The sequence below is a fragment of the Rattus norvegicus genome, chromosome 1 (assembly GCF_036323735.1).
Source record: "Rattus norvegicus strain BN/NHsdMcwi chromosome 1, GRCr8, whole genome shotgun sequence".
Taxonomy (NCBI): Eukaryota; Metazoa; Chordata; class Mammalia; order Rodentia; family Muridae; genus Rattus; species Rattus norvegicus.
In genome coordinates this window covers 13,953,043-14,241,400 of record NC_086019.1, presented here as the reverse complement: position 1 = coordinate 14,241,400, position 288,358 = coordinate 13,953,043, and the positions used below count along the sequence as shown (strand labels likewise).

At 42.6% G+C, this 288,358-nt stretch overlaps 4 protein-coding genes and 5 long non-coding RNA genes across 15 annotated transcripts in view; 1 reads left to right on the top strand and 8 right to left on the bottom strand.

Moving 5' to 3' along the window:
• Positions 1-16,754, bottom strand: part of Txlnb (taxilin beta) — a 45,191-nt gene extending 28,437 nt beyond the window's left edge. Inside the window, exons 1-3 of one of the 3 annotated variants that reach the window (XM_006227657.4) lie at positions 16,542-16,754; positions 13,332-13,777; positions 5,816-5,907 (exon numbers count right to left, since the gene is read on the bottom strand). In XM_006227657.4, the coding sequence (XP_006227719.1) occupies positions 5,816-5,907; positions 13,332-13,764 (525 nt within the window). In that variant the 5' untranslated portion in view covers positions 13,765-13,777; positions 16,542-16,754. Of the gene's footprint in view, positions 1-5,815; positions 5,908-13,331; positions 13,778-15,407; positions 15,552-16,541 lie in introns of those variants that run through there. The other 2 variants (NM_001135859.1, XM_039112431.2) reach the window with 2 other exon arrangements.
• A 3,520-nt stretch (positions 16,755-20,274) lies between these two features.
• Positions 20,275-23,986, bottom strand: LOC134484953 (uncharacterized; the record flags this gene model as incomplete). The annotated part of the gene is made up of 1 exon (XM_063280800.1): positions 20,275-23,986. A coding segment is annotated over one exon (3,603 nt), but the record flags the coding sequence as incomplete, so codon positions are not given.
• On the bottom strand, positions 23,892-26,642 carry LOC134484954 (uncharacterized). Its single transcript, XM_063280801.1, has one exon. It carries the CDS (start codon positions 25,562-25,564, stop codon positions 23,999-24,001), a length of 1,566 nt encoding a protein of 521 aa, XP_063136871.1. The 5' UTR covers positions 25,565-26,642; the 3' UTR covers positions 23,892-23,998.
• A 49,805-nt stretch (positions 26,643-76,447) lies between these two features.
• LOC134484952 (uncharacterized) lies at positions 76,448-79,944 on the bottom strand. The gene is made up of 2 exons (XR_010062779.1): positions 77,615-79,944; positions 76,448-76,979 (listed from the first exon to the last, which is right to left on the bottom strand). It is a non-coding gene; the product is annotated as an uncharacterized LOC134484952 (long non-coding RNA).
• Positions 79,945-106,654: 26,710 nt separating this feature from the next.
• On the bottom strand, positions 106,655-109,098 carry Cited2 (Cbp/p300-interacting transactivator, with Glu/Asp-rich carboxy-terminal domain, 2). Its single transcript, NM_053698.3, has 2 exons — positions 108,873-109,098; positions 106,655-108,397 (listed from the first exon to the last, which is right to left on the bottom strand). The coding sequence occupies exon 2, from the start codon at positions 108,387-108,389 to the stop codon at positions 107,580-107,582; it is 810 nt and encodes a 269-aa protein (NP_446150.1). The 5' UTR covers positions 108,390-108,397; positions 108,873-109,098; the 3' UTR covers positions 106,655-107,579.
• Positions 109,099-133,246: 24,148 nt separating this feature from the next.
• LOC102546831 (uncharacterized) lies at positions 133,247-251,573 on the top strand. Its single transcript, XR_001835532.3, has 8 exons — positions 133,247-133,746; positions 155,383-155,483; positions 162,769-164,491; positions 174,475-174,622; positions 214,296-214,426; positions 249,534-249,672; positions 250,006-250,140; positions 251,341-251,573. It is a non-coding gene; the product is annotated as an uncharacterized LOC102546831 (long non-coding RNA).
• On the bottom strand, positions 135,494-141,826 carry LOC120098791 (uncharacterized). Its single transcript, XR_005497252.2, has 5 exons — positions 141,690-141,826; positions 141,084-141,261; positions 140,516-140,618; positions 137,371-137,488; positions 135,494-135,828 (listed from the first exon to the last, which is right to left on the bottom strand). It is a non-coding gene; the product is annotated as an uncharacterized LOC120098791 (long non-coding RNA).
• LOC108349493 (uncharacterized) lies at positions 144,346-162,005 on the bottom strand. 3 transcript variants are annotated; one of them, XR_005497247.2, is made up of 8 exons: positions 161,395-162,005; positions 154,371-155,107; positions 154,236-154,279; positions 152,700-153,102; positions 151,846-151,999; positions 151,385-151,530; positions 150,805-150,893; positions 144,346-145,667 (listed from the first exon to the last, which is right to left on the bottom strand). It is a non-coding gene; the product is annotated as an uncharacterized LOC108349493 (long non-coding RNA). The 3 variants fall into 3 exon arrangements; XR_010062778.1 differs by having other exon boundaries at positions 144,346-151,530; positions 154,371-162,002; XR_010062777.1 differs by having other exon boundaries at positions 144,346-151,999; positions 161,395-162,002.
• LOC108349492 (uncharacterized) lies at positions 184,712-193,987 on the bottom strand. Of its 3 annotated transcripts, XR_005497243.2 has the most exons (4): positions 193,656-193,974; positions 193,171-193,207; positions 187,935-188,087; positions 184,712-187,538 (listed from the first exon to the last, which is right to left on the bottom strand). It is a non-coding gene; the product is annotated as an uncharacterized LOC108349492 (long non-coding RNA). The 3 variants fall into 3 exon arrangements; XR_010062776.1 differs by lacking the exon at positions 187,935-188,087 and having other exon boundaries at positions 193,656-193,973; XR_010062775.1 differs by lacking the exons at positions 184,712-187,538; positions 187,935-188,087 and having other exon boundaries at positions 189,795-193,207; positions 193,656-193,987.
• Positions 251,574-288,358: the final 36,785 nt, after the last annotated feature.

Genomic DNA, 288,358 nt, shown 5'->3' with positions numbered 1-288,358 from the left:
TATTCAGACCACGGCCAACAATTTGTTTGCTTGGCATATATTTTGCTCTCATAATCCTTTCTGAAAATAAGCTAACGGTGACATTTTTAAAAAAAAAATAGGCAAGAGAAAAAACAGCTTCCTGGTAAATATAAAATGTTCTCTCTTTATAATTTTGGGGGTTTAGATGGGGATTCTTTGGATATGGAAAAGCAAGAGAAAGTATATCTCCAAACACTGAAACCTTGAGGGTTTTTTACCAAGGCATTAGAAGCAGCCTCAGTATAACACACTGGCTTGAAAGACGACTTTTAACATTTTTTAACATTTCTTGCTGCCTGTAAACTCTGTCCCCAACCTTTCTGTGCCTACAGCAAAGACATCATGACCCTTGTTTTTGGTAATCCAGATGCATGAAGCCACATGATTCCCATACTGTCCATGTTGGGATGCTAAAATATGTGTGTAGCATTGCCAAATACGATATAGATACCTAAATAAACAGAAATTTTGGATATTAAGGACTAACTTTAATATTTAAGTATATTCCAAATGTTGGATGGACCATATTTTTATTAAAAATTGTTCATTGTCTAAAATGTAAAATTAATTGGATCTGATATAGTTTTATTTGATAAGCCTGGTAACATTGTGAAGTCTTAGCTCTAATAGAGGGAGCATGGGAAACAGCCTCCAGGAGCTGAGAGAGAGAGAGAGAGAGAGAGAGAGAGAGAGAGAGAGAGAGAGAGAGAACAGCAAATTCTCAGAGTGCTAGTGTCTGTCCAAACATGAATGTGGCCACATGTAGGCAGCAGACTTAGGTCTATAACTGTTCACTCCACTGGACTTGCTTTCTTTAATGCCTGGGTGTTGTTTAAACCAGGAGGAGACTGTTCTATTAATAGCCATGTTGGCTAAGAGCAAGAAAAAATCCCTGGGGAGCTATTGGGTGTCTCTGGATGCCTGGGGTTCCTGGTGCCTCCGAATGCCTGATGAAAATGGATACACAGTCCACATGAATCTTGACCACATCTTAGGTTCTCCATTTTTAGAATCTGTTGGGTTTCTTTTCTGAACTATTTGGAGACTGCCATACTCTCTTCAATCCATATCTTGTTTTATTCTCTTTCTCTTTTCTCTGAATAACCATTATAAGCCAACTTCAGATTAAGTCAAGAGTATGCACATTTGATATTCTAAGTCTATACCCATGTACAATTTCTACTTTTTAGGAATTAAGATTGGAAAAAGAGAACGATGTTCCTGGAAATTTGGACTGGCATTGACTCCTTCGTGAAAAGCCAGGGCTCCTCTATTAGGTATTTCTCATGCTAAACTCTTGTTCACGAGATAGATGTGGTCTTTTCATTTTGCATAATAACAACAAGACAAGGAAAAACTTCTCATGATTATAACAGGATTATTCTTGCTTGAAATTGTTGTATTGTCGTTGCCATTATAGAGCAGGCTCTACTTTTGAGGACTAAGCTGTATGTTAAAACTTTTCAAGTTCATTGCTGTTGACATAACGGGACCTATTTTTGTATCATGCAAAATCCTCTGTATTTTGTGCTATTTAACACCAATCTGAGTACCCCTGCCTACTGTATGGCAATCACATCACCTGACTGATGATGCAGAAATATGTCTAGGCAGAGACACCCATTGTTCCATGGCATACAAGACTGCCTCTCTGGGAATCACTGCCCTCTGTGGCTTTCTCTGTGTGTCAGGAAACAAACATGCTTTCTGTGCTTTATAAGTTGGAAGATAGATGATTTATGTTTGCCATATTTAATCTCTAGCTGTGTTATAAGTTTGTGCACATTTAAATCTTACCCAGATCTATTTTCCCTAGACTCTCAACTTTTGAATTATTTAGTAGCCTGATGATTTTTTTTCAAACAGCTCAGACTTCTGTGCTTGTGTTTGAGCGCAGGGGTTTTTGTGTTTCTGTTATGTTTGGAAGCCCAGGGCTTACTGTAGTAGGATAGCTGTGCTCTGGTGATGTTATATTGCCCTGACTTTCACTGTTTGTGTCATTCCACGAGTCTTTAGCCATCTAGGTAGCTTTAGTCTGTGGATATTCCTGTTGTAGTAGGTATTGGGAGGGGGACCAACCTCCGTGATCCTCACATGGTAGGATCTCTGGTGGATATACGTGAGCTGTAAGGTTCTGGATCTGATGAAGATGGGCAGATAGATGGTAGGAGATTGGAGGCCCAGCAGGGATAGCAACCTACTCAGGGCAACTGGGCGTACCTCAGAGGATTCAGAGGGCAGGAAAGATGGGTGCAAGAAGAGAATCTAACCTGTGTGGTTCCAGGTCAGTGGGTCTGAGGAAGGAGGGCAGAGAGGGAGAATGACAGTCTGGGCAGGGGTTTTTAATGAATGAAGGTAAACACATTGTAACTAAGTCAACCTCAGCCCAGCGCTGGCTGTGTGGTTTACAATTCACATAGGTGCAGATCCGAAATGTGTAATAGGTCTAAAAGATTTCATCTGAAATTTCTTATTTTCTCTTCATCAAATTAAAAAAAAAAAATAAAACCACATCTAGTGTCAATGGCTAAATTAGGATTGTCTTAGTGATTCTTTTTAAGTACACAGAGGTTGCAAAAATTCTGGAAAGTATTTTTCTAAGGCCATTTCTGAATGTAGTGAGGAAGTATCCTCACTTATTAATGAACATATCCTTATTTATTGATGAATGCGATGCCAGACAATGTTGCAGGCCTCAAGCTCTGTAAGCATGTGTGAGCTCGAGTGGTACTTAGATTTATAGTACCGGAGTTGACCGTTTACTCCACATTTCAGACATTTTCTTTTTTTTTTTTTTTCAGACATTTTCTATACTAGCGTCCTAATCAATGAGCAAGGAAATAGACTTTTATCTCCAAGTAACTAATTAAATTTTTTCATGAATTTTCTTCCCTGAAATGGAAATGTCTTTGGGTCTTTGGGTCAGCTTCTGAGGTCTTAGTTTGTTTGTTTTGTTTTGTTTTCTTTTCTTTTCTTTTCTTTTTTTTTTGGAGCTGGGGACCGAACCCAGGGCCTTGCGCTTGCTAGGCAAGTGCTCTACCACTGAGCTAAATCCCCAACCCCATGGTCTTAGTTTGTTAATAGGGGATGAGACAAATGCCAAGTGTAGGAATGCTTTTACAGGCTTGACTGTCTAGCATGGTAAGCAGGCACAGAGAATTTCCTGGGACCAGGATAAGTAGCCCTAGCTCTTGGAGTAATTTCCCTCAGACTGGAGAGGCAATTCATCTCAAGGCATGTAAATGGCATCAGGTGACAGTCAAGAATACTTCCTACTTCCTGCCAAGTATAGCAAAATGGTGCTAGGAAGTGAACAATAACGGCCTTGGTACGTAGTAGTTGAGTTGAAGGGATGATGGACAGATAGTACAGGAAATAATAAAAAGTGGACACAGGCGCACAAGTCAGAGCGACGTGACATACATATGTGAATGTGGTTCAGGTTTGGGGAAAATGTCCTTGACCTCCTACTTACGCTGCTGCTCATGTGAATTGCTAATAGCCAGTGCTAAACTGCCTTGTAATGCTCTACCCTTATTTTAGCAAGCAGCATGGCCAGGAAGCTAGAAAACCAAGAAGCTGTTTGATCCGGTAGTCCTATTTCTAGAACTTTTTTCTTAAAATCGTAATGAAGAAGGGACAGCTCTAATAAATGATGGTGTTCACAACAACATTAGCTTCTGAAGCAGGAGGACGCTGTCTCTTGAATTAGTCAATCAGCACAATGGTGGGGTTGGTCTGGTGCTGCTTGTGTTTAAATGCTACGTTCTGTACCCCTAGATCTGATTGCTCCAACCCAGGGGAATTCTCACCTACACCAGCTTTTGTTGTGCAGACCTTGCTCCCCAAGTTAATTAGTGAAGAAGAAGAAGAAGAGGAGGAGGAGGAGGAGGAGGAAGAGGAGGAAGGGGGAAGAAGGAAGGAGGGGAAGAAGGAAGAAAGAAGAAGGCGAAGGCGGTAGCTATAGCCTATGATTGGGCAGCATAGAGAGATAGGTGGGACTTCCTGGGAGGGAGAAAGGAAGGACTCTGGGAAGAAGAGAAGGGAAGGTCCTTTTACCAGGAGACACGAGAGGAGATGGGCATAACTATAGGCCTTGTGGATATAGCTAGCCACATGACTCAATGGGACTAGATAGTTAACTTAGAGGCGCTAGCTCAGAGTCTGCCCAACTAAGGCCTAAGCTTTGAAACAGTAAAGGGTCTCTGTGTGGTTATGGGGGGAAAGGATGGTTAAGGAATCACTGCCGCCATATTAATTTCCAATGTCAATGTATACAGAATATTATCATTTTTGCAGCACACAGAGCCAGTTAATGGAATATGACGCAACTCTAACAAAACATACTTATATAGACTGAATTACATGAAAAAAAAATGCTGCATGCATCCAGAAAACAAATTATTAACTCGTGTGCCGTATGGTAGAAGTTACTCCATTTCTGGCTGCACAGAACTGGAAAGGGGCATGTATCAAACAGAGTTTGTATTTTAGATGATGGATTAGAAATACTGTTTTGTGTACTTGGAGCTCTTGTGTCATGTGATGTGATTCGTGTGATTAAAAATAACTGAAAGTTAAGCAATCAGCCAGACACCCAGGGTGTCAGAGTTGTACTGTGTGGGTGGCGTCATGATTCTGCGTAACAGGATGTGTCAAGGCAGAAGGAAGGAAGGGACACATAGGGGTTACAGGGCTGCCTGCAGTCAGTGAAAAACAAACCATCAAGGGGCATGGAGTTTGTGGGCCTGACGCTTACTCTGTAAGGGAGGCTCTCCCAGTGAAGTTAGGTTCAGAGCCTCTTGTGGGGCTGGACTGAAGATGAGGGATACTCCCAGGGGCAGGCTCCCAATGGGACCATCCTTAGCGTAAAATGCATCTACCCCTGCAGGGGAGGTGGGTTCGACACTTGCCCAGAGGAAGTTCTGTGCATCTCATACTTCATTTGCCTTTTGCTGCTTCTTCAGAAGAAACAAGCCAGTGGCTTTCTTAAAGAGCGCACACAGGAAACATAAGTGAAATGAACTCGGTTTCTGGGGGTCAAGGGGGAGCTGGACATGTACCTCTGATGTTTCTGTTCAGCTACCCTTTCCCTCTCACACCAGCAGGTTTTCATGAGGCTTCCTTGATAGCAAAGTATTGTGCTCGGCAAGCCCTTGTCTTTACTGGCCAATTTGAAAGCAGAGAACACGGTGACTTTCTGGAATTCTTGGAAGGTTTGAAGTGGCTTCTCTTGCTCCCAGGACCCTGGTTATGGACAGTGAGGCTCTACAGAGGACTAAGCAACCCACTTGAAAGACTTCGCCATTGTAGGGAAGGGAAAGAATGGGGCCGGAGGAAGAAAACTGAAGAAATGGCTCAGGTCAGTCGAGTGTGTACCTCAAACTGTGGGGTGACATTAACTCTACTTTGAATTTCCCCTCATTGCCTTTGAGAAACACGGATGAAGAAGCTGAATGAAAGTTTGATGTTCATCTTTATAGAGAAGGTAAAGGAACTTTATAAAATGTCCACAAATTTCAGCTACCTGTATTCCTTCTTGCCCCTCCTCCCCCAGATTCTGCACACCATTAAACAGAGAGAGCGGTACCTTCTTTGTCCTTTCTATTGTTACAAGTCAGCTTTTCTTTTTCCTTAAACATACTTTCCTACCAGCATTCTGTGAATCTAGCGATAGCTTGTTTGTGCTAAGTAGCTGTGTTCTATAATGATGTTCACGGAAAGCCATGTTCTCTTCTCAGCACTGTCTAGAGCTGGGGGCTTCCTAACAGAAAGAGCTGGCCAAACGTCTTACCAATTCAGCATACTTCTTGAATAAAAAATCAAGCTTTTCTTCGGGTGCCTGCAGCTTGTTTAGATTTTGCATGAGCAAGTTAGCTTCTTTACCTAAAAAAATAAAATAAATTAAAAATGAGGGTTGAGCATATGGTCAGGTGATAGGGACTGGTACATTGGATTGATCCCTTGCAAATTAGGATCAAACCTCAGCCAAACCAAGAACCTTCCTGAGCCTCAGCTAGGAAAAGCCCCTGCCTTTTCCTGTAAGAAAGGGTGGCCTCTGCCTTTTGGAGTCAGGATTAGCTCGTGTGGTGCAGAGTCAAATCCGTGGTAGAATTTCAATAAGTGCTTGCGAAAGCAGTAGTCCCCAAATTTTCTTCTTCATTCTTATTATTTCCCATTGTGCACCCTTAATAGTCTAAAGGTAAGCATGTCATATCATAATACCTACCAGAGAATACAAATCAATACATAAAGGGGAAAGATCTATACCTGGGAGATATTTCATAGGGGTGTGTGTGTGTGTGTGTGTGTGTGTGTGTGTGTTTCTGAGTGTTCCATGAATTTGGGCTCAGCCTTCTCAGGCAGTCATTTTTTCTCCCTAGTTGGACATCTGTAGGTTGATGTCTATATTTAGGTGAGGGCTGGCACAAGTTAGGTCAAGGCCTGTGATTGGACAGTAAAAATGTAAGGCAGGGACACAGTGTGTAAGGAAAGGAAGAGAAGAACCAAGATGGAGACAGAGAAGGACGATCCAGAGCCAGGTGGCCTTAAATGGCCATAGATAGTTATGAATATTTCTTAAGGGATGGATTTCTATAGCTCAATTTATCTTATCTAGGTGGGCAGTTTATAACTTTATCAATTGGTTGTGAGTTTATTGTGTGGATGTATTGTGGATTGAGAATTTAACATATAAATCTGATTGCTAAATTACACTTATTGAGTCTTGATTTTAACGGGTTCTTGGGAGTTTATACTTTAACTACCAGGGGGCGGTTGCTGGGGGTATGGGCAGAGTCTGAGATAGGTCAGCTGCTGCTGGACCCTCTAGTGTTTTGATTCTACTGGTTCACTGGGAACAGAGAGTTCCTGGCTGTCAGAGTAACATCCAGGAGAGGGTGGCTAGCAATGGGGGCTGAGAGACCTCTGGGGCTAGAGGATAACTAGAGGTAATAGCTTGGTGCCGCAGCCGCTGAGATGAAGGTACTCTGCAGATGCCATGCAGCCCTACAGTGCTGGCACAAGGATAGAAAGATTACATTCATTTTTAATAATTACCGCAACAGACATCAAGCTATATTTTACAACTTCTATGTTCCTGATAATTTACCAGATTTAGGATCTTGCTGCCTTCTTCCTTCTATCTCCTTTAACTTTGCTTCTCCACAGTGCTAGTCAATCAGCTGGCCAGTGTCAGGAGGAATGTCTGACAGCTCAGACTCACGGTGACCACTGACAACACCTTTGCAAACCACGCTGCCAAGGTGGAGGAGTCTTCCCAATCTCACCTATCTGTGAAAACCGCTCTATCTGCTCACAGTAAGGAGGTCAGGCCACTGAGGAGAACCCTAATATAAACTTGCTAAAGAATGCGAGCAAAGTTGCAACCTTTTCCCCAAGAACTGAATACTTCCTTTTATCTTAGAGAGGAATTTAATCACCAATATTACATAATTACTGCTGACATCGTAAAGACTTTAATCCAAGGTGACTTCCTCTAAGCTCTCCCGAGAAATTTTGGTAGCAGAAAAAGATAGTGAATCAAAGGTGGAGTATCTTTAGAAGGAAATGACGTCATTGCTAATGTTTGGTCTATCTTGGCTCAGTGAGTCAATGCAGATCTGAGACTGGCCTGAGCCAGTAGAGAAGGAAGCACTCTTGTCCACCAGGTTAGGGCCAGGGCTTCTTGCATTTGGTCCATGTCAAATGTTGAGCACTGCTAATAATATAGTGAAATGAAGCCAATGGACACCTGTATCAGGCAAATCAAATATTATTGTCCAAATTAAGTAGAAGATGGTGAACCTTTTATCTCACCTGGGGTTTTGGTGTCTTGGGACATCTCTCATGATAAGTTGCTAACATTTGAAGCCATTGTATGCCTTCCTATTGGAAGACAAACAAATTGGAAGGGCAAATAAATGAGAGACTCTGACTCCAGTGTGTCGTCTTCTCAAATGAAGGGTCGGTCTCCTTAGGTTGTATTTTCTGTAGCTGTACAGAGGGCGTCTTGTTGTTCTTACTGTATAATCTTCATGTTCATTGAAATCCCATTCTGCTCTAGTAGTTTGCCCTTTTGTACAGATGCTTATCTATCATTCCAGTAGATCAATACACCTTCAAAAATTCTTCCCAGCCTCAACAGATCATTCAAGAAACTAGAGAGAGGCATGTGCAGAACTCATTAGAGATGGTAAGTTTTAAACTTGCATGGGTTCTGTTGGGCTAGGGTCTACACGGGCACTCGTGGAGGAGAGAAACAGGGATGTGTTCAATCTCTAAGAAAATTGTTGTTGCGTTCCCATGGAAACAGGGCCGTATGCTGATGTGTCAGACACAACAGGAAAGCCTGGCTTTACTCCAGAGTGTTTTATCAGGTAGGCACCGTGTGCTTGCTCCTGAATTGTGAAGCTAGTCTCATTCCTCCCTGCGAAAGCTGAGGAAGGCATGCAGTGGGTCTGCGACTACCACAATGCGAAATGTTGTGTATTGGAAGCTATATCAAAGTTGAAACATCTGTGCAGTGAGGACAAGACTGTGACATTTGGCTATGACCACTGGCACGATTGTATTGAAATATAAAGGAGCACTTTATGTCAAAGACATTTCAAAAGTCTTTATTTTTCTAATCAATCATTTGGAGAAGAAATTAAGAACTTTAAATTTTAGACAGTTGAAACAGCTATAGAGATGTGAACCAGGGTTTTTCTTTTTTTTTTTTAAAGATTTATTCATTTATTATATATAAGTACACTGTAGCTGTCTTCAGATACACCAGAAGAGGGCATCAGATCTCTTTACAGATGGTTGTGAGCCACCATGTGGTTGCTGGGAATTGAACTCAGGACCTCTGGAAGAGCAGTCGGGTGCTCTTAACCGCTGAGCCATCTCTCCAGCCCACCAGGGTTTTTCTTAAGCTGTTAGCAGAGCGATCCCTTCTTCTGTTAAATGCCCTGATTACTTGCATAGACTTAAAGTATCCCTAAAACTTACACCTTTTCCCTTCCAAAGGTTTTCTTTTATCTCATTTTTGGTTGTGAGGTAACATCAGTTCTTGTTGTACTCACTTGAACAATTCTGTATCTCCTTTTTCCGTTCTACCTATTGTTGAAGAGTGTCCTCTTTCAAATGTTACACCCAGATTCATATTTTAATGTTAATTTTCATTTCCTTACTAATAAAATTGAGCATCAGTAAGTATTAAAAACAATTTGGAACATCATTAGATGTTTTCAGGAAATGGACCTAAGTTCTAGGACCCACATGGCCGTCAGTAAGAGGAGCAACTCCGTTGTTTCAGTTTCTTTGCATATTGCATTAGATTAGTGAGTTGACTAAATGGATTCTGTAAGGGTTAGTGACTCCACAAATGAAATAACTTTAACCATTTATAGCCTGGAATTAATAGGAATGAAGGGAAAATGACAACATTGTTTGGGCAATGTATTTGCCAACCTAGAATTTTAAATGCTGGTCTACCTTTTAAATTTGTATTCTCTTACCCTCATGGTCACAGTGTTTGATTGTTTTACTTGGTTTTAACACCACAATCAATGCTTAAAGTTCTACCCCTGCTGTGTTTTCCTGTCACAGCATCCTCCATTAAGTTGACATTTTATGCCTCTGGAATTTTTGTGACTTTATTGTGGTGACATTTGGAACTTCAGCCTCTCGCTCACTTAGAGAATAGACTTGGACTTCTCATGAGTCTGCTGGTGATGCATTTACTCTACTAGTAATCATGAACAAGATAATCAGAAAGAGTAGTAAGGTGTTGACATGTACACTGCTTCTTGTGCTCAGAAGAGAGAATGGATGTCTTGAATTCCACTCAAGACTCGCTTTCCCACACCCTGACTCTGTTTCTCTTACACTCCTCTCTACTCAATTCTACCCAAGTTTCAACTTTTCTGTGAACCAATTCATCTATCTTTGAGTCCCACCAATTCTTCTTTTCCTTGAGTTCCTTTGTGTCTCATCCTTTCCTCAAGAACCTTTAGAATTCTTATCAGAGTTATATGTGTGTGTGTGTGACTGTTCTAAAGAAGATGAGAAGTAAATAGGTGCCTGAAGACATTATGGAGTCCATAGTGTCCTGGTGTATATATAGAAACTTACCTGTAGTCAATGATGGTCAATAACTTAACCCACAACAAGCCTCTTTCTTGGGATATTTAGTATAATTACTCAGAGAAATGGCAGACCTCTGCAGTTAGGGCTGCCTATGAAAAGCTTTCTTTCATGAGGAGACAGTTATAGGCATCTACAGGCAGAGCCTTATCTCATCTGGTAACCTCCTTCTGCCCGGGGAAGCCCACAGTCAGAACTTTATTACTCTAAGGTCAAAAGGAACAGTTTCCAAAGCCATTAGCACCCTTTTCTTCCACAATTTGCTTTCTGCTAAACTAGCATAGTGCCTTGGCCTGAGGTAATGTATACCAGTTCTGAATCTCTGTGCATTGTAGAGTTTTGGTAAGTTTTGAATCTGAGTTAAACACACGGTTAAGTTTGTAAACGAAATTGCAGTGCGATTTAATTAACAAGGAGCCAAGGAGTTTCCTAAAGCTGCTTATAGGTAACTAACGTGGTTTATGGGTAGGCTTGCCTGAAAATGCTGTTATGAGTGTAGCTGAGGCGATACTGTGTGTAGGAGAACACGTTGATGACACTGAGAGGGATGGCACAGAAAGGCCACTGGCCCACACACGCCTGAAGAGGGCCTCTGATGCACAAACAGAAATTCTAGCCAAACACACTGGGTTGGAGCTGGGTAATTTTTGGAGAGTAGCAGGAGAAAAAAAGTCTGATTGCTTTCTCATCCTGAAAAAACTGTCCTAATGATTTGGTAATTGTAAGTATTATACGGATTTATAAAAACAACTCACAGGAGAGAGTATAAAGCTCCAAATGGTTTCTCCTATTTTCTTTAATTTTCTCCTATTTCCTTCATACTCTGTCCCTCAGTATAACACATACACTGAGGTGCCTATATAAATGGCTTAGGATGATATAAACAGTGGTTTGGAAACATTCTGGATCTTTAACACGACAGAGCTAAGGGGCACATCTAGGACGATTTGATTGGAGAAGAGAAAAGAAAAATTTTCTCTGTAACACAGAGGGACATTATTATGCCTCCCGGTGTTCTAGAATGATTCAACCTTGTGTTGTTGGGATATGAAAATATATTAAATACTGTTGTGACCTTTATGTTGTGGGGGGTGGGGGTCTGTTGTATTAGTAGAAGGTATCAATGAACACTTCCTGAAACCTTTTCATAATGCATTTTATGTACATAGTAGTACCCTACTCAAGTGTAGTTTACTTGGGTTTACAGATAAGAAATCTGTTACTCGGGTATGAGCGTAGTTCTCATACATCGTCCTTGGTATTTCGTTCTATCACACCACACAAGTGAATGAGACGTGGTTACTACCCTCAAGAAATTACCCATCTATCACAGAAGCTGAAGAAAACGTAAGGGAGAAGAGAGAAACCAACCAAGTCTCATGTGGGAAGTCGTCTTTGAAGTGAGTTCTCTGCTGTTGGTCACCAGTGGGGACAGACTGGGAGGGCTGTCCTGTGTGTAGTAGTGTGTTTTCAGTCATAGGACGAGAGGGGTGCAAAATTAGCATTCTTTCCCTCCATCCACAGTTACTGTTGGTGCTATCAAACCCCATGTTCTTCAAAACCATTTCCTCCTCTGTGTGTTTCTGCTGAGTAATGGTTCCTGTGTTTGCTTTTCTCTCTGTACCAAGAGCCCCTTAACCTGTGTCATCTCTTCTTTTTGTTCTCACAACACAGTGCCTCGTAACCAGGCATTAACCAGGCACTAACCAGTCATGAAATTAATGGTAGATGAGCACAGTTCTTGGCAGACGTAACCATGGTTGTTGTTGTTATTATTATTATTGTTTGTTTTTTGTGACCTATCCTTAATAAAAAAATATTTTACAATAAGTGATCTAATTAACAATTATTTTATCAATAAATTTGTCCCTATTTATTATATTTTGCTTATTAACTAAGTTTGCTTTAAATATCCCATTGCTTCATTCTTTCAGCAAATTACTATTGAGTCTTTAATTTATCATCTCCTATCTTAAATATTATAGGCATCCGATGATGTCCAAAACACACACACACAGTGTTCTTGAGATTGAAAAATAATCCAATTGGGAATTAGCTTCATTAACTAAATACTCTCTCCCGAAATGTATGACTTGAAATGCTTGTTACTAAAGAATGACTCGTGGCATAATGCAAACCCCAAGGGGATTGCAACGTTAGGATGTGACTAAGAAAATGCCATTAGGCTATGAGTTAAATGGCAGCTAGAAGTTCTATGCTCAAAGGGCTGGAAGGGTGGCCGTGGGAAACGGGCAGACGCTTAGGGTACAGTGTGCTCAGGCCTTTGGAGAACGGAGCACGGAAGTTCAAAGAACTAAAAGAGAAGATGAGAATGACTTCGGTCGTGGTGGCGTGAGAATGACTTCGGTCATGGTGGCGTCAGGGATGGATTGGTAAAGAAAAGAGATACAGGGAATACAGTGGAGATGAGATCAAGGTTAAGCCGGTCAGGGTTAGACCGCAAGAACAAAAGATTATCTTAAGAATTTTGGGTTAGAATTCTAAGATCGATGGGTAGCCACGTGCGTGGAGTAGATTGGCATGCGTGGAAAATCTTCACTTCGGTAATACGAAAGGGGATGGGCTAGAGAAAAACACAGCAATGGAAAATGTAGGGAATCCCAAAAGGAGGATTTGAAATTAAACCAAATCCATTTATGTGGCTGATAGGTTATTTCTCTGCCAGCGGAAGGAGCCGATTCAAACCAGATGAGAGTATTTTAGAGGCGGGTTTATGGGGAATCTGCTCCCAGGCCAGTTTATAGGCTCCAAGGATAGAGGTCGGGGGGCGTGGTCATGCGGGAGAGGGGAAGGAAGAGAAAGAGAAATGGCCTGCTTGGGGGGGTGGGGAGGAGAGAGAGCAAGAGGGGGAGAGGGGGAGGAGGAGGGGGAGGGGAAGGGAGGGGGAGAAGGAGAGGGATACAGAGAGAGACAGAGCGAACAAAAACATGTCTGAATTATATAGGGAAGAAGAGACAGGGAAGAGTATGGAGTGAAGGGCAGCCCAGTCCTTGGGCTGGAAAGTTCAGGGGCATGGGGGCCAGGTCTACTTTGGTATGTAAAATATGCACCTTGATCCCTTGTCCCCTGGGGTCTGAAACCAAACACTGTCTTTTTCTGATGTTAAAGCCAATGAAATAATTTAAGAGAAAAGTCCTATATTAGAACATAATACTTACCTAATCCTTTCAGGATTTTCTTTTCCAGCTTTTGCTCTTTATTACTGACAGGCCCTTTGACTGTGGCAGGCTCTTCAGGAGCAGTGGGTTCTCTGTCTGTCTCTTCAGTGGTTTCCTCATAGTCGCCATCCTCATTGTCCGGTGCCTCTGTGTTTTGGGGCTGCTCCTTAGTTTCGGAGGTGCCCTCTTTTCCTGTGGGACTGGCAGCAGACCCGTACATGTTTATAATGTCTTCCAGTTGTCGGCTCAGCTCTTCAGAGATATCGTGGTCTCCCTTCTCAGGATGCGGGCTTGCCTCTTGCTCTGCTGCTTGGCCTGAGGTTGAGGACTGTTGAACATCTTGTTTTCCTGGGACGTTTTGATTGAGTGGAGAGCTATCCCCTGGGGGATTTGGCTGTTCTACTGAGAGCTGATCAGGATGATTAGTCTCCATATGGGAGCAGGACCTGGTGGGAAGCACAGTTACGTTTTACCTGATGAATTCGCTTACGTATTAATGATAAGGATGTCTGTCAGGGAGGTGCCCACTAATTTTGGTATCTGCCACAGAATAAATGAACTTTCACATACTGTTGACTCTAAAATTCAGGTCACATTACTGACCTATTTTGAATGTAATTGTTACATTTTAGTAGAATCCCTTCTTGTTGAGATTGAGTTAATTTATGGTATTGCTTTTTATGAATATATTAGCCAATTGGTGTTATGATTTTCAGGTGTAGACCTCACAGTCCTTAAAAGTGCATGCGCTTGACATTTTCACTCAAAGTTCAATTTTTATTTAATTTTTAATTTAATATTTAATACGAGAACCATTGTGACTACTAAAAATCATCCTTAATAACTACACCCCTAAACTATATTTTAATCTTTAAGTAAAGAAAATTTAATTTGTATACTTTAATGCACATTATTAGGTAAAGTCGCTTTTCTAGTGTTTTCTCCCTGAAAATGAACAGCATGCAATTATCGATCAGCAAAAACAGGTTTTTGAGCCTCAGACTAGCGTTTTAAATCAAAACAGGGAATGAGGAATATAAACATCAACCAGTAATATGAATGAATGATGATTCTTATTAATGCATTTTCATGTGTATGCGTGTGTATGAGTGTGACACATATGTGTCGGGGCACACGTGGAGGCCAGAGGAGGATGTCTGGGCGTCACATTCACCTTCTCCCTTTAAGATAATCTCTCACTGAACCCAGCACTAGGTTGCAGTCAGCAAGCCCGTCATCCCCCTGCCTCTGTTGCTAACAGCCCTGTGATTGCAGGCTCCTTTGACTGCCTCCAAGTTTCCACACGGTTGTTAGGATCTGAACTCTTGTATAGCCAGCACTCTTTCCCCCATGAGTCATCTCTCCAACCCACGGATATACTAGCTCCTTAAATTTCTGTAACTCTCTTCTACTCTAGAAGCCGACTTCATCTTAGAAGCAAAGAGATTATAATTTTCTAGCTCAAAGAGTCCTAGGAAAACGTAAGAGTTTTAAGACATAGCAACACATAATAAACAGGGAGCTCAACTAGCAAAATCATTCAAATACAGTATGAACTCAAACCAGGAATGCCAGAGCACGTCTACTTATTATTCTTCACGGAGGCGGGAAGGTCAGAAGTTCAAGGTCATCTTCAGTTACATAGATAGTTCCTGGCCTGCCTCTGCTATACAATCCTGTCCCCCAGCAGCAACATCAGAAACAACACCCAGATAATAGTACGGCCTCTGGGAAATATGGAACAATATAGCAAATTGCATTAAAGATTCTGGGCTTCGCTCCTACCATGTTGAGGGCCGGATAGATTTGGCTTCCCTTTTTTGGTTCTGGCGCATTTTGTTTACAAATAGAACCTAATAATTATGCTGCTGATTAACAGTATAAAAATATGGCGACCTCCTCTGGCTTCACGGCTTTTGCTGTTGTGTCAGCCTTGTCAGTGAAAACAAAAAACATGCACAGCTGCCTTGTCCCATCTTTTAGGGCAAGTGCCAAGCACTTGAATGCAGTAGGTGTCGAACACTTGCATGCCAACACGAGAGTGGGGAATGCAGCATACAGACACTCCCTACCCACCTGTGGCGCCCACCCAGCCTTCGCTGACTTAGAAGGAAGTTCACTCGTTTAATCCAGCCGCTGGGTTATCACAAAATATGGCGATGTCTCCACCACTGCGATTTAGATCCTGACCTCCGCTCGCTATGCTCTCTGCTATATATAACTCCTGCCTCCCCCCACCCACCCTCCACCCCCCACCCCCAGCACACAGAGAGACACGTGTCACCTGCTGTCCAGCCAGGAGTTATTTTAAGTTCTTCTAAAATGAGTTCTGACATTTAGCCCTTCATCCCTGAAGTCAAGAGAATAGGCTCTAAGTCAGACTAAAAATAGTGAACATTTACTGGTTTGAATGCATATGTGAGCTTTTAAGTGTAGGGGAGATTATCATTGGGTGAGCTCTATAGTCAATCAAATTCCAAAGCAGTCACTTCAACACAGTCCATGGGCATGGTACTGTGGTTAGGCTACGAGAAAATGTTCTTGTGATCTATTCAAGCCATCAGATGCTACAGTTGTTTTTTTGTTTTTGTTTTTTTAAATACTTTAGTCCATGGATATTCTTTAAATTCCTGTTCCACATTAATTGTGTGTGTGTGTGTGTGTGTGTGTGTGTGTGTGTGTGTGTGTAGCACTGGGAATCAGTCCCAACACCTCAAATACTCCCCTGTTGTGCTGTATTCCAAACCCCAACCTTCTTTTAAAACAGTAACCTGTTTTGTTTACAGGACAATTCACTTCTTTAAAGTGCTTCGGAACAAATTAACAAGCAGGAAAACCAAATACAAACAGAGCTGAAGAACGTTACAATAGTGTTACAATAGTCCCCGATGTAGTAAAGTTTCTTCTAGCAAAGAAACTCTAACATCTCTCCTTTATAAATTATATTGGTCCTCCGGTGAGGAGTTCCTTCTAGCAAAGAAACTCTAAAGTCTGTTCTTTACAAACTTTGTTGGTCCTCCGGTGAGGAGGAATGTCTCCTGCCCTAGCAGTCCCCGTGGCTGCCCAGGCACACACACCATCCCTTCAGGATCCACACTTTTGTCTTTAGACATTGAACAATGGAAGGCCCTTCCACCATTCACCGGCATCTGCAACTTTTGAATACTACGGACTACAGGCTGGGCTTGGGGGAGTGTTTGCCACACTTACCAGAAGGAAGGGAGCTAAGCGGGAAGAGAAAGGAGAGGAAAGAGGTGGCAGAGAGAGCAGCAGCAGCAGGGACAGGCGCGGGCTGTGTTCTTACAAGGAGGGAGAAATCACACAGACACAAACGCGCGCGCGCACACACACACACACACACACACACACACACACACACACACACACACACACACACGCCCACAAAGGGAGGGGGTGGGGAAGGGAACGTCCCCTGACGCAGCAAGAGTGATGTCTGCCCATGCTTCAGTAGGTGTCGCCAAGTGAGTATCCTTTGAAAGAAAGGCAGCCAGTAGATTGTGGGACTCTCCCTGTTTAGCCCTCTTTAAAATTCAAATCCAGATGAATGGCCTCCTGGTGCGTTCCCTCCCCTCCCCCCCCCTCGCCAAGCCCCCACCCGCATGGTTGTTATTTTGGACAGCGAGTGTTTTTATTTTTTTTTTTTTGCTTTACCTCCCTCTTGGTTGATGATTCAGTCAATGTCCATTGGGCTTGGTTATCAGTTAGTGTCAGGTTTCTTTTGAATCACCAAAGACTGGACGGGGCGAAGCACAAGAGAGGTGGCAGAGGCTGGAGTTCTGGGGACACTACTATCTGATTGTTGTTGTTATTGTTTTTGCAAAGTTTTTTTTTTCTTTTATTGGATTTTTTTTTTTACTTACATTTCAAATGTTATCTCCCCTTTCCCAGTTTCCCCTCCAGAAATCTGCTATCTCTCCCTGCTTCTATGAGGGTGCCCCCCCTCCCACGCCCACGCCCCCACCCCCGCCCCTGACATTCCACTACACTGGGACATGGAGCTTTGACAGGACCAAGGGCCTCTCCTCCCATTGATGCCCAACAAGGCTCACCCTCTGCTACATATATGGCGAAGTTTGAAATGAATCTAGGTGGCTTTAGGAACTGTGGTTTAGGTAGTCTCTGAGAGTGTGGGGTGTCCAGAACTGGCATCTCATGAGCTGACTCACCCTAAAAATGCCTTTCTAGGGCCTAGAGGCGGAGGTAGGTGGCTCTCTGTGACTTTGAGGCCAGCCCGGTCAATATGGTGAATTCCAGGACAGTCAGAAGGAAGTGTTAATATCCTATCTGAAGGAAACAAGCCTTCCTCCTAACTTAAGCCACTCCCGGGTGTCTTAATTTTTCTGGAGAATGTATTTCCATCTTTTACCAAAGCAGATTTTTTTTTTCTGTCAAAGTTTCTGCTCTGAGTATAGTCTGTGCACAGCATCTCTGAGAACACAGTCACTCAGAAGCCGTCCATGTCCTCCGGGGGAGCTCTTGAATCTGGCACTTTACCTGAGAAAGGGACTTGCAGATGTGGTTAAGGATTGTGTGGTGGAGGATCGTCTAGAATGATCTGAGAGGCCTACTAATCACAGGGTCCTTATAAATAAGGCAAGCAGGCTGAGAATCAGAGTGAAAAGACCTCCGGAGAGGACCTTTCCCTCAGGAGGAGACCCCCAAGCGCCCAATGACCGAGCCGAGGCCACTCGGATGCAATCAGCAAGAGGGTTTATTGGAAAACACAGGTACCTGCGGGCACACAGTCTCTTCGGAGGACTTGCGCGCCCAACAGCTCCAGCATGGGGCTTTTATAGGGTTTGGGGAAGCAGAAGCGGGCGTACAGAAGCAGATGCATAGTTACGGGGATTGGTGGATTTAAACGAAGCATATAGACATGTTCACATATGATTGGTTATTTCACAAGATGAGGTAATAAGGTATAGCTACACACATTGGCAGGTTTGAATCATATTCGAATGAGGTTGTAACATGGTAAGAGTACGTGCGGGCTGGGACGTCCTGAATGTCGGGGGGGAGGGGGCTAGGGACTTATCTCTTCCTGCCAGATCCGGTACTCCTAGTCTGTTCTGTATTCCTTTCCTTTTATGGTCTGTTAGTTTTAACGGTGACTCGGCCCTAGGTATCTGGGCGTGCCTGGGCTTGTTCAAGCCTGTTGCAACTCTGAGTTAAGACTCATGGGGTGGGTCTTTCATTTTCCCCCATTTTCTTTTAGACTTGAGTAAAATCCTTTACTCAAATCGAATTCTAAGGAATCTCTTCCTGTTGTCTTACCCTCTGGTATTGTTGGGTGAGAACAAGCGTCTGAATGACTGAGAGTCTGTTCTTTATGAACTGCATCAATCTGTTTAGAATGCAGGGGCCAAAGAGGAGGATTAGGAGGAGGATGATTAAGGGTCCCATCAAGGTGGACACCAGGGTAGCAAACCAAGGGGATCGGTTAAACCACCCCTCGAACCAGCCTTGTTGGGAATCAAACAGCTTCTGTCTCTGGGCCAAACGTTCTCGGAGCTTGGCCATGTTATCTCTCACTAATCCTGTATGGTCTGCATAGAAACAACATTCTTCTTTTAGAGCAGCACATAGCCCTCCTTCGCGAAGGAACAGCATGTCTAGCCCTCTCCTATTTTGTAAGACTACTTCAGACAAAGATGTTAAGGACTTTTCTAATGCACTCACGGATTCCTCGATAGCTTTTAGATCTGCATTCATGGCTGCTTGTAGCTGACGAAAGTGACCCGTCTCGATGAGGGCGGTGGTCCCCGTCCCTATACCTGCAGCCATTCCTCCTAAGGTGATTCCTCCCAAGAGTAGAGCTAGGGTCATGGTGATGGGTTCTCGCCTGAATCGAGTCAGCCTCTCAAAATGTGAGTATATGTACTCGGGCCCATGGTAGGTGACCTTAGGCCAAATTTCTACCAGTACACAGTAGTCTGAGGATCTGCGGAGGATTGCGGCGGAGATACAAGGTGTCAATCCAGTGTTACAGGCCCAATAGGTGCCTGTAGGAGCTGCTAGGTAGTAGCTTCCAGTGGGGATCCTCTCGGTGATAGCGCAGAGGACCTGGTGAGTGGGGGGTATGGTCCCTATACAGAGTCCCTGTCCTGAAACTTCCGGCAACGTCAGCCTATGGCTAGGGAGGGTTGTGCAGCTGGCCGGGGCCGTAGTCTGATTAGTATAATTCCCCATGACTGCCACACCCTCATAATAGGGCGGGCTAGAGACCAGGCACAGCCAGCATTCTTGGGTCTTGTCAGGTTCTGAATAATTGAGTGCCAAGTATGCCCCGGTCACTAAGTTGATTAGCCGGTCTCCCGTTCCTAGCAGCTGAGGGGCCGGTGTGGAAGGGTCCCTAGTCGGGGAGGGAGTTGTCAAGATATCCCCGGAGTTCTGAGTGGTGTTTAGCCATAGTGGGGGTCCGACCGGGGGCAGTGCTGGTGCTGGTCGGGAAGGGGGCTTTTGATCCATGAGGACTGGGTTTGGACCAATCTCTTGTGTGACCCGTTCTCTCACCAGTTGGAGGGAGAACAGGAGTCCTGGGTTAGTTTGGCCAGGGGTATACAACCGTATCCCCCACCTACGCCCCACCTTCCAATCTATGTTTTTACCTTGATCTGTGAATTCTATTGTAATTCGAGATTCGCCTGGAGTCTCAGGGGAGAAGGCCACTAAGTCCCCCTTCTTGGTCCCCCACCATCCTCGAGTGTAAGTCTCACACCCCCACTTAGCGCAGTAGAAGGTCTCAGGACCTCCGCACTCCCGTGTCCTCTTACCTCCGGGACAAGTATACCAATCAGAGTGTCTGCAGGGTGGGTATGAGTTGTGGGGAGTCCGCTCAGTATGCTCCCAGGAGTCCTTAGCCAGTTGACAAAGGTCGAAAGTCAAAGGGGGCCACCAGGTTCCTTCAGCATGCTTACCATTAGCTAGGACTTGAGACCAGCCCGTCTCTAAATTAGTTATTATCCAGGACATATTATATACCTGGTGGGGGCTAGCCCCCAGACTCGCCCCACCCCTAGTCCATAAGACAGTTAAGAGCAACAACGTGAAAATCTTAGCTTTAGGGGGTTTTGAGTGCGTTGAGCCTTCCATGTCTGGGGTGCGATGTTGTGATCTGCCGTTTCCTCAGGTCGGGCTGCCTTGGCATGAGATGCGTGGATCCAAGCCGCAATTCCGTCTACCTTCAAGGCTGTCGGGGTAGTCAGGAGAACTGTATAGGGTCCTTTCCACCGAGGCTCGAGATTCTTGGTCTGATGTCTGCGCACCCACACGGTGTCTCCGATCTGGAACGGGTGCGGCACCGTCGGTTGTTCAAGCCTGTCTTGGTAGGCCGCGGCTAGAGGTTTCCAGATGTCTCTCTGCACGATTTGTAGGGCCTGAAGATGTGCTGCCAAGGAAGGGCTATTAGCGAATTCAGCGATGTTTGAATCAAAGAAATTGATAAATGGGGGTGGGGTCCCGTATACTATTTCAAAGGGAGTCAGGCCATGGGAGCCTGGTGTATTCCGGGCCCGGTATAGGACTAGGGGTAGTAGGGACACCCAATCCTTTGAGCCAGTTGCAAGCGTTAATTTAGATAAAGTCTCCTTAATTGTTCTATTCATGCGCTCTACCTGTCCTGAACTTTGGGGTCTATAAGCACAATGTAACTTCCAATCAATCCCCAATAACTTGGCCACCAACTGACTTACCTGGGAGACGAAAGCGGGCCCGTTATCTGACCCCAATACTTGGGGCATTCCATACCTGGGGAAGATTTCTTCGAGGAGCTTCTTGGTCACCACCTTGGCCGTTTCATGTTTCGTGGGGAAAGCCTCTACCCATCCGGAGAAGGTATCTATGAACACTAAGAGGTATTTGTGTCCGTACATACCAGGCTTGATTTCAGTGAAGTCAATTTCCCAGTGGGTACCAGGCCGATGTCCTCGGGGACGGACTCCTTGTCCAATTTTAGCTTTTCCTGGGTTTACCTGAGCACAGGCCCTGCAGCTTTCAGTCACCTCCCTCAAGGCCTGATCTCGTCCCAGGAGGTAGGTGTCAATCTCTTCTCGTCTTAAGAGGGTCTTCATCTTCTTGAGTCCCAGGTGTGTTAATTTATGTAGGTAGGAGATTAATTCAAAGGTCATCTTCGTAGGCATAACTGTTTTCCCTGTGTAGACCCACCGTTTTAGTTGTGGGCACCAAACGGCCCCCATTTTCTGTAGGAGCTTTGTGTCCTCCGTGGTGTAGAGCCAACCGGTCTGTTCCGGCTGTGGAGACGTGGGTTGATCTTGGTCTTTTAAGGACAGAACTTGGGTGCCCATGGCGGCCTCACGCGCTGAGACATCAGCTAGCCGATTTCCCCGTGCCTCGGGGCTGTGTCCCTTCTGATGCCCTGGGCAATGTATAATGCTCAGTCTTTTTGGTAGGAACAGAGCTGCCAGGAGGGCCAGAATTTCAGTCTTGTTCTTAATGTCCTTACCCTCAGATGTGAGCAGCCCTCTTCTCCGGTAGATCTCTCCATGGATGTGTGCTGTAGCAAAGGCGTAGCGGCTGTCTGTATATACATTCAGCCTCTTACCTTCTGCCATTTTGAGCGCCTGGGTTAAGGCAATGAGTTCAGCCCGCTGTGCGGAGGTACCAACAGGCAAGGCGCTTGCCCAGATCACTTTGTCCTCCGTAGTGACCGCGGCTCCAGCTTTCTGTTCCCCGTTCACCAAGTAGCTGCTACCATCGGTATACCACGTATGGTCAGCATCCTGGAGAGGTCGGTCCGATAGGTCTGGTCTGGTTCCATGTACTTCTGCGAGGATCTGCAGACAGTCGTGCTGTTCTGCCTCCTCTGGCAAAGGAAGCAGAGTGGCTGGGTTGAGAGCGACCACGGGCCCAAACTGGACCCGTTCCGCATCCAGTAGCAAGGCTTGGTAGTGGGTCATGCGGGAATTGGAGAGCCAGCGGTCAGGGGGCTGTTTTATCAAAGCCTCCACTGCATGGGGTGCCAGGATGGTGAGTGGCTGCCCCAAGGTCAACTTCCCAGCGTCTTTAGTTAGGACGGCAATGGCTGCCACCATTCTCAGGCATGGTGGCCAACCAGAGGCCACAGGGTCTAATTTCTTAGACAGGTAGGCTACCGGGCGCTTCCAGGGTCCCAGTCTTTGTGTTAGGACCCCCTTAGCATACCCTTGCTTCTCATCCACAAATAGTTCAAAGGGCTTGGTGATGTCTGGGAGACCCAAGGCAGGGGAGGACAGCAAGGCCCGTTTAATGTTATCAAATGCCTCCTGTTGTTCTGCCCCCCACTGGAAGAGCACCCCCTGTTTAGTGAGAGGGTACAAGGGGGCTGCCATCTCGGCAAACCCAGGAATCCAGAGGCGGCAGAATCCCGCCGTTCCTAGGAATTCCCGTAGCTGTCGGCCATTTCTTGGGGCTGGGATGTTGGCCACGGTCTGTTTCCTAGCCGGAGTCAGCCATCGCTGTCCGTCCCTTAGTTGATAGCCTAAATAAGTAACCTGGGTCTGGCAAATTTGAGCCTTTCTGGCAGAAGCTCGATAGCCCAATCGCCCCAAAGTCTGCAAGAGGGATTCTGTTCCCTGGTGGCATGCTGTCTCAGAAGTGGCCCCTAGAAGAAGGTCATCAACAAACTGAAGAAGTATAAGAGTGGGATGCTGGACTCGAAAGTCAGCCAAGTCCCGGTGTAAGGCCTCATCAAAGAGCGTTGGGCTGTTTTTGAAACCCTGTGGTAACCTTGTCCAAGTCAACTGTCCCGAAAGCCCCATTTCAGAGTCTTTCCACTCAAAAGCAAATAAGGGCTGGCTTTCTGGGCTCAGCCGGAGGCAGAAGAAAGCATCCTTCAGATCTAAGACCGTATACCAAGTATGGGTGGGAGGCAGGGTGCTGAGTAGATTATAAGGGTTTGGGACAGTTGGATGAATATCTTCTACTCTTTTGTTGACCTCTCTCAAATCTTGTACTGGCCTATAGTCTCCAGTGCCGGGCTTCTTAACAGGTAGCAGAGGCGTATTCCAGGGTGACCGGCAAGGGACTAGGATGCCTTGGTCTAAGAGCCTCCTGATATGTGGCTTTATGCCCTGATAAGCTTCCCATGACATGGGGTACTGTTTAATGGAGACAGGAGTCGCGGTGGCCTTTAACTGGATAATTAGGGGAGGCTGTTGGAGCGCCAACCCCATCCCGCCAGTCTCTGCCCAGGCCAGTGGGAATTTCGTGACCCAAGAGTCTATTTCTGGAGATTTTGGCTTGTCCTGTTCTGGTTCATATAATCTATATTCATCTTCTAACTGAAGGGTTAAAATCTGAAGAGGAATACCGCGGGGCCCGGTTACTCGGGTCCCTCCTTCTTCAAAATGGATCTGAGCTTTTAATTTGGTAAGCAAGTCACGGCCCAGCAGAGGGTATGGGCAGTCCGGAACATGTAAGAAGGAATGGGTCACCTTACCAGTAGCCAGCTGAACCCGTCGATCTGTAGTCCAACGGTATCTCTTGCTGCCAGTGGCTCCTTGTACCCAGGCCGTCCGGTCGCTGAGTTGTCCAGGAGCCTGGGTGAGGACTGAGTGCTGGGCTCCTGTGTCCACCAGAAAGGTGACTGGCTGCCCCCCAACTTCAAGAGTTATCCTGGGCTCAGGGGGGGGCTCCTGGCCCTGACCTCCCTAATCTTTATCTAGGGCCAAGAGGGAGGTCTGTGGGCGGGGTCTTCGGAGCCCGCTGGGTTTCTTAGGGCAATCTCTGGCCCAGTGTCCTCTTTCTTTGCAATACGCACATTGATCCTTATCTAGCTTTGGCCCCTTTCGAACTCCCACCCTCTCTCCCCTTTTCTCTTGACCCTGAACTACGGCGGCCAAGATTCGACTCAACTCTCTGCTTCTTTTTCGGTCTCTCTCATCCTTTTCTCTACGTACTCTATCTTCCTTTTCTTCTTGTGTCTCTCTCTTGTTATAAATTCTTTCTGCCTCCTTAAGTAAATCCTGCAGTGTATACCCTTGTAAATTTTCTATTCTCTGTAGCTTGGCCCTGATATCTGGTGCTGCCTGCCAGATGAAGGACATGGAGACATTTGTCATTTGTCCTGGATCATCTGGATCATAAGGGGTATACATGCGATAAGCTTCCTTAAGTCTCTCTAGGAAGGCTGAGGGAGTCTCCGCAGCCTCTTGTACCACTTGTTTCACCTGAGCCAAATTGGTGGGGCGTCGTGCCGCCCCTCGGAGACCCGCTAGGAGCAACTGGCGATAAAGGCGTAGGTGTCTCCTACCTTCAGCCGTGGTGAAATCCCAATCAGGTCTTGTAAGTGGGAATGCATCATCGATCTCTTCCGGGAGCAAGGTGGGGCGTCCATTGTCCCCCAAAACATGTTTCCTGGCCTCTAAGAGCACTCTCTGCTTCTCCTCAGAGGTCAGGAGGGCCTGTAAAAGTTGCTGTATATCATCCCAAGTGGGCTGATGGGTAAGCAAGACAGATTCTATCAGGTTGGTGAGAGCCACCGGATCCTTAGAAAAGGGGGGGTTGTGTTGTTTCCAGTTATATATGTCGGCCGCTGAGAATGGCCAGTATTGCATCTGGCCGCCAGCCCCTTGTCTAAGCGGAAAGGCCTGGGAGGTGGAGTCTGGCGCCACCTCGCGTCGTCCCCGAAGTCTTCCAGCCACAGGGGAAGGGGCCGCCTCGAGTCGAGGTCTAGCAGGCGGCTCCACTTCCTCTTCTCTTGGCGGGGCTGTAGGTACAGGGTACGGAGGAGGTTCTTCCAACAGGAGATCTATAAGGGGGGAATTTGGGTCCTCTGGGAGGACAGGTTTCGGGGGAGGGACTTTGGGAGATTCTTCCTTAGTTAGAGCAGGATAGAGAGAGGAAGAAGCAACCAAAGGGTCAGGTGGGCTCGGGGAAACAGGTTTAGGGGAAACAGGAAGCCAATTCGGGTCCACAAAGGGTTCTGCCCAAGGAGGAGGGCTAAATGCCAAGCTCTCCCAGGTGACAATGTAGGCCACCTGGTCAGGGTGTCCGTACGGCTTCTGGCGGAAAATCAGGTCCTTAACCTGCAAAATAGTGGTCTTGTTAAAAGTGCCGTTCACCGGCCATCCTACATCGTAAGTGGGCCACTCGGACGTGCAGAGGGTCTGCCATTTTCCTTTCTTGATCTCGACCGACTGATCACGTGCTCGGTCTCGGACGTCCTTCCAATGGTCTAGAGTGAGACTCAAGGGGGTTGTTAGCGATTGTCCCATGGTAGCTTCAAAGAAAATTAGGGCACAGATTAGACAGACAAATCCAACGATCAGACAAACAACAGACAGACGCGCCGCGCGGCTTCGACGTAAAACCCAAAACAAAGAGTCAGATGGAGGTGCCGAGGGTCCTGGACCCTCTCCTCCAACCAAAGCCACGATACGGGCTGAGCCCCAAAGAACCGGGCTCCAGACACCCTTGGAACGTCTTCCAGGGCTGCCGGGGGGAGAAGTCCAAGCTCGTCAGCTCCTTCTCTGACCCGCCCAAACGGAGGCGCTGAGGGTCCTGAACCCTGAGACACCGAAGGCCCTGGGCCTTCTCCTCCGACCAAAACCCAGATCTGAGTCCAAAACTGAGACGAACTGAACACGCGCACAGGACAAGACAAGACAAGACAGGGCAAGACACGACAGATGCCGGCCGGCTTACCTCCCGGTGGGTGGTCGGTGATCTCTGGGCGGAGGATCTCCAGATCCCGGACGAGCCCCCAAAATGAAAAGACCTCCGGAGAGGACCTTTCCCTCAGGAGGAGACCCCCAAGCGCCCAATGACCGAGCCGAGGCCACTCGGATGCAATCAGCAAGAGGGTTTATTGGAAAACACAGGTACCTGCGGGCACACAGTCTCTTCGGAGGACTTGCGCGCCCAACAGCTCCAGCATGGGGCTTTTATAGGGTTTGGGGAAGCAGAAGCGGGCGTACAGAAGCAGATGCATAGTTACGGGGATTGGTGGATTTAAACGAAGCATATAGACATGTTCACATATGATTGGTTATTTCACAAGATGAGGTAATAAGGTATAGCTACACACATTGGCAGGTTTGAATCATATTCGAATGAGGTTGTAACATGGTAAGAGTACGTGCGGGCTGGGACGTCCTGAATGTCGGGGGGGAGGGGGCTAGGGACTTATCTCTTCCTGCCAGATCCGGTACTCCTAGTCTGTTCTGTATTCCTTTCCTTTTATGGTCTGTTAGTTTTAACGGTGACTCGGCCCTAGGTATCTGGGCGTGCCTGGGCTTGTTCAAGCCTGTTGCAACTCTGAGTTAAGACTCATGGGGTGGGTCTTTCAAGAGCAGGAGATCTGTTCATCTAAGCGGGCTGTGTAATGGAGTAAGGCTGCGTCGGGGACATGACAAGCCTTAGAAGACGGGGAAGGCAACAAAACGCTCTTCTCTCAGGCCTCCAGGGGGATGCAGACATACTGACAGCTTCACCTCAGACAGACCCCACGAAACTCGTTTTGGACTTTTATCCCCAGAACTGTAAAGTAAGACGTTCGTGAAGAATGTTTAATGGAACAAAAAGGAAACTAACTCGCACCCCACTTCCAAATGCTTCCCCTACTCTCCGAGCTCAGGGTGATGTAAGTCACCTACATATAGAGGGCTGAAAGGGGAGGCAGGAAAGGCATGAAGACAGGAACCAGCCTGACAAGGAGAAACTGTGGCAAAGACATTGCCGTGATTTTTAATTCTGAGATTTGCCAGAGGGAAAAAAACCAATTCCACCAGCTCGGGACAAATTAAAGCAAGCTTTATTAAATATTAAATACTGACCACCAAATCATCGACTTTGATCAGGGCCATTCCCAGAATTCTCAGCTGGAGTGGCCTTGAGCCACATGTATCAGAGGCTTATAAGGATAAATCAATAGGCCACCATACTTTCCCATGAGGCTTTGGTATTTTCTAAGAACTACAACTCCTAAGCATTCCAGAAAGCTACCTAGTCCTTGGGCAAGTGGCGTTTACAGGTTAATTTTGGGCATTATGGGACAAACACAAAGAAGCTGGTAGAAGAAAATAATATTCTCTCCTCATTCCTCACGTAGTGAATGTTCGGCAAACACAACAAGTCAGGTGATGGCACATTCTGGATTGGAACAACCAACCCAATCAAATCTCTGAATACAGACTCGTACTAATCAAATCTCAATAAGGTGCTGTTGGGGTACACTTTGTGAAGGTATGTCTCTGTGTTATCAGTTGTTAGCTGCAGAAAGCTAAGTACTGGCTGGATCTTGGTGTTGTTATTTCCCCATCACCAACCTCACATTTTGCAAACATTCATCCTTCCTTACTTGCCTATTGGATGTATTAAAGGATTAATGGCCAATAGCTGAGCAGGGAATAGAAGGCGGGACTTCCGGGCAGAAATAGGAACTTTCAATCCGATGGGGGAGATTCACCAGGGAACACAGAAGGGATGAATCGGAGCAGAGCAGAGAGGTAGACCTGGCCATGGGGCAAGATGTAGTAGGCCAGAATTAGTCAAGAAGAGCATTGGGAGACTGCCAAGCTAATTGCTTTAAAGTATTAATAAGACTCCATCGTGATATTATTGATCTAGCTGGTGGGTCCATGGAGAGTCCCTCTATAAGGTGCAGGCTCGTTTAATGAAACGACATTGAAACTAACGGAGAAGGAAATCTAATGATTGGACTGCATTATTATGTTACTGTGTGTCCAGACACACAATATGTACTAACATAAAAACAGGCATAGGTTTCGTATACCTGTCTTTTTCTTTTCTCCCTGCCACCCCCAAAGGGTTTCTCTGTGACTTTCAAAGTGAGTTCCAACTTTTTAGACAAGGCTAGCTTGGAACTCACAGAGATTCGCCTGACTCTGAAGTCCTCGGATTAGAGGCATGTGCTGCCGCCAGCTGGCTAATCTTTCTTATAGTTTTTATAAGATAAATACTTTTGTATATGTATTACTTTAAAATTCCACAAAACGGAATCACAGAATGACCCAACTTTCTCTAAAGATTTTTGCATAGGAGTTGGGTATTGTTAAACCCCGTTAATGCTGATTCCCTAGGGATTTTTTCTTTTTTCCTTTTTAGTTGTAAACACCCTTTGATATTTTAAGTGTCAGGTGTGGTTCAGTTAGTTCCTTGCTTGCTTGATTGACAGCTGGCATATTCTCTACCCTCTGTGGCTGCCTGGAGTAAGAAGCATCCCAACTTCTTAAGAAAAAGCTTCTCTGGCCCTCCAGGAATCACGTAACTTCAGCTTCGATTGGGATCATGACTGGAACTGAAGCCAACAGGTCTGTTTTGGGAGATCATGCTCCAGACGGGACCTCTCTCCACACAATCTGTCTCAGCTTTGGAAGATTATAGACAACAAGGGTAGAAAGCCTTGGTGAGCTCAGCAGCTCCTCCTGCTGTGACTCAGAAAAAACATCCTGTGATTGGTAGGATGGGAACTCATCATTGGTCCTTGTGTAGGGCTTGGATAGGTGGAATTAGAAGCTGTGCATATGTGGGACTATGTGTTGGACTGACCTTGAGCATCTGGGCCCCTCTTCTGGCTGTCCACACTACTCTTCTCAGGTAGCACAGACTACTCTTTTCAGGTAAACGTTGTGTGTAATTTTATAACTCCGCAACATCTCCTTCTCAGAGTCAAGCTCTCGCCTCGTCTCTGAGAACATGCCCCTGCTGGTCCCACTTCTGACAAAACTCCGGCAATGGCCAGCTAGTTCTCTGACCCCTGGGAGCTGCAATCGCTCCATCAAACCTCTAATAACCGCCCTTGGTTATGTCCTTCTCCTGCCCACCTGAATCCAGTCGGATGGAAAACACCAGACAGCCTTAATATTTTAAAACCAGCTGGATGACACAGCTGCTGGGTGCAGAATCTATTGCCCTACACTCATCAGCTATCCTATATCAAAATTCTTCCGGTGGTGGAGGCCACCAGTTCTAGTTGGCTCCTGACCTACATAGTTCCGTGCTCCTCTCCTCAAAGCCTCGCTGAAAAACCCCGTCTCTGTCTTCGTCTCCTCCTCTTCCTCCTGGGACCCGGAGAATCCCACCTCTTTATCTTTGCCCAGCGATTGGCTTCTGCCATCTTTATTGACATAATCAAGAAACGATTAAGGAATCAGATTTCAGTATCAGCCCCTTTCCCTACAAAGTAAGTCTGGGTGGCTTCCACCCTGCTCTGTTCCCTGGTATTGCAACATTAGGTTCCACTAAAAGCTTCTCTTGAGTGGTGTCTTTGCCTGGTGGGGATTTTTACCACCAGTAGGATAGGTTGGGATGGTTAGGGTTGTCAAGTCCTCAGTTATTCTAACTGTAGCTTCAGCAATGCTGGTATGGAGGGTGCCAAGAATCCAGAGCTATGAGCCCCAATGCCCAAAGCTCTGAGCTACCTCTATAAGAGGCAGCTGAAAGAGGTCAGGTCCACGCCAAGGACAGAATCTGCAAGAGATTAAAGATATTAAGGAGAGCAGGGAAGCTGAGACTATGAAGAACCAGAGGCAGGAGTCTGCCGGAAGAGTTTGAAACACCTTCTGATGGTAAAGAACTGAGGGTCCTAACACCAAAGCTTAGGAGATGTCACACATGCTGTGCTGGTGGTGCTTTAAGGGGAACTGACATTTCATCTTGAGTAGTTAGACCAATACTCTTCCAGCTCAGACAGTTTGGAATCACTGTGGAGAGGGCTCTCCCAGAGCAAGGGGGAGGCGGCATACCATGATCAGAGTCTATGTATGCATGTATGGTGCTGTAGTAGCTCTGTAACATAGACCACAATCAGAATGATGTTAGCGTGTAAGGGAGACAAAGAGGGAATTAATGAAACAGCTGGAGTTGGAGCTCAGCCTTTAGATGGGGCCCTACCTCACCAGTGCTGGCCTGAGTGCATACTGTTTTCTGCTAGAAAACTTAAGAGTGTCCTGTCTTAGAATCCTATTGCATCGTTAAGTCTCTAGTACTCAAGCCTTGGGGCCTTCTGCCTCTGGATTTAAAGTCCAGTTTGTGAGTGTTAGGAGCTCAGCTAAAGGAGCTCTTCCATTGCTCTTTTTATCTAGACGGAGGAAAGAAATCTCCAGTTATTGGCTTATTGACAAAACCAATAAATACTATTCAAATTGGCAGTGTTGATTTACATGACAGATAATGGTTGCCAAACCCAAATTGCGATGGGGGAACATGAATACAGTGTCAGCTGCTAGTCAGTCTGAGCTCCTGATCTCTTTCTACGGGCACACGATGGGAAACGGTTCCATTTCTTCCACACTCGATCCACTCAAACTATTACGTAAGTTTTGTTCATACAACTTGCCGTGATGTTCATTGCACAGATATGTGTTCCTGCTCTCCCTCCTCTGAGTGTTTATATCTCTTCCAGAGTGACCCTGGGAGATTGCCTTTTGGAAGTCAGTAGGCAATTTAGATGGACATCATATAATTTCTGTTGGGAATACCCTTCTGCAGGGCATTGGAGCAAACCCCTTCCCTCCTCTTATGAGACTACAGTGGCAAGATGGTTATCTTTAAGTCCTCACCAGACATGGACTCTGCCTACACTTGGATCTTGGACTTCCAAGGCGACTAACGTGTAGGAACTTATGATATCTTATTAGCATGAGCTAAGCCAATGAGGGGGAGGGGGGAATAACAGCTATGTGGTAGTTACCCAAAACATCCAGAATGGGTTCTTGTGTCACATTTAAAATTCATAAGGGTGTGGCTCATAAGAATCCACCCATGGTCGTCCAGAGTTTTGGTTAGGTTAATAAATGATGAAAATTTAATACGCCTCTGTTTATTGTAAAAAATAAGCCTTAGGAGTATAGGAAAAGTAAGTCTAAGCCTTTGAGCTATTGTAAGAAGTAAATTTAGTTTTCAAAATAGCATCTTAATTTTTATGCAAATATAGGCAAGCAAGTTAGGAAGTCAAACAGTGTTACAAAGTTTGTCACAAGTAACAATAATTTCCTGTCCTTATACTCTTCCTCCAGCCTTATCATAACCCTCCAGAGGCACAAATACTGAATTGAGATGTTTCCTGTGGGAATTACTTTTTTATTTATAAATGAAATGCTCACGCATTCACCCATTGAGTTCCCCTTGGGTGCTTGGTTTCTGAATACTTCCTCTCCTACCAAACTCTGCAGATGTTTCCAGACCATTATATAAAATGGTGCAATGTTTACATATATTATAGCTATGTTATCCTGATTGAAATCATTTCTATGTTATTGATCATACCCAGTAGAATACACATGGCATGAAAGTGGCTGTTATAGCATCTTGTCTAGGGAGTAAAGACGAGGGGGAAAAAAATCAAACTGTACGTGTTCAACAATGTACTTCCCCACCGCACCCCACCCCTTTAAGTGTTACAGGTAAAACCCAAAGCCTCGTGAAGGTAAGTACCTTACCATAATCTACACCTCCAGCCACAGGCACATTTAAATATCTTTGAATTGTGGATCTGTTATTGGCAAAGACAGAACACTAACTATATCGCTGTCAATTCTGACATTATCTTTTGTGTTCCCACAATAATAAGGGTGTTTATTATTTGCACTCCTTTCTTGTCATTGTTATAACAAAATTGAATCTCAGTTTTGAATCATATTCTGTTTCCAGTGCTGAGAAGGGGAAGAAGATATAGGCTTTCCTCCCTGAGCAAGAATCTATCTGCAATTAACTCGGTTTCAAAGGAAAACCAGTTTTCTCCAATGGAGTCTCAATGGGTATACAACTACACATAAGGGCAGACTCCATGCCCAGCAGTAGATGACCAACACAAAGCAAATTCAATATTTTAATGATATTTTTGTAGAACCTTTGCTATGTCTCATGTTGCTTTATTCTGTCATTGTCTCCTTTTCCTCCTCCTCTTCCTCCTCCTCCTCCTCCTCTTTCTTCTTCTTCTCCTTCTCCTTCTCCTTCTCCTTCTGCTTCTGCTTCTGCTTCTTCTTCTTCTTCTTCTTCTTCTTCTTCTTCTTCTTCTTCTTCTTCTTCTTCTTCTTCTTCTTCTTCTTCTTCTTCTTCCTCTCTCTCTCTCTTTCCCTCTCTCTCTCTCTCTCTCTCTCTCTCTCTCTCTCTCTCTCTGTACGTGTGTGTCTTACTGGCCATTTACTCGTATATTATTACATATTATATTCCAATTCTGTGATTTTGTAAATTGTGTGAGTATGATGGTTCGTTTGGAGTTTTTTAATTGCCTGCTTGTTTTCTAAAGAGAGAGCGTATAAATGTAACTTTTATTCTCCAGATGTAATTGTCATCTTGGAGGCTCACTGCTGAATAACCTCACCTTCTCTGAACTCTGGCTGGCTGGTTCAACTCAGCTGTTCTGGCTCCAAGCTTGTCTCCAGGCTGACTGTTTCAATCTGGCTTCTGACGGAATTGTTCTGCTGGGCCTTGTATAAACTTTGGCGGTATGTTCTAATCTTCTGGCTCCTTCTTACTCTCTGGTTTGCTCTGTCTTCACCTGTGTCTAGTTTGTCCTTTCTGCAGTATGTCTTTGTAAAACCATCCTGGTAAAACTGCCATACACACACAAACACCATACCGCCATCTCTGTCTATCTCGATCTCGATCTCTTTATCTCTCTATTTCTATCTCTGCTCTTAAGTAGCCTCTCTTTCCTATCCTGCTCTCATCTGAGTTAGGCATATCCTATCTCTGACTCATTCTGTCGATTCTTTCTCTTCGATCTGTTTTCTGCCCTCAATTAGAAGTCACCGTTTGAGTTTAGAAGCATGAACTAAAATTGTGTCTATATTCTAGCCAGAGGGATTAAAGGTGTGTACTAAGGACTTGTCTGTATTTCAAACAGAGCACACAGACCCAGAAGGCCCTTGGATGTGATCCCTTGCCAAAGTAGCCATGTTGCTGGATGAAAATTTTCTACAAGAGAGAAAAGGATGGGTGGTGTTGGCCCATGCCATTAATCCCAGCATTCAAGAGGCAGAGGCAGGCAAACCCCTGAGTTAGATGCTAGCCTGGTCTCTAGAATGAGTTTCAGGACAGCCAGGTGTCCCCAAAGAAACTAAGCACAAAAATGGGAGGAGTGGCGTTGGGCCAGTAGGATCTGGAAGGAGTTGGGGGAAGAAAAACCATAATCAGAATATAATATATGCCAAAAAATACTTTCAATAAAAATAAATTTTACTTTCTGCTAACTGGGTTGAGATTTGTGAGTGCACACGTATCACCATACCTGGCTGTTTTCATTGATTTAATATTGGAATTTCTCTATTGTCTCAAACTGCACAACAGAGCCCTGTGAATTATGTCTCTATATACTCGCCCCCAAGATAAAAACTATTAGATAATTCACGCATCCTAGCATTTCTGTGGTGGTTACATTTCCACACCCAAATAGCTCTGATCTCTGGCTGCCGATTGGGTTGCTCCTGGACCTGATGCACAACTGGGCGGGCTTTCCCCTGCTGCTGTTCTAGGAATTCCCTCCTTTTGTCTCCTTTATGGGTTTTTCCTTCTTCCTCTTTTGTTGACTTTTACTTCCCCATTCTACGAAGCACAGCCTCTAGTGCAGAGGTTCTCAAGCTCTGGGTCCCAAATGACTCTTTCACAGGGGCTGCCCAAGACCAGCAGGAAACAGGAGATATTTACATTACGATTCGGAACAGTAGCAGAATCACCGTTATGAAGTAGCGATGAAAATAATTTTATGGTTGGGGGTCACCCCAACACGAAGAACTAAGGGGCATTAGGAAGGCTGAGAAGCACTGGTCTAGCAGCTTCTTGAGATGGCATTTGCCTGAGACTCTGCGTCTGAAGTGCCACTTTCTTGCCTCACACTTGACTGATTCCTTGCCTCCATAATAACTTTTAGATTGGAAATTATTTCTCCAATAAAAAAAAGGTGAAAATGTCAGTTTCTTTGTTGTTTTCTTTTTTCTTTTTCCTCTTAGACTTACAAGATCATTTTTTTATTCTTGTTCTTCCGCATGTGGTCTATTTCTTTCCCTCTTTCTGAACCCATTAGGAACTTTTCTTCTGTCTGAGTTTCTGGAGTTACATGATAATAGAGTCTGATGTGAAACTTCTGTGACTCATTTTATCTAGGATGCGATTTTGTTTTGAATTTCGGTTTTGAGGGCTTCAGAGGTAGAAGAGTGAAAGAGACTCCTGACAAGTTTGTATATTACTCATCTAGAGTCTCATCTTTCAGTCCCTTTGTCATTAGGCTTCACGTTTGTCACCTTGTGGGGCCCCCTGGCTATGCTTCTGTAGAGAACCACACTGAAAAGGACTTCTTTTTCTGAGATGGGATTGTGGGCCTTGACATCTAATTCCCAATATATCTCTTTTTCATTAAAAAACTTACTTTCATACAATGCATTTGGACCGTTTCTTTCTTTCCCTATCCCTCCAAGATTCTACCCACCCAACTTTACTTTCTCAAAAATAGAGAAAGTTAAAAAAAAAACCCACAGAAACAAAAAAACAAAAAAACAAAAAATCAAAACAAACCAGCAAACGACCAATAATACAGAGGTGGGAGGAGGCCAAACCAAGAAGAAACAAAAGGTACACACACACACACACACACACACACACACACACACACACACACACAATTGAGTTCATTTGTGTTGGCCAACTACTCCTGGGCATGAAGCCTCCTCTGGTGTGTCGTTAATGACACTCCACTAGAGAAGGCTTTCTTTTGCTGACGGGCATCAGTTGTAAATAGCTTTCTGGTTAGGGCTGGGACCCCCTGGCCACTTTCCCATGTCAGTGCTGGGACCCTGTGTAGCCTTGCACACACTGCCACAGTCTCTGTCTGAGGGACAATGTTCCCTTGTGTCATCATCACCTCTGGGTCTTACAATCTTTCTGCCTCTTCTTCTGCATAGACCTCTGAGCCTTCAGGGAAGAGACCTGATGATCACATCCTATTTGGGACTGAGTGTTCCAGACACTTTCATTCCCTGGACATTGTCCAGTTGTGGATCTCTGTGAAATCACTTTCGTCTGCAGGAAGTTTCTCTGATGTTTGGTGAACATCATGGGCCTTGATGGCTGAGTACAGCTATGGTCCCTTAACAGAATAGCAGTATTAGGTTTCCTATAGGCCCATTGACTGTCTAGTTTCCGGTTCTTAGCCACCTTATCAGTATAACATTTATTTTATTTAAATAAATTGGCAGCCATTAAATAGTCCTCTTATGTCTAACTTGGCCCAGGAATGTGTATCTTTGAATAGTTTGTGCTTACTTGGTGAACAGCATCTCTGTTTTGTTTTGTTTTGTTTTCTAAAATGGGGCTAACTAGGCTTATGACCAAGCATAATTTTTTTTATTACACACAAACCGTGCTCTGAATTATAATATCCATTTCCTATGATTATAACTATTTACTTGCTACTAGTTGTGTGCAGTCAATTCCCAGATGTGAAAAGAATTCGGTTCTACTCCTTTTAAGCTGCAATTATGCAAACAAAGATTATTTCTAATAAAGGGTAAAGTGGGTGAGCTTTCATGAGTAAAATAAATGGTTTGAAATTTTCATGAATATGGGGCTCTGTGGTTGCATGTACCCAGAGATCTTCCCTTTTTATGCAGCCTTATTGAATTACACTTAAACTTTTTCATGGAAACAAATTAATCACGGACATCTGATAAATAATGCAGGTAAGCTTTAGTTTAAGCTCTTTTTGATTTTGTTGCTTAATCAGAATTAAGAAGATTTTGTCGCTAGTATTCTCCATGGGAGGGTATGCAGATGTTAATATTTTCTTGCAGAGCAGAATGAAATCTGTCATACTGCAGTAATGCTGGGTCTCCTCAATTTTGAAGAGTCCTTGCTGATTCTATTGCTGGATGCCATGGAGATTTGGGAGCACTGCCCTGTGGTCAATGCTGTCTAGCCCCTGACTTTTTTGTTCGGTTGGTTTTGGTTTTGAGAAAGGGTTTTTCTGCCTGTTGCCTAGCTTTCCCCAAATTCACTCTGTAGATGAGGCTGTCCTTGAACTCACAGAAATCCTCCTGCCTCTGCCTCCCAAGTGCTGATATTAAATGTATGTGCCACCGTATCCAGCTAAGCCACTGAGTTTTGGTAGGTGTTGTATGCTACAATGATGGTATCCCCTATCCCAACCGCTACATATCAGAAGATGTCAAGGCTGCATGCTGGAAGGATGGAGAAATTTCTCTTCTTAGCTCCTTTAGAAACATATATTGTGGTGTATCCAGGAATGTTCCTTGCTCTGTTTCTGGGCAGGGGGCTGCTTGTTTGTGCAGATGGTAGGAAAGACCTAGTGGTATTTGTACATTCTTAACACAATCCTAGGGTTCTGTCCACAGATAAGTGATCCATTCTGGGCAGATGATATTTAGCGGGAAGAAGTCATCCCTCCCCAATAAAATAGTAAACTTAGGGAGTGAGGTAATGGAGTAAGGTCTCCAAAGCTCAACCAGCCAGTGTTGTGCCATACAAGATCTGGGGTTCCCTTCTAAAGATGCAAGTAGGAATTTTGAGGATTTCTAACTGCCTAAAAGATTTTTCTATCTGGTATCATAGTTCTTTTGGTTTTCTTCTACAAGGATCACAAGTTCTTCTATGCCCTCCTTGACTACCTCATGAGCCCCTGACTCCCCTACTGATCACAAAGGAATTCTCCAAAGGAGTCTCTTGAATTTGTGTTTAAAGGAAGTCCTATTGCCATGACATTTAAAAATCAGAGGTCTTGTGGCCACCTACTTGCAAGCTGGGGGATTTTTTCTTATTATGGCCACGCATTTATATTAAAGAGCATTCATTTCTTTTTAAGAATCCGAGGGGATGGTTTTTAACTACACAATTATGTTGGTAATTATGTTGATGTAGTTTTGATATACCTAAACAAGACAGGCCTTAACTTGATTCTAGTTCACAGACTTGGAAGGATCCATCAAATCTAACCCTCACCAAACCATTCTATGGTTCTAACTCCACATAAAATTGGAATTGTCCCAGTTGTGCTTCCAAACTGTAGTTGAACAGTGATTGAGTTAGCTCTTGCCTAGCTCCATGGATCGCTCTTTCTTTAAGCAGAATTTGGATGACATGACAGTTCTAGATTTGGCCTGGAACCTTGATTCTATGAACTATAGCCAGGTGGAATTAAATACTCCTGATTGCCTTCTCACAGAGACCCAAAAGACATCACACACCATCAAAATCGTGAATACGGACACAGCTATTCCGTAAAGCCGTGACACTTATTCCTGGGAATGTAAGCCTTTGAACGCTCATTCCTTCACTTACAAATCCCGCTTTCAATAACAGCAATCCAATTCAATTCCCCTTATTTATTGTTGTGTAATAAAAGACTGGATTTTATAAAAGTGTGTGTGTGTGTGTGTGTGTGTGTGTGTGTGTGTCTGTACATTGTTAAGGACTGAACTCAAGTTTTCATGCATGTGGGAGAAGCACTCTACCAACTCAGTTATTGCTCCAGCCACAAATTTTAAAAAAAATTAAAAATGTTATGAAAGAAATGTAAATGGGGCAAACAGAATAACAGGAGAGACAAAGCCCCATCTGGGCATTGTATGCCCCCAAATGAAAGTTCCAGTGCCAGGATTTAATTAGTTACATCTAATGGAGTTGTTAGCCAAAGGGCCACCAAACATCTCAGGCTACTCCTAGAGTATTGGTTGTCTCCCATGAATTTATTACTTGTGGCTTTATTGCTGCTAAAGATAGCATTTACACATCTCATCAAACATAAAGAAGTTGAGCTGATGCTTAAGTAGAGCTCTCTTCTCTACTGACTAGCATTCTTGGTGTAGGAAGATACTCTGCACACTACCAGAGGAAAATGGAAATCCTTAACCCAGATCCAAACCCTATGACCTATGATAATGACCTGCTCATGAGATATACTGGTGTAATCATGACACAGACATTATGGGCGTCAGCAACCACTCTCTGATTACATTTAAGTCCAATTCCATGAGATAGAACAATGCCTGATACTGTAAGAGTAGCCAAGACCCAAGACTGGTTAGGCCATGGGTGTAGGGAAAACTAAATATTGTTGTTTACAAATATGAACATAGCAATGAAACGACCCCTAATGACATAATGGTATACCCATAGATCAATGCCTCTATCAGCCATCATCAGAGAAGCTTCTTCATGCAGTAGAGGATAACTAACACAAAGACCCACAATTGGATAATGTGCAGAAGATTAGAGATGTAGGCACACTCAGTTCTAAATGGGATGTCTTCATCAAAACCCATTAGATGCCTCCCCCCAGGACTTAGGAACCTCAGCAGAAAAGTAGTCAGAAAGATTATAAGAGCCATGATACATGACTCCAAGGAAACAGTATCTTCCAGACATAGTAGTATTAATACACATATGAACTCACAGAGGCATAGGTCTCTGTGACATCAGGTCCAATCCAGTTAGGGTCCAAGCACTGAAGTTGAAAAGTGGTCATTCCATCCACTCTTAATCAAGAAGCTATGTGCAACTGACACCCACTTCCAGTAGAAAAATTAAGTCTTCTCCAGTGGAATCTTACTGAGTATATTAACCACATGTGAGGGTAGGATCTATGCCCAAGCAGGAGATGTCCAACATAAAATAAGATCTAGAACATATTTATAGATTTTTCATCTCATATCACTTTATTTGTGCATTTTTTTGTCTTATTGGTCTTTTGCTTGTATATTTTGGTTTCTGATCTTTTTATGAAGTTGTTTTGCCTTTTTTTAAGAGAGAGAAAGAAAGGGAGTGGAATTGCGTAGGTAAGGAGGTAGAGAGGAACTTGGAAGTGTTGGAAGAGGGAAAAGTGTTATTAGAATACATTGTATGAAAATAAAATTATTCAATAAAAATGTTAATATGCGATATGTATATATTGTATGATAAATTGGAGAGAGAGTGTGAATGATAACAGTATTTAAAATATATATTTATAGAACATGGTTAATGATAATGTAGTAGCAAACACTAAGAGAGAAAGTAGAAAATTTGCAGTTGGTTATATATATGTATATATTATTACTATATACATTTAATTTTTCTAGTATTATGAATGTTTTATGTTGAGTAGTATGGACTGAACATTAGAAAATCTCAAGTATGAAAAATAACTAAAACAGTTAAGTTTAAAGTCATCTGTATACTTTGTTATGTTATTAATGCTTGGAGTGGAAAACATTTCATGTGTGGCAATCTCATTTACACCGAATGGTAATCCTGGGTAGAAGGTATGGATTTCTATAGGAAGTAGGAACGACTAAGTGTTATGTATAATGTAAACTCAAGGAAGTGGGCTGCAGGCTAACTTCTACCAGAGTTGTAGCTTATTAATATAGTTACTGTAAGTAGAGCCTTGCATGAATCATCAGAGCTGGGAAGCCATCCAGAGCCGCCATCTGTCTCTGATAGTAAATAATCCCAATTAATTAGAAAAGCATTCATCTTCTTAATATGCATCCTTTAAACCCCCAGAAGACTTAGAGTTAAGTGTAGATAAATGTTCGAGAATCAAAAGCAATCTACTGATATTTGTGTCAAACAGGGAATGATACAATCTACTTGGGTGCACACTAGCGTTCCATCAGTTTCAGTTATGTGATCTATTGCCTCTGTCTCCCTGAGACTGTCTTCCTTAGGGTTTCCATGGCTGCGAACAGACTCCATGTCCAAGGCAACTCTTACAAAGGACAACATTTAATTGGGACTGGCTTATAGGTTCAGAGGTCCAGTCCATTTTCATCATGGTGGGAAGGAAGTATATCAGCGTTCAGGCAGGCCTGGTCCCGGAGAAAGAGCTGAGAGTTCTACATCTTGTTCCAAAAGCAACCAGAAGAAGACTGGCATCCTCAGGCAACTAGAGGGAGGCCCTCTTCCACACTGGGTAGAGCCCGAACATAGGAGGAGACCTCCAAAGCCCACTCCCTCAGTGATGCACTTCCTCCAAGTAGGCCACACCTAACAGTGTCACTCCCTAGGGGCTATGCATATTTGAACAACCACAGAGACTAAGTTCTTTAAAAACAATAATGGAATTTTTATATCAAAAACAATGACTTTATGAAATTCATAGGCAAATGGATGGAACTGGAAAATATCATCCTGAGTGAGGTATCCCAATCACAGAAAAACACACATGGTATGCACTCACTGATAAGTGGATATTAGCCCAAATGCTCGAATTCCCCTAGATGCACAGAACACATGAAACTCAAGACGGATGATCAAAATGCGAATGCTTCACTCTTTTAAAAGGGGAACAAGAATACCCTTCGCAGGGAATAGGGAGGCAAAGATTAAAACAGAGGCAGAAGGAACACCCATTCAGAGCCTGCCCCACATGTGGCCCATACATATACAGCCACCCAATTAGACAAGATGGATGAAGCAAAGAAGTGCAGGCCGACAGGAGCCGGATGTAGATCGCTCCTGAGAGACACAGCCAGAATTCAGCAAATACAGAGGCAAATGCCAGCAGCAAACCACTGAACTGAGAACGGGACCCCCGTTGAAGGAATCAGAGAAAGAACTGGAAGAGCTTGAAGGGGCTCGAGACCCCATATGTACAACAATGCCAAGCAACCAGAGCTTCCAGGGACTAAGCCACTACCTAAAGACTATACATGGACTGACCCTGGACTCTGACCTCATAGGTAGCAATGAATAGCCTAGTAAGGGCACCAGTGGAAGGGGAAGCCCTGGGTCCTGACAAGATTGAACCCCCAGTGAACGGGATTGTTGGGGGGAGGGCGGTAATGGGGGGAGGATGGGGAGGGGAACACCCATAAAGAAGGGGAGGGGGAGGGGTTAGGGGGATGTTGGCCTGGAAACCGGGAAAGGGAATAACACTCGAAATGTATATAAGAAATACTCAAGTTAATAAAAAATATATATATATTAAAAAAAAAACAATAATGGTATTTTAAACTCATCATTCTTACTACAGTTCCCGGCCCTGAGTCAGTGATCTGTAAATAATAACGAATGGGATGGATAAGGTCTTTAAGGTTGCAGAGAGATGTGGTTCTCATCAGTCTCTCCTGAGGAGATCAGAGAAAGTTTGTCTCTTCCCAGCACCACTCTGAACCTTCCTCCCACAGCCATCTCAGCACGTCTTAGAAAAATTTCCTCTGATTTTTAAATGTCTGGTTTAGGTCATGCTTATAGATGGAATAGGTCAAGTTGCTGGTGTATTCCAAAGACCCAGCCCTCAACATTTTCTGTGGAAGGACATATTGTATAAAATGTGCCAGACGGCCACGGGACTCGAGTTGGAGATCATTTTCCTTACAGACTCTGGATAAACACTTGCTACTGGCAGCCACGGGTAACAAGCCCGTAGCTGTTTCTTTTGTGCCAGTCTTTCTGATAGTTGAAAGCCACATCGGCTTCTATCCAATCATTCCGTTTGTTCACTTGTGCCCGGATGGTGTGATGCTTCGACTTCAATGTCCACTTGACTAAATATAGAACCACCTAGAAGAACACGGCGTGCTTCTGCACCCCCATGTGGTGCTACAGAAGATTAATAAGGGGCAAAGTCCCAAATGTGGGTGGATCTATCTATCCCATGGTCAGGGGATCAGGATACAGTAAAATCAGGGAGGGACAAAAGGAGAAAGTCAGCCTAGCTGGCCTTCTGCACTCTCTTGTTTCCTGGTCCTCTTTGATGTGAACAGTTTCTGCCACGTCCTGCTGCCATAATCCTAGCTGCTCTGTGATTAACTTGCCTTGGCAAGGCAAGTGTGAGGCAAAATAAGTCATTCTTGTTTAAATTGCATTTAAAAAAATTGCTTAATTTATATGTGTGAGCATGCTGTCACTGTCCTCAGACACACCAGAAGAGGGCATCGGATCCCATTACAGATGGTTGTGAGTCACCACGTGGTGGCTGAGAATTGAACTCAGGACCTCTGGAAGAGCAGCTAATGCTCTTAACCACTGAGCCGTCTCTCTAGCCCTTAAGTTGCTTTTGTGAGGGCTTTAGTCACAATTGGCAAAGGCAGTTTGTAATGACCTATAGTCTTCCCACCTTGCCACAACCTGTCTTTCTTCCTCTAGGTTATATCTATTGAATCTACAACAGTATGGTTGTGGATACAAGAAATGTGGTTTTGATAGGTGTCACACCCACAGACTCGTGTGTTTGAATGTCTGGCCCATTGGGGAGTAGCACTACTAGAAGGTAGGTATGGCCTTGTTGGAGAAGGTGTGGCCTTGTAGGAACAAGTATGACACTGTCAGCACAGGCTTTGAGATGTCCTATGATAAAGTTCCACACAGATCAAGACATAGAACTCTCAATTCCTTCTCCAGCACCATGTCTGCCCGAATGCTGCCATGTTTCCTGCTATGATGACAATGGACTGAACCTATGAACCTGTAAGCCAGCTCTGATTAAATGCTATTCTTTGTAAGAGTTGCATAGGTCATGGTGTCTGTTCACAGTGATGGAATCCAAACTAAGACAAGAAGTGAGCACAGAATGTGGTGGTAGCCTGACCAAATAGGACATTGGTGTAAGTGCTCAGGGTAAGGTAGTTCCACTGCAGGTAAGATGGCATCACTAGGGCTGGTACCACAGTCATGCTCTTGCCTCTCTACTTACAGCTACCTCAGGTTCTTGGGCTCTGTTTTATGCTGTCTTTGTGTAGAATTTTTTATTTTATTCTTTGCTTCCATGGAATGTGTGTGTGTGTGTGTGTGTGTGTGTGTGTGTGTGTGTAAGTGTGGGTGATGTTATGTGTGCACCTTAGTGCCTATGTTATTGTGGTCAGAGGACTGCTTTCAGGAGTCTGTTCTCCCCTTCAGCCTTTTTTGAAAGAGGGGCCTCTTTCCTGGTCTCTGTCACTCTCTGTACTCCAAGACGGCTGGCCTGTAAGCTTCTGTATGGTTCTCCTGTCTCTGCTTTCCATGTCGACATAGAACTGCTGGGATTCCAGATGCACGGCACTGGATCCAGCTCTTTTACGTGGGTTCCTAGGATCAAACCCCAGTCCTCAGCCTCCTGTGTCAGGCTCCTTTACCTGCTGAGCCATCCTAGCTAGCACTCTAGCTTAGAATTTTTTTTTAAAGTATTCTTAGTGATAGTTCTTGCTTTCTTACTCCCCTCCCCCTCCTTGCTCCCCCTCCCCCTCCTCCTTCCCCTCTTCTTTTTCTTCCTCCTCTTCCTTTTTCTTGCCCTCCTCTTCTTTGAGATGGGTCTTCACTGTGTTAACCACCCTAGCCTCAATTCTTGTTTTTCCACCTTAACCCCATGGGTATCTAAGCGTACATATGGGCTCCACATGGTTTTACAGTGCCAGATGTGTAGGTCACGATTCTCCAACTCTGAACTGTAAGCCTACGGATTTAGCTTGTGCTCATATTAAAATGGTGGATGGATTTGGACCAATTTTCTAAACTACTGGAACATTTTGGAACCATGATTCAGCACTCAGTATTTTAAATCCTGAGCTGCTGACATCTGCACTGTTGATAAACTTATGCCACATCTTTATCCAAACACTGATGAAGATGTCAATCAAGGCGGGCTGAGTGGGAAGCCCATGGAAGGCTACTGTGGCTCAATATATTAAGTCTATGAGTTGTTGTGAGTCTGACTGAGGGAAAAGAGCAGGTCGTAATCTTCGTCTATGCTACCCCGTTGAAGAGAGCCTGTGCTCTCTCAGTCACCCGACATAACTATCCAAGAAACAACTATCTTGCCTTTCTAGATTTTTCTGAAACCAATCTTAGTCCTTTCTTTAAAAATGCTCGGTTCATTTTGTAGTTAGTCAATTTTTGAGACAGGGTCCTTCCTATATACCTTTGGCTAGCCCAGGGTCTCACTACACAGTCTTGGCTAGCCCTAGGGTATCACTACATAGCCTAGGCTGGCCTAGAGCTTGCTATGCCACCGGGCTGGCCTCAAATTCATAGCAATCTGTCTCAGCCTCCTAGATTTTTCTCATATTTTGCAACACGGAGCATAATACTAATACCACACAATGATTTCTATCAATCATATGATGCAGGATAACTCCTGAGACATACACATGTGCATGCGGAAGCCAGAAATTGATGTCTATCTCATTTGCTCTCCACCTTGTTTTGGGGGTACAGAATCACTCAACTGAACCTGGAGCCCACCAATTAGCATGCTTGCCAACCAGCAAGCCCGAGGGATCTTCGTGTTTCTTATTCTAACCCTGGACTTAAACAGTTTAGCCTCTTGGAATCGCTTGGGCTCACTCATGTGGGCGTACTTGAGGGGGTTCGGCACAGCAGTGTGACGCAGCCCTGCAAAGCTGAGACCAATGCTGTTTTCGCTGTTGTGTTGTCTTTTACCTTGGGTTTCTGATCTCTGCATGCTGCATTTGTGGTGGCACTTTTAGCATTATGATTCATTTCTGTCTTTTCCCCAGTATAGTGGGACTTCCTCGGGCCCACTAGAGATATAATAATGGCACGGAGGGTTATTAATGCTTTAAAGCTTAGGTTTTAGTCGGGCAGTCCCGCGACCACTCTATCCCCACTAATCATGGCCGCCACATAGCCAGGTCTACTCTCTGCTCCACTCTGACTCATCCATTCACCGCCGTTGTGCAGCAGCGAATCTCCTGCTTCTGATTTCCCCTCCCAGGGTCCCTATCTCTGCCCAAAGGTTCCACCTTCCACTACCTGCCCAGCTATTGGCCGTCAGGTTTTTATCAAAGCCAATCAGATACAATTCTAGTCTGCCTTAGGCAAGTGAGAAAGGAACAAATATTTAGAAAATAGGAAGCCAGTGACCGACCATAGAAATAATAATACCGAGATCGGCTAATATTTAGCTCTCTGCCATTACAGAGTTAAAAATTGAATATACAGAGGCATACCTTCACATAGTGTACCCCCAACACCCCAGAAAATTATTTATGCTCTCAAAGAAGTAACCTTATCTGGCCTTGCCCCAGAATCTTCCTTGCCATGGTTATTGTGAAAAGTACAAAAAAGTTCGATAGCCACAGAGTTCTCTTGGCACACCCCACCCTAGGCAAACTCAGGAACAAAGGTCTGATCAGATTACAGGCTTCCTCCTCTACGTGGACTGCAGACCACTGCCTTCAGAAAACAAAAACCTAATAACAGAGGGAGTTTGTCTGAAACAACCTTTGATATCATATATAGGTGATAGAAAATTAATATCAAAGAAATATAAAAATTTGCCAATCATGAGACAGGCTCATATTAAGTTACAGTGAAGCCTTTTTAACTAAGAAAACAAAGATAAAACAAAACATAAAACAAGCCAGCCTGCAGGCTGGGAGAGGACGCTTTCTAACTTTTAGCTAGGCTATCTCACAAGTTGTCCTTCAACCACTGTGCATTGTTCAAGGCTTGGGAACCCCGCCTAGACTGACTCACATGTTTTTCTGTTCAATGCTTCACTTTCCTGAAGAACAGAGTGTCATACGTCATGAATGCTGATGCCGTCTAAAATGATTTGAGATTGATAAGACCGTCTCTCTCTGTACTTGTCCAGGGAAGAAATGATAGGATCTGTATTTCTTTTAAAAATCACCAATTTGCCTCTTTTGTGGAATCTATAAATAAAGAAACATCCTGGTGGCTAGCCAGTCAGAGCTGCACGATTCTCCAGCCACAGTCTCTGACTCATTCATCCCCTCCCCTCTGCCTGTCCCTTATCTCCTCTGCTGGGACAGGTTCCCCACAGGGGTTCTCTTGAGTGGCTCACCCAGGACAAGTAAACTGGCTGAGTTTCTCCCCCTTTGAAGCTTCATCTTTCGGGTGGCCATGCAGACTTCAGCACATGTCCACAGAGGCGAGAAAGGCTCTGACGTGCGAAGCGTATAAATCAGGCTCCTCCCACCGCACCTTGATGTTCCATTGGTTAAAACCAGTCACGGAGCCATGTTGGGAGTGAGTGGCAGAGAGAACAACTCAAGCGTGGATACCAGGGACTGAGATTCATTTAGCGACACCAACGACAGAGAGCATGTTGGTGTGTAGAGCAAGAGACAAGAAAGCCCTGTTGCGTTGAGGAACTGAAAAATCCACTGAGCTGCAGCTTGAAAGGCGAGGAAGGTGTCTGAAGCCTGATGCTGAAAGGAACACCTGTTTAAACTGCCAGAGAAGTCACGTGCAGCCAGGAGCGGGACAAAGAACAGTAGACACATTGTGAATCAGTTGTTGCCATTGCTATCTACGGAATCAAAGATTAGTATATGTGTATACAGAGTTGATCCTTTAGAAATCTGCCAGCTCACTTCCTCTCTTATCATCTCACTGGTCAGCAATACTCATGAGCCCTGCACTGTGTTAGAACTCAGTCCGAGAGCACAGAGTGTGTACTTCCCTATCCCTTGTGCAACTCATGTGTCTGGGAAAAAGAAGGCAAATGCACAAACACAATCAGTCAGAATTGGAGCAGGGAGGTAGCCTTTCCATGTCAGGGGCCCTGCACAGAGCAGAAACAGTGGTGAACAGGGCCACCAAGGGTTAGGGAAAGTAACTGAGACTGGGACACAAGCAGGCTCTATTAGCAAAGGAAATACTCCCCACCCACAAGCCATACACCCAAACCGGTCAGCTCCAGTGTGGTAACTACATCAGCCCTGGGCAGAAACAACCTCCTCCCCTGGTTCTCAACCTCCTCAAGTATTTGGTGTTCTTCCCTTCATAAAACAGGAATGAATAACTCTGACCTTGAGATTGATGCAGCTTAGAGTTAGGGGAAGGTCTTTGTTAGTTTGTTTCACTTTATCTTAAGAAAGCAACTTATGTTTTAAGAAAAATGATTACATTTTATAACTGCAAGACAAAATATTTGACAAGCAAACGTCCGGTTATTTGATTCTGGGTGTTTGCATGTGGGAGAAACTGCGGTTGTAAATAAGCACAAAGCAAATGTCCCCTGAAGGGTGAGGAAGTGAGGCCTGCAGTTAGTCAGCAAGTTAACCACAAAAGCAGAGGCTGACATCGAATTTGATTTACAAAGTAAATATAACTTTTGCAGTTAGACTCAACCCATTGTTTCCTTAAAAAAGATACATTTGAGTTCTCATTGTGGGGAACTCAAGTGTTTTTAAGAACATTGGGACCCAAACTGTAGCAAAAAAAAAAAAAAAAAAAATTGTTCAGAGTTAAAACGGCGCATGGCTGACAGATATCAAGTGTGGGTACAGCTCTCCATGAGTTTTTCCATGTTTGTCTCTGCATGACATCAGAAGATGGGGCTCCATACAGCAGGCAATGCCCCACAGCCCAACAGAGACTGCTAAGAGCATAAAAGATTTATTAACTCATCTTTTAAATGTTTGTTATCTACACATGAATTAGTGTTGTGTCTGCTTGTGTGGGTGTGAAGAGGCCAGAAGAGGGTGCTCCGTCCTCTGGAACTGCAGTTAAGAATAATTGTTATGAGCTCCCAGGGACTAAGCCACTACCCAAAGACTATACATGGACTGACCCTGGGCTCCAACCTCATAGGTAGCAATGAATAGCCTAGTAAGAGCACCAGTGGAAGGGGAAGCCCTTGGTCCTGCCAAGACTGAACCCCTAGTGAACGGGATTGTTTTGGGGAGGGCGGTAATGGGGAGAGGATGGGGAGGGGAACACCCATGTAGAAGGGGAGGGGGAGGGTTTAGGGGAATATTGGCCTGGAAACTGGGAAAGAGAATAACAATTGAAATGTAAATAAGAAATACCCAATTTAATAAAAATGGAAGAAAAAAAAAGAATAATTGTTATGTGGGCACTAGAAATCAAACCTCTGAAAAAAAACAGTAAGTGCTCTTAACCACTGAGCCACCTCTCCAGGCCCAAACCAACATTTTATGTGGCAGAGGAGCCTTGTGATTAAAGACTACCAAGACCCTGAAGAAGCCATTACTTTTCTAGTCAGCTTTGATGATGAATAAATGGCTGACCAGAATTGAGACTGGCTAAAGGTATGTGTTAGTGCAATAGACTCCAGTGGGGAATCCCAGCATGGTTTCCTGCTCTGATTCTCCTGGGCATCTCTGGATAGCTTCCCAGCTGCCCCTTCCTGTGGACAGGACAGGCGACTCTGGAAGCATCTCCTATTAGACAGAGTAGGTTTGAGAATTTCCTTATGATCAGCTATTACGTCTAAAGGTAGAGGAAGGCTAAGGCAATGTTTTTAGACTATAGGATTGCTTTGGGGTGGGCAAAGGGATTCCGGTTCCAATAACCTGGCTTGGGGACAGGAATTGCTGTCCCTCTGATTTTCTTTGGGGCATTGGTGGGGATCGGGAGGAGTGACTGCTGGGATGGGGGAGGTCAATGAAGCATACTTCTAAGATGGCTCCTAAAATGGCTTCAAAGTCCTTCAGTTCAATCCCAGCCCCAGAGCTCAGAGCCCCCACGCCATGACACATTGTTTCCTGAGCCCAGATGTGAGCCACGGTTCATCCGCATCATGGATATTCCAGAATTTTCTCTATGCCATCTGATTGACTCTGGAAAATAGTGGCGTACGTTTGAGTTAAGATTTAGGGTTTTATATATTTTATGCATGCATGTGTTTTGCGTACATGTATGTCTGGGAACCACGGGTATGCCTGGTGCCCACACAGGTTAGGGCACTGGATTCCCTGAACTGCAGTTGAAGATAGCTCTGAGTTGCCATGTGAGGGCTGGGAACGAACCCAATTCCCCCGGAAGAGCAGCCATTGTAGTGCTCTTACCTACTGAGTTATCTCTCCTGCCCCTAGAATTTCCTTAAAGTAAGGCCCAATCTTAAAACCAAACCAAACCAAACCAAACAGACAAATTCCACATTCAAAATAAAGCAGTTTAATAGAAATCTTCTCTCCTGAACATTAATATACAAAGCAAGGTATGTTATAAAATTCTGTCCTGAACTGGAATAACAATGACAAAAAAGGAAAAAAAAATTACTAACACACAGAAGTCATGGCTTCTGTTCATCATAAGGTAGGCTGGAGGAACCCAGAACAAACTTTGCTCCTGGGTTGCTGAAAACATTTTTATACTTAAGTGCTAAGGCCACTCATTAACATTTGGAGCTAGGATGAGGCAATCAAAGATAGTCCTTTTATTTTAATTAACATTTTATTTTTTTTTATTATGGTCAGTATTTTATTTTATCTTATTATGGAATCCTTTTCTTAATACAAGTTGTACATAAACATATTCTCAAGAAGGATGGTTGCTAAGTGTTACATTTAATCTTGGCTTACATTTTTCTTTTTTTTTAATTTATTTAATACTTAATAATAATTCTTTGAAGGGGCTGGGGATTTAGCTCAGTAGTAGAGCGCGTACCTAGGAAGCGCAAGGCCCTGGGTTCGGTCCCCAGCTCCGGAAAAAAAAGAACCAAAAAAAACAAAAAAAACAAAAAAAACTTTAGGGCTGGGGATTTAGCTCAGTGGTAGAGCGCTTACCTAGGAAGCGCAAGGCCCTGGGTTCGGTCCCCAGCTCCGAAAAAAAAAAAAAAAAAGAACAAAAAAAAAACAAAAAAAAAATAATTCTTTGGTTTCCGGGCAAACATCCCCCTCCCCCATCCCCTTCCTTATGGGTGTTCCCCTCCCAACCCTCCCCCCATTGCTGCCCTCCCCCCATAGTCTAGTTCACTGGGGGTTCAGTCTTAGCAGGACCCAGGGCTTCCCCTTCCACTGGTGCTCTTACTAGGATATGCATTGCTACCTATGGGGTCAGAGTCCAGGGTCAGTCCATGTATAGTCTTTAGGTAGTGGCTTAGTCCCTGGAAGCTCTGGTTGCTTGGCATTGTTGTACATATGGGGTCTCGAGCCCCTTCAAGCTCTTCGAGTTCTTTCTCTGATTCCTTCAACGGGGGTCCTATTCTCAGTTCAGTGGTTTATTTATTTATTTATTTATTTATTTATTTATTTATTTAGTTTGTTTATTTATTATGTTAGCATCTCTCTCTGGAGTCCTTGAGCTTGCTTTGTAAACCAGACTGGGTTCAAACTCATACAAATCCTTTTGCCTTTGCCTCCTGAGTGCTGGGATTAAAGGTGTGTGCTACTATAAGAATGGGGTTTTTAAAACAGTGTTTATGTCCCAGAATTCTTTGTAATGTCAAAATGGGGTTCTGTGAGTTAAATAAACCATAGTGTAAGTGAACTGGAACTAGTTTGCCTAAAGATGACAATAGAGGATGGTTCCCCCACTTATCTGTCCTGCTAACATCTTTTGGAGCATGTCTTGCTTTGCAAGATATTCTACAAACCTTGACTGCACTTATAGATAAATGCGAGTTACACATGAGCCACATCCCTCTGTGGACGCTTCCCCCATGGGAAAAAAAAGTCTGGGTAAATTTTTTGAGAGAGGCTGAACCATTCAGAAGTTGAGAGGATGGGAACTGACTCAAAAGGAAGCCCCGAGACCGGCGACAGCCCTGGCAAACTGAACAGGAAACAGAAATTATGAGTCAGCAGCGGAAGTCAGTAAGCGCGGAAGTCAGCGAGCGAGCCCCCAGGGGAAAACACACCGATGGGCAAAGATCACGAGACAAGGTGTGGTGCATGGCGGTGAGAGGCTTTCCTCCTCATTCCAGCTCACATCCACACAGGTCCATATTGCTCGCTAAGTAAATGAAGAGAAGGACACTGTTCTTGGGTCACGTAATGAAACTTCCTGTAAACAAGCTATCCTTAACCACACACGGTCTGCCGCTCAACCTCATCTTGTGCCGAATCATCAATGACTTCCTGTGTGTCTAAGACAGGACACTCCTAGGGGCTGGTCCCAAAATGGAATTTCTTATTGGGAAGACAGTCAAAAAGCCTTGCTGGTCTCTCACAGAAGTCTTGATTCAGCAGCTGAAAACGCAAAAAGGTCTAGAAGAAGTAGATGAAAGAACTGTAAGGAAAATGATCATTCAGAGGTAATTATCTCAGGGAACTCTATCTGGGGACTATCACTACTCCATGAGCAAAGATTTCTGGAAGATTCAACGGATTGATGGGGGAAAAAAGGAAGAAAATAAACCTAACTAAAATGACTGCCCCAAAAGAGAACACTGTCTAGAGAAAACAGAATAAACTGAGCAATTAAGCAAAATGTGAACTATTCTTTTCCTAAAGAGCAAAATCAAACAAATGAGATACAATGTTTCCCCGGGGGGGCAACGACATAGGAACTTCTAGGGGAGTGGTCAGGGGAGCAGTTGCTACTGTAACTTGAGTGTGAGTAACCAAAAGAAATTTTAATAATCCTGGGAGAGATGATGGTGACTGGCCCAGCATAGTAGTCCTGAAGATGCTAAGTGGTGGATTCTGCAGTAGTATTAAAGACAAAACAAGACTTTGTATCAGCTATGGCAACAGAAAGGAAAAGAATTGGACAATTCTCCAGAGACAAGGCCTCTTTATGTAGCCCTGGCTGTCCTGCAACTTGCTATGTATATCAGACTAGCCTGGAATTCTCAGAAATCTGCCTTCCTCTGCTTCCTGAGTGCTGGAATGAAAGGGAAGTGTCACCATGCCTGGCTGAAATTCCTTGTTTTCTTTTTCTCTCTTACTTACTTTTTTTTTTAACAAGTAGAGAAGATTAGAAGGAAAGATGGAGGGATTTGTTTTGGACAGGTAAAGTTTTATAAGCCTGAGTGAAAAGGTCATCAAGTAGTTGAATTATGAATCTAAAGTTGAATGAATAGCCTGGACTAAAAAAAAAAAAAAAAAAAGGTCAATGTAAAGGTCTGCAGCATATAAATGGAGTCCTGATAGTTTAAAAGAAGTCTGTTTCAGTTGAACATAGGCTGGGAGACTAATAAACAATGGAACCAACTTCTCAGAAGTCTAGAAAGTTAAGTCAGTACCTGGTAAGGACCTGTTTCCTGACTCTGTGGCCATACCTTCTCAGTGTTCTCCGGTGTTAGCAGATGTCAGGCAGCTCTCTGAACCTCTCAGATGGGTGCTGATCTCCCAAAGAACATCATTTTCATGACTCAATTGCCTCCAGAAAGGCCAACTTCCAATGCCACACCCTTTTTGACAGGCACTTTTAGGGCAGTGAAGAGAATATAGAAACAGTCAGATCATAGGCGGTATCTTGGGGTTTCCTTTGCTGTGAAGAGACACCATGACCAAGGCAACTCTTATAAAGGACAACATTTAACTGGGTCTGGTTTCGCTCCATTATCTTTCTAGCAAGAAGCATCCAGGAAGATGTGGTACCGGAATCACTAAGAGGTCTACATCTTGTTCCAAAGGCAAACAGAAGAGTAACTTCTAGGCAGCTAAGAGGGGGTCTCAAAGCCCACCCCCAACAGTGACACACTTCCTCCAACATGGCCACGCCTACTCCATTGAGACCACACCTCCTAATAGTGCCACTCCCCTGGGCCAAGCATATTCAAACCACCATAGGCAGGTCAACAACTCCCTGGATTAGAACTCTGTTAATTAAGACCCAACCAATGCTGGGGAAGGTTTAACCCCAGCACTCAGGAGGCAGAGCCAGGCAGGTATCTGTGAGTTGAAAGACAGCTTGGTTTATATAGAGAATTCTAGGCCAGTTGGGGATACACGGTCATATTGTGTCTCAAAAACAAAACAAAGAAATTTTTTAAAAATCCAACCCATTAGACATGGGGAAGAATGCAAATAACATTGTAAATAGAACACAAAGGAACAGGCCTTTACTAATTCGTGCTTCTGTGGCTGTAAGCCAGCTGAGGGAGGTCTGTTACAGATTAGCCTTCTGAAAATTAGAACAATGTGGTCTTAGGATAGCAACATTTTAGGAAAGGGAAGCTGAGTTCGTAGGCCACAGTTGCGCTTCAACTGAAATTGGCATAACTGTGAAAGTAATGGTTTTGTTCCTTGTGGAAACGTTCTTTGTAGTTCCAGAACTTGTTGAAAAGCAAAAAACCTAAATGAAGACTAAGCTGGTGCCGAAAACTGGTGATAATTAAGTAAAAATGTGATCTAATTTTAAACCCTAGACTTTACAAATTAGAACATGTGCGTCCTATGTGTGTTTTAGAGGACACAGGGGCTCACTCACCAGCCAAAAGGTGCTATTTAGGCAACTTTGTGTTGTTTTGCTGTTGTTTTCTTTTTTGAGACACAGTCTTTTTCTGTGTAGCCCTAGCTGTCCTGGAACTCACTAAATGGACCAGGCTGGCCTCTGCCTGCAAAGACCTGGGGTTAAAGGCCTGTGTCGCTATGTCTGGCTTGTGCAGGAAGTTTTTGTCTTTGAAGAGAGGAAAGTTTATACCAGGCACTACTGTGTAGGTAAAGAACGAACAATTTAATACCACTTTAATTTAAAACCAAAGACACAAAGCACTGTATTCAACAACTACGAATTATAAGGTATTTTAAGTAAATGAGTATAAAGAAAATACTTATAAAGTAATATATTGTTAAGTGATAACTTCTGACTCGTTACCCTTCTTACTGTGCTATATATTGCTTAGCCTTTCTAAATCCATCCCATCACTTCCTATCACAATTGGTAGCCAAATGCTTTAGGTAGACTTCGAACTGAAATAGTGCAAAATACTTACTCATAAAGTTTTGTCTGCATTCTGTGCCTCTCAGAAGGGAGAAAGGCATCCTACTAAATCCTGAACGAAGTCTTTATTTTTGTAAGCTTAAACAAATATTGTAGAACCGGTGGGACCTAGGCCTCCCCAAACATATGTAGCAGATGTCTTGGTCTTCATGTGAAGACCTGAACAATTGGAGCGGGAACTATCCCAAAGGTGTTTACAATACATGGAATATGTTCTTCCAGCAGGAGAGGAGGCACCTAGCCTCAGAGAGCCTTGATGTGCCAGTGTGGGGGGACACCCAGTGGGATCCCCCCAGCCACTCACAGGAGAAGGGGGGAATGGGAGAAGAATTGTGTAAATCAGTGACCAGGAAGCAGGTAGTGAACAGGATGTAAAGTAAATAAATTAAAATTAGAAAGACAATGTTGTAGAAATATTTACTCTTTTTTTTTTTTTTTTTTCGGAGCTGGGGACCGAACCCAGGGCCTTGAGCTTGCTAGGCAAGCGCTCTACCACTGAGCTAAATCCCCAACCCCGAAATATTTACTCTTAATCAGGGTTTCTGCCCTGCCTTTGACCATTCAGTTCCCGGATTTAAAAACACAAGTCTTAATTATCACTAGAACCGGAACTGATATCTACCCTCTAAACTTTTAGAATCTAAAACCCCAAATTCTGATTCGCCGAGTTCCACGTGGGCAGCTCTTAGGTTGGCCAGCCCTCATGGCCATGCTTTCATCGTTCACCTAACCCATAGTGTCTTCCTTCTCTCTACCTTCTCTCTTCCTCCATGATCCCCACCGAAACTCCACCCATCTCCTACCCATCTGTAGGCTGTCAACGTCTTTATTCACCAATTAGGGGCAACTTGATGGAGCAAGGTACCATTTGGGTCTACATGTGGATTCTCTCCTCCTTGGAGGCCAGTATTTAGCATTATGTAACATAACAAAGTCCAACCCTCAACCATAAAAGTTAATTACTATTTCTGAATTCATCGTTTTAGCTATTAATGTATAAAAATTAATATTTGTGCACATCTGTTTCAATGTCAAGCAAACACACTCATTTTTGTTTACCTGAGGAAGTCATAGCTTTTCCTCGCGTTTGGAAGGGTAATTTTGACTGCTTACAGAACGGTGTTCACTACCCCTTGGGAATGATGGATGATAACAGTTGATCTTTTTTCTTTTACATTTTTATCTTTGTTTTAAGTAGTTTTGTTGCGATGTGCAGATGTGCTGGGGTCCTATAGAAAGCAGTGACTCTTTGGTGTAATGGTTTATATCCTTTTGGAATGCTTCCTCACCAGTATCTTTTCAAGCACTATTATCCCCCACCCTCTCCTTCATTTCTTCCGGGGCTCTAGTTACCACAGATGCAAGAACTTTGTGCCACTTATCACATATCTCTTGTTCACTTGCGTTTTCCAGCTTCTCAGCTTCTACACTCCAGTCAGCAGTTCCATAATTAGAGCCACTGAATTTCACTGTTAAACTCATTGGTAAAATTAATTTGCTTTGCATTTTTCAACCGTAATTTCCAAAGGACTGTTTTATACATTTCGGATCTTAAAAATCTTATTTTTAAAAACCTATCACTCTAAAGCTTTGTCTGGTCACTCTAATGTACAAATTATTATATTTTTGTTGCTTTTGGCTTTTTCCTACTTCCTGGCATGCCTGGTAATTTTCCATTGAGCATCAGTCATTGTGCACGATGAATTATAAGGATGATATCTTCCTGAGAAAGGAAGTTTCGCCATTGAAAGGTAAAGAGTAGTTACAGGCCATCTTGATCCAATCAGGGGTTAAAACTAATTTCAACACATAGGGTTCTTGGATATTGAAACTAGTTTTTAAATCTTTCAAGCAGTGGGAAACTACTGGAAGTTGGTTTTGTTTTCTTACCTTTTCTTTCCACTTTCTTCTTTATTATGTACGTTTTCACACTGTTAGCAGAAAAATCATCCCAAGGGACAAAGCTGAAGTCCAGTCTTGCTTCTCTGTACTAAATCCTTATCCCTAAACCCCTGCCTTTCAGGGATATCGAAATTGCAGTAATAATGAAACTGGGTAGCCTTTGCAAGTTCTGGGGCATCAGGAAGTTCTAACTCTTCTCTACTTCGTTAAGGGACATTGGGAAGTTCTCACGCTTCCACACTGCTGTCCTTTCACTCTGTGAAGCCACAGAGTGATCTTAGGGAACTTGGTGACAGGTCCACCAGTAAGGAACATTGGCTCGCATCAATGCAATTCTCTGGCTTTCAGGATTTGTCTCATCAACTGTAGCAGTCGAGTATAACTTGACTAGACTTTTCTTACTGTTGCTTTTATTCTAAAGGAAAATGCATCCAATGGCACTTCCTGCGCTATGATGTAGTCTGATCAAGACTATCACAATAGGGGCAGGGTCTTGAAATAGGACATTGGACTTAACTTCAAACCTAGGGGGGTATAAATAGAAATTTATGGTTAAGGAGCTGGACAGGAATCAGTGGTTAAAAATCATCTGCTAAGAGGAAACTGCAAGGATTGGGAGAATTCTGGTCGAACTGACCTAGCAGGATTCTCACTAAAGACAAAAGGCAGCCTGGGGTCATATGATGTCACCTGGTGGGGGGAGGGGGCGATTAGGAGCTACCACAGATCCTGGTGGTTAGATGTTGGATGTTAAGGGTGAAGGGGCCAGCCAACTGAGTTAGCAGAATGCTTTGCTGAAATTAGATTTTACAAGAAAACGCACAGATAAGCCTGAGAAAGCTCAGAGTCCCGACTAAGGTTCAATCGAGAAAAGAATTTTTGCCACCAGTCAACAGACTGGAGTTAGTTTAATATAATCTAGGGTGAAACAGCTAAGAGACACATTTTTGTCCTTTTAAATACTTTATATTATTTCACTTACTATTTTAACTTAATTGTTTTACTACATTTATTTTGTTGTACACCCATACATTTCATCATATTTAAGTTTATAATGTTTATAAATTCTATTTCTTTTTGGCTCATGATCAAGCTCAGAATCCAGATTCCCTTTGTAAATTGTATGTCTAAAATAGCTCCCTCCAGAACTTTCTTGATTAAGTGGCTTATTTTCCAAAATTCCAACAAAATAATTATGACTTTCAGTAAGTGTCTCACATACATTTTATTCAGCTTGCATTAATTTTTCTATTACCAGGTTTCATTTTCCTGGAGAAAGGCAACGCCTGAATATCTACCCTTATTGTTCATAGTATCATCATCTAGTCCACTTTTCCAGATAATCTGAGGCTCAGAGTCTCCTAGGGTGCTATAATATTCCATTTGTATAAAATTATTCATATCCAGTTATTTATCACTTCTTTCATATGAGTAGCCTCAGTAAGGTTTGTAACAAATAATTACATGGGCATGGATCTTTTTTAAAAAACTACTAAATTCATGAGTTTTCCCCAAACTCGAACACCTTTTATGTCAGTAAAAAGTATTGGAAAATTACTTAGCATTGTGTGAGGCGAGAAACTGCTTTGACGCCTAAAAATCTCATTTCTTCCAAGAAAGTCTTATAAATGAATAGTGGTGCTGTCCGACACACAGGTGACTTAAATATAATACTGAGGTTTTGTTGGGATCCAGAATTTACTCTCCAGCATGTAAGGGCTTAGTTATTTTAACCAAGAGGAATTCACTGAATGGTGAAGGCGGAGAGAGAGGATTGATTTCTCCTTCTCTAGCCTAAGGCCTTCAGTTTCCTCCTTTACTTCTTAATTTTTTTAATTTTGGTTTTTTTATTCTTTATTTTAAATTATTTACAAATGAAATAGAATTACATCATGTCTCTCCTCTCCCTTGCCTCCCTCTAGCATTTTCCAGCTATCCTTGTCTAACCTTATGTCCCCTTCTTTCAAGTTGCTAGTGTATCCATGGATGGGTACAAGGCTGACCATCCTGCCTTGGACAACCAGTCAGAGGGCTTATCCCCGGAAGAGAATCATTCTGCTTTTTCCTGCAATCAATAGTTGCCTGTAGTTGCTTGTCTAGGGGTGGGAGCATGTGAAATTCTCCCTTCCACATTAACATGTCCATTGAATTGCTATTCCATTTCCATGAGAGATGCTTTCACAACAGACTTCCTGGTGTCCTGGCACTTACAATCTTCCTCACACCTCTTCCATAATATCCCCTGAGCCACAATGCAGGAACTATGATATAGATATAATCGTAGGGGCTGAGCTTCCCGCCATCTTCCTCTCTGCGTTGTATCCAGCTGGGGTTTTCTGGGGTGGTCTCTGTTTGCTACAGTCTTCTTTGATGAGGGGTGTGGCAGACAGAAGGATACAATTTAGAATGTAGAGAAGAATTACGCTGGCCTAGCAAAGAGGCAGTAGTAGCTTCTTTTCTAAGATCCTAAGTAGCCCTGAGAAGGTTTCCAGTACTAAGCGTGATTTCCCTCCCATTGAGTGATTTTTTTTGCACCTCTATGCATATCTTGCCATGGTGTTAATTGCCATGGTTCATGGGTGTTGAAGCTGTTAATGTGTCCCTCCCTTGGCAGTTTGCATAGTATTTTCTGGAACTACAGATGCTTGACCACAGGAAAGAGGCTTTCAGGCCAGATCCAACTCAAGTCATTGGAACTGTGAGTCCTAAATGTGTGGTGTCTTCAGTAATAGGGGCCCACCATCAACCCCTGACAGGCAACCAAGGGCTATGGTAATCATCTATGTTGCTTTGGGAGTCACTTGGATTACTCTGACCAGTCACTGGAAAGGTTTCTCGTGCCTGGTCCTGAGGATTTTGTTAGTCTAATGAGTCTTGTGGTGACTCCTTTATATAGAAATGTTTTTTCATAGGAAAGTGTATCTCTCACTCACAGATGTGTATCCTGATTTCAAACCATTCAAACAATGACCCCCAAACACAGTAGGGCAGTGTCCATCATCTTGAATTATTCAGGTAGATGGATAGGTAGATAAACAGGCATTCAGACAGACATATTTTTTAGAAGGGGTGTTTCGGTATAACCTAGGCTGGCCTTAACTCCTGATCTCAAGTAATCTTCCTGCTTCTTGAATAATTGGGCGTATAGACCCGCACCATCTCAGCGAGCTTGGACTCATCCCTCAAAGTACATGGTCGTGTACTTCAGAAATGCATGTGCTAAAAACCCGAGACTGAAGTTGAGTCTGAAACCCCTCAGTCTGTGAGTTGACAAGATGACAGCTGTGCCTCTGTAAGAAGACGATGAGGTCTAGAGTTCTCTGACATGTGAGAATCTAAGAAAAAGAGTCATCTATAAAACACAATGAAGGACTCTCCCCAAGAGTCTGCCAATGCTGGTCTCGTCACCTTAGACCCTCGTAGCCTAAGAGGTCAGATAAATAAACATGTGTTGCTTAAGTCAAGGTTTTGCTGCTAAGGCTATACATGGTAATTCAGTACAATGACCGTCTATCACTTGTTCACTTGATCCTCACCAGTTGCAGCACTCGGGAGAGTAGGCCCCATACTTACTGTGCCTGGGCAGCACAGTAGAGCTGACTCTGATAGTGAGGCACAGGTGAGACAGCCATGAGGATGTGAGCATGGCAGACCCGGCCTCTAAACTTGTCAGCTGTGGTGCAGCATGAACAAGAGATACCCTTCTCCATCCTCATCCCTTGCCACCTGTGGCAGGTGGGAGAGGTGGGCCTGGGTCATGAGAGCAGGAGAGCTGGCCCTGTCCCTCACCTGCGGCAGCACTCAGGAGAGCTGGCCCTGGTCGTGGAGAGCTGCTGATGAGCCAGCACGAAGGGCATGAGAGTGTGAGAGCCAGTAGGCTGACCATCTCAGATACCTCTCAGGCCCAGGGTTTTGAATTGACCTACCTCAACATCTACCCCATTGATGAACCGTTGGAGCACATGAAGGGGCTGGTCCTACAGATCCAAAACTACAGGATCTCCATGACACAGGGCAGCAAGATATCCAAGAGGAGTCCCAGTGAGGTTCCAGAATTGATAGTGTAACAGAAGCCAAAGGCCTCGTACCAGAACAGTGAGTCACCGCAACGAACATTTGCAAGCAGAGAAGTGTGGACAAAAGGGTATACTGTGGGACAAATTATGACACATAATGGCTTTCACGAGATTGTTTTTTTCCTCAGAGGGAATGTTGCAGTGGTAGAGGGCAGGTATGCATGGAGCAGAGATGAGTGAGATTGGGGTGCATGATATAAAGTTCACAAAGAACCAATAAAAACTTAAAAATATAAAAATTAAAAAAAAAAATCAGAATCCAGTCAGTCAGCATTCCTGGTGTGAGATCTCAAACCCAGGACAAACTAGGGTAACTGAAGTGACTGTTTAACATATCAAAGCAGGCCATCTGATCTCCCAGCATCCTCTACTCTAATACCCTCTACCAAACTCCCTGCAGCATTCCTTGCCTATGTAATCCAGCCATTTTGGTTACTTTTTTTTTTTTTTTTTTTTTTACATTTCTCCTCTTGTTCTCCTGTATTTCCCCCTCTCCCCTCCCTCCTCTCCTTACCTTGGCATCATTGATTCACTCTGGACTCTTCTGAATGCCCTGCCTCTGTGATACCCAGGAGCAGTCATGTTCTCCCTTTTTAAAATTTATTTATTTATTTTCGTTCACCTGGTGTCATAAAATGCAGCACAGACAAATGGACAGCCGACGGCCAACTCCTCCGTGGGCCGGAAACCTTATGGGTTTACTCCAACTTCGGAATAATCCGTGAGTACACTTCTTCAACCACGATGTATTAGTACTTATACATAAATGTAAGAGGATTTAACAACTGTATGCCGTTAAAATAGAACAACATTTCACAGTCAATAACAATAATATTGAAAGGCACACACATGTCCTTTTCAATAATTAAAGCAAGGAGATCATAAAGTCAACCCAACCAGGCTAAAAAAAAAAAAAAAAAAAAAAAAAAAGGCAAGTTTCCAATTGAGAGACCCTGTCTCAAAGCAGATAGCAATGGAGGAAATTAAACATCTTGCTTTATCTTTTACAAACATGTATATAGGTGTACACACTTGAGCACTGACATGCATGTAACACACACATACACAGACACAGACACAGACACAGACACAGACACAGACACACACACACACACACACACACACACACACACACACACACACACACCATATGTTGCTGGCTGTTCTGACTGTTATGCCCAAGTTGCAGGGACTCCAAACACCTAGAAACCGATTCTAATGCAAACACATAAGGGTCTTTATTAAGAGCTCTCGAACAAGGACTCTCACTGTCACTGTCTAGGGTCACAAGGAGAGCCCCTAGGGGTGTGGGGCATTTAATGTGCTTACAGAAAGCTTGGGGAATTTTCATACGGTCAGCAAGATAATATTTTTAAAACTGCATTTCTGATGTAATCTGCAGGAACCAAACATGGGGGTGCAAAACCACCTGACAAACAGGATGGCTAGGTTATCTATTCTCTGCAGGATGTCTTAGGTTACCTCTGCGTACCTTGACCCTGCCATTGTAGCCTGACTGGCTGTTGCTAAGGGGAGAGGGGTACCATAGGATGTTTGCTCAGGTGGACTTTGTGATTTCCTACCCCCCTGGAATTGGAATTTAGCGCCTCACATAAAAATGGAGTTTCATCAAAAACAGAGTTGGTTGGGCTTTACACTGACGTCTTCATAACTGGGAAAAGAGCTAGACTGTGTATGCTCAGAAGGCCAGAACTTACTCCACACGAAATGAATCATGGGAGAAGAAATTTAAATTTAGGGTAAATAGCTTCTGCCTTAAGAGGTATCAAAGTCAAGAATCTGATCGTTTCCCTCCAGACGGCTCTGGGCGTGATGGTAGCAACTGAATGTAAATAATTCAGTCTGAGTGCTTTCAGTGTGCTGTGCGATGGCAAAGATTGTTCTGTGAAAAGTAGTATGTCTCTAACGAAGGATGGTCTTGGTCTAAGGAAGCTGCCATTTTTCTAGGTCTGGTTAGGGCAGGGGAAGAGGGATCCTGGAGCCAAGGACAAGAGTGTCAGAGACACAGCAGCCTGTCCTCCACCTGGACTATCCTACCAATGGCAGCATTACAGATGGCTTCACGATCTCCAAGGCTGGTCAGAGTCTGACCTTCGAGGTCCTCCTCATTAAGGGATGCCGAGGTCAGTAAACTAACAGAAAATATGCTTTGGTTAGTAGATCTGTAAAAATTCCTATTTAGGCTGTGAATTTACAATTTCAGTTGTTATATGCATCAAATATTCACATCTTTTATTAAAAGCTTCCTATTTTACACTGAGTAAAGTTTTATAACGTAAGAGATTTTCCTCGACAGATTGCAAGGTGTTTCACCCTAAACCCTGAACTCATGCTCTTGTTGGTGTCGCTAAATGAATCTCAGTCCCTGGTATCCACGCTTGAGTTGTTCTCTCTGCCACTCACTCCCAACATGGCTCCGTGACTGGTTTTAACCAATGGAACCTCAAGGTGCGGTGGGAGGAGCCTGATTTATACGCTTCGCACGTCAGAGCCTTTCTCGCCTCTGTGGACATGTGCTGAAGTCTGCATGGCCACCCGAAAGATGAAGCTTCAAAGAGGGAGAAACTCAGCCAGTTTACTTGTCCTGGGTGAGCCACTCAAGAGAACCCCTGTGGGGAACCTGTCCCAGCAGAGGAGATAAGGGACAGGCAGAGGGGAGGGAATGAATGAGTCAGAGACTGTGGCTAGAGAACCTTGCAGCTCTGACTGGCTAGCCACCAGGATGTTTCTTTATTTATAGATTCCACAAAAGAGGCAAACTGGTGATTTTAAAAGAAATGCAGATCCTATCATTTCCTCCCTGGACAAGTACAGAGAGAGACGGTCTTATCAATCTCAAATCATTTTAGACGGCATCAGCATGCATGACGTATGACACTCTGTTCTTCAGGAAAGTGAAGCATTGAACATGGAAAAAACATGTGAGTCAGTCTGGGCGGGTTCCCAAGCCTTGAACAATGCACAGAGGTTGAAGGACAACTTGTGAGATAGCCTAGCTAAAAGTTTGAAAGCGTTCGCTCCCAGCCTGCAGACTGGCTTGTTTTATTTTTGTTTTCTTAGTTAAAAAGGCTTCACTGTAACTTAATGTGAGCCTGTCTCATGATTGGCAAATTTTTATATTTCTTTGATATTAATTTTCTTTCACCTATATATGATATCAAAGGTTGTTTCAGGCAAACTCCCTCTGTTATTAGGTTTTTGTTTTCTGAGGGCAGTGTCCTGCAGACCACGTAGAGGAGGAAGCCTGTGATCTGACCTGCTGCCAAGTCTATTGTTCCAGAGTTTGCTTTGGGTCCGGTGTGCCAAAAGAACTCTGTGACTATGGAACTGAACTCTTTTGTGCTTTTCACAACATCCCTGGTAAGGAAGACTCTAGAGTAGGGCCAGACAAGGTTACTTCTTTGAGAGCATAAATAATTTTCTGGGTAAAGACATAAATAAATCATAATGTAGAAAGTCCCTCGCAAACGCAACCCACGGCGATCAGAAACCCCCTGTTGGAATAGAATTTAAGAAGCAAACAGCGTCCGGCTCCGCTTGGCTGCACTGGCTTCAGGGCTCTCCGTGTTTCTCACTAGCCCCGGCTGTGCCGATAAACTAAAATGTGTAACATTAAAATGTATGTCGTTGATTCCGAGTGGGTTCTTCTGACCCGGGCTGAGCTGTGGGTTCAGCTGTTTTACAGCTGTTATTCAGATGTCTACACAATGATCTAAAAACAAAAGATAATCTTTTATTCCCTGGAATGGAGTTTTCATAGAAGGTAGTGTGTGACTTCCTGTCACCCGTGGAGTGTATGTGTGTAACAGAAACTTGTGCACGTGTCAGAGATTTTTTTTTCCCCAGTCAACCAATCAGAGTCAAGGAAGAATGGTGACGTGTGCTGGTTTCTAGAGGAAACTATTAAATTTTTTCAGCTTCTCACAAAGCTTCATCGAAGGGCCCAGAGGTCTATCTTATCTCACTACCAAGGAGAGCTGAAAACAATAGTCTGTTACAATATAAAATCAAAGAGAGAATGCCTTGGGGTCAATTTTCGACCTCGAATGAGACATGTGAAAGCAATTTTTGTTTACCCAATTTGGGTGTGTTTCTTTTTCTTATAACCAAAAACATTCAACTTAAATGGCTTCCTCTCCTCAGAAGGGTCAAATATGAATAGAAACCCAGCCCTAGAATCAGCGTACTAAAATCTCACTATAGTAGTTCTCCCTTGACTGTGGCCTCAGGTACCCACAACATCCACAATCTGAAAAGTGTTTTTTGTCTGCACACTGGCTCAAGTCTGGAAATTGGTTCGCAGGCGGAGATTGGATGGGGGCAGTGTGTAGGGAGAAAGCATGGTTACACTTGTTCTGTTTTATTCTTAATTGTTTCTGCTCACCTCTTGCTGTCTTCGTTTGCGTTTTTTATTGTTGGGAAGAGACACCATGACCAAGGCAACTCTTATAAAGAGCAATGTTAACTGGGGCCGGCTTACAGTTTCAGAAGTTTAGTCCATTGTCATCATGGCAGGAAGCATGGCAGCATCCAGGCCATGATGCTCTGGGGGAACTGAAAGGTCTACATCTTTATCCTCAGAGAGCAGATGGGAACTGACTTCCACAGGCAGCTAGAGGATATTTTCCGGTGGAGTTTGAGCATAGGACCTGAAAGCCCACGCCCACGGTGATGCACTTCCTCCAACAAGGCCACACCTTCTAGTAGTGCTGTTTCCCGTGTGCCAAGCATAGTCAAACCACCACACTTACTATATTGCTGTATGATTTTAAATTAAACTTTATCAATGGACTCTGTATGGGGGAGAAACAGTGTTGTGGGGTATAGCACTATTGGCTGTTTCAAACTTTCAGTGCATGTTTTGAAAGATGAGGTAGGATTTCTAGGTTTGCTTTACGCCCTCATGTTGAAAGAGCTAAAGTGTGCCCAACTTGTAAAAGATCATACAAATAATTCTATCCAAATGTCACTGTTAGCTATTTTCATTGTATCAGAATATTGCACACTGTCTGGGATAGAATTCAAAGGCCGGCTTCTACATTAAGGTACTACATGTGGAAAGAAAACCAGTAAAGGTGTTTAGCAAACACCTACATAACCAACATTTACCAAATTACTTCAATCGACTGGAAAGAAAAAAAAAAAGGTCAGTAGCCAGGCGGTTGTGTTTGGATTTTCCTTCCCCTCTATCAAACTGAGGAACCAAATCCTGACTATAAAATCCATCCTATACTTTTTTTTTTTAATTGGATATTTTTTTTTTTTTGGTTCTTTTTTTCAGAGCTGGGGACCGAACCCAGGGCCTTGCGCTTCCTAGGTAAGCGCTCTACCACTGAGCTAAATCCCCAGCCCCATATTATTTTTTTATATACATTTCAAATGTTATCCCCTTTCCCAGTTTCCCATCCATAAATCATCCTATCCCCTCCCCCTCCCCCTGCATCTATGAGGGTGCTCCCCCACCCCCCATCCACTCCCTCCTCACTGCCTTAACATTCCCCTACACTGGGGCATCAAGGAGGAGGAGACTTGTAACCTGATGATACACACTAGTGGTAGCTTCTCAGCATCTCCCTATCTGAGGAGACAGTTACTAAGGTACCAATGGAGGAGATGGTTACTAAGGTACCAATGAGAGGGAATGGTTGGCTATACCTGAAGCTTGCTGCTTGGATTGTTCCTAAGCGCTCTGCTAAACAAATGGTTTTAGGACCATTTTGAAAGGATGCTATAGGGCAAACATTGTCTCCTGAGTCCCTGTCCTTCTGGAAATGACTAATGGACACCCTCATTGAACTGAAAATATTTACCCATATGCTGAATTATTGAAAATTAAGATTGTGGGGTCTGGAGAGTTGGCTCAGTGGTTAAGAGCACCGAGTGATCTTTCAGAAGTCCTGGGTTTAATTCCCAGCGATCCATGGTGGCTCACAACCATCTGTAATGGGATTTGATGCCCTCTCCTGGTGTGTTTGAAGACAGCTACAGTGTATTCATATAAATAAAATTAAAAAGTCTTAAAGAAAAAAAGAAAACTAAGATTTCTTTGAGCTATAGAATGAAGAGAGATTTCTGAAAAGTTCAGAACAGGTCAAGTAGGCCAAAATTGGATTGTGTGATCTCATAATGGTGTTTCTTGGGCAGTCATGACCTCAAATGTGCCCTTGTTGATCCTGTTAACTTTAGTCAAGTTCCTGCATCTTCCTTTAGAAGATTAAATATTGAAATTCAATACATTTCAGTTTAACTACAAAGTTGGTAGGCATGTATATGCTTTATAAATGACAGATATAGTCGTCAGATTGTAAGTCGTATTTTTTTTCCTTTTAGTGAGTTTCTTTTGAAAAAGTAGTCCTAAGAATTATCAAACTGGATGGATATGGAGATGGCTCAGAGGTTAAGAACACTGACTGCTCTTCCATAGGTTCTGAGTTCAATTCCCAGCGACCACATGGTGGCTCCCAACCATCTGTTATGGGATCTAAATGCCCTCTTCTGGCATACAGGTGTACATGCAGATAGAGAATTCATACATTAAATGATTACAAATAAATCTGTTTTTAAAATTGGATGTATATGTTTGCTTCATGAATAAACAAGAGGATAACATCATCTAAGTTTTTTATTTTTTTTGCTAGCACCTTCTTGAAAATAAAACTCTGCCTTTGTTTTTTATTAATCATTTCATTCGTTTACATTAAAACTCTGGTTTTATATTTGTTGTTCTTTTTGATGCAATAAAGCCATACAGTAATAAGCCTTGTTGTAAGAAGTGTATTTCAGCAGTGTCATAGGCTCTTTTCCTAGGCTATGGTCAGTCATATCACATTCAGAGGTATTTTCAAATTCTACAGGGGAACACTCACTCTCTGTAGCCTCCTGAAAATTCTTGGGTTTTACACTCACACCCTCTCTCAATTGGGTCAATGTGTTCATCTCATTCCTCTAACCAATCACTGCAGCTGTTGCCCAAGAGTCTGAAAGATGCTGCTGAAATAAACCTATTAGCCTAGGGCTTACGACTAAGTCAAGCGAGTTCAGATTTCAGAGTACCAGGGATGGAACTGGAGTTGTTTCCCCAGTGTAAAACTTGAATTCTGTTGAGACATTGGTCACAGGGGCCCCGGGGAGCCTCAAGAATATCACAAGCTACTGCCAAGGCAATTGGTTGATCTCCACATCCTGATGGAAGGTTTCCATCACTGAAGACAGCACTTACTCATTTTGTCGAACATAGAAAAGCTCAAACCGGGGCTTCACTGACTTGACTAGCATTCCTTTCATGGAAAGATACTCTATATACTGGCAGAGGAGAAAAGTATTCATCAATATCACCCAGCTACAAACCCTGGGACCTACATCAGAGACTTGCTTCTTTGATAGATTGAGGTAATAGTGGCATAGTGGCTACAGGAGTAACCAACCACTCTAAAATTAGATCTGAGTTCTACTCTGTGAGATGGAGTTCATACTTAGACTACTGAGGAAAAGAACCTGAGACTACGTAGTTGGTGAGCCTAGAGGAAGACCTAACATTATTATTCTTCCAAGGAAACATAAACAAATAGGTAAATAAATAAGTAAATAAATAATACAAATGACTCCTAATGAAGTTCTGCTATATTCATAAATTAGTCCCTTGCTCAGAGAAGCTTCTTGTAGTAGGTGGGAATTAACACAGAGACCGACAACTGTTCAATAAGCAGAGAGTTAGAGGTGTTGGAGCACTCGGGCCTAAATGAGTTTCTTATCCCACGCAGCTCCTAGCTCTACGTGGAAGACCAGGTCAAAAGGCTGTAAGAGCCTAAACAAAACAAGACGGCTGTGTATACGAACCCACAGAGCTTGTGGCAGCATAGACAAGACTTTCACAGGTTGCAGACAGGAAGGGGTCCCAGAATTAGATGAGAAGTGGACATGAGATCACACCATTAACCAAGACTCTATCTGTAACCAATACCCACTGGTGAAGGGAAAATCAGTTTTCTCCAAGGAATGACTCTGGGTATAGCAGCCACACCTCAGAACTGGCCCCATGCTGGTATTTTTTGTGGATTTTTTAATTGGATATTATATGGTTTTTTTAGTTATTTTTTTGTCTTTTTTATTGGATTTATTTATTTAAATTTCAAATGTCATCCTCCTTCCTGGTTTCCAGTCCATAAACCACCTATACCCTCCCCCTGCTTCTATGAGGGTGTTCCCATACCCATCCACCCACTCCTTCCCGCCTCCCTGCCCTGACATTCCTCTACACTGGGTGGTTGAGCCTTGGCAGGACCAAGGGCTTGCTAAAGTCATGGGTCTGTCCATGTGTACTCTTTGGATGGTGGTCTAGTCCCTGGGATATCTGGTTGGTTAGTATTGTTGTTCTTATGGGGTTGCAAGCCCCCTCAGCTCCTTTAATTCTTTCTCTAACTCCTCCAATGGGGACCCCATTCTCAGTTCAATGGTTGGCCACTAGCATCCGCCTCTGTATTTGTTATGCTCTGGCAGAGCCTCTGAGGAGACAGCTATATCAGGCTCCTGTCAGCATGCACTTCTTGGCATCCACAATAGTGGCTGGTTTAGTGGCTCTATGTATCTGGGCTGGATCCCTAGGTGGGGCAGGCTCTGAATGGCCATTCCTGCAGTCTCTGCTCTAAACTTTGTCTCCAAATCTCCTCCTATGAATATTTTTGTTCCCCCTTCTAAGAATGACTGAAGCATCCACACTTCGGTCATCTTTCTTGAGCTTCATGTGGTCTGTGAACTGTATCTTAGGTAATCTGAGCTTTTGTGCTAATATCCACTTATCAGTGAGTGCATACCATGTGTGTTCTTTTGTGATTGGGTTGCCTCACTCAGGATGATATCTTCTAGTTCCATCCATTTGCCTAGGAATTTCATGAAGTTATTGTTTTTAATAGCTGAGTAGTACTCCACTGTGTAGATGTACCACATTTTCTGTGTCCATTCCTCTGTTGAAGGACACCTGGGTTCTTATCAGCTTCTGGCTATTATAAATAAGGCTGCTATGAACATAGTGGAGCATATGTCCTTATTATATGTTGGAGCATCTTTTGTGCATACATCCAGGAATAGTATAGCTGGGTCCTCAGGTAGTACAATTTTCTGAGGAACCTCCAGACTGATTTTGAGAGTGGTTGTATCAGCTTGCAATCCCACCAACAATGGAGGAGTGTTCTTCTTTCTCCACATCCTCGCCAGCATCTGTTGTCACCTGAGCTTTTGATCTTAGCCATTCTGATTGGTGTGAGGTAAAATCTCAGGGTTGCTTTGATTTGCATTTCCCTGATGACTAAGAATGTTTAACATTTTTTAGGAGCTTCTCAGCCATTCGATATTCCTCGGTTGAGAATTCTTTGTTTAGCTCTGTACTCCATTTTTAATAGGGTTATTTGATTCTCTGGAGTTTAACTTCTTGAATTCTTTGTATATATTGGATATTAGCCCTCTATCAGATGTAGGATTGGTAAAGATCCTTTCCCAATCTCTTGGTTGCCTTTTTGTCCTAATGTCCTTTAAGGCCTTACAGAAGCTTTGCAATTTTATGAAGTCCCATTGGTTGATTCTTGATCTTAGAGTTCAAGAAATTTTCCCCAGTGACCATGTGTTCAAGAGTATTCCCGGGCTGGAGAGATGGCTCAGCGGTTAAGAGCACCCGACTGTTCTTCCAGAGGTCATGAGTTCAATTCCCAGCAACCATATGGTGGCTCACAACCATCTGTAAAGAGATCCGATGCCCTCTTCTGGTGTGTCTGAAGACAGCTACAGTGTACTTATATATAATAAATAAGGGGCTGGGGATTTAGCTCAGTGGTAGAGCGCTTACCTAGGAAGCGCAAGGCCCTGGGTTCGGTCCCCAGCTCCGAAAAAAAAAAAAAAAAAAAAAAGAACCAAAAGAGTATTCCCTACTTTTCCTTCTATTGCTTTGAGTGTGTCTGGTTTTATATGAAGGTCTTCAATCCACTTCTACTTGAGCTTAGTACAGGGTGATAAGAATGGAAAGATTCGCATTCTTCTACATGCTGACCTCCAGGTGAACCAGCACCATTTGTTGAAAATGCTTTTTCCCACTGGATGGTTTTAGCTCCTTTGTCAAAGATCAAGTGACCATAGGTGTGTGGGTTCATTTCTGGGTCTTCAATTCTACTCCATTGATCTACCTGCCTGAAACTGTACCAATACCAAGCAGTTTTAATCACAATTGCTCTGTAATACAGCTTGAGGTCAGGTCTCCAGAAGTTCTTTTATTGTTGAGGATAGTTTTTGTTATCCTGGGTTTTTTGTTATTCCAAATGAACTTGAGAATTGCTCTTCCTAGTTCTATGAAGAAGGGGGGTTGGAGTTTTGATGGCGATTGCACTGAATCTGTAGATTGCTTTTGGCAATATGGCCATTTTTACAATATTAATCCTGCCAATTCATGAGCATGGAAGATCCTTTCATTACCTTCTGAGATCCTCTTAAATTTCTTTCTTCAGAGACTTGAAGTTCTTGTCATATAGATCTTTCATTTGCTTGGTTACAGTTACACCAAGATAATCTATATTATTTGTGACTATTATGAAGGGTGTTGTTTCCCTAATTTCTTTCTTGGCCTGTTTATCCTTTGAGTAGAGGAAACCTACTGACTTGTTTAATGTTATATCCAGACACTTTGCTGAAGTTGTTTATCAGCTGTAGGAATTCTTTGGTAGAATTTTTGAGGTCATTTAAGTATACTATCTTATTATCTGCAAATAGTGATACTTTGACTTCTTCTTTCCAATTTGTATCCCTTTGACTTCCTTTTGTTGTCTGATTGCTTTGAATAGGTAGGGAGAGAGTGGGCAGCCTTGTCTAGTCCCTGATATTAGTGGGATTGCTTCAAGTTTCTCTCCATTTATTTGATGTTAGCTACTGGTTTGCTGTATATTGCTTTTACTATGTTTCGATATGGGCCTTGAATTCCTGATATTTCCAAGCCTTTTAGCATAAACGGGTGTTGAATTTTGTCAAATGCTTTCTCAGCATCTACTGAGATGATCATGTGGTTTCTTTTTTTCTTTTCTTTTTCTTTTTTTTTTTTTTTTTTTTTTTTGGAGCTGGGGACCGAACCCAGGGCCTTGCGCTTGCTAGGCAAGCACTCTACCACTGAGCTAGATCCCCAACCCCCAATCACGTGGTTTCTTTCTTTGTTTACATAGTGGATTACGTTGATGGATTTCCCTATATTGAACCACCCCTGCATCCGTGGAATGAGGCCTTCTTGATCATGATGGATGATTGTTTTGGTGTGTTCTTGGATTTGGTTTATGAAAATTTTATTGAGTATTTTTTGCATCAATATTCATAAGGGAAATTGGTCTGAAGTTCTCTTACTTTGTGGGGTCTTCTTGTGGTTTAGGTATAAGCGTAATTGTGGGTTCATAAAAGGAATTGGGTAGTGTTCCTTCCGTTGCTATTTTGTGGAATAGTTTGAGGAGTATTGATATTCGATCTTCTTTGAAGGTCTGATAGAATTCTGCACTAAAACCATCTGGCCCTGAGTTTTGTTTTTTGGTTGGGAGAGTTCTAATGACTGCTTCTATTTCCTTGGGGTTATGCCACTCTTCAGTTGTTTCATCTGATCCTGATTTCACTTTGGTTCCTGATATCTGGAATTTGTTACCTTGGCAAATCATCCGGTTCATCCAAATTTTCCAGTTTTGTTGAATATAGGATGTGGTAGTAGGATCTAATGAATTTTTGAATTTCCTCAGATTCTGTTGTTATGACTCCCTTTTCATTTCTAATTTTGTTAATTTGGATACTCTCCCTGTGCCCTCTGGTTAATCTGGTTTCTCTATCTTGTTGATTGTCTCAAAGAACCAGCTCCTGGTTTTGTTGATTCTTTGTGTAGTTTTTGTTTGTTTGTTTGTTTGTTTGTTTCTACTTGGTTAATTTCACCCCTGAGTATGAATCTTTCATGCCTTCTACTCCTCATAGGTGTATTTGCATCTTTTGTTCTAGAGCTTTCAGGTGTTATCAAGCTCTCTCCTGTTTCTTTTTTGGAGGCACTCAGAGCTATGAGTTTTCCTCTTAGCACTACTTTCATTGTGTCCCATAGTTTGGGTATGTTGTGCCTTCATGTTCATTAAATTCAAAAAAGTCATTAATTTCTTTATTTCTTTCTTGACCATTGAATAGAACATTGTTCTGCTTCCATGTGTATGTGGGTTTTCTGTCATTTTTGTTATTATTGAAGACCAGCCTTAGTCCGTGAGGATCTGATAGGAAGCATGGGATTATTTCAATCTTCTTGTATCTATTGAGACCTGTTTTGTGACTGATTATATGGTCAATTTTGGAGAAATTACCATGAGCTGCTGAGAAGAAGGTATAGTCTTTTGTTTTAGGATGAAATGTTCTATAGATAGCTGTTAAATCCATTTGTTCATAACTTCTGTTAATTCCTCTATGTCTCTGGTTAGTTTCTGTTGCCATGATCTGTCCATTGATGAGAATGTGGTGTTGAAGTCTCCTACTTATTGTGTGAGGTACAGTGTGTGCTTTGACCTTTAGTCAGGTTTCTTTTATGAATGTGGATGATCTTGCATTTGGAGCATAGATATTCAGGATTGACAGTTCATCCTAGTTGATTTTTCCTTTGACAAATATGAGGTGTCCTTCCTTATCTTCTTTGATAACTTTTGGTTAAAAGTAAATTTTATTCAATATTAGAATGGCTACTCCATCGTGTTTCTTAGGACTTTTTGCTTGGAAAATTATTTCCCAGCCTTTTACTGTGAGGAAGTGTCTATCTTTGTCACTGAGGTGTGTTTCCCATATGCAGCAAAATGCTGGGTCTTCTTTATGTATCCAGTGTGTTAGTCAATGTCTTTTTATTGGAGAATTGAGACCATTGATGTTGAGAGATATTAGGGACCAATGATTGTCGTTTCTTGTTATTTTTGTTGTTAGAGGTGGGATTATGTTTGTATGGCTATCTTCTTTTGGGTTAGTTGAAATTAGATTACTTTCTTGCTTTTTCCATGGTGTGGTTTCCCTCATTGTGTTGAAGTTTTCCATCTATTATCCTTTGTAGGGTTGGATTTGTGGAAGATCTTGTGTAAACTTGGTTTTGTCATGGAATATCTTGGATTCTCCATCTATGTTAAGTGAGAGTTTTGCTAGGTATTATAGCCTGGGCTGGCATTTGTGTTCTCTTGGGGTCTGTATGACATCTGCTCAGGATCTTCTGGCTTTCATAGTCTCTGGTGAAAAGTCTGGTGTAATTCTGATAGGTCTGTCTTTATATGTTACTTGATCTTTTTCCCTTACTGCTTTTAATACTTTTTTTGTTTTGTGCATTTGGTGTTTTGACTATTATGTGGTAGAAGGAGTTTCTTTTCTGGTCCAATCTATTTGGAGTTCTGTAGGCTTCTCGTATGTTTATGGGCATCTCTTTCTTTAGGTTAGGGAAATTTTCTTCTATAATTTTGTTGAAAATATTTACTGGCCCTTTAAGTTAGGAATCTTTGCTCTCTTCTCTACCTATTATCCTTAGGTTTGATCTTATTGTGTCCTGGATTTTCTGGATGTTTAGGGCTAGGAGCTTTTTGCCTTTTGCATTTTCTTTGACTCTTGTGTCAATGTTTTCTATGGTATTTTCTGCCCCTGAGACTTTCTCTTCTATCTCTTACATTCTTTTGATAATGCTTGTGTCTATAATTCCTAATCTCTTTCCGAGATTTTCTATCTCCAGGGTTGTTTCTCTTTGTGATTTCTTTATTGTTTCTATTTCCTTTGTTAGATCCTGGATGGTTTTATTCCATTCCTTCACCTGTTTAGTTGTGTTTTCCTGTAATTCTTTGGAATTTTTGTGTTTCCTTTCTAAGGGCTTCTACCTGTTTACCTGTGTTGTCCTATATTTCTTTAAGGCAGTTATTTATGTCCTTCTTAAAGTCCTCTAACATCATCATGAGTTGTCATTTTAAATCAGAATCTTGCTTTTCTCGTGTGTTGGGGTACCCAGGGCTGGAAGAACTGGGTTCTGATGAGGCCGAGTGGTCTCGGTTTCTGTTGCTTAGGTTCTTGCCCTTGCCTCTCACCATCTGCTGATCTCTGATGTTAGCTGGTCTTGCTGTCTTTGACAGTGGCTTGACCCTCCTTTAAGCCTGTTTCAGCACTCCTGGAGATCAGCTTCCTCCCAGCAGGATCTAGGGGCAGAGAGCTGTGTCACAGGGTCAGCTCCGGGTGCAGGCAGAAACTGGAAGGATCCTGTTTCAGAATTCTATTTTATGTATTTACATTTTAAATATTATCTCCTTTCACCCCTGTCCCATCCCCTTCCCCTCTTTTTTGTGGACTTTTTTTTTGTTTTGTGTTTTTTTTTCTTTTCTTGGTCTTTTGTGTTTGTGAGACACTTTGCTGCTGTTACTGTTTATGTGTTTAGTAGTTTTGGTTTTGTTATTTTTGAGAGAGAGAGAGAGAGAGAGAGAGAGAGAGAGAGAGAGAGGAGTTTGAGAGGATCTGGGAGGAACTGGAGGAGGGGAACATGATCATAACACAGCATATGAAAACTTAATTAAAAAATAAACATTAAAAAATTAGAACCTATTGGGGCTGGGGATTTAGCTCAGTGGTAGAGCGCTTACCTAGGAAGCGCAAGGCCCTGGGTTCGGTCCCCAGCTCCGAAAAAAAGAACCAAAAAAAAAAAAAAAAAAAACCTATTAACATCACAAAGGGGAGTGGAGGATTCCAGGGGTGCAGACAGCTAGCTGTGGTGCATATAAAAGGAAGTGGGTGCTCTGGGAGGAAAGAACACCTCAAAGTAGAACAACCATGTTCCCATGGTAGAGTTTAAAACCAGTGACTCTGTAGGCCTCCTTATGGACTCCTTCTTTTTAATCTAGAACTTCAGGAATGAAGGACGTAAACATGAATTGAGATATCTCATACTGCTGTGTCACTGACATGGATTAAACTGTGTTCCTCAATTCCTATGTGAAGCCAGAGCCCCAAGGTGATTAAATTTGGAGAGGAGATTTTAATAGGGTTAGATATGACCCTGAGATTAATGCCTTCATGATATGATTAATGGGAGGTGTGGAGGGCAGGAAGAAGTAGGTTGACTAAGATATGCTGTCCATATCTAGGTACTGAATATATGAACACTTTGCCCTTGGGCTTTCCAGGTTCCAGAACAGTAGGAAACAAACACCTTTAGTTTAAGCCACCTTCTTTGTCTTTTATTACAGTATCCTGAGCAGAATAATTAAATCTTATGGAGAAATAAATGGTTCAAAGAGCTAATCTTAACAGCTCAACTATTTTTGGAGAGTACAAGGAGTTATTCTGGAAAAGGGTGGTCAAGTGATCTTTGCAAGAACAGCTTTCAGATATAAAGTGCCCTTCCGCTGTTTGCATCTAGATGCACTGCTGGACTTGTGTTTATTTTTTGAGCAGACTTTATGACTTTGGAAATATATGCAGCACATATGTGTCTTGGAAATAGAATCATTTAGTCACATACTTCATGCAGAAGTTAGAAGTCTTACATCTCAGTCACGGTTGTCAACAATGCCTTGAGTCATCGATGAAGACAGAAATGAGAAGGTGTTTTTCTATTCGCAACTTCGTAGCATGATGCATTCGTTTCACAGCCTGGATTTCCCTGTGGTTTCCCCTCCTCCCATCTTCAGTTTCAAGACCCCAGGTAACAAGGACAGAATGAATCACCCAGTCCAATTAGTGGATTCTGCATGAACTCAAAAAGGAAAGCCTTACTTTAGAAAAATAGCTTAATTCTAAATCTTGTGTGACGAAATGCCTCACGTGGATCTTAGCTGGGAACTGGCACTAAGGGTGTGTGTGTGGGGATTCCCTGTGGTTTGGAATGTGCTTGTCCTGAGAGTTTCAATTTAATCGTGGAAAGGTTTGACTTCTTTGAAAACAGCAAGAAAATCAATTATCAGGGTTTCAATTTTCTCTGGGCAATTTCACCACTTCAGCATGCCCAAGAGAGAAACGACCTATAATTTTGTTATGCTGAAAAATCTGGCAAGCTAGCTAATCGTCTTACTAAGAGGATAGAAATCCCTTTGGTAGCATCTGCAGGAAGTTATGTGGGATTCATTTGGAGCCATGGTAGAGAAGCTTCTGTCCCTGGGGAAGTCTGTGGGGATTTTCAGGGGACCCAGAAGTGTCAAAATATTCTTACGCCTTGGACAGATTCATCAGACTCACTATTTCACTTAAACCTTTGCCAAATGTGACTTATGTTTCAAACAACAGACCTCTCCAAGGTATCCCCATCTTCGCAAAACCAATACTAAAACCACCTTATTTTTTTTTCCTTGCTGTGATGAGGAAATCTGTCTCAAATGAAAAAAAATATTAGTATTGATTTTATAATCTCAGACTGTAGCACATAGGTAAGGTTGGAACTTAGAAAAAATATTCTCAAAATGACTTCCTTAGAGATATTGGATCGATCTTGTTTTGTTAGGACAGAAGGAGAACGGTCTGGGGGAAAAGGCTTGGAAGAATTAGTCAAGATAAAAAGAAGAAATAATGTAAAGTTATTGAATATTGGTTAAGCATGAAAAGAAATTGAAACTCACTACAGGGAAAATGAGTAAATGTTTTATCTAGAAATGCTCTGTTTTGTATAGGGCTGAGGGAACGACCCAGAGCCTCCTGGATGGTTCTAGCACTGAGATACAGCCCCTGTCCCCAAAAGGAAATGGCAAGAAATTTGAGGAGCTCATCTCCAAACAGAAGCAGGTGAAGTAATATTTTCCTGGAGGTGGGGCTGTACCTCTGCCCATTTAGAACGGGTCTGAACAGAGCCCTGATGGGTTTCTGTAGGGAATAGCACTGAACGGAGTTGTTGAGAAGCAAGTTTAAACACCTTCTTGGCTCCCTTGAATTTCCACCTCAGCATGTTTAAGCAGTTCAAGAATCCCGTTGCTTGTCTCTTGCCAATTCAAAAATTCAAATTCTTTCTGGCCAGAAAACTGTTCATTTAGTATCTGGATAGCTTCCTTGGCTGAACACATTAAGTGTAAGCTTCGTTGCCTGGACTTCAAGTTTTTCCAAACGGCATCTGACGTCAAGAATGCATTGTGAACCGGGTAAGCCAAGATCGGATACATGTCTTCTTTTTTTTCAGAGAATAGAAAAGGCAAATGGTAAGGTGTTAGAACGATGACTAGGGATTTGCAAAGAATTAAGGAAGACGGTCACAAGCAACCAGAGCTTCCAGGGACTAAGCCACTACCTAAAGACTATACATGGACTGACCCTGGACTCTGACCCCATATGTAGCAACGAATATCCTAGTAAGAGCACCAGTGGAAGGGGAAGCCCTGGGTCCTGCTAAGACTGAACCCCCAGTGAACTAGACTATGGGGGGAGGGCGGCAATGGGGGGAGGGTTGGGAGGGGAACACCCATAAGGAAGGGGAGGGGGGAGGGGGATGTTTGCCCGGATACCGGGAAAGGGAATAACACTCGAAATGTATATAAGAAATACTCAAGTTAATAAAAAAATAAATTAATTAATTAAAAAAAAAAGAAAAAGGAAGACGGTCACACAGGATTGAGCCAGCTTGAAGGAAATGTTGCCTATTCTTTGTTAAGTCCCAAATTACATAGTGTTATCAAAAAACAAAAACAACATCAACAACAAAACCCAAAAAACAAAAAAATAACCCCATCCAACCAAAACAAAAACAGAACAACAACAACAACAAAAAAAAAAACCCAAAAAACAAAAATCAGAACAACAACAAACCATGAAACTGAGTGAGCAGAAGAGTCAGCCACAAAGTTGGCAATAGTTGTTATGGCCTGTAGACAAGGTGGGTCATTGCCACTTGGAGCAAGAAAGAGACTGCAATAGGCTACGGGGGTTTGAGAGATTTCTTTGTAATTAAAGCTCTGCTCGCGATCTGAAATTTTGTTTAGAATCTTCCGTACGCTAGCCAAAATGTCAACCCACTGAACACTGGCGCTCGCTGCTTGCTTTAAGAATACTGGGAGGTGGGCAGTTTTGGAAATGTCTCAAAGTTGGTGTTAGAATTCCAAACCATCATCGAGGTCATTCATGGAGATGTGCAAAGGTGTGAGTACAACCGAGGAGCTGACCACAGGACTATAGACGGCCTGAGGTGGCCCTTGGAGAAAAGACCATGATCAGGTGAGGTGAACGTGACGATCGCCCGTTCCATGGGCAGAGCCCTAACCAGTGGGTAGCCATACTTTACAAGAGGTGATATTGTGGAGAAAGAGCGATCAGCTACAGAAGGTAGGGATGCTACAGGAGTTATTTCCGACGCGATGCCTGTGAACAAAGGAACCGCCGTTATTTGTTCACGAAGCCCATGCCTATTCGTGTAGGAAGGAATTTTCAGGGGAGACGTTTCCTGAGCGCGCTCATTTCGAGTGTACATTGCCGAGCACGCGCAGTTTAATTCCAGAGAGAAAGATGGCTACTAGGAAGGCTTCTGGACGTGCTTGTCTTGTATCATGAGGATGAAATGCCTCTGAGACAGGAGTGTTTAGCTTTCTTACTCAAAACGGTTTTAAAGAGAAGGACACTCCTAAGGTTTGTTAATAAAAGAGGGGGTCGGCCTTACTGAACTGCTAATGAGTCTGTCTCCATTTTATCCTTTGGTGGTACTAACACAAAGCCCAAGCAAAACGGACCTCGTGAGGTTTAGGCTGGTGGTTCAAAGCAAACGGTCTATTAGTAAGCATCGGATTGGTAAATTTTAGAAAGCTTTTTTTTTTTTAAGTTAAGGACTGGCAGTCATAGTGACACATGCCTGTAATCCCAGCTCTGGGGTGGTAGAGTCAAGATGACCTTGAGCCTGGGTTTCACAGCAAGAACAAAAATTAAAAAGTGAAACAATAAAATCAGGAGCCAGAGCTACGGCTTAGCCTCTGTAAGGCCTTGGGCTCGATTCCTAGCATGACCGTGTGACTCTGCCTAGCCTAAGGTCACTGAATTTCCCCCCTACATTTTCTCTTAGAAGCTGCATAGCTGAGACTTATATCTGACACTTACGATCCACTTGAACGAACTTTCTAAATATGTTGAGGAGCATGAGTTGAAGTTTGTATTTTTGCCTCTGGGTGTCCAGTTTGTGGAAACATCCTTTTTCTTTTGCATCTATGTTTCTTTGTTAAAAATTAGTGTTGTGTGCATACAATCTGTATCATGGTCCATGACAGAACTTACCTAATTTTATTGATAATATACTTTTTCCGTCTGTATGCTAAACATGTGATCTCAATTACTGTAAACTTTTAATAAATCTAAAATATGTTGTAACAGTCCTCCAACCTGTACTTCATATGTATTTTTAAATAAATTTATTGATTTCTACAGACATGCCTACTGGGATTTTTGATTGAAGTGGCCTTCAATCTGTACAACAATTTCAGGAGAATTGGCAATATTGATCCTTCTAGGTCAATAGCATAGTATCACCTCTGTGTCCTGTGTATTTAAAACTTCTTTAACTGACTCCAGCACTCTTTCGTAGTACATCTTTCCAGTTTTTGGCTTTACTTATTTTTTTTTATTTTCCTGTTTTAAATTTATTTATTGATAGTTTCAGGCATTTCTATAATGTATTTTGATGATATTCATCTCCCATTTCTCTTTTTATTCCTCTCCTACTCCCTCTGGAAGCCTGGAGCCACGTACCCCTCTCCTACTTTGATTTCTTGTTTTTTAAATTGTGTGCACGTGTGTGTGTGTGTGTGTGTGTGTGTGTGTGTGTGTGTGTGTGTGTGTGTGATTGGGAGACAGAGAGAGACAGAGACACAGAGACAGAGACAAAGAGTGAGAGACAGAGAGACAGAGAGAGACAGACAGAGAGACAGAGAGTGAGAAACAGAGAGAGTGAGAGTAAGAGAGAGAGAGAGTATGATGTCTATGTGTGGGTACAAATGTCACAGTGCATGGGTAAAAGTCAGAGGACAATTGAATAGAATTGATGGTCCCTTTCCACCTTTAGATATGCTCTGGAAATTGAAGTGAGGTACCAGGCCTGCAAGGCAAGCATCCTTACTAAAAAGGCCATACATGTGTGTGTGTGTGTGTGTGTGTGTGTGTGTGTGATTGGGAGACAGAGAGAGACAGAGACACAGAGACAGAGACAAAGAGTGAGAGACAGAGAGACAGAGAGAGACAGGGACAGAGAGGCAGAGAGACAGAGAGACAGAGAGAGACAGACAGAGAGACAGAGAGTGAGAAACAGAGAGAGTGAGAGTAAGAGAGAGAGAGTAAGAGAGAGTATGATGTCTATGTGTGGGTACAAATGTCACAGTGCATGGGTAAAAGTCAGAGGACAATTGAATAGAATTGACGGTCCCTTTCCACCTTTAGATATGCTCTGGAAATTGAAGTGAGGTACCAGGCCTGCAAGGCAAGCATCCTTACTAAAAAGGCCATACATGTGTGTGTGTGTGTGTGTGTGTGTGTGTGTGTGTGTGTGTGTAGTATGTAGACATGCTGACTTAATTAAGGTTATAGCCCATCCTGTCTTCTTCATTAAAAATTATATATAATATATGTTATACTATAATTTGAAGCAAATATTATATTATAGTTTGAAGCAACGTGTATTGTATTATGGATAATGATGCTTCCATAGGCTTAGAGCATTAAATACAAATCCCAATGCCAGGCATGGATACCATCTGTGAAGTGCTGATATATATATATATATATATATATATATATATATATATATATATATATGACATGATGATTTAATAATTAAGGTTACTTTCGTGGGGGTGGGGGTGGGATGGGATTATCTACAAGATCGTAGACAACTTAACAGTGGCTGGTGCCCTGAAGAAAAGCGACCACCTCCCTTCCGGGAGCCATTAACTACCAATAACTCCTCAGCTAGCGGGAGGGCTGTGCGTGCTCTCCCCCCAGCTATGCTGGAACGTTGGTAGACTATCTTGTCAGGTCTTATATAGGTGACCACAGCTGCTGGGAGTGAGGACAACAGCCATGCAGGGCCTAGAAGACATGGTTCTCAGCACTCCTTCCTGTCCTCTGACTCTCAGAGTTTATTTCTGCCCCTTCTTCCTTGACAGTCCCTGAGCCTTGAGAGGAGGGCTGATATAGATGTCCTGTTTAGGCCCCACAACTCAACAGTCAGTCATTGTCAACACTTTGACCAGTTATAAGTTGCATTAACCACTAACTGCTCCTAAAGTAAGCTTCTCTGACCGAGATTGAAAGCAGCCTTTGTGTAGGCTTCTCCTTTGGGCAAGATTTTTGTTTTGTTTTACACTAGAAGTGAAATCCTTCAGGTAGTATGGGCCTGGGTTTCAACTGGGAAGTGGTTGGTTGCACTGTAACGTTCATACCACTGTTACACAGTGGGCACATTTGCTCTGCAAGTCCTGGGTCAGGCCATTTGCTGGCTTTTCTCCCCTCAGTGACTTGCAAAGCTTCTCCCAGCACTCTGAAAGCTGGTTAGGAGGTGGAAGTTTTCTGATCGGTTCCGATTTGATTTCTGTATGTCCCACCACCAAAGTGTGTGGCGTCTTTAGCAATAGCGTTCGCCTTCTCGCTGTGGTGCACAGCCAAGATCTATGGCAATAGCCATTTCTTCGGGAGTCCTCTGGGGCCTTCCTGATCAACACTTACTTCACAGATGGTATCCATGCCTGGCATTTGTATTTAATGCTCTAAGCCTATGAAAGCATCCTTATCCATAATACAATACACTTTGCTTCAAACTTCTTTCTCAAAACTTGTTTTTTAATTACCCTAAAAAAGTAGTAGGTTCCAATAAACTCTCCTGGCTTTAGTTCGGTTAACCCTGACCCTCCTCTCCTCATGCCTTGCCCTCCGTCTGTATTTACACTTTCCTCACGTATTGTGTTAGCTTTCTCCCTGCCTCACACTGCTGATGCCTGGGAAAGCCACATTATTTTGTAAAATCTGTGATAGTTCCTAGTATCTAGACCCCCAATAGGATTTTCTATACTGATTTTGCTTCCAGAATTTTGCTAAGTCGCTTGTTAGTGCTAGTAGAATTATTTCCTTTTCAACTTTCTCTAATAGATCATAGAACTTTGGTGTTATCCCTTTCTCAGATGTTTGGCAGGTTTTCCTCAGTAAAAACATGGGCTAGGGAATGGTTTTTTTTGTTTTGTTTTGTTTTTGTTTTTTTTTTTGGTTCTTTTTTTTCAGAGCTGGGGACCGAACCCAGGGCCTTGCGCTTCCTAGGTAAATCCCCAGCCCCGGGAATGGTTTTTTTAACTGTGGATTTAAATTTTTTATAGGTATGAAGCTATTTCAGTTATTGATTTCTCTCTTCCTCTCACCCACGGGTATAGCCACATTCACTGATCTAGTCAAAGAAGCAAATTTAGATTTTTATTGATTTACCTATGGATTTTATGTCTCTATTTCATTGGTTCTTGATCTAATCTTCCCATTTTCTGTTACTTAGATTTTCCCTTTTTCTCTCGTGCAGTGCTGGAGACTGAGTCTAGGGCCTGCCCAGTGCTAGCTATGCTCTAGCACTGACTCATGCTATATACCTCTATAGGTTAGTGGTTTGTGATGCTCTAAATTCCTCCACACTTTGCTTCATACACTTAAAACCATTCAATTTTCATTTCCTTTCCATTTCGAATGACTTTCAGTTTCTCTTCTAATTCATTATTTGTTTCTTCATTCTTTTGATGGTTCATTTGTTCCTTCCTTTTTGAGACAGAGTCTACCTGTGTAGTTTATGATGGCTTTGAGCCCACAGTCCTCTTGTCACTGGGGTTGCAGGCTTTCCCTGCTATACATAGCTGATTCATAGTTTTCTCCTAGAAAAAATATTATTTCATTTCCAAATACATGAAGACATTGCAGAGATCTTTTGGGCATTAAATTTTAATTTTGAAGTTAAATATCCTCTTCTGTGTGAGTTGAATTCTTTAAAGTAAATGAATTTTTACAGTCCACCGTGCCTGGTAGGTGCTCTGTGTTGGCTTGAAAAGCATCTGCATTCTGCTATTGAAATGGGGAGCACTGTGTAAATCTTGGTGTATTCAAGTCGGATATATTGTGCTTGAATTTGTCTTTACAAATTTTGTCATCATAGATTCTGTATCTACCTGGTTAGTGATGTACTGAATATTTAAGTCTCTAACCAAAAATCTGACTTGTCTAGATTTCTTATCGTTTGTTCATTTTCTTAACAGAGACGTAAATATTTGATTTTCTTAGATCTTATCAGTCTTGTGAAATTAGGAAAATTTCCCTTAAAATACCTTTTTGCTTTGAAATCCACTGTATCTGACTTTAATATAGTCACATTTTCTTTTAATTGGGGTTGTTATAACACATCTTTACCCTTTCGCATATACATTTGTAAATCAATACACATGTATGTACAATTAGGCTTATACAAGGAGAACATTTCCCACACACAGCATATAGCTGGAGTTGTCATTTTTTTACTTGATCTCTGTTTTTGGAGTAGTTTTATCAGTTTCCATTTGTATTATGAAACTTTGAACTTCCTATATTCCGATACAATTGTCATTTATCTCCTACTTTTTCCCATTGTCTCCTCACCTTTTCTTGAGCTCTTGATTGAATAGTTTCCTGAAACGCAAATCTGTGAGTGATTTTTCTTTTGTTCTACACATTGTGTCAAAGAGTTTTCATGCCACCCCAATTCTTGAAAGCCATCTCTGATATAAAACTCCAGGCTGATAGTTCCTTTCTCTCTGTATATTAAACATTATTCCTTTACTGTCTTCTCACTTGCATTCTTTCCTTACAAGAAACCTACTATACTAGCTTTACCCCATTATATAATGTGATGTTTATCCGTGTTTATATGCTTTTTGTCATTGGCTTATCAAAATCTGATTGTGATGTAACATGCCATCGTTTCCTCATATTTTCTGCCTTGGGTTTTTGGATTTTGGATATGTGGGTTTATACTCTTCACTGAATTTGGAAAGCATTTGGGTATTATTTTCCCCTCAGAAATTCTGTCATCCTCTCTCCTTATCACTTTCAGACTAGACATCTTGAAGCTGCTAGCTGACAGAATCTTCTCTACTTTGTCTGTTTTTAATTTGGATGGTTTCTGTTGCTATGGCTTCATGTACAGTGTCATAATTTTTTGCTGTAACTTCTCATTTATTATTTAATTTTGCATTGTGGTAAAAAAATGTACACTGACATTGTTGTGATACATCTGATTTCCCCTTAATTCAATCAGTGTGGTTTTTGTCTTATCCCTAAAGGTTTCATCACTTGAAGTTTGAGTGAGGTCTTTACTATGATGACATTCACATCTTAACTTTTGACCAGATAGAAAGGAAATTAGTGCCTTTGTCTATTTTCAGTTGATTAACTTTCTTTCTTCATTAAGAGTTCTTTTTTTACCTTTCTGCACACCTTGGATACTAATCATTGTAGTTTTTTTTAATTTGGTATGGAGTATTTTAATAGTCCTGAAAATATTCTTGGGGGCCGAATCCAGCACTTGTGAGGCAGAGTTAATGACTCCCCTCGAGCAAGACACTTTATCAAATGCTTTGTGAATTACGAGACTTTACAGTTCGGTCACTGGAAATAGGCATTGTTCTTGGACCCATGTGAGTCCCTGCTATTGTTAACACCAGTCCTTTGGACAGATTTTTGAAAACGGCCATCTCCAGTAGTCTGACCTATGAGTTCTAGCCACGGCTGCTCTCCATTCAACTCTTGGTTCCGTATCCCAGCATAAGGAGTTTGCAATAATTTCCTTATGCTTTGGCCTCAAAAGTCTCAAGGGTGGAAACTGAGGCAATCATAGCATTTTATTTGATTGTCCCCCATCTTTATTGTTAGAAACCTAGCAACAAGCAATCCATTATTCAATGTATTTTACCCATTGGTTTTGACTATCTCTCTTACTCTGTCTTGGCTACAGTTGGAAGTCCTTAGGTCTTCTCATGCATAGACTTACTGGGACACCATTGACTGATCCTTCAATGCTCTCTGCCCCATTATTTGTAAGTAATGTTTATGGGGGAAAAAAATCTCTAGGATGCAGTTAAAATTGCCAAGAACTTTAGTAACACAAGTCTCATTGGAAATTCTAGGATAGCAATGAACAAAATATGATTTCCTTAGAAAGATATCGATTTTAATGCTTAGTGATGACAGGAAAAAAAACCATCTCGACCACGGCATGTGAGTTAACTTTCCACCAATGGCCAGGAATCTTGATCAGAAGAGATAAACAGAGCTTTGAACGGAGTAGTCAGAAATTGTCTATCTCAAAGGTCCTATCCATGAAAGAACAGGAAGAGCTGAATGTTGATGGGTTCTCCAGAGTGGAAACCCTCTGCAACAAATAAAACCTGTTGTAGTATAAAAACGGACTCTCACAGTAGTATACGCTCACAGAAACAAAAGGAAATGGTGCAGGTAAATGACGTCTCGTTTTGTTAGCCGAATCTGGGAAGTTGGGAAAGCCTTTGGGTTAGTTTCTTAAGGAGTCCCAAGGGTGTTCCATATGAAGTAGAAAACGTGTAGATCTGATATATTCTAATTGAGGTCGGATATAATGCTGGTTCCTGGGGCTGCACTGTTGGAAGGTGGCTGCTCCGGCTCTAACCTGTGAACAGATGGACTATGGGGTACAGATAGTGAGGAACATCTGAACAGACCATGGTCTGTGCACACATAGCTGTGCACGTCCGTGTGGAATGCCCACATCTCCTCCTTGGTGCTGTTCTGCATCTGCTTGACTCTGTGTTGTAACAGGGTGGGGTTTCTTTTTGGTGGCTTCTTTTGATGTTGTCTATTTTGTGCTTAGAAACTATATTTGACGACAGGGTTCCAGAAAAAGTAAAGCCAAGAAACCTCACGCTGGCCATGAAACTGGGGGAGTCTTAGGAGACAGAGATGTAGAAATAAGCAGGCTGTGGTCTGATAGGAAGTGAAAGGCACCTATGTCAGCATCCTGAGAAGAACGGCTGTACGTTGAACAGATGAGATTGAGAAAGACACATCCAGTGCCATGGGTGTCATGTGGCCGTTTGGGAACAAGATGAAGCAAGCCAACACACAGTGCTAGGGAACCCATCTCTCTGGGGACTTTGCTACAATGATAGCAGCCATGACTAACGTGGCTAACGTTATCATACATAATAAATAGCCCCAAATCTTCTATGGATAAACACAGCAAATATTTATTCAGGGTCAATGCAGGCCCAGGAAGCTTTCTAGAGCAACTGCTATCTATCTGGTGACCCAGTGACCTAGCTGTAATATTCAACGCCAACCCCCAACCCTGTTAGAGATTAGGGAAAGCAGCCCTTTCTCAGATTGGAAGTGTGCATGCTGGCCTTGCTGGCTTTTTAGTGGACAGAAATAGCACCACATGTCTCTGCCCACATGGAAGGAGGTTGATGACTAGAGGATTCTGCAAGCGGGCAACACAAGGGGAAACGGCGACTGGTGGTACTAGACACTTGTTTCCTGAGCTGCGACGTATATTGCCCTATGCCTGACGTATCTGTTAGTTTATTCGGCTAACATATGCTGATCTGGTTTCACGTTAAATAAATATTGGCTTCCTGTTTAACTCTCCCTTTTAGACTATAAACTGCACTGGTAAGTCTAGCTCGATTCCCAGTCTCCAACATAGAAAGTAACCAGTATCTAATCAAAGACATACTTATTTGAAAATGAATGCCTACTCTACATAATAACAGACGGCATCTGGAAATTTCCTTTTTTATTATGTCAGTTTTTGTTTGAATAATTATGGGGAAAAAACAAAGTTGTAAACAGATTTCACAGATAGCAGACAAAAGAGTGAGAGACCTTGTTTACGTGGCTGTCGGGCACGGTACGATAGACAGCCTTACTTTATTTGGAACATATTCTTCTGCCAGAAAGATTAATTGTTAGAAAGAGTCTTGCAAGTAATAGGATATTGCAACTTTTCTTCATTTTTTTTCTTTTAAAAATATTTTTATTCTTTGAGAATTTCATAAGTCATTCCAAATATAGAATCTATATATTATTTTAATGGAACATATATGAACTATAACATTTTATGCATGTGTTCAAACCCCACCATTTAAAAACTAATTCAATGCTCAAAATATTGTAGAATATTTTTAAGCTTTTGCTAGGAGGTATATATATATATATGTGTGTGTGTGTGTGTGTGTGTGTGTGTGTGTATCTTGAACCTTTTAAAAATGTTACAGTATTTCATTAAAGTTATTTTTTTAAATATGATTTTGGGAGCTAGACCGACAGCTTGAGTAGTAAAATCTTGGCCATAAGTGTAATGAATGGATTTCAGATTCCCGTAACCACAGCCATGGCATTATATACCTGGTTAGCCAATCACTGTGAGCCCCAGGTTCATTGAGCGACTCTGCCTCTGCCAGTTGACCTCTGCCCTTCATACACACACATGTGCACATGTAGGAACATGTATTTATACATCACTGTAAGTGACTATATAATTTTCCCCGTTACCCTTTAAAAACGGCTTACGGAACAACTCTTAAATTGTTAAGTAGGAGACAGGACTTTTGAAAACCTAAAAACGGCTGCACTTAAATATTCTAGTGCAGAAATAATTTTTCTATATGATAGGCTATGTTCTTAGAATACATCCATAGATGGGGAAAATTAAAGGTTGTAGACATTCATGCCATCATAACCCCACCACTCAGCAGATACGTTAAATCCTTCGAAGTCGTCCAATTTGTTTGCCGCTTTACCATAAGAACTATGAAGTCTTAACCCCAGAGTGTTAAAAGGACTTAGTCCTTTATGTAGCAATAAAAAAAAAATATTAAAACTAACTCTTACATGCTCAATACCGCCTCAGCGGATGGGACAATAACAGCACGATCAGCGTTTCCACACGGCCTTGTGTAGCAGGTGCTTAACATTCGGGAGAGGAACATCCGGTCCCATCTGGAACCCCGCAAATTGCAAAACTGCTTTCGTTCAGAGTTTCCCCCCTGCACATTTCCATATTCGTGTTGGCTAAAGCGCTTGCTGAAATGATTGCTGCTGTCGCCTTTTTCCCCCTTTCCGTAGTGAGCAAATATGGCAGAAGCCGTTCATAATAGAGTCTAGACGCTCCTCAATCCAACATCCTCGTCGCTATTCATCACTGCACATTTCTGACTGGTAACGATCGCCTCCTTTTGCGATTTCATCCTCATCTCTTCCAACACTGCAAACAGCTGGCTCACTCCAGAGGTCCTAGCGAAGCAGCAACAGTCTTGTCCCTTAGCATGAGTCCTCGTGGAAAGAAACTTGGCCATGATGCAGTCACTGGGCAGTATGAGAGAGGAGGGTCCAACTTCGTGACTATCTCAGGCCCCATTGCCAGACATCTGCAGATTTAAGACGACAAACTACTAACTGAATCCAAGTCTTCTAGGTACCATGTGTAAATACATCCCACGAAGTACCATCCATACAGCCTAAGGACCCACGGAGAGTTTTCAAAGTACAACGAGAAGCAGGGCAATTAATTATAATTATGCCCTTTGTGCAGAGGAGGAAGATAAAGCCAGTGACCAGATAATTGCCTCGGCCAAGGTCGTGCTGTCCATAAGTGAGGCTGCCGAGAGTGGGATGCTGGATTGAGCAACGTCTAGACTCTATTCTGAACGGGAGAAACGGAATCTTCATTTTATTCCTGAACAGACGGAAGGGAGCTGTGTAGGATGTTATTCCTGAGAGTCGATGAGATCTAAATAGGTAGAAACAGGACTAGACAAGAGAGTAGGATGTCGGCGCCAGCACCGACCTGGTACCGAGAATCGGGCGAAAGCCTACGGGATGAAAGAAACACACATACACACACACACAGGTTATCGTGCGGGCGAAAGCCTACGGGATGAAAGAAACACACATACACACACACACAGGTTATCGTGTCAAGCCAGGAGAGGAAGTGAGGGAGAGGGAGAGAGAGAGAGAGAGAGAGAGAGAGAGAGAGAGAGAGAGAGAGAGAGAGAGAGGAAGAGCGGAAGGAAGAGTGAGAGTGAGGAAAAAGAGTGAGAGTGAGAGGAATAGTGAGAGTCTCCTGTAGCTTTATTCACCACTTATATACCCAAGTCTCCAGGTAGAAAATAACTGGGAAGCACAGTGGGAAACCCTGGCTCGTGACTACCTGGCTCTTGACTTCGGTAACAAAAGACCAACTAGGAGACCTGAATTAATTAGGGAGAAATCCCAGAAGACCAGCCTAAATCTCAAGGATAAAGGCTGAGGAAGTAAAAGGCAGAAGTAAATTGACCACCACCCAGGTGTGGTCCAGGTGTGTCAGTTCCACATGCATCAGCCGGGCTCAGCAGAGGTCATGCAGTGGAGATATCGGGTGTTTACTACTTGGTCTTTTCTTCCTGTGCCGTAAATACATGGGAGAGGCCTCTGTCCAACAATCCCATGACTTCTTAACTGTGGCCATGCAGTTACAAAGCAGCCAGGCCCAAATCCAATATGGCACTACAGTAGGACATCAAATTATCCTACAGGGCAATCCTCATGAATAACGACTGCGCGGGGATGACCTCCGTTCACTGGTGGCAGGGAGGGAAAACAAACTGATGTGTTCGCCATATGCTGACAGAAGGTGTGTGGAGGAAACAGCAGGATGGTTTGAGCTGAAAGCACCTAGCAGGAACTGACAGTTCAATTCCTTTTCCCATCAATTCCCACTGCCCCCCCCCATCTCCATCCTACAAAGGATACAGACATCCAAAACAGAGCATCTCAGTAAAGAGTAGACTGCCACGTAGAACAGCGGAGCAGAAGGTGGAAAGGGGGTTCCAATAGAATCTAGTTTTTAATCCAGCGAACTAACTGTAGGCTTGCGAACAGTCCTCTAAGGGAAATAGAAATATTTGCTATTATGCATACACAGTACATATTTAGTCAAAAACGAATGCAGTTACATATGCTACCGTTGTATAGCCTGGTCTTCTTATGGGACCCCTCTGACTCTTTTGCCTGCCTTCAGGACCCTATTCCTTCTACTGGCCTGCCTCTTCCAGCCTTAATATGAGGGGAGGTGCCTAGCCTTATTACAGCCTGATACGTCATATTTGATTGATATCCATGGGAGGCCTGCCCTTTTCTTAAGGGAGGGGGAGGAGAGTGGGGGGAGAGGGGAGGTGAGTGGGTGAGACTAGGAGGAGAAGAGGGAGGGAAACTGTAGTCAGGGTGTGAAATATGAGAGAATAAGTGAATTTTAGAAAAGGAGTGCAGTTAATTGCATTCATTTCTGCTTCCTGAATCAAGATTTATATCCAAATGTGCCAGTTTTGAGTCATCTAAGCAATAGGACACATTCTGTTTGTTCAGCTTGATCCAACCATTATTGAATTCAAAATGAATGTGCTACCATATCTAAAAATATGTATTCCTTTATTGTTGACCCAATAAAGGGGGTGGGGTAGAAACTGATGAGAAAAAAGACTTGTCCTAATTGCCAGCATGAAATAGACTTCCATAAATCATATATGTAAAAAAATAACAGGACTGCAAACAGGAGTAAGATTTCAGTTTTACTTATTCCTAACATGTAAGTCTTCGAAACATCAGCCTTTCAATCTGGAAATGCAAGATCTAGTGATATCTAATTTTCCCTACCTCCCAGAAGATAAAGTAAGGTACAATTGAGAGACAATGAAACACTCTATCAATCTAAACTTCATGAAGGAAGGTGTCAGTTGTATCGTCTGTGCAGCTTGTAGGTTAGCCCTCTTTCTTGGCAAGTGAGGTAGGGGCTTGTCAGGTCCACTTCAGCGACTCTGTGGGTGTGGAACAGGTTACATTGTAGCTAGCGCGTGAAGAAAGAGCTGTTCCCTTGGAACAGCCAGAGCTCTGTTTGTCTGTGCTAAGCATCCACCCCATGTTTTGTTGTGAAGGGTAGGCTATGGTGAAGTGCGTGGGAGGCACGATCACGGCTTGCCTGTGGTCGCTTCAGCTCATTGCGTTTGGGGCTGCGCTCTCACTCTGAGGCTGAACTTGGGGAAGCAGATCATGCACACACCTGAAGCGAGCCCATGGCTGACACAGGAAGCAAAGAATGGCAAAAGCCTAGGACTCTGGACGAGGTTTCCAGGGCGCACAGAAGTAAGTACCCAGGGTATAGGAAAACTTGCCTGCACATGCACACATATGCCACACCTGATGATTCTGGAGAGCAGCCACACTGGGTTTCTTACCCTCCCCCGCAGGGATGCTAATTGCCAGTCAAAACATGGAAGAAGATGGAGGGAATAGGAGTTGCTTTTTCAGTCCATTTCCTCTTCTTCAGGATGCCCCATTCCCGGTGTACTCTATAGCCAGCCTTCAGAGCTGGTTGTGATAGTGTGGGACAAGTGGCTGGCTCCAGGGCTTCTGGGAGAAATACCGAGCAAAAGAAATGTGGCTTAGGGGCTGGGGATTTAGCTCAGTGGTAGAGCGCTTACCTAGGAAGCGCAAGGCCCTGGGTTCGGTCCCCAGCTCCGAAAAAAAGAACCAAAAAAAAAAAAGAAATGTGGCTTAGCCTCTAGTGGCTAACCTAACTATCTCTATCTCTCTGTATTCTATCTATCTATCTATCTATCTATCTATCTATCTATCTATCTATCTATCTATCTATCTATCTATGTATATATATACACATTCATATGTGTGTGTGTATCCCTTACTAGTAATGAATTAATGTGTCCATTCATTTATTCAATGTTTATGAGTCACTGAGCACCTGATAATTTCTCTTCCTTCTGGACTTCTGATGTATCACGGAGCTGTATGAAGCCATTGTTTAACCTGTTTGTCTCCAATGAGTCTAAGAGCTGCTTAAGGACAGGGACAAAGCTTGTCTTCTAAATTCTCCGCAATGCCTGACGGAAAGGAGTAATGCTGGCAAGTTTTCAAGTGTCATTAAGTATTTAGTGGTTTCTCTTGTGAGGCTCCATTATACTGTCCCAGTTTGCATATTCTTTTTTTTTTCTTTTATTGGATATTTTTTATTTACATTTCAAATGTAAATAAAAAATTTCCCTTTCCCAGTTTCCCAGACATAAGCCCCTATTCTATCCCCCTTCCCTTCTTCTAAAAGGGTGTTTCCCCTCCCCAACCACCCCCCATCGCACCCCCCCCCCGGAAATTCCCCTACACTGGGGGTTTAACCTTGGCAGAACCAAGGTCTTCTCCTTCCATTGGTGCCCAACAAGGCCATCCTCTGCTACATATGCAGCTGGAGCCATGGGTCAGTCCACGTATAGTCTTTGGGTAGTGGTTTAGTCCCTGGGAGCTCTGGTTGGTTGGCATTGCTGTTCTCATGGGGTTGCAAGCCCCTTCAGCTCTTTCAATCCTTTCTCTAACTCCCCCAATGGGGGGACCCTGTTCTCAGTTCAATAGTTTGCTGCTAGCATTCACCTCTGTATTTGACATGCTCTGGCTGTGTCTCTCAGGAGACGTTTATATCCGGTTCCTGTCAGCATGCACTCCTTAGCTTCATCAATCTTATCTAGTTTTGGTGGCTGTATATGTATGGGCCACATGTGGGACAGGCTCTGAATGGCCGTCCCTTCAGTCTCTGCTCCAAACTTTGCCCCCATAGCCCCTGCTATGAATATTTTTGTTCCACATTTAAGAAGAAGTGAAGCATCCACACTTTGGTTGTCCTTCTTCTTGAGCTTCAAGTGGTCTGTGGATTGTATCTTGGGTATTCAAGCTTTTGGGTTAATACCCACTTATCAGTGAGTGCATACCATGTGTGTTTTTCTGTGATTGGATTACCTCACTCAGGGTGATAAAATACCTTGATGTGACTCTAACCAAGCAAGTGAAAGATCTGTATGACAAGAACTTCAAGTCTCTGAAGAAAGAAATCAAAGAAGATCTCAGAAGATGGAAAGACCTCCCATGCTCATGGATTGGCAGGATTAATATAGTAAAAATGGCCATTTTGCCAAAAGCAATCCACAGACCCAATGCAATCCCCATCAAAATTCCAGCTCAATTCTTCATGGAGTTAGAAAGGGCAATTTGTAAATTCATTTGGAACAACAAAAAAACCCAGGATAGTGAAAACAATACTCAACAATAAAAGAACTTCTGGGGGAATCACCATCCCTGACCTCAAGCAGTATTACAAAGCAATAGTGATAAAAACTGTATTGGTATGAGACAGGCAGGTAGATCAGGGGAATCGAATTGAAGACCCAGAAATGAACCCACATACCTATGGTCACTTGATCTTTGACAAAGGAGCTAAAACCATCCAGTGGGAAAAAGATAACATTTTCAACAAATGGTGCTGGTTCAACTGGATCAGCACGTAGAAGAATGCAGATCTATCCAATCTTATCATCCTGTGCAAAGCTTAAGTCCAAGTGCATCAAGGACCTCCACATCAAACCAGATACACTCAAACTAAAAGAAGAAAAGGTAGAGAAGAGTCTTGAACACATGGGCATTGGGAAAAATTGGGAACAAAACACCAATGGCTCATGCTTTAAGATCAAGAATCAACAAATGGGACCTCATAAAACTGCAAAGCTTCTGTAAGGCAAAGGACACTGTCATTAGGACAAAATGGCAACCAACAGATTGGGAAAAGATCTTTACCAATCCTACATCTGATAGAGGGCTTATATCCAAAATATACAAAGAACTCAAGAAGTTAGACTCTAGAGAGCCAAATAACCCTATTAAAAATGGGGTACAGGGTTAAACAAAGAATTCCCAGCTGAGGAATATCGAATGGCTAAGAAGTACCTAAAGAAATGTTCAACATCCTTAGTCAACAGGGAAATACAAATCAAAACAACCACATCACACCAGTCAGAATGGCTAAGATTAAAAAAAAAAAAAAAAAAAAAAAAAAACTCAGGTGACAGCAGATGCTGGCGATGATGTGGAGAAAGAGGAACACCCCTCCATTGTTGGTGGGATTGCAAACTGGTTACAACGACTCTGGAAATCAGTCTGGAGGTTCCTCAGAAAATTGGACATTCCACTACCTGAAGACCCAGCTATACCTCTCCTGGGCATATACCCAAAAGATGCCCCAACATATAACAAAGACACATGCTCCACTATGTTCATAGCAGCCTTATTTATAATAGCCAGAAGTTGGAAAGAACCCAGATGCCCTTCAACTGAGGAATGGATTAAAAAACTATGGTACATCTACACAATGGAGTACTACTCAGCTATGAAAAAACAATGACTTCATGAAATTCAAAGGCAAATGAATATGCACTTGCATATTCTTAATAGGTGTTGTCTTGGAAGTTTCTCAGAGGCAAACCTTGACATCACGGGGAGGATAGAGTGCTAGGGGTTGTCAGGGGAGTAGCATTGCTTTGGAGTAAGGTCTGTGGACTACTTGAACGTAACCGCAGAAGTCCTCAGCCCTCACCACAAGAGGCCCTGGAGCCAGGGTACTCTTGAAGAGTCGTCTGTGTCCCACCGAGTCTTGTGAGACCTAGGCATTTAACTAAACAACGGTCAGTCACGGGGAAGGAGGGGGAAGGGTGTGACCCCCCACAAAACAATGAGGAAATTATGAAGCAAGCTATCTTTTGAGGGCCGTCTGTCCTTCTGCCGAAATGATCCGAGGGAAATGCTTCAGTCCTGAAGGGAGACCACGGCTGTCCTTCACAGAAGCTATTACCCATCCAGGTATTGATATTAGGTGTCTTCCCTTCTGCCTGCAGAAGGAAAAGTGAATTGCAGTGTTGAGGCATCGTGCGGTTCATTTAATTTACTGGAATGATAAGGCGTAGCTCACTTAAACTACATGTTGAACACAGAAGTTCTCTAAATACATATTTTAGTGAAAAATTAGGAACAAACAAGCCGCAGCCGAGATGCAGTTTGTGCCTGTAAGGTCCGTTCATCCCATAGTGCACCAGCCATGAGTCAAACAGTGCCAGCGGAGTCCAACCTTTGAGGGAATGAGTTGATGGAGTGCTCTTACAGGCGCACAAACGGCTCAAAGGGTGCTGGGTCAGCCGAACGCTCATTCCAGCGTGAACGACTCTGGCAAGCTGCCTTCCTGGAGCTCCCTGTAGGAGCTGCCCGATAGTCCGAGTCCTTTCTCCCCAGCTCTTGATTCTGCCCACACAACTCAGGGTCCAAACGGCAATATTGTCGATTTCAGGAGATTTCTCTCACTCGAGTTTGGGGTACTTCCCAAGTCTTGGTTAGACTCGGTTCCTTCCTGAGTCCTGATGAACCTTTTCCCTCCAAAGAGGGGCTATTTCAATTTTGAGAAAATAATGGCATAGCAATGACCGAATCAAATGGTTTTGTTTCACCTCTTAAAACTCCACTGAATTAGCTCAGAAGCGGGAGCTGGTATCGTCTCAGATTACCACTTCACGGAGGGTGAAGTTGGAACTGGACTTCGAGAATTCAGAAGGTATCCAGAGATTTTGTTGTTGTTGTTGTTTTTGTTTGTTTGTTTGTGTCTCTTCTGTCTTCCCATCATCTTTAGTTTCAGATTAGTTTATTGCTAATCTGCTCTCAGGTTGAATGCGTAAAGAGACAGGTGCTTCTAGCATGATGTACTACCAACAGACCAATCACCACAGCTAGCAGAAGAAGTCATGCTGATCACCTTAGTTGGGCCCATCGCCACAGCTAGGGAGGAAGAAGGGCCAGGGACACTTATGAGGGTTCCCAGATATGATTATGAGAATCTTCACACACGGATGCATAACTACGGTAGAGAAAGAGTGTTTAATGGCAGAGCGGCCAGTCAATGTCTAGTCAGAAAGGTGACCATGTCTTAGGTGTTTCTTATTTCTCCTATTGCGATATTGTCTGACTGACTTAATAATCTATTTTTACTTTGGTGTATTTACCAATGTGTTTTACCAAGGAAATAGAACGTATAGCCACTGGCAATTTGCTCCTAAAGACTAGATATAAATGCTGGATTCTGTTCACGTTGCCCTGAGATTAGTCGCCTGCCAATGCATACATGATTTCCTTAGTCCAGTGAAATTATTTATTAATCATCTTAACAAGGGACTTTTTGAAGGGTTTAAAATGAAGACATAATGACCATATTCTTCTTTTTAAGAGGATATTTATTTATATCTACGAATGTCATTTTATAGAAAGACACTTTAACTTTTTTAAAATAGACCGACATTAAGTGATTTATAACATAATTCGGTTAGCTATAAATCTCCCTCATGTGAAGACACTTTGAAAATATAAAACGTACTTTAAGCATAACTCTTATTCAGTTCTGGGCTTCTTAAAAAGAGAAAGCTATGCTTGAAACCAAACTTTCAGGAAGGGGTTGTCCACCGTTGACTGCCCTGTTAGAGGTACGTTATGCTAACCCTGCCCCAGAAATGGGCGTAGGACCTGATACATAGAGGGAGGGTTGTGTTTGTAAAAGCTCTTCTCTGGGACAGATCATGGAAGTTTGGCTAACTGTACCTGCTACTAGATGAAGGTCGGGGTCAATGCTAAGGAGAGCCTGGTAGAGAGCTGATTAAAAACACGGACGTTCGTGACAACATCATTAAGTTAGGAATTAGTCGAATGATGACTGCCCTCTCATTGACTAAGAATAGATAATAGAGTGGGCATAAGTAGAATAGAGTAGAGAATAGAAATGTAAATTATAGCTAAAAATTTCCAACACCGGGGTGGGGTTACAAAGTCGAAGAAGTTCTACATAACCTGTACGGTATTTTTAATTCAAGTAGTGTTGTGAAAGAGGGAATTTTGGGAGGAGCCTTCTCAAAGAAAACCCTTGTTGAAGGGTTCCGAAACTACAGGGATGAGAATGAGCCATGCCTATTGGGCAGAGGAAAGAGTGACTAATAAAAGCAGAGTTCTAGACCAGGGCTCCAAGGTCACCCATATTAGTGAAGAAAGTGGTACGGGTGCCTCACAAGAGCTGTGGTTCTGATGGGGACGAAACAGATGGAGTATTGTGAAAGACAGATGCGTCTTCCCCGTCTCCCTTCTCTCCCGGGTTTAGAGTAGTGTGACCCCTTAGATACCAACTGTCTGTTGATGTCAGCTAACTAACTCCTCTACTCTTCAGCTAGCATCTGTGGTCCCAACTCAACTGTAGTTTCTATAGATTGTTCTCTTTCCTACGATTTTCTTGGTCTGTCACATACTAGCTTTCATTCTGAGAGGCACCGAGCCTTGGTGTCGCCTGCCCGCTCTCTCTCATCACCGTGGTATAAGCATGGCTAACCAGATCCATTTCATTGGTCTGAGCTACGGAACCAAATTTTTCTCTTCCATTCTCACCTTCTGAGTAGGTGGTCGGTATCTGGTCAGACCACACGTAGGCAAGGAATAAGGAATTTCCGAACAAAGACAGCAGGAATTAAAGACAGAGAGAATTAAAATACAGTACAGGGAAAATCATTGACTCCTTCTAATAAGTGAATTTAATAATAAATAATGGCTAAGCATCCACCGTGTGTTAGCATTTTTCCAGGCTGATGTGCAATGAACAAAACCAAAGAGGCCTGTTCACAGAGAGATTGGATTTTGAATTAAGGCCAGCTACCAAAAACCCATTCCGATAAGAAAATCCATTTTAAGAGAAATGGCAAAGTTGCTCCTGGTATTTACCAACTGATTCCACAAGCTTTGGTTTTGCCATGCTCGCTGTGATCTGTGGGTCATAAGTGGGGAGGCTCACACTCCTCTCTGCTCCATAATGTCTAACCTCAGCGTTGGAGGGTAATTCCGTCACTGAGATGGGAAGCACCGGCAGCCATGTTGGTTGACACAGGTCATCTACTGGGAACGTCTGTGGGAATGGGTGGCAGGAACAACTCCATGTGACCTGGCTTACTCACAGCGTGTCAGCCTCAAGGTGGTGAGACTCAGGGCTCCAAAGGGGTGTGCCCTGAGAGGAGTGGGAGGGAACTGTGTGGTCTTTTTCTGAATGAGCCTCGCAAGGTCAGTGGTAGAAAACGCAGAGAGTGAAACCCCAGGTCTGTGGAAGCCGTACCACGCCACCATCTGAGGAGAAGAATGTCAAATGATTTGTCAACACCGGAAAAACAAAACGACAAGTGTCATGAGGAAAACAGGAGTAAGGTTGAAGAGTTCCACGGGGGAAGAAGGTAGCATCCAGGATCCATTCACCGGTGAGGCAAAGTCTGAGTCTTGAGTCTTGGGGAGGAGCAATCACAGAGAGTCAACAGATGGAGATAATTTAACTCCCAGAGATGCCAATTAGCATGGTGAGGGCTGCTAATGGCGAAGAGGAGTTTGAATGCAGTCTTAGATTCTGCTTAAAGGTATATGAGAAACGTGTGTGTGGCGGGGTGTGTGTGTGTGTGTGTGTGTGTGTGCGTGCGTGTGTGTGTGTGTGTGTGTGTGTGTGTGTGTGTGTGTAGCCAGCGGTATGCAGATTTGGGATGAGGATGCTTGGGTGGGTTGGAGACCAGCATTGCATATCTGGGCTGTAAAAACCCCAGTGTCTTGATGCTGCCTGAACCTCCAGTAATAGAAGAATTGGCTGATGGTGAAACAGGAATGAAAACCCTTATCTAAGACTGAACAATGGAGCAAAGCTGACCTCAGAGCTGGCTGGCTTGTGGATGGGAGAAGAAACAGGTAAGGGGAGGCACAAAAGCCTTCCAATACTTACAAAGTCCTACCTCTGTTCCTTCAGTCTCTCTTTTAAGGTACAAATGTTCTTAGCGGGGCATCAAATCGAGCCATTGGCTCTTGAGCGAAAGGAAGACAGGAGGAGGGGACTTGAAAAAGGAAAAAGACCCTTAGGAAAAGGACACCTTTTGTGAATTCTAATTTTGGTGGACTGTAGCGAAAGAGTGTGTGCAGGCATCCTTGACTTGGTCCTGCCTTGAAGTTTACTGTAGGTCGTACAGAACCTGTTATGGTTCAGTAAAAGCAAATGCGGTGGAGATTAGTTGCTGAAGCAAGTGTCAATCTAGTCTTGGTAGCCACTCAGAAGGAAGTGCGAATAAAATTGATAGGACCTTAGCGCCACCTGGTGGCCAGTATGTGAAATGCGTCCTTGTACTAGAACCCTCACTTCTGTGTGCAAAATAGTCATTTCCTGGGTAGTTACCCGCACGATTACCCACAGTTCCTTTTGTGCAACTAGTTTTAACATATCAATCTGTCATCTATCCAAGTAACTGAGGATAGATGGAGGCCTATGGTGGTGGGAAGTTAGATAAGGAAAACTAGACGAACAGGCAGACTGTTGGCCCTTTCCTGCTTAAAGCTCACAGTTGTCAATTTTGCTTCGTCCAAGTTAGCATCAAATCATAGGATTCTCTCTCTGAGGGATTAAATAACAATAACAGTGATGGTGATGAAAATCGTGCATCAGGAGGAGTAGTTTGAAGAAATCAGAGTCCTAATATCGATTGAATGCTTTCTACTCCTAAGTCCCGAGTGACCAAATTAATATATAAGGGAGTGAGGCAGAACTTGAAATGAAGAGTTGGTTAGAAATTTTAGCACACGTAATTGGAACCACTGTACCGGCAATGGATGTCTTGTAGTCGCCTGAAGCATTAAAAGTGTCGTGCACAAGAAATATTTCATGGCTGGTAAGGTTCGGATACTTGTTTGAAGGCCAGTAAATCTCAGCATACAACAACAGCGTAATGTTATTACGACAATGTAGGGGATGTTTACAGAGACGGCTTCAACTCTCGGAGCGCCCGCCCAGCTGGATCCAGTCTGTGGCTCACCGCCAGGCTCCCGCTTACCTCAGAAACGGAAAAGTAAGGAGATGCCGTAATAGGATTTGACGCAGCTCCTCGCGTAGCCCGTCTTTCCACAGAAAGAAAAGCGATAGGGATGGGGCCGATGTTTCTTTCATGAGAATTTGAATACAAGTTATATTAATTAAACATCTTCATTTCGCTGATGGAGAAACTTGAGGCAGCGGTGATTAAATTACACGGCTATTTAGTTGCAGAGTAAGACCCATGTTTTTTAATCCCAGTCTACTGTTCATTTCGGTAAGAAAGCCGGTAGGCTCACCCTTAGGGCAGACAAGTCTGGATATGTCCAGGAAGATCATTTAAGTATACACAGACTGACTGTTATACCTCCTGTATTTATTTTCTCGAGACAAGGCTTCTCTCTGTAGCCCTGGCTGTCCTGGGCCTACCTCTGTAGACCAGGCTGGCCTCAAGTTCACAGAGATCTGCCTGCCTCTACTTCCAAGAGATGATATTAAATGTGTGGCCATTTCCTGTGTCTTAAGAGGTTCATTTTCTTACACATTTTGACATTCAAATATCATTCTGAAACTTATAATCAGAACTCGTGTATAATTGTAATCAGCCACTGGGGCAAATTACAAAGTGGTCTTTTTTTTTTTTTTTTTTTTTTCAACCTGGGAGAACTTAACCACAGATGTTTTTATTCATTGGGTTATATAGGATTGGCAGACCCAAGGTATTAGCTTAATCTGGGGAAGAAGTCATCACTCAGCAATATGGAATTCAGTAAAAAGAGAAACAAAATTACAACATATAACACTGGTTTGCTTTGATCTGACGTGGAGTTCTAATGAGGTCAGAACTGAGAAACATGGTTTAGACTAGCCAATGTGTGTCCTTTCAGAATCACATTTGCTTTAGCAGAATATCTTGACTGGTCCTGGAAATGGGTACAGCCGTATCTTGAGATTCCTGAAAGGTCAAATGTATAACAGAACAGGCAGACACACCTATCTAATGATGTGAGCCCCTCATACAGTCCTTCACGTTTCAGTGATTCCCTACCTTAATAACTTTATAACTTTAATTTTCCTAGTATTATGAATCATGGTGTAAATATCTGTGTTTTCTGACGCTCTTAGGTGATCCCCATGAAAGGGCTGAGACTCATAGGTTGAGAACTGCTAATACAGAGCTTTTCCTCCCGAGCCGTCTCTCAGTTCACCATTTTGTAGTCAGTGCCATCTAAGATTAGACATCTCGGCTTATCTCAGGAGTGCTGTGGTAAGCACCATCTCCAAGTCCCGTGTCAGCCTCCCATGCCTTCGAGCCAATCACCTTTTCTCTAAGTGTAACTTTCTTAGCTTACCTTGGAATGATACCAATGTTGCCGGGCCCTTGAATTAGAGAAGTGCCTTCTCCAATTTCTGTAGTGCAGTAGGTGCTTAACCAAGTCAGCCACAAGGGACTCAGTGTCGAGGAAGAGATCAGTTGGGGTTGTTCTTTCCGATTTGGTCCCATGGAGCCTAAACAGCGTGTTTCTTGCCCTCTTAAAGCCTCCCCTTATAAAAACGTGAAAAAAAAAAGTCTCCCCTTATTTCGTTTTACTAACATTGTATTTATTTAAATCTTTTTCATAAACTGTATGATAACTGGATTTTTTTTTCTTTCTTTCATGATGTACCTCTTAGAGGGGTGGCTCGAACTTAGGTGGGACTCGTTCTAAGAACCAATGTTTGGCAGGGATCTCAGAACCCCGGGATCTTTATGTTAGGAACCTGAGAGGCAAGGCAGTCACAAACCCATGCATGTGAAGAGAGATCCGTGGCAGGGACATCTTAGTCAGCCTTCATCACAGAGTGTTGCAAAACAACTACGGCAAGGCGGTGCTCGCCAGGGACAGCCTAAAGATTTGGCTTCACAACTTAATTCTGTGTGTTTGACATCTTGGGAATACTCATTATTATGAGTTGGGGGTGAAAACCAAGTCTAAAACAACAGGTTGCAAGAATTAACAACACCATCACACGGATAGCAACCATCTTTGTGGACAACTGAATGTTTTGTTTTGTTTTTTTCCAGACCGAGTTTCTCTGTGTAGCCTTGACTATCCTGGAACCTGCTGGATTTGGCCCCGTGCAACCGAAACAGAGTTTTTTCTTGCCATCTTAAAATTCATGCCCCATCAGCCGAGAAAAAAAATTTGAGAAAGTCGGGTAGACTAAACTGGCTTCAAATTCAGAGATCTTCCTGCCTCTGCCTCTCAGGTTCTGGGACTAAAGGCATGCGCCGCGCATGCGCCGCCACCCTGGCTTGCTGTCAAACAACTTAAGGAAATTACAAAGCCAAATTCTACATCAGTCCATGGCAGACACAAGGAGAGGAGACTCAAGTAGCCGTGACCCACACGGCTGTCACTCTCCTTCGTTGTAGTTAGCTTCTTTAGTACTAATATTGTTATTTTATACTAGTTTGAGTTTCCTCTCAGCCTACATTTTGTTTTCTACCCCGCTTTCAGGGCCAAGAGGGCTCCTTCAGCCCCATCTGTCTATATATCCAGCGGTGGTACCAGCTAACATTACTTGGCTGCGGGCCCCATAGACACAGACTCCCTCCCAGCTTAGTTCTGCAACCCCCAGTGTCACCAAATCATTGTTGTACAGTGAAAGGAAGAGAAGGAAGAGAGGGAAAGACTTGGGGCTGGGGATTTAGCTCAGTGGTAGAGCGCTTGCCTGGGAAGCGCAAGGCCCTGGGTTCGGTCCCCAGCTCCGGGGGGGGGGGGGGGGGGGAAAGAAAAAAAAAAAAAAAAAAAAAAAGGCTTTAGCGATGAGCACAATGGGGGTGCCCTGGGAAGATACCAAGAAGCCTGTTATTTAACCCTAACCCCATAATGGACAGCGGCCTTGCTAATCGCTCAGATCTGGTCAGCCTAAACCAGCAGTACCAAAGGAAAGTATTAGGACTCATTACTAATCCTTGATCTGCCGTAGGCTAGTCAAGGCTAGTCCCGGGCTAGTCAAGGAGAATTCTCCGGAAGCACCATCATCCGGGCTTCTGACATTTCTCGGTTGCTTTTAACATTTGGGCTTATCTTGGGGCGGGGGGGGGGGGCGGGGGGGGCGGGGGGGGCGGGGGGGGCGGGCGGGCGGGGGGGGGGAGGGCCTGATTAGGATCAATGCACTAAAAAGACATTGTTTATTTATAGAGGTATGAGAGGAAGGTGACCTGATCTGATCTCCTTCTCTAGGTCTATGCGGTTCCTCAATACTGCAGCCCCCTAGTTTTCTTAGCTTATTTCAAGCCTATAGACAGCTAAACATAACATAAATTCAAACCCATGGCACCTAAACTATTTAAAGCTCACTATAGAGCAATACTTAGCATCCCCATCCTGTGAAGAGATGTTTCTTTCTTCCTAGTATCTTAATTTTTTTTTTTTTCTCTCTCAAAAATAGAGGTGGGTCTCATGTACGGTTAAGCAAACTGCATTACTTGTCAGCCGCTCACTAATTGACAGAAAATGCCCTCATATTTCCTTTTCCAATAAGTGGCTATCAGTGTTTTGTATTTGCTTTTTAAAGAATCATTTCTCTCCTCGCTGCATAAAAATAGGTCAAGTAATTTAAGCCAGTCCATTGCAATTAAAATTCAGACACTGCCATTGTTCCTTCTATTTGTGGGGGGATGGGGAGGAGACAAACACAGCACATGCTAATGGGGTTTCACTGGCTAAGGCCTTTGATGTGCTGTTTGGTGTTCTCTTGCTAAGGTTTGCCTCAGCCTGTCTGGGAGCTTAGATTTTGCAGATAGTGGTATAATACTGAACGGGTAAATACCATCTCTGAAGCTACAGGAAATAGTCCCTTTATGTTAGCAAAAACAAAACATAACAGAGAAAAAAAAAGAGGCCAGTGGCTTAGAGCCTACATTCTTCAAGTTCTAAATTTATTTTTTTGGAGACAATGTTATCTGCCAGGTTTATGTTGAAGTAAATTTTTCCTGACTCAATTAGACAGCAACATTTATTCTCATTAGAGTTCCCGTGGTCCTTTTCAGCAGATTAGAGCCAGTGGCTCGGTCACATTCCAACATGGGTAATTGCATTCTGCATTCCTGAAGATTTCCCACCATGTCTTCAACCTCATCCCATCTGGGTGCAGTCTTCTTGACCCTCACATACAAACCAGCAGTCCTGTCGTGGGGTTTCACGTGTTTGCTACCCCCACGTCTGACGTGCTAAAGCATTGGTCCAAACCTCCGTTCCTTATCTTTCAAAAGGAAAATCCCCCAACCGGTGTATATTTCCAAACAGAAAAAAACCAATCTCAAATTATGTACCTTTAATCACAGGTTGAGTCTTTGATAGGCAAGATACTCTTATTCTTAAAGAGAGTGCTTAATCTCCAATCCCGTTGATTAAAAACAAAACGGTTGAACAAACATAGGGTATTTGCTCAAGGGAAAACAAGCAAAGTCTTCAGCAACAGCAAAAAAAAAAAAAAAAAAAAAAAAAAAAAAAAAAAGAGGAGCTTTCCTTTAACCTTCTGAATAAATTCCACAAGGGGGCGGAAACACCTAATGGACCAGCGCTGCAAAGTTTGTATTTGAAAGCCAGCCACCCATAATAGATTAGTGGATTAATATTTTGCTCTAAAGGATCTGGCCTTTAATGTTGACATCAATTTATAGCCATCCCAGGCGTTTACAGTAGTAAAAGTCACAGAGACCGTAAACTTCACAATAGATGTCAGCCTCCTGGAACGAGGGCTCTAGCCTAGCACCCCATAAACAGTGGTGATTAGGCAACTGTTCTTCAAAGACCAATCCAGAGCTCTAACGTCTTTATCAGCCACAAAGATGCTTCCACCGGGATTTTATCAAGCACTCACCAGAGTCACAACATTATACCCGTGCAGACGTGTTTTCCTGTTGTGTGTCAGAGGGGCTGCGCGTACCACTGATCTCGTCTTGAAAAATCAAGCAAGCAGTGTCTTACTTGTGAGCAAAACCTAAAGAACAGAGGCTCTCTTGTACCACATTAGAACTTTTTGACAAACAGCCAAGGTACAGAGGTCAAATTTCCCCATATGCCCTAAGCAACTTAGTAGGAAGCAAGACCACAGAAGGTTTTTGCAAATGTCTGCCAGGAGCCGGGTGATCTAGGTCACTGTACAGGTTTCATTAATCAGGTTGTTTAAACAAGGGCTTATTTTTCTCTGCCTAAAGCGACCTGCAGATATCACGTAGGATCTGCTCAATTGTTGATCAAGAGAGTTTTAATGAAATAGAGATGGTGGGGGAGGGGGCACTCGTATTTGTACTGAGGACGAATTGTGCTTTTAACCAGCTCTCTGATTGAGTCCTCTGTTCTAACAGGGATAGGTCCAAGTTCTAATAATAGTTCCTTGAGCTCTGCACCTCTACATACGTGTCCGGCATTGGAGCAGCAGGAGGAATTTAATAAGAGAGCAGGTGTTGTGGCTTATTCACTGACAGAATAAATGGTGAATCGTGGTGGTATGACAGACAATTCTTTGCTCTCTTCTTCATGAAACACACACACACACACACACACACACACACACACACACACACACGGGAAAAAGAACCAGAAATTTGCTGTATGCAAACTTTTTTTTCTTTTCACTTGAGCCTGGGGGAGGGGGAAGGAAAGGAAAAGAAAAAAAAAAAAGGGAAAGAAAAACTTACTGTGGAAAAATAAATGCTTAGCTAGAAAGATTTACTGCCCGGATTGCAGACGCAATATTGACATGTCGTAGCTGAAGAGAACTTCTGCTTTAACTGTTGGAGAAATGGGATTGTTTGAAAATTGGGGTGAAGGAGCTTTGATTTCACAGAGCACAATTATTAATAGGAGGGTGTCAATTATGGAGTTATAAAAAGCCCGGTGCAATATGCATCTTAATTTTACCTGTCCTGCTTGGAAATGGAACTTAACAGTCGAGCCACTCTCGAGTCCTTCTCAATCAGCCAATGTGCCAGATTCCAGTGCAGCCCTTGGGCAAACCTACCTGCTAGTTCTGTGAAGCACAGGCGTCAGGGTGAGATCCAAAGCACAAAAAGGGACCGTTCTTTAGAAGCAAGGTTTGCATGTAAGACTTTCTCAGTCTGCATTTCCTTACTTTCTCTCCATAGGGTCAATCCGAATCTGTTTCTTCTTGGCTGAGGATCTGCTGCTCTTAAAAGCCAGAAAACAGGACAGGAAACAATCTAACTCTTCTCTCACCTGGGGTGATCTGACACTTTAACAATCTTTCTCTTCCGCTTGGTTATGTAAGGGTATCCTTGACACCCACTGAATATGGCTTTGGTCTGCTTAAAGCCTCTGCTCACCCAGGTTGTTAAAATCATTTTATACTGAGGTCCCTGGCACCTAATGCATGGGACAGTGGCAGCTCAGAATTCTGGAAAACGGGGCATGCTTGGGTGGGAACATGTTATGAAGGCTGTAATTTGACCTTTGAATCAACCTCTGAGTGAAATTTAAATATTATTGGAAGCCTCAAGGTAGGGTTCCACCCCCTCTTCCACCCAGAACTGCAAACCAGTCAGAAGCTATTTGAGATTAAGCTGGAAGATGTGTCTATCCTTAGCAACTCTGCTCAGAAATAAAATTATTCGTCACTTGAAATAAAGGTAATTTATATTTAATGCCACCCCATCTATCACTCAGTATAATATTCTAGTCCATCTCCTTTTAAGTAGTTGAATCAGAAACACACTCCCCACCACCACCACCCTCCACCCCCAGTGAGAAAGATTTAATATTGCTAGCCTTCCTGGCCAAGGAATTCACTGGAATTGGATGCAGCTAAGAAATAACAAAAACACTTTGACAACTTCTCAGCCTTTGATTAAACCACAGCAAGGGGCAGGCTCCAAAGGTAACCATGTAGCATTACGCCACTTATCTTAAATCCTGCTCTCCCTTTAAGCTCACCGTGACCTGTTTTAGTGTCCTGAAACTTATCCTTTGGAAAGCTTACTCTTAATAACAAATAGAACGGAACAGACATCCCCCCCCCCAAACACCCCCCCACACCCACCCACAAATGACTGACTTTTAGAAAACAAGTTATTTCTTAACTTTTTATTGACATTGGCAAATTAAAATAGAATAAATTAACAAGTATTTTTTCAAAAAAATGTTTTGTACAAAAATACTGTCAAAATTTCCTAAAAAGCTTTCAACACAGTAGTATCTTTTCATGTACTGAATATAACTATTAGCACAGTGTCAAAAATGTTGAAGACAGAAACAAAATAAAAATCTGTGAAATGTTTGCCACTGACGACATTCCACACCCTATTTATTGTCTGTACATATGGGGGAGGGGGAGACAGCCAACTTGAAAGTGAACGGTATGACTTTTCCTGATCCAGAACGGTTTGGCCCACATCTGTTTTAATCTTCCAGTTTAGCATATTTGAAAACTTAAGTCTGTACTCGAATGCATAGTTTAAAAAAAAAATGAAGCGAGACGGCAGTTTGTGCAGTAATATCTGCCCTTCAAAGTTCATGCAGCCAAGAAATGCAATTTTTCCTTTCACTCATAAATCTGAATGCAGTGCGCAGTCATTTGAAACCATCTACAAAATCCACAAGATTAAGCAGTTTGCCAAGCTTAATATCTAACAGTTGAGCACGGGAGAAAGTGAGGAAACAAGGAGTAAAAACAAACAACAAAAAAGACCAAGTTAGCTAGATACTTTCAACTACATAAGGGAGGTGGATGTCAAGTCTACAAAAACGAAACAAGAACAGGAAAAAGTGGCAGCAATCTTTTTTTTTTTTAAACCAATTTGTACAAGTTTATAGTTTACTTTGTTTCCAGGTTCTCAAACCTTTCAGGATCTGAAAAGTGAGATACTGCGTCTAAGGGAATGTTTTTGTTTTTTTGTTTTTTTTTTGTTTGTTTTTGATTTTTTTTAATTCACACCGAAGAAGTTGGGGGTGGGGGCAGGGAGGGTGATTTCTTTCAGCCGCGAGGTTAACCGAGTCAACAGCTGACTCTGCTGGGCTGCTGTTTGCACACGAAGTCCGTCATAAAATCAAACTCATTTTGGCCCAGCCAGAGTTCTGGCAGCTCCTTGATGCGGTCCAAACCCATCTCTATCACTAAGGACATAAGCACTTCCTCGTCGATGAAATCAGTGTCTATGACATTGGGCGGCAGCATTGCCGCGGGGACGTGAGCCACCGAGGCGGGCATGGTGCTGCCACCGCCACTGCCGCCCGCGCTGCTGCCACCCGCGCCGCCCGAGGTGCCGCCGGAGCCGCCGGGGGTGCCGCTGCCACCCGCGCCGCCAGGGGTGCTGCTGCCTCCACTGTGCTTGGGGTTGCAATCTCGGAAGTGCTGGTTTGTCCCGTTCATCTGGTGGCCTGCAGCGGGGTGCAAATCCGGCATGTAGTGGTTGTGGGGGTAGGGGTGATGGTTGAAATACTGGTTGTTGAGCTTCTGCAGCTGCATGCTGGCCGGCAGGGAGCCTCCCTGGCTGGCCACAGGGGGACCCATGAACTGGGAGTTGTTAAACCTGGCGGCCGGGGCCAGAGCGCTCGGGGGGTGCCCCCCGTTCACAGTCCCCGGCCCCATGGCGTGCCTGATGCCGCTCGTGGCATTCATGTTGCCCGCGCCGTAGTGTATGTGCTCGCCCATGAGGGCGTTGAAGGCGTGCTGGGGCTGCTGCTGCTGGTGGTGATGCGGGCTCGGGAACTGCCCCATGCCCATGCGGTGGGCAGGGTGGTGGTGCAGCCCGTTGGTGCCGTCGGGGAAGCGACCGTGGTTCATGGCCATCATATGGTCTGCCATTTCCAGTCCTGAAAGCGAAACGAGCAGACGCTGAAACCCGCGCCACACGTGTCGCCCACCAGAGCGCACCCCACTTCTGTAGCCTCCCGAACCCGCGCGCACGTCAAGCTGCAGACCCCTACACCCCCCAAGAGAGAACCCACCAGCAGCCCGTGCACCCGAGCTCGCTACCTCGGCGGACCTGCTGCCTGCCGGATCCGCACAGCCTGGCGCTGAGCGACCAGCCCCTTCCCCTGCGATCCGGGGAAAGAGGAGGGGGGACCGGAGCCCACACCCCCCTGGGTTCCCTGAAGTGGCCTAATAAAGGAAGTGCCCCGGAGCCGGGCCGCGAACTTCAGGCATTCAATCAACCCTCCTCACCCTGTGGTTGCACATCCTGTTGTTATTCCCCAGCTCCGCCTCACGCTCGTCCCCGGGGCCAGCCCTGCCCTCGGAGGACTAGGCTGGCAGCAGCCCTGGCTAAGCTTCGCCCGCCGCGCTCACCTTCCGTCTTTGCGATTTCGGCTCGGAACACCGAAGGCGGGCTCGTCGGGTCCAGGACCGGCTCAGCAGCACATAGAGGGGCAGCCGAAGGGCTGTGGGGCGCTCGCTGGTGCGAGGTTGGCGCCGAGGTCTTGCAGCAGCCGCTGGAGCAAATTCCGAGCCGTTCCCTTTTCTTTCCCTCCGCTGCCCTAGCCGCTCCTCAGGACCGCCAGGCAGCTGCCAACAATGAGCTGTGTTTCTCCGGGCTTTGGCCACAGTTAATATAAGGATCTCAGGAAGGGCGGAGCGAGAGCCTCCCCGGCGGCAAGCACGAACATACGGATTCAGGAACATCAAGCGCCCTGGACCGGGTCCTCCGCCGCGTCCGCGAGTCCGCGCTGCACGTGCGCAGCGGCTGCGCGCCTCGGCGCCGCCCAGCAGTTCCCCGGACTGTGGTGTCTTTCTGGCCCCCAAATGTGCGGTTGTGCCTGCCACCTCCGGGACAACGAGCTAATCCTCCCGGCCACCCTGTGCAAGGAAGCACCTAATGGAGAGGAGCAAGGAGCACTCCCCGCCTCCTTCTGGCCAGATCTCCCCACCCCCAGCTCGCTCACCCGGCTTACCCAGTGATCTGCCCTGCCCTCTACAGGAAAAAGGGGTTCGCTCAGCCTCCCTGCCCAGCAGAGTTTTCTTAGGTGCCAAACTCTCCCCAACCTGAGAAGAATGGCTATGCTTTCCCGAGCTAGATTTTTAAAGCCCTTGGGCCGATCGTGTCCTGTCCTCTGAGCGCGCTTTCCTGAGCCGTGCCTTTGTGCTTTTTGATACAGGCAGCATGTAAACCTAACTGAGGGGTTTTCTTCTAGTGGACGCACCCCTAACTCCCCATCTCCCGCTCTGCACCTCCACTCTTCAAGGACAGGGGTTGGGGGCGGGGAGCGGCAGCGGCTGCAGGTGGACCGAGCGCGCTCACAGGCCGGGGCGGCTCCACTCCCCGGTTCTGGGATCCACTCCGCACTTTCCGGCCTGCTCCACGCTCCGGGAGTACGTGTGCTTCTGCTAAGTTTGCGTTTGCAGCTCTTGGTAGCTTTGGCATCCGAGCTGAGGCGTCCCTGCTCTGTAAACAAACTCAGCGATCCTCGTCCCCAGATCCACCTTTTTGCACATACACAGTTACTTGCTTCTGCTGTTGCCCTTGATCCAGGAGGTGGGGGTGTGTGCAAACTTGCACAGCCTCCCTCCGGGCTCTGCCTGACGGTTTGGGGTTGATTTAGAAGCAAACGGGTTTGTAATTAAGAAATTCGAGGGCTGAGTAAGGCTGCTGCTGCAGCAAAAGGAAAACAGATAGATAGCTTGGTAATCGCTTTGTAAATAAAGTCGTTTTGGAAGTGGGCACGTAGCAGCACGTCCTGTATGGTACAGTGCGCGCACACACGGCCAGGAGTCTTCCTTTTCAGTGAAATTGTTCAGTGGAGCAATAGGCGGTGATAATAATAACCTTGCTTGCAGAACGAAGCACAACGAGCCCGATCGCCCATTTGGCTCATTGACTTGCAAATAAAACCCCTAACACTGGTCTGGGCCACTATCCAGTCCTAGCTCTCTTGCTTTGCGAGTTATTTTTCCTACCCCAGGATGAGGCTGCTTGGAGCGTGTATCTCTCTCTTTAAGTGGTGAAATCGAGTTTAGCGCTCCGAATAAGGACTTCTGTATACGGTTGTTTCTTCATAACTCGATGTCTATGGAAGACTTCCTGCTATAAAGTGCCAGTGCCCCTCCCCCCTCTCGTTTCTTTTTTTCTCCCTTCTAGCTCACAGACTTTTTTTAAAGGCTGTATTTCTTGAGAACTGGAAATTCTGATACATTGCGTGCCCCATTCAGTAAAATTTTGACGTTACTCATATGTCTTCTTCAAGTTAGTCTTAAACACCCCAAACAACAAAACCTTCTCTCTTCCTCTCTACACTTTTTCCAGGATGTCCAGCATTTACAACCCTGTATGCAAATGATTTTGAAACCTCAAGAATGTTTACTTCTTGGAGAAGCGAGCAAGAGATAGATACATGCCTTTCAGTTATAACAATTCTCTGTTTTGTCCAGCTCCCAGTTTGGCCTGTATATCATGAACATAAAGTTGAAAAACCAAGAGGTTTTGAAGGAAACCAGAAAGGACACTTTCTATCAAAAATCTGCATTCAAAAGTCTTGGCGAAGCCAAGACAATTTTTTGAATAGATTATTTACTTCCCTTCTATATTGTGCAGTGTCTTGCGACACAAGGAACAGCTTTCGAAGTCTAATCTAAATTCCTCTTGCAACCATTAAGGGAAGGTACCCCACTACTGAGCTCCAACGTTTCTACAGATTGTTGGGCAATCTCTGGAAAGGTCACTTGCCCATCCCCCCCAGCAGTAAAAGGAAAAATAAATACTTCTGGGTCCAGTTGGATGGCATGCAGAATGCACTCCTCATTTATTCTCCCAATCATGTTTTCTGGGTTTTAGGAACTTCTTAGTGCCCTAAGATATAACGACAGGAACTCCTACTTAGAAGGAGACCTCAGATAATCAAGTTTGGAGACACCCACGATCCCAGAGTGCACAGGAGGAATACCATATTCTGTCTCAGAGGCCGTGGGAGGCTTCCCAGTGGGCATAGTAAACTAGTTAAAGCCAGAGGATGAGTAAACGTTTAATCACATGGGTCTAAGAGTGCTGGCAAAGAATTGAGAAACAAACTGGAGAGAAGGGTCCTAGGGATCAAACTCTTTTTGGGTCCAAACTTCAGTTGGGTCCTTAGGTCCCGTGTTTCCAGGCTGAGAATTCAGACTGGGGCCCAGAGACACAGAGGAGCGGGTGAACGCTTATGAGAACCTCTAAGGTAGCACTGTGGAGCGGAGTGTGAAATAGGAAGACTGGAAACAGGGAGTCCAGGTTGGAGGCAGTTATAGTTATCCACAAACACAGGAAGTTCCCTGAGGTTTCTCCCGGGAACCTGGGGAGGAGTGACCCGTGAGCACTAGACAGCTGTGGTAGTTTCCTAGAACTGACATAATAGAACGCCACGCTTAAGTAACAAAAAGTTATTGTCTGATACACATTAGGGAACCAGAGGTCCAAAATGAAGAGTTGGCAGGATTGATCCTGTCCGCCTTGTATCTGCTGGCAGCAATCACTTGGTAAATCCATCACCGTAGTTTCTGCGCTCATCGTCCACATGGTACTTCCCAGCGTGTCTCTCTGCGCCACCGCTTTAGAAGGACGTCACTTGTACTGGATCTATCGTAATAGCCTCATTTGGTGTTGATGACCTCTGAATATATTCAAATCAGATCCCATATTCAAATCAGATCACATTCTGAGACATGGGAGGTTAAGACCACACCATAGCTTTTTAGAAAGGCCAGCTCCAACCCATTATAACAGTGAACAATAAGAGGTCTCTCTAGAGTTCTTTTCCAAGACACTCCTATGGCCCTTGTTCTCATTTCTGTGCCTCTGCTCAAATTCCACGCAGAGGCCTTGTGCAGCATCCCGTGCAAAGAACACCATCCCTTTTATTGCTTACTTCACTCCTTACTTTTCTCCTTGGTCCCACCTGTTCTGTAGCACAGTTAATAAACTTCACTGTTGACTGCCTTCTCCCGCTAGAAAAGGGGGCTCCAGGAGATCAGAGACCAGTGTGTTTGTTCATTGTAGATCTGAGTCAAGTCTAATTAGATGTTCGATCCCAACGATCGAATTGTTGCGCCAATGAATCGGTAACTAAAGAACGGTCCATCGTAGAACAGCTATCAAGGGAACCAGAATGAAAAATGAAGGGTAAGTCTTCTAGAGGTTGCTTTTAAGCAAGAGGTAGAAAAATCCAACAGAGGGCCAGGGTGGGTGTAACGTCTTGGTAGAGCACTTGCACAGTAGAAAACCTTGGAGTTCCGTCTCTAATACCTTTTAAAACCCATGACGTGCGGGGCTAGTTGTTACACTTGGGACGAATGATGAGTTCAAGGTCATCCTTGGCTACGTAGAAAGTTTTGAGGCTAGCCTGAGCTCTGTGAGATCCTATCCAAACAACAGCAGCAACAACATTGCAGTGGAGAGGAACAACTGCTCGCTGGAGTGTGAACCTTGGCTTATCTTTCGCTTAAGCAAGAATTGTCATCTGTCTAAGGGAGATGGCTCATCAGTGGCTCGTTGTCAGCTTAGAAATAGAAGTAGAATCAGGTCCCCACTGGTGTGGGGTTTTGACTGACATGGAGCTTTGTAAACGTGAGCCTCCAGCTTTGGCTAAAAATGTAAGCTTTAAAAAAAAAAAAACCAACTAATAATGTAAAAAAAAAATTTCACTCTTGCATGTGCGGTGTGAGTGGTGGGGAATCTAACACAGTGTTTTGTGCTTTACCTAGAATACCTCCTTAGAAAGTAGGGAGATGCTTGTTTTTTATAAAGGAGGACTTTGAGTTTCAAAGAGGTTTAAGAAAATGAAAACAAAAACCACAACAGTATGGTACCTTACCTTGCTGTCGCTTTTCCAGTAAGGACAGAGGGTGCTTGGTGAGCTCTATCCAATGGCTATCCAATGCCATGATACAGCCAATAAGAAGGGTAATATGATATTAGACGGCTAGCACCACCATAATAAAATCAGACCAGGAAGGTTATCCAAGGAAATGTATTTTCTCACAGTTGTGTAGGCTGCGAGTCCAAGGTCAAACTGTTAGCTGATAGCGTTCTGAGGCATTGGTCGTCTTGCTTGTGTCCTCATGTGGACTGAGTGCCACGTGTTCCCTCACACAGATGCACGTTGCTTTTTTTTTTTTTTTTTTTTTTTATAAAGATGTTAGCCAGATTAGATAGGACAAGCTCAGATGGTTTCCTTCCAATGTCACTACCTCTTGAAAGGTCTTAGCTACAAACAACAACATCCTGAAGCTCTGAAAAACAACAGGGTTAGCCCTTTATCACAGGAATTTGAAGGGGACTCTCGCTGTTCACCCCTATGTTCCTGTGCAAGTTCCTTTTAGCTAATTGACATTTTATCAGTTTGCAACTCTAACAGCAAGCTAGGAGCGCTCACATTCAGTTTTGAAGTTGTGTGAGGTCTGTTGAAAGCCTGAAAAGAAAATTAAAAAATAAAAAAAAAAATCAGTGGCTGAATAATATAGGAAATGCTCTATCAAAACAAGATTGTATTCAAAGAAAAACCAGAGAGGCTTCTCAAGGACAATTACAGATTATGTGGGTATTAGATGGGAGATTATTGAGTGAATGTAACAAGTTCAGCTGAAAGAGAAAAATGTGGATCACCCGGAGCTATTGGTCGGTTGAATCAGATGCACAAAGAAGATGTTATTTAAAAAGGGAACAACTGGAAATATGCTAAGGGTAGGGCTATCACGTGATAGAGCTGGAAATAATCCTTTTGCTGAATCTGACCCTTCTTACGCCGATTTAAAATATTTCATTTTAATGAAGAGTTACAGAAACCGAAGAAGACTTGTTTGTTTTTCTTTCTTAAAAAAGAAATATATTTTAAAGAGAGGAGAAATGGGACCTGGAAGAACTATTTGGAGGGGGGAAAAAAAGAGACTGTCAGGTGACTTGATACATGTGTTTCTGGTGTGCACGTAGGGAGGTGAACATGGTGGTGGATCCTTTCCAGATGTTTTCTTTTTCCATTGAGACAAAAGAGGGAGGGAGGGAGAGGAAGAGAGAGAAAGAGAGAGAGACAGAGAGACAGAGAGAGACAGAGAGACAGAGAGAGACAGAGAGAGACAGAGAGAGACAGAGAGAGACAGAGTGACAGAGAAAAGGAAAAAGAAAAGCTCATTAAAGAAGAGAGCTCTCAGTCAGATCTACCCATCCTGGATCCCTTAGATGCAGAATAGCCAGTCACTTCTATGTGCTTCATGTACTGTTTTATATTGTTTCAAAACATTGTCCTGACACTGAATAGTTATCAAAAAGAATGTTTTGGATAACACCTATTAAAAAAAATCATGGACTTGTACCTGTAGGTAGGACTTTTAAAAAAAAAGCATTCACCCCAATTCTTTCATTTTCTAGATGAGAAACTGAAGGTCTTGAGAGGTTAAGTAACTTCCTCATGACTCCCTGAACACCAGGATTTTCAAAAACAGTGCTCAGGGTCAAAGGAGTGTCCTTACAAGGATATCAGGGAAATGTGCTGAATGGCTGGACCAGCCTATCCTGGGCCAGCATTCTTAGAATGAACTGAGCTGTAGGCACAGTAACTGTATCTGTATGAGTTTCTACTTTTATGCAAAAGTATGAAGTCAACTCATTTAAAATTAGTTTCCAGTCCAAACAGGAAGTATGAGAGTTTCTGCTCGTGTGTCCTGAGAGGCAGTTGCAGACATCTAAGTGGTTACCTGTTACTCAAGGGTAGATACTCTTGCTGGAGGGGTGGTTTTCTAGCTAACAGTTGGTGTTTTGCTTGTTTTGTTTTGTTTGCGGTTTTTGAAACAGAGTGTCCCTGTGTGGCCAGGACTGCTCTCAAAAAGCTTCCTGCCTCAGTCTTCTGAGCCCTGGACTGACTTATATGACTGTGCCGTCACATCTGGCCGTAAATGCTTTACTTTCTTTGTCCTGTCTGTCTGTCTGTCTGTCTGTCTGTCTGTCTGTCTGTCTGTCTGTCTGTCTGTCGAGATAAAAGACATGTGGTCTTGAGTAAAATAAATCATTGAGAAATGTGGCCACCCCAATCATTTTTCAAATGACTTATGATAACGTTTACCACATCCAGAAGATGCATTTGCCAAAGGAACTTTCTAAGCAGTTTTTAAAGGTTTGTTTATTATGTATACAGCATTCTGCTTGCATGTATTCCTGCAGACCAGAAGAGAGCATCAGATCCCATTATAGATGGTTATGAGTCACCATTTGGGTGCTAAGAGTTGAACTGAGAACCTCTGGAAGATCAGACAATGCTCTTGACCTCTGAGCCATCTCTCTAGCCCTGAATTTTTCTATACCGTAGAAACACATAGTTCTTGAAGTAAAATTTCAGTGCTAAGAACTGTAATGACTACATAATTTAGTCTTCAACTTATTAAGAACAATATAACTGCTGTGTGGAATATTTGTGAAGGTATGTTTCTGGTTGATAGCCTAAAATTATTCTTTTGATCTGGGTATTTCAAACGAAGTACACATGTTGATTTTTAAGAAAATCTTAATTGTTTTTTTTTGTGAAAATACTTTATTTTCCTAGCTAATTTTGAAATATGAAGCTGAAGTATCAAAGCCCCCAGGAAATGGAAATGTTTTGTCAATTTCTGATGTTATAATATGTAGCTATATCTAATATATTTAGATATATATTTAGTTCAAAATCTAAAAATATATATTTTCAATTTTGAACTTTTCAATAAATTATGCAAAAAATGAGTTGGGGTTGGGGATTTAGCTCAGTGGTAGAGCGCTTGCCTAGCAAGCGCAAGGCCCTGGGTTCGGTCCCCAGCTCCGAAAAATAGAAAAGAAAAAAAAAAAAAGAGTAAAAGTCAGCTTCACAACAAATTTCAGGTGAATTTAAAATATATTTGATATGAACTTCCTTTTCATTTTATTTTTTATAAAGATTTGTATATTCATTTATGTATATGAGTACACTGTAGCTGTCTTCAGACACACCAGAAGAGAGGCCCATTACAGATGGTGGTGGTTGCTGGGATTTGAACTCAGGACCTCTGCAAGTGCTCTTAACCACCGAATCATCTCTCCAGCCCATGATGTGAACTTTCACATTTTAATGCATCCTGCAAAAAAAATTTAAATGACCTGAAAATGCCTACGTGCTTCAGAGATACTGCAGAAGATGACTCACACACCAGAGATTCTACAAAAAGACGTTAAGTACAAGCCAGTGCTCCTCAAGAATAATATAGAAAACTCAAAAAGAAAGAACACCTCCAGAGTCTTGAACATTTAGTAACTGATTTTTTTTTATTAGTTCTACGTAGATGAAAATAGAAAATGACAATGACATCCTTACATTCACCGATCTAGTGTAACCACATTACCAGGGTACATTTTACGTGATAACTAAAAATGGAATTGGAGAACCAGTAACATCTGAAGTGAACAGCATTCCCACGGCAAATTTTGTGGGGATTCTACTAGTGACTGCTGCTTCATATACGTTTTCCGTTGAGCTCAGTGTGCAACGCAATTCTTTTATTCGGTCTACTCTATAAAAACTGGAATTAAGGGGCTAACTGAGTGACATCGGTAAAGTGCTCCTGTGAGTTTCATTCCCTGGTCTCATGTAGAAAACCTGGGCATTGGGATGTGCACTTCTGATCCCAGTGCTGGGGACAAGAGGGCTGGAGGACGCAGTGAGTGGCCCCTTGGCTAAACAGAGGAGTTCCAGGTCAATGAGAGACCCAGTCTCTAAAGATATGGACAGCATGCTACATGTACATGCTACATGTACATGTAATATGTACATGTTATCCTCTGACCTGCACATGAACCCACACAATTAATGCATGTTTACCCTTTACCCACTGAGCCAACTCATCTGTCCAAAATTACCCAAATTAAAGATGGCTTCTTTCTTTCACCTCCCGACCTCCACCCAGAACAGGGTTTCACTATTTATTCCTGGCTCTCTTGGAACTCACTCTTTTGACCAGGCTGACCTCAGGCTCACAGAGATTCACCTGCCTCTGCAGGAATTAAAGGTGGATGCCACTAAATCTGGCTTAAATTAATGATTTCTTGAAGTGGAAAAGAAAAGTGCTAAACAATCAGGACTGTGAAAATGATATGAAGATCAATGAAGTGTACAGTAGTTTGGATGATACTCACTTCGGATCTTATGATTATTATTATAAATAATTTGAATTAATAGATGAGCTAGAAAATGGTTGAGAAAGTTAATTCACTGGGAAATTTTATTACAAAATTCCTTTTCTAAATGCAGGGGCCTCCCCCCGCCCCAAATATCAAATAAACAGGTGATCTCTTACCGTAGTCTGTGGATTCATTCTTTTGGACATTTCTTTTCCCATTTCTTTTTTAATTCTGAATACTAGTTTGGCAGAATTCTTACACAACCTGGGAAATAATTATATAAGAAAGTGTATATTAGTATATAAATTACTTTTGAGTTTAGATCATATTATCTGAGATGCTTGTAATTGTAATATTGTAATTCCAATATGTTTTTTAAACAGTCTTCTTCACGTGCTCAGTTTGTGGTGAGGAAGGAGCTGCCAGGCTAATTTGATGGGGCTTCTAGAATCAGTGTTGTAATGATGGCCCTGGGGAAGAAGGACCCACAAAACTTGAAATAATGTTATCATCTATAAGTGAGAGAAAGAGGTATAAACATTTACAAAAGAAGATTAGAGTATTTAGCAGGAAAAATCCAACTTCTGGCCCATCCCGGACCTTGGGAGTTACAGCCTAGAAGTCAAAGAACTTCTACTGCAAGAATGAAAGCCCCACATGACCTCAATCAATCAATCAAGCACGCTTCACCCATCTCCTGTCTGACTAATCTGAAAGTCTGTAGGGTTCCGGCTGGATGGACCAGCTGAGCTGAAGACCAACCTTGGTTCCTAGTGCCTGTTGCTTGAAAGGCAGAGGGACTGCAGTGGGCCGGTCGCCGTGCTCTGGAATTCTGAATGAGTACAATCCTGATCCCTGAATTAGTACAATTCACTGATATTTCCTATGGCTTGCTTATCCTGTAAAGCTTCATCCCAATTGTCCTGTAGGTCAGATCAGGTTTCCATTATTGCCCTGGCCATGTATGTATGTTTGTATGTATGTATGCCATGCATGTAGTCAATGGGTCATCTAGCCATGGGAACACGTTTTGAGAAATGCATCATTAAGAGATTTCATCGCTGTGCAGACATAGTAGAGAGTACTTAAGTAAACCAAGAGCTAAGGTTTACTACATCATACAGTCTCTGGGGACCACTGTCCTACGCTTGTTTCTTTGTTGACAGAAGCATCACTGTGACACCTTGTGCCCCAGAGCCCCTCTTATAGTATATACTTCATATATACTGTTACCCCTTGGTCACTGCCCCACAGCAGCAGGAGCCAAGTTTCTCTCTTCTCCTGAGGGTTGCATCACATACTCCAATATGAAGCATCTGCCTGAGGACTGGGATCAGGAAGCTGAAAACTCAAGTTCTTTACAACGCTCTGTTGAAGACATTGATACATATTTTTATTTTTTATGTTTTTTTTTTAAATCAAAAGCGATATTTTCCCCAATCTTTTTTTGGCTTGCGGCTCTGCCGATCCTCCAGGTTTTCTCTATAGGAGATAATCCATGCTGACTAGTTTGGGAAGAACATTCTAGAAGCTAATCATCACGTTTTCAGTCTTTCTTTCCTTCGCAGTCATCTCAGGATTCCAGAATTCTTCTATCTGTTAAACTTTGAGGCATTATTATCATCATCATTATTATTATTATTATTAATTATCATTGTTATTATTTTGGTGGCTTTGTGGTCTTCATGAGGAGGAAGAGAATGAAAGATCGGGGTCTTAGGCCAGAGGTCGTCAACACTGCTCATCCCATCCCCTCCCAATTGAAGACACAGAGCAGACACACAGAGACCCTTAACCCCATGTAGTCACGTGTTCCCCAGTTACTGGGTGTTATGGTGGACTGGTACTGAGCCTTTCTACGAATTGTTAATATCCAAAGTATTATGATGCCAATGAACAGTCTTTTCTTCCTGGCGTTTGCTGCTTACAAGGTAGACCATGCAAAAGAAGTAAACAAACACAGGGAAGGGTACAGAGTTCGGGAGGCTCCATGAACACTGCTATCTGAGGCCTTAGGTGATTAGATTAAAGGGAACAACTCTGAAACCCACACATCTCCTCTCGGCACCGTTTTCATGTGTGCTACCCACTCCCCACCCCAGACTGCCAGCAGTTGGCCTTGATCCAGAGGCTGTAACTTAATTTTCTGTCCTACTCTATGAATTCATAGCCTAGACTATGTGAGTCCCAAACCTGGTACAAGGACATTAAATCAGAAAAACCATCTCAGGAAATGAGTTTAGGGTCAGTAACAGATTAGAAACCATCTTACTCTCTTGAAATATGGGCTTACAATTAAGCAGAGGTCAAAGCGTTATAATATATATATTCATCATTCGGTTAGCAACAAAATGGCTCCAACTGACTTTACAGATACCTCTGGAAAGTTACCTTTGAAGGGCCTTCTGAAGTTACTGAGCACTGGAGGCATTACAGGAGTTCAAAGCTGTGGTGTTCTGCTGGCCTTTGACCATGAGCCCCAGTGGTCATCAGTTGGATCCATCTTCACTGTCAGAAGAAAACAGCGCTATGATTCCCCCACTGTGGTGTAACCCTGCTCTGAAAATGGAAAGAGTCTAGGCAGTGAGAGCCAGAAAGATTTCCATTTTCTTTGGAGTCATCAAGTTACGGTGCCATAAAAATTCTGTGGGGTGTTTTATCTAGTAGTAGGCACATAAAATGAGACTACACACACAAAAAAAATTCACAAGCAAGTGCGAAGTATCCTCCATTGGGGCTTCTTAAACAATGATGGCGAAGGTCAGTGTGTATGTATTTAGTTTGTTTTGTTTTGTTTTTTTGAGACAGTCTCACTTAACGGCTCTAGCTGATGGGAAATCAATATGCAGCCCAGGATAGCCTCAAGCTTGGGGTAATCCTTCTGTCTCAGCCTCCTGAGTTTTAACATTATAGATACTAAACCTAGACACTACTTTTTATTTTGTTTTGAAATACAGTTTTGCTATATAGCTCAGGTTAACCTTGAACTCTCTGAATAGTCTAGCCTGGCTTTAAACTCATGACTCTTTTCCTTCTGCTTGCTAAGTGCTGGGCTTAGAGGTAGTAGACTACCTGTAGTGCACATGTACTCTGTGTATGAGACTCATATAATCGCAGGACACTACTGACGGAAAGTCTTGTAAGCATCATCCAATCCAACCTAGTGCGACTAGGAGTTCTAGAAATTCTCACTAAGGGAGGCAAAGTTGTGTGCCCAAGGTCACAGAGGGAAGAGATTATAGAGCAGAACCTGAGGGAATTGGGGAAGATTATATGAATGGCCTGTAGAGTTCATGCCCTGTTGTTTGTGTCCCATTGATGAGCCTGGAGGATATACTGTACACCAGAGACCACAAGGCAAACCTATATGGAGCCAAAACCTTTGCTCACAGCTGTCAGGAGGCCTGTTAGGGAAATGGCCAGCATTGTTTTTACCCATCTTGACCCTCTGGAGAGCCAGCTATCAGAACTTGAACAGGACCTATGTATAGCCTAACTTGATAATTGACCGTGTGTTCAGAGAGACTAAGAACCAAACGTTCTTCATTACCAAAAGCACAGATCATTCACGGTCAAGTTCTTAATGTGTTGCTTTTATATTTTTTTTCATGAGACCACTTATGATAGGCAGAAGTTCTGGGAAGTAGAAATCTATAACTGGGAGTCATACAGATTCCACTGACCAAGTAGCGGGACATCTTCCTATCTTAATTGGGTCTCTGTATCAGTGTTGTAAGTGGCTACTTGACCACCACTCTTTCCAAAATCCCCTGGTTAGGAAAAGGTTCTTCAAGTTCCCAGGATGTGGAAGTAATGTGTGGAATCAGTGGAATGCTGGAGTGTCAATAGACACAGAAGTCACCCGCTTAAGGCCAGTGCTGTAGGAGGGCCACATATTTGTGAGGCTCGCTGTCCAGAGAAGTAACACAGACTACGTATGCAGGAGTGACTAGGAGAATGAAGAATGCCCTATCTAATCAGTGCAACCAGGTTTATCTTGGGGTAGGGGCAATAAGGAATGGTGGGGGGATGGCAGGGTGGGGAGGTAAGAGGTTAGCTGATGACATTTAGAGCAATGGCATCACTTTCCAAAAGCCACACGATAATGATGAATGGGTAGAATCTTAACTTTTGAGAGTTGGAGTACAGTAAATTGTCTGAAGAGGTGTCAGCTTAAAGTCAGTACCAGGGCTTGACGAAATGGAATCTATAGAGCAAGAATTTGGTCAAATTTCTCTGTGCTAGCAACAGATGACAAAAGTTCGGACCCCTAGAGAAGTGTCTTCATGTTGGGAGGGAAGTCATTGCTCTGTGGCTTAATAATGACCTTTGGTCCACTGGTCCCATTGTCTCAGCTTTATTTTTGTTGCTGTGATATACTATCATCACAACAAGCAAGGAGAAAATGGCCTTATTACAATCCCAGGTTATAATCCATCACTGAAGGGAAGTCAGAGCAGTAGGAGTTTAAGCAGTTGGTCCATATCCACCATTAAGAGCGGAGAGCAGAACGGTCATTCAGTTGCTTGCTTGCTCGTGCTCTCTTCAATTCCTCTACTGTTACATAGTTTTCTCCCCAGCTCTGCTTAGGGAATTGTGGCACCCATAGTAGGCTGGGTCTTCTTATACCAATTAGCTTAATTAAGACAACCCCCCCCCACAAAAATGCCCATAGGCCAATCCAGTGTAGATAATTCTTCACCGAGAGATTGTTTTTCCAGGTGACTCTGGGTTGAGTCAAGTTGACACTTAAAACTGTTGGTCACACCCATGATCATTCTTTTCCTGGCTCTGAGTCCTTCTCCAAACAGGACATTTCTGATAAGTACTTGAACTTCTGGGAGCTGGGAAACAGGGATAAGTGCAAAGGGACATTCTACCTGGTAGCCACCAGTAGTTCAGTCTATCAAAACCATGTCCCTTTCTCATTAGAAAGGAAACTACATCTTGGGATGAATAAATATTTTCCATTTGTTTTTAATAGGACCTGCCAGCTCTGTAAAGTCTGCTCTGCATTAGAACATTTGAGCTTTCATGCCAGGGAGGTGGCAATCATAGTCTACAACATGGCAACCCTACTGGAGTGTTGTCCGATGATCAATAGGCCTCTCAGAAGGGCAGACTATTGCTTATGAAGGACATGGCATCCCCTTTAGATACTGTCACTATCACTTTACAGTAAGCCAGGAAGACTTCCTCGGAAATAGCTGACACCTTCTTCAACTCTAACAAAGAAGAAGGATGTTCCGGCTGGTGGCTTTCCTATCTGAGAAGGGAGCCCACAGGCTGTTTTACCGTGCCAGGCGTGCTAAGTAAATTTTTTTAATTAATGAATTTATTCATTTTATGTGTATGAGTACATTGTCCCTCCCTTCAGACACTCCAGAAGAGGACATTGGATCTCATTACAGATGGTTGTGAGCCACCATATGGTTGCTGGGAATTGAACTCAGGACCTCTGGAAGAGCAGTCCATGCTCTTAACTGCTGAGTCATCTCTCTAGCCCTGAGTAGTTTTTTTTTTTTTTTTTTTTTTTTATTTCAGTTGTTTTAATTGATTTGTTAGAAATAGGAACATTCAGCTGACTGGGAGTCAGAACAGGAAATTACGTATTATCTTAAGCGTTTAAGACATTTAATTTAGTGAATTCAGTGGTTGCCGCTGGCTGTCACATTAGAGTTGTCCTCTGCATACACAAGTTTTGCTTAAATAGCTTACGTGTATAGGAAACATGCTGTGCCCTTGAGGGAAGGAGAGGCAAGAGAGGAGACACCACAGCCCTGTCACATACACAGTCCTGTGGAATTCACTCCACCTGAGGCTAAGAGAGGTAGTCACCAAGCAAGCAAACAGACCAGCTACTTTTTTTTTGTTTTCTGAGAAATCTGCCTGACAGGGAAGTTGGGAAGCTTCCTGTGACTACTTAACACTTTTAAAAGACAGTTGGGGGTGGAAGATGCCTCCAGACCCCAAGTACACTTTTTAGACCGAGGGTTGTTTTGCTGTTTTTCTAAACCCAGGGAAACTGTTCCTAATCTCTTCAGCTTGATGCCTTTCTTTTATCTCTTCAAGGACAGGCCACAGTAATCAGCCTCACTTTAGACAAAAAAAAAAAAAAAAAAAAAAAAAAAGGAATGCATTCATCCCCTCCCTCCTCTTTCTCCAACTTTGAATAGAACAAGTTACAGAAGACCTAAAATGGCAGGAGACAAACCTCCTTAGTAAATCCTGGGGCAAGCAAATTTCTCCCAGCTTCCTGGTTCTGGAAGAGAGAGGAAAATGATCAAGAGGAGTTCAACATTACCAAAAACCAAACAAACAAACAAACCCTAAGATTGTGTGTGTGTGTGTGTGTGTGTTTGTGTGTGTGTGAGTGTGTGTGTGAGTGTGAGTGTGTGTGAGTGTATGTGTTTGTGTTTGTGTGTGTGTTTGTGTGAGTGTGAGTGTATGTGTGTTTGTGTGTGTGTGAGTGCAAGTATGTGTGTGTATTTGTGTGTGTGTGTTTGTGTGTGTGTGTGAGTATGTGTGTGTATTTGTGTGTGTGTGTTTGTGTGTGTTTATGTGTGTGTATTTGTGTGTGTGAGTCTGTGTGTTTATGTGTGTGTGAGTGTATGTATTTGTGTGTGTGAGTGTGAGTGTGTGTGTGTTTGTGTGTGTATGTTTGTGTGTGTGTGAGTATGTGTGTGTGTTTGTGTGTGTTTGTGTATATGTGTGTGTTTATGTGTGTGTGAGTGTATGTATTTGTGTGTGTGAGTGTATGTATTTGTGTGTGTTTGTGTGTGTATGTTTGTGTGTGTGAGTGTGAGTATGTGTGTGTGTTTGTGTGTGTTTGTGTGTGTGTTTGTTAGCTATCATTAGCAAAGGGTTGATATTTTTTTCTCAGTTGTTTGTTCAATTTAGCAAAATAGCTTTTAACATAAACTTTCCAAAGAAAATCTTGCCCTAAAAGTCTCTAATTATTTCTTCTATAGTATTGCTCAGTTAGTCTTTTTTCTGTGTCCTAACATTTTTTTTTAAAATATTCTTTGTCCCACAATTTGGATGGAAAACTATTGTGAAATGCTTCCACACTGGCTCCTTACGCCTTGAATAACAATGTAGTTTCCTGGGCACAAATGAAGGATGTGCAGGTTTTTAGCATAGGGAGAGGGCCTCCACCACGCTTTACCCTTTAAAACTATGTTTTTGTTAAATGTAGTAGCTCAGAATGGAAACCCAAAAGCTCAGGACATGGAATCAGGAAGATCGAATGAGTCTGAGACCAACATGGGTGACAGAGAGTTCCAGACCAGCTTGGGTCACTGTGTGGGACACTTGGTCAAGAAAGTACCCACATTCACGAGTGCGCATGCAAGCAGGCACGCACGCACATTGTGGCATTGCTAACTGTTCGGGATATAGCAATCGCAAAAGTCTTCAGAGTGTTATCTAGTGAATCTATCCCTCACACTTACCTTCGCAGATAAACCCATTCTCCTCCGTAAAGCTCACAGTTATATTGGTACATAGAGGCCCTTGGGAGTGGTTTTTCTCTTTGTTTTGTTCCTGGTTAGAGTGTCAGATCTCAGAACTTCCTGCAGTGTTTAGCTTTGGATCTTGGTAACTTAATGCCTTTCCAGCCTCCAGAGGGTAGTTACTCCTGTCTCCTGGTTTCTAGTCCCCCTTCAGTTGGGCTCCTCCATACAATTTCTCTGAGGACCACTCTGTTACTTATCTCCAGGGTTATTCAGATACACACCTTTCTTCTTGTAGTGTAAACTTTAATAAAGCTTCCAAGAAGACCGAAGAAATGTTCTTGGGTTATCATGGCACAAATGCATCTTTCCAAGTGATTCCTAAGACAGTTTGTTTAATTGTGAGGGTGGTGACTGATACAGGGGAGTGAAATCTTGTTCCATTGTAGAGAAACTTATACAAAGAGGTCTGTTAAAGAGAAACAAAGTTTGTGTCCAGCTTTGTAAATTTGACATTTTTGAACATTTTCTTCCAGGGTTTTTCAAAAGGACTTTGCAAGGACTCCAGAGAAAGTTGGACTTCGGGTGGGGGTGGGTCTCCCCTCCCCCCTCTCTCTGGCAGCTTTCCTCGCAAGGCCATGTACCTTGAACTTGCATTTAATGTCAATTGCTTTGTCCATTGCTTCGAACTCTCTGGGTTGCAGGCAGTTGCCGTTTTAAGTGCCAGAAAGATGCACTCAACACCAAGTTACCACATCTGGGTGGTCCTCGTTATGGAGGAAAAGCCTCATCTGTTCGTAGGCTTCAGAGAAACCATTTGGGCACAGCATATTATTTTAAAATACTCTGACACTTTGCTTAGGGTTCTAACGTTGTTCGCTGAATGGCCATCACCCACCCTCACTAAGTCTGTTGGGCTTTCTCCTTTTAGGTCTCCATTGTAATTGGTTTCCAGCTATGGGCTTTTGGAGAAAAGGGTGACTGATGATAGTTATGTTCCTGACAGAAATACATTTCTTTCGCGCCCCCCACCCCCTAGCTAGTTTTGGTGGCCCTCCCTGGACCTCCACCTCCACCCCGCCGCCCCACGCGCTCCCACTTTTCTAGCTTACAGCTCTCAAGGCCCCGACCTCCCGTCCCTGCTTTGGGAAGTTAGCTCCTCCGAAGCCCAGAAGCCCAGAGAATTCAGTTTGCAATGAGTACTTTTCAACAAGGCCAACCGTTGGGGGAGTAAAGATCAAAACCGTGAGGATTCATTTTGAAAGCGCACTTGCCTGGCGCATCTTCCTCCAGCCCGGTCTCTAAAGGGACCCGGATGAAGGAAAGCATTTTTCAAGCTGCATGCGCACATCAAACGGGACTTCCTGGAGGTTGCTTCGGAGCCATTTCTGCATCTCAAAGAGCCTTTATTTATCCCATTAGTTAAGTAACTACAGTGAAGCCAAGGAGGCTTCTCACAGGTGTCAAACTCTTCAAAAAAGGACTTTCTCTACATATCTTTGTTCCCACATTGGTTGCTATGCTGATTTCAAAGATGCTTTGTTGCTCTAAGGAGAAAAACAAACACCCCAGGGAGAGGGAAGTTTTCACACAGAATTTTGTAGACCTGGTGGGAGGGGTTGAGACTAATATTTTTCTTCCCTTGATAAAGTCATGTAGAAAATTATAGTTACAACTATTATCACAGACTGCCACTAAATTGTTACTCTTAACAATTTAACAACAATTGTGCCCTTGTTCGTGTGTTTTTAGGGTTGCGGTGGTGGGTTTTTTGTGTTTATTTGTCTTTGTTTTGTTTTGTTAGGAGAAAGTGTTCTTAGTCTAGGTTGACCTTCAATTTGCAGCCACTCTCCTGTTTCAGCTTTGTGAGTTCTGGGATTACATTAAGCTCAAACGTCTAGTGCCACCTTGACAGATCCCTAGTCAACTTCCCACCAGGTCCCAATCCATCCTTGACACCAGGCCCCAGTCACCCTTCTAACCTGAAATCACAGTGTTCTGTTTCCTACTCTTTGGCTTAAAGTTCTTCAAAGGGACACAGATGACAATACCGGCATCGAAGAGAAACCCGTGGCGTGCTTGCCCTAGCCTTTCTGTTACTGCCCCATGACAAGCTTGCTTTCTGACAGCAGTGAGCGACCAACGTGTACAGACAGCAACAGCTCAGGGAACAACCTGAAGGCTGAATGCTTTAGAGTGTGCTTTTATTCTCGAGGCAACTCCAAGGAATGGATACTCTTGTCAAGTTCACTTCTCAGAGGGTAGGTAGGTTCATAGAAGCTTAGAAAGCTTAGGTAACCAGTTCCCAAGTGGTGGAACTTGGAGACCCTCCCAAGTTTGGCATCATAGCCTGTTTCATACCCCAAAATGCTTCTCCTGTTGGATGTTGGTTGTTTGTGAACACCCCATCATTCATTCTCATTCTCTCTCTCTCTCTTTCTCTCTCTCTCTCTCTCTCTCTCTCTCTCTCTCTCTCTCTCTCTCTCTCTCTCTCTCTCTCTCTCTCTGCATGCCTCTTTTTTTGTCCCATCTGCTAAACACATTGCTTCACTGCCTGAAAGTCTCAGCTGCTTATCCACCTGATGTCTTCTGTAGGTTACTAAGAAGAGTTAGGAAACTGTCTCCATAGCTACCGAGAGCCATCCATGTGTGAGCAAACCTCTATTAGAGTACACTGGACGTTTTTGCGTGTCTACCTGGCTAGACCGTGAGGTTCTCTAGACAAAGGAATATATCTTTGTGTCCCAATACGTGCTTTAGTGCCTTCTACAGAACTAGCTGGTGCTCAACCAAGAATCGTCACGTGGAATAAACGCATAGAAAGAAGGGGAATACAGTGTGCACAAGGCTTGTTTTTCCTAATCCAGTCTTGTCTATTCTTCAGCAGGAAAAGTTCTATGCGTAAAAATTCTACCTCCCTTAGGGTCCTTGAAGACAGTAATGGACTCCTTGAGCTATTTTCAATATTTCAAAAGGGCTAGCAGAAACCAGCACTTTTTTTTTCTTCTTCTTGAGATGAGTCCCTATGGGCTAAATAAAATGTCAAGTTTCTTGGCTTCTGGCTCAAATCATATCAACTTGGTGCAGCAACAGAGATCCTTTCTTAATCGTCAGGGACTCTGGCAGGAAGGACTGTGGGTGATGAACAAAGCAGTAAGAAAAAAAAAAAGATCTATTACTTAAATGCTGCTTGTTTGGGGGAAGCTTCTTAAAGGTCCAAATCATGGGGAAACATCTCTTAATAAACACTCATGGCATAAATATGGGGAGTTTCTGCTTTAATTAGCTAACTAACAGATGTCTCATACATCAACAAGATTTATGGCATATCTGATATATGTATGATATCTATGATATATATGATATGTCACATTTATTAGCCCTAAGCCTTGTCTCAAAACTCCCTTTTCATAGAGCAGAGAATATTTGCCTAATATTGAGCAAACACGGCCTTCCTACTGAACATTGCAAAAGCTTCTCATCGGCAGTTGGCTATCGGTGACCTTGTTCTCTGCCATTTCTCCGCCGTCTGATTTAGTATAGTGGACGGAGTGAAATTTATATTCTTCTCACTGTTATTTTCTTCCAAAGGAGAAAATAACAGACAAGAGCGCAGAAGAAACGAATGAGTTTTCCTCTCCCCTTTGTATGGCTTCTGGCCAGCATAGTTTGATAATGAAAACAGCCACCAGGCTAGTTTAGTCAAATACATTCCGAACCCCCAATTTGTCAGGTTTCTCCCAGACTGGCTTTGGAATGCACCATTATTATGAATGACCTCATCCTCATCAGTAAAGGCAAAATTTCTTCATTCGCTTCCTGGCTTGTCAGAAACTTCTTTGGGTTCATTTGTTTTCCTGATTTATTATAAAATTTATAGTCTATAAACATAACCTTTCAGCTACTAACCTCATCAAACCTGTGGTATTCCTCATTCCTTTATTCTGGGTTGATATATGTTGCCCAGGACTGTAAATATTCTCCCATTTCTTGCCTTCTATGTGGTAGGACTACACTTTTCTTCAATTTTGAACTGAGAGATATCATAGTCACAAAGCTTCAGAGAAGACGGTGTGCAAATTTTCAGAGCTGCAGTGCTGAACCGCATAATATCTGCATCACAGGCCATCGTTTACCTCCTTGTGCAACCCATCCCATCCACAGGCTGAAGGTATCAGTTTAAAAGAAAATAGGTTGGGTTCCAAGAATTAGTTCATGATTAGAAATCTTGGCTGGGGAGACAGCTGAGTAAACTGTTTGCCGTGCAAGCTAAACATCATGTAAAACAGCAGGATGTAGCTTTGTACACCTGTAATCCCAGCATTAGGGAGGTAGCGACAGGAGAATCCCTGAAGCTCATAGTTGAATCAGGGAGCTTCAGGCTCAATAATGGACCCTGTCTCAAATGCTGTGGTGGAGAGAGGTTGAGAAAGACACCCAATTCTCTCCCCCAACCCCCCCCTCACGAGTTCGAGCAAACACACACACACACACACACACACACACACACACACACACACACACACAATCTTTTGCTAGATTATCACTGATGACATTATCAACTCCAGATCATTTGACATGAGATTGAAGATGCTTTCTAATGTGTCTTCAAGGCCAACTTTTTATTTTCAACTGCCCCCAAAGCCACAAACATTTATCCTTTCATAGAACCATATGACTAGTCACATCTTCACCACTTTTAAGAAACCTTATCAACCTTGTATCATCTCTTTTCATCTTTTTGTTTCTTCTCTTTAAATTTTTTTAATATAGTATCTTACTAGGCAGTCCAGACTGGCTTTGAACTCACTATGTAGCCCAGGTGGCCCTTACACTCATGGCAACCCTTCGGACTCAGCTCCCAGACTGCTGGGGTTACAATGATAATCCACCACACCTGGCTCCATTTCCCTTTTTATTCCTCTTCTATCTGGTCTTTTCTGTGTCTTTCTCTTTCATACCTATAAGTTCTTTGGGACCAGAGGTCAGGCTAATTCTGCTTTTGGATGTCCAGGCCTAGCGGCTTCTTGTACCAGAAGACTAAAATTAACCCATGTGGGCTACCTGTGAGACTTATCAGGGACACCAGGAGTGACTGTGTGACTTATATGTATAACCTGAAGTTTACGGCTACTCCAATAATCACCAAAGGATAAAGCTCGAGCTCCCATTCAGAACCCTTTAGGCTTTCTGGGTTGTAGCCTCCACCTACTTCTCAGTTGTATCTTTACCTATTAACCACCTTTCCCTGTACCATTCCATGAAGCGTTCCACCTAATCCTCGGAATCGCTGCTAGTCGCTCATGATTCCTGTGGAGTCTACCCAGCAGCTCCTTTCCATCTTTTAGGACGCTCTTTTGCAAAGCCCTCCAGAGGAGCTTCTCCCTCTTCTTTGAGATGAGATTAGAAGCTCTCTGAGAGATGCCAAGGCCTGTCCATGGCAGGAACTGTTCTCTGTCACACCGACATACTTCCCAGCTGGGCACAGATGGACTAGGTTGGAGGTCCCCAAGGTGAACCCTTTATCATATTCATCTTGGATCCCAATAGTGCCTCCCACCCCCAGCATGAGTTTAGCAAATGTCAACTGAATTAAGCATGACTTTGAAATTGCCGGCTTTTTAGATGGCAACGCATTAAGCTGTTTTGTAATCTCGCCCTTTACTGTTTATTTAACATTCCTGGGATTGGTAGTGTGTTTACATTTTAATAAATGTTAAGTTACTGTTTATTTAAGTAAATATGTCTGATACCAAATTGCTATTTTATTTGATATGGAATGTAGCATTTTTCCCCCCAGTTCTTGGACCTATGACGCTGTCCCTATCATACTAGTTTTGAAACAATTTTAATGGGCTAGTCTGAGATTATTATCATTTCTGAGTATCAATTCCTCGGAAAATATTTTGGGAATTTGGGGGGAAATGGAAGTTCATGATTTTCAAGAAAACAAAGTGAAATGTCTCCTTGTTTTGTTATTAGGCTCCCTTCTTCTTGCCTCACTCTACCCAGCCTTAAGGAGTACGTAAGACAGGATGCAGCGAAGAGTTGCCTGCTCTCCTCACCACAGATAGTTCATGTTCTGGAAGTTAAATGAGAACCTACACATTACAGCCATACACTCTCTCGTGACCCTCTGGCTGGTTGGGACCTTAAAACCCCGCTGTTGCCCACCACTTCAGTTCATGGAGGAGACAGTCCCTACTCAAGGTACCGTGCTAATTGCTAGAGTAGTTAGTTTCAAGCTCTGATAAAGATTACTTGAAGAAATGAGGTAAAGCAGCCTATGACATAAGATAGAGCTGGTGTCTTCAAGCCTTTAGGGTCAGTTTCTCAGTCAGTTGCTCATTTCTAAGTCACATACCAGTTTCCATGGCAAAAGGTGAAGATGGTTCAAGCCCAACTCTTTGACTCCGTGATGGTATAAAAACACTATGTGTTCAGGAGGAGCTGTACTCTTTTGAATGTTGACCTTTTCCCGGGTTGGGAAGAGGTGGGAACTAACAAGGCTGGGTAACAGCAGGGCCTGAAGGTCCCAGTCTGTTACGTGGCCACAAGGAGGAACAAACTCACTCAGTGGGGTCCTGTATAGCTAAGCTAAGGTGCTGGGTATTTTTGTTGTTGTTGTTGTTGTTTCCTCTTAAGAGAGGGTCTCGTTATGTAGCCCAGGCTAGCCTAAAAATCTTGGCAATCCTCCTACCTTAACCTCCCAACTGCTGGGATTATGATATAAATCACTATACCGGGCTACGTGAGGTATATTAAACATTAGTGAAGATTCATTGCCCCAAACAGTGCCTTTCAATATAATGTTTTGTATGCATGTGTAACATAATCTTTGATATTCTTCACTCCCTAGTACATTTGCCGCTTACAATGTTTTCAATTTCTGGTGTTTTTATTAGGATATAACACCAACATAAATCGATCTACCCATAGACCTGTTGCCCTGAACTTTGAACGTGTCCTTTATCTGAAATTACAACAACAACAATGATAAAGAATTCAAAAGAGTGAGAATGAAGGTCCAAACCAAAGGCTTTGGGTATTATTGTACCTCAGATGCTGACTGAATACTCAGGTTTCTAGGATTCTATGCTGCTGTCCTGTTCCCTGCCTTCGCACAGTATCACAGTATCCATCATACCCAGCTCTCTCTTCCGCTTACTGATCTGAGTGCAGTTTTAAAAATATACGTGGCCCCTCAGACTTGCAAATGAAGAAAGATATGCGACTAAATCACAGAAGTCCTATGAAACGTAGTGTAGAATAGGTTTCTATCACATAGACTTCAGACAAGACGAAACAAGGTAATGTTGATTTTGACAAGATTTTTTTTTTTTGACCGATTCTCAAACTCACAGGTCATGCCAGAATATATTTCCCCACTCCTGACACAATGCATTTATAAGAACTTTGGACATCCTGAATTGTTTTAGAAGTGAGAGTTATTCTGCTATTAAAATGGCTAATGAGTATCTGAGGAAGGGTTCAAGAGAAAAACAAATTTTACTGGGATGTCAACCAACATCCTCAACTAATAGGTTGCCAATCAATTGCTTCAGTGAATGGGATGTCAGTCAATCACCTTGACCAAGAGAGGTGTCCATCAGATGCCTCAATCACGGTATACAGTATTGTCTCACTATTTTCGAAAAACCTTGATATCTAAGAATAGTGTTTAGACAAAAATTATCAAGAAAACTTCAAGTTGAAGAGAGTTTGAAAAGGTGCTGTGGATATGGTCTGCAGATTTTAAGTCCCAGGTCGTAAGTTTCAACACAACCCAGATAGGTTACTATAATTCAATATGGATCTTCGCAAGATGAGGCAGTGTTTTAATCCAAAACTCCCAACTACTAATGTAAATATGGCTGGCACCTTTGACACTTTGTTGGCAGACATAGCAGAAAGATCATTCATAGTGAGCTGGGGCAAAATGAACATAAAATATTAATCTCAGCATAATAAAAGCATTCAAATTTTATTAGACTGAATCATCTTAAATCACATTCATGCACGGGATGATTTCCTTTTGCTTTATAATCCCCTGTGCTGATAAGAAATGCTCTAGTCAGAGGAAAATGCTAACAATTGTATAGTTTTTATAATCTTATTTCAGAACTCAAATATGTATATAAAACAGTGGTTTTATATATATATATGTATATGAACCATTGTGAATTTTTAGTTGAGTTTCATAGTTTTGACATCTAGATCTAGTGTTCCTACTAAGAACTCACTATAAAATATTCACTCACTCATTCATTCATTCATCCATGCATTTGTGTATTCATGCATACATTCATGCATGGTTAACTTGCTGCCTATCACAAGTACAGCGCTTGTAGCCTTGGGTTCTGTAGGAGGATACGAACAGTTTAACGCATGATCCCCATCTTCAGGGAGCATATGACCTGGTGGGAATGTGGTACAGAAGAGAAGTCAACGACAAACAGAGAGTGACTCAACTGTGCCTGAGATGTCACAATGCTCTGTGTGACTATGTGTCAAGGGAATGCCACTGAGAGTAAACAAATGCTCTGCGTTCCTAAGAAGGAGAAAAGGCTGTGACAAAGGGAGGTTGGACAAACCCTTGGGAGGTGGCCTGCTTCTGTATCTAACCTTGAAGGTGAGAAATCCTGGGGAGTTGGAAGGACATCGCATGCATTCCAGATGTGGCTTCCAGGAGGCTTTCCCCAAAGCCCAGGGGTAGGGTGGAGGTGTGGGGTAGAGTTAGGGGTGTGGGAGGAACAGGCTATACCTCACCTTCCAGAGGCAAAGGTTTCTGGGATTTTGGATTTTCTTCACAATTCCACATAACCTGTAAACATTACGTTGAAATAGCAAGTTATCCAACAGCGAAACTGGGGCCTAGGGAAACACTCATGGACCTCAGAACTCAATCAACTTTTACCTCGATTCTCTGTGGGAAGCAAAGGTTCTAAGCACTGGTAGATGTTCCTTCCTTGTCCCTTCATTCTGCTACCTCCCTTCATAAATAAAAACAGGTGGGGGTGGGGTGGGTTAAACCAGACAAACAAGAAGCACAGATTCCATAGTTTTGCATTAACATGTTTGTTCTGGTTTCCTGTCTGTACACGGAGCTATCCCTAGTCTGGATTCTGACCATACCCTGCTTTCTACAGCTTAGCTTGCTGTTCCTGTGTTAGCGAGACTCACCGCTTCTTGCCAGGCCTCCTTTTGCCAGACTTGCCTACGTTTAGCTCTCTTCCGCAGTCCACAAACCAAATCACTTTGTGATCTTAGTGACTCCTCAAACATATAATCAATAAACAAATTGATTTTTTTAAATTGCTCCCCACATTTTCAATTGTTCTACTTTAAAATATGAACTTAAAGACACTGTAGAGTTTTGTTATTATAGTACCGACATGAGTTAAACTCAGCACCCAGAAAAGACAACCTTTTCTTCTACTAAACTGAACTGGACTTTAAAGATAAACCTGAACATTAGTAGCCTATGCTGTCTATGACCTCCAGATCCTTTTCTTCATGACGTCACAGAATGAATCCTGCAATTGTGCGGTTTGTTTTTTTTCCCATGTGAATTACACTGCAGAACCTCGCTCTGTTTATGTCCACCCACCTCTTTGACTTAAGATCATTTGCACTTCTATCCAGTTTTCCAAAGTGGGATGGACCACACCCAGTTTGATGTCATTCCTGAACTTAATAATCATCTTCTCTCCCATCATCTAAGTCGCTACTAAAAATAGCAATAGGGTAAGACCAACCTCTTTGGAATCCAGTGAGGTATGCGTCTCTGGGTTCACACTAGACCATTGGTAATTACTACTGGGAAAAGCCTTCTAATCGTTCATGAGTCTATCAGAGGAAGGTGATTTCAGAATGTAGCTCCTTGATTGGCCAACAACACGCAAGACAAAACCTGAATGTCACAACAGTCACAACCATTTAAGATCTTTTCCTTCTATCAGTCTTATACATCTGAGGGATAACATTTGACCAATGTACATGGAAGGGTTTTTTTGAAGTATTTTTTCCCCACCATCTGTGGTGCCTGTGTGTTCCTAAGATTATAATGCTTCTGGACTTTAGTGCTAAGATATTGAATTTTGTTAGATGTTTCCTAGTTTTCTTTTTTTTTTTTTTTACTTTGTTATTTTTAATTGTGTGTGTGTGTGTGTGTGTGTGTGTGTGTGTAGTGTATGTCTGTGAGTATCTGCACACGAATGCCTAGTTTTTTTGTTGTGAAACACATGCTCATTTTTTTCTCTCAGTCAATACACACACCTCTCACCTTAACTTTGTAAAGATAATTGCTAGTGATTCTGTGATGACCTCATTGAAGTGCCATACCTTGGTGTTTGCCAGTAATTGTTTATTCATTCCACCGCGAGCTTCCAGGTCACCGACTAGCATATGCATTTGTGTATAATGATTTCCAATTTGTTGAATAGAGTCATCGAAAGACTGAAAACACAAGGCTAAAAGCGATTTCTACGTCATGTTTGTCACTTAACTGGGAGAGACATGACAATTCAGAAAGAAAAAAAAAAAAAAACCACAGAGAAGGAAAGGTCAGTCATACAGCAGAGACTTTCCTGGCAGCTAGCTGAATTGTTCTTTGGACATAACCTTTGGACTGCAGCCATTTTGATTCAGAGGAGATCCTTTGTAGGAAAAGCCTTCCTGGGAATGTGGAATGTTGAGAGTTTTCAGAAGAGGTCTGAGAAGGGAAAGAAAAGGGACTTACTAGGATGGTTGGAGGGAGACAGGTATATACACAGACAGACTATTCATGTCTCTGTTCTGTAAGGGGGATTTTCAGTGGCTTCAAAAGGAATTCTGTGTATGGAGGGTGCGTAAGGGAAGGCGTGTTGCTTAAAGGAGACAGTCCTGTTTTACCTGGCCGCCAAACAAAAGAAACTCCTAGCCATGTGAGATTGGTTGCGCAACTCCACTCTCCGCATCTTGGGATGAGAGCTCGTGCTAGAAACCAGTGTTTCTGGTGCTTAGGTTCTAAAAGGTTGTATTCACAAGCCATCCATCCATATTTCTTGCGTGCGTTGTGAGTCAAATGGTGGTGGTGGCTCATGTACATGAGACGGAAGTAGAAGACTGGCTGAGCTTTTCTTGTGAGACCATCTGCGTGCTGTTAGGGAACACGTGTGCTGAGGCCCCGCCTACTCTTACCATCTCCCATTGACCGTTGCTCATTCATTTAGCCATGTCCAACCAGAGGCTAAGACTGAAGCCTGCCTGACACGATGCTATTTTCTCTATAGCTTAAGCTGCAATCCTCAGTCCTGACTGGAATGGGCCTTAGATGAGTGCATGAAAGAATGACGCGGGGTTGGGGATTTAGCTCAGTGGTAGAGCGCTTGCCTAGCAAGCGCAAGGCCCTGGGTTCGGTCCCCAGCTCCAAAAAAAAAAAAAGAAAAGAAGAAGAAAAAAAAAAAGTGTGAAAGAATGACGCTCCAGGAAGCCCTGGTAGCAATCTGTGTATACCTATAAGAGCCAACAGAAAGAGTAGTGTTCTCTTAACTTTCCCCAAGTAGCTCATAGGACTAGTTGATTGTAATTTCCTAATAAGCAAATCTGGCCCTGAGGACATGAAATTCCAGATATCTAACCTGTACTGGGGCATGAAGTCTGAGGAGTTCAGGGCACAGAATGAATGCACAGAATCTGGTCAGCATGCCGTGATGCCTGGGAAGGCAGTCCTTGCTTCTTAATGAATCATCTACAGTAGGCAGATGAGGGTACCAAGGAGGTGGGTTGTGGAAAGGGAACCTGGGGGATACCCAAATGTTTTCCTCCACCATCATCTTGTCTCTTCCCTTCTTGTTCGCCTCCATTTCTGACACTAAGCCTATAATAATGGTACCATTAAGTGTCAAAGCACTTCGCTTTGTACCTAAGATCTCTGAATGAAGCTACTGTTTATTGTATTCTTTGCTGGGTGAAAGGTTAAAAAAAAAAGTACGTGCTTTTAAAAAAAAAATCTAACCCATTCAGGTTTTAATATAGAGCAGAACAAAACACAATGAAGAGTATTGTACGTTAATGGTCTCCCCTACTTGACGATAACGCTCTCTAGCTTAGTGTTCTTACTATAGATTAAAAGTAGATCTTCTAAACCTCGACCGATGCCTTCTTTGGTCTTTAAAAGAAAACAAAAGTATTTTTGTAAGTATTGAAAACTTCTTCTCGCCTGGCATAGGGCTAATTACCAAAGCGTGGTTGCTGAATTGCAAATCGTACTTACCTAACAAGTACATGGAGAGCAGCTTCTCTAGTAGAGTAATATATTCCACGGCGGGTGCCAGAGAGCGCGAGGGGAATGTGTTATCTGGTAGCTGATCAACCCACCTCTTTGATACTGGCTGGAAACAGAAGTTGAAACTTGCATTGATTGTGTAATTGGTTCCTTCCATGCAATTTGTCCAATTACAAATGTTTCAGTGTGCTGATCATTAGCATCTGGGTGAAGAATTTGGGGTTTTATTTAAATAGAATCTTTGTTAATGTTCAGTCCCAATAGTTCCACTCTGCTTTCAAATGTAGGATTAGGTGGTTTAAAAAAAAATCTGAAGTAGGGAGAATACTGTCATATCCTATTTGTTGAAATGAAAGTTTTGCACTTTGCCGTGAGGTTATGTGAATGTATTAATTTTGTATACATGAGTGAACAGATGAGGGGCTCTTGACTTGGTACAGTGACAGCCTATGTGATGACCGGGATTGGTCTTGGAAGAAGTTACTGGTGACTTTGATGCTACAGGTCACTGTCTCTAGGTTACTCAGGGTTACTTTCTCTACTGCTTGGAGATGCTAGAGCACTTGTTTGCAAATTACCACCTGAATTGGGCCTTCTGATGACAGCCTCTGCCTAATTCCTCAAGTAAAACTGTTTCTGATTATAATTTATATGCACTAACACTTCACATGGCCACAGATGTCCAGGGCTGTGTGTACTTTAGGGAGAGATCCTCTTGTAGAGGACTGGATGTGATTCCCAGCATCCACATGGTGGCTTATAATGCCATAACATCTGAAACTTCAGTTTTAGGGGGCCCAACACCCTCTTATAGTCCTCACGGGCAGCAGATATATACACAGCACACATACATATAGCATAAAAATTAATTAATCTTTTAAAGGGTTGTTTTTTGGTAAGCTTTTCGAATTGAGGAATTAAGAGTACCAGGAAGAATTAAATCTTTGGAGAGACCAACATGGCACTTCTGGGCCCTATGTCTCTGGATGTGGATGTAAGACCTTCCTGAGGCTCCGTGCACTCTGCAGGAAAGGGAAAAGGATACATTCATTTCTTCCTTGCAGTCACTAAGGTGAGAAAATGAGGATATACATTTATTTAATAGAAATTAATTTTCTTCCCATTCTGGAGGCTGGAGAGACTGAGAACAGGGTGCTGGCAAATTTCATGAAGGGTGTTCTCTGCTTCTAAGATAGTGTGTTAAATAATGTGAAAGGTATAGAAGGGAGAAAAGGACCTAGCTTGTCTCACACAAGTGCTTCTGTATGTTGTATACAAGTGTGTGCAGGTATACATGGTATCCAAAGGTCAATGTCTCCACCATATTTTTTGAGACAGAGTCTCTCACTGAACCCAGAACTTGCTGATTTGGCTAGACTGGCTAGCCAACTAGCCCCAGGAATCCTTTTTATCTCTGCTTCTGTAAGTGCTGGGATTGCAGGCAAATGGTATGCCTGGCCTTTTGCCTGGGTTCTGGAGTGCTGAGCTCAGGTTCTCATGATTGTGTGACAAATATTTATGTACCGAGCCACCTCTTTAATTCTACCCTCCACGTGTCTTTATAAGATCATTAATAACATGCATGCATACAGGAGATTCCTCATTACCTAATCAACTTGCGAACTCTTCAATAGTTGCATTGAGGCTAAATTTCAGTATGAATTTTGGAGGGACATAATCACTCAGATGATAGCAGTAGGGGGGAGACTCCCACAGCATTGAACTTGTAACCATCATCCGTGGAGTGGTGGTGTTATGTCTGGGCTGGCTCCTAACAATCAGCCTGGGAGCTGATTGTCGAATGTCTAGAAAGCTCTTCTGTAGGTTGACATGACTTGGATGCCTTTAATCAATTTTGGTGAAAGTACAAATCAGACCTGCCCGCTCCATGCAACCCCCGCAGAGAATTGGTTGTTGAACATTTAAGAGCATAGCGCGGATAACAAGTAGTCTTTCCCTTTGCCAAGTCCCAAATTATATTAGGGCCCTCCTAGCCTTTTAAAACAAACCGTATAAAATTGAAAGTGATCCTATAAAGAGGATTAGAGCAATCACAGTGAACATCAATGACTGTCCCATACTGTGGCCTTGAGAAGCTGTCAGAGCCCAGGGAGACTGTTGTTGCCACCCTATGGGATGATGAGTGCTCTGGTTTCTTGGGAGATTGTTTGCTTTTGATAAGTGTCTTTACCATTTATTGTCTTGCCTTAGTCAACAATGACTTCAATAACCCTGCCTCACTTCTGACTTATTTTTCATCATTTGTTAGCGGAAAAAAAAAGTCAGCTGTGAAAATTATATTGGGGGGTTGGGGATTTAGCTCAGTGGTAGAGCGCTTGCCTAGGAAGCACAAGGCCCTGGGTTTGGTCCCCAGCTCCGAAAAAAAGAACCAAAAAAAAAAAAAAAAAAGAAAGAAAAAGAAAAAGAAAAAGAAAATTATATTGGATGCTAAAGTAACTGGCTCTCACCTAGAGAAAAAATTTGCATAGGATGTGAGTAGATATTTCTCAGTGGAAATACAAGCAGCCAATAGAAACAGGGAAGGATACTTGGTTAACTCATGAGAGAAATGAAACTCAGCTACAGTCATGCCTGTTAGGATGGGTTCAATTGAAAATTCAGTAATGACAAACAATAACAGAGATGTGGAGGAATTAGAGCCTCATATTTCTATAGAAGTAAAAAACAATGTAGACAGTTGTAAGACCACTAAATCCCATGCTACTGCATGACCAGCAATTTATACTGCCAGAGATTTATATATTCATGGGAGATGATGGAGGTGTATCCACAGAGCCCTTTAGAGGAACAGGTATGACAGCATTATTTGTAATAGCCGAAAGGCAGAAGCAATCTAAATGTCCATCACCTGAAGTGGATAGTCAACATGGTACCCATGTCACCACCCATAGTGGAATGCCATTCGGTTAAAAAAAAAAAAGTAGGCAAGTGACATATGTTACAACGTGAAACCATACACACATCGTGGCAAGGGAAAGATGTCAGTCACAACAATCCAATTGGATGATTTCACTTACACCAAAGTCTAAGACAAGGGAATCTGTTATTTTTGAGACAGGCTCTCATTATATTGCCCAGGCTGACCTTGAATTTGAGGTCTAGATCTTCTTACCTTAACCTTCTCAGTGTTCAGATTACAGGTGGGCATCACCAAGTCTCACCCAGTGGAACTCACAACAGAGAACTCTTCCACAGAGAAAGTAGACTGGAGATTGCTTGGGGCAAGGAAGAGAGGAGGTAAGGGTGGCAGGGCATACTGGCGCATCAATCTGAAGCAATGAAGATGTTTTAACAGTGGCCTTGATGTTGGGCGCACATATCTGTGGATGGCTAAAGGCCACTGAATTGTGCACTTATAGTCGTTGAGTTATATGCTAATGAGTTAGGGCTTAAAACTATTAGGATTCTTTTGGCTAATCTCTACATTTTAGTGAGTTCAGAATTAATTTTCAGACTGCATATATGATCTCAACCTAAGAACATATTCTTAAGCAATGAATACATAAGAAAACTTAAAACAAAAGTAAGCTGCTTTTGAGAGACAACCTGAGGGTCTCATCTCAAAGGGAAATGTATGGATATTTGATCTGGCTTACTTTTAGTCTGTATTCTAGAAAGAGGCTGACTTGATTAATAAGTCCCATTTGAGGATCAGGGAGATGGCTCAGTTGGCAAAGTACCTGTGTCAGTACGAGGATCTGAGCTCAGACAGTCAATACCCAGAAGCAGTGGTAAGAATGGGTGTGGTGGCTGCACATATAACCTTAGTGCTAGGAGGGCAGACAGACAGACTCTGGAGTCCGTTGGTCAGCTACTCTTGCTGAGTTGGTGAGCTCCAGGTTCAGTGAGAGGCTGTATCTAAAACCAAACCAAAATAAAACAAAACAAAAAGATAAAGAGCGGTGGAGGAAGACACCCAACACGGAAAAACCTCTGGTCGCTATAGGTGTACACGCACTCATGCATGTGCACTTGTACACATGTGTGGATATACACATCCACTCAATTGTATATTGTACAACATCCATTCAGTTGAATTATGTATAAAAGAACCCCCTACTTCTGAAGGTTTAACATTGAAACATGGTGGTTTTATAGGTCATAAAAAGTTTCTCCTCCTCCATCCCTCCTCCTCCTCCCCCTCCTCCCCCTCCTCCTTTCCTCCTCCTCCTCCTCCTCCTCCTCCTCCTCCTCCTCCTCCTCCTCCTCCTCCTCCTCCTCCTCCTTTTCCAACAGATTTTACTATGTAGCTCTGACTGTCCTGGAATTCACACTATGGAACTCACTTTGTGAAACAAGCTGGAGGAAAACTCACAGAGATTGGCCTGCCTCTGTTTCCTGAGTGCTGGGATGCATGAAAAGTTTTAACGTGTACAGACTGTTTCAAGGATGAAGGAGGGTGTAGGGAGGTGGGATGAACTGACATTTACTTATTGTTATTGGTAGGACCTAAGATAAATTTGAAGAGGTGACCTAAAAATAGCAAATTATCTAATAGCCGTGTGCGCTTATTTACTTTGGTTTTATTTGGAGAGTGATCTTGTGCTATTCTTGGTGCAGAGCGAAGAGCTGAAGACACTCGTGTAAACACTGCCCCTGGCCGGTGACTTAGCCTTCATAGAATGCTTTCTCGTGGTGCCAGAAGCTCAAAAACATATTCTGCTTCTCATGCTTTGCAGAATTGCTGGGAAAATATTGCCTCATGCCCCCTTTGAGAAAGAACCTGTGTATTGGAAGACAAAAATATCTATGTCACTTAAAGTATTTCATTAAACCCAACTATCTCCCTGAAAAATAATCTATGTTTTCCTATGCCTGTAGAATACTTAAATTCCACTTGCAAGATTAAAAAGAAGAAGAGGCAGAAGGAGGAGGAGGAGGAGGGGGAGGGGGAGGAGGAGAAGAAGAAGAAAAGAAGAAGAAGAAGGAGGAGGAGGAGGGAAGGAAGAAAGAGGAAGAAAGAAAGAAAGAAAAGGAAAAGAAAAATGTGTTTTGTTTTTTATATGGTAAACCTTAGTTTTCAGTGTCTATCAATGATATTTTCCATTTACATTTGATTTGTTCTTTCTTCTGTTTTATTGCTCATCATTCTGAGTTTATTTTTGTTGATCATGGTGCTGAAAGATTAGATTTTAGGAGGAGAAACACAGAAAGGAAAAGCCCTTCTTGAGTCCTAGTCCTCAGCAACTGCCTGTACATAGTAAGATGGCAGCTTAAGAAACACTGCTTCTTGGGTCCAACACTGCAGGGAGGGAATCATCCACCATCCCTAGCTTCTACCACAGTATCTCTGGAGTGCCACAGACCTGACACTTGTGTAGTCCCCACCCTAAGTGCGAAATGCAATTTTCTCAGCAAGTACTGGGTCAGTACCATGTATTGTGCATGGTAGGACAGCACTCTTGCCTAACCTCTGTCAGAAAGGTACTGGATCTCATCCTGCTCCCAACCAGTAAGGTAGCCTCTCTGAGCTAAGCATTTGGGGAAGAGCAGAGGGGAGGCATCCCTCTTCCTGGTACCCAAGGATAGGTTGTCTCTTGCGAAAGAGGAAAGGAGCATGTGCGATCATTTGGAAGCAGAGGCCCTCCAGGGTCAGTTGACTGCAACGACTTTATTTTGGGAGACTCCTTGGCACTTGCCCTCGTTGCACAGCAAATGTTATACATCATTAGTGTGAAATCTGGTCTACGATTGAGCTCCAGGATAGACAGGACTGTTACACAGAGAAAGTCTGTCTCAAAAATGAACACACAAAAAGGGATTATAAAAAAATTGTAGACTTTATGTCTATCTTTTTTACTTATTCTCTTGAGTTGGGCGTTTGTATGTAGCACAGGGTTGAATCCCGATCCTCCTGTGTCAACCTGAGTGCTGGGCTTGCAGGTATATACCACCACATCCAGATTTATAATCTACACATTATTATTTCCCAGTGAATGCCAATGAAAGATGGCAGCTATACACAAGAGGTGAGGTTGGATTTCACAGCATTTGATAGCAGAAGGAAATTTAATTTATCTTTGACATTACTAATGGTTTCTGGTGTACCTACAGCTAAGTTGCAGAAATTTGGATAGCTTATTTACCTTCCTGGAAAACGTCCAACTTCATACACGTCATCTTTCTTATATTCAAATTATTTTGAACTTTAGAATTTCTCATACGAAATTTTGTCTCCTCCCACCATTTATAAATATTTTCATACATGTTATCAATTGTTTCTATTTTTACCATCTTCCATAGGAATCAAGTCATTTGAAGGCTTAGAGGTTAAGATCACTTCAGGATCTTCAAGAGCAGTAGTTCTCAACTGGTGGGTTGTGACCCCTTTCAGCATGGAATGACCCTTTCACAGGGGTCATATATCAGATATTTTCATTACGATTCATAATAGTAGCAAAGTTATAGTTATGAGGTGGAAACAAAAATAATTTTACGGTTGAGCATCACCACAGCAGGAGGAACTATATTAAAGGGTTGAAGCATTAGGAAGGTTGAGAACCACCACTGTAAGATTGAGTTTGGTTCACAGAACCCATGTCAAGTGGTTTACAACTGCCTGAAACTCTAGCTCCAGGGGTCTTATGCTGCTCACACATGTGACATTCTCTCTCTCTCTCTCTCTCTCTCTCTCTCTCTCTCTCTCTCCCTGTCTCAATCTCTCTCTCCCTGTCTCAATGTCTCTCTCTCTCTCTCTCTCTCTCTCTCTCTCTCTCTCTCTCTCCCCTCCCTGTCTCAATGTCTCTCTCTCATACACACACATATACACATGTTCAATACATAAATTTTTTTAAAAAAGAATAGGCAATTTTAACTGAATGTTAAATACTGATATCTAGAAGCAAGAGGGTTGCTTCTCTCCCTACTAGGAGACAATAGTCATTTATCTCAGTCATACGTTTAATTAATATATAGTCACTGTATTAAAAAAATGAGCTTCATTGCAACGTTGTTCTAAAAGGTGCATTTGCGTCTTTATTGTGTATGCATGTGTACATGTAGAAGTCTGAGAATAACTATTAGGATTCGTTTCTCTTCTATTACCATGTAGGTCCTCAGCACCAAACTCCGGTCTTCAGATTGATTAGCAAGCATTTTACCCAGTGAGCTACCCCACCAGCCCTCATAATGACATTTTTATACAAATGTATCATATACTTGGATCATATTCCTGTGTCCTTTTTAATCTATCATGGCATCAGAACATATACATATATATTGTTTTCAAAATTTAAGAGCATTTGCTTGGTTCCCTTTTTGAAAACAAAACAGAACTTTGCTGGGCGTGATGTATGGAATTTCATCACGCTGTCTCACGTGAGTCTGCCTCTCCCTCACTTAAGGTTAGTGTGGACTCAGAACTCATCTGAGCCCCTGAGGCATCACTGTAGTACTTCCAATGAGAGTTGCTTCAAGCTTGCCTGCTCAGAGCTTCATCTGCCACTGTTTTGCTCAATCACCAAGTTTGGATCCTGTGTGTCTCACATCTGTCTATGTAGACTTTGTGAACCAAAATAGTTTTTGCGTAGTCAGCAAATTCAAGCCATTTAGTCCATTTTCAAGGGTGTTAATAAAATCCTGGAGAACACTGCTTTTCTATTGATTGCTGACACCCCACCATTAACTCCTTTCCGTGTTGAGAGTGGGTCATTTAGTCTTTCATTCCCTCTATCTCTTAACCCACAGTTAACTCATGATTGACAGCCCTTTACCTCTTACCCAGTTTGTTAAGTTTCCTTAAGAGTCTCTTGTGTGTGGGACTTTATCAAAAGTCTGTTGAGAGTCTAAATAAATTAATCCACTGCTTTCTCTCTATTCACCTTTCCGTTGCCATGAAACTCTGCATTGAAAAAAAAAAAAATCCAAAGGCACACAAGGAAATAACAAATTCCAAACTCCTAGTTTCGTATTTACTAGGATATCATCTACAGCTACATTTTCTTCCCTTAAAATTACTTTTCTGTTTGTGTCAATTCTGGCCCACCGCTGGGCTTCCACAAGCTGTGTCCTTCGACACATTGTTAATGATGTAATGCAGCTGGTAAGGCTTTTGAGCTACCTTTCAAAGTAATAAATTCTAGTGGCTGGGCTATTTCTGCATGCAACCCTTCTTTGCTAACTTGTATTTATTTACCAGCTTGTCAAAAAAAATCCAGAGGAAAAATCTCCAATATTTCTCTAATATTTTGGTTTAATAGATAAAATGTGTTGTCATGACTGTGTTCTGACAGAGTTGCAGTCACTCTTCTTCAAAGGTTCCTCACCTGAAACAGAAAAAAAGACAGAAAGAAAAGATATGGAATTAAAGACAGTGTATGTACTATAAACAACGTACCCAAAGTGTTCCTTTGGTATAACTGTGGGTCTGATCTTGATGGTGCCATCAACGGTGAATGCTCCTCACTTTGGCAAGGCCATCGCACCATCATCCAGGGGTGTTGTGATTGGTCTTAGGGGCTTGGTATTCAGGCATGGTTGTGTAGATGTAGTTTTTGTAACGATGGGAGTTGCTATGCAGACTACGGAGCGTGAGTGGGGACCGTGGTGGGGAACCTTTAACTGTCTTACCCTTCAGAAAACCCTACAAAGTACAACAAACAATACGTCAGGCGAGACTTGCCCACTGGGGCAGTTGAGGGGCGTGACCGTAGGTAAACAACTGCTTGTGATTGGCTTCGGGCTTGCTTCATAGGAGGGTCTCACTCCAGGTATTCTAAACCTGGTCAAAAGCCCATTTGAGGGGAAGTTCTGGGTCCATGTAGACACAGTAGTGCTGCTGAATTGCTCAATTGAGTTAATATGCCTATAGAGTTGCCTTCAGATTTCCTGTGTTTATGCCCGCAGATCAGCGCTGCGCTCGGCTTTGGGCACAGTTTGGTTTGGCATTGGGAGGTTGCTGCTCCAAGGCTTAGGTAGAAGAGGGATCAGAAGTGAGAGCAACAGAAGAAGTGTTGTGAAATGCTGTCCTCTGAGGGTGATGTCTGGTGGTGTACTCTTGAACTCTGAGCCCCTGTGAGTACCTGCACAAGACCGGCACAAGATTGGTCTGGTCGATTGTCCATCATGGGGGTGGGGGGTGGGGCATCATGAGACCTTGCTGGTAAACTGCTCTGTGCTCCTGTACACAACTCTAAATTAAACTCAGTGAGTCACAGTAGACGAAAGCAAAACAAAAACCTGCCCGAAAGTGGAAGAGGAACCAGATGGGAAGAGAAAGAGGATCGACGGGAGGAGGAGGGGCCAAGAGCAGATGATAGGAGGTGAATATGATCAAAGTGTGTTTTGTCCATGTATGAAACTGTCACACTGAAGTCAACATTATATAATAAATGCTAAGTAAAAACAAACAAACAAACAAAAAGATAATATAGATCATCGGGGGTACAGGATAGCAGAGGGCCAGGGATCTCACCTCCTATGAGAGTGAGTTGATATAAAAGAGTCAACTTGGGCTGGAGAGATGGCTCAGCGGTTAAGAGCACTGACTGCTCTTCCAGAGGTCCTGAGTTCAATTCCCAGCAACCACATGGTGGCTCACAACCATCTGTCATGGGATCCGATGCCCTCTTCTGGTGTGTCTGAAGACAGTGACAATGTACCCACATACACAAAATAAATAAATCTTTAAAAACAAAAAAAAAAAAAAAAAAAAAAGAGCCAACTTGACCCCAGACTGTGTGTCTGACTTTCCATTCGGATGTATAATCTCACCAAGCACCTGTCTGCCACGATGCCATTCACCACGAGGTTACTCAGAAGAGCCTTACCAGAGCTGACACACGGATTGATACTCAGTTCCATAAATAGCAAGCGATATAAATGCCTTTTCTTTATAGAATGTGATGCCACTGGTATTTTTTTTTAAGTAGTAATAGGGAGCTAATATAGGAAATTACATATTGACATTTCCATGTACATAACTTCTTTGCCTCCCAACCACCTCGTATTATTATTTGATTATAAACTAACCGATTTAACAAACACCAAGTGCCTTGGGTCATGGAGCAGGACATCCACCCTGGGTTAGGATTCGAGCTTTCAGGTTTGTCTTCAAAGCCCTGTTTGTTCTTTCATACTGCTATTTTGTGCCTCTGTTCCTTTGAACTGGATGTGTTAAAGATTTAAGCAGTTTTAAAAAAAAAATTATTTGTGGCATCTTATGTACTATTGGTTTCAAAGTCTCCTTAGAAGACACGCTGATCTAAATGCGGAAGGGGACGTATCCTTGTCCCATTGTATCTCATACCTGCCAAATCTTCCCTTTATGAAGTGAAGGACATTTTCATTTTGGATTAATATTAAGACAACATAAAAAGAATTTTGCTCTCTGAGGCGAGTTTTTTCAGTGTTCCAACAAACCATTTATACTTTTATCATTTTTTTTTTTTGCCTACAAAAAAAAAAGTTTCCCTCATTTAAATTGTCACAGCTTGGGAGCCCTGCCTGGAATACATAATAACTGCTTGTAACACTTAAAATGAAAACAAATTTACCAAGAATGGCGGGGATGACAACAAAGAACAAGAAAAATGTAAGTCCACAGAAAATAGGCTCTCCTACGCATATATTTTCAGCACCAGGAATTGTTATGAAAATGGTTGCTTCCTGTACTGCTCACCTTTTCAGCATCTGAATTATAATTTTCCCCCCCTTGGTCGTGGGGAGTGGGGGTTGTAAAATGCTAAAGACCTAAAGAGAGTGGTGAATCTTTCTGGAGTGGTTATTAGGCTTTCATTCAGAAGGGGAGCATTTGGGGGAAATGATACAAAGCTAAGCCCCGCTTGAAAGATGGGGTAGAGCCTCTCTCAGCCTTGGCAGGACGCACTACGGGGGTACCACCTTTTGGTAGAGCAGAAGGCCATGGCTTTTCATCTCTGGTTTCTTAGCACTAGACACAAACAACCCCCTTCTCAGCGTGACAACCACAAACATCCTGCTTCAGACATGGTCCCAGATTTCCAGGTCTGCCACCACTTGGCCATAGAGGCCAGGTTGTTGGGAATATAACTCTGCACTTCAGTAGGGCCTTTGACAGGCCTGCGTCTTCTACTCATGGGCATTCTCTCCCATCCAAGGCCACACTGGTCTCGGGGCCTGGAAATAAGAGGCCTGCCTGTCTATCAGCTTTGACTTAGACTTCTCCCTCAGTGATTCTGTGGTTCCAAAGACACATTTGTTCTTGTTCTCTTTGGCCATCTAGGGAGCTTCTCTCCTCTCTCTCTCTCTCTCTCTCTCTCTCTCTCTCTCTCTCTCTCTCTCTTTCTCTCTCTCTCTCTCTGTAGAAAAACCTGGGAGATATTTCTTAAAAATTCACAGTCGTCTCTGGTCCTTCCTTCTAGTTTAAAAGCTCCTATTTAAAGAGAACCAAGTGGGAGGGGCAGGCTTTACTGACCTTAGAGGAGACAGTTCCAGCTCTGGGCTTTTGTTTTCTGAGCTACACTGTGAAATAGTTGACCTAAATAACACCTCTCATGGCTCCTTTCAGCTCTAGAGTATCATTGTCTGCATGTTCTCCTTTTTCATGGCTTCTTGAAAAAATGTCAATCCAGACTGCAAAACCACTATCCACGCCCTCCCATGGCATAAGGGCTCGATTTTGCAAAAACAATGCTTGCTTTAGCTCTACTCCCCTTCCCCAAGGTAAACTTGGATTAGCCAATAAAGGAGAATTTGGAAAGGTGGTTCATATTTCCTCAAACAGGTTATATATTTGTAAGTCCAACCATAGCTTAAAAGGGTGCGAATGCGTGGAGATTAAATGGTAAAAATGTGTAAGTCTAAGGAAAACCTATTGGGGGTGGGGTGGAACATCAACCAACCAAACAAACATGTGTTTGTTAGTTTGAGGGAAAACATGCAACCCTTACTGAATTTATCTACATAGAGCCTTTTACAAATATGCACAATTTTCTGAGCACTGGGAGGCAGAGGTGGGGTGAATTCTGAGTTCTAGAGAGAGCAGCCTGGTCTGCAAAGGGGGTTCCAGACCAACCAAAGCTACATAGAGAGACCCTGTCTCAAAAACTAGAAGCTCGCATGCAACCTTCTGCCTCCGTTCATGGCACCATTACTCTTAGGGAGTCAGGAGCAGCCACAACCAAGGCCACTTCCTTGCTGTGGGAACTTAGGCCTGTTAATCTCCTTTCTCTGAGCTTCATTTCCCTAATTTTTAAATCGAGGGGGTTGAATTTGCTTTCTAAATTCTCTGCTGGCTCTAAAATTCAATAGGCTAGATTACAAACATTGACAGGAGAAGGTTTTTCAGGACAAGCTTCTTCAGCTGGGTCCTAACTGACTCGTCCATCCCTCTGTGGGCAAACTTTGAGCTCCTTAGCGCAGCCAGCAAAGGAGAGAGTCATAGAAGGGTTGGTCCCCTCTCTTCTATCAGGTGCCACATTCCTTGACCTGTGTTTCAGGGCCTGTGGATAAAAGCCAAGAGTTCTAGGAAAATGGCTCGGAGCCCCGATAAGGGAACAGAAGCATAGGAACCTGGGAAAGAAACAACCAGGTAGAAAGAACGGCCTCTTTTTATGTTAAAGGATCTCAGAAGGAATGTAACCAGTGTCCCCTTGTTCCACAGACTGGTGTGAATGACTAGGAGTGCTCCCAGAAGGAGGGAGTGTGGCAGATGAGGTAGCCAGAGGGGTGACTGACATACCACTTCTCATGACAAACATGGTGTGGCACCCATTCGGAAAGTCAAAACCCAGCACCTTTCCTGTCTTTGTTTCAAAAGTAACTTCCAATCTCTTCCTGATCACAAATTCCTGACTAAAAGCAGGCCCCACCCTTTCCAAGGAGCGCTTGGGTTCAGAAAAACGACCCAAGGATGCATTCCAGCGATCTTTCTTAAAAGAGCAGGGTACCCTTGTCTCAGCAGTGTGGTTGCTGTTAAAATTCCTCCCAGGAGGGAGGATAAGTCACATCCCCACCTCCCCTCACCTCCTCACTCCAGTCCCAGTCACAAACCATGGCACCATTCTGCCGAAGCTCATGCATGGTGACTTTATTGTGCCTACTTACAGAACATAAGTGAGGGGTTACTTACTGACATGTAGGTGTGGCCCCAAAGAGTTCTATCAGAAAGTCTTTACCAAGCAGGCACGAGGGCTTTCCCATAGTCATAGAGAAGGAAGCCCCACCTCCCCTAGCCTTCCATGGCCTCTATGTTCCAGCTCCTCCCTGAGACCTGTAATTGGGCAGCTTGGTACTGGAGGTATGGAGCGGTTGGGTCCTCAGGTGTGAGGGTCTCGATACCCTCTCCAGTCCTCTAATGAGGGGATGATGCTACAGTTGACAAAATCAGTTGGGGATCTTTTACAACTGGGCAGAACTGAATTCCCCACGGTGTTAGCTGTTTGGCTTGAAGGTCAGTCTTGTACAACAACGTTATAGACTTACCTGTTTAAAAAGAAGGTTCTGTGACCACCGCTATATGCCAGGCACTGTTGTGTGTAGTGAAGATTGTGCTTGCGTTAAACAACAATGAGCTTAGGAAAGACACAAACATCAGTTTCCTTTATCTTCCTCTTTAACTTGTTTCTTGATCCAGCATTTACGATACACCCCCCCCCCCAATTTCTCTTTCTTAAGAATTCTTGCCAGAGAACCAGTCCCTGACACTGTTAACGATACTCTGTTATGTTTGCAAACAGGATCCTAGCATAATTGTCCTCTGAGAGGCTCCACCCAACAGCTGACTGAAGCAGATGCAGAGACCCACAGCCAGACCTTAGATGGAGCTCAGGGAGTCTTGAGGAAGGATTGAGGACATAGCCTCCACAGGAAGAACAACCGAGTCAATTAACCTGGACCTTTGAGGGCTCTCAGAGACCCAACCACGAAGCAAAGAGCAAGCACTGATTGTAAATTATGCACCCCTCCCCTCTATTCCTTCAAATTTGTAGCAGATACACAGCTTGGTGTTCATGCAGGCCCTCCAACAACTGAAAGAGGGCCTGTCCCTGTATGTATTGCTTACCTGTGGATCTCATTCCCTTAACTCGTCTGCCTCGTCTGGCCTCAGTGCAACAGGATGTGCCCCATTCTCTAGTCCTGCAGTGACTTGTCCCTGGGGGTGGTTGGGGAGCAGGTGGATATGGTGGGGGAAGCTTTGAGAAAGGGGAACTGGGAGAAAGAGGGGGCTGATATCAGGATGTCAACTGAAAAGGAAAATTAATTAATTAAGACCCCCCCACCCCCGTCCAAGAGTTCTCTCCGATGGTAATGAATGCCTTTAATCCCAGAGGCAAGTCATCTCTGTGAGTTCGAGGCCAGCCTGATCTACAGAGAGCCAAGTTCTAGGACAGCTAGGGCTACAAAGAGAAACCTTGTCTAAAAAAAACAAGTTCTTTAATTTTTTTCCATTATTAATAGAGCAATGCACTGCTTGAAAGTAGTTTGCGTAATTTAATAGTAGTTTTCTAACTTCTGTGGTGTTACCGTGTCTGCGTTTGTTCAGTAACCCATCTTCCACATTTTTCTTGCAGTGCCCCTGTGGAGAACTTGAGGTTTAAAGCGTCTCTGAAGAGCTGGCCATCTTGACTTCCTCACATTAGTGTGCAGACTAGCAAAATAAACATTTTTGGCATTTTACCTGTAAGGGGGAAATCAGTTTAGAAATGTTAAACAGAGCTTACGAGTGACTTTGATTGTCAGCTCTGTGGTTCCTGATCCAGATTATTCTCACAGGCCACAGGATCTCCTTACAGAACTGGCAACTTACACCTCTCATAATAATGGGGATCCCCCCACCCTCATATCATGAAATTGGTGAAGTGTGAAATCGTCCTTCCTCCCTAGTCTCTGAGAGTACCGAGGAACATGGCCACCCTCTGCTCCATTCCTGCTGCTTAGTTTATTGGATTTAACATCAACAGCAGCTTCTGGAAATGGGTTTCAACCTTGGATGTTATCTAGGGGTATCTTTAAATAGAGGGGACAGACACACACACACACACACACACACACACACACACACACACACACACACACGTCTATGTAAATTTGTTTCTTGGGGAAAGTTTCAGAACCAAATATAGAAACTTTTTCTCTCTGGGACTTGACATTTTATTAATTATGTCCCTTTTACTTATACTTATTACTTAGTATATATTAAATATGTTTTTAATTGAAATAGAATTACATCATTTTGACCCCCTTCTATCCCATCCTGGTCCCACTGGCTACCCTCTCTCCAACCTCTCCTATGTGCCCCCTCCACATCCTTTCAAGTTGATGACTTTTTGATTGTTATTGTTACATATTTATGTGTGTATGCACAAATGTTTACAGACCTGCTGAGTTCATTTTGTTGTTGGTATCTATATGCTTTCAAAGCTGACCACTATGCACTGTACAACCAGTAGACAATGTCAGGAGATGGGACTCCATGAAATTTCTCCCATACACGTCAATATTAATGTCCATTAATAGTTCTGGGCTTCTTTATACTGCCATTTCTAGGAGAGACTGATTTACAGAAGACTTGGTATTATTTTGGCTCTCACGTCTTTCAGACCCCTCTTCTGTGATGTCCTCTGCGCCACACATGCAGGAGCTATTACGGAGATGCATGGGTTGGGGCAAGGCTCTTCATGGGTGTTTATCCCCACATTCTGTCCAGCCGTGGTTTTCTCTGATGGTCTCCACTTGCTGTAGTGAGAGGCTTCCTTGAAGAGTGGTGGTGGTTACACCTACCTGCAAAAACCATTTTTTTCTTGGGTATAAAACTGTTCTACTTTATCATCCTTCTTTACCTCTCTGTATGCCTAATTCATAAAGTAAACATGTTTATAGGAAACCACAAGTATATGAAAGGGTACTTACTATCTCCAATTGCAGGTATCTTAAAAATAACCCTGCTGATAAGGACAGGATGTCTATATGTAATATGACATGCCACAGGATAGACTTGGGTTTCAGGTTTTCTTTTCTCCATCCCTTACTTCTTTTTTTTTATTTTATTTTATTTTATTTTTTTATTAACTTGAGTATTTCTTATTTACATTTCGATTGTTATTCCCTTTCCCGGTTTCCGGGCAAACATCCCCCTAATCCCTCCCCCTCCCCTTCTTTATGGGTGTTCCCCTCCCCACCCTCCCCCCATTGCCGCCCTCCCCCCGACAATCACGTTCACTGGGGGTTCAGTCTTAGCAGGACCCAGGGCTTCCCCTTCCACTGGTGCTCTTACTAGGATATTCATTGCTACCTATGAGGTTGGCGTCCAGGGTCAGTCCATGTATAGTCTTTAGGTAGTGGCTTAGTCCCTGGAAGCTCTGGTTGCTTGGCATTGTTGTACATATGGGGTCTCGAGCCCCTTCAAGCTCTTCCAGTTCTTTCTCTGATTCCTTCAACGGGGGTCCTATTCTCAGTTCAGTCATCCCTTACTTCTAACCCAGCAGGGACACTTCTGATATAAGTATCTGTGACGAAGCTCCCCCTGCCCCCCAGGCTGGTGCATTGTTCTCTGTTGCTCCAGGCTCTACACTCATAGCCTGAAGATCCCTACCACCAGACCATATTAAAAGACACATTTCCTGCTGCTGCTTCCCATAGGGTGGGTTGAAACTCCCAAGATTTTGTTTTCGTGTCTTTTCCAAAATAATCTAGAAGACTGCTTGTACCACGAAAACAACAGTGGGAAGATGGCGTATTTCTGCCTCACGGTAAGCCATCATCCCTCTCTTCTACTTTTCAAGATATGCCAGTAACCGTGAGCTACTGGACTGAGAATCGGCCACACGTTTCTTGGGGGCAGAATGGACTTTCACATAAGAGCCTCCCTCTTCTCTGGGACTTGACATTTTATCAGTTATGTCCCCTTTACTTACAAGTTCTGAAGCTTAGTTTTTTTCCATAACTTCAGTTTCTTTTTCTGTGAAGTGGAAGAGAAAGTGCCCATTACGAGTTAGAAAAAGGGGTAATGAGACTGGCAGGCAAGCTCGAACTTGGCTAGAAATACCTACCGAGAAAGGGTTAGTTTCTGTCCTCCTGTCCCACTCTCTTCCTTTGGCCATAAAGTTAAACTGCATCCCTGAGGTGTTGGCTCCTAGCGTGTGCTGTGGTGAAAAGCATGTCCCTCTGTGCCCAGCATGGTTCCGACTGCACTTCTCGAAGGCTGCACGACAAACGGCAACCCACTGGGGACTGACGTCTTGACCAACCTGGTGGTGTGATGGCCTTTACAGTGCCTTGCTTTGGAAGTCAGGCACGCTCAGCCATACTCATTTGAAAATGGGTAGGAGAAACAGTAGTCTTCCCACTCAGCCTTGCAAATCCCTCCTCCAGCCTGAAATGGTGGCTTCCAGAACTTTCTTTGCTATTATCACCGTGGACACAAGTTTCTAACAAATGACCCAACCAATGGTCAACAGATTCTCTCTTAATTTGGCACTTGGGAAAGACGCATGATTTGGTACTGAGGAGACGAGGCTACAGTGTGGAGGACCAGGAGCCATTTTGGGAAGGTATCGTGATCTCACAGACATCTTGGCTGCTTGTCCTAAATTAAGTGAAGAAGATGGCATTGATAATCTTATTAGAGTGTTGCCAGGCAACCAGCACCTATCATTCTCTTTGCTCTTCTTTTCTGAATGGTTACTATTTAGTCCAGAATAGGGCTCCAGCATCAGAAAACCACGTAGCACCTCCTCTAACACTCCACAATTGCTTCTCTTTCTTATCAACCAGAGATGAAGAAAATCTGCAAATGAAAGGGCAAAGAAGAGATTGAAAAACATTAATTTTGTATGGCCAGCTAGATAGAAAAACCACACTTAAATCAAAAGCAAATGCAAATTGACCAAAGAAGTAAACAAGTTCCTGGCAGTGGCTCTCAAAATCAATCATGGTCCCTGATGTTTGTTTTCTGTCTAAATTGTCATCAGCATACTTTCGATACCAGTAAGACACGATTGTGTTTTTCTTATATTAAAAACCCGGCGCTTCTTAATACTGCCGCCTAATTTCTGTTTGCAGCCACGATATGCCAAAGGAAAACCAATGAGTCAAACAACCCCCAAAACTAATCAATTTGAAGAATATGTACAGCTGTGACGAGTGACCCCTGTGTATTGAAGGTGAGTTTTCAATGTTCTAGAAACTCTGGGCAATGAAAATTGGGAGACAACACTGAAGTAGGCTGGCCGGGTCCCACACAACAGTGGTGGCAGGACTCTCTATAGAGCTGAGTACCACTCCAGAGAAGCCATCTGTGCTCAAGGTTCTATGCTTCCTGGATAGACTGTAGGCCTGTTGCTGGTCTGCATGTGGGATCCTTGTTTCAAACAACAATGAGCTTGTGGAGAGAACAGAATGCCTATATGAAGGTAGGAATTTCAGCTTCCTCCCGATTCAGTTCTTTGCCTCCCTCAAATTCCCGTTGCCTTTTGGTTGCAAAAGCAGACATGGAATGTTCAAACGCCTCTGGGAGTCAAGGTTGATCTCCTTGCATGTTGAAGGCCTTCCAATCCCCACTGCTCCCTGGCTCAGCTGCCCACAGCTTGGCTGAACACAGTTCCTCACCACACCCTGGCCATGCCTCTCTGAGCTGTCTTTGTTTATGTTACCCCCTCTGCCTGAGATTCTCTTCTCAAAGGACCCAGGTGAGGTGACCTCTCCCTGGGGCCTCCTCAACTACCCCAAAGAAAAGTGCTCTACTGCCTTTGCTCTGAGCGGCCTTTTGGCACTTTCTACCCCAGGCTTCCTAAGCTTAGTGGCTCACCAGGTACAAGCATTAAGGGCAGGACTTCCTTCTCTTTGTAAAGAGCACTGCAAACATAGGAAAGTGGAGATGCTGGCTAATAATGCCCTTTTCTGATCACTTTACATGCCAGTGATTGACAGACAGCTTGCAAACAGGAATTTTTTTAAGGTTTAACCCGCTTGCTGTTCTCGTACTCTTGTATCAGACCAGTACTACTGGGTTAAGATTCCATAAATGCATGTTTCTACCTAGTAAAGAGCTTAGCCTCTGGAAGCTTGGGCCATATTATATCTTTCATTTCACATCTTAGCCACCAGATTATGTTTTCCACACTGGCTTTCCACTTGCAGCCAAGATTAATTCTCCGTGTGTTCAGATTCAGTGCTGAGTCTGTAAAAAAGGGCTTCCTTTGTGCAGTAGGCCCCAAGCTGGCATCAGCCAAAGGTTCCAGATTTGTCACCGTTCAAACCCAAGATTTTGGTTGGTGCCTAATGAAGGTGGTTGCTCCTTCTAGCCAAGGACCTTGCTGGAGGACTTGCCAGGGAAGTGTTTGCTCTTCCTAGGAATTTGACGAACAGTTTTGTGTAGCTCAATGTGGATCAGTAGTTTTCCACCATCTGATGGCTTCTGCCAGATAGGCCATAGCCTTTAGGTTGGTAGAATGGCTTGTGACACGACTCAGGCACAGGTAAACTCATACTTGTTTGGAGGTTTGGGGACCAGCCATGGGAGGAGAAGGGGGTAGGCAGAGGTGCAGGAGAAGGTCCCTCACCAATAAGATACCAGGGAGTTAAACTTAGTTGTAGAGGGCCGCAATAACATTCGCAACCACTAGTTGGCGCTGTCTTCCACTGCGCACCACGTGGTAGGTCAGGATAGACTCCGCCATTACAAGATGGCGCCAACCTTCGCCGCGCCAGCCGGCCCCCCTTTCAGGTAGTTAACTGTGCGCATGTGCAAGAGTGCCTTCGTGCCAGGTCTTTGCCCACTCCGGGGCGTGCCTTATGAGATCATGGGTAACAACCAATCAGGTGTGGGTGCGCTGCACGAGGGTTTTATAAGTGCCCCATATTGGTGCGGCGTGGCTTTTCCTCTTCTAAGATTAATAAAGTGGTCACAGTAAGGATTTCTAATGTCCGCGTGCTCCTTGCCGGCGAAAAGTCGCGCGCGGGACACTTAGTGTATGTTCTATGGCCAAATACGTAATATGTCAGACTGTGCGTTTGTTGACAGTTCATATTCAGTGAAATTAGGGTTCTATTACCTATGAACTTCCTAGCAAAGGAAAGCAATAAACCTTTTCTTTCTTTCTTTCTTTCTTTCTTTCTTTCTTTCTTTCTCTCTTTCTTTCTTTCTTTCTTTCTTCCTTCCTTTTTCTTTCTTTCTTTCTTTCTTTCTTTCTTTCTTTCTTTCTCTCTCTCTTTCTTTCTTCCTTCCTTCTTCTTCTTTCTTTTTTTCTTTCTTTCTTTCTTTCTCTCTCTCTTTCTTCCTTCCTTCCTTTTCCTTCTTTCTTTCTTTCTTTCTTCCTTCCTTCCTTTTTCTTTCTTTCTTTCTTTCTTTCTCTCTCTCTCTTTCTTTCTTCCTTCCTTCCTTCCTTCCTTTTTCTTCTTTCTTTCTTTCTTCCTTCCTTCCTTCCTTCCTTTTTCTTTCTTTCTTTCTTTCTTTCTTTCTTTCTTTCTTTCTTTCTTTCTTTCTTAAATGATAGCACGGGCACCTGTGTATACATAACGCAAAATCATAGCTCATTTTATTGAGTTCAGGATTCTTTGTGCTTCATATTACATATCTCGTTCTATCTTCACAACAATCCCAAGAGATGGGTGTATCATATTTACTTAATAAATAACCAAAATGACATATAAAAAGTTATGTCATATTATTTCATGCATATAGTTATATTTTAACTGGTGACTTTCTCAAGCTGTTTTTTTCCTTGTTTTCCCAAACTCTGGAAGAAATGAAGCTTCCTGGCCACGTAGAGGAAGGAAGCTTTCCTTCATGTAGAGGAAAAATATGTTTGAGGAGTTTGCTAGACGATGGCTTATCTATCTGGACCCTGAGGAACTCTATCAGAGCTATGGGGATGTAGGCCACAGAAACTCTTAAAGAAATACTTGAGCCAGACAGTGGTGGAGCACACTCAGGAGGCAGAGACATGTGAATCTCCATAAGTTCAAGGCCAGCCTGGTCTACAAAGCAAGTCTCAGGAGAGCTAGGGCTACACAGAAAAAAATCCGTCTTGAAAAATCAAACCAGGGGAAAAGAAGAAATACTTGGGGCGTATTAGATACAGAATGGAATATTAACACAGTCAACTGTGTTGTGTCCACTGTTGATGTCTATGCTCACCCATCATGGAGATCCGAGAAAAGCCGGCTAGGCTAAGTAGCCTCTTTACTAGCAGTGTGGCCATGTAGGGCACCAGCTTGGCAGTTTTTAGTTTCAAACAAGTTCACATAGAACAGAAGAAGGGTTTCCTCATTACTCTCCTCCCTTTAGAAGGGTCAGCCTGTCTGTGCATGGAGATGTAGTGCTTTATTGACATTAATCTATCCCTGTGTTATTTGAGCAACTCACAGTTCTGTTGCTTTGGCACTTCTTTTGCCTGGCTGCTCCCTTCCTCCTGGAAGAGATGGAAATCCATTCCATCTAGTGGGATGAGGGACGGACCCAGAGACCAAGAAGCATCTCTTAACCATGTTCTGTGAGCTGACCCAGATTCTTGATAGCACTGGCTGACTCCTCCTTCCCATCTCTTCCAGTTGTTGCCAGGTCCCAGACTTAAGATAACAGACAGCAAGGACCATAGGTTGTGGGTAAGGCTTTTCTCTCTCTCTTTGGTTCCTTGTTGGTTACAGAATAGGAAAGGAAACAGCCAGGACACTGCAGAAGCATGCAGCATGTGCATGAAGAATGTAGTGCTGGAGGATTCAAACATTCTCTAAGAACTGAAAAGCTCATCTCAACCCTGGCAAAACTGACATAGTCCCCCATTATAAAGAGTCCACGGTTAGTGGGAAGTCTTATTAAATACCTGCTCCAGAAGGCAAGAGTCTGTGATAGAAATATACTGAAGACCTTGTGGATCTGGATGACCCACCTCCTGAGCTGATCATCCTTTTACACTGCATCTTGAGCAAATGAAGATTCAGACATAATTCTGCAAAGGCTAGAGAAAGAGTGCATAGATGTGCCCTCCTGGTAGATTAGACACGTGTGTCAATTGCACAAGAGACTCTGTGAGACGTGTGGGGAAAGTATCCATGGTACAGAACACCTAGGGTAATCTAATTGAGAGCAATAAATAGCATAGTTTTTTTTTGTTGTTTTTTTTTTGTTTTTTGTTTTTTGTTTTTTTTGAGAAGATAAACTATGACGAGCCAAATTGGTGGCTAGCAGGAGACTTTCAAGGCTAGGAGCAGAGTTCAGTGAAGCAGATATTAAGCGTTCAGAATTTAGCAGAGCACTTAGGGTGAGCTCTCCACACATTTTACTTGCAAAATTAGTTCTGATTGATCTGGATAGGAACAGGGTGGAATCTAGCAAACACACATGCATTCTGGTGAGGTACAAGGTTCCCAGTGGGAAGGGAGAGAGGAGAAAGAGGATGCAGATTCTGTTAGGAAAAAATTTACTAAATAATTATTTGATTATTTGGAGGAGCCTATTCATTTTTTGAAGTTATAAAGGCATATTATAAAAGATAAAGGTATGCCAAGAGAGTTTCTGTTTTAAAAACAAAATAACTGGTTTATTTTTAATGTAGAAGAAAGTTCTAAATATAAAGACATAGTCCCATAGTCCCAATCATCCACTCATTCCATGAGCTCCTGTCCCCTGCCTCTGAGCACAGGTAGAGCGCATATGGAAATCCACCTGCCTGTTTCTTGAGTGCTGGGATTAAAGTTGTGAGTCTCCATGTCCTTCTACGAGCTAACAGTTAGCTCTTAACAGTTGGGATGTTTGTATTCTTCCAAGTTCATATGTTGGAATCTTCATCTCTAAGGTTTTTGTATTAGGAGCTAGGGCATCTGGGAGATGTTGGGGGTGGGGGCTGGAGTACTCATGAATGGCATTAGTGCCCTTCACCGGTACTTCTAGTCTCTTTTGGAACAACTCCACTCTCTTCTGTTCATATGACACCACAGTGTACTTCTCTACAAGGAAGGGGGCCTTTAGAACCAGACCCAGAATACACCTTCTTTTTTGTATTTTTCCAGTCTCCAGGCTAGAAAGTTTCTAGACGTATTCCTGCTGTCCATAAGCTACTGCCTTCATGACGTACTTTTGCAGCCATTGACATACTCTTGCCTAGCCTCTTCCTGGATATTGCTCCAGATTTGTTCCACTCTTTTACTCCCATCCCTGGAATGTTTCTCCAAGGAGCCTATCTCCTGATTGGCTCCCTACATCCGTTCCCTGGCGGTTATGATTGACCCTGCTGATGGCTGACCAACTCAGGAATTAGAGTGGCATGAAGCTAGGGTCAGGACAGAAGGCGCTGGAAAAATCTCAAAGGGCCGGTGTTTGCAATTAGAAGCAGAACTGAAGATGACTCTCCAACCTTCCCTCTATGTTTTGAGGCTCACCAGCCTGAGGCTGCTGATGTTTGAAGCGCGGTGCCTTCATTGGATTCTGGATCTATTGATAGGTCTTCTACAAGCATCTAGGACTTGGATGTTTCAGTAGAAACTCATTAAAGTGAAATCTCAGCCAGATTCATTAGAGTCTTCTTGCTCTACCCCAGCCATCAATATGATATGTTCCTTACCCTTCCACACACACACACACACACACACACACACACACACACACACACATTGGTCATTTCCCATGGCTTGTAAGGTGTCTTAGATGCTTTCTGCTGCTGAACCAACAGTGCACAAAACAACTGAAGGAAGAAAGGATTTAGTTTGGCTCACGGTCTTGAGTGTTCCAGTACATTACAGATTGACTCCTTCGCCGTGGGATCTGTGTGTGTAGTGAGGCAAAAGATCATAGCCAGGGGCAGACAGAAAATGCTCACCTCATGGTTCATAGGGAGGGAGGGAGGGAGGGAGAGAGAGAGAAGGGGGAGCAGACAAACCCTTCCAAGGTACATTCCCAGGATATTATTTCTTCATGTCCAGCCTGATCTCCCAATAATCCATTCAACTATAAGTCTGTTGATGTATTATTAATCCACTAATTGTGCCCATGATTTCACGAGGGTTTTATTGCTGTGAAGAGACACCTTGGCCAAGGTAACTCATAAAAGGAAACAAATTTAGTTGAGGCTGGCTTACAGTTTCAGAGGTTCAGTCCATTATCATCATGGCAGGAAGCATGGCAGCAGGCAGGCAGACATGGTGCTGGAGGAACCTAGAGTTCTACATCTTGATCCTAAGCCAGACCAGGAGAAGAATCTCTGTTCTGAAATGGGCAGAGCTTGAGTACAGGATCTCAAAGCGCACCCACACAATGACCTCATGTCCTCCAACAAAGCCACACCCACTCCAACAAGACCACACTCCTAATAGTGCCACACTTCCCATGGACCAAGCATATTCAAACCACCATAACGACACAGTCATTTCCTAGGAACCAGGCTCTGAACCTCGTATAGAGAACCTCGTCTTTCACATATGAACTTCTGTGGAGACATCTCATATCTGAACTGCAACACAATCTCCACGTTATTTCCATTGATCTGTTTATGATCTCTAGACTGCCCACTTTTGTCTGGTTCTGCTACCATGGCAACAGTCTTGGAAATTGTCTTTATGCTTCTAGAACAAAGCCCCCTAGGAAATTCTCTATTCCGCTATTGGTAAAAACAACCTGGTGTGTTACTCACTGCCGGCAGGTAGACTGGATGACATATGACAATTGATATTGATCATCAACTTAATAAAGCATCTAGAATCACCAGGGAAACAAACCTGGGGGCATGTCAGTGAGGGGTTTTCTAGATCAGGCCAATAGAAGTGGGAAAACCTACTCTAATTGTCAGAGCAGACGAAAAGGAGTGAGTGAATGGAGCGGCAGCATCATGTCTTTCTCTCTGCCGCTTGGCTGTGGATGCAACGGGACTAGGCTCTTCAGGCTCCTGCTACCATGACTTCCTCAGTCTGCGCTTAAGCCCTGAGCCAAAATAAACCACTCACTCCTCAGGTTGGCTTTCTCAGGCGTTTGGTCCCAGCAGCATGTAGAATGACCAACACAGTACGTGACGTGATTCTGTCACAGACCTATCTCTTGCCCATCTCTCTCTGTCTTCCCCTTGACCTCTGTGAGTCAGCAATGCTACCCTTTTTTTTTTTTTTTGGTTCTTTTTTTTTGGAGCTGGGGACCGAAACCCAGGGCCTTGTGCTTCCTAGGCAAGCGCTCTACCACTGAGCTAAATCCCCAACCCAATGCTACACTTCTTACAAGATGTCTAACCCTTGTCACTTCCCGCTCCCTGCTGGGTTAGCTCTCTCTGTACTTGTACACCCAGTTAAATGCCTCTTCGCTATTTGCCCCAGAGTCCCATGGGCCACACGCTTGTCTTGTGCCCTCTGCTCAAGAACAAAAGCTCTTCATACATGGTCATTTTACACCAGAAGCCTGAAACATAGCACATGGCCAGCTAATCTTTGCCGGATAGATGAGGAGTGTATAATAAATGTATTTCACAGGTGAAGGACTGGAGGTTAACCCACACCTCCGAGTGACGCAGGGAGTCTGATTCAGTATTGTTTCCAAGACATCGTCTATCAGTGCTCACAGAGACCCTGCTGGCATACACAATGGAACGGAACCTTTCTAGCATGAGATACGGCTCCACGGGCTCATCTGCTTCGCGACAGAAGAGCAGTGCCCAGTGGCTGCAGGAGAACAGAGAACTCGTGGGGCTGATCCAGGAAGAAGCGGAATGAAAATGGAGGGTGCACGTTTCGATTTTTAGCAATCGGTTCCTCTCAGACTCTCTCCCTCCCCCAAAACACGCACGGGCATGGTGCTTAGCATTCTGTTTAATTCTGCTACTTCCCCATACGCCGTGTGTCACTGTGCTCTTTTCAGCTGCTTCCTTGCATTGGCTTTGAGAGAGTTTGGTCCCAGGAGTAGGTAGAATAACACAGCACGTGACACTCTTTTCCTAAAGGACTCAGCAAGTGACCACTGAGATGTGCAGGGAAGAATGCATTCTCTGAAACTGACATAGTTATCCCATATGACACACTGGTCTCAGGTATAGAAACTTCTACAATCCCACGGCTTCTAACAGTCACAAAGATTCCTGGGGCCATTTAGTTCCTGCCTAAATACTCCTAGCTCATGTTATGGAAGATCTGACACTAGATGGAATGAATTTTTTGAGTATATAAAACAGTACAAGTTTCTCCCTTAGCCAGTCAGCCCATTCTGAGTAAAGAAGGTATTTTACTGCTACTGTCTGAAGGAAATTTCCCGGCCTGTATCTTCTAATGGTGCAAGGACTCCAGGCTAATTCAGTGCAGGGCCACGTTCAGACACACACAAACCCGTCTTCCACTCTCTCTGCTACCATCGGGTCCTGATTGTGGTCACAGGTGACATCACTCATAAGCACAGTCAAACTAGAGGCCAGTTAAATACCTGTGGCCTGACCTCATGCATAAGGCCTCAGCTGTAGCCAGGTTTTTAACACTGGGAAATTCTGACAGAACGGAGCGACTCATTCCATTTGAGCTAGAGGAGGAAACAGTAGCCGAAGACACTGAAGAGAAACCCTGAGGTGGAGTTCAAGCAGAGGTGTCATGGTGACCTGAAACTATGAAGCAGCAAAGCTGAGTTTGTAAACAGTCAGAGATTGCTCTTATAACTTTTCCTATGATGTAGTCTGGAATGAAGCCGGGGATGAAGAGAAAAAAGTAGATCAGTAGGGTCAGGTGACAGGGCTCACCCATCTCGGAAAAGTCCCTAGTGTGGCATCCAGTTGTCTCTGGTTCACACAGACTGATTCGCACAACTTCCTGGTCCAGTTTCATGCTCAGAAATATAAGGAGTGGTTCTGATGCTTTGACTTAATTGGGAATCTGTGTTTATTGATGCTGAAAGTCCTTGCTCCCAATTGATTTTTGATCTATCAATAAAAATACCAGTGGCCAATGGCAGGGCAGAAAGAGGTGGGACTTCCAGGTTCCCGCAGGTGAGGAGAGAGGAGAGGGCAGGAAGAGGAGAATCGAGCTAATTGGGGCAGAGAGATGGAGCAGACTCAGAGCTACAGGGGAGATCTTCCAAAATGTAGGCCGAAAGAGAAAGTGGCCCATAAAAGGGCAGTCCCGAAGCGTCTTGGGCAGTAAGACCAATGGGCTTCCCAGAAGGTAACCAGGCAACCGAGCTGAGGGAAGAGTGAGAGATGTTGAGCCTGGAGTAAAGGTAAGGGCACACTAGCCACGGGAGGATTAGAAGAGTCCGGCCACTGAGCGAGTAAGGCATGTTAAAAATGAGCTAATGTGTGTATGTCTTTCATTCGTGGATCCGATATAGTTCTTGGGCGGGGTGCGCACCTGCGACTCACAAGGAGCTCAAAGGGGTGTAGCCAAAACTACCCACTACACAGAAAGGTCTACGACACCGCCTGTTTTTCATTTCATTAACTTTCTTCTCTAGATGTATTGCGACAATCACTTCTTATCATGGAATGAATGACCAAGACACCGTAGGGAGGGTTCCGCATTTTCTGACCAAACTTGGATTTCCATACTTTAGGCCTTATGGACCCAAGAAAATGCTGTCTGTCCCTCAGGGTGAGCAGGGAAACCCTTCAAAACTCTATGTAGTGAAAGTGTGTGCCACTGTCCTAGGAGAGAGTCCATAATTTTAACGTTGCCAGAACATCCTGTAATCTCCCCAAGGTAAAGGTCCCTAGTTTGTGAGGCAAGAGCTCAGACTCCAGGATCAGAAGAAACATGTCTGCACTCCATGCTGTGTATGAAATGATTCTGACACAATTAGCCTCCACCTAAGAGCAACAAGAGCTCAGAAATAGCCCACAGAACACATTTAGCCTAACCCTTAGCATTACAGTAAGCTTTCGATGGTGGTAGATATAAGAATCGTTATGATACTTAATGAATGTAAAGTGATTGTCCCCTTTCCCCCTACATTCTGGGTATCTATATTTGATAGTTAAAAGTAGAGCTCTTTGGGAAAGAATTATGAGACTAGACAAAATTCTCGACAACCAAATATAATTTTCTCAACGTAGAATTTTTATTTCCCAGTAAGGCGGAGCAGAAGATACCACAGAATGGCTACTCGTGTCTTACACAATTCATAAAGCAGTCGTGAGCTAAAAATGATTTATTTTGTATTGATGAGCATAATTTTATATACTATCATGATCATTAATAAAAATTAGATGAATTTGAGAGGCTAGTGAGATTGAAATGACTGGTGTTTCCACTGGATTTGAAGAATTGTTACTGCTTAAAACACAGACATTTAATACCAATTAGTTCATTATGGAGGGATGGCTGAGAAGCCAAGTGAATTGACTAGGGCCTTATGAATGTTTCAACATGGCTGCCATTGACATTTTTAAATGCCTACTAACAAACATTATAAAGCACATATAATTTTTTTTTACATCAGTGGTTAATTTGCATAGTTTGGGGAGCATGTGATTCCCAGCGGGCCAACCATCTGGCTCGCTGCTTTAGAATAAGGACAGACACAATTTAGTGTGCCTTACTGAGACTGGTAGGGTGGAGGTGATGGTGGATGCTCTGTGTCCAAGCAGAGGAGAAATGCGTGCTAGCTTCTCTCTCAACGTCAACCAAATAACCCATGATGAAGCCAGGCTTCTCTACCTGATACCTTCAGGAGCCAGAAGAGGATGTCGGATCCCCTGGTACTGGAATTAGAGGTGGTTGTGAGCCCCCATGTGGTTGCTGGGATTTGAATTCAGGACCTATGGAAGAGCAGTCAGTGCTCTTAACCACTGGGCCATCTCTCCAGTCCCCCGGGCTTCTCTAAACTACGCTTAGACTCTAGAATGGTAGACGGTAGGGGCACATGATCAACCATGACCAACCATCCGGGAGCTTCTAATAGAGGCCCTGATAAGCAAGGCCTCTGTGGTAGAGAAAATAAATCCCCAAAATTTCCTGATGAGAGAACATTGACTTTTAATGTGACAGGTGGTTAGTCAGGTGTATGTGAATAATCACCACACGGGAACAACAGCAGCAAAACAAAACCCAACCCAAGTCATGAATGTCAAAAATGCCCTGTTTCCAAAATAGCGATGTGCAGCTTGCCTTTCAGAGGACTAGAAGCGCAATGCTGTTATTTTCCTGTACAGTACTGCCGACAGGGAAGCAAAGCTGGAGACTTTTGTTTTTTGGCTTCCATCCAGTCCCTCAAGCTCTGGTCCCTGGGTCAGTGATCTGCAGATGCTCTGGGCTCCAAGGTGTTTGGCATGGACAAAAGTCTTGCCATTTGGAGATCCGTGCAGAAGTCAGGATGTTGATGAAAGCGAGGGTGAGAAGGATCCCCACCGTCAATGCTCCTCAGTGGATTCCTGAACACAGTTTAATCTACGGTTGTGAAGGGCACTCTGGTAGTGCGGCTTCTCATCTCTGGGAGAATGGTGTTCCTTGTGTCTGTTGTTGTCACCTTGTCATGGCCAGACTCTGGTCTTTGTATAGCTTGGAGACTGTCACGTATCAATTCTCTGTCCAACCACATTGATGATTAGTTTTGGCCTTTTTCTTCATCCTCCCTCAAGCCAGTCACCACCAAAGGCACTGTATCATAGGAGAGGGACTGTGCGTTTGGCTTCTCCATGAATAGTTTCTTCAAGCGTCATGATATTACCCCTTCACCTGCCCTCTTCTTATCTGTTGTTTTCTTTAGGAGGAGAGAGAATCAAGAAATCTGGGGGGGGGGGGGGAATCCCTTCATATGTTACTGGTAGAGTTGCCTTGTTATTTTGCAAAAGACACGAACCTGATTTTGTTCTTTTATAGATGGGCTTACTGTGTAGACCAGGCTAGCCTTGAACATGAAGAAATCCACCTGTCTCAGCCTCCTGAGTGCTGTCGCTTAGGGATCTTTTGTATGATCCTTAGTAACTTCCAGTATCAGCACCTGATGTATTTCTTTCCTATTAGTATGGCCTTTGGGCTTGATCTCTCTATCCCAAAGTTAATTTCTGAAAATGAGGCCCCAAGCAAGTCAGCTGGGAGTCCCAGGACCTTGAGATTGCTTGCCACGTCAAGCCTCGGATCCTGCGAACTCTTGCTAGGTAGGGAAGGGGAGAGGTCTCTTACATAGGTTTGTTCTGTGGCTGTTTTTGCTAAGCCTAGGTTCTTTTTCCCCTGGTCCCTTTTGCTCCACAGATTGAAGTTACATCTGGGTACAAGGAGCACTGAACGAAGATCAGGCTGGTGATAGTGAAGTTGCATTTTACCCTCAGAAGGAAGTCATGCTGCTCTCAGAGCAATGTGGGTCATACATATGGATGCTGATCTGACAGCTCACCTTGGGGAACCATGGTTCTCCCAAAAACCACTGGGCTCTCCTTCTTCTTTGAGTCTGAGCCAGGCAGAGATAAAAACTCAGTGGTCAAGCGAGTCGTCTTTGCCACATTAGTGAGTGACCTGATCACTGATGAAGGGGACAGACCTCACGTATTTGTCCTCAAGGGTTGCAGTTTATTTTTGTAGGTTGTACTTTGTCCCTGATCTCTTCTATGTCGCATCCCACTTTTCTTCCCAGCTGTTGACTCAGCTCACAGAAAGATTATGTTCAATAGCAGGCAACGAAGCCAGAATCTTATATAGCTTCCTACTTGTGTAAGGTCTAGTGTGTGCAATAATAAATCTATGTTCTTCATTACTCTCATAAGGGTTGTACTTCTCTCGTTAAGCCTTACTTCGTACACTTTGTTTTTTTGAGACAGGGTTTCACTATGTAACCCTGGCTGACCTGGATCTTAGCTATGCGGACTCAAAGAGATCTGCCCATCTCAGCCTTCTGGGGGCTCCGATTGAAAACATGTACTACCACACTTGGCTCCTTTTATTCTTTTATTTAAGAGACCTATACCTAATTATGTGTATATGCATGTATCTCTGTGTGGGTGGGTATATATGAGTGCCGGTGCCAATGGAGTCCAGAAAGGGACATCAGATGCCCTGGAGCTGGAGTTAGTGGCACTTGTGAACTGCCACCCTGATGTGGGTGCTGGGAACTGAACTCTGGTTCTCTGTAAGAACAGTATTCACTCTTAACAGCCAAGCCATCTGTCTAACTCTGCACACTTACTCTTATCCTACATGAACACCGGCATCTCTTTCTAAACACTGGCAGCAGAGGTCTGGAGTTACTTTGACTGTCTTAAGAAGGTGTGAAAGTTCTTTTATAATTTGTCTAATATAGCATTTAGTATATAAGGCAGAGCTTTTCTTGTGAAACTCAGATATATTATCTATAAGAAGGACATAGGCATAGTTTACAAGGATATGGGACCAAGAGCCCAACTGGATAAACATATAGACAGGTACAGATATTCAAGGGCCAGTTTAACATCTAAAGTATATGAGAGATGAAGAAAAGACATGAGTTGGCAAATACATATTCAATGTGTTATTGAATGAAATCATAGATTTTTTTTTTCACTGATCTGGATCCCAAGGGAGGCTATGACTACAATTTTAAGCCTTGTTTTCTGCTTGCTTAAATATTGATTCTATGAGGGATCACAACTGCTTGGAAATAAGCCTGAGGAGCCACAACTCTGGTCAAGGCAAGCACAAGGGACAAGAGCTCTTGCCAAGGGAACATTTGTGGAAATGCTTAAGGTATAAACTTTGCTTTCACATTTCGGTTTCTTGCCATGGTTCTTGCCTACTGGACTTGAAATTTTGAATTGTTCTAGCCAAGACAGAAATATCCTAGAGACTGTGACAATGGATGTGGTCTATCCGAGGGTGTTGTCAAGGAGGATGACACAAGCTGCTGAAAAGGGAAGTGTGTCACTTGGGCTCCATGACCAAGAACACTGCCAAATTCCAGATTTTGCATTAGGTGGAAATAAGTTAACTATTGGGGAAGACACCTCTGTATAGCTGCCACTAAGGTCCTGTTTCAGTTAGTCAAGCTTTATTTAATATAGCCCGGTGCAACCTGTTTTGCATTTGTCTGTTTGTCGTTGTTTTTGATTTGTTTGTTTGTATTTTAGGACAGGGTTTCTTTGTGTAACAGCCCTGGCTGTCCTGGAATTCTCTTTGCAGGCCAGACTGATCTTGACCTCACTGAGTTTAGACTGCCTCTGCCTCCCAAGTGCTGGGACTAAAGGCGTGCCCCACCACGCCCAGCGGTATGCAACTTGTTCTAACCATGACCTCTCTATGGCTGTGAAGAGACACCATGACCAAAGTAAGTTATAAAAAGAAAGCATTAATTATGAGAGATTTACAGCTCAGAGGGTCGGTCCGTGACGGTGACAGCATGGCATGAGCATGACAGCAGGCAGGCAGGCATGGTACTAGAGCAGTAGCTAAGAGCTTACATCCTGATTCTCAAGTTGGAGGATCAGAGAGACTCAAAGGAAACCTTCGTAATGTATTATAATGCATTCAGCTGAACAATAATATTCAGGAAAATAGCTTGAAAAATGTTGGTGTGGAACCACTTGAGTTCAGGTATGAGTCTTAGGGAATTTAAAAATGTAACTTAAGCCCGGGAGGGGTAGTGCATGCCTTTAATTCCAACACTTGGGAGGCAGAAGCAGGCTAAGTGAATTCCAGGACAGCCAAGGCTACACAGAGAAACCTTGTCTTGAAAAAAAAAATAAATAAAATAAAAAATTAAAAGTCCTGAAAAAAAAAAAAACCAGAAAAACTTCAACTTGTGAGTCAGATATTTAACATTTTTGTTTCCATTGATATCTTGATAATGCTAATGATTATCTATAGTAGTAAAAATTTTCATTGCTCCCACAGAGGCCCCTTTTAAGTACTTTTCTCATAGCAACTCAGTTTCTCTTTCCAGCAACCTCATGTGTGGGCACATGTATACAGTGATTGCCCTGTAAAGGTTAGAAGACAGTTTGTGGGAATTGGTTCTTCCGTTTTACCATGTGAGATGCTGGGGTTAAACTCAAGTTTCCGGGCTTGGGTGTAAGCCTCTTTACCTGCTAAGCCATATTAGAAGCCTGTGGCATAGTTTGATTGGCAACATTCTAAGATTTCTTCCCAGAATATAAAATAAAGTCTTACAGTGGAGGACATTTTAGGTTCAGTGAGATGGAGTGTTAATATGCCCATTTTACACGGTGGGAGTGGTGGTGCCCATTTTACAAGGTGGGGCGGGGGGGGGGGGATATCAGACACAAAGTTTGTTAACCTGCCCCATATCAGAAACCTTGGTACTTAAATCAAGACTCTGGGCTCTCAGGCGCCTATAGCACCACTGGCATTTGGCCTGTTTTTTGTCTCCTCAGAAGTGTCAGTAAGGGGTATGCCCAAACCTTGGAGGCAACCAAAAGATCAGACACTGGATTTTCTCCACAGAGTAGAGAGCCATCGCTGAGCAGCTGTTAGGCATTTTTCCTCACTCTGCTGTCAGCACTGCTGGAGTTTGCTCATAATGCTAATTATTTTTAAATGAAAGCCAATTCTAAAACTGCCCATTAGAGATGGAACCTAGACCTAGGTTTGGTGAGACTGGAAGGGTAGCCTAGGCAGGAATTCATTCTGAATGGCTTGCAAAGGTTCTTGACAGAGGCTGAGGAACCAATTCAAGACTTTTCTGTTTACTTAATTTCCCTTCTCAGAGAGCTAGTTCAAGAACATGACATTAGCCTGGCAGTGGTGGCACATGCTTTTAATCCTAGCACTCAGGAGGTAGAGGCAGAAGGATCTCTAAGTTTGAAGCCAGTCTGGGCTACAGAGTGAGTTCCAGGACAGCTAGGTCTATTCAGAGAAACTCTGCCACAAACAAACAAACAAACAAACAAACAAACAAACACACAAAATGAGACTAAACATGAAATCATCAGGCATCAACAGGAAGTCTTTGTTGATCAAAACAGTGTTGAGAAGGTATTGGGGAAAATGAGGAAGGGACTGAGGTTACTAAACAGTTTCAGTGTTAAGCTGGCTCTGTTTCTGCTGGAGTTGAACCTGATGTGTGTATGTTTTATATGTTACCAACTTTTTGTTTGAGCAGGTCAGAGAACATGGGAGTGCATGGTACTCACATGTGTGTAACTATCCAGGAATACAGATTACCCAAGGAGGGGTCACTACCCATTTTAAAATTTTGCCTTCATTACTGAGAAAAGAAAAAGAGAACTATTTGCTAAGGAGAGTGCGCAGGTAATGGGGCTTCGAAGATGCTGTAGGAAGTGCAATGCAGTGATAGTAAGGATCAGATACTAGAGGGCAGTGATGGGCAGGTAGGAAGGGGTTATTGAATTTCATTATTGAATTCAGCAATTTCATCAGGGTTCTTGTAAAGGCACATACCTTACCTATGACTTATTTAGTCCTTGACTCCTTTTCTCTTTGGTGATTATTCAGTCAAACCACAAAGCTTGAAGTACTTATGGGCTCAGTATAAAGGGAGGCAGGAAGTGAGCTGCAGTGTAGACCACTGTGCCTCAGTCCTCACCTCCCAGAGAGAGATAATTTCAGGGATAGAGGTGGATTGCAGCCAAGTTGTAAAGAGATCCAAAGCTGGCCAAGATCATGAGTGGCTGGCAAAGAGGAAAAGACCATGAATGCAGCTGGACATTTAGGGGAAGTTCTTGAGGCCACGAAAGGGAAGTGAGCCTGGATCCCCAAACAGAAACTCTGTGGTCATTTGGGGCCACAGGAAGAATGACTCCAAAGACCAGCTTAGATACTGGAATAGACAGTGTTCTTCAAGACTGACTAGATAGATAGATATTGGAATAGGTATTATGCCTGCCTTGCAAATTGCAAAGGGCTTGCAGTTTTCTCATTCCCAGATTGAACTATTTTAGGCAAAGATAACTTCTTCAGTTCTTTTCTACTCGGCCAAGAATTTGGCTCTAGAATGGTAACCTTCTGTCTCTTAAGATGGAGGTGATATGGTTACCCTCTTGGCTCACAAAGAGGCAGGGTATGGGAACCAGCTTCCAGAATGCTCATCCCAGATATTTGCTCCACTCACAGTTTCTTAACAAAATTAGCCCTCATTAATAATCCTTTGAACTAGCAGAGCAGTCCTATTTGATTGAAAATAATTATGAGCCTCTCTAGATGATTAAACAGCACATTTGGATTTTCATTTATATCGTCGGTTTGATTGAACAAGGTTTGATTGTATGTGTACAAGGGTTTTGTATTAATACAGCATCTCTTAAAAGCAATAATAAACAAGGATCGAGGGTTGCACATTGCTCTAAGTCTAAGGCAAGGGAATAAATGAACGAGCTGGGTACTCAATATAAATTATGAAAGACAGGCTGTGACAGAGATAAAGTCGCATGGGACATAAGGGCTAAACACGCAGAAAACCACTTACGATGTCCTGAGCGTAGATAGCATCAGAGGACTGCACATTCTGGTGAGTATCAATAAGCAAGCAATGTAATTAATCTGGAACAGAAAGAATACCACAGATGTTTAAAATTATTTCTTCCCTCTACTGAGTCTCCTGCATACTTGCAAATTGAAGGTTGTAGATTAATAGCCCCTGAGATTCCCGCCCAATGGGACAGGGTCCAGGACTGTATTTGCACTCAGTGACAGCCTTTTGGATTCCACCTCCTTTCTCTAATCAGAATATATATTAAAACAAAAAAAGAAAGAAAAGTAAAGCTTTGTCTCTCCTTGGTTCTCCCAAGCATATTCTGTGAAGGATTCACTCAATGAGAATAGCAAACAAAACTTCCCACCACAATCTGGGGCATCTCGCAGAGAGTAAGTGCATAGGCTGTGTTCTTTGCGAATGTCATTTGGTGTGTCGCAGTCTCATTCATAATACACGTGTGGAAATGTGCTTCCACCTGGTTCATTTGGATTCCGGTTTTGCTCCTGGTCCTCATCTGGATCGGCTCCACAAACTTCCAGTACTAGAGGAAAGATTGTGCAAACTTGGAGCTTGTAACACTAGATTTTTTTTTTTTTTAAACACCACTGTGTTGGAAAGTGCTTTCATGGAGAGGTAAACTAAGTCACCAGTTCATTTTCTGGTAGAGGAAGGCTTCCTAGCAGGTCAGGCACAAGTCAAACACCCAGATTGTGGCCAGTGTTTTAAACTGTAAGTCTAGTAGAGCAATGCCTTCTTAGGCTGCCTCCCCAGCCATGTCTACTTTCTCTCTATGCTACAATTCTTGTTAAACATACAATTCTTTGGGGAGGGTGGTAAAAGGCAGAATGGTGCATCTCATATCTTCCTAACAGACTGTGGGCTCAGGTAATGACCGATGACCTTTGGTCACGGTAGTGCCAAGCCCTGAGCGTTCTTGGAAAGGGCGCTAGAAGCCCCTACCAGATTCTTTGGGATCTGAAGAGTCCATCCATTTCCTCTGGTTTCAACGCTGACTCTCGCAGGGCTTGCCACCCCACAGACATTAAACTCATCTATCATTTTCCAAACCATGAGTTCCCGGAGACAAGCTTTATGAACTTCGTTTCTGTCAGCTTACCCAGAGCAAAATGCCTTAGTTCTCTCTCTGTGAAATAGAGTTACAAAGACAAAATATGCTGAGAACTGGTGGGCGATGTACTAAAAAGAAAAAAAAGAAAAGCTTTCATCTGCGAAAATGTAATTAATAAAATGCAATAAAGGGTAAACATAATTAATAACTTAAGAATACTTTTTGGGGGTCCTCATTTAAAATGGAAGGATATTCTGATGCAGTCACAGAAAAAGACGAAAGGGGAAAGTATTCAAAGGAGATTCTAAGAAATAATTTCCTGCCTCATAGCTACAATAAAGGAAAAAAGCCAGGGATAAAAATCACGTCTTAGATTATGACCTACTGAAAACCAATGGAAAATCATTTGGCTACCCCACCCCCACTGCCTGTGTACCCTCCCTTGACAAATCTTCTCTCCTTTTATTGTTCCTCAAGCCACCAGTTTAGGAGAATATTAGTAATTATCTCTAACAAACCCGCTTGGGTTATGTTTACGTAACAATAAGAAAGTGATTCGTGAAGGAATTCGCTAAGCGCCGGGGTGTAGGCATTAATTTCAAGTGAGAACCAATTATCCGGACTGTTTCATCAAAATGTTGATTGTAAACCACCAAGGATAGTGAGGGGGTGTTTTCCACCTAAAAGCCTCTTGATTGGATGAAGGCTGGCTTCACCCAAGTTACCCTAAAGCTATCTCAATCTTTTAACACAATTTTTTTTCCCTCAATTCTTTCAGACTAAAGAAGGAAACCGAAACAAAACTGGGGCTGATAATAAGGTTTAGAAGGAAAGACGGTGCTGAGCAGGGGACACATGTGCCTGAGAGATGGCAGGGCCTGCCAGAGAAAGGAATCATTAACCACCATAAAGTTCAGAGAGGGAAGGTAGGCTACTCTTCCTTGTTCCACATGGGCAGAGATGTGCGTAGAACAAAGTGACTTTTTCATGTTTTCCATAAACGCGTGATCTGTGGCCAGAGAACAGTGAATTTCACAAGGCAAAGTTTTCTAGCTTTTTCCAGAAGAAAACAATTCAATGTTCTCTCTTCTTCCAAAATCCAATCCTTCGGATTGCCCAGGGACCATTTCCTATATTTCCCTGGCTTGCTTAGGATGGATGCAGCTTTCAGCCTCAGGTAGACGCTTAGGAGGCTGTCTGCCTAGAGAAGAGGTGCAGTGGTTGTCAACAGGCTGTTGGTGTAGCATCTTCCTAGGACTCTCGGGCTAGATTCCTTTAGCACTGAGCAGGGTTCTAACAGAGCCAGCCTCTGGGTGAACCCACACTCAGTCTGAGAGTCTGAGGGACACAGGCTCTGCTTCTGTGTTCTGAGCATTTTCTTCAGAGTCATCTGAACTGCCTCTTGTTCTGTAAGCAAAATCCAGGAGGTTACCCTGAATATTCTCTCTCTCTCTCTCTCTTTCTCTCTCTGTTTCTCTCTCTCTCTCTGTCTCCATCTCTTTCTCTCTGTCTCTCTCTGTCTCTCTCTCTGTCTCCATCTCTTTCTCTCTGTCTCTCTCTGTCTCCGTCTCTTTGTCTCTGTCTCTATCTCTGTCTCTCTGTCTCTATCTCTGTCTCTCTGTCTCTCTCTCTGTGTGTCTCTTTGTCTCTCTGTCTCTATCTCTTTGTTTCTCTCTCAATCTTCATTTTCTAGTATCTAAAATTTGCTAGTTTCCAACTTTATGCCTCACGTCCAATTTATCTTAATGCCCTAATTCCATCTAAGTATTTGTTCCTTTTCCTTATTCATTTTTCTCTTGATAGTTGTTTTTTTTTGGTTTTGTCTTTTTTGTTTTTGTCTCCGAAAGTTAAACTCCTCTTACCCCTCCCACACACCCCCCTTTTGTATAAAAACAAAGGAAAACAAAAAGCCAACCAAATGTGAGTTTTATTTGGACATTTAAAAATCAGTGTCTTCTGGTCTCTATGGGATCGGCTCCTTTCACCTCCTTCTCCTTTTCCCCTTTTCTTTCTCTTACTTACCAAACTTCTTCAAAGTGACCTATACTTAGTGTCTTCACATCTCATTAATTCCTCAGCCCATTACAGTCTGGCTTCTACCAGCCACCACTCAATTAAAAATACTTTCTTGCCAGCATCTTCCCAATTGGCTGGTTCAATGGCCCCACTTTCTCTTGTCATCCTACTTGACATTTATGCAACATTTGACACGGTTGACCAGCTCGTCCTTATTGAAACTCTTTCCTTTCTCAGCCTCTTTTATTTCACCGGCTCCTGCCCCTCTCAGCTTTCTTCGTGGGCTTCCTTTGCTGCTTCCTCCTGCCCTTTGATGTTGTCTTGCTGGGGGATCTATTGATGTACTGCTCACATTGCACTCCGCTCTACTCCGGTTTCCTCAGTCAGCCTGTGCGCCCATGAAGTTCTCTGGCTCCAGTATTCTCAGCTGAACTCCGCTCCCTGGTCCCTGGGTCCCTGTGTCCTAAAACCTTCCTCCACTAATTTGAAGCAGCCACTACCATTATTCCTGATCACCGGCCTCAGATTCTCCGCAGTTTCACGGGCTCTTTTCCGTTTGCAGCTTGTGGTTTGGAGGATGCCTGCTAGTCATCCAAGAAACAGCTACACATTCTCCATCACCCTCGGGAAGAGTTATTTCCTCTCTCGCGTTCCAAGCATTTTGATAGAGATAATGACCCATACTCATGGAATTCTTAGGAGCTACTGGCTGATCTAAGCCTTGGCATGTGGATTGGATCATTCAGCCTGCATAATAGCCCCTGGTTCTGGGGCTCTTGTGATCTACCGATTTTGAGTGAAGAACCTAACATTCCACATAAAAACTCACACAAGGTAAAATGTATGGCAGACCCAGACAGTCTGAGTCCAGAGTTGCGCGGTGCTGGGAGTCACACTTCCCATATACAGCTTCCACTCTCCTTCCACTTTGTATATGGGTTACCGCTACGTGAACTCCCTCGGGCCCCAGAACGCTGTTAGGAATTAGTATTATTCTAGAACCACATAATTCTGATATCTACTCTCCGAAGGTGAGAACGGAGGCAAGCATAGGTTAAGGAACCTGCCCAAGACTGCAGAGCCCACAAAGTTGGAATGCACTTTGTGTTATTTACCCCTATTACAGACATTCCCAAATTACTCTGTAATTAACCACTTAGGTGTTTTCATCTTCGACTCTTCGGGTCGGCAACTTGAAGGCCCAGGTGATGTCATTTTCCACTTTTCCTTCCCTTTTATCGGGTCACGAAATGCAAGTTCAATCCATGCGGGGTGAAGAGAGCCCGACCGCTGCTGTCGCTGGGTCCCCCCCCCCCCTTTTTTTTAGGGCAAACTGGTACACGCCCCATTTATTTCATGTTTTCCATAGCAAATCACTTTTGTGTGCAGCGTTTCGAAGCGAGGAAAAGTGCTGCCTCTGCGAAGTTTCTTTTTGAGTAAAAATAGTTTCTGTTCCCAAAGGTAAAATAATCGCTACCCTGGCAGACCGTATCTGAGCCTCGCTCCCTTTTAGCAGTTGTTAGCTGCAGGTCCAGATGGAAGGTTTACTTGAAGAGTCCCTTAATCTGTTTGGAGGCAAATACCACATCTCTCAGGCTCGCGATGAACTGAGGTTTGAAAGAGGACATTTCCTGCCAGTGAGACGCACGCACGTGTTTGGTACCTTTAGCCCCTCCCCCTTCTCTGTCAGTTTCCTTTCTTCTTTCCAACTCTCTCTTTCTCCCTCCCTCCCTTGTTCCTGTTTTCCTGCCTTTCTTGCCTAATAGCTAGGTTTCACCGAACGCTGATGTTACCACACACAACCCAATATGCACTCTATTTCTGACGATGTAGTCTCCTTTTCACTGAGTCTCAAGTAGACTGGCTTTGGAGACTTTTAATTACAAACTACATCTTGCATTAGTAAAGTACATTATATCGCCATTTTCTTGCCTATAAAGTTCTAAAACGATACTTATATTGCAGAAAATAGTCAAAATAGAAAGTTTTATAAAGTAAAATGTTAGAAAGTTCTCTCATGAATTTGTCCTCTTGCTTACAATTCTTTTTTTATGCTTTATAAACAAGTATGTGCATCTCTCTCTCTCTCTCTCTCTCTATATATATATATATATATATATATATATATACACACACACACGCATATACTCAACATTTAAATTTCATAAATAAAAAAATCACACCATACCTTTGTTTTTAGCACATTTCTTTTACCACAGTGTATCTCCATATGCGTATTAATAAATCTGCTTTATGTTTCTAGTGGCTATTTCGTGTGAAGGGGTATAGACCTTATAAATCAAATCGATTTAGAACAAGCAGATTCGTTTCTGTAACAGTAAATAGGTGTATTCACGCCCAAGGTTTCTGTAGCTGAATCCCTGGAAGCTAAGTCGCTGGTGTGGGAGCCCACATTCTGATTCTGATCCACTCTCTTACCCGTAGCTGTGTGCTTACTGTGGTCCTCACTTTAACCACTTATCCTCACAGGAAAGGAGCCTCCCAGTGATCCCTCTGCACAGTTGTACATTTCAAACATCATAGAGAAGATAGCCTGCATCTTCTTCCCCAAAAGATAACCCTGCGGTAGATGTGCTTTTCCATTCTCCCACTACTCTCTCTGATTTAATCTTTTGTCATTTTCTTGGTTGTTATTAATGTTTAAGTCTATTCCTCTCTTCTTCTTCTTCTTCTTCTTCTTCTTCTTCTTCTTCTTCTTTGTTTGTATTTTTGTGTTTTTCAGAGTAGGTATAAATTGAGAGAGGGGAGAGAGAGAGAGAGAGAGAGAGAGAGAGAGAGAGAGAGAGAGAGAGAGAGAGAGAGAATATGCCATATGCTTGCTACAGCACACATGAAGAGGATGGTGGACACTTTCAGGAGTCAATTTTCTCCTACCATGTGGGTTGTTGAATTAACCTCAGGTTATCAGGTTGTGCCTTAATGCACCGAGCCACCAGCAGGCCCATGACTCACTTTTTAATTATGGCTTGAGATTCATACCCAGAATAGCTTAGACTCCCATCCCTCATTTTTTGGTGTGACTCCATTCCTCTTTAAATTTCTCTTATTTCTAGAGTCAGGATCTCCACCCCACCCCCCCACCCCCTGCCCTGGATTTTGAAAGTGCTTCTCTGTACTAGTCCTCTGCCTAGAGCCTAGTACTTAGCCGTGTTAACATAAAATATTAAGGAAGATCTTGTTGTTGTTTTTGTTGTTGTCCTTGCTGTTGTTTATTTAGGTAACTTGTTTTTTTCTCTTGGAAGATGTTTCTTTTTTTTTTTTAACTTTTTCCTGGAACTCTTTGGGATCACACGATGCTCATTGTTTACTTTTTAAATTTTCTCATCTGTTTTCCAAAGGATTGTTAAGATTCTCAGATTCAAAAACTCTCCTAGCACAGTCTGAATTTTACTGCGTTCCTCTGTCTGGCTTGCTACCTGTGGGAAACCCCTAAGCGGCAGGCAGGGGCAGAGAAGCACAGTTTTTAAAACCTCTACAACTCTGTCTCTGGAAAATAACTTCTCATAACCGGTTATTCTGTTTTTTTGGCACTGGACAGAAGTTGTACACCTGGAAGTGACACTCGCCGCCACTCTTTCTGAACAAAAGGTTATGTAATTACTCATAGCCAAGTATGAGGATGTTAGATTATAGAACTGATAGATTACCGAGGGGCAGATTGGCCCCAGAGCCTCTCTCCACTCATTTTCCTGATTAAAATCGGAAATGCATTTCTTAGAATCATAATTTGGTCCCATTCAATGTAAAGTTATTTTAAACTATTTATTGAGCTCCTTAAGATTACATTTTTTTTGATTGTACACATTTCTGAACAATATTAATAATATACAGGATTACACGGTATCCACAACAACAAATATCTCTGGCCTAAACATCCTGCGTTAAGGGGAATTGAGTTTCTGAGTGGACGGACGTTCCCAGGCTAGTGTTCACACAGTGCTGTCGTGGGGCCGGGCATTTCAATTTCATACAGGCCTGGTTTCCTTTAGTTTTCACAACAGCTGCAGAAGGCGAAGACTGTTATTACCCCTCATTTACATAGGAGGAAAATAAGGAGAACTTGCTGAGTCACACAGCCCGTAAACAACTCAGCCAGAGTCTGAATTCAAGCAAAATGTTCCTCAGGACATTTTCCTGCTTCTCTGCATCACAGAAGTCCTAGAAGTAGTGACCACCGCCAGAGGCGGCAACGGTGAAGAGGAAGGCTGTAGTCTAGGAGAGTTTTTTGTTGTTGTTGTTGGTTTGTTTGTTTGTTTTTTAAGAACAACATCCTTGTGCAATTGTAGGCTGTTATGTATGGATGTAAGCAATTTCTATGTAGGCTGCCAACCTTTCTGAGCCACAGCTGGTTTGACACTGGGTTTCATAAATATATTCTGCACTCAGAGATGGACGTCTTGTAGCTCAGGTGGTCGAAGTAGCCAGAGCGGATGGACATCTGGTTATTTTAATCATATAGATGTAGCTTTAAGATTTGTTACCATCTATTTAGAATTGGGCTTAAATTACTGTGGGTCTCAGATGATTGTTTATATTGAAAGCAATCATATCTAGTTATCAAAATAATCGATGGGAAGGTTCCGGCTAGCCTATCGGATTTCCATTTCGTTCCAAGTAGGGCGTCCACTTCAGAGTAAGCCTGTGACAAGGAAAGGGGAGAATAATTTCAAAAAGGAAAAGAAAAAAAAGAAGAAAAGCCAGTGAGCACTGCAGAGCACTTCCAATTTTAAGCTTTCAGACCGTCTCTGTGCACATCAAGGAATCAAGAGCCATTTGAATAGTTACGAAAATTCTTTTCACAGAGCTGTTTAAAATTTAACAGGTGTCAAAGAAACGCTACCAAAGAAACTCAAGTGCATTTTGAGGGTGTTTTATGTTCAGAGTTATTGCCTGACACAAGGACAGAATGTGAGACCAAGTATCCTCATCCAGGGAGGACTTAAATTCCAACTCCGGGATTCCATTTCATCATGTTCCAGAAATACCCAGGATCGTTAAATTCATTCACTGTAAAAGAATGCATTAACTCCTATGGATCTAACTCCCACAGGACCTAATGAGAAACTTGTTGTTTTGAGTTGTGTCCCTGGGATTTTATTAAGTCAATCTACTGCTGGCTGCTTCGTGCCATATTTATCTGAAGGAGCCAGCGGGATAGGGTGTGTGAGGTGAGATTCCTTAGTAATTTGAACCCTTCTCTGTTGGAGCGATCTTTGACCAGGTTGCGGCTTTGGTATCTCTTAGAAAACAAAGGTTTTTATCTCCTCCTGAATTCCATTTGCCTCTGAGTTACAATCAAAAGCAAAAGAACGGTTTGATTCTCCTTAAACTCTCGGCTGCAGTCTTATGTTGATGAGGACTCTTGAGCCCTCTATGTGAAAAGCCTGCTTTCCTGCTGGATCTTTGCCAGGGTGTGTGTGCGCGCGCGTGTGTGTGTGTGTGTGTGCGCACGTGCTGTCACAGTTTAGATAAATTCACTTCAGTTGATGGAAAACCATGTTAGCATTTCGAGCTTGGTTCATGATTGTCGTGAATTTAGGGCGTGGATTAAAGTGAACACCTTGAATGAAAAAGAAAAATGTGGTTTGCTACAAAGCTATTCTTCAAGAAGACCAGGGTTCAGTTTCTAGCCAGGAATCAGGCCAGTGGGACTGCTGAGGATTGTGGAACATCAAAGTGGGGATGAAGGGTACGGGGATGAATGTACAAGTTCCAGCAAGCTTCCTGGGCCAGGAACTGTCTTCTTTCTTCTCCAGGCCCTAAGGTTTTCCTTCAGCAGCCGTGTGTTATGAAGTTCTCCAAGTGTCTCCTACAACACTGTACTCTGTTTACTCTGTCTTCTTGTTCCGGTGTTATCTATGCTTCCACAACCAGACTTAGAGGTCCCGGAGGTCAAGGTCCATGTTTGACACTGTGTTTACAGTGACTGCACCATCTGACAAGTGTGTGGGGATCATAGATTCCCCTTGATCCTTACAGCATGGAGTGAAGGGGAGCCTTGGGACTCCAGACCAGGCCTGCACAGACATGTAAAATCTGCTCTCTACAGTGGCAGCCATTCACATCCTTGTCCCTGACTGAATTCTCGTTCTGCTTCAGCAACCTTGTGGGTCTTTCCCCTAAGAAGGCATCGCCATTTTGAGAAAACTTTGGTTGTTTTTCTCATTTATAGTTCATTTCTTTTTTTCCCCCAAAGTTGTTACAGTAAGGCATTAATTTATGTTTCAGATGTTTAAATCAATAACCAAAAGAGCTAATAGTTAACAAGCGTATATGAAGAAGTTAATGATTAACAAGAACGATAGATTGTATGGGGGTGGTTACCTAGTCTCAACACAAGATTTAATAGTACTCATATGTTTGTGGGCCTCATAAGTAGGTTTTTAATACATCAATACAGTTTAATACAAGTTTTATTGAATCTGGCAGCTTATCCTATTTTATTTACCTATTGGTGTTCATTCTTGCTTAAACCCCAAGCTTTTTGTTTGCATATTCCTTGTTCTTCCTTTTAAAATGTATATAACCTCTGATTCTAAAATCAATAAGTCGTTAGTGTACAGATTTTGGCAAACACAACAGGACAGCAAGAGAAATTACATGCATCCAGACTCTCCCATGAAGAGATAACATTTCTGAAGTCATTTTCTTCTAGATGTTTCCTATGCGTATGTGCATGACCCTTGCTCCATAAGCTTGAGCATGTAAGATTTGTTTTCTTTTTAATCCAAATGAAATCCAACCTTCTTCTCTTAGAGTCTCCTGCAGTCATTTTGCCAACTTTGGGAAAACTTCAAAGATTTTAGGTCTGGGGGTGGGTATATAATTGACTGGAAATTAAACATTAATCCATGCAAACTAGATACTTTAAAATAATATTCAGTTTCCCATCTAAAAATACGATCTATAAACTTTGTTTTCTTTAGTTACCCTCAGCACACTGTGGTAGGTTTTGGGTGGAGGGAGGGATAAAGAGACATGCTGGAGACCACTCTTTTCTAAGTTACTTGCTGTGCAGTTGAATATGGCCTCACACTTGGTTCTCCTGTGTCTTCCTCCAGAGCACTGTGCACAAAAATACCTAACGCACACTCCTTTTAGATGCTTAACATTTTTTGTTGCTATTTGAATAAATATCTTTCATCTTCATGTTTCTTTTCTTGTCGTTCATTCAGAAAGCTATTTTTTTAAAGACATATTTACTTAGTTTTCGACTGTATTAATGTTCTTATATTCAGCTTACTCGTTGACTTTTAGGTAGAACACTACAACATTTTGCTTACTACAACATGCTGTCTTATTGTATTAACTATGATGATAATCTCTTTTTCACTGGGAATAGAGTCCTGCCCCCATGTTCAGGCTGCGCTCTAATTCCTGGGTTCCTGGGATACTCCTGCCTCAGACTCCAATTAGCTGGGGTGAAGGGTTAGTGTGCTCTATGTCTGATGTCTTGTTCTTGAGGCAATTGCTCAGAGCTTTATGTATATACATTGGTTATTATTTTAGATAAGTATTCTTTTTCATACTTTGTAATCAATAGTTTCTTTAAAAAAAATGTTCTTTGGGTTGAGAGTTTCTTGAAATTTTATAGCCACCTGCCACAAAACATGTGTATGCCCAGAATAAAGGTACCAACATAAGCATAATTTACTGGTCGTAGTTGGGGTATAGTAGAGTGATTATAAACATTGACTGTAGAACATTCATTCACATGTTTCTATTTAACCTAATTAAACATTATAATGTCATTTATATTTTGATTTGGACATACATTTTTATTTTTTACTTTTAATGTACTGTAATCTTCTTAAGACAGTTTTGTGACATCTCACACCGCCTTCTGAAGGATTCATAATCCATAGATCTATGTACTGAAACTTGTTAGTCTAACAATGGTTACAAAGGCACTACTAGTGGCAATTGAATATTTGTTGAGTACTTAAGATGTAGCCAGAAGTTCTAAGAATTTTTTTGTTATGTTTTTAACTTTTACAACAATCCTTTGAGGTATAGACCTAGTATGCACCTTTTATTTATATAAAGAAATTGAGTCACTGTGAGGTAAAGCAGGTTGCCTAATGTGTATCTTAGGAAACAATATGCCTAGATTTGAATCTAGTCAGCCTAATGCTCCTTTCCATACATGGACGTCTTGTACAAATCATGCTGGCAAACCCTCACAAATGAAATTTTAACCCTGCTTTACAGCTATGTAAGGTGGTTCAAGAAACAGGGTGAGTAAGACTCGTAACACATTCTCTGTTAGCCGCGTATAATTTTTATTTTTGTTTGTACTTCTTTAGATTGAGGATTTTATGTGAAACAATCCTGGGAGTGTCTTATTAAGTAATCTTTGAAGGCTTACTTAACCCACATAATTTTCCCTTGTATCGTTATTTTGCAATTCTTTAGTTTTTTTTTTTTTTTAATTTTGTTGTTGTTAAAATCATTTGCCATTAATAATGTTCTGGAGAGATCTGTTCTGGAGGGTCTTTGGTTAGTTGACTTTCGAAAAGTTGAGGCTATATCTGAGTGGTGGAGTACATGTCTGGGGTGCATGAGATTCCGCATTTGACCCCTTGGAACTCAGAATCAAACAATCACAACTGCTAACACACACACCCCCAAACCCCTTTGATTCGAAGGGTGAGCTGTCTCCTGTATTGAAAGCAGAGTAGGTGGCTCCCAGGGCATGAGTAGACTATGGGGGATGGGCCTGTCCTCCAACTGCTCAGACTGACCAGTGTGGCCACAGAGAGATAGCTGCATTCTTATGTGAGAAGTAAATGGTACCAAATAAGGTAAAAGAGGATTAAGTTTTCTTCCAGGGCTAAAGATTTCTTATCTTCCACGATTAAAAGGTCAGTAGAATCTCACAAACATTTTTGGTTATCCCTGATGATTTCTAATGTTCGGGTCATTTGAAACCTTTCAACGACTCATTTAAGCAAAACAGAAGAGATGATTCAAAAATCTTTAAAAATGTACACATTTATTATCTACATTAAACATTTTCAATTTTGAACCAGTGAAAGAATTATCATCCTAATGTAATTTTGGAAAATGAACATAGTTGATGCGTCTAGATTTCTTTAACTGAAGTCACCTTTGTGCTTCTTTCCTTTGTATGTCCCCAAACAAGTCAAGTAACAGGCCAACAGAGACCTCCTCCAAGACCTTCTACAAAACACTGCACTTCTCTCTTATCGGACATTCTTCTCATGCCATGGTGCAAGCCAACCAACAGAATGCAAATTTTCTTTTCTATCAACTTAGATTATAGTTTTTGGAGTTGATTTTTTTTTTCTTCAAAATTGTGATTTTCTTTTTCCCCATCAAAAAAGAATTAGCTTCACTTTCTTTTGTCTCTCCCAGGTGTGTCTGTCTTTCGGGTTGTAATTGTAGGTTAGTTAGGGTTATCTGCCCAAAGATGGATTGCTTGGAGACCCAAATTTCATTACTCCTACTACAAAGACGGGTCCTACAGCAGATGCAACAAATTTCAACTATCATTTCCATCAGGATCACAGATGGTACTGATGCGGAAGACATCTGTGGCCCAGGCCAGAGAAAGGATAGTTGGAGTCTTAGAGAATCAAGGCAAAGAATAGAGCAATGAGAGATCTAAGGCTGCCCCGAGGAATTCCAAGTGTGCACAGAGGTTGTAGTAAGTCAGTTACAACAGATTCAGAGCCCATCGGTGGGGTCCAAGAAGAAACTAGGGATGACTCAGGGTTTCCCACCACTGTTTCTGGAAGAATCTTGAACAGGGAGTAGATGTGGAAAATTGTATACATTTAAAGAATCAGCTTCTAAGGGAGAGAAATGTTTATCAAGCAGGGATATGGTCTCAGAAAGTTTGAATCCTTTTGCATATTCCTGAGTAAAGCTGTGATGAGATAGAGGAAGCATCGAGGCAAACTGAGTCCGTGTGGGAGAAGTCGGAGTAAAAATAGTACCACAGGATGAGTTGAATGTACAGCAAAGGGAATGTTTATGGTAGAGTATAGGCGTGGACTTCGATTCCCCTTTTTATTAATTTAACAGTGATTGGGAGTCTGCTCGGAGCTGTGACATTTTAAGGGAGATCATGAAATGAAAAACAAGAGGTGCTCCCCGACTTCCTAGAGCTTTCCAGTCTTGTTGGGGAGCCATTATGCCGTAAGACTCCAGTGCAAGTGAAGGTGTGAACGTATAATTGAAATCGCTGTCTTCTCATGAACCTCAGCACTTGCGCCTGTAGTAAAGTTCATCCCTTCCTTTACAACAAGCTATGACTATTAGTGAGGCCATAAGCATTTACCCTCATTAACTCAGTTAATCATCACACAACTGAGGAAGGAAGGGTTCTAGCCAGAGTTGAACTGCTTTGAAGCTGGAGGGTTGGGAAGGGAACCTCACCCTGTAGGTCCAGAGTCCACAGTGCAAGATAATGATGTAATTCCTCTTGTAAACTCTTTAAAGTTGTATCCCAAGTAGAAGCACGCATTCCCTTTCCTCTCACAGAGTTTTAATGTCCCGTACAATTTATATTTTTTTAGATTGAGCAGCATCTGTTAGGCCTTCGGAGTGTGCTGTGGATAGATAACTAGCCTCACCGGGTCAGCTTGTTTTATAGCTGTTGGGAAATCTTCTTAACTGCAGTTTTAATTCTGTCAGGTGGCTTCAATTAAGGGCTACCCCCCCCCCATGTGTATTTGTGTACTGTGCACATGCGTGCTTGCATGTTACTTGTACATGTGGCCTGGGGTTGATGTGAGGCGTTTTTCTTGATTGCTCTTTCAACTTTGAGGCAGGGTCTCTCAGTCAAACTCAGAGCTCACTGAAATAGCCAGTTAGCCAGCTTGCTCCTGGGATTCCCGGGTTCTGGCTTCTGAGACTGGAATTAATTAAAGGTAAGCTGTTTGGCCCACTGGGCATTTATTTACACGGGTTCTGGAGAATCCAATCTCAGATTTTCTCGCTTGCTTGGCAACCCTTTTACCTGCTGGGCATCTCCTTAGCCCACTTTTTAAGTAAGCCTGAACTCTGGGCACATAAGAGTGGCCCAAAAAGTTTCTAGGGTCCCAGGCTAGAAAGTTCCTACATTGTTTTGTTTTGTTTTTTGATGTGGTCTTTGTAATCCTGGCCAGAACTCATTATGTGATCCAGGCTGGTCTCAAACTCTTAGAGGTCTTCCTGCCTCTGCATTCCAGAAAGTTCCTGGCTTTGGGGAACAGTGATGTTTCATTTCAAGAAGGCTTGCAGGAGACCTGGTAACCATGTCTCAGAAGAAGCTGTTCTTGGGACATTTAATCTGCCTGCTTTTTTTCCCATGGTGCAACTCTCCCCATTGATCTTCGCCACAGCAAGGCTTTGGTCCTTGGTACACGCCCCACCTCTTGCCTCACAGTTTTAATTCTCGTGCATTTCTACATTTGCTCTCTGCTGACGTAGTTGCACGCCTCGCTGACGTAGTTGCATGCCTCAGATTCACAATCTTTGTGAGGTAGTGTTTTATGGAATCTGATTTGGGGCATGCTTTAGTGATGGGGTCCGTGTGAGGTGAAAGGCAGTCTGGAGCCAATTGCCCTGGCTCAGGGTCCCTGCACACATATTTGGGACCAGGTTGTAATGTGTCTGGATCTTTGTTTTTCCTTTTTCAGGAATTTCTGGGTGTGTCAGGTGCTCTGCACATCTGGGAAGGACGCAGTCAAACTGTCAGACTATTTGCGTAACTTCTCTGGGATAAGCACACTATTGACTTACTCTGACGCTGAGTGTTTGTATTAATCCATGTCAGTCATTTATGTGGCTGGCGAGCTGGGGACAGAGGAAAGAGGCGACTTGAGTGGAAAGAAAATACAAGAGCTGGATCATAAAAATGTCAGAATTTCACAAAGTTTTCCTTTTAAACAAACATCTAAAAAACAGAGGTCCTTGAGTTCCAGGCCATTCTGGTCTACAGAATGAGATCCTAGACAGCCAAGGCTAGACAACAAAACCCCCATCTTGAAAAAAACAAACAACAAAACAAAACAAACAAACAAGCAAACAAAAACTACAGAGGTCTTAATGACATGGTTAATTTCTTAGTTGTTGGCAACAAAATATCAGACCAGAAAGGAATCCCAGGGGATTATCTAGACCATTTCCCACCCAAGAAACCAAGGCAGGTGGATTCCCAACACTGACACATTAGTGACTAAAGGAAGCTACCTCGTGACCTGTGAGCTGTGTGCTCTGAGCCATTGCTGGTAGGGACTTTCAGGAACTCTGCATCTGGAAAGCTTTGTGGCGTTTTCCTTCTCAGCTTCTATCTCCGCCAGCTTACTGTGTATTTCTCTGTTGAGCATTCTATCCTTGTCTCTACTGTTAAAACATAAGTGTCATCTAACCATTGGGTCTCTTTTCTCACCTGCTCTGTTTCCAATGCCTGGAAAGTCTGCCCGCTGCACATGTTCTGAAATACTAGTTGAACCAGGTAAAGGTATAATATATATGCACTGACAGATGTCAGGAATACACCCTGTGAGTTAACAGTACTCACCTCTCGGGATAAGATTAGCCTGCCTGTCTCAAATCAGAGGCGGAGTTAGTGGAATGGTGGACTTCTGTGTTATAATCCCTTCTATCTATAACATTTAATAAAATTTAAAAGTCAATTTGCTTTACCTTGAACTTTTGGAGCACAGCTATTACTCAGAGAGTGAATGTATGTATTAACATGCTGAATACAAACATGTGAATCTGTTGATAGCCTGTGCTCATTTCAGTGAGCGTATTTAGTGTTTTATACACTGCAATGGTTTTTCTTCAGGAAACTTTCGCATTTTAATTCAATTTTTAGCACTGTATCCATGAACTAAGATTAATATGGCATTGCCAACAATCTAGGCAAAACAAAACAGGATTGAGACCAATGTTTGAAATTAAAAATTCCTTCCAAATACTGGAAATGTTTTTCTTCCAGTCAGTGCTTAGTGAAATAATGGAGTTGCCGAAAATACCTGCACACATTAAGAAAGAATTAATTCTAAAGAGTAAACAATGATACTATAAGAGAAAAATTATGACAACATACAAAAGGGCTTTCTAACACATAGAGTTTAGTTACAAGAGCAGACTTCATGCAATAGATTTCAGTAAGCACATACAGAAGTAAATAATTGTGTAGACATTAGAAAAGGTTAAAGGCTAGAGAGGGGAAGGGAAGAACCCACATCTTAGCAACTCCTGGAAGACTCCACCATTCTTGAAACTGGAGGAATAAAGAATATGTAGTTATGAGAGCCCTTTGGCCTCTGCTAGGGTGGGAGTTAGTTGAAGTCTCCAGGCATGATGAGAGGGTTCCAGGAATGCAAAGAGTGGAGCCCTTGCCCAAAAACAGGCCTCAGAAGGAAAATTAACCGAAATAGAAATGGAGAAATACAGTCTCCTCCTGGAATAACTCTACCCACTTTAGTACCTGCCATTGACCAAACCTAAATCTGAAAAGGATCCTGGGAATTGTAGTTTGCACAGTGTGCCCTTTGCTGTACAGCATAAGCCAGAAGAATGCATAGTAGTTTTGAGAATGAATAGGCAGATGACTAAGACTAAGGTTATAATAGAAGAAATAGTATATTTTATTCATGCAATAAATTTCATTTGAAGTACTTTAAGCATACCTATAATAAGTTTATATACCTTTGTTCAGGTGTATTTGGGTAAGAAGATTAGCATGGATTAAAACACATCAATTATTTCTCAACTCTTTTGAATTCAGGTATCCCTTTTATGTCACCGGGTGACGTTTTCTTTAGGATTTTTTTCATTATTTTATTATTTGTATATATCTCTGTGTTGATATGTACATGTAAGCATGTGATTGCAGGTACCCAAATAGACCAGAGATGTTGGACATCATGGACATGAGTTATAGGTTGTCATAAATTGCCCAATTTGAGTTGTGGCATCTGGGTCTTCTGGAAGAGCAGTATAGGATCTTAACTACTGAACCCTGCGATTGACTCTTTGTTTATGTATTATTTTAGTAAAATGGCATCAAAACCAAACGCATTTATTTCTCTGCCCACTTGAGGTTTAGGAACTTTTTTTATTTGTACAAAAAGAAAAATAACGTCCTTGAAAAATATCTTTTTTCTGATTTGTTTTTAAATGGTGAAATGAGTTGATGACTTCAGGCTGTAGTATTTGTAAAATATCTTGTGAAAAATGTCTCCCTCTCAATAAATTAGATGCCAAATTAGGCATAAATGTCACTTGGCTTTCTCTTTTCAGTATTGGCTTCTGAAATACTAGAGGCATTTTCCGTGTGCTATGCAGGGATTTGCGGGAGACAAATGAACTTTAAGAGGTCTGTAGACGAGTATCGTGAGATGAATTTGCAGGATTATTATCATTTATTGCTTTTCATCAACTATATAATTGAGAAGGCTTTCCCAGTGATTTATACTACCGTAAAATACTCGGTCTTGTTTCTATTAATTATGATTTGGAAGATGTAGTAAGTATAATGTTAATGAATGTGTTGAATGATGTCGGATTAATTGGAATGATAAAAATGCCTTAAGCGAAGAGCGATAACTTGAGACTATTGGCAAATCCAAAGGTAAAAATTGTTATTTACTCTGTGTCATGTCCTGTCCTTAGAAATGGAATTTATGCAGAACAGGAATGTAGGTATGATCCTTGATCATAATTTCTGGTATTTTAAAAGAGTAAACTTTTTATTACAGAAATCTAAAGTGTATACACAGGTAACTCCGAGAGCTGTGAACAATGATCAATTCATGCCTAGTTTGTTTATATATAACAATCCTCTCCACTTCCTTCTCCTCTCTTCCTGAGCTCTGTTACATTACTTTAAAGTCAACAACAGACGACCTAATACTAGGTGCTGGTTTTAACCGGCCTTTTGTTGGGGCAGGTACGTAGGAGGAGTACCTTTCCATTTGGTAACGCCGAGGGAAGATCGGGACAGAGTTTCTTTTTCTTCTTCCCCAAGAATGCCTGCCACTGTTGGGCTGTAGTGATGGGCATTACCAGGACAGGGCTGGAGATTTAGCTCAGTGGTAGAACACGTACTTACATACACGATGTCTTAGGTTCAATGTTCAGTACCACAGAAATAAATTATCAAGGGATTACATATCCTTTGGTTCCTTTCATTAAACATAGGCCCTGCATAGTGATTTTGTAGAATGGACGTAATTCTTAGCTTGGGTAACAGCAACCATCAGAAGTCATTAGTATGCAATTTATAGTCAAATCCATAGGCAATCATCGAGCCCAAGGAAGGACCAGAATGGGGTCTAGGCAGATGGATTCTCAAGACAATTGGGCGTGTTGAAAAATAAATTCTGAAGCCCGGAACATGCACTTTACTAATACCGGTAATAGCACAGCTCTGAAACCCTTATGGGGGATCAGGGAGGAGAGGAGGACAGAGGAAAAAACAGCAACCATAACTCTGTTTTCACTTCTCTCAGCCTCCTTTGTAGACCGCATCAGTTAGTCTCCATCTTGGTAGCGGCCAGATCTGATGTTATTATAAATCTCCCTTCAGCTCAGGTTCAAATGCACCTCTTCTGTTAGATACTACTCTAGACTGGGACACAAAGCCCTTCAGTCTAATGTCTCTAAGAGACATGCGTACGGCAGGGCCTTCCAGCTACATTTTCAAGTGGAAGTCAAAGCTTTCTCCTCTTCCGCTCAACTGGTTGTCAGTCCTCATCCTGTCTGCGTCCAGAAAAATGTCCCTCAGCTGGTCCCTCTGACTGGTACAGCTCTTGCCTTAGTTTAGCTCAGTTTTTGGCAGTAGTGGTGAACTCACTAGATACATCCATGTCCTACTCTGCCCGTCGAGATGAACTGAACAGGAAACATTTCTCCATCCTCAAGTTCTTGGACCTGTGCTTGCCCATGACAAAGCTTATAATCGAGTTCTTAAGATCCCTCACGCTCACCCCCTGTTCTTTAATGATTTGTGACCCAGCCATATGGAAATAGGAATTGGAGTCAGATAGCACTCGAGAACTTCTGATGAGATGCTCACTCACAATGCTGGTCACCATTTAGCAGGAAAGGCCACAGGCGTACTTCTCACCCCATCTTTTAATGGGCACAGGTTTCTCTTTTACTACCATTGATCATTTTAATCGATCTACGGATTCGGCCATTTTGTCTTGCTAATCAAAATTCTTCTTTCCCTTCAACTTTCAATTTAAACACACACCAAAAAAAAAAAAAAAAAAAAAAAAAAAAAGAAAAGAAAATTGTTTTAAAAAACGTGCTTGAAAAACTTTCATGAGCCCAGTAGTGGTGCCTTTAATCCTAAGCACTCAGGGGGCAGATGAAGGCAGATCCTGAGTTCAAGGCCTTCCTGGTCTACAGAGTGAGTTCCAGTAAAACCAGATCTACACAGACAAACTCTGTTTGGGAAAACAAAACCAACCAACCAACCAAACAAACAAACAAAACTTTAATGAACCCCCAGGAAGACTTGGCCATATGCATGCTCCATCGCCCTCAGAGCTAACTCATTGCATTTTAGGTTCCTGATTATTTTCTCAAAGTATTTCCCAGAATTTTCCACAGTGCTATGCACAGGGGAGAAAGACAGGAATGCTTTCTGAAAGTTTCCCATTAATGATTTTTGCTGTTCTCCTCCTTTGATATACCCAGCACATTATGAGGTAGTGTTTCTAAAGAGTCCGAAAAGTTCCATGAACTGCTGGCTTTGGGGATTAATTGTAATCCCGTTTTAATAATAATGCGGTTACTGTAAGCTTCATGCAGTAGTCATTTGGACCTCGATTAATTTATCACTGTTTCTCCCTGTCCACTAGCCTCTAGGAAGCTGATTTTTCAGCTTCTTGAGGAAGTGTCCCTTTCTCGGGGGACACTCACATGAGCCTAGTTTTTAAGATTGATGTACAAGTTAAGAAAGCGAACTCACTGACTGAGAAGTTACGGCACTGAAAATCAGAAAGGGGAGCCCTTATACCCAATTCTTTCTTACTGCAAAAGGGCTTTAAAGAGAGGGAAATCATAGTTTATCTTGCAAGGTAGGATCTGAACAGCAGGATTCAGATAAATTAGTTATGTCTCAGCCTCAGGTTACAGTGTCTTAAAATGTCCAAACTCCTAGGAACGGGCTTGACAGTAGCATCAGTAGTAACGGCTAAGCTCTTGCCTTCTGCGGCCATCTCGATCCTAAGTGGGATTTCCAATAGGACTGGAAGTGGAAATGTTGAAGTCTTTAGTGGACAATATCATCCCTAGAACACTTGGTGGGCCTTACCACACTTGCCTCTCAGTCTCTTTCTATATTCTTCCCGGGCAGTGGACCTCCTTCAGGTTGATTTTTTTTCCCCCACAGGGCAACACTCTTGTTTATAATGGTGATTTTGCATGAATCCCCAGATATTTCACTTGTTACTTTCCATACCTTCTATGTCCTAGGAGGCACTTTCTGATAAAGCCACCTACAAGACAAAATACAAGGGTTACAAATATATCACCCTTCATTTTCAGTGGAGAGGGACATCTTATCCTGACTGAAAACACAGGTATCTGTAAGATGTGTATGTGTGTGTGTGTGTGTGTCTGTCTGTGTGTGTGTCTGTGTGTATCTATGTGTGTTTGTGTGTGTCTTTAATGTCTTCCAGTCCAGCTTTTTCCTTTTTTTTTCGGAGCTGGGGACCGAACCCAGGGCCTTGCACTTGGTAGGCAAGCGCTCTACCACTGAGCTAAATCCCCAACCCCAGGTGCCTGGGGAAGTCAGAAGAAGGTGTCGGATCCCCTTTAGAGGGAATTACACTATTGTGAGCCACCAGACTCAGATGCTGGACACTGAACTTGGGCCCTTGCAAAAGAATTACGTACTCTGCACGGCTGAACCATCTTTTCCAGCCACTCTGGCCACAGACTTACCATGAAAAGGAAAAGAAGAATGTTCATCACCTTTGCCAAACACCACAAAAGCTTTAGAAATTCCTTTTGACTTGGACGGAAATACCTATGGAGTGGCAACAGAATCCTCCCCAGTACCTGTCTCTACGAGTAGGACCTGCCGAAACAGTAAACAGTGAACGATGAAACACCCTTCACAAATGAAATACCCGAATATGTAGATGATTTTGTGGTCTTAGGTCTTTGTTTCCAAATGCATCTGTTAGATGCATAGTCCTTTTACTCTGCTGGAAAAAGTGTGCAGGCTGACACCACTGTCACCATGGTCACTCAGCCGAACAGTTCTTAGAATCCAAGCAAGGCCAGAGTTGAGGTTCCTTCCCATTGTTGCTTAAGTTCATACTGCACTTAGTGACAACCGTCTTCCATTGCTGGTGGTAGGAACTGAGAAAGTAAAGCGTGTCCCTATATTTAATGTGCATGCCAACAAATTGGAGATTTTGGGATAAAATGTACATTTTGATCCAGTGGCGCCATTACAATGTGGATATGGAGATTCTGCATTTCTGATAAGATCCTAGCTACATTGTGGGTTCTTGGATAACATGTTGAGTGTCAAAGACACCAAAATTCCTTTAGATTTATTCTCATCTCAAATACTAGCCGAGGCAAAGTTCTTTCTTCTCTTTGCCATTTTCCTGCTGTCTCCTCTGTGGCTACCAGCATTTTATTTTGCAGAATCAACCATGTGAAATGTAGGAAACCTTTCTAGGGCACGGGGATTTGTATGGTACTGGAAACATTCAATAATTGCTCATCGTTAATTCCAACACCAGGGAGGCAGAAGGTGGAGGATCTCTGAATTTGAGGCCATTCTAGTCTATAGAGCAAGTTCTGGGACAGCCAATACTACACGGGGAAATCCTATCTTCAAACAAACAAACAAACAAACAAACAGCAACACACAAGCCCAAAATAATAATAAAACAACAATAATAAAATAAAACAAAATTGAAGGAGGGTGCTATGTAGACAGAGGTCAGAGAGTGATGTGTGTGTGTGTGTGTGTGTGTGTGTGTGTGTGTGTGTGTGAGTGTGTGTGTGTATAAGGTGGGATAGAAAGGAAAAGAGTAGACTAGGTCTCGCTCGAATGTGGAAATGCTGTGCTAGTGTAAGAGACGAGTGAACTCCTGTCTGAAACACTGTAGCTTCCAAGCACGGTTGAGCAAGGACAGTGGCAAGATGAAAAAAAAAAGTCTAGGGAACATCAAAAAGATAACTTTGGAATAAAGTAAGACTGCACACAATGGTTTCTCTTCTCTGCTCTTAAGATTCAGATATAGTCCTCTGTCGTTGAGAGTTTGCACTGGCCCCTATCCCGTTTGTAGCGATGGGGTGGAAGACATTACAAAGGGAGACATTTCTACTGTTTGTGGCCAAACACTGTTCAGGATGTCATTACTCCAGCTTCTCTTAAGCTGTTTTCCCCCCGAGTTTCATTACATAGTCTTTCCGCAGAAATCCTATTTAATACCCGACCTTCCTGATTCGACTCTAACTTTGTTCCCCATTTTAACTCACCCCTCCCCACCTGAACTGTGTTAAATTAGAAACTTCCTATGTGTTTACAGCATTATCATTGACTTTCTCTTCTATATTAAGCTACTCTACCTCCACAGCTACATATGCCATTAATTCGCTGAGGAGGACAGCATTCCCGAAGCGAGGAATCCCAGTCTCCATTGGGAATGGAGGTGAAACTCAGGGGCACTATTTGGGTGGGGCTTGCGCAAAGCCCTGGGTTCCAGTCTCAGTACCCAAAACCAATGAGCCAATCACAACCAGACTGGTCAAGCGGCAGTGAGAAAACCTTCTAAGAATTTCTCTTGGCAAATATTTTGAAAATCAAGTCTTTACCCAGATAACTCATTCTGTGTTCGGTAAGCCTGTCTTGAAAATGATTTTCTACCGTATTTGCGTCAAGATGGCAAGAAAAATAATAGGCAATAATGGCAGAGATGGAGGCTATCAGATATAATGTGGTAAAAATTTAGTTGATGAATTCAGATCGAGCAACGTTTCTGTCTTTCTCTTTGGTTCACTTTCTCTTTGGAAAATTTGTACTTCTTCAGAGTTTCGTGGGAATTCCCAGGATGTGACTGGGAAATGTTTTTTTTTTTTTTAATTTTAGATTTATTTATTTTACATGTATGAGTGTTTGCGTACATGTGCATCTGTTTACCATATGTTCCTGGGGCTTTCAAAGGTCAGAAGAGGGTGTTGGTGTTCGTTAGACTCAAGTTACAGATGATTATGAACTGCTGTCTGGGTGCTGAGAATCAAGTCTTGGTCCTTTACAAGAGCCTGGACTCTCTAACCCTCATATGTTATTTTTTTTATTTCTCAAATTACTTGGGATTTTATACATAGAAAATGCCATATAATTTTGTTGGCAGCTAATTCCCATAAATAACTTCCCAACCTGGTTTATTTTTGTTATACCCATTTTATAGATGATAATACAGAGGAATAGGTTAATGTGGAATTTAAGTAATAAATTAGAGTTACAAATGTCCCAGACTATATTGTATAGTTTAAGTTGTGGACCTCAATCGATCTTGATATACCAAATATTGAGTAAAATGTGAACTATCCATGAACTTAGACATATCTGGAGGTTGCCCAGTGCACGTGTGTGTGTGTGTGTGTGTGTGTGTGTGTGTGTGTGTGTGTATGTGTGTATGTGTGTGTATTTGTGTGTGTGTGTAAGACAGAAGTAGTATCAAATGTCTTCTATTACTCTTTACCTTACGTTTTTTTATTTTTATTTTTGTTTATTTTATTTTATGCATTTTTATTAGATATTTTTAAAATTTACATTTCAAATGTTATTTCCTTTCCCGGTTTCCAGTACATAAGCCCCCTATCCCATCATCCTCCCCTTCTTCTATAAGGGTGTTCCCCTCCCCTCCCCACCCCACCCCCACCCCCACATTCCCCTACACGGGGGTGGGGGGGTGGGGTGGGTCCGGCCTTGGCAGGACCAAGGGCTTCTCCTTCCATTGGTATCCAGCAAGGCCATCCTCTGCTACATAAAAGACAGGGTCTTTTAATGTACCCAGACCTCGCATTTTCAACCATTCTGGGTGGCTGGTGAGCCCCCGAGATTCCTTGTTTCTGTCAAGCTGCCCTGGGGGGCCACAAGCATGAACGGTGGGTAGCACTTGGCTTCCACGTAGGTTCAAGGGATCTAAACACTGGTCACCATGCTTACACATACTTACCCGCTGAGCTGTCTCACCAGCCCTGGTAGCCATGTTTGGAATGGAAAAGTGTGGAGGTTTGAATAAAGCACATGGTATTGTATTAGGGAAGATTCCCCGAGTAACCAATGAAACTGCAGGCTCCTCCTGCTCAGCGGTCTTGACTCCCTCACAAACAGCTTTCCCCAGCCTGTTACAGGGCCAGACATAGCGGCTCTCCGCGGTCTTCCTGCAGTTTTAATTTCAATGGTAAAAATGTAGCTACTGGTTTCTTAATGGTCACCTCTAGTTCACCCTACTGCTATGAACTCAAGAGACTCAGCTTTGGAGTAAGAAACCTAAGAAAGGAACGGTCCTGTTCTGTTTGTCAGTGACCCTGAACAGGAGGTTCAAACACTTACTCCAGAGTGCGTGAGCTGTGGGGTCAGTACTGTGAGCATGTTATTATGGCCCTACCACAGGGCACACAAGCAGGGCTTCCCTCTGACTCCAACAAAGACACACTAGCTTAGGAAGAGGACAGAGGGCACTGAGGGAAGCCACTTGTGCAACTGCACCTCTGTAGGCTGAGAAATCCTCACTTCTGCCCCATGGAAGAAAATGTCTGTTTCCTTCTCTGTCCCCTGCTTTCTCTACATCTGATCCTGACTCCCCACCCCTCTCTTCTCCCCATCTTCTCTCCAGCCCAGTTCCCTCCTTCCCTCTGATATATCTGTTTTGTGTTTCCCCTCCTGAGAAAGATTCAAGCATCCTCCCTTGGGCCCTCCTTGTTATTTGGCTTCTTTGGGTCTGTAAATGATAGCATGAGTATCCTGAATTTTGAGGTGGGGGTGGCCATGTGGGGGAATAACGCCAAGAAGGGGGATCCCCTTTGCAAAGGAGAAGGGCGTGGAATGGGGGAGAGTCTTTGTGTGGGGGTTACTGAGAGACAAGGGAGGGCTGATACTGAAATGTAAAGTGAATAAATAAATTTAATAAAAAGAAACAAAGAAAATGCAACCTTGTCAGCATCTTTCCCTTGGCCCCACAAGGCCCGGACTTCTGACTAGCCTATAATAAGCCAAATTTGTGCTAACTCGTTACAGCAGCAATGCGAAACTAAGGCAGACACATCTTCCTCCATTAACAAAAATTTCTAAAAAGTTGTATCTTATGGGGTTGGGGATTTAGCTCAGTGGTAGAGCGCTTGACTAGCAAGCGCAAGGCCCTGGGTTCGGTCCCCAGCTCCGGAAAAAAAAAAAAAAAGTTGTATCTTCCGATTGTGTTGACACTGTGTTGAATATATTACCAGTATTAAATATTATTTTTCAATTCAAAAGTTCCTCTTTTGATTTTAAAAGCAGTGAAAATGTATTTATGGGCACACACACACACACACACACACACACACACACACACACACAAAGATACTATGGCTCCAAGCACAGTGCTAGGTGTGTCTAATGGAGACATTGGCTCTACCTATGGTAGCTCCATCCAGATTATCCCTGTCACTCAGCACTTGGATTCGGTATCTGGAAACACATGCCAACTGAGGGATTACAGAGAAACTGGCTTCTTGCTATGTTGTCACGTCTCTCGGCGTTTGAGAGCAGGGGGTGGCTTTATAATATCAGGGACACATATTTTGAGCACAGAAGTGTCATTTTGTTAAGTCACATGTTATCAGAATAGCCCCTCAGTACATACTCAACAAACATAATGCCTTCTGTTTGAGTGAGAACTCATGGCATGACTTTTACTTAAAAGAGTTCATTGAATATATGTATATATATATATATACTTATATTTCTATATATTCAATATATACATACTCTATATACTTATATTTTTATATATTCAATATATTTATATATATATTGAATATATTTATGTATTTTCAATATATATATTTCTAAATTACAAGGAAAATAATAAATCAGTTTTCAAATTTGTAGACTAATGTAATAACAAAATTATTATTATTTATATTTAACACTCACCCCACAGTTTTCAGAAACACTTCATATATATTATTTAGCAATTTTAATTAAAATTATTATTATTATTATTATTATTATTATTATTATTGTGGAGAAGGTATACCACAGTTTGTTTATGGAGGTCAGAGGGCAATTTGAGGGAGTCAGGTCTCGCCTTCTCAGGTCATTAGGCTTGGGTAGGTGTCATCTAACTAACCTTATTATTTCTTTTGATCCACACTGTCATTTAAGATCTTAGTAGGAATAGTATTTTATAACTTATTGATATAAAAGCTATTAATAGTAATGGCGTCTCAACTTTAGATAAATCGCCTGCTATTGGTTTGTTAAGAGAAACGCTGAGATGGTAGATATGCGTTTGCCTTCTGCTAAAATATTTAGACAAAAGTGGAAAACAACATTTGAGCTCTTTAGTCCTATATATCACTTCCTACACTTGAGCCCTGTGAAGAATGATATGCATCAGGCTTATGACTATGAGTGTTAAAGCTGTGAACTGGAAATTATACCATACCTCACAGCACACCTCATTAACCGTTTCCACCTCTCCAGCAACCAGCAGCCAGAAATGCGTGACTTGTAGCGAAAGAGCGAAGCTCCTTCGAGGCGAGTTCAGAGACAAGACACCGGAGTCTGAGAACAGAGCACCTCACTATGGAAGAAGCCTACCGTGGCCACCACTTTCCTGGCTTGTGGTCCTAGGTCAGGACTGGCAGTCAACTCTCTGTTAACCTTGCTCTTGAAAAGCGTTTGTCAAGAAGGATTTGTTTCTAGAGCTTTTCCGGGAAGTAGCCGGTTTAAGCCGCTCTGCCCAGTGAGATTGTGGTCCTCTCTGTCACCTTGAGCATGCTGAGAGGAAAGAGTATAGGTAACTACTTCTCTGGAGCACATGCGTGTGTGCCCAGTGGTGTGCACAGAACTTCCCTGAGACGCTGACCCTGGCGTTTCACGCCTGCCTTCTGCCATGGTGTGCCTTTCCTCCGTCACCAGCCTTCAAGTGGCCAGTCAAACCAGTTTAGTCCAGATCTGAGAAGATAAACTCACATAGCCTGTCAAACCCTGTCAGATCGAGTCTTAATTTCACAACTTAAGTTTTGACAGGCCGTCTGGCTTCAAACCTTGAGAAGTTCTGTTACTCTGCTCAAAGCCGGCCAAGCAGAGCTGCGCAATAAAAAAAAAAAAAAAAAAAAGCAAGGTGCCTCTCCGAGATCCTTCCCTTGGCTGCTCTCCCGTTGAGCCCTCCCTCTCCTGCCTGCCTAGGCTTAGGTGCCTTTTCAGAAGTGGCTCGCATCCGGGTTACACCCTGCCCCGCCAGCAGGCCTGAGGATGCCTCCTGTCAGAGTTCCCAGCAGTCTTAAAGCCTTCAGCAGCTCAGAAGGCTTCATGCAAAGGGAAAAGCTGGCCTTGCTCAACAGTGACCCACTTGGCACCTGGAAGAAAACTCCCGATGAAGTCTAGGGACTGTGGCTCTCTCTACTCCCCCAGGGACCGAACTGGGGATAGCTCTGAAAAACAGATCCACCCTCCCACCGTGGAGCTGGAAGCAGGGCCCTGCCCGCTCACATCCACCCCTTGGGTGATTTACCAGTTGTCCAAATAAAGAAAATACTTCTGGGACCTGGGCTGGGACCAGGTTTGAAGGCAGTGAGGAGAAAAACACGAGGGTGGGTCTGAATTCTCCTCCCTCGCCCTCCCTCCTTTCCCTGTGAAAATGAGTTAAGTGTAAACACGCCTTTTAAACATTTAGGGTATCTTCGTGGAGGAAAAAACTACTGTATTACTCAACCTTAGTAACACTCACTTTGAACCTTAATTCTCAAAACCACAGAATCTAAAAAATGTTGTAAATAGCCGACACGGGTGTTCTTTACAGCATTCAAAGGAACCCTGTTTGTATCACTGAACAGGGTACAGCTGAATTGTTCTCGGCAGTAAACCGGAGAGTGTGTAAGCAGATACCTCGACTGGCTTTCAGATTAATTAATAATGGAAAAGTTTCAGGGCATCTCGAATACTTAAAAAAAAAAATCTCTCACTCAATTTTATTTATTTATTTTTTAAGGTATTAGGTATCAATTGTAGTTCTGGGTATAGATAAGTGCCTGACACATGGTCTGAGCCAAATTCCAAAATGTAGCAAAAACAAGGCCTGTGTGTTTGCGCGGAATTTACAACAGCCCAGGGCAGTGTCTATTTTCTGTGTCCAAAGAAGAGTTTGTGTATTTCCACTGGACTAGGAAAATAACAGGAAAACATGGAGGCTGGGGGTGGGGTGGGGTGGCTAATACTGTAATCGCCAATGAAGGCTGGCTGAAGGGAGCAAGTCGGGAATTAGCGCCCAAGCTGCAGTTTGGGGTCGCAAGATGTTTGGAGGACACTGGGCTACAGAGAGTGGACTGCATTGTTATGAGGAAATTGCCTTCTCTCTTCTAAAAGCTCTCACCTTGCAAATCGCCCCCTCCCAGCGCAGGCCCAGCTTACTTCTTAACTCTTCCCCTGCTAGCTAACCTTTTCAGTCAGCCCTTCAGCAAGGAAAAAAAAAAAAAAAAAAAGGCCTTGCGAACAAAGCCTCGTTTTGAAGCCTTTCCCCACTAAAAGTTCGCCCCTCCCCCTCCTTTAAAGAGGCAGTGTGGGGGTAATTTTCTCCTTTCCTTTCTTTCTTTCTTCTTCTCTTTTCCCTCCTCTTTGAGTTTTGTGTTTCTGCCATCCACGCTTGCTTGCGAGGCCGTCCTTGTTTGAGGGTTGATGGATATTTCTTCAGATACCACCATACCGCTTGTTATTGTAACACTTATTGGTGATAAAGTTCAGTGTAAAAATTAAGCAGCTGCAGTGTAGCAGCACAAATTAGTTTAATGTAAGCAGTCAGGAGCAGCTGGCTGGCTCAGGACTCGAATTTAGCTGTGGGGGGAAGGGTGCTGTGACGCTGACAGTGTTTTTTTTTTCCCCCCCTCTACATAAACATTTTTTTGGCTGTTACAGCTTTTGTGCTGATCATGTGACAGTGTCCCTAGGCAGATAATTTATTTCTGTGGCTTTCATGAGCAATCATTAACCTTCAGACACTGGGTTTGCATTCCGCTTTGTGGCATTTGTTATTATTGTTATTGTTATTATTATTATTATTCTGTGTACTAACTAGTTTAATTCAGACACTGTCAGGAGAAAATTACAACCAATTCATAACAGGCGGCAATGCATAACACTTAACGTGGCTATTAAAGCAGATTTTGTTCACAAGATCACTCTCCTAGCTTAGCTTTGCTGGGTGTTCTCGGATCAGAATTGTCATTTTCATTGTGGCTATCATTGGGAGGTTCCTTCAGTGTCCCCTTCTGATTGCCAGGCCTCTGCAAGGTGACTTGGTGAGATCTCCCCCTAGGCAGTCTTTCCTGCCTAAGGACACTGGAAGAGTAAAGGGCTTGGGGATGGGGCTTCTGATGTTGGACTCCTTGTTCGGTCCTTCTTCCTTCAACAACAAACCAGCCTTCAGTAAACAGTGTGGCCATTGGCAGAGAATAACTGGAGTCAAGACATATAAGGACTGAAAAACAAAGAAGCCAGCCACGGTGTCTTGCATAAATCAGAAGGGACAGAGGAGTATCATTCCTGGCATCTACTAATCATGCTGACCCTGGGTTTTTTGTTTTGTTTTGTTTCGTTTTTGTTTGTTTTTTAATTTATCTGTTGCTTCGCTCTGTGATCTGTTTGTGTTGACCGTGCTTTTCTAAAAACCAGTAATTCAGGAGTAATGTGTGCAGGACCACTCTCTGGTGTCTATCATACATGATATCTTCAGACACTTTCAGAATGCCGATTATCTTGTGGGTATTGTGTGGGGCCTGTTAGATATTCATTTATTCTTTCTCTCATGGTGCATGGCTGGTGGGGGGGGGTTGCCACTCAAGATTACTTGTGCAGAGGGATTTGATAAAGTGTATTTATAAACCCCAAGGAGCTGTGCTTACTGCCAAGCAAGAGGAAGAACTGTCTCCTTTTCTGTTTTACCCTCCTTAAAAGATTCCAGTGACTAGAGTTATCCTCCATTGATCTTAATATTCCATAAAGATAGATGCGTGAGTTATTGAATGCGGGCCCAGAAATTCCATCCTCTTGCAATTGTGATTTGAGAGCTAAAAACGCAGTGGGAATGGATACCGTATGTCTTTAAACCTTTGCAAGCATCCTCAGTGGGCCAGATGCTGGACTGGAAACAGGCAGGACTTGTTAAATGGTACATACGTGAAGGCCAACATTTTGGGGTGGGGCCGGTGAGATGGCTCAGTTGGTAAAGACGTTCATCTTCCAAGCACGGCGACCTAAGCTCCATCCTTGGAAGGGCCATAAAGGCAAAAAATAACACTCACTCCACAAAGCTGGCCTTAGACTTTTATGTTCATCGTGTGCATGCACGACAATAGCGACAACAATAACAGCACAGTTTTTTCTTTAAGTATTTGTGTCTTCGGTGTTCCATAAGGCCCTTGGTGGAATGAACGGGAGTATGCACCAGCTATTTTATGAGTTGCATTGTTGCTTGGAAGGGTGAGGGGACAGGAACTTCTTTGTCCTTGGAAGACAGATTTCCTTCACAAATCTAGGGTCCTAGAGCTCTGGCTTTCTCTACTTCATTCCAAGGTCATGTCTTTGCTCACTGGATCCCAGGTTTATCCATACAAGCTGGGTTGGATTTGTGCTTACCTACCCATATTGATTAAGTCTTCTTCCTGGTTTTAACAGAAATTAATACAAAAATGCTGCCATGAATTCCCCCCCCGAAACATAGTGATACCCGAGTATCGAGTTCCGTATGCCTGGTGGAGAAGTCAGCCCCAATAGCAGTCATGTTACACAACTTGCCTTCATCAAGGGCAAAGATGTGCTCAGAAAACACGGCCAAGAAGAGTTGGGAAAAGCCAATATATGAGGGTACTTTTCTAGGTCAAACTCTCACAGTTTATTCACTCTAGATACTTTGTCATCGTTTCCTTTCTAGATTCAGCTTCCTGTGGTGAGCTTCCCTTGAGGAACCCATCCTGTCCCCACACCCCCAAGTTTGCCACATGCCTGAAGTCCTTTCCAGGCCATGTTGTTCCCTTTTGAGCTCTAGCTGGCTTGAATATGCCAGTGTACTCTTAGCCTCTGTTCTAGAACACACCCTGCTGTTTTGTATTTCTGTCTCTCCATATCAAGCCTTATATTCCGAATCACTGTGTTCTAGAAGTTTCTACACATTTTTGCTCCCTGGCCAAAACAGTCTGTCTCATCATCTCTTGCTCTCAGTGCTTACCTATTATTCTTATTCACCTCTGTCATTATAGTAACCGTGTCCCTAAACCTATCATTCGGTGACCTACAATGATTTATTCTCCAGCCCACTAATTTTATTACTGATATAATAAGTATGAAAAATAGCCCTCTTGGATGCAGGTTATATATTCATGGATTCAACCAATCTCAGGTTGAAGTATTTGAAAGGAAAATTGTACTTGTACTGAACGTACACAGTCTGTTTTCCTTGTCACCAAACCCCGAATAGTATAGAATAGCAACTATTTACATACTCTCTATGTTGTTTGAGGTTTTTGTAAGCAACCAGGATGACTCAGAAGGCGTGGGGAGGTTCTACACAGCTTATATGCAAATGCCATACAGGTTATATGTAAATGACTTGCTTCTGGAATCCACGTAGATCCTCAAGCTAATCCTTTCCAAGATGACTGTGTTGAAGAAGTAATGTGGGACAGTCTCTTGCACTTTATTAGAGCCTCATTTGCCCGGTCTTTTAGTCATTGCATATGTCTGTATGTGCGTGTTTATGCGTAGACACACGTGTATGTGTTCATTTCCCTGTGGAGACCAGGGGTTGACAATCCTGCATCATCCTCAGTTGTCCACCTTATATTTTGAGACCCAGTCTCCAACTAAAACTGGAGCTCGCCAACACAGTAAGTCTGGCTGGCCAGTGGGCTCTGGGCTGCTCCTTACTCCTCCCTGCTGCTGCTGCTGCAGTCCTAAGCGTGCATTGCCATGCCCGGCTTTTGATATGAATGCCGAAATCCAAACACAGGACTTCACGATTGTGCAGCAAGTACCTTATCCACTGAGCCATCTCTCTAGCTACTTTGCTTGAAGTTCATGACAAGGACCTTCAAGGCCTGTATCGACATGGGTTCTATTTTATAGACAAGGAGGCCGAGGCGCGAAGATGCTGAGTGACGTAGGTTTCCCAGACAGAAAGTGACCAGATCAGGATTCTATCCTGGACATCTGGATTCCAGAGGACAGTCCTTACTCATGTTCTGCTGTTCCCATGCTATTATAACACCTACTTCATACTGCTCATACTGTCTACTCAGCAAGTCTGTTACCCATCTACCATCTGCCAGCTGCGACTGTTACCGGTTCTCAAAACTCTTCATCATTGCTTGGGCGATAGAACAGGGGGTGGGACAGGAGACAGTGAGGGATAACTACATCCACAAGGCCGCAGTTCTCAGACTGTGGGTCGTGACCACTTGGGGGGGGGGTGTCACATATCAGATTACAATCACACTACATTACAATTCATAACAGTAGCAAAATTACAGTTATGAAGGAGGAGTGAAATAATGTTATGGTTCGGGGTGGGGGTGTCACAACATGAGAAACCATATTGAAGGGTTGCAGCTGTAGAAAGGTACCTTATGGAACACAGAGGCAGAGATGTCGGAGGCTGGGGTGGATGTGGGAGAGAGCTGGAAAGGTCTTCAGAGAAGGTAATGTTTGTACCTCAAAAGAAAGATATATTCCATAGACTGGGGAAAAGGAACAGGAGCACAGGAGAGTTTTCATGGCGAAACCAAGGTTGGGAAGGAAAGAAAATGTTTTCCTGGTTTTGTTTGTTTGTTTGTTTGTTTTGTTTTGTTAATAAACTTGTTTTTAACTGAAAAACCTTTTGAACATGTTTTCTCCCTCCTCCAGTTTCTGCTTCCCTCCTCACCTAACTTTTTGTTTTTGTTTTCTCTCTCTTAAAAACAGAAACAAAACAAAAACAAACAAGCAGCCAAAAACAAAACAACAAACAAAATAGCAACAACAAAACCCCTAAGAAACATCCCTACAAAAACACAGAAACAAAAATCAAAATAAACGAAGACTGATGTGACCCCCCCTAAACCACCACCACCACCACCAACAACAACAAAAACCAAAAACAACCCGAAAACCAAACCAAAACAAAACAAAAAACCCAAAGCATTTGCCTCATTGACAAAAAGTCTACAAAAATCCTGATTCGTTTGCCTTTATGATAGCTGAAGCTTGGTGATAAAGTGTCCCCTCTGGTCCTCTGTGAGCCTCTAAATTATAATAACTTTAAGCAGGTATTGAGCTAAGACCAAAGATGAGACTAATATAAGATTCAGGAAATAAGTCAGCTTGATATCTGAAGGAATGATTTCATTCATTTGTTCATTCATTCATTCACTTGATCTTTCCACTGTCATTTATTGAATAACATACTCTAAGCCATACTGAAAACTTATTGCGAGAACAAAACAGCACCCTTATCTTGAAGGAGCTTAGTCTAGTAAGGCAAAGATAAGGGGAAAATATAAAATTACTGCTGAACAGGATCAGTGAAACTAGAAAATCATGTACCAGGTAAATGAACAAGGAGCCCCTGTCTCTTTCTGCCTTAATCAGGGAAGCTTCATTTTGGTGGTATGGTTTACTTGTGTTTGAGAACACAGACTAGGTATTCATTAACCTAAAAATGTAAGAAAACTCAGAGTAGACAGGGAGATGCACATTTGCAAAGGAGGAGGGGTTGGAAGTTTGACAAAAGCCCAGAGCTTCCATAGCCACCATCCAGGGGATTTCCGAGCTTTAGGTGTGGGTTCAGACGAGGTGAGATAACCAAGGGAAAGTTAGAAAGGCAGGGGCATCAGCCTTTCACCGGAGGCAGAAGATGAACCCGGAGGGACAAGAGGGAACTATGGAGAACAGTGGGGAGTTATTTTAGTGTCAAATGGTTGAGAACTGATCAGGGTGGTAAAAATGGAGAGAGGAGGGAGTGTTTGTTTATTTAGTTTGAGGACAGACTGGGTGTGAAATTGTGGGATGGGTAGGAGATGGCTGGGATACCTTCTAGGATACCAGGTAAGCTCCTAGAAACTGGTGGGGGTTTAATCAGGAATGAAAACCAATTACAGTTGGTCTACAATAGCAGTTATTTCTACAAAGTTGCCTCTGAATTAGGGAATGTGAAATAGCTCCTAGGAGAAATGCAAGTCAGGTTCCTCTGAGTTTCTGTCTTATGCGAGCTTCTGTTTGATGACACCTTATGTGTATTGTTGATTCATGAGCACTAGTGTCACATCCTGTGGTACTGTGGCTTGTACCCAAACAAAACTTACCAAATTCCTCTTGTTCCTCTGTGTGTCCGTGAATGGCTGCAAAAGAACTCGAGTGTGTGTGTGTGTGTGTGTGTGTGTGTGTGTGTGTGTATGTGTATCAGCAAATCAACTTCAGTGAGTAGTAAAATCTACATGCCGAATCCACTAACAATAAGGATTTTCTATGCTCACTTGAGATTAGGAAATTTTGCTTTGACATTTGGCTTAAATTTGAGCCTTTGAGACATGTATTCGGCAGGTCTTAGAATGAAAGGCAGGAAAGATACTGAGCCAGAAATAGACATTTGAGGTAGTCTAGTTTGTAAGTGGCTGAATCATCTAAGCACAGAAAAGATTATTATGGGCCATAAAATTATTTATATGGCCCAGATTTAAGGAGGGGAAGGCAGGAGACTCAAGAGTTCAAGGCCAGCCTGATCAGCATAGTAGGTTCAAGGCCAAAGTCGCTACATGATAAGAGCCTATCTCAAACAACCACAGTCTAGGTTTGTACTCAGAACACTTGCTGAGATTGCATAAGGTCCCGGAATTAACTGCTCAACATTGCAAAGGGGTAGGAGTGGGGAGAGCCATCAATGGCACATCCACAGCGTCAAAGCCATGTAGTGCTAGGGCCAGGATTGACAGAGTACATGTGACACTCAAGAAAGCTCATGAGAGAGGCTTTAACTTCAACTGTCTCCTATACAGCCTACAGTGGTATTGGCTATAAACAACGCTCTGAAGGACAGCAGAGAGGGTCCCAACAATTTGATTCAAAGTCTTTTCTGTGCGACTGGCTTTCAGAGCCAATGCCAAAAGCTCCAGGAAAGAGGACATGGGTAAGAACTTTATACTGAGTTGTTCCTGCAGCCCACATGTCATGGTACGACTGTCATGGTAGGGACAAGAGTATCCCAGCCGCTTGTGTCTGGATATCTGTGACCATTACCATCAACTAACATGACTTTCTAAAAGATGTATTAACTTTAAAGAGGCAACCTTTGGGGTTAGACACGTTTGCCTTGATACTGTTTTCGGTTTATGTTTTTGGTATTTCTAGCCAACTTCATCCTTTTTATATTAACATCATAGCGCGTCCCCCTGTGACTGCTGCTGATTTCATCTGTTTTCTTCCCTACTACGATCCCATTTCTAACTGTATAAACTGAACAGAAAGCAAACAAAACAAGGCAAAATCTGAGTTGGATTCGGAATTCAATCCTTAAGTAATTTTTGTTTGCACCGAGTGTTAGATATTGTGCTACAACGTGGCTATGTTGTGGCAGATGCCTTAAATATGACCTCTGTACTCCTACACCTCAACGTGTAAGAAATACAATACAGGCAGGTCACTATATGTTGACTTAATATTGGGCAAATCACTTTAGTTCTTAAGAAATCTCCTCTCACTTATAAAATCATGAGTTTCCATGTCTAGCTTCCTGTTTTGGCCCTGTACACTCAACAATTCCATAACATCCATTACTCTCTTATTGTGTCACAGGATGGTGGCCAATGCTATTGTGGTTCTTGGTTGTTATAGGAAAGCAAGACTTACGAGATGTTGTCTGAGTTGCAGAAATCTTTGAGCTCCTGGTCCTTCATATGCACAAATCCCCTGCAGAAAGTAGCATGTGTTTGTCAATGCTCACCATGAAACTGTTGAACCCTGAAGTATTTGGAATCCGTCGAAAGATTTAATGAAATGAGGTGGGAAAGATGCCAGCCTTGGGAAAAGGATTTGAGAACACCAGCTGGAGACTGGATCCACCATTTCCCATTGTTATGCTTGGGTTTCACTGAGTGACTCCATTTGAAAGCCACTGCTGTGCTGCTGAGAGCATTGGCAGAGCTCATACATTGTTCAGGGTCCCACAAGAACATCTTAGAGGGGCTGGAAGAACTCAATCAAGGCAAATGCAGTGCTGGATATTGGTTGCGTGTGCAATAACTTCTGCCTACCACCCCCTTGCTTGCTTAGATTCAGATCTGTTGAAAGCATGAGCTGGAGCGCTAATCCAGATAAAAAGTGTTTTTTAAGTAAATATTTGATAGCTCCCCAGTAGAGGCTAATGGATTCTCTACTGTGTGCAGCACATATTCAGGTGTGGACACATAGTACTACACTTGATCTTAGCCAAAAGGCCGAGAAGCAATAACACATAGTACTATTAGCAAAAGGAAGCTTATTAATACCTTCTATGAAAAAAATCACACCGAAATACAACAAATGGCTCCCAAACTAACAGGTCCCCCCCCCCATTTTTTTAAAGAGGAAAAAAAGAAACACCTGTTATCAAGAAAAGACATAAAGAGTTTTATGAGTAAAGATGACTTTGTTTAAATTAATATGCCACCATGATATAGCAAGGAAGCAGGTTGAATCTACAGGATGGGGCATGGGAGTTGAACTTCCTGCTACTTTCGATTAACTATGTAACATTAGATATTATAACATTAGAATTTTTCCCCTAACACTTTCCGTAGATACAGAGTATACACTGAATTCGTTTGTGTCCTTTTTTTTTATTTGTATAATGATGAGCCAGTGTAGGCATAGATCTAGTTCTTCAAGGGAATGACTGGCTCTCAGCCTAAGCCAATGGGTATATACCAGTGTATTTGAAACTGTGGTTGGAATTGAACTGAGTGACTTAAAAAAAGCAATGCATTTAGGCTCCTGGAAGTACTTGATCATTATGAAATGTGGTCAACTTGGCAATGAAACAAATGTTAATATTTTCAGGATTGTAGAAAGCCTTGGAACCTATCTGAGAAGGTGTTCAAGGTCCTTGGCTGTCTCTTCCTGACTGTTTTCTGTCATGAGCTCTTCTCCGTTTGTCTTTTTCTGACCTCTTGCTTCCCCTTCTAGTGTTTCCACTTCTTCCCCTTCGGCCTCCTCGCTCTTTTTACATGAGATTTCTCTCTTATGTACAAACACGAGAGAACCGGAATTTGAATACAAACTCTTAGGGATGAAGGATGCTGTGTGAAGCAGGTGTTATGGCCTCTGTTGGAACCTGTAGAAGGATTATGTCATACCATTCTAGTTCCCCAAGGGGGTAATAAAAGGGTTTCGGTTTTGCCATTCAATAGTTTAACCAATGAAGGAAAATGTGACACCAAGAGACATGACTGAAAAGACAATAAACAAAACTCCAATTAATTCCTTGTTCCAGAATTTTGTAACATTATGAAAAGCATATGGTCAAAGCCACCATACGCAGAAAGCACCAAGATAGTAGGGCTTCCATCCTTAGTGTTTGTATTATTTTAAAATGCATGGGGAAAGGTCTGATAAGGTCTTTGGTGAATACTGGCCCTCTGGTGAATTTGGAAAGTGTATGAGATCCGTTAAAATTGTGAAGTTTGATGGAAATGGGACCATAGAGTAAAGTAGACAAACAGGAAACCATTTTTACCAAGTAGAGAAAAATAGTAAGTCGCAGGCTATAATCCTGAAAGGGTTGTGGATAGAGCTCACTGAAAGGGCACTTGCCTAGCATGTGTGAGGCCCCAGGTTCAATTCCCAGCACTAAATGAAAAGTAAAGGGAGGAAGAGGAGGAGGAATCCAAAGAGGAGGAGGTGGAGGAAATTAAGAAATATTAAAAAACCTGAATTTTCTTTGAAAGTAGTCCAAAACTGTTTCTTGATATACTAATCTAATTTTAAACATAATTCCACCTAAAAATGTTTTAAGGCTTAAAGTATCATGTGTTCTCTGTTCCCTTCAAATAAAGTCCTCTTACCCTGACCCCCTTCATGACTCTTCTTCTGGGTCATAGCCACCTTCTAGATTCCCCAACATCTGAAGGCAGGATAATCCTCTCCCGTCAACTGTTCTGATAGCTTTTTGTTTGTCTGCTATTGTACTTCAGATTCTAGAGCCCAACTCCAATTAGATGTTACTTGCAGCAGGAAGTCTTCTTTGAAGTTAATGGCCTCCTGCGGTTGTCTTATCTCTTTGTCTTTGCTCTTTCCCCATCACTTGCCCTTCCTTCATAAAAAGTGAGGCCAATTTCCCCTCTGGCTGACTGGTAAGCTACAGGAGAACTAGCATTGGCTGGCTCACTCTGGATTTTTAATACTTATCATGATAATTAATCTTTAGAAGAATATGGATTTTAGGGCCAAACCAAAAAACTCTATTTCAGTGGTCATTTGTGTGTGTGTGTGTGTCTGTGTGTGTGTGTGTATGAGTGTGTGTACACAAGTAAGTGTATGTTTGCATGTGCATGCACATATGTGTGGGTGCAACAGAGATGTATGTATGTATGTATACAAATGAGTGAGGCCAGAAGACAACTTCTGCCAGCGCCATCCTCAGGAATGCTGTCCATATCCTTTGAGACAGAGTCTCTCATTGGTCAGTAGGCTAGATAGGCTGGCCAATGAGCACCAGGGATTAATAGTGCACACACTGCATCTTTACATGGGTTCTGGGAGTTAAACCCCTGTCCACATGCTTCAGAGGTGAACACTTTACGCAACAGGCTATTTTCCCTAGCTTGTAATTGTTTTTCAAACAAAAGCACCCCCAAACTTCATTAAACCCATCTCTGAATTTCAACCTTGGGAATTGCAATGACTCTGTTCATCTATCCCTGGTAATTCTGAAGATCCCCTCTGCTTCCACATGACTTTCCTGCGCCTAGACTTTCCCTATCCGCCTTGTTGGCAAACTCCTGCTTCCTTTCTGGTCTCAGCTTCAACAGTGTTTCTTTTTCCTCAAATCTTGAGTCTCCCAGTCTCTCCCTGCCCACATGGCATGAAACAATGGCCACTAAAATAATTATTCAATATACCGTTTGTTTCTCCTTCACTTAGAAGTACAGATTTCTCTTCTATGGATTGTCTTTTCTATTAAATTGCGGGCTACATGTGAAAAGAGAATGTACTTGGCTCAGTATTTTTCTTCAGCAGTGTTTGCAAGGCTGTTCTCTGATTCCCTCAGGATGAAAAGACATTTTGAGATTAGGAGGAATGAAATGGTGTAGAGTTTGCAGGTAGGAATTAGCATAACATAGATAATAGTGTTTATATAGTTATTGAACTTTGATTAAAACAATTCAGGATATGGCCTGGCAGTGCTGGCACACACCTTTATTCCCAGCACCGGGAGGTAGAGGCAGGCTGAGCTCTGAATTCAAGGTCATCTCTACAGAGCAAGTTCCAGGATAGCCAGTGCTCTACAGAGAAAGCCTGTTTCAAAACCAAAACCAAAACCAAAACCAAAAGGAGACAAAAGAAAAACATACGAAGGGAAGAAAGAAAGGAAGAAAGAAAAGAAAAGAAGGAAGGAAGAAAGAAAGAAAATTCAGGATAGAAAATGGCATTTAATCATCAAACCATTAAATGAATTTATACATTGTTGTTCGTGGTATAACAATATTTGAGGGAAAGTGTTATGCATCGTGAGAGATATAAAGTATTCATTTTTCTAATTTTTAATTTATTTTTAATTGACCAAAATCATACAGATTTATCATCTGTAACATATTAACATTATGAGTTAACTCAGATACTTACTTTTTATGGTGAGTATGCTTAAAACCTTAGTGGTTTTGGAGGACATAACACATTATAATTGACTGTAGTCATTATATTACAACTCTTAAATTCATTGATCCTAACTGAAATTTTGCATTCTTTGAATCAATGCAAACATAAGCCAGGGAGCTCTATACATAAATCAGATCTCTTACAATAGCAGCCTCAGGGGCCCCTAGAGTAGGTTCCTGGGTAGCTAGAGCTCAGGATAGTACAAACAGAAGACATCCAGAAGCTCATAGGAAGGAAGGGTACATTGCAGTCAGAGATTTTCCTATTTCTAGCTCTGGTAGCATCTAAGTATGCGTCTATATTTAATGCGTTTATATTGTATATAAAAAACAATTCCTCTTTCTTACAACTGTCTTAATCTATTAGTAAATCACCAGCAGTTGCTCCGGGTTGTGTTTGGTGATGCCCATGTTTAGTTAGGAAGACACTGTTCTCTTCTATTTGTTCAGGGCTGTGACAGAAGTATGGAAATAAGCCCTTGAAAATACAACATGCTTAGGATTTAATTGGCAGAAAAGCAAACATGAAGAACCCAATAAATGCATAAATATTTACTGAGTTTTGCTATGTCAGATAATGAAATAAAATGACATACTGCCATCCTGCTTTTAACATCATAGCCAGGAAGCCCTCAGGTAAGGTAAAGAGATCTTCTAGGTAAATGAAACCAGTATGATGGCTGACACTTATTCTTTGGTTAAAAGATGCAAGATACAGTCTAAGCGATCAATAGGTTTATTCATGTAGTTCTGAAATCTGCTGTAATGGATGTTTCAAGGTGCACATAGATGTCCCCTTACAGAATGAAAGTGGACTGTCCATTCCCTTGTCTTCTGGAATGTTGTCTAACTGGGAATGCACAGTTAAGTGCCTTGCCAGGATCTGCTCTTGACAGCAAGGAGGTGCGTTTTCAAGGCCACATCCCTTTCTAGAATGGCCTGCCTCCAATGATGGACCAGCACCTGCACTCAGAGTTCTGTGGGGTCAGCAGGAGCCTTATTATTGCAAAGGCTTAGTACCTAAGCTTTCCTACTCTGAAATCTTTCCTCTCTCACTGCGTTCTGGTGCCTTTGCTGAGAATAGACCTTCTTATGCAAACTCTTCTTCTCTGAGAAACTTGTTCCTGGGGAGCCAGATTAAATGATACCAACATTATTATTATTATTATTATTATTATTATTATTATTATTATTATTATTCCCATTGTATAAGTAATGAAAGTAAGGCATAGAGGAGGGGCATTAAATACTTAGTCACAGGTAGGAGTCAAGAATTCAGACTTTCATAATTAAGATGCAGAATGTAGGGAGTGGAAGGGTAGGAATGGGAGCATCCTCATAGAAGAAGGGGGATGGAATGGGAGAGGGGGACACTGGGAAAGGGGGCCACATTTGAAATGTAAATACATAGACTATCCAATTAAAAGAAAAAAGATCCAGAATGTATGTTCTTGCTCTACTATTCTGTTTCAGAAAAAGACAAAGAAAACAGGGCTATTCATGTGTTGCTGACTGCCTTTGAAGCTAAGTCTTCTTCTGTGTCTTCTCATATTTCCTTGATCCAGCAACACTGGGTTTCCTTGAGCCTCTGTTAATGGTCACAGGTAAGTGAGCCAGTGTCTGAAGGGGCAGGCAGTGGGGCCTTGGCTAGAGGTGATTCTAATCTAGAGGAGGAATTTGACCAAGGTAAATGGCATTATGGTTAATTAGTAATTGATGAAACATAAATCTAAGGTTCTTGGCTTGGAGGCAAATATGTTTGCGTTCAGCACAGCAATGTATTCTTGTAGTGAGACAGACGAGAAGTAACGCTACCCATAGAAATTCATAATTCTATGAGATGAGAAATCTTACACAGGGAAGAATAATGGAAGATGATGTAATACATATCCAAGAATAAGACAACAAGACCCACTCTCAATATATCCACGAGAGTGTGCACATAAAATTAGGGGACTCTACCACAGAAAATATTAGACTGAGATGAAATTAATCATTAAAAGGTCATTGTCAGCTTGGTGCTGCACCTCCGTAAGTGGAAACAAGAGGGAAACGATAGTTGGCAACCAAGCCAGTGTGAAGAAGTATATGCCTTCTTCTGAGTATTTCCACGATGAGTGCTCTTAGCAGCATTTATGAGAAAGTGGAAGTGGAGAGGGGATAAGGACATGCTGGCACCCCAGACTGGTAAGCTATGGAGCTAGAAATTGTGATCTAAAATGGTATCTTCCGGAACACAAGGCTTATGGTGAGTTGAAGATCGGGGGGACCACATGTTGTATTAAAGTCAGAGGCTGGCAGAGTTTAAGATGCTCATTGGTCCATGGGAAGCCTTTACAATCAGGAAAAACCCAGATTAGGAGTCGAACTGATGCAGTTTCTGACTTTAACTGTCACGGGAAAGGTCGTTCATTTTGACTGTCCATTCCCCTCATAAGATAGGAATAACCAAACTTAACTGTTAGAACTGTAGTGGAGATTAAAAAATAAAGCATGGCAAAAAGAAAAAGGGGAATAAAGAAATTGGCATGGCGTTTAGAGTGAATACACAGGTTCCTGCTCAGAGGGTTGGAAATGTCTGGAGAAAGTCGGACAGAAGGCCAAAGTCTGAAAACGACTTTCAGTAAAATATCAATGTGTACATGGTGCATTGAGAGACTAAGCCAATGGTGGGATGGGTGGTCTAAAGGCAGGGGAGTAAAGAATTACTTGTCTATAAAGCTACATAGTAAAGAGGGCTTATGTGGGACACAGGCTGTGAGGAACATACTGAGAAAGGAGTGACAAGGTTCCACAGCAGAAGGCCAGAAGATAACACTTCTGAGGAAGGCAGGTTGTCAAGGCAAAATGTGGTGGGAGAACTGAGGAACATCTAGTTAGTACATGTGTGCCATATATTCTAGTGCTCAGGTGAATGGCAGATGTGAAAACTATTGATGAGAAAGAAAAAATGAACATTAAAAAAAATGAACAAAGCCACGGACTCCTTTCATTTTGGTTGTCTTTTGGTGTGGAAGGATGCCCGTACTCAGGTGAAATCTTACTAGGTGAGATAAGGCTACATACAGCCTGGATTGGGCAGTGGAAGGAAGGGCGGAGCTGAAACTTAGAGAGGGGAAAGAGAAGGGGGTCGGGGTGGGGCTGGACGGAGAGAGAGACAAGATGGAACCAGGAGACGGAGCTGACCCACGTGGTCTGGAGAAGCCGCAGACAGCTAGGGACTTCGTAGATGGGCAATAGAGTAACGTAGGGCACATTTGCCACATCTAGGTGTGCAGCTTGTATTTATATAAATTGAGTTTTGTGTTCTTTGTGCAGGCATTTTGGGGTTGGAGTTTTACCGTTATAAATCTGGCCGGTTATTACAAATCTCTAGTGTTGTCGTTTTACCGGGCTAAAGGGCATTTGAGTTAGTGGTAGCCAGCTTTCTGCAGGCTAGACGCAGGGATTGAATGGTCTGGGAAGATCAGAGTGGCTTGGCAGCTGCCGGCCCTGGGAACCAAGACCACTACTTGGGGCTCCCCATGGGTGTTGACGAGATCGCTGGTTTAGCCCTGTTTGATTTTTAAACTGCAGGCTACAGTCTTAGTTAGGGTTTTATTGCTGCGATAGACACCATGACCAAGGCAACCCATATAAAGGACAACATTTAATTAGGGCTGGTTTACAGTTTCAGAGGTTCAGGCCGTTATCATCATGGCAGCAGGCAGGCAGATGTGGTGCTGGAAGAGTAGCTAAGAGTACTACATCTTGATCTGATGGCAGCCAGTAGAAGACTCTCTTCCACCTTGGGCAGAGCTTAAGCATAGGACCTCAAAGCCCACCCCAACAGTGACATACTTCCTCCAACAAAGCCACACCCACTCCAACAAAGCCACACCCACTCCAAGGCCATATATCCTTATAGTATCCCTTCCTATGGGCCAAGCATATTCAAACCAACACATTGCACTTGAGATAGCGAGGTTTCTAGTTGAAGGCTTTCTAGGTAAAGTTACTAGAAAACGAGTGAGAAGTTGTGACTGCATAGATCAGGTGTTGTAGAAGGTTATAGAAGGTATTATGGAAGATTTGCTGTCAGGGGCATAGCAGCAGAGTCTGGGTTCATAGCAGGTAGGATCAAGAAAGATTCATGCAAAAAGATCACAGGACAGTGGCTTTGTACAAATCTTTCCTCTGTGGTTAAATGTCTACTTCGTGCGGGACCTACTGATCGGAGACTAACCTGTGGATCCGCTCCCACCATTACCCTTGGAGGTTGTTTCAGAGCGCACTTCCTGTGTCTTCGCCTCTCTTCTGCTGTGAGATCACATTAGAGTGCCTTCCTGTCACCAAGTGTTCAGAAGGATTGTTTCTGTTTGTCCAGAGAGTACAATCAAGACGCAGGCTGTTCTCTCTGACAGAGATGACACTTCCCAGAGGCTAAATGCATTTCTGTGAGTTGTGAAGGGAAATGATGTAGTTCCAATTAGGCTCTTCATGCTCAAGTATAGAGGCCAACTTGACCTTATTACCAATGGGAAAGAACGAGGAGAAATATGCTATTGCTAACATTCTCTTGGGCAAAAGAAAAAATGCTATGGGTAAGTAGTTGCCTTAAAACTCTGCCAAAGCTAAGTTTTTTTTTTTCCCATAGAGGCAAATAGATGCATTTATAAATTGAAAAATTGTAAGAATCTACAATAAGTGAATTAGAAGGTATAAGCCATGCTGAGCCAAGAAGCCCTTTCAAAACTTAGAACTTATTATATTCCAATAACAAATTCCAAATTCCTCAGGCAAATGCCTCTAGGAAAATAATTCATTATAAAGAAAGTTAACTTTGAGCTCCTAAAATGTATTTATTTTACTGACTGTTGGTGATACCTTAGGAATTACTTGCCATACGAATGGTCAAGGCCAGAGTTTAATGCAGATCCACCTTTTTTTTTCCTTCTCAAAGACTAAGTATCAGGATGAACGAAGTCTCAGGAGAAGCCATCTTTGGTCCATCTGTATGCCATAATGAATATTAATGAATTTTTAAATATATAGTGAAAAAGCAAGTTCTACGTTTAGTAAAATATATTTGAGCTGGGAAGACGGAAGAACTCAACAACCTTACTTAAAATTCAATGAGATTGGCTTCAGGCTTCGCATAAGATTAGCTTACATGATGATTTTTTTAACCCCTTAATTACTTAAATTTTATTCTTAGCCATTAATACTAATGCTCCTACTGAAGGATCAGTAACCCTGAAAAAAATTTTTTTTTTTTTTATTTTTAACGAGAATCCCCTCATTTAAGGAAGCAAAATGATTTGGGGAAAGAAATGAAGTGCAGTCCGATGCTTGCTGACCAGCCAGCCAGGACACTCATGATCTGTGCTCTTTTGGAGAAGAAAACCCAGTAAGAAGAATTCTAATCCTCAATCCGTGGGACAGCTTCTTGTCATCGATGACTGCAGCACGTGCTGGACACGCCTATGTCGACATGAAACGCCGGTGTAGCATTTTACAGTGTCACCGTCACATGACAATATGCCTGTCCTGCATCTTCTCTTTTTGTTCTGGGGGGTGCTGGGGAAGGCCACAAGATGGCTTATTTGATTTCCTCCATTTTCTTCTGCTTGGGATACATGGGAGTCTGAGCTCACATGTGCTTACACGCAGCATCCTTTCTGAGAGTAGCATTTTGCTGGAGACCCTTTATTAAACGAACTCATGGGGGTGGGGTGGGGGTGGGGTGGGAGTTAAGGAAGTGGAGAGAATAATGTTCAATTCTTGCTGACTGAAGGACCCAGCGGGGTTAGGCTGTGAGGATCTTATTATCATCCAAGAAAGAGGAAAATGCGCCTGAGTTCTTACCTCACGGCTTTCTGTTCAAGAAACAAAAATCGTGATTTTTTTTTTTAACTCTGTGAATAGTCTTTTCGCCTCTCACACATTATTCCAGGATTGACAATCAAAATCCTATGTCTCTGGCCTATCTGTTCAAGCCCCAAGTTTTTTTTTTTTTTGTTTTGTTTTGTTTTGTTTTGTTTTGTTTTATGCTTGAAATAAATTAGCAACAGTCCTTGTTTTCACTAGTACCCAGTGCTGCGTGTTAAAACAACCTGCATTTTATAAAGAATATTTGAACTAACTGGACGATGTATTCCTACTTCAAAGAGAACGAAAGCACATTTCTTATTAAAGGACCTATATTTTGGGGAGGCTTCTTTTTAAATCCAGTTATTTACATGTAGTATGCTGGAAAAAAAAAACAAATTTCCTTGTTCTGACCCCAATTATTTTCTCCTTAGTATAAATAGTTCAGTTCGCTTCCAACCATCCTGTTCTATCTTACTTTTTCCTGAGATGGTTCTTTGATGGCTATCGTTTTCACCAGCCAATATAGAACCCTATCCTCTGTGAATTGTTGCATAATGACACGCTTTCCAATAAGTCTTGTTAACTGTCTTACATTGAACTAAACCATAGCATACCTCAAGCTTGAATGAAGTTTGCCTGGTGCACACTCTTTCTCCGGGAAGCACACTGTAGACATCTCACATTGAAGAGCACTGCTCCATTGTGTTGGGGTCATTTAGAGCAGCAAAGTCAAATACTGATGCGTGAGCCTGTAGAGAGCATGGGAAAGACACTTGATTACAGTTTGGGAGCTGAAGAAAGAAAGGCTCCGTTTCCTCTTGCCCACCAGTCTCAGCTAGGAATGTTCATCTCTGCGAATGGTTCAGACAACATCTTGAGTATTGTTCGGGGGTTACAAATAAATATCAGCGAACAAGTGAATTCATAAATATAGAATGAGGGGATAGGATCAAGGATTGGGGTGGGGGCGGGGAGTGAGAGGTGATGGAGTCACATGACAAGTGCCGGAGACTGCATCAGGGTGCAGACTTGAGTTTATAGTACAGCTCATAAGCTTATATGCTGTGTTTTAGCTGATCCCAAGACCCTAAATCCTCAACCAGTCATAACTCACCACACCATCACTGTACCTCAACAAAAAGCCCTGGCTAGTGAGGTAACTTAGAAGGAGCAAGGGAGGGGTAAGGGGAGCATCATCACTTGTTAGGACTTCCATGAAGACCAGGAAGCAGCCACTACCCTGGCATCGGTTCCTTTTGCTGTCTCACTGGCGTTACGGGAGCCATCTTAGATCTTATGTTGGACATGGCAGATCTGAACTTTGAGGAGTCACAGGAACCTGTGGTACCTTGCTCTTCATCCCACATTTCCCTTCACAAGGTTGACCTCCAACTCCCCCACAACCGAATTGATAAATGGTGAGTACCAGTCATATATCTTCCTGTGATCTCTTTTGCTACCTAGTAATAATTTATGGATAACTTTCCATTTTACTGCATATAGCGTTTAATTAACTCACCTCGTAGTCTCAGATCGTGTCCTGCATTTTGTGCTAGAACACTGCATTGAACCAAACAAGATTTTGTTCACAGAGCTTGTATGGTAGTGACAAGTTTTCAGAAGAAAAAAAAATCGTGTAAGGGTATAGATGATGGTCAAGATAATCATTATTGATGAAGGTTATGAATGATTTCTTTAATGCCATTTGCCCAAGATTTGAATGACCTAAAAGGATCAGCTAAACTAGCCAAAAAACTAACGAATATTATGTTTCAGGACCCTTACCCTGTAGTCCTGGGAGGGAATTCTCTTAGAGTTGTCAGATGTTTGTAAAATCTCACAGTAAGACATTTTAACAGCAGTTAGTTCAAACTGCCACCTGTTTCTTCAACTTCCTCTCTGGCTTGCCTTGCATTGGGTAATGTTGACCATGGGCATTTGGGGGAATTGGCCAAGACAGGAGGGTACTGGTAATTTTTTTTTTTTTTTTGGTTCTTTTTTTCGGAGCTGGGGACCGAACCCAGGGCCTTGCGCTTCCTAGGCAAGCGCTCTACCACTGAGCTAAATCCCCAACCCCTACTGGTAATTTTTCAACCACTGATTTTTTTTTTCCAGATTCAAAAACTCTAGTTTGCTTGACATTTTTTATTTTACTAGACTATGTCTTAGGTAATATTGCACACATCCTTCAGGATGTCTCTAACATTCCTGTGTTAAATAAACTGTTTACCAACTCGAAGTCAAAGGCCAGATGTAAACCACTTATTGAAAATGTTTCTGGAACAGTGACTAGAAAAACATGTAAAGAGAACTTGCCTCGGAAAAGACGATTCTTTAAAAGATGTTTGTCATCTTTTTGAGAGGTAGCGTTTCTGATCACGTGGATTCTGACCTTGGAATCTGCAGGCACTGATAAGTTAGAGACTGTCATTTGTTGTCATTAGTCGATTGAAGTTCTATGGCACTGGTTCTCAGTCTGGCCCCTTTGTGGGCCAAAGAACCCTTTCAGGGGCTGCCTATGGCCATTGGAACATTATAATTCATAACAGTAGCAAAATTATGGTTATGAAATAGCAAAAAAAAGTAATTTTATGGTTATAGTCGCCACAGCATGAGAAACTCTATTAAAGGGTTGCTGATTAGGAAGGGTGGGAACCACTGTTCTACTGGAACAATTTAGAAGCTTCTGTACTGAATTAAGACTGGAGAGATGATGGCTCAGCAGTTAAGAACGCTGACTGCTCTTCCAGAGGTTCCGAGTTCAATTCCCAGCACCCACATGGTGGCTCACAACCATCTGTAATGGGATCTGGTGCCCTCTTCTGGTGTGTCTGAAGACAGTGACAGTGTACTCATTTACATAAAATAAAACAAATAAGTCTTAAAAAAAAAAGAAAGAAAGAAATTGAAGCTCTGTTTAAACAGTGTCTTGATTTCTATGTTTAAAAAAAGGTATAGCATGTCTCTGGTGGTATATGAAAAGAAAAATTGATAAAGTTCCAAGGGATTTTTAATTGTTTTCTGTAATTGATGTGTTTGTTCACATGCCTTACTGGCTCCCATTAAGGGATGTTTTCTGATGAGCATCTTCATACCTTTAAGCAACTTCCCTTCTCTAGTGTGTTATTAGAATCTTCCTAAGTATGGAATTTGGCTTTGGCCATTTCAGATACAGAGAGTCTCCCATCTCCCTCGAAATCCAATGCCCAAGACATGTAGGCCCTGGTCTACTTGAATCTAACAACTTTTTAAATTTCTGCTTCTATACAATTAGACCCTCCCCACTACAACATAATGCCTTAACAATTCTATACAAGCCAACACATCATTATTTTGCTGTCACAGGTCTTTCTAGCCTCTGATATAACCTTAGATTCAGTGTGAGAAAATGGCATTCAGTATGAGAATAGCAACCTGCCTGGAGGGAATGATAAAGGAGCTGAGTGTCTGGGGCAGGACTGGGATTAGCCAGTGCCCGTAAGTAGGATAACTGAATTGAGGATGTCCAGGAGGCCCAAGAAGAATGACTGAATTAGTTAACTATCTCTCTTCTAAACATCTGGAACCTAACTTAGAAGACTTCATGCCAACTCTAACGAAGATGTTTTAAGGTTCTATTGCCTTCCTGGTATTTCACCCAAAGGCTATGTTTCTAAATCGTGTTTGCTTGTTTAAAAAAAAAAAAAATTTGTAGAGGCCTGTCAATGGTGGCACGTATCTTTAATCCCAATACCTGGGAAGCAGAGGCATGTGGTTCTCTGTGAATTTGAGGCCAGCCTGGTCTACAGAGTGAGTTCCAGAAGAGCCAGGACTACACAGAGAAACCCTGTCTCAAAACGCAATCAAACAAAGAAACAAGTACAGTACAGAGGGAGAAAGAACAGTGTTGTTGAGAGACCTGGATACCTGTCTCCCAGGGACTTGAGGACAGTGAAGCATCTACACAATCGGTCCCAGCATCTGGCTTGACTGACAGCTTGACTCTGTACCTGTTGGGTGCTCACCGTTGTTATGTATTTCAAAGCCAACTCTTACGGAATCCCTGAGTACCCCAGCCCCTTAGCTCTATTAGATTTTGAAGATGAGAATAACTTAAATGTTTATTCTAATGATTGCAGCATACTCAGAATGGCCTAGCCAGTTGGCATCCCCTTAATTATTTTTTTTACTGACAATTAAGGCCACGATTTAGTCCAGGTGTGAGGTGGACATGACCAGTTTTCTGCCTGGAGCTCTTCAGAACCCTTTGTAGACTGTGTGCCCCTCCACTGATTTCTATATCGTCTACTCCGGCAAACTTCCTCCTGAGGCTCTCTTCAGAGGTCAGTCCTGAGATGACATTAGCCAATGTGGAAAGAGCTGGATATATGGGGAGCTCTTGTCCCACAAGAACACCCCTGGGTCGGGTCATTCAGTGTCCCGTGCCACCTCCATTTTAAGTGGGACAGAAAAAACCAACTTGTTTGCTTTAAATCCGGACAAAGTCCACACTCCAGAAATTCTCTAAGATCTGGATGAAGGCCCTCTGAAAGTTTGTAGAGATTGGAAACTCTGAAACTTTGAAAACATCTTTTTTTTTTCTTTTCTTTTCCTTGTTACCTTTCTTCTTCTTTTCCTGGTTTCTGTTTTCTCTACTCTCTTCCTGGTTCCTCCTAGGAGAATTTCTTCATAGGTCATGCACACACGCATTCTTCCCTCAGGGTCTGGTTCTGGGAAACCAGTCGAGGACTGTCTGCAGTTAACGCACGTATAACAGCTGTGAGACATGGCCAGAGACCATATCCTTCATATTCTCAGCCTCAAAACTTGTTCTACGCTTTGTTCTTGAAAATGCCATGGGGTCCTTGCTTCTTCTGGCAGAGTTCACAGATTTTTCAGAACTAGAATTAAGTTCAGACATCTTTTTTTTTTTTTTTTTGTAATTCTTTTTTTTAATTAATTTTTTAAAGATTTTATTTATTCATTTTATATATGACGAGTACACTATCACTGTCTTCAGACACACCAGAAGAGGGCATCAGATCTCGTTACAGATGGTTGTGAGTCACCATGTGGTTGCTGGGAATTGAACTCAGGACCTCTGGAAAAGCAGTCAGTGCTCTTAACCGCTGAGCCATCTCTCCAGCCCTATTTTTGTAATTCTTGCTGGGCTTAGGATCTTCCCGTTCATATCTCAACTCTGTAGGTGACTTCTGCCACAAGTGTACAGAGTACCAGGAAATACTTTGGCTTCTACACGTTTGACTAATGCCTAACATCACATGGTTGTGACCCGCCATTGTTGATGCCTATGGTCTACCAGTATTGATGCTTTTCAGGATTGGGCCTGAGTTGGCTAGATCTTGGCCAGACTGCATATTCTGCCTGTATCTGGAAATTTTGAAAAACATCTTTCTTCTTTTCCTTGTCTCCTTTCTTCTTTTCCTGGTTTCTGTTTTCTCTACTCTCTTCCTGGCTTCCCCTGGGAGAATTTCTTCCTAGGTTATCTACGCATGCATTCTTTCCGTTGATGGAAATAGAGACGCCATCGATGGAGAGATTTCAGAGCCCTGAGGACAGGTCCTCCGTTTCCTTCCCATCCTGCTCTACCTGACACTTCCACCTCCAAGCAGGTCTTATGGCTGACCCCCTAGCATGGGCCCTGATGAGTAAACGTGAAAGGACAGGGATGTAACTGTCAAATCCTTAGGACCTTTGCAAGGCTCAGCTTAATAATCATATATTGAGTGGATAAATGAATGGCTACCTTCCTGCATTATTTTATAAGACTATATTTACATTTAAGTGTCTTCATCGTGGTATCCTAAACTTTGTTGCTGATACTTAAAAGCTTAATAAATATAATATTTGGGGAGGAGACATAGTTTTTTTTCAAGGGATACTTAAAAATCTTACACGTGTGGACCTATATAATCCAAACCTCAAGGCTGCATTCTTCAAGATAATAGGTACCAGGTCAGGCCAACTTTATGTAATATCCTTTGCCCCAGATGCTCATAACAAGTACTAATAAATATATTTTGTCAGTATGAGCAATTAGCCTCAATACTTTATGGTGTAACCTTCACTACAGCTCCACGAAATTTAGAATCTTATTGTCACCCCTATTTAGAGATAAGGAAGTTGAGGCTAATGAACTCATTAGTCCGTGGCAAGACAGATTTGAACTTGAAACCAAACTGGAGGATGGTGTTTGGTCCCTGAACTACCCACTGTGTGGTGATGGTAGCCATAGTAGGGCCTCAGAAATTCAGAGGAAATGACAGAGTTTCTATCTTCTTTTCCTCCAAAGTTAACATCCATGTAATGGAGTCTATGTCTTTCTCATCCTCTTCAACAATTACCAGTTCCAACTTCCCTTCTTATTTTAAAATCCCTTGCATTGACTATTTTATCTATAAATATTTTAGGTTATATATCTGAAAGAATGTAGTCACATCCCACCCCCCACCCCCCATTTTGGAAGAAGGTGTTCCAGGCCACCCTCAATCCCACATTCTTTTTGCCTCATTCATCTAAGTAAATTCTGGGATTAAAGAACTTCTTTTTCTTGCATATGTATGGGTGGTATGTGTTGCTGTAAAATTATAAAAAATAAAAGGCTGTCTTTTACCCCCACTGGGTCCATCACCGCAGTGCCCCAAGATACCTAATAGATAACTTAATCTCAGTCAGCAAAGCCTCTCGCCCGCTCTGCTCCATCCCCTATCACACTGCCGATGGCCTCTCTCTGAGCCGTCAGCAATCTCTCTACCCTTTCAGTTCCCAAGACAGGCGGCCACCATGCCAGAAATATACATCCCAATTCCGTGGCGGCTTAGTGTCCCAGCTGCCACATACTCTTTTAAACTTAATTCGCCACAAGAACAAACACACAACACAATAACCTCTGATCCAATTGATGAGATATAATTGCCCACCTAAACATACAAAGCCCTATACATATCCATCCCTCAAGAACATTCCTAACAACCTGTAAAGGTACAGAGTGGAATCTTAACATCTGCCTCCGTGTTCTCTTGGCTGCTTCCTCTTCCCGTCTCTTTCCGTTCCAGTCTCCTCCCCTTCCCTCAAACTTTTCTCCCGCCCATCCTTCCTTCTCGTCCAATGACAGGCCTCGTTCTAACTTGTATCTGCCTTCAGCCGCATGACATCATCCTACAGGTATGCATGAATGTGTATATATGTGTTTGCGTGACTGTGGGTCTATGAGCATTAGAAACATGCGCAATGAAGTTGCATGACCATATCCTTATATAACACAGAACCACCACGTATAACAAGTATAGGTAAGAAAACAAAGCATGTGTAAAATCCTACCAAATACCATTATCATCTCTAAAGATGGTGATCAACAATTCCCAATCACCAACTGTCCCAGCTGTATTTCATTGTCCACTTGTTTCTCCCACACTTTTTGGAATAAGGGTTAGCCAATTGTAAGTATAAATGAGGTTCATACTTTTGTCAGGTTGTTTTTATGGTTCCTTTTAAGCTATGGGTTCCCTTCTTCCTCAGAGGAACAAGATTCTTTGTTGTGTAGGGTTTCCAAAATATCTTTCCAGGTTTGGATGAGGGCACCCTAGGGTGATGTTTAGCGTGTTCCTCTTTCCCTAAATTGTTTCTGATAGTCTCATCTAGAAGCCTGGTTGTACTGTTTATTTATTTATATTTGGCAAGCTGCCTTCATGGCGGGGGTGGGGGGTGGGGGTGGGGTGGGGGGTTGGGGGTGGGGTGGGGGTGGGTATTATCTGCTCCCATCTGGAGGTGCACATGTTTTATGTTACTCATTGTAGGATGTTTGCAGTTGTTGATGGTTACGTCTAATCTGTTAACTCATTATAGTTCATACATGATACCCCTTCATTTATTATACAGAAGACTTCCTATGATGACAAGTTTTCCTAGTTAACTATGACCCCCAGTCATAACTCTGTTAGGGAAAGTGAAACAAATGCTTGATTCTATTCCCTTACCAGTAACCAATATATTTATATCAGCTCATAGGCTCAAATTCCACCCTCTACTACCACCCATTTTTTTTTTAATTTTAAAGAATTCAACCTGTAGAAAACTTTCATAGAGGATTCCCTTTACAGTCCTGTTCCCTAGTTGTCTATTTTCTCGGCAATCACTTTATTCTGCCTTTGGTATGTGTGCATACTTATGCTCATACATATATATATATACGTGCACCCTACAGTAAGTTGTCGACATCTTGATCTTTATTTCTCAGTCCTTCACCATCCTTCCTAAGAAGAAGAATTTTTTCCTACACCATCCCAATACTATTATCAAGGAACATAACTTAGAGTGATTGTCATTAATAATTAATCTACATTCAAACTGATTCTTGTCCCGGTAATGTCTTTTGAAACTATTTTTAAAAAATTCAAGAAGGCTCATGCATAACATCTCATCATATCTTCCCCTTTTCTCTCCTTCTACACTTTGGTTACTCCTTTCTGTTTAAATGAGAACCAAGGTTTGCCTGAGCCCGAGTCTATAATTTCATACCTTTTCGCTACATGACAATAGATCCTCGAAACCTCTCAAACGATTTACAAAAAATGTCAACATTTGTGTAGCCACCCAATTCCTTTATGTGACTCCTTTGTAGTTTATTTCCCTGTACTGTAGAAAAGGGACTTTCAATTAGTTTCTGGAAATTCGATATTATTGAAAGTGATGGTAGTGGATCTGTTAAGGTGGATTTTCAGAACTGGGATTGTTTGAACAGAGGGTAGATGAATATGTAGTTTGCTTAAGTTTTGCTAAATTCTGTCCAGGGTTTACAGTGTACTGCATTCCCAATAATAAGAGATGAGAGAATGGGTCTGCTCTGAATTTGGGCCAATCCCATTGAGAAGCACCTTGGTATCAAGTTTGTGTACTTTTAACTTGCATTTGTCCCTTTATGGATGACGTTGTATATCTGGACATGTGTTTGTATCTTTTGGTTTGGCGAACTGCCTCTATTGGTCTTATCTTTCCATGAGATTTTTGGCTATTTCTTTCCAGGGATTTTTAAGGATATTAATATACTGGGCCTTCATCTGTGTATTTTAAATGTTTCCTCTTAGTTTGGCATTTGACCTTTAATTTTATATATGATTTTTCTTAACATGTCAAATAATGAAAACATACTTTTAACATCTAGATACTCTTTTTTTTGCTTGTTTGTTATTTTAAAAAAAAAAAAGGACTGTTCTGTGTAGTCTTGGCTGTCATAGAACTTTCTGTGTACACCAGGCTGGCCTCAAACTCGCAGAGATCTGCCTGGCTCTGCCTTCCGAGTGCTGGGATTAAAGGCATGCGCTACCACTGCTCACCTAGATAGTCATTTTTAAAAAACCTTTTTGTTAGTGATTTATGTACATTGGTGCTTTGCCTGTGTGTATGTCTGTGTGAGGGTGTCAGATCTCCTCGAACCGGAGTCACAGAGAGTTGCCAGCTGCCATGTGGGTGCTGGGCATTGATGACCTGGGTCCTCTGGAAGAGCATATAGTGCTCTTAACTACTGAGCCATCTTTCCAGCCCTCAGCTAGGTATTATTTTCGTTGTATTTTTTTCATAGTTAGAATTGAGTCATTGAGTTTTAAGATTCTCCCCCATACCAGTTTTCAAACATATTCACTCAGTTTTTCTTCTGCTTCTTAAATCGTTCCGTGCTTTATGATGAAGTCATTAATATAGTGGGTGTTCTGGGGGCACACCTTTAATCCCCGAACTTTGGAGACGGGAGCAGTTAGGGAGGTCTCATGAGTCTGAAGCCAGACTAGTCTACATAGTGAGTCCCAGGACACCCAGAGCTAGCCAGTAAGACTGTAGTGTCAAAGCAAACAAATCCAAATGCTAGCGTATTTAGATTTCATTCCAGTGTATGGGTCTGTAGGTATCTTTCACAGAAGGCTATATTTTCCATAACCATTTCATCAGAAATCTCTCTTCTCCCTATTGATTCGACTGGCGACATCGCCATTACCATCTCCTTAACATTCTGCTTTGTTCCCTTCTCCGTTTATATTTGAGTCCCACACTTTACAAACTGTGGACGTCTCCGTGTGATTTCATATCTGGTAGATGCCCTGTCCTCCAGAGTCTTGCTAGTTATTCTTGCATGTTTGCCTTTCATATGAATTTTCAGATCAACCTGACTATCTCCCACAGGGTTTATTGGATGTTTACTGGGATTGCATTTCATTTATATATTTACTAGAAGAGACAGGATTGATGTCTTTGTAACATTGAGTCATCCTTTGCCAAGAGAAAGGGGGACTCTGATTCTATGATGTCTGTTTTTCTCTTCTAGGCGTGCTTAAGAGTGTTAGCGGTATTCACCAAAGTTTGTATTTTGCTTTTAAAGCTTATTCTTAATTTTTTAAATCTTTCTGTGGGTCTTGTAAAGAGAGTGTATCCTCTAATTGGGTTGGGTCTGTATATTTGAAGGCTGCATATTTCACATGTTAATTTCTCATTTTAATTACATTAAATCAATTAATTAATTCATCAGTTTAGTTTGTGCTCATATGCTACGGCATGGTTGGGCGGGTCAGAGGACAATTTGCACAAGTCATATAGTAGGTGTTTCCCTCTACTCTATGAACACTGGGCATCACACTCAGGTGGTCTGCTTTGTGGCACGCTCCTTTGCTTACTGGGCCAGCTCACTGGTCCTCACTCAGTTATTTTATTCTCTTCATCTTGTTGCCGAATGAGTAATGTCTTCCAGGAATCCCAGTGTACGTCTAGAAATGGAGTACTTAAAGTCTTGCTTCCTAGGCTTTATGCCTTCTTGCTTGGGACTTATTTTCTGAACTTAGGCACTGACCAGTGCTTTCCTCATTGCTAATAGGATCCCAGGCTACCTTCACCTACTCTTTCCCCTTTAGGGACTTGAGGGACCAAAAGTAAGATGTACTATAGGCTTAACTAACTATAGGTGTTGACCTAGTCATGATCTTGCTGGTAGCATTATCTAAACAAAGAAGGCATAGACATGCTCCAATTGAAGCTGTCCCTTTAGCCTTCCAAACCAGATCTTCTAGTTTACTCCGAGGCATTTCCTGGGTGTTCTCAAACTGGAGCTCTAGCTGACGTTTCTTTCTCCCTTGTTGCTTTGCAATTGACTTCTGCAAACTTTTCTTCTTTTCCAGTAAGGGACCATCCCACCTTACAGTTCCTCATGGTACTGGCATCTCTTTCTCCTAGCCCCCAATTTCTGTCCTATCTGTCAAAGGTTCTGAGTGGTCTTCAGTCAGCCCTACACAAAAACTTAACTCTCAGAGGACCTTCCTTGGGGACAACACTCAAGATGCTACCATTGCCATTCAGACTTAAGTCTTGATAATTTCTCTCTCTCTCTCTCTCCCTCTCCCTCTCCCTTTCCCCCCACCTCTCTCTCTCTCTCTCTCTCTCTCTCTCTCTCTCTCTCTCTCTCTCCCTCTCTCTCTCTCTCTCTCTCTCTCTCTCCTCACTGTGTCCTCCTAGGTTGGCCTTAGTCTCCTGCTGGGATTTAAAGTGTGGACTGGTTTGAGCCTGCAAACCAGATCTCATGATTTCTCTCACCTAGAACATTGCAAAGGTTCTCCATCAGCTCTCTGCAATCATTCTACATCATGGAGGACTAATTATTCGCCCCAAGCATAGCTCTCATTAGGCTACTTTCCTGCTCAGACTCTTTGTGGTTCGACAAATTGTAGAATTAAGTTCTTATTCTTTACTGTGGCTCTCAAAGCCCATTCTGACTGAACCTCCGCTCTTCTCACATTTTTCTCTAGTAGGAATATCCTACCTGCCATTTAGATCTGATTTATAATCCTATAAATTGTTTTATAAAAATAAAACAAACAACAGCAATTAACAATATCAACACAACCATTCCACACATCTCAGATATTTTTTTCTTCTATTATGTCTCCTTTACAAAATTCTAACTGTCCTTCAAGGTCCATTCCAAACACACATTCTCTGTGAGGGTGTTTGTTTGTTTAATACCACAACTCTAGCACCTTTCTTCACTCATCGAGCAGGTATGTGGTTCACATGTCTTGGTACCTGCCTAGCTACATTTACCATGGACATATTTCAATATTTTACCTCTCTTTCTCATTCTGTGGCCTCCACCACAAGGATATAATCTTGAGAGCAAGGTTTTCTCTATCATGGCAAACAACAGACATCATCCTTAATACTGTTAATAGAACTTAGAACTTAACAATAAATTAGAACTTAGTACTTAACAGCTAATCGTTAACAGATGCAACGGGAGCTGTTGACTTGTTTGACATTGGCAGTAATATTTTTTTCCTCCTCCCCTCTCAAGTTTTTATAGAAGGATTTGCCTAATGTAAGACAGTACATTAGGGTTGTTGGGGGTTTTTTTGTTATTGTTGTTGTTGTTTTTTGTGAAACTCCATTTACTATTGAGCCTTTCCTAGTACAGTTTTTGTTGGATGAAGATCCTTAAGATTCCTTTAAAAGACCTTTGAAACTAAGTATGGAATGCACCCTATAGGGTAATGGTCATATCCTATGAGACATAGGCAGGAACTGTCAGGAATTCCTGAGGGTGGAGAGGGCCATACGACCATGTAATCAGATGATATGACATCAGTTCCATGGTGCAACTCAAAACACAGCTGTGGGGCAGGAATCTGGAACCGTCCATGAGTCTCTCTATCTCCTTTCCCCGTCTTACAGAAGACGTGACATGAGCTTCGCCTTACTCTGCACAAACAACTTTACCTTTACCAACACACAGCTTTCCCCCTCCTCCATGGACTTAGCCACATTTTATTTATTAACATCTTTTTATCAGTCAGCTGTGAACAGTGTGCTTCCTAAGTACTCTTGACTGATATCATGTATTTGCCCATCGCACTCCAGTAAGGAACATCGAAAATGTAGGATACTAATTAAAAGTGAGCTTTTGCTGTTAAAAATAATATTCATTAGCTGGGTGTGGTGATGCAGGCCTTTAATCTCACTCAGCACTTGGGAAGTAGAGGCAGGCAGGGCTCTATGAGTTTGTGGTCATATGAGTTTGGTCTGCATAAGGAGTTTCTAGGCCAGTTAGGGCTATATAGTAAGACCCTACAAACATAAATATATATCGGTTGGAGGCATCGGTTAGAGGGTTATTTGCCTGGGCTCAATGTTTTATCACTTGGGGATACACACACACACACACACACACACACACGCATAAACTTTTATGCATCAGTTTATGTCCTCTTATTTCACTGAGTGAGCCAAGTACAAAGAGTATGGTACCAGAAATGGAGCTTCTCATCAGGATACTAGGTGGTGTTTTGAACTAGCAGAATGTGGCTATGGGTGGCTGGAATAGCGTAGGGCTGTGTTTTCACAGAACCTTTCATTTGAGGAATTTTGAGTGCTTCCTAAACATTGCCTCATGAGTTCTTCCAACATCCCTAGGGGTTGAATAGGTTTATTGCTCCCATTTAACTAATGGAGTAATTGGAAAAGAGAGGGCTCGAGCTTCAATTTGATCAGCCAGTGATCTCTATGGCCATATAAAAAGACTTACAGAGTCTTGTGATTTTCCATGCTATGTTTATATTGTGTAAATAATAGCTCTTTATTCTGACTTAAAATTTGTCTTCTTTAGCATTAGACTATGAAAGAGTTATCACATAAAAGGTTTCACAGTGTTCCTCTATTATTGTGCGTGTGTGTGTGTATGTTTGTGTTTGTGTATGCACGTATGAGTGTGTGCTCATGTGTGAACATGTGTATTGTGTTTACATGCATTTGGAGACCAGAGGATTTGGGTGTAACGCTTTTCAGGCATTATTCATCCTGTCTTTTAGACAGGGTATCCCACTGTCTTAGAACTCATTGATCCGGCTAGGCAGCTGGCCTGTGAGCTCCAAGAAGCCTTCTGTCTGTGTCTTCCCTAGGTTGGGATTATAAGCACACACCACTATGTCTAACTTTTTATGCGGATTCTGGGAATTGAACTGAGGTCATCACACTTGAGTAGCAGTTTGCTGACTGAGCTCTCTCCCCAGCCCTCTGAGTCATTCTTCCTTTCCCTTTATTATGTGTATGCATATGTGAAGTGAGTGCATTTATGTGTGTTTTCATGTGTGTGAGTACACTGGTGTGGGTCGATGTGTGTGGAGGCCTGAAGTTGACGTCAGATGTCTTCTGGGATCAATTCCTCCTTGGCGAGGCCTGTGAATTGAACTCAGCGCTCACACATTCAACGAGTCTAGTTAGCCAGCTGCCCCCCTTATCTCCCCTTATCTTTGCCTCCAGCATGCAACGCCTGCCCAGCTTTTCACTCAGGTTCTGGGAATCTGATCTCTCCTCCTCCTCACACTTGCATGGCAGGCCCTTTATCAATGGAACCATCTTTCTAGCCCCCATGTCTTTCTTTAACTGCCCACCAAGCTTAAGTTATCACAGCAGTCCTACCGGCATCTGTTTTAGCCTATTTAGAGGACAGAGTTCAGTCAGTGTAACGGAGAGAGGTACAGTTACATTCCCAGATTCGAACCAGTACTAGTTGTAGGCATGACTTTCTGCCATTGAGCCCAGTCACCTCAATTTATAGAATATAGAGATCAGTTCAGTCGCCCATATTATCTAGTATCTAGTGAGGTCACCACAGGATGCCAGCCCTCTGACATGGGTACGAAATGGCAGCTGACTGACACAGGATAGTCTGCTGTGGGTGCTGAGGTTATGAGAAGATTTTAGTTATCCTCTGAAGAAAGCAGCATTAACATGACAACAGACTGCTTGTTAAAGCTTCTTTCTAGTTCTTTATCTCCGTGCTCTGCGAGGTCTTTTCTCCCTTTCATAGATAGCTCTGAGACAAGGAAAAAAAAAAGGGCGGTGATTAATAGGCCAGGTGATTAGATGTGCTGTCGGCTCTCACTGAGCATTCAGTTACAGTTTGTCTAGGAGATATTTGTTACTGTAGTTTAAGCACTAATAGAAATGTTTTTTTTTTTTAAGTCCCCGAAGTCACATAATGCCAGAAACAAAGAGGCATTCTTTATCCTCGACAAAAACAGCATCAATTATCTCTAATACAGGCAATCAGCAAGTAAGACATAAGCTGGCTCGATGACAGTTGTCAGAGCGTTGTTTCAGGGAGGTTTTTTTTTTTTTTTTTTTTTTTTTCCCCTTAGGTAGGGCGTTGCTATGTTGCCTAGGCGTCCCCATCCTTTGAGCTCTGGGGTTACTGATGTGCATCATTGACACCTGTCTAATCAGAAGATCTTGGCATCGTTGCCAATGCTGTGTGGACAGGAACATCTGTCTGTCGGATGGTAATAGATAAGTGTTGCTAGAGAAGGGTGTCATGGAGGTGTTATTCAGGGCAGGACTGGTCCAGAGCAGTGGGAAGGAGACCCACTAGAACCCCATTATCACTCCAAAAAGTTTTAGGATCTCAAGATGGCTCAGCAGGAAAAGGTACTTGACACTAAGCCCTTCAACCCAAGTTGTGTCCCCGGATCCCACAGGCGGAAGGAAAAAACCAACTTCTGCACGTTGTCTCAGGCCTCTGCATGTGCACCATGTAGAATGTAGACACACACACACACACACACATACACACACACACACACACACAGAGAGAGAGAGAGAGAGAGAGAGAGAGAGAGAGAGAGAAATTTAAAAATTCAATTTTTTTTTAAAAGAAAGTTTCAGAGTCTCTATGTTTTGGGCTTGACTTAGTATGAAACAAAGCTGAAAATAAGTAGTCCAGTCTGAGCACCTCTCTGTGCTGCTCCATAAACATGTCCTGTTCCAAGGAGAAGCCCCTGTCACAACCTCTTTCTAGGTCTGTGCTGGTGCCTTTAAAAGCCCAGAATATTTTGGATCTAGTGTTCTTGTGCCAAATCATTTTTGGCTCTCATCGAACTTGAAAAACATGCTTCGGAGAGTCTGTGTAACATTTTGGGCGGGGTGGTTTCTAGAAGGCTCAATCTTAAACACAAAGAGAAGCTGTAAGACCAGCGATTAGCGGTGACGCAACCTCAGGGCTTTACTGCGCATGCTCCTCTTGGGAATGCTAAAACCATACTGGGTTGATGAATCTAGTTGGTAAGAGAAGGTGGTTTTAGCACATGATGCACGTTTTGAAGTCTGTATCTAGAGTCAGCTCTGGGTAGAAATTATTTGGTAGTAAGTGGGACTGTGTGTGCATCTCGTTATCAGCATCTAAACCATGAAATTGTTCATTGCAATAGAATAATGACGAGTAAATAACAAATTCGTACCTGTGCACTTATCACTACATGTAAGAAAACCTTCCTAATCCCTTCATTTTAAAAGTAGCCACTACGTTTGCGTGTGCACTTACGTGTGAGTTATTTCACAAACTCACACGTGAGTGTTGCACGCTCCGTTGAAGAAATAGTTTTGTTTTTTACCCATTTGCCACCTCATAAACGGGATGTACTTTGTGCCTTTTCCTGCGATTTGCATTAGTTCGAGATTTTTTTTTTTTTTGTGAGATTCATTCATATGCATGTAGCTGATTAAATGCCACTGAAGAGAGGTTCTTCCATATATGTAGAAGAAAAGATTCAGGATCCCCGAAGATACCAAAATGCTCAAGTAACTGTGTATCAAGTGATGAGGCATTTGCTTATTACCCTAGTACATTTTTCCGCATCTTTAAGTCATCCCCGGAATAATTACACACCTAATATCATGCAAACATTATGTAGATAAGAGCTCCCTGTTTTGTTTTAGAAATAATATCAAGGGGGAGGGGAGTCTGAATGTGTTCATGATAGATGCTTCCCCCAATCCCAATATTTTTCCATCCTAAATTTGTTGATGCTGCTGGAAGTGGAACTTATAGATAAGCAGGGCTAACTTTCTTGATTGTGTAAATATAACGCAAGCTACTCAGTTTACTTCCCTTTGACTGATAACCAGGCTCTTTTTAGGCCTCTGGGGGAGGAGACACTCTTGACAAAGTCTCTTGGTGTTCACCAACAAGAATTTTCCTCCATAAAGTCTGCAAGATGGAGTTGCTAGCTAGTGCCATATGCATTTCTATGACTTTATTAGATGACACGGAATTGTTTTCACAAGCCAAGGAATCGAATGCCCACATCCGCTGGTGGTGCGCCATAGTCTTTTTGTTTCGTACCTAACTTTGGCATAGTTAGAATTTCAAAGTTTCGTTAACCCACTGGCCATGAGAAGGTGTCTGGCTTTAATGTGACCTTGCCTTTGTTAGTAAAAGCTTACGCACATGCTTAGTAGTCATTTGGCTTTGTTTTGGGGCTAGATAATTGTTTCGTTTGCTGACGCGTTGGCGTTCTCGTCTGTATTTAATTCGTGTAATTTGCTTTAGATACAAAAGCTTTCTTTGGTTAGATTCGCTTCAAGCTTCTGGTTCGTACTATTACCTTTTCAATTTCTTTCGATATTGCCTGTTACTTCTCTGCAGTTTTTCACTCAGGTAAACAGATTATTCTCTGTTTGGTTGTTAAAGAAGGAAAATTAGATCTATTACACCACTCAGACATTTCTTCAAGCATAAGAATCAGAAGTGGTACAAGGCGTTTGTGCTAATTATTTTTAAAGTCAAAATAGCAAAGATAAATTCCTCTACAAATCTACAATCTAGTAAGATAATGGCATCTAATCTTAGACAAATGCATTCCTTGATTTATTTAACTATATTCTGGCAGAGTTTCAGAGTTACAGAGAAGAACACGTCTCTCTTTCTATTCACTATCCATTTTCTAGAAAAAAGTAGTGTAGGCTTATCTCTCTTTTCTTCTAATCAGATTTGGCTTCCCTGCCACTCACTTAATACCTAATGTTTCAGAGGTCACAGTGACCTTGTACTTTCCAAATTCAATGGCTTCTCACTTATAGGTGTCAGATTAAGGAAACAAAGCTCAGAATTTTCAGATAAATTTGAATTTCAGATAAACAAACAATAACTATCGATTTTAAGTATGTCTCAATTATATAAATATATACTCCAAATATTTGTCCATCAACCCCTGTCTAAATACACTCAGTTGAGCAGAGCAATGTCCATGGCTCAATTATCCCTCCCAGCAAATCAATCGTCATGATTGTAGTGCCGGAGTGAAGCAAATATTCGGAAATTTCACAGTATTTGTGTGATGTATTTAGAGAAGAGTGCACTGTGGCTACATTTCTTTCTAATCAAACGCTTTTCTGCTCGTCTCCAGGCTGAAATTTCCTCTCCTTCTGTTAGATTCTCTCTGTGCACGGTCTTGGGGAAGACACTGCTCACCGACAGACACATTGTCCTAATGGGAAGAGTTGAGACTCTCAGACGATGGATGTGAGAGATTCTAAGTCAGGGAAGCAGAAGGCCAGACTCTGGGGAAAGAGCTTAAGGGTGGACCTGAGGATTCTTCTTCCTCTGTGACATTGTCTCATATTTCCTCTCTTATCCCTAAACCTTATGATGCAACCCCTCCTGGCCTGTGACAAGAAATGCAAATGATTAATGGATATCACATTTGGTCGAATTGTTCAGTTTGACTAGCATGACATATTAAAAAAGAGTAATCTATATAATAACAAAAGAATTTACTAATATGGTCCATCTCCAAAATTAGGTTTTGATAATCTGTTTTGTATATGAATGCCTCAAAAGAACTTAAACATTTCAAGAGACAGTCACATAGTAAGCCATATTTAAAATCCTTAATAAAGACATTTTTTGAAAGTAAGGAGCTAGGAGCTGGGGCCTTTGACCAATGGTAGCAAGTACTTCTTGGCATGCTCAGGATTTCAGGGTTTGATCCCAACGGGGGTGGGGGGGGTGGGGGGGATGTAAGGATCTAAAAATTCCTGACCTACCAAGCAACGGAATGCACCCTTACATGGTGGGTCTTTCTCTTATCTGAAAAGGTCACAGACCAGTCTCTGTGGGGAGCGAATTGGAGAAAAAAGGAATGTGGCCTTTCAGATACGCATTATCAATGGAGCCTCATTTGTCCATTTGCAAACTGATGTGTAGGGAGTTGGGGGGCTCAGGCTGGGACAGATCTCCTTCTTTGGCTGTAACAAGATCACACTGACAGAAGTCAGGCTCCACAGACTCCTCTGTGCATGTGATGCTAGCAGATAACAAGGAGACATCTGCTATAGACGAAACCAGAAAATAGGGGATTCAAAAGCACAAATGAGAGAGAGAGAGAGAGAGAGAGAGAGAGAGAGAGAGAGAGAGAGAGAGAGAGACTGTCCTGTGGTTGCTAACAGTTTCTGTTTTTTATTATTATTATTATTGTTGTTGTTGTTGTTGTTGTTGTTGTTGTTGTTGTTAGAGATGTGTAGAAATGTGTGAGTTATTTGGGGGAACATCTGCCTCACAAATCTTTATTCCTTGACTCTCAGCATTCTGGTTTTCTTGTCTTACAGGGACATGGTTTTATTGCAGTAGGAAAAGAGAGTAAAGGGACTGTCCTTAGTGGGTGAGGGTGTGTGGAATAAGCATAGAATCAAGGGAGTGGCTTACAAGGTGCTTCCCTAATATCATTTCAAAAAAAAAATAATAAGTCTGGTGCTTATAGCATTGCTAGACTATGAAACCGGATTGCTAGACCATGAATTTTTCACAATTTGGATAAAATGCACAACAAAAATATCTCAGCACTCATTGTGAAAACACACGAAGTCCGGCTTATGCTTACTACCAGAAATACTGCTTGACAAAACCATGTCCCTGCAGACGTGACATGAGCGTCCCAGAGGATACTGATGCTTCTGTGTTCACACAGGGCTGGCTCTCCCATTTTGCTTCCCGTTCTTTGTCTGATTCTATTCTGAGGCTCTTAAGCCAGAGGTGATGGGACACAGTATTGTATTCATGAAGATTTCAAAGATGTGGGGGTTTCTACCCCTTGACCTAGTTTTCCAGTCATGCATTATGTAATGCAGAAAGCCTCATGCATAGAGCAGAGCCACCAATGCATAATACGTGTTTATGTATGTGCATTTATATGCTTATATATGTTTTTGATACAAAGGTATATTTTTCCTAGGGGACAAGGGAAATGATTTGACTTTCATCAAGAATGCACTTTCATATAAGATTATAGTAAGATAACTCTCCAGATTGAAAGTTCTTTACAGAAAGTATATCAGGCTTAAAATCTATGGGGGCTAGGGATGTAGTGCTCAGTTGGTAAAATGGTTGCTTAGCATGCATATAGTACTGGGTTTTGCTCTCCAGTATCCAGGAAGACTGGGTATGGAGTGACACTTGTAATCCCAGCCCTCAGGGGGAAGAACAGGAGCATCATGTTTAGCTACACAGTGAGCTCAAAGCCAGCCTGGGCTGTGTGAGACCCATCTTAAAAAAAAAAAATAAGAACAAGAGAAAGAATAATCATAAGTTAACTTTATAAAAGATAACATGTTATGTTCTCTTATTAGCACCTTTTCTTGCTAGTCAAATAAGAAAAACATTCTTGAAGCTTAATTAGTTCTTTCTGGTCACTAAGACATGAGAGTTGGTACAACAAGCAAAACATCCAACTTGCAACTTGGAGAAGGTTATATGGTAGGATATAGTAGGTGAGCCTAACTTAATATAGTATCAACATTCATAACTGTAAAGAGTTACACAGAAGTTCAGGGTAGCCTGGGCTATAATGAGATGCTGTCTTAAAAACCAACCAACCAACCAACTAACCAACCAACCAACCAACTTACTAACCAACTAACCAACCAACCAACCAACTTACTAACCAACCAACCAACCAACTTACTAACCAACCAACCAACCAACCAACCAACTTACTAACCAACCAACCAACCAACCAACCAACCAACTTACTAACCAACTAACCAACCAACCAACCAACCAACTTACTAACCAACCAACCAACTTACTAACCAACCAACCAACCAACCAACTTACTAACCAACCAACCAACCAACCAACCAACCAACTTACTAACCAACCAACCAACCAACCAACTTACTAACCAACCAACCAACCAACTTACTAACCAACCAACCAACTAACCAACCAACCAACTTACTAACCAACCAACCAACCAACCAACTTACTAACCAACCAACCAACCAACCAACTTACTAACCAACCAACCAACCAACTTACTAACCAACCAACCAACCAACCAACCAACTTACTAACCAACCAACCAACCAACCAACCAACTTACTAACCAACCAACCAACCAACCAACCAACCAACTTACTAACCAACCAACCAACCAACTTACTAACCAACCAACCAACCAACTAACTAACCAACCAGTCAATCAGACAAACAAACAGAAAGACAGATACATGTTTTCCTAAAAAATTAAAGGCAGTACTAGGTGAATGGGCTCTACCCACTGTCTTAGTCATTTGTTCATTTCTTTATTTGGCGCATTTTTTATTAAATACTTTTTTTGTGAGCTTGACGCAGGTAAAATACTGTGTAAGTTAGAGGTAAGTTTATTTTATAGCCTATATTACAGTGAACAAGACAGAACAACAAACAGACAAATAGAAGCTGATGTCCCTGGTGCCGGCGATAAAGGGACAATAATGTGGCATGACTTTGGAGAAGGGAGCTGAAGCTAACCTCAGGAACCAGCTTTGGATCTTTGGTCTGAAAGGTAAAGGCATCCAGCTTAAGGCCTAGGGGGGTGGAGAGTGTTCCAGGAGGGGGTTGGGACTGGAGCTATGGGATGTGGTGTGAGCAGTTGGCAGAAGTTGAAGGCAAAGAGTAGGGCAGGGCCTCAGCTTCAAACACCATGGTGAGAAGACTGAATTTCTGGGATTAAAGCAAAACAAAGCAAAACTCTGAAGAGTTTGAAGCACTCAGATTATTATGTGTTAAAGAACAGAAGTGATAGGCCATTTCTTTGTCGTCAGGAAAATGAGCCAGTTCAAACCAGATTAAAATATATTAAAGGCAGGTTTATTGGAAAGCTGCTCTTGGGCGAGTTCCCTGGCCCTAGGGAGAGTGAGGGAGCACAAAATGTCTGCATTATAGAGGGAAAAGCCTCTTGGGGAAGGGCAGCCCAGCTCTTGGGTTGGAAAGTTCAGGGTTGGGGGCTTGGTATGCCAGGCAGGGACTGAGGAGAACCCGGTGGTCAGGTCTGCTTTGGTATGTAAAATATGCACCTCAGTCCCTTGTCTCTGAGTCTGAAACCAAACAAGAAGTAGAAACAGAAAGCAAGGTCTCTAGAAGACAGGGGCTTGTACCAGAGTGAGTGATAGGAGGGTATGTGGAAAGAAGAGGCAGAGATCCTAGGTCCTGGCTCCCTGGGAGTAGCAAAAGTGTGCCCGGATGTTTGACAAGAGTTCAGAGTTCCGTGAAGCTGGAGAAATGCTTAGGATGGGGGAGGGTAGCATACAGGACTGCTTGCTAGCCAGGTGATCAATAAACAGAGCAGAAGAGAAAGCTGGTAGCTGTGCTGAGACCTCCAGCACGTCTTTACCAAAGCCCTGAAAGCTTGAGGCACTGTTCCTATCAACCCCAATCTTTCACACTTCGCCTTTCTATTTGCTCCCCTCCCCACAAAGAGGAACATATCTTGTGGCCAAGAAACTAAAGACAATTTGGAAATGTTTGTAAAGTGCCTCTACTAAGAGGTAGTTTCAACACACCGTCTCCCTCGTCTGCAATGGATTGACACTCAAGCAGTTGCGTTTTCTGTCTAGTTTGTTTGAATTTCCTTCCTGGGATGGTTGTCCTAGGCAGAGCTGCTGTTCTTGTCTCATTCTCCTTCCAGGAGAGCAGGCCATATATTTACAGCAAAGTAGAAGAACTTTGAGTGGGCAATGCAACCCCCTCTCCTGTTATCAGAATGTAGCCAGCCTTAAAGACTGGGCTATCTATTAGTCGTTTGGTGTTGTAAACATGTGGGTGTGGGCTCTCTACCTGAGAGTGACTGGCCTAGTAGACTGTGGAAATGGCTGGAGGGATTTGACTTTTTGGCAATTAAAATAGAAAGAAGCTCAGTGTTTAGGCCAGGATAGTCACTAGCCTGTAAACCCATAAAGTCCAGAGCTTATGTCTTCTAAGAATGCACCAATGAAGCGAAGAGAGTGCTTTAAGAACAACTGAACACAAACTCAGAAATGAACTCAATTTCTTAGAGTGCTTTACGCTGAAGTCGTTATATACTCTTTTCTCTAAATCCTTCAGGCCAATGGTAGTGGCACACACCTTTAACCTCACTGCTTGAGTTCGAGACCACCCCGGCTACATAGTGAGTTCCAGGACAGCCATAGCTGTCTCATAGAGAAAACTTTCTCAAAAAGAACAAGACAAAAACCAACCAACTAACCAACCAACCAACCAACCAACCAACCAACCAACCAACCAACCAACCAACCAACCAAAATCCTTCAGTAGATCTGGTTGTAATTGTGTGGATCCCTCTCTTACAGATGATCCCTTAGAAATTAATTGATCATAGTTAGGGGGGGATCATAGCTTTAGAAAGTCAAATACCTAGGACAACTTGAGCCTGTGTTAAAATTTAAGTATAGGATGAGAAAATTCTAACAGCCTTTAGATCATACATGTCCTGCATTCATAACTCTAGAAAAAGATCATACATATTTACCATGACTTATTTATGAAGAATGGGCCCTCCTCCTCTTCTTCCTCCTCCTCCTTGAGATAGGGTTTCTCTTATTATATAGTCCTGGCTATCCTGAAACTCAACCTGTAGGCCAGGCACTGCCTCATAAGTGCTGGGATTAAATGTATGGGTCACCACTGCCTGGCTAAATTCATTTTTTTGCTTTGTTTTATTTTGTGGAAATTCTTAAGTAGATGATTTTATAATTATGTACAGGAATACCAAGTGGTGAGAAAAGATTTCATAGAACTCAGTGACATGAAAAATGGTTCAGGGTATAGAATGTATTGAAATGTTATATATGAATTTATATAAATATATAAAAGTTGTATACACTGATTAATTTTGGTAGAAAATGATATGTTGGTACTTAAAAAAGAAGACCCAGGCAGATAATGAAGGACTACATGTGTGTGGTGAGAGACTAGAGGGCTTAGTCTCTGCTCTTCTAGAGTATTCCAAATGGCCTTCAATGAAAATAATGATTTTGCAATAAAGAAGTATTCAATGAGGACATCAATATCAACCTTAATATGCTTCATTGATATATGTTAATTCTGTAATTGTTAAGGAAATATTAAATATGGTGTAATATTAATTTTATAGATCTGTGGTGAGAATTACATTAGAGTGATTTATAGAAAATTCTTAATGTGGTTTCTGGCATTTAATTATGTTTTCAACTATTTTTACCCAATTTAACCTTATCTAGGCTTAGCCCCTAAATGACATTTTTTTTAACCTTAAAACAAACAAAACGAACCAATGCAAAAACTTTATTCTGCAAAGGGTGAAGATTTGTCACTCCTTAGGATATTCAAAAGAATACTCTGCTGGCTGGAAGGCAGTTTTGAAAAGGATGAGCATGGAATGCCTCAGGCCTTGGGAGGAACACTGCAGTGGGCCTGTAAATTTGAGGTGATTATTGTGCAGTATTTGTTCGGACCTACATGATCTGGTTCGTTGTTTAAAAACCTGTCGTTACTGTAGATCCATATTAGGAACATAGATAGATGGCATACTATCTAACTCAAAGAGAGAAATTGTCTGTCATGATAAATGGCCCGCCTCTTCCGACAGACAAAGAGGTGTCTTGTCAGACTCTCTGTGAGGTAAAGCACAAGCCCTGGAGCCTTCTCCTGGTTGTCCTCTCAAGAGAGGCTTGAGATACGGTGGTGCAAAAGCACATCCCATCTTGTTACCCGTATCTCACATCCTGGGCTGTTTGTTATCTTCGGCCAAGGTCCTTATCCCTCAGCACATGCAGACACACACACACACACACACACACACACACACACACACACTTCTGCAAACCCCTGTACTCCATACCCGCATTCCTTTTTCCTTTGTCTAAGTTAAGACTGCCTCTTTCCCCACTCCCCTGTAATCTCTAGTTTGGCATATGCCATGGGTTATCCCCAGTGTGTTTTTTGGTTTTTCTTTTTTTAATCTTGCTCTTGCAGTTCGCTGAGAGACCCCTGTCCTTTCATCTCAGAGCCTTCCTTTCTTCATCTTAGACTTTCACTATTGACGGGAACATAATGCTTCCTTTAGAAGTTTGTTGTGGGCAATGGAAGGAGAGCTCCTGGGCATATGCCAGACTCTTGATAATGGAAGCTATTATTATGATTAATTATATTATTTATTCACTTTTGTATCCACGGGGCCCGGCACGGTGCCTGATGTATGACGAGTGTAAAATAAATTTCTAGCGAATTAATGAATGATCTCAGGCACCTTGAGAATGTGGCTTTGAAGTAAAAGAAGACGCTGTCTTATAATGCTTATAATAGGCGATTGGGGGTTAAAAAGACACTTCCTCCAAAACACCTGTTTGTGCCCATCTTGGGTCACTGTCATCACTTGGGTTAAGCCACTGTTGCATATAGAAACACTGTCATTCCCAAGTAGCTATGGCTTAATGGGCCCAAGAGAAGTTTCCTTCTGACTCTCAACTGTTTAATCTACTTAGCGCACTTCTTTAGCCTTGGTCACACTGGTGGTCTGTCCTAATCCACCAAGCATTTCACCAAGCAATTCGTGACGAAATACAAATGACTGCTAGCCCCAGAGTCCGTGTGATCTCTTCCCTCTACCTCTTACTGTTCGCAAAACCTGCTAGCTGATTTGCGTGCCACCTCCTATCTTTCCCCCTACTTCCTTTTAGAAAGATGTTTGTGAATTATTTTAAGCCAGTTGAATCACTCTGAGAGTTAACGTGCTATTTTTTAAGTTTTTGAGGAACAGTTGAGAAGGATGTAGGGATCTGAAGCAGTTTCACAATAATATCCCACAGAAACTTCACCCTACCGAGTCTGTGGTAGAAATTCCCACCTGAAAACTTGAGAGTGAATGGCTCACTTAACTCCCAGATACCACATTCTAAACTGTTCAGCTGGAAGAGTGCTTGCTAACGCCATGGTGGATGAGGCAGACGAGGTCACAGGCAGCTGCCTGCTGCACGAGAGAGATTTCTTCTTTGTTCAAGGCAGAGCTTGGCTCCTTTACCTCAACGCCACTCTTCCCGCCCTTGTCTCTTCATGGCTCCCCCTAGCATCCAGTCCTATGATGCCTATGATGGCGCTAGCATCCCAGGTGGATATAGCATAGCTCCCTAGGTGGGGCACTGAGTGAGACCACTCTTGACTCATAATCTGACTTGTTTTGATAAACTTTTTCTGAGACCTTAGCTTACCAACCGACCTGCAGTTCCTTCTCAGATCTCCATTTAAGTTCCATGAAGTAAGACCCAGACATGTTTATCTCATCCTAGTTTCTGTAGACCTCGATACTGATGCAATCTCAGCAGCGCCCCTAACTTTCCCTGATCCCTCCTTATTGCTCATATTTCTACAGAAATCTGTACCTTCTTGCTCAACCATACTGTTTCATTTCGCCACCCTATGCGTCTCTGACACAGCGGTATATGCCTTTGTCTTCAATAACACTTAGTACTTGGTTAGAATGGAAGGACCACGTGTATGTAACTCAGACTCAGTCAATAGTTTTTGTTGTCAATGATGAAGTACTTTGGCAGAGTCACAGGCTATACCTTCTATAATCCAGATCCTGTAGGTCGTAGAAAAGCATTAGTGAGGTGTTAAACAGTTGATAAAATCTAGACTCGTGTCTTATTAACAAACTGAAAAGTTGGATATGGTATTTACACACTTTCTCCATACATAGCCAAGCAGATACTTATGGGTTAGTAGTGGAAAGCAGCCATGGACTTTTCTTCTGGGTTCTGGATAAAGAAAAATAATCAATAATAATATCAATAAAATAATATCAAAAATAATATCAAGGGAATCTACCCTCTCACATATAACATACATAGCCATTGTGTGCAATGAGAGTGTGTGTTCTGCTTCTTCTCTGGGAATCCTTTTGCTATATAGAATACTGAAATAAATTTAATACTAGGTTTTGGAGATGTTGCAATAACCCTAATGTCACAAGGAAAAAGGCTGGTTGTCCATTCATTGTGATAGTTTTTGGTAACGATTGATGGCACAATCAATTTACAGGTTTATATTTTGTCAGACTTGATAATTTACGAAGAACCTTAAACCAAAATCTAGAAGAAAGCTGAAAAGTTTTTGTGCGTATTTGTTTTCATTTGTTGGGAAGTAGATCTTTGGAGTGTGTACTTATGTAAGATTAGCTGACTGAGGCAATGCAAATCCAGACCATCAGCCTCCTAGGGTCAAGCCCTGTCTGTGCTCCAGCTTTGAGTTCTTGGGCTGGGCTGGGGACATACCATTCTGAAGTTTTGCTTATTTGTATAGACATCTTCATGGCATTTCACTGGTGCCTTTACATTTAGAGGCAAGTATATGTGGGCAGAGTCAACATGTTCTATGTATATAGGACACACGAATAAGACAGTGAGTCACTGGAATGTAAGCTTTTGTTCCAGATCATTCTGAACCATTGCTAATTTGGCCATTAGGCCTTAGCGGTCAAAACAAACAAACAAACAAACAAACTAAATGGGATCCTAGGAAATAATTGATAAAGGAAGAAGGGGTGCAGATTGAAGAAGGTTGGAGGGAGAGAAAATATTCCCCTTCCTGTGCCTCAGTGGGTCATGTGATCTAGCGGCTGAGCTCTGAGCTTCCTGTCAGAGAAGCTATTACTCTTGCTTGCTTCTCTCTAGCAGGTTCTGAGATACCATCTCTCACTAGGGAATGGTTATCAACAGCTCTTCCTGACAGTGAAATTTAAGAGGAGAAAAGAAAAGGAGGAAGACTATGGGTTCCCCTTTCTTGATCTGATTTGCTCCTTCTTGTTGTGTTGGGTGGCGCTGTACTGCTCTCCTGAGCACCAGTGGACTGAAGAAGGATGTGAGAGAAAAACGTGCCAAAAGGGAAAACAGAGAAAAGCTAAGAAATGAGATGGTTGGGTTGGGGATTTAGCTCAGTGGTAGGGCGCTTGCCTAGGAAGTGCAAGGCCCTGGGTTCGGGCCCCAGCTCCGAAAAAAGAACCAAAAAAAAAAAAAAAAAAGAAATGAGATGGTTGACAACCTTATAGATCAACACACACACACACACACACACACACACACACACATCATCATCATCATCATCATCATCATCATCATCATCATCATCATCATCATCTCAGACCCTTTACTTCTCTTCTCCTTTGAGAGAGAACCCTGGTAGGTCCTTGCCATATTCCTCAGGCATACTGTGTTTCACTGAACTTCTCTTTGAACCTCTATAAAATGCTGAAGGGACATGAAGGGACGGTGGCTCTTATTCCCCGCCCATCAGAATCATCAGAGATTTCATTTTTTCCTTTTGCTTGAGTTTTTCAGGTCAGTTTCTTGATCCGAAGCATAGATCTTCCCCTCTCCCTGGGCCTTGAAGATTACGTCTCCTTTCAAGACTATAGGACATCTTAATTTGTAACAAAATTGCATGAGTGAATTGTGGTAAGGTTTTTGGCAGAGTCTAGGAAATAATGGTTTCATTGTAATAATGAATCATTGCAACGCAGCCTCCTTAACACAGTTAACTCAAGACAGCCCTTCTTGTTGATTAAGTGATTTCCTCCACAAAGTTCTCTGCCTTATGTGGGTTCCAGGACAGGGACAGGGCACCGTGAGCACAGACAGTGGCTTAACAAATCATCTTCTTTGCTCTGCAGCATAGAAGAAACAAACATGCTTTCTCACAGTCTTCCCATGGAGATCAGCTTGAGTTTTTAGAGCATTAATAGATGGAAGAAGGCATATGGAAGTCGACGCACCAAAAAAGGAAAATGTGGAAAAGTTGAGAAACTTCACCTCCCCTGAGTGAGGGATGAGGGCTACAGACTCTGTTACAGTGTGGTGAGCACTATGGTCTGGTGTTTTGCCTACACTGTTCTCTAAGATCATCTTGCTGTAAATAGACATGCAGTGGTAGGGCGCCCCATAGAACAGCCATGCTGGCTTGGAGACACGCTGACAGTGCAAGAGTTTAGTGGAATTGAGTGACACAGCTTTGTTTTTGCCGTGTCATGAGCTAATGTACAGTATTGTCCCTCAGTCACATCGATGAGAAAAAAATGACATTTTCACACTGTGTTGCTTTTCAGCATAGGTGGACTTGATAATACTTAAACTGCTGTGAACTTTGACTAGGACTTTAACTAAGAACTTAAAGTCTAGAAGACAACTGGAGGCACAACATGAATAGCTACTTCTACTTTGAGTTTTCTAAACAAGGAAAATTAAATTTTACCTTTGCAACACTGTGCTGTGATGCTGCCTGCTCCATTCTGTTGCAAGTTAGTATTTGATGAGCAGAGAAAAGGAGGTATGAGGGAGCTTCCACTGGAGAGGAAATAATTTTATGGTTGGCGTCGCCACAACATGAGCTGTATTAAAGGGTTTTAGCATTTGGAAGGTTGATGAGAACCATTGGGTTAGAGGAAATAGAGCTGAACAGGGAAGAGAGATGGAAATTTTCCTAAGTATCTTTTTCTTTTAGGGTGTGGCCAACCAGTTTCAAAGTATAGCAGTCCCCCTTCTCCTATGGTTTCACATTCTGTAGACTTAGTTCTTTGTGGTCAGCAACCATCCGAAAATACTAAGTAGAAAATTCCTGAAATAAACAATTTGAAAATCTTAAATACATGCCTTTCTGAGTAACAGGATGACATTTTGAACTGTCTCTCTCTGGAGTCCAGGATATGAGTCATCGTTTGTCAACGGTATCCATGCTCTATATGCTACCTGCCCATGAGTCACTTAGTAGCCATCTAGACAGTCAGATGACTATCACACTATCTCAGTACTTCTGCTTAAGTAACTCCTGTTGTAGCTCAATGCTATGTGAAATCCCTCCGTCATTCATTGTGAAAGCATTTTGTGAAGAAGGAGAAGGGTGAATCCAGAGCAGTAAGATATTTGAGACAAAGGAACATCGTACATAAGTTTCATCATGGTATATTGTTTGGAATTGCTCTATTTTGATATTGTTATTAATCTATTACTGTGGCTCATTAATAAATTAAACATTTGATATATGTCTGTCCATCTGTATAGAAATACACAACACTCATACACACAGGATGTGGTATATTTTCAGTTTCCAGTACTCATAGTCTCAGAACATGTACCTTTTATGTAAGGGGCTTTATTGGGTTTAACATGGTAATATATTTCTCGTTTCTTATAAAAACAATATGAACTGGTTATGGTAGGGTCCACTTGTAAACTCAGGTGGACTCTTAAAAGACTGAGGCGGGAACATCGTAAGTTCAAGACCAGCCTAAGTGATTTAGTAGGACTCTATCTCAAGATAGAAGTTGAAAGATACCTAGAGATATGATCTCATGGGAGAGCACTTACCTATGCATGTAAGAAACCCCGAGTTCAATCAGTAGTACCCTCTCAGTCACATAAATGGTGGAACTTGATTCTTTCTTTCAAGCATGGACACCCAAGGTTCATACAGGACAGCTTTTCCACTGAGCAGCATCCACAGAGCTGAGTAAACTCTTCACTCTGTTCCCCATGATAAAGGTGCACATGCAAAGTAGGGTGGATTTTACGGGCTATTGTAGAAAGTTCCAATTCATTTTTGTTTACTGGGATAGACATCGATGTGGTTTACAATTCCACAAACTCCCTTTCACCCCTTTCCATAGACAACTGCCTCTCCTTCCCAATGACAATCATCTTTATAATTTTATTTTGTTGTTCCACGGACGGTACATTAAGAGGCTTCTAAAATTAGCTTCTATCTCACAACAGGTCGTGAAGATCAACCTTTTTGCACCAGGGAATATCATTGGCCTCTCTTTAGCAAGGAGAAAGAAGCTGATCTCGGGTTGATGTAACTGTGCATCACAAGGACTTAGAAAAGCAGGAAGAGACAACTTTGCTTTTCTAGGTTAGGAAACATCTTTATTTGCCCCATTAAATAGGCCACGACTGGTGGAGCTAATGTCCTCAAAAGAGACCAGAGTTCCTATCCCATTTTGTCCACTGTGCATAGACATGCACCAACCCACAGGTCTTCTCTGGAAACAACTGGAGGTTGAGTGTGGGTGCAATTTTTTTTTCCTACTTAGAAATCCTTTTGCAAAGGGACAAAGGATTTTAACATTCTACTAGCAATATAGGTAGTTTCAACAGGCATTTAGCATATGAATACAGAGATATACCTATACACTTGGGTCCATAAGCTTTTATGACCTCTTCACATCCTCTTGTCTAAATTTAGGACTAATCTAATGGTCACCACAATTCACAAATGCATGCGCTCAAGAGGAAAGGCTGGATTTGTTTTTTCTACTCAACCACAATGAAACATAATGAGAAAGAGGGTGACTCAAGATGAACTTGCTGGAAGAGTCTGGTAACTGCTCCTCTTTCTTGGTAATTTATATCTAAAATGTATTGACAGTCTTGTCCCCACTCCTAAATGTATTCCATTTCATTACTGAGTGCCTCTGGCTGCCCAAAGAAGGCAGCATCTGAGGCTGTGATGTTTCAGTTCCTGGTTGTCTTGTTCTTGTATATGGCTATTTGTGTATATCATAGTGGAACTCTAGATTCCAGCATCCTTTTTTTTTTTTAACATAGCCCTGGCTGTCCTAGAACTTGGTGTGTATACCAGACTGCCCTTGAACTCACAGTGACCCATCTGCCTCTGCCTGAGTGCTGAGATTAGAAGTGGATGCCATCATACATGGTCCCTAGTGTCTATTCTAAAAACACTTTTATAATAGTATCTGAAGCTTTAGAGAGGAGGCCATGCTTCTCTTTATGCCACCATGTCTTACTGGATTACGGGAATAGGTATGTACCATTTACATGTACTTTATTTAACCTTAGTCCATGTGGATAGTTTTGTAAATAACCCATGGGATGAAAACCCTTGTAAAGCACATTCTCTCTGAGCTTGGACTGATTTCGCATCACAGGGAATGAAGTGTTGTGCTCTCTATCCATGATTCTACAACTCTAAGACAACTGAAAACCAAGGCCCATAAATTTCAATGCATATAGGAGGGACTCTGCCCCTTGTTGAATTAAAAGCATAGAGACATGTCTGTTGCTACTAGTTTTTCTTTGTGATCCAGTAAGTAGGCCTTTTTGAATTGCTTTGCAACTTTGTCAGAATGTCTTGAAATACACTGTTACCTATTTTCCCAGCCATGTAATAGACAAGAATAAAATATTGTTGTTTGTGATATTAAAAGAAAAATTACTTGCAGCATCTCAACTACTTTCATTTCTTCCTCTCTTGGGAAATGTAGCCGTAAGTAACAACTGTCATAGAGAGATGGTTATGTTTGTTATCTAGGCTGCATCATACTGGACACACACATCTGGATGCCTCCATGTGGTTGAGTAGCAAAAAGGAGGCAAAAATAGGTCCAGCAGTGGGACTAGAATTTTGACTTTAGTGTAAAATCAATTTTGCTGTCCGTGGGATGAAGCATTCTGAGGCATGTTTGGGCAGGATGCTCATATTTACTGTGAGAGATTGAACGTTTGTGCTCAACTCTCCACTCCACTCTTAATAATTCCCATGTTGATTCCCTGTCTACAGTGCTCTGAGGGTCTCAGACTCAGATGTGGTTCCAAGGACGAGTCTATCTATGTCGTTTGGAGAAGAAGCTGAAAGAACTCTTATTCTCCCAGTCTCAAAAGGACCCTGCAGGAAGGCAGAGCCACTTAGAAGCCAGGAAAAGGACTCTACTGGGAAACTGAACTAGCAGACACCTTGATCTTGGGCTTGCTAGCCTCACAACTGTGAAAAATACAAACCTGTTGTTTAACCTACTGGGTTTATGGTATTTTGTTATGGCAGCCTGGTTCACTTAATACTTCAATACTGCTCAGCCACTGAGATTATAGTTTATCACATCAGCGTGTTACTTCGTGTGGCTGTTTGCTCTGATTGGGGAATGTCTCCATTGTGATCTAGACAGCCAATCAAAGCCAAAGCTCTTGTTCAGTGGAGGCCGTTTATCATCCACCATTTCTAAGTTCATAAGTGACACAAAGATCCTTAGAAGATTTCATTCTCCATATTACATTTCCATGATAATTATTCAAGGTATTGAATTGCTACCATATTTTAAAGAATAACTTTAGTTCTATTTTTTTTTTTTTTTTGTTTCAGCTTCTTCACTTCTCAGCTCTAGGAAGGCCAAGATATGTTCTCTTTCCCCATCTTCATATTGAGTTCAATAGATGAAGCACTGCATAAGGAACATTTCTGGGGTGAGATGATGGCTAAAATATAACAGGACTTCAAATTCATAGCTAGCTTAGTCTTTGAGATGAGCTCAGTCATTGCCACATATAAATCTGCAAACAGGTATTTATAGCAGCTTTATTTACAAGTCCCGGAGTTGGAAGCAAGAGGAAGAAAGAGGTTCTTCAACAGATGAATGGATAAACTGGTATATTCAGACAGTGAAGAAATGTTCACTGATCCATGAAAAAGCTTGATAGATACTGAAATATATACTGAGAATTCCAAGAAAGTAGGATATAAGAGTTTCCATGGGGTTGGGGGTTTAGCTCAGTGGTAGAGCGCTTGCCTAGGAAGCGGAAGGCTCTGGGTTCGGTCCCCAGCTCCGAAAAAAAGAAAAGGGGAAAAAAAAAAAAAAAGAGTTTCCGTGCTATGATTCCAACTGTATGACATTCTGGGAAAGGAAAGCCATGGAGATGGTAAGAAGATCAGTGGTTACCAGGCCCAGAGGAAGGAGAGAACAGGAGGAGTACTGAGGACTTAAAGAAGAGAAAAAGACCCTGTATGCTACTACAGTGAAGGACCCGTTATCACATATGTGTTTCACCAAATCACCAGGCTATATAAACCACACTTATGGGCCCTAATGGGAACTATGGATATGGAAATAATGATGCCCAGTCTAGGATTGTTTAAAAAATGTACTGATCTGGAAGGATATGTGTACAGTGGCAAGAGAATGTTTATTCCAGGGCTGAGACATATCAGAAACTTTCTCTTAGTCATCCTGTGAAACTAAAGTTGCCCTTAAAAGTTGAAAAAAAAAAAAAGAGTTAAGGACCCTTTTGATATGTTCCCCCTAGGGTATCTTTTTTTAATCTCCTCTCTATTCTTTGTTATCAAAGAATAGTATCAAACTATCCAAATTCATTATATTGCTGTCTTAAGTCGATGGCCACAAGAGGACTGAGTTAGCGAAGAGGACTGTTAGGACATCTAAATGAGCTTGTGGGCACCACTGGAAAACCATGAGGCTAGATCTATAATCTCACTTAAGGTGCCATTTATACCAAGAATTCAGATTCAGAACCCAAGACTAAATTCTGCACATATCTAGGAGATTTAGAATCTGATTATCCGGTTTAGGATCATTGAACACTACATAAAGAAGAGAAAGAAAAGGTTTCTTTAGTAGACAATTACTAGTCTCAGATAAATACCTTATACTATGATGCAAATTTGCCCACAGAGAGAAGTGGAGGTACAATCACAGATTTTCACATTGTATTTGATAGTTCAGTTTTGCACGGACCATCCTGGGGAATTTCACATTAGGAAAGAGAGACTTGCTACTCACAATTGGGGAAACTTAGAAATGAGAATAAAAGCTAGGTAAGAGAGATGATTTCACTGTGCATAACAGAGAACAACGTTCACTCTCTGACTTTCACCAAACTCTATAAATAACTGTTGTTTATGAGGAAATATGTATTCCTCATATTTGTGATTGCCACGTAATTTAATGTGAGTATAATACAGGCCAAAAAAAAATACAGGAAATTCATACATTTGTACAAGGCGGGTGAGGGGGAAGAGTAGCAACCAGGATGTTCACAGGGTTTTAGGTAACAGTAAAAACTAATATTCACTCTGGAGGGAGGTCTCCATGGGTTTGAAGCCAACCTGGTCTACAGAGTGAGTTCCTGGACAGCCTGGGCACTGAGAAATCTTGTCTTAAAAAGCAAAACAAAACCAAAAACCAAGCAAACGAACCAAAAGAATGCAGGAATGCAGAGGACTATTAAACTGGGTGTGGTGGCCTTTAGCACTTGTGAGACAGAGGCAGGCAGATCTTTGTGAGTTCAAGGTCAGCTGATCTACAAAGTTCTAGGACAGCAAGGGCGCTTATACAGAGAAGCCCTGTCTCAAAAACAAAAACAAACACAAACACAAACCAAAACCCCCAAACCAAAAAACATTCAGTGACAGCATAAAACCTACCACATTTGATTGGATGTTGTGGTACATACTTTAAATTCCAATACCCAGGAGGCAGAAGTAGGTGGATTTCTGAGTTTGAGGACAGGTTGGTTTACTGTGAGTTCTGGGCCAGACAGGGTCTACTCAGGAAACCATGTCTCAAAACAACAACAACAACAACAACAACAACAACAACAACAACAACACAACAACAAAACCCACCTCTTAACACTCTGCGTCTATTGCTTTCCTTAGCCCAGTAACCACCATATGAAACTGGGGCCCTTTTAATCTTTTTATGAACGACGAAACTGAGATCACAGGGTTAAGTTGGTCAAGTATTAAACACCGAGTCTGATTTCAACCCTTGGGAACCTGACTCAGAACTGTGTGTTTCTCTCCTCCCGGCAGGGCTTTGTCAAACCCAGAGAAGGGAATGGAAACCGAGAAAGAAACTCAAAATCCAGACCTTGGTTTAATAAGGGAACATGAGAGAACACGGGAACTCTTCTAGGAAGAGCTACATTAGCATAGCGAAACAAAAATTGAATACCAGGAAGAAAGCAGAAAAAAAAATGTAAACATTGTCTTATTGGGTTACAATTAGAATATACTCATTTACATTTATGGGTAGTCTGGTCCAAATTATTTAGAAAGAACATAGAGAAAGCACTGAATAGTACAAATAGCAAAACATGAAAATGGAAGAAAATCTTAAAGAATAGTTTGAGGGTTAACGCCGGTGAAATCATATCCAGTGTAACTAAATTGGATATAAAAGTTACTTATCATTTATGAAAAAAATGACAGTCATTTAAGATGCAAAAGGGAGACAATGTCAACCTCACTTTGTATCGAACTCATGGTCCACTACCCCAAGCGTGGCTGTAGAAACAATTTATATTTGTCTGTGTTTAGCAAATTCTTTTTTTTTTTTTTGTTCTTTTTTTCGGAGCTGGGGACCGAACCCAGGGCCTTGCGCTTCCTAGGCAAGCGCTCTACCACTGAGCTAAATCCCCAACCCCGTTTAGCAAATTCTTAAGAATGAGTTTAAGTCACTCCTATATGCAGAGATGGACCTAACTGACCATAGAAGCCCCATGAAGTTGATCACAGCCTTACCCAGACAAGTGTGTTTACAGGGAAAGTAGGCACAAGTAAACTCATCTGGTCTCATGAAGTCAGACACAGGTCCAAATTCCAGCTCTATGGTACTTCGTCCCCCAGAGCTCCAGGGTTATCAACTGCCAACTGTAGGTAACCGTACTTCACTGGGCAATTGGGCCTGACACATAATTGGCACTGGAAAAAAATGTTGCCTGTTATTATAATGAAGATGACCTGATGTGAGTCTGTCGGATGAGCTCAAAAAAGCTGAAGGATGTTGAAGGTCTCAATTTGCTGTTGCTATGGACTGCACTTCTCAGACTTGACTCTGAGCTTGTGTTTATATCTCCATGTACACAATGAGAGAGGGCCGTGACCTCTCTTTGTCTTCGGAAAACACATACTTTTGCAGTGGCTCGCGTATTATTTCTGAGTTACCTTTTAAAATGGTTTACAATTATATGGGGATTTCCTGTGTATATATCTTTTGATTTTTGTTGTCCTTGGTTGGTTGGTTTATGAGCCCCCTGGGCCTATGAGTGTCTGCCTTGCTCCCGAGAGTAAGTTCCTTTGGACTCAGTTAAGGACCCCTGAGTCCAGGGCCCAAGCATACCTTACCTAACAACAGCTATGCAGTCATTCTCAGACAGACTTCTACAAAGGGAGTAACAAGTCGAATAAAAGACAAGAAAAGACTGCTTGTTATGACTTACTTACTGCCTAGAACTTGAGTCCCTGTCCATTTGGTTTCACCCAAACATGTCAGGTGATCTGGCCATGAGGGCCAGGTGTGACTCTGGATTGTATTTTGCTATAATTAATTTACCAGTCGGAGCTGGAGAGCTGACCCTGGTGAATCTGGCTGTTTGATACACTCTGATGAACTCAGCTGTCATAGTTGCCTAGAAAATTATTGTTCTAGAATGATCTTGTGTGTGTGTGTGTGTGTGTGTGTGTGTATGTGTGTATGTGTGTGTGTATGTGTGTATCGTATGTGTGTATGTGTGTGTGTATGTGTGTGTGTGTGTGTGTGTGTGTGTGTGTGTGTGTGTGTGTTTTGAGGCAGGTTCTCTCATTGTCTATCCTGGAAATCACAAGGTTGGCCTTGAACTCACAGACTTTTGTCTATCAAGTTCTGGGTTAACGTTTTGGACGGGAGCATAGAGAACAAGCAGTTGACTGGCATCTTAGATTTTGAACACCACTCTGTTATTAAACTGACATTCACATCAAAAGCATTAAAGACATTGTTTGCTGGGAGTGATGGGTAGTGTCGAAGATAGACCAACAACAAAGCGTGCTCACCCCATCTTATCGGCCCCTCTCTTTCTCTCTTTTTGTCCGTCGCTTCAGTTTTTCTGGCTACGGTTGCGCAAAGGGAATGAAGGAACAGTCGTTCTCATTTACTCTCTGTTCCTTGGCAAGATGGACCTTAGATGGCATCTGAGCAGGGCTAGGCCCTGGCACTGAGGGTCTTGAGCCGCAGCTTCTGCAGGTGTCACGAGGCTTGCCGAGGTGGAGTCCATTCAACAAGTGACCAACACCCAGTTAACTTTAAGAAAACACAAAACAAAGCAAAACAAAACAGAAACGAAGTTCAAATCCACCAGGTCTCTAAATCACAGTGGATTTTAGTCACAAATGAAAATATACTTTGAGAGAGACACATGACAGCAACAGAAACCTTATTCCAGTCAGGGGCCTTCCTATCACACCCGCCTCGTTATATAATACTTAAATATGTTGATTTATGTTTCCTTATTCTTCCCAGTTATCAGCGAAATTGCAAATTCACTTGGGTGAATACCCTGGGTGTTCTTTCTCTTGTCCCTAGCAGGTCACGTTAAAGTGAGTCCGGGAAGCATTTTTTTGGTGTTTGTGAGAGAGGCGAAATGTGGATGAAAAGATCAGGGCTTTTCCTGTAGGAGTCTAGACTCCTCGGCTTGTTCATTATAGAGGAAATCTTTGTAAATCAGGGCCACTGTACACTTTACAAAAGATTAAGCATTTGTCTTAAAAAGTTTCCCATTTATTTACAAAACTGGCTTTGAGTTTGGGCAAGATAAAATTGCTAATAGGCTCTCGGCAGGGCAGGAAGTTTCCAGAATAGTGGCTAGCCGCTTCTATCAGGAGCGCACTGGCTTAGGGTGGTATGCCGGTGTCCGTGACTTCTGTTCAAAGTCCTTTTTTCCTTGCTCAACTTGAACACCCAGGCTGGGCAGCTAAGGCTATTTTCCTCTTTGTTTTGTTTTGCTTTTAACCATCTAATTAAGAATTCTGGATATAGATTAACTCTCTCCCACTCCTTCCCTTCCTTAGCTGTCTTAACTGGAGAGTAAGCGCCACAGTGCTTTGAAGGATTTTCTATTTTGATGGTAAAAAAAAAATCCTTGTTTATCTTACAGAAAACCATTTTCTCTGTATCTGCCAAGGCTCCAATCTTGCCCTTCTGACTCCCGGAGTCGTCCTGCATCCTTTTCTTCTACAGTTCAGGAAGGAACAATTAAGCAATCGAGCCATGTTTCTTCTGAAAGTAGAGGGGTGGGGGGTGGACTTCAAGCGCCATTGTGCTGAGTCATTTTCTACAGATACTCTTGTTTCCACTGCACCGGAGAGTTAAAGCACCAAGCCTTTGTCTACGCGGCGAGAAGTAAATGTGGGAGTGGAAAGAAGGTTGAAGGGAGGCCTTTTTCTGAGCAGAACTTTATGGCCTTTAAATTATGGTCTCGTTGGAATGAATTTAGGATCAGGTTACAATTTGCTTATAGCAGATTGTGGGATTAAACTCGCCCAATAAACCCCTTCAAACCTAAGTGGCCTGTATGTTGGGTTGAGCAGTTCTCTCCCTTCCAGACTCCCCCTCTTACGATATCATTCTTGATTGCTCCTTTTGCAACACCCTCTACCCCCACCCCTTCTGTCAAGCTCCCCAGCAGCCGTGGGGGTTGTACATTTCCCTGTTCTGTGTCCCTAGGTGTACTGGGACGGGCAGGCTGGTATGTCCAGGAAAAGCCAGTGCCAGGTCATACCCAGACTGCGTCTTCCCAGCCCAGTGAAACCAGAGCGAGGAAGAGGCAGGGAAGCTGAATCCTAAGAAAAACTTCTGCTTAACTGGCGTCCTTTTCCTTGGGTGGATAGTGGAAGATCTTGCCTTTTTTTCCCCTCATTCTGATACTAGATCTGCTCCTCTCTCCCTCATGGCTTACACACCAGGGCTTCGAGAAGTTTCTTTGCAGTCGGTGGCTACTTTTTGTCCTTTTCTTGTGTAGCCCCTAATACTCTCTGGTAGCGCAACTTCATCGGTCCGCATCTCCTCAGTGCCAGACCCCAGGAATCTTGCAGCCCTCCCCAACTCCGTGTTTATTGCTTAGTGATGAGCAGCAAGGAAAACCTCTGGCTTCTGATTGTTGTCGCTGTTCATAGGACAGGCCCAACACCTCTTAATCCAGGAAATGGGGGCGGGTGAGGAAAACAAGTGTCGAAGCCTTCTGGTAAACAGAGGTCAGAGAGCCTGTGAAAGAAAGACCAGCACATTACAGACCAGGCTGGGATCTGTTTTGCTGCACCTTGGAGCACTCTAACCCCCTTTAACAGTCAGAAATCCAGCTTCTGCCCGGACTCTTTCTCATCCACTTCCGCGGTCCGGTTGAAATGCTAATAGTTCTTTGTTTTGTTTGGCGGTGGTTGTTTTGTACACGTAGCTGGGGAATCAGACGACCCCAGCTTTATGCCTGATTTTAAAAAGTCCTTAGCTTCACATTCTTTGCAGAAAAAGATGATCTGTATCTGGATACAGGATCAATGAATGAAAAAAAGAAAAAGGCCATGTGTTTGGAGGGACACTTGGGAGAGTTCTGAAGAAGGGAAGGGAGAAATGCCATTGGGGTACAATTTCAAAAATAACAGCAAAAACATTTTTTAAAGTTATCTGCTCCCCTCCCTTTCTGCATAGCTGTCAATCATATACAAGTGCGACTCTCATAATGTGTTATAAAGCATTATACTATTGTATTATTAATAGTAATATTATTAATATTATATTCTAAGTATTAAAGCATTATAAAGCAACACTTATTAGTATCAATTAATTATCAATAGAATTATCAATAGAAATTCAAGTGTTCCCTCCCTTGCCGGAGTAGACCTTTGCTGTACGAGGTGTGGTTCATACACTGCAACACTACAGTTTGGTGGCTGCTGCCGCCGTCATTGTTTCTCTTCTAGACATAAGAATTTGTGGGCAACCATAGCTTGCCTCCTTGAACTCTTGGTTGGGGCAGGAGCTGGGGAGATGCAGAGCAATGAACTATTTACTGTTAGGTCCTGACTCAGTTTACCTTTCTGATAAAAGAGCTTTTTGATTTTTCTGGGAAAGTCTATTATATCATTAAATGATTCTGATTCTGGCATTAAGCGAGGGTGACTCGTTAGTTTTGAGTTATGGAATTTGGATTGGCAGGGGACCTCTAGTCTACTTCTTCCCTTGTGATAGGAGTCAGGTGAGTCACGAAAAAGCCAGTAGCTGCCTTAGTTTTTTGTTTTTTGTTTTTTGTTTTTTTCTTTTTCTTTTCTTTTTTTCGGAGCTGGGGAAGGAACCCAGGGCCTTGCGCTTGCTAGGCAAGTGCTCTACCACTGAGCTAAATGCCCAACTCCTCAGGAGCTGCCTTAATGTGGAAGATAATGCTTGTTTTTTTTCTTTCAAAATTAACCTGTCACCTCCTTTACTTGGTTTACTCTCCTTAGAGTGCCTGCCCATGTGCTTGAAGGCAGCCCCTTAGTGCCAACTCCTGAACTTATGCAGATTCCATCCATGGGCCTTGCTAAGTGACTGGGTTCATGTTTTGGCTTGTGTCAGGCTTTGACCAAGCTCTTTAGAAACCCCCTCCCCCCCACCTCCTCCTCGTCCTTCTCCTCCTCCTCCTCCTTCTCAGATATGAAATTAGATACTCTCTTACACGTTCTGGATTGTTTTGTTCCCGTGTGCCAATGATACTTTAGTAGCTACCCGAGGGCCACTGGAGAAGATGGTTTATAAGATCTGGCAAAGCACAGAGGCAGTCACACGGCATGGAGTGACAATTTTAAACACAGTGGAGCCTCTGAAACTCGGCTCCAAGCTGCACACAATGGAACACGCTCTTTTTTGTTCTAGACGCTTTTAGATGTACTTTCTGTTCCTTTCAGCTAAACACATACTAACTGATATACTGGTCTAAAGGTGGACCAATGGTACACCTTTGGTTCTACCAATGGTAGAAATGGAACAAGAATCTAGAACTTTAACGGACACTCTATGGCAGTGGCTCTCAACCTTCCTAATGCTGCAACCCTTTAACACAGTTCCTCACGCTGTGGTGTCTCCCCACCATAAAATTATTTTTGTTGCTATTTCATAACTGTAAATTTGCTACTGTTATGAATCACAATGTAAATATCTGTCTTCTCCGATGGTCTTAGGTGACCCCTGTGAAAGGGTTGGTCAACCCCCAAGGGAACAGTCATGCTCTATTTTTTCATCCTTTGGCATACATTATTTGCCTCATACATCACAGTTCTGAGCTAACACTTGTGAGTTAGTGACAAAGCACCTGTGTATAGAAATCAGCGTGGTTGTGTGCTTAAACCCAGGTTCTCTCCACTGCTAGTCCAAGACACCTTTGCTGGTGCCCCTGAGCTGGGACACTCAGCAATTACCTGGGAGTGTTTAAGGTAACAATGAGTGGTTTCAAATACCCCATAGACACCCATAGTAGATGGGAACACTTTTGTCAACATCTTTAATGGTTTCAGCTGGTAAATTATTAACCAAATATATGTGGAGTCCTCGGTGTTTCAAACAGGTTTGTTTTCTGAGCAAGAACATTGAAGAAAAGTACCTGGTGCTAATTCCCAAGCTGTAGCTAGTTCCTGACACAACCCACCGCCCCTTTCTTCTCCTTTAATTCTTCTTCTCCCCTCCTATTCTCTCTCTGTCTTCCAGGACTGTGCTAGGAACCTCTTCCTCATGAAGGAACTTTCCACATGGCTGAAGGCTCCTGCTGTCTTCTGTAAGCATGGCCGAGCGACTGGCTTGATTCAGTTCCACCCCTCCTCTCCTAGCATGAGGGAAAATTTGAACAAAATAAACACAAATCTTGATTCTGGTAAACGCTATAGCAATAACTAACTTATTAACCCTGTGTAAATTACTTAACTTCCCTCCATTGGCAACTTACAATATTTGTGTTATGTGTATCTGGGAGAGAGCTTGTGAGAATCAAGTGACATAAGCCTTGTGCATAGACTGCTGCACGTGTAGTTCTTACCACGGGGTGCTGTTTGCATTGGCATTTCTGCTGTACAGAAGACTGACACACATCCATTCACGTGTTCCAATTCTGACTGACTCAGAAGTCTGGAACAACAAATCCACATGCTGATGAGTGAAATGACCTGCTGTACACATTTGCTGGGATACATGGTATAGTGTGGTGCTGTTTACATACTAACAGCAGGGGGCGGGGCCTGGCATTCTTGCCGACATATGCTTATCACCAGTATGTTGGAAATAATCAACATTGAAAGGAGAAAGGACAGGGTTGATAAAGGCCACAGAGAATGGGGAGCTAGGCTTTTTGAAAAGAACAGGGACTGCTGTATTGTTTAGGTTATATATGTAGCACTATATATACTGAGTTAGAGAGGATGAGGCATCTGGCCTAATATCCTAACTAAGTCAACAACCCTGGGGAAAAGGTGTAACATACTTAAAGTTGTGGTATGGGGTTGATAGAAGTAAGTATATACCTCATAGGGTTACTGTTAATTTTAAATAACAACATGTGGTGGTGGTGGTGATGTTGGTAGTGGTGGTGGTGGTGATGTTGGTAGTGGTGGTGGTGGTGGTGGTGGTGTGTGTGTCTGAGACTGAGAGAGAAACTTAGGTATGTGTCTTACTCCCACTGTTTCCACTACTTTAAGGGACAATATATTTTACTTATTGTCATTGTATACCTGAAAAGCACAATATCATGCTGTAAGCAGTGTCTTCTCTATGTGCCTGGAGACCAGACCAAAGATCATAAGACAATTCACAGAACACCCAGTTTACAGACACAGAGTAAGTCAACTGAGACACCGAGGACAGAGCAGTGTTATTAACAGTAGGCTCTGAGGAGTCTGTGAGTTGACTGAGGCTGTCATATTTTGCAGAAGTTGTGTTTCATAGACTCTGGGTCATGAAGAATGACTTCTTTTGAATCAGAGGAAAAATTTCAACCATAGAATCAACAAGAGCCATGCCATACTGAGAAAGAGGAAGAAACTCAGGCTGGTTCAGACTGGTTAGCCAATGGGAACTGGCTTGACAGTCAGGTAGGGCCAGACGTCCTCCTCATGAATGCTGTCCTGGCTCCAGATAGAATCCATCAGTCATTCCTTAGGAATTCTTGGTACTTAAGGGAGCAGCTGTGATGATCTTGCCTGGGGATATTCCATTAACTCCTGATACACAGTGTAACTTGTTTTTCCTCATCCTGAAGAACAACAGCATTTACTGAAATGTTTAGATGCACTAAGCTTCAAGAAAGATTATGAGGGGTTGGGACAAGAGGGTGGGGAGATGGTTCAGTAAGTAAAGCACAGGAATGTGAGGTCAATCTTCAGCACCTGCATAAAAGCAGAACCTGGTGGTACACACTTGTAATCTCAGCTCAGGAATGGTGAAGACAGGTGGATCCTTGGCCTTTGCTGGAACTCACTGATGTCAAACCAGCAAGGTCCAGCTCAGAGACCCTGTCTTAAGAAACAAACTGCATAGCTCCTGGGTCCTAGAATGATACCTCTTTTCTCTAATATGCATGTGCACACACATCCGTATGTACTTACACACACACACACACACACACACACACACACACACACACACACACACGGATTATGGGGAACCCAGAGACCAAGAAAGATACCAGGTCAGAAGCAGAAGATCATTCCAGTTATGGGAAAGGGATAAACTGCACATATAAAGATAACAAATCTTTAAAGAAAATGAGGACTATACATGTAAAGAAAGACTGAAGACTCCGTACAGTGGAAATAGGAAATAGTGACATGCTTTGTCATCGACAGAGGGCGGGTTGCTATGATGTGTGCAGAGCAACGTTTGGACAACCTGAAATCACGATTTGACTGTGCTTTGCCCGACATACCAGAGGCCCTTTTAGCTGTGGAGAGCACTCAGCATGCCACAGTGTTTCCTGTTTGCCTGCCATGGTGCCCATCCTATTTTGTTCTTGTTTTGTGAGGGCGTCAGGGCACCAGTGGTGTGTTTGGTCCCCTCCACCCCTCACCACTGTCTTCTTTTTCTTAATTCTCTTCCTCTTGCTCCTTTATCTCTTATTTATCTCTGCTTGCCTCTCAGTGTATGTAGGACAAGCCCTCTGCCCCTGCCTCCTCCACCACACAGGGTAGCCGACTACTCTCTCTTGACCTGAAAATTTTTTAGAATTTTTTTAGGGGAGGACTCTTGGATGCTTCCTGCTTTAGGCTGAGTATTGGACAGATGTAAGCTTGACACATCAGTTGACTGTACTTGAATTTAGAGGGCAAGTGTCAAGACACACAAAAGGATGCTGTTAGTCTTGGAAAATGGGGCTAAATCAGAACTGAAATTATTTTTCTAGAGACGTGTGTGTGTGTGTGTGTGTGTGTGTGTGCGTGCGTGCATGTCTGTTGTGTGCACGTATATGCTACATGTGTGTCGCTGTCTGTGAAGCTCTTTACATGGTGCTGGATCTGCTAGGAAGGAGTTATAGGAAATTGTGAGCTGCCTGATGTGGGTGCTGAGAATCGAGCTCTGGTCTTCTGTAAGAGCAGCAAACACTCTTAACCACTGAGCCATCTCTCCATCACTCTAATTAAAGTTTTTATATCTCATAAACACAAAATAGGAAGAGCCAACAGCGTTGAGTCAGATGCCCGAGAGGTCTTTGAGAAGGTGAGAAGCCAAAAACAATACTGAGGATGAGTGCTGTCAGGAACCCGAGCTTGGAGAGCAGAGACCAAGACCTTGTTATGAACAGCAGAGAACTGATCACGTTGCAGACGCTCACTTGGAGCTTCTTGTGTATACACAAAATCCCCAAAGTTTTGCTAGATGAGAAGTTGCTTTAAGAGGACACAGCTTAATGATGCATATCGTCTAGGTTTAATGAGAATCACACTGGCTCTATCTTGTCCTTGTGCCAATCATTGGTTTTGGTTACTACTACTACTGCTGCTGCTACTACTACTACTACTGCTACTGCTACTACTGCTACTACTACTACTGCTGCTATTACTACTACTGCTACTACTACTACTGCTACTGCTACTACTACTCCTGCTATTACTACTACTACTGCTACTACTACTACTACTGCTACTACTACTACTACTACTACTGCTACTACTGCTGCTGCTACTACTACTACTGCTGCTGCTACTACTACTACTACTACTACTACTACTACTACTACTACTTTGAATAAAACAGTCTTTGAAGCATGCATTCAGCCTGTGCAATGTTTTCCGAGGGAAGACTACTCTTGTTTTTTTCCTTCCTGGAATTTTCTTTTTCTGATTTCTTGCCGTCAACATTAGACTTAATTTTAAAAGAACTTTATAATTTCATTAATTAACACATAAACATTCAAATTCATACCTATTCCACTTCTAGATAAAATATACAGAATTTCTCGTGGGAGAAAATGATCCATTGAAAGTCTACGTTGTCACATTGTCATAAAAATATCCTTGTCTCCTACCTTTAAGGAAAGAAAATGTTTGTCTTAATAGCCTGAGTACCAATGGGTGTGGAGTATGGATGTCTTTGGCAACAAAAGGATTGTATTTTGTGTCATCCATTCATCTTTTTTCCCTGTCTCCTTTTTAATAACTAAAGAACAGAATTGAACAAAAAAAACCCCACAACCATCCCCCCACCCCCCCAAAAAACCCCATAAGGAACAGCTACAGCAATAACAACACAAACAAACCAGAAGACTTGAGTGAGTTGAGAAAACAACCAGAACTGCAAGGGAGATTTGGGGATGTGATGTGGCTTCTCAAATGTGGAAGAACCATGTTGCGTGTTGTTATGAAGAAAGTAGGCAGAGAAGGTGGTGAAGAGCTATGGGTCCTATGTGGTGTTTCTCGGCAGAGCCCCATTAGCACATGTGGGACCAGGTGGTTAACCACATTCTATAAATATAGAAAGGATTCTGATAGTGTTTTTGATATGGGTCTGGCTCCTCTTAATTAATTGGACCTTTTATTTCCTCTTCTAAAATTCTTAAAGAAAAATCTTAGACTTTTTAAAAAAGAGGATTTCTTCCTGTTACAGTTTATAAATGTCTCAGAGTGTGGGTGTCTGGCAAAACCACTCCAAATTTACACTCAAAGAAGCATTCTTTACTTTTGGACTATTCTGGTTTTTCCCTTTGACTTTTGCATAAGCACCCACAGCTCCTCCTCCCTGTTGTCCCTAAGCTCACTCTCTCAGGTGAGCTAATTCATTCTTGCAGCTCTGCTTGCTGTTGGCCTGGTTTCCGCACCCATCAGTGAGATTCAGCAACTCTGGCCCTGTGAGCAATGAAAAACCAGGGACTCTGCATTTAGATCTAAGAAATATAGGATAAAAATTAAACTCACCTGATTCTCTTTTGAAATACCAGTGGCACCAACATTCATTGGGTTTCTTAATTTGATAAATATTTGGGTGACAATTTATTCCTTCCTACGCTGTATCTAGTGATATAATGGTGTCCATATAAAATACCTTTAATTAAATTGTTCACACGTTATATGAAAATTGTAATATAGGGTTTGGAAGATGTAGTAAAATAGTCACATAATTATATAATGATGTAATGACCATGACAAAAACCTTAGATTCTTACAACCATGTGATATAATATTTCTCATTCAGTCTGATTAAAGTTTTTTTTTATAATTATTTTTTAATACTTGGGATTGAATCCAGGACCACATGGATTAGGCAAGTACTCTACCGTGGAGATATAGTACCGGCCCTCATTTTTTTAAAAAATTTCATATCCACTTAGTGGCTAAGACCTGTTGAGTGGCTCTACCCTGGTGGTATTGTAGCTTTGGTGGGAGGGGCAGCCACTTCTGAGTTGGTTCCTCTGGGTTCCTAACCCATTAGCACGTGACTATTGTGACAGTATTCTTAAGTGTTCACTTTTATCTAAGCACGCCCTGCCTAAAGATGTTTAGTGGTTCCCAGTGCCAAGTGAACCAACTTCAGCCAGATTACTTTGTGTACACGGTCTCTTGTGCTAATTGATAATCTAGCACTTGGCCTTGTCCTAGCTTCATACATACTGTTCTCCATGCCAGCCTGCTGCCCACCTTCTCTTTTGCACCGTGCATCTTATTTGTACAAGTGACTTTCAAACAGCAAACACTTGGACGGTACTGGACAATAGTCGGTGCACAGAGGAAACAGAAGAATGAGGTGGAACTCTGCTTTCCCCTCTCGCTGTATTCTGCCTTACTTCCTTATAACATGCCCCTCAAGCAAAGGGGTTCAAGACAAACAACCACAGCCGACAGCAGCAAAGCCCTTGAAAGCCTATGTATCGTTGGAGTTTCTGACTAGGACTCCCTGCCCCTCCACAATGGCTGCTCTCCTACCTGCAGATTCTCTCCCGCATGTGTTCTACTGTCCATGTGCTTGCCTCCTTGAGCCTTTGTTGTTTCCTTTCTAATTTCTTTTGCATTCCCTTTCTCCTTTGCATAAATGAATACATAAGTTGATGAGCACACGGACTTCCTGTGTGGTGGATAATTCCTGCCCATAAAATTATGTTTCAAAGCTATCCTCCTCCATTTTCAGCAATGAACAACTGGAAATAATTAGCATTTGCCTGTGATGGTCCTTTTCTCCCCCCTGGGTCTGGCCTCTTCTTTTCTTCCAAGGTTTACATGTGCTTATCTGGGACACAGAGGTTTAATGTTTGTAGGGCAGAATGGAAATCTGTTTCAGTGGCAAGGCCCTATCTAACTTTTCTAAGTTGTTATAATGTGAGTTTAATTGGATCACAAATATTGTTAACACTTATTATTCAAGCCTGTTCCTGAATTGTAACGGGACGTTGTTTTATCCCAAATACCCAACAGGGAACAAAGAACAAAGAGAACAAGTCCCTGCAGTGGTTTCTCCACAGAGTCCAAAAAACCACATCTGATAAGCTATGTAATTTGCTATAGCAATTTGTGCCAAAAATAAAGGCACACTTCTGCAGAGTCGCACATTTCTAAGAAAAACCAAGCCACGCCCCATGCTAATCTAGCTCCTTTTCTTTCCTTTTTGAATGTGATGTTTATGGATAGAAAACACCAGGCTGCATATTAGGTCCTATGTCATTGCTGTCTCTTGGCCAAATAGCTGTGCCCGTCACTCTCTGTTCCTCCCTCAAGCCTCTCACTTGGTACACTGAAGCCCACAGGGTAAGCGCAGGCAAAGGCAGTGGTCTGTTTTACAATGGCCCAATAACATGATGTCTTTAACAGCACAGCAGATTCTTGGCTGAGGGCCCTGGTTAAAGGAAGAATCTTCGAAGTCATCAATTTTAATGAGCACTGCAAGTATTCCAGTAAACTAGATCCCTTTATTTCTGTTTGCCTGACGAAGAAACTTGATACATCCAAGACATTTATTCCTTTTTCAGTTCAGCACCAGGATAGGAACTCACTTTTTCACCGACAGTATTAGGCCCCCAGCGGAGGTAAAAACTCCTCTGTAGTTCCTTAAAGGAGTCTACAAAGATGGGGGAGTGCCAGCGCTACCGGAACGACACCTCAACCCAACAAACACTTGAAAAAGTCAAGCTGGCTCTCCCACCACCCCCTTTGTTAGAGGTCCCTCTCCACCTTTTCAAGAGGCCCTATGGAGGCATCATGAAGACTTGGGTTGCTCTGTGGAAGTGAAAACAGACATGTTTAAGAGTGAGGGATACGGTGTGTGTATGTGTGTATGTGTATGTATGTGTGTGTGTGTGTGTGTGTGTGTGTGTGTGTGTGTTGGTGGGGGTGTAGAGACAGAGGTAAGAGACAAAAGTAGATGAACGGTCAGTTATTTTCTAACAGTGAAAAAAATCTGGGGGAGGACGATTTCCGAGCACCGAGTCGGCCCCCCTAGAGGTTTCTCAGGCCCGGGTGAGATAAACAAGACAGGACTTTGGAATGTTTGCACACCAGACAACAACAACCCAGACCAGGTTCTAATCTGTTCCATCTCTCTGCTACCCCGGTGAGCCCAGATGGCAGAAGCCAGGAGACCCGCATTTGTTTTGAACTTTTTTTAAGTAGGACAGGGAGCAGCTAATATGGCTGGGTCTCAACCGGCAGGCCGAGGTTGACCCTTTGGCTGCCTTGTATCAGATATCCTGCCGATCAGATGTTTACATTACAAGTCAGAACACTAGCAAAGCTACAGTCATGAAATAGCAGTGGAAGTAATTTTATGGTTGAGGGTGACCACATCATGAGGAAGGTTGAGGACCACTGCATTAGGTCGCATCCCTTACAAAAGAGGGGGCCCCTAAGCGGGTCCTGTCTAATGAACGTTTTAATCAATACAAGTTCCCGCTTTGTTTTGATTAATTTTTCTTAATGGAAAGAAAGACAGAACAAGTCATCCTCTCTCCCTCAAACAACAACATCGACAGCAATCCCCAAGGTAGTGGCAAGTTTCTATCAGAGTGCTCCCCAGAATCTCTCTCTCTCTCTCTCTCTCTCTCTCTCTCTCTCTCTCTCTCTCTCTCTCTCTCTCTCTCTCTCTCTCTCTCTCTCTCTCTCTCTCTCTCTCTCTCTCTCTCTCTCTCTCTCTCTCTGTCTCTCTCTCCTCTCTCTCTCTCTCTCTCTCTCTAACCCAGGGCCTTGGGCTTGCTAGGCAAGCGCTCTACCACTGAGCTAATCCCCAACCCCGATTGACTGGATTGACTGGCGTTTAGAGGCAAGTTACTGCTGCTGACTCGGGAGCCGGGTGAAAGCAGGGAATGCTGGGATGGCTTCAGGGGCCCCTCGCTTGGCCTCTGCCTTGGTCTTTAATAAGCCACGAGCACAGTCGGATGAATGCTCTCCACGTTCAATGAGCTTGGCCTCTGTCGTGGAGCCTCTTCATCTTTTCCTGTTAGTACTCAATTTATCTCCATCAAGTCCCAAGCAGGAAGAACCAGCGGTTATAACTCTTTGTTTTACAGTTTTATCATTTACAGGAAATTCGGACACAGGAAACTAGTGAGGAATTCAACCCAGAAGAAGAGGGCCCACCTCGAGGTGGGGTCCAAAGGAGCAGAAAGCCCTAGGTCTTGGTGTCTATACAGGAAAGGGTTGAGACTATAATGCAGTATCCCTTTAGGTCGTTTTTTGTTTGTCCTTGTTTTTCCAGATCCCTATAAAATATTAGTTCACTGTCTGTGTAAATCTCAGAACATGCACTCGATGTTGTTATGGACCTGAATAGAAAAATCTAACAGTTGAAAAAAAGCAGCAATGGCAGGATTAGATTTCAGGATGCTCAACACTCTCTCTCTCTCTCTCTCTCTCTCTCTCTCTCTCACACACACACACACACACACACACACACACACACACACACACACACGCCACAACTTGTATTTCACTACATCTTGTATTTCACTCTGTACAGATTGGGGAAAATGACAAGTTTGGTTTCCTTAAAGTCTAACTCAAACATGCTTGAGTAAAAACATCACAAACGGGGCTGGGGATTTAGCTCAGTGGCAGAGCGCTTGCCTAGGAAGCGCAAGGCCCTGGGTTCGGTCCCCAGCTCCGAAAAAAAGAACCAAAAAAAAAAAAAAAAAAAAAAAAAAAAAACATCACAAACATGATACACAAGCAAGGTGAGGCCCACGGCCAACATTAAGAGGCCTTCTTTATAGGCACGGAGGCTGGAAACCATCATTGTCCACACAGCCTATCATTTACTGAGCGGAGATCTCCTTTCTGCTCCCTCAAACTCTCAACTCTGCACCCCATCCTCCCTGAAGAGCTCGCACGACTTCTAGGGGACAACACAGGCTTATCTTCCAACAGGGAGCCAAAGTGAGGCTAAAGAAAAGAGTTAAGGAACTCCAAGGAGGAAGTTTTCTGTTTGGTTAGCTTCTTTATTTTGAAAGGCAGACTCACCAAGGCAATGGAGACATTTTCTAGTCACCCTCTTTCTTTCTTTCTGAATCTGCACCTTCATGGAGGGTAGACAATCTCTGACGCTGTCCTCACTGGCTCAGCTAAACTCCTGTTCCCTGGAGTCTGGCTAACTGTCTAAACTCCTCAAGTCTAATTAAGCTGGCTCACCCAGGAAAAAGGAAAAGAAAAAAAAAAAAAAAAAAAAAAAAAGGAAAGAAAGAAAGAAAGCAAATTGAACAATTAAATTCGAGCTGTAGCTTCCGTCATGACTCAAGAACAGAAAAATGTTTTTAAGAGCCAGCAGTACATAAAGTATCATTAATCACCCAGAATTTATGATTTCCCATCGGGGGCTCCCTCCTGGACAACATCATTTTGCCCAACTCTATTGTGATACTGGACTGGAAAAGCTTTTCAGAAGTAGCCATTTGATTGACTCTTCACCCAGGGCAGAGCAGTTTGAGAAATTCTTATATAAAAACGAAAGAAGCCCGAACTCTTTCTCTTTTCTGGTCTTCTCCATGCCTACCCCTTGTCTCTTTTCCTTGGCTTAGCTGCCCTGTTGCTGTGTCAGCATGCTGGGATAACACTCCCACCTCAGGAATCTGAAGCCTGGTGCCCGGTCTTTTTTTTTTTTTTTTTTTCTCTTTGAGTTCAAGCTATCGATTTTTGTATTCAGAAAGACTTAGAGGCTTACGCTATGGGCCCAGGTTTTTATTCTTGGGCCTGCATGGATAAATTAGGCCATTTTGGGAAAGGTTCTTTGCCATTGCATTACGGGGCCACCTGACTAGAATATCCTTGAAACATTAAGGATGATTTGGGTGTTCTCACAACACAGAGAGAAAATGTGCACTACCCCTCTCCCACCCCCACCCTCCCAGTGTGATGTCTCTAATGGAGTAAATCGTTGGAAGGCGGTTGGAAAGTCATTTGTTGGTAATTCTAAGATGAATAGAATAATTGATTTGAGCACTCCAAGTAAGTATTTATCAGAGTAAACTCACATTTTTAATTTCCCAAGAAGAGGTCTCCATTTTCCTTTCTGCCTAGAAATCATTTTCAGAAATGTAATATGTAGTCAGAGCTTCAAAAATCACTGCTTGGTCTTGGGGGGATGTAAGTTCTTGGGCTAGCTGTACTGGGGTTTAGCTAAAATAGTTAGAATGCAAGTAAGAATTATATACAAAAAGAACTCTTTTTCTCTGTTGAGATCAATGACCCTAGTTAATTTAAATGCTCTATTTGAATAGGGAACTACCATGGAGACAACATTTGTTTTGTAAGCTGCTCCTATGTATTTTATCCACAGCCCCACAGTGTAAACAACATTGTCCCCATTACACAGGTGAAGAACCTGTCTTAAGAGAGATTGGTGGTCTGGACAATGGGAAAAATGCAGACAGCACAGCAGTGGTCATTCTAGGAAGGTATGTGTGACTTTGCACCTAGCCCTCTTCTGACCTAACCTGTTGCTTTTGTGAGCAGGTGGGTGAGAAGGCTCCTTTGATATCCACATTACCATGTACATCTACTCCATGCAGAGAAGGGGCTCCTCTAGTGTTGAGCCAGTGCTCTTGATTCAAACGTCTCGTCAGGAATTCTGTCTAAAGGATAAGGGGAGGCCTGGCGAGGCCACTTTGACAGTTCGGACAATGGCAAAGTATCCGAGTTGAGAAGAAGACCAGGCACATCCTGGCATTGTTGTGGCAGTTGGAGTGAAACAGGCAGAAACATCCTGTGCTTTCCTGGGACTGTCAGTGCTAGCACGTGAGGATGAGGTTTCAGAGACAATGGCGTTTCTCACACCCCTTGATGTATAGGACCCAGGGGAGTACCTATTCACAGACTGATGGGGAAGGATGCTCCTGAGGGGAGGGAGAAAGACTTGATAGAGATGGTGAAAGGTGTTCAAGCAGAGTGTATCTTCAGGACAAAACAGAACAAAAAAAAAAAAAAACAAAAAAAAAAAAACAAAAAAAAAAAAAAACAAAACAAAACAGGGAGTTCCCAGACTGGCACCTTTCAAGTCACACAGCAGTAGCTGTACATTTAAATAAAAATTGATGGGGGGGTGTTGTTGGGGGTGGATTGCTTCCAGTAGGAATATTTTCTCTCCTGTGCCTGGGTTCTCAGCCTCTTAGTGCTAGACCAAGATTTATGCTTTTAAGTATTGCCTGTTGGTCACTATGTTTCTCTTCCTCTTCTTCCTCCTCCCTTTCCTCTTCCTCCCCCCACCCCCTTTGTGCTCAAGGATATTTGTGACTGTTATAACTTGTTTCCTCTACATACTTCTTCAAAGGACTGGGTGAAAGGACGTGAGAACTACTTCTGTGTAACTTTATAACCCACCTTTCTAGAAGGCTATTCTGAAGCACTGTATGGGGCTAAGCCAGAAACACCCAATCCCGAATAAAGATCAGCTTTGACTTCATCTTTATGGTTTTCTTTTCCTTCCTTTTTTTCTTCTTTCCATCCTTCCTCCCTCTCATCGTTTTTTTACTATCTGCTTCCTTACCTATTATCGTGTTGCTTTCTCTAAGTCTGACAACATCTACCACACTCATGGACACCTATGCCTGCATTTTGTGTCCTTAGCATCAAGTGGGAAACGGGTTAAGTGTCAATATTTGATTATTGAATGACAAATCAATTCCATCTTATGAATCTTTGATTTTTTTTCCCAAAGAATCACTTTCCTGGAAATAGTATACGACTCTGAATCATCTCAGATAATTTCAGGTGTAGTGGAGCCAATATTGTGATATGGGGAAGGCTAGACAATCGTCTAGGGTTAGATGCCAAAATTTCTTAACTGTAAATTTATTGATCAGACACACAAATACGGTCAAAGAAAGCACTAGAAAGACAAAGACTATTAGAAGAAAGGCACAAGGCGAGCTTTCTGGAAAGCCATACTTGTGTAATAACATTGACTGTTGCTCTTACGAGGCCCAGATTTGGGCTAATGCCATACTGTTGCTACTTTGAAATTCATGGTGTTTTCTTTGAACAAAAAGATCTGTGTTTTCATTTGGCCCTGGTCTCATGAGCGAAGAGGCTGGTCCCAAGAGCTCATAAGACAGCGGGAGCCACGAGGGACAAGGTCAGAGAATGTCTATGCACAGAAGGCCAGCGGAGACATCTGATCTGCACTACACAGGGAAGCTCCTTGAAAACAGGGACAACTGACCTTGGTCTGGGAATCGCAAGCCTTTTGGGGAAGAGTTTTCAAGGAGCAAATGAAGTCAGATCTTGCCTCTCTGAAGCCATAGGGGAGAAGAGACGGATTTCCAGGGTTAGAAGACTGGGACTGTCTTGGGAAGGGTGAGGAGGACACACTTTCCAACTCAGAGTAGAATAACCTGAAGGGCAGGAAAGGAGTCTTCAGGTATTTCTAGTCTTGTCGCTAATTAGGGCCTCCATGGGACAACCAGAAGCATTCCTGTGAAGCTATCATACACAGGGCGCAAACATTTCAGCCAAGTTGGAGTATAATTTAAAATTGACAAAACCCCACCCTGTTTCCCCAGTAGACTCTTGGGTGAAACAGGAGTCAATAATTATATACCAAGGACAGTGACTAGGACTATCTCAAATTACTTTATTTTTTGACAACTTTCATGGGGTTACCATTCTTCTTTACATCTGATTCTCTGCAATATTTTCAAAAGGAGGTGCATGCTTCTGGAGTGAAGACGGAAAGGAGGAGGTGGGAAAGTTATATTGTACCCTGATGGTGACCATGGGAAAATGCCTGCCTGGGGGAGAAAAATTACCGATAGAAAAGAGAATCAATCTCTCTCTCTCTCTCTCTCTCTCTCTCTCTCTCTCTCTCTCTCTCTCCTTCCTTCCCTCCCTTTCTTTCTTTCTTGATTTTTTTAAATGATTTATTTATTTATTATATATAAGTACATTGTTGCTCTCTTCAGACACACCCAAAGAGGGCATCAGATTCCACTACAGATGGTTGTGAGCCACCATGTGGTTGCTGGGAATTGAACTCAGGACCCCTGGAAGAGCAGTCAGTGCTCTTAACCGCTGAGCCATCCCTCCAGCTTCTTGGTTTGTTTTTCAAGACAGAGTTTTTCTATGTAGCCCTGGCTGTTCTGGAATTTGCTCGGTAGATCAGGCTGGCCTTAAACTCAGAGATCCACTTGTCTCTGCCTCTTGAAAATGCTGGGATTAAAGGCATGTGACAGCACTGCCTGGCTGGGATTCTTTTTCATGTTGAACATCTAGGGCCAGTCCAGAGAAAGAAAAGGTATTCTCCGGTCATAAAGTAACTTCCAAACAGTTCCTAAGGATGGTTGCAGGGTCTTTAATGTATCTGGGGAGGAACAAAGGAAATCCAACTGTATTGTCTTGCAGAGTATTGTTTAAGTGTGTTCCAGAGGTGCTTTACACTGCCTCCGATATATCTAAGACTGATTAACTTGCCACATGATGGAACCATGTTGTCCCAATCGATCAAACAGAAACAGTGCTTTCTTGTGAAGGGCCCATCTTGGTGTATTGGGTGAAGAAGCTGCAGTTGAGCCCAGAAGTCACCACTCCCTGTGTGCTGTCCTCCTAGAAGTATGATAGGACTTGTCTCTAAATGTGATAGAGGACCACTAAGAGTCATCCAGCTTGGCAGTCTTTTCTCTTGTGGTGGCTCCTGTTGAACAAATGCCAGGTGTCAGGAACTAGGGCCACATCTATAGGACTGGGCAGGAAAGTGGCAAGATGGGGAGGAGGAGTGGGGTGTTTCGCACTGTCTCTAGTCTCTGTGTCTGAGTATGGGAGAGAAAGGAGAAAAGGAGGTAATAGCAAGATGCGTGGGAACATCTGAGGGAGAGAATATGCTGTGTAGGTCATGATGGCACTTGTGAAAGCAGGAAGCATAGAGAAATGGATGATGGGGACAAGTAAAGTCATGTCCAATTCCCAATTAGGTATTAAGGACAATGAGTATGTCAGAGAAAGCTTGGAGAGCTATGGTGGCTCTAGATATTATCATCATCATCCTGTGGCCATTCAAGAAATAACAAAGAAATTCACTAAGCATATTTACTAGCTAGGCATGGTGTCACGGTCTTTAGTCCTAGTACACAGGAGGCAGAGACAGATGGGTTTCTGGGAGTTGGAGGCCAACTTGGTCTATTTAGTAAGTGCTAAGGCAGCTAGCGCTACACAGTGAGATTCCATCTGACGAAGGAAAGAGAGAAAAAAAAGAGAGAACAACATGACATGAGAGAGCTACATGTGTGAGCACAGAATGAATGGAAACAGGGAACTCAAAATAAATAGAACATTATGGAAAACAGGAATGAGATACAGCTCAGTCTGGAAAAAAAATCAAGAGAAAGATTTATTAGAAAAGCATATCTGAGAAGGGAAAACAGTAGAGGTGTCTAACTGAGACATATAGCTAGGTAGAAGGGAAGGCAAGGGAACGAAAGTAAGAAAGGCATTAGGTATCCTGTTGCAATGGTGCATATCACACCATTCAAAAAGGAAAGATATGAGCATGTTCTTGTGGATAAATGTGGATGTGAAGAAACCCTTTGCAGGCATAGAAAATCTGAGTGCCTTTTGGAAAATGAATTATGCTAAAATCATAGTATCTGACAAGCATATAACTTTTAGGCTGACTTTTTTTTGAGAGAGAGGGGGGTGGGTTGTAGTTTAGACTGGGAATGAAAGTCTTATAAATGCCCTTGGCCATGGGCAGGAGATTCTACAGATTTGTTTTTGGCCTCCAATAAGATGAAAGTTAAGCATTGGAAACTTTCACCGCCACTCTTTATCACAATGGCATTTTTGTTTTATTTTACACAATCAACCCTTATCCTTTACCACAGGAGCTTTGATAAGCACTGTCCTAGTTTGTGATAAAACAGAATTCAAAAAGTATGTTGTTCTTTGTCCTCGGAATGAATACAATGTGCTAGGAAAAGGCAATCTAAAGCGGAAATGGAAGGAATGGGGGGGTTTAAGCATGCACTTGAGGGTTTTCCTAATGAAGAAAGTCATTTCAAAACGAGTGTACTTGTCCTTGAAGCAGTCCTGATGGTAAGTGGGAGGGGAGCCCTTGTACTGATGTTGGAATCACCATTATTTAGATTATTTCTTCTGATCAATTATATTCTTAGTCTCAGGGTGGGTAAGCCACCTGCAGTTCCGTGGTTTTAGTACAGAGAATGGTGGCTCTCAGAATATGTACCTGTATTCCAACCTCCAAAAGGTCTAGGTCTCAAGAAGAGATGCTTATTCTCCATGAGTACTGCAACCATATGTATCTTAGAGAAGAAGATGGAGAAGACATCAGGAAAAGAGGAGGCCATAGACGGTCAAAGTGCAATGATGTGGTCACAAGCCAAGGATTTCTGGAGCCCCCAGAAATGTAAAGACACAAAGTCCCAGTCCTCTCCTCCGGCCTTCAGCGTTAGTGTGGTTTTCCTGACACCCTGATTTCAGCCTCTGCTCCCCAGAAGGATGAGAGCATTTATATCTATTATTTTAATGCATCCAGTTTGTCTCAGTCCAGTCATCTAAAGTAACTTGTGGACAGCGATGGTCTGAGATACTTCAGTCTTTGGTTATGGACTGTTTCATATCTGATAGATCACGTGGTTCTTGCATCAGATGGTTGAGAAGAGGTTGACGGGCTAGGGAGTGTGCAGAGAGGAGGTGGTGCTTTGGTGTGGTCTCATAATCCAAGTTTCAATCCCAGTTTTTCTCTTCACATTGCTCAACTTCTCAAAGACTTAGACCCCTCAGCTATTAAAAAAAAACACACACACAAAATGTATTGGGGGTTGTGATGAAGCTTGAGTAAGATTCCATATGTATAATTTTTTGGTAAATGGTTGAACACTTTTAAATTACTAAGATTTTTTTTCCTCCTAGAATAGATTTCATGCGGTTGATGTACCGGTGAGATTATCAATAATTACTATACCAAAGCTGTAACACTTGTTACCTCCTCTGTGTAGAAGACAGCAAAATGAACATCCTTTTCTCTCTAGATGAACAGCTCTGACATCGCACGTCTACAGGAGCAACAAGAAGCCCACGGACCTCTTGAGCAATTTCTGTTTGAAAGAAAACCTCAGCGGCTACGATGCCAAAACAAAGTTGTTGATTTTGGCAGGCATTTTTCTTTTTCGATATTCAGATAGACAATACTAAATAACTCTATTCAGCAGTCCAGTTCATTTTAACTTGTTTACTTATACCCTGCCTTGTTCCAGAAAGGATTTAAGGTGGATTACCTATTAATACCCCACAAGATAAAACAAAGAGAAGAATATGTGGGGAAAGAAAGTAGGCCAACAGGAAAATGAGATTCAGAAAAAAATAAATAAAACTGGAAGCAGATTGGACACATTGTGATCCATAAACACATGTGTACTCACCAGGGCCGGCTTCAAGTGTGTGTTTTAGTTCTCTTACTGTTCACAGAAAAAAGAGGCCTCCAGGTCAAGATCTCCAGTAGTGTTCTTTTTTTTGGAAGTCAGGTATGGGGGGGATCTCTCCGTTGAGCAAGCAGTGCACGTTTTGCATGGATTTAAAAGATAATGACTCCTCCAGTAACCGAACCATGGCCTTTCCATCTTACCTCCGTCCTGTGTGGTAGAATAGCTGTCACATTTATGTTTACACAAGCGGCAACGAGTTTGGTTCACACAACCAATGGAATGGGTAGCTACGGGGCATGTCTTCCCAGAAGGGTGACTGGGGTTTCAAAGCCGTTTGCATGTTGTTCCTTTTGGCACCAATCAGGGCAAGCTTGAGTTGTATCTGTTTCCTACCCCAGCACATGCTCACCAAAGAATGTGTGTTTTCGGGGTTGGGGATTTAGCTCAGTGGTAGAGCGCTTGCCTAGGAAGCGCAAGGCCCTGGGTTCGGTCCCCAGCTCCGAAAAAAAAGAACCAAAAAAAAAAAAAAAAAAAAAAAAAAAGAATGTGTGTTTTCTCTTCTTTCCAAGAGACATGGAAAAGTGTCATGGAATTGTTAGGATTCAAGTTAAAAGTGTATATGTAGGACAGGTGGGTTTTGTGGCACGTATCCCACTAAATTACCAACTGCACACTTAGTCATTCAAATTTTTAAAGTAGGACTTTTGCAGCTAATTAGTAAGAAAAGTTAATGGGGAAGTTACTGATACACCCCCCCCCCCCACACACACACCCTAAACTCTCTAGGCTTCAATGATCTTTCTCTCTTTGCTCTGTGGTAAGAGTTGGCAAACTTTTTCTAAGAAGCAGTAAATATTTTGAGTTTTTCTGGCCATAAATTCTCCACCATAATTATTATATTATATGCCTTCATTGTAATGCAATGCCTGTGTACAAATAGTTGGTAAGCTACTGAATATAATTGAATTCCAATGAAACTTTATTTACAAAAAAACATTGGCAAGTGACTTCGGCCCCAACAGAATAGTGTTTCCACTTCTGCCCTGTGATGTATGGTTGTTTAAAGTTTCATTATATTTACAAGTGTTTTATAAAAGGAATTCTGGTTTTTGAGATTCTTCCTCTTTGAAGGTGATAGGAAGGTCCTTCTTGTAGGGAAAAGACTTTAATTTGTGAACCAATCACAGCTACTTACAGGGCAGTGCTCCTGTGTTGTTAAGAGACAAAAGGATGATATTCTTTGCTCTCCCACAAAGCCTGAGCCTACATGGTAGCCTAACCACTTGCCCAGGTCTGGCTGAAATGTCGAGAGAAGGCCCAGAAGTCAACAGATCTGACAACAATTCACTTGAGACATTTACTTTTCAGTCTTTTGTCAAGCCACATTACTATGAATATTTATGCGTACACCATATTATTTCCCCTCCTCCAGAAGTTTCCTCACAGAACTGTGTGGGCTGACGCACCTCCCTTGTCGTATTAAGCACTGTACGTAAAAGTGATCATTTGGGCAGCGTTTCCTCCTTTGAAAAGTTGTTGCTAAAGACACCCTAATAGACTCTTTTGTGCCTGCTTGTAAAACTCTACATGCGGTCTCTCTTAGGAGTTCAGTCGGCCATCAGAAGTGTATCTCTGGTTATGCTTCCTGTTATTAACCAGAGGTCCATGTCACTCCTCAGCTGCTTCCCCATAGCTTCATTTTCTCTGACTCCATGAAACACAGTGTATGTTCATCTCCATTGATCTCATTCAGCTTCATTTTCTAATCCCACCAGCTCTTCCTTTCCATTCTTGTTGTCCCCTCCTCTTTCTCAGGTCTCGATGACTCTGATTGTCCCTGCATCCTAATAACATGGTATTTACTACACGGGTATAAATAGCAAACAAATAATTTGGGCTCACCGGAACGGTGAAAGACCACAAGAAAGATATTTTCCTTTGTGCTTAAGAGTAGAACAAGGAGGAAGTGATAGCCAAGCTGCCTGGGGCAGATGGTGTAATGATAACAGCTAGCAGAACTATTAAATTCAGATTCTGCTTTCAAGTTGTGCAGAAGAAAGTGGTCTGCAGGACATAAGAGGAAGAGCAAACAAGACTTTCATTGTGTGTGCTTGCTTTGGTTTTCTTTGGGAGGGGGGGGACATGTTTTTTGCACTTCACTATTTATTTTCACTCTGTGGTAGTCATAGCTGTTATTATTATCCTATTTTGTTGGGGAGGAAATTATGATTCAGCCTTATCTGACTTGTCCACGCACACAAACAATGCAAAGAAGGGGTTGACTGTAAGTCTATAGAGATGACTGGACAGTCAGACAAGACCTGGCTGCTAAGAATGAGATCTAGCTGTCAGCTCTGGGTGTGAGCTGTGCCCAGCCAACTGAGATCACTGGAATGTTGGACAAATAGCACACATTCTAGCTACTCTCACTGAATGGGCGAGTGTGAGCTGACAATTAATCTCAGTAATTACTGAAGTCTTCAAGAAACCGAAAGATGAATGAAAAGGGGGAGATATTAATTCATTTCTCAAAAAGGAGGATATATTCCAGAGCCCCAAATTGGGTCAGCTATTCTTCCATAGTGAGCCCAGAGAAAACCACGGGCGGATTTTCTAATGTAATGGTTTGTGAGTAGTCGCTAAGGAATGCAATGGTTTATGAGGCATACACACAGGTTCACAAGGAACTGAGCCAGTTAAGTTATGCTAGCTTAAGTGAGCTTCTTGCTCCTGAAATGGAGCAACTTTATAAAATCATGGGGTGGACTAGTAAAACATCAATTTTGCAATAATATCCTAAGAGAAGAACCCCACGGTGAGTGGCTGTTGTCATGTCAACAAGCGAAGCCCATTTACCTGTTTCACTTACCCACCTAATACTCTGTGCGAGCTGGTACTTTGTTTATCTCGCATTCCGAAGATAAGAAACAGGGATCCCTTGAGATCAAATCGTTTATGCAAATTGCTGAGGTAGAACCAAAGCCAACTGTGTCTGCCTCAGAGCTGTTTGAAGGCAACAGCTACACCGTATTACCTTGACACACGGCCAGGCTCAACGAGGTCTGTGGCTAAGAAGAACTATATTCAGATTGGGTCATAATAGCCTCAGCTAGAGTCATACAGGTTGTAAACAAACCCGAAGCATGTTGGTAAATATTTTGCTCTTAGTCTGTTTGGCACTTGAATCAATGCATTGGCTAAAACGGAAAACAGACTTAATCACTCTGAAGTTGACAGACTCGAGAAGAGCCAACAGCATACTTACTATCAAATCCTATTTGCATAATATTTTTCCACTTTGCAAAACACCTTTTACCATGTGTCCCTCAGTGGATTCTCATGATGCTCCAGAGGAATAGGACTGCTAGTCCCCACCCCCAGTACTATTTTTCCAGTGAGCAAAAATGGAGGTTCATGAATGTCAGATGACCGAAGGAGAGTCATAAAGTGAATGATTTGGGGACTTCCGTTTTCCATCACAATGCAATGGAGACAAAAGTCATGACCAGAGCCAGTATCAAAACATGCAGTTGCTAAATCAAAACCAGGAAGATGAGGTTTGATAATCGCAGAGTTCAAAACTGAAGAGAAAAGTACATGTATTTGAGTATTTAATGTAAGCCAGCATGGTATTTTGATTATCAGTCATGTCAAGTTAGTGTTGGTGTGGATTAATGCAAGTGTCATGTTTGCCTCCCGGTAAGCAGCGATTTCGCTGACTACAGCGCCATCCAAACCATCCATGACATCTGTATTCTCTGGGTCCAGGATTTATTTAGTAAAGTCTTGGACTAAGCAGAGAATAGTCAGTCCACAGAGTCCGGTAGCATTTGGAGAGATGGACTAGATGGAATATGGGAGACTGTGATGAAACGAGAATCTCTGAGTTCTTCAGAATTTCAAAACAATTACCATTTGAAGGAGACAAAGCCATTGTTCTGTGCTGTAGGGCAACAGGTGTCACGTGTCAATCAGGTTGTACCTGGATGTAACTAAGAGACCAACTGAGTTTGCTTTTTCCATCGTCAGCCATGACCAATCTATGGTGTACAGATGAGCTTCATGAAGTTTTAACTAATGCAGAAGCATGGATAGAACTCCCTGACAGGCTAGACTGAAAAGCAAACTGAAAGACTGAGGATGTAGCCAAGTAGTAGAGGTTACCTAGCATGCACATAGCCCTGGATTTGCTCCCCAGCATTTCCACAAACAAACAAACAAACAAAAACAAACAACAATGATACAAAACAAACAACGGTAAGAGAACTATCCTCCAAAAGCTTACAGGCTAATTCTGATTTTTTTTTCATTTTTTAATTCAGTTATTGCTTGGCATATCATTGATATTCAAAAATATTTCTAAGGGTGAATCATTAAAAGGGAACTGAAAGGACTAGGCGCTGATAGTAAGGCATGAGGTGGGAGTGGGGGTGAGAGCATGGAATAAAATGTTTCTTGCCACCCTCTGGAGAGCACAACTACTGATACCTTGATTTCAGCCCTCAGCCCCCCAGAGGTGAAGCAGTCCATTTCTCTTGTTTCAACCATCCAACGTGTGATGGTCTGTTACTGCAGCCCTTGCAGAATCATACTCTGCATTATTTCTCAGTCTGCCACTGGGACTACAGAGAGTAAACAATTGATAACTATTTTTGAGCACATGTTGAATAAATGAATATCTAGAGAAGTGAATGAAAATTTGTTACCTGAGGAAAGTCATCTATTTTTCTCCCCCTAGTCTCTGTTGTCATTTGTAAAGTGACATCTACTACACTCTGGAAGATTTATCCTGTTCTCATCTATTCTACCAGTCATAAAAAAAAAGCGTATGTATGACATAAAAATTGATCATATATTAGAAGTTATCCGGGAAGCTTATTTAATCTAAATCTCTTTTTAAAAAATATAGACAGACGTGGGTTTTAGAGATGGCTGAAAATTTAATTTGACCTGAGGCAAACGTCTGAAACGAATCATTTCCTGAGATGGCTTTTAGAGTTTGATCCTGTGTTTTTCCTTGATGAATTTATCTATTTATGGAAATCAGGTCAGTGAGACTGTGTGGGTTATAGGCAATGTGATTTCATTGCACCTCAGGCCCAGCTATCTATCAGGGTAGAATCTTCTTTACTGAGGAAATGGGATGTCAGCAAAGAAATGCTGAAGGAATCAAGTCAAAATAGAATGCAGAAAGCTATCTCCATGGCCGGGCACTTGGGTATATCATTACCTGAGATGATATTAGATTTACTCACCTCAAATACTGGACTCTGAAGAATGAATGATCTGGGTGAAGTAACAATGAGCAGAGCTGCAGAGACCTGTTTGGGTATGACTCGATTCATTACCTCTTTCTGGTAAGTCTCAGCTGGCCAAAGAGCTCAAGTTTCCAGTCCCCTCAAGATGGCTGTCCAGGACTGATGCACTCCACAGAGATGGTTCCCCAGAAGTGCAGGCCACCTTCTAAAAGTTCACCCCTCTTCGTGATGTCTTGTCTTCCAATTGAAGCATCACCTTCTCTATCTCCTGCTATCCAGATGAGAGTTGTGGCACGTTTGTGTGGCCAACAATTTGTTTCTCTGTCATTCAAGGTTGTTGACTCCTTCTATGGGAAGCTCTCGAGTGTCTTTGTACTAAAAAAACTTACCACCTACTTGGCCTTTCTCCTGTTTCTAAACTCACTTTTCCTGAGCTAGATCATTCAGGAAGTGGGTTACAGTGTACACAATTCAGAGCCATAGAGAATAGATGAGGAAGGCAGAGAATCTCCAATTCCAGAGTGGGATGGGGAATAGCATCTTTTGATTGTCTGTTGGCCTAGATGAAGACATTTAAAACGGAACATTTGGAACTATGGTTTCACCACAACTCAAGTCTCTCTTGCTACTTGTGTTACTTTGATGCAATAAAATATCTGACAAAAGCAATTTAAGGAAGGGAAGGTGCCTTGTAGCTTCCAGATCCAAGGCATGCAGTCCATTAGGGCAGGGAGAACATGGTGGCAGGAGGCAGCTAGTCATACTGTACTCACAGTCAGAGAGCAGAGTATGGTGAGTCCTACCCCTGACCTTCTCCCTTTAACGTTGTCCAGGACCTCAGCTCAAGGAATAACACTTTACATTTAGGGTCGATCTTCCCATAATCTCAAAGATCCCTCCTAGACTTGTTTCCATGGTGAATCTAAATCCCATCAAATGGACTATAATTCTATACTGACTAAATCAAGATCAGAAAGCCTCAACTAGTGCTAAATATACAGGCTCAAAACCAGCAAACGTGCTCTACCACACTGTTGTCTGAATATTGAAGCCCCCATTCATAGGTTGCAACTTATCCTACCAATGTGATAATATTACAAGATAATAAGCTGTATCTTGCTGTGGTAAATATTCTAGAGAACTTAAAAAAAAAAAGGTTTTAGCTCATGGTCCCTTAGCTCACTGTTGAATCAGAGAATTCTAGCTGAGCTTGTTTATAGAGCAGAATAACTCCATGGCAGTCAAGGGAGAAATATTTAAGGAAGGGGTAGAAGTATACATCCCACTGCCCTATCCTTCATCTAGGACTCATCTCATAACATTTCTAGCACTTCTCTTAATAGTACTACTAACAGAGGACCACAACTGTAGGAGAGCATTTTTTATTCCAACCACAACAAGAAATGACTACCTCGTGCTCCTCCTTGTACGTGAGAAAAATACCTTTACAGGAGTTAGACCATACACTCTTAGCCCCCTTCCATGACGTCAGGATATAGCCACTAGGCATCTATGAGGCAAAGGCTTCTAACCAGACTTTGAATCTGCTGACTGTGATCTTGGGCTTCTCAGACTGCAGAACAGTAAGATACAAGTTTCTATTATTTATGAATCACCCAGGCTAGGACATTTTGCTAAAGAAGTCCCAATGGACTAGGATATTCCTCATCCCACCATTTTTGTAAACAACCCAGGGACGATTGTGGCCTTGGCACAAGCAATGGCCTAAGTCAGACCAGTAACAATTCAAATGGAAAAAATCGATGTCGAACAAAGACTTCACATTTCAAATCTTTGGATTTTGATGAATAGTTAGAAGATCTATTAAGTATAACCCAATTTAAGTCAATTATATTACAGATCACGAAAAAGGTAGTTTGAGCAAGAGATCTTTTGTAAAAAAAAAAAGTATTTTTCAAGTTGAGACAGTTTTATATCTTTATCGTTTTAAAAAATTATCCATTTTTGAATCATCTTTGCTTGATGAAAAGACAAAAAAAAATGTGTAAAACAAGATAGCTGGTTTAACCATGATCATAGAGCTAAGAAAAAGAAAGGACTCAGACAAGAAACCATGTCCCCACGGGCTCCTCTTTCAGAACCCTATGATTAGCTGATCACGAAAGTAAATTAAGTCTTGTTGGGAATTCGAATGTTGGTCCCACAACTCTTAGATAAACCAGGCTCTTGTGTTATTCTCTGTCATCTGATGGTGTCCATCTCTATAGTAATCGATCTAATTTCTTCAGGGAGTTTAATAATGGTCTCCAATGGAAGGTCTGAAGCCTATTGAGGATCTCCTAATAAAAGAATATACAGAGATGTACAAGTTCAAGTAATTCAGAGAAGTCACCAACACGGAGCTAACACCCCAGGCTATACACTAATGTCCTACATTTTAAGACCAGCTATGAGGTATTTTCTATTTCTTGAGTGTTCACTGTGTTCCAGGCAGTATTCACAAAACTTTGCATGATATGATGATTAATATTGATTGACAGTTTGACAAATCTGACATCATCTAGGAGACAAACCTCTGGGTCTGTCTATGGGGGAGACTGTAGACTAAGTTAACTGAGGTGAGTTACTAAATGTAGGTCGCGCCATTCCAGGGGCTAAAGATCCTAGACTGAAGACAGAGAAGAAAGTGAGCTGAGTTCTCTCTCTGGTTCCTGAGTGGGGATGCAATGTGACCGGCTGCCTCACATTTCTGCTGCCATAACTTCCTCCCTGCAATGGACGATATACAGGAGCTGTGGACTAAAATAAAGTCCTTCTTCTAGGTGCTGTTGTCCTGTATTTTGTTACAGCAATTAGAACATGAACTAATGCACATGAAGTACACGATTTAACTCCAGCCAGACCACTTGTGTTCATGTACATTTTTATCTGATTTCACAGAGTAATGTCTAATACATCTTCAGTTTATTAAAAAGCTGTTTCTTAAAGAGGGATGGATGCTAGGCATGGTGCTTGGTGCTGAGGATACTACAGTACCCGATGTGGGCCTAGTTCTAGCCTTTAGCAATGTCAGAATCCAATGAAATGTTATTATATATACTTAGAAATGTATCACAAAGGGGACCAGACAGGTACGGAGAATCACACGGACAGGTAGAATAGTCAGGAGAACCTAAGGGAGGAAGTCAACAGAGTCACACAATAAGAAACTGCAGAAGACGTACAACATCAAATATCACGTGGGAGTTAAACCACTCACTGGCAGCTAACACCAGAGGCAGAGTCTGAATTCAGACTCATTTGCTCTCAACTTTTGACTGCCTCACTCACCAGAGCTTTGTTCTTTAAAGTACAGTGGCTTGGAGTGACGACACTTGTAGGCTAAGAAGACCTTCCTGGGTCTTCCCCATGCCTGTGAAGTGTCCATGTCTAAAGCACCAGTCTGTGGTAAGAAACCAGATTTTCCCGTTTGCAATGTGCCATGCAGTATTTCTACCTTTCACCATTTCTGTTTGAAAAAAAAAAAAATCTACCTGTCACCCAGTTCCTAAAACCCTGGTCTTAAGCTTGCTACTTAGGTCTGGGTAGGCTCTTGGTAGAAGCACAGGGAACTCTGGGTAATTACCGAGTCATTCTTATTTGTGTTCTGCCTCGTTCTAAACATTGACAGATTATGGATCAAATATGGTGCCTCAATTCGTTGCGGTAAAAAAATTCTAGTTTCTATTTATTAAAAAAAAAGAAATACCTACATGTGTTAAGTTCTTGTCATTGTTCTGACATCTAAAAGCCCTGTGTCAAATAACCAGGCCTTTTATTTCATCTTTCCAGAGAGGTGACACGGGATTACTGTTAGATCTAGGGCTGGCCTTTTTCCCAGGGAACAAGGTTAGGTAATCAGGTTAACTCCTACCAGTTATCCAGCCAATGTATTTGGTGCCACCATGGGAAGAAATGCCAAACATGACAAGCAGGGGCACAGCGCTAATTTCAAGGTCTGTTTGAGACATGGGGCTCTAGAAATAATAGCTCATCGCAGCAGCGTTTGAAATTGGCATGTTAAGAAAGTCCTATTTGAAAGCTTCTGGGAGATGTCGACAAACAATGGAAATAGATAAAGTTTATGACATTGAAAATGTGCTCGACAGCATGCTTTTGAGTGAGCACAGCGAAGGACTGAAGTGGACAAGATGCGGCTTTGAGTTTTGGCCTGCCCCACCCAGAATGGCTGATTGGGTCAGGCTGAGGGCGAGCATCAATGCGTTCATGGAAATGCGTTTGGAAGGCAACGTGTTCCCAACAAATGCATTAATAGCTCTCAACAACCTTCGCCTCTGGACACGACGGAATTAATTTTTGAATCAGGGAAGTAAGAAGATATTTTCATTCGAAAGCAAGTGGGAAGACGAAAGGAAACAGGACTCTTGGCTAGGAGAACGGGAGTGACCTTCCAAGTAAAGAATTTCAACCTGGGCTTTCAACTTCAGAAGGGAAGGAAGCTGGGAAATCCTCTCATAATAGAGACTTAAGGGGGATGAGCATTTGGGGGTGGCAAAGAAGGCCCCGCCCTTCCTCATTACCCTCACCGTGTTCAAGGGCCCTGATGTACCTTCAACGTGTCTTCGTTTTTAAAGCAGGAAAACATGATTGCTAATTGCTTTTTTCATCCATTTTTTCTTTCATTCTTCTTTCTTTCTTTTTAGCACAGGGCTGGCATGCCGACACATGCTTGAATGCTCTCCCAGTTACTTATAAACTTTAGAAAGGGGCCCTCTTTCCCCGCTGCCTCACTCGTACTCCATGCTTTGTATAAGTGAGCTGGAAAAGGCTGGAAAGAAGGCACTTAGGCACTGGAACTGTTGCATGAGATGCTCGGAGCAGTAAGCCTAGATGATGGAGCAAGCGAGGTTGTGGGGGCGGAGTGTCCCGTGACGATGCTTCACCCCGGGGAACTTTGTGTAACGGATTAGGGTCTTTTCGAAGCTGGAAGAGCCCCTAGAAACCTTCATGGAAGAATCAGAGGTATTAACAACCAATGCAAAGGGATCCAGGAAGGAGAGGCTGAAAGTGGCTGCCAAAGCCCAGTTTAGACCACAGAGTCCCTTTGAGACTCTAATAAGGGCTATCAGCAACTTTCTGCAGAGGAACAAACTCCACACAGTATTTCCTGGCCAGCGTCAAAGGACCCATGCATGCAACTGATGATGAACTTTCTGCCTCGCTACTGCAGGTTATTAGCTGAACATTGAATAGCCTTCAGCCATACTAACTTCTAACTTCATCTTGCTTCCTATTCCCTAGCCAACTGAGCCCAACAGGCATAGGATGTTTGTTGGCCAGTTTGTTGATCCATGAAACAGGCTTGGTAGAGGTACCCACTCCTAGGTTATCGTGAGCATAAGGGTTTACAGAACACAAAGTGTGTTCACAGGAAGGCCAGCATCAGGTCGCTGTCGATGTTTT

What these genes read in the sequence shown, in the direction of transcription:
- LOC134484954 (XM_063280801.1), bottom strand. Translation starts at nt 25,564, where the DNA reads ATGGGACAATCGCTAACAACCCCCTTGAGTCTCACTCTAGACCATTGG.
- Cited2 (NM_053698.3), bottom strand. Translation starts at nt 108,389, where the DNA reads ATGGCAGACCATATGATGGCCATGAACCACGGTCGCTTCCCCGACGGC.